The sequence below is a fragment of the Caloenas nicobarica genome, chromosome 3 (assembly GCF_036013445.1).
Source record: "Caloenas nicobarica isolate bCalNic1 chromosome 3, bCalNic1.hap1, whole genome shotgun sequence".
Classification (NCBI taxonomy): Eukaryota; Metazoa; Chordata; class Aves; order Columbiformes; family Columbidae; genus Caloenas; species Caloenas nicobarica.
Window position 1 is genome coordinate 49,100,729 of NC_088247.1, and position 271,956 is coordinate 49,372,684.

The 271,956-nt window shown below is 40.6% G+C and overlaps 4 protein-coding genes across 6 annotated transcripts; 3 read left to right on the forward strand and 1 right to left on the reverse strand.

Annotated features, from left to right (window-relative positions):
* Window positions 1–40,049: 40,049 nt before the first annotated feature.
* On the reverse strand, window positions 40,050–166,475 carry CDK19 (cyclin dependent kinase 19). The gene is made up of 13 exons (XM_065632254.1): window positions 166,141–166,475; window positions 146,381–146,456; window positions 117,329–117,439; window positions 105,249–105,389; window positions 74,707–74,764; window positions 73,147–73,278; window positions 57,564–57,707; window positions 57,243–57,312; window positions 56,005–56,077; window positions 50,431–50,528; window positions 48,810–48,888; window positions 44,489–44,761; window positions 40,050–40,811 (listed from the first exon to the last, which is right to left on the reverse strand). Exons 1-13 carry the CDS (start codon window positions 166,266–166,268, stop codon window positions 40,680–40,682), a joined length of 1,515 nt encoding a protein of 504 aa, XP_065488326.1. The 5' UTR covers window positions 166,269–166,475; the 3' UTR covers window positions 40,050–40,679.
* Window positions 166,476–194,887: 28,412 nt separating this feature from the next.
* Window positions 194,888–213,110, forward strand: AMD1 (adenosylmethionine decarboxylase 1). Its single transcript, XM_065631718.1, has 9 exons — window positions 194,888–195,405; window positions 205,787–205,873; window positions 207,272–207,398; window positions 207,898–208,000; window positions 208,824–208,866; window positions 208,957–209,101; window positions 210,131–210,223; window positions 210,298–210,453; window positions 210,966–213,110. The coding sequence occupies exons 1-9, from the start codon at window positions 195,275–195,277 to the stop codon at window positions 211,104–211,106; spliced, it is 1,026 nt and encodes a 341-aa protein (XP_065487790.1). The 5' UTR covers window positions 194,888–195,274; the 3' UTR covers window positions 211,107–213,110.
* Window positions 213,111–230,944: 17,834 nt separating this feature from the next.
* GTF3C6 (general transcription factor IIIC subunit 6) lies at window positions 230,945–238,958 on the forward strand. Of its 2 annotated transcripts, none has more exons than XM_065631220.1 (6): window positions 230,945–231,091; window positions 232,208–232,288; window positions 235,073–235,136; window positions 235,571–235,615; window positions 235,758–235,871; window positions 238,314–238,958. In XM_065631220.1, the coding sequence occupies exons 1-6, from the start codon at window positions 231,029–231,031 to the stop codon at window positions 238,607–238,609; spliced, it is 663 nt and encodes a 220-aa protein (XP_065487292.1). In that variant the 5' UTR covers window positions 230,945–231,028; the 3' UTR covers window positions 238,610–238,958. The 2 variants fall into 2 exon arrangements, with proteins under 2 accessions (XP_065487292.1, XP_065487293.1); XM_065631221.1 differs by having other exon boundaries at window positions 235,761–235,871.
* Window positions 238,959–239,572: 614 nt separating this feature from the next.
* On the forward strand, window positions 239,573–252,943 carry RPF2 (ribosome production factor 2 homolog). 2 transcript variants are annotated; one of them, XM_065631217.1, is made up of 10 exons: window positions 239,573–239,652; window positions 240,519–240,651; window positions 241,499–241,536; window positions 242,050–242,089; window positions 245,153–245,234; window positions 245,328–245,404; window positions 246,570–246,669; window positions 251,010–251,112; window positions 252,047–252,191; window positions 252,552–252,943. In XM_065631217.1, exons 1-10 carry the CDS (start codon window positions 239,630–239,632, stop codon window positions 252,729–252,731), a joined length of 921 nt encoding a protein of 306 aa, XP_065487289.1. In that variant the 5' UTR covers window positions 239,573–239,629; the 3' UTR covers window positions 252,732–252,943. The 2 variants fall into 2 exon arrangements, with proteins under 2 accessions (XP_065487289.1, XP_065487291.1); XM_065631219.1 differs by having other exon boundaries at window positions 239,580–239,652; window positions 240,523–240,651.
* The last annotated feature ends 19,013 nt before the right edge of the window (window positions 252,944–271,956 follow it).

The following is a 271,956-nucleotide window of genomic DNA, read 5'->3' on the forward strand; positions in this document are numbered from 1 at the left end:
CTCTCACACAGCCCCAGGGCCTGGGACGCTTCCCTCCGGGAGAGGGAAGGAGTCCCTCCTTCCAGGAGTCCCTCCTGTCCCTCCGGGTCCCTGCCTTGCCCGTCGGGCAGCGCCTGCAGCGCGCTCTTCTTTTCCCCTCTAAAATCAAATTAAAGGAGGCGATTATGTGCTTAAATCCTCCTGTGACAATCATTTATAATCTAATATATCTAGGCTCTTGTGTATTTCATATGGACGTTTTCAATTAAAGGAGGGTATAATTTTTTTTTTTTCCCGGGACATTATCTGAATGTTAATAAGAGTTGTTTCATAATCTGCTCTGTTATTTGGATATATTACATGTCCTTTCCCAAAGTTTTAGCACACAATGCAAAATAGTATTATCATACTATCATACTTTATCATTTAACAAAGGTAAATATGTAACATATCCCATATCTGCATGACTGTTCTTAGTACACCAATTTCTAAAGAAGCCTCAATTATATTTTTCTGTCTTGCCCAGAGCAGACCAGGATAACCGATTTGAAATTGTTTGAGGATTATCTAAGCAAGTTACAACAGGAAACCTTTGTAATTAACTTAGCAATGGGTTTTATTGGAAGAGATGTGCTCTAGCAGCCCAGTCGCTCTGGGCTCTGAGAATTAGGCAAGATACAGCAAAAACTGCTGCGGGTGCAGGTCTCCTATTTAAGGTTTTTCTTCCTCAGAACATTTGATTTCCCTTCTTGGGTAGATCCAAGTTCAAAGCTGTCCCTGCTCTGAGTAAGGAGATGGACCAGACGCTCTCCAATGTCTCCTTCCACCCTCAATTATTTTATGATTCTGTGACGAAAGACATTTCTAGCAGATTGCACGAGCTCTTTCTCGGCTGCTCTATTGAAAAACACAGGGCTGGGGGTGGAGGAAAGTACGGTCAGTCCAATTTTATCATATGCATATTTTGTTTCTCAAGAGGTGCAGAAAAAGTCACTGGGAGTCAACCTTTCCATTCCAAAACCTGACCCAAATACTTCTGCTTCCACACTGGTTGTCAGGCTCCACAATTTCGCAGAGAAATGTGCCTTTAAAAGTCTCTGGCAACAAGCAAGTGCCACAACTATTCCTCTGCACAGAGCAGATGTTGGGGCTTCAGGGTGACAATCTGTTCCAGTGCAGACCTAGAAAAAGCAGATGTTTGTCAGGCTCCTTGGCTCTGGGTGACTCCTGACTGCACCAGCAAAATCAGTAAATAACACATTACACAACTAGGAATCTGAATAGTAAGTTCAGCAGAGGATTGCTTTTCACAGCTAGTGTGTTGTCCTCCTCACCTCACCCAACAGTTTTGAAAGCATTACTACATTTGACAAAGATCCCCCACATGTCTCTCTGCATCTGCAGAGGACTTTTAAAACACTGAGTCTAGACTTTGTTGCAGTTACTTTCTTGGGATATGTAGACTGGTAAGTCTAAGGACAGATTCGTTTGCTTTCAGTAAGAATTTTTTAATTGCTTGGGTTTTACCCTATAAATATCAGCATTAAATTTAATCATCCTGGTTTTTTTCTGGAGAACATTTTCTAGGTTTGAAATGGTATGTGCTGAATGCAGCACTGGTACCTTAACAAAGCCTTTCTTTCTCCAAAGAGACACACTATTTAAAAAGTTATTTGCAAAACCAAACACAAACATTCTGGCTAAATATTGCCTTGCTGCTTATGTGGCTGTTTTTAGTGTCTTGCCTCCTACAACAAATAAATTCATCAGTTTTCAACAACATTATGGTATGGGAAAGATCTATTTGGGGTGTAAAAGTCAAGCAGGTAAGAAATAGATAAATCCCTTTCAGCACCATTTTTTAAACCTTAAAAGGTCCACAAATAGTTTTCGCTTTGTGGAATCTCTCACGGGCATTGTTGCCCACTTTTCTCTCTATGCTTGCCTCTGATAATATCATGACTTTACTGCATGTATCAGAGTAAAGACAGGAAAATTGCATTCTCTCCTATTAAAGTTAATACCAAGCTCCCACATGCTGCACTTCTGAAAGTTATTAATGTAATGCCTGCAATGTCTGCTCTCTTAAGCATGTTGTGGTCACAGATTTGCCTTGTTTCAAGCCTCAGAAGGTGCACAACATGCTTTAAGCTGCCTTCCTCCTGTCCTGTTACACCAATGCTACATGAAGTAATAACTGTGCTTTTAGTCACTGTTATTCCTCACTGAGTTGTTTTTCACTAGAGTCACCTAGTCATAGTACAGTTCACATGCAGTACGTGGCTCTCTTTCCAAAGGATTGTGCTGTGTGTAAACTCTTGTGCTACAGAAAATACAGGGAACATCTAAAGAAGAAAGGAAACATACCTATAATTAAAACGTGTCAAGATGAGACCATCCACATCCAAGATCTACTTCAGAATTTTAGGGGGTTTATTAGCAGAAGTAACTGAAGGGAGGTTGTGGTCCCTTTCTGATGTCCTTGGAAACCACTGTGATGGGAAGATTGAGGGTGTTTATGACAAACAACACTCCAGGGTATTCCAGGGGTTTAAAATGTTGTTCTTTTCATCCCACGAGGTCAATGTGCAACAGCTCATCACAAAAACCTTCAGTTACAGATTTAACCTGATTTCTGGCACTCACAAGCAAGTTGTTGTTCAACAGAGACACTCAATATTACACAATCCTTGAGGAAGAGGCGATCTTAACAACTTGCAATGGGAGAAGAGATAGCTTATAAAATAACCTCCTTTATTTTGTCATTCCCACCAGGAAAAATCTGGCTTCTACTGGTAAGAGCTGTTCCTGGCCTCCTGTTTTGTAAGTCAAATGACAGTGTCACCAAAATATGAGAGATATATGAGGAACATGCCTGTGATGTGAATTTCTGTACATGTTGTCATACATTGATATGTGCATGCTGCGCTTCAAATTACAGCTCTTCAGCTGTAAATACCGAAGTGGTGAGGACAGCAGATAACTGGTAGTGTTGCCAACACCTTTAATGGACACAGGTAATAACTTCTTAAAGGGAGCCAATTTCTGACCCATCAGTTTCCCCACGCCTTTTGACAAGGCTTGTAACCCACAGACGAGGAGCAGTATTACAGGGAGTGCAGGAACTGCAGCTGTGTCAAGCAAGAAAAACAGATGACCTAACTACTGCAACCAGCGCTCAAGTCAAGCACATGGGTCAAGTCCATCTCAAATGGTCTCCAATGTCTGTGAAGAAAACCTCACAGAAATCAACCACAACATAGCTTGGACATAATCTTCTCACCACTTGTTCTGAAGTTACCAGTTCCTGTTCTCTTCCAGGGAAAACCTGCAGGACCATTTTAAGTGTGTTGATCAATGAAAACACAATGGAAGCTTCTACAGAGTAAGCCCAATATGGGTCTTACTTGCATAAACGCCTGTCAGCCATGGAACTGCTGGTGTTGAAAAAAGCTTGCAGAAAACTCGTCTTCACAAAAAGTAGGGAAGTAATGCAGATGTTGCTTTTGTTTGCTGGAAAGTAAAATAAGGCATCATGTGAGTTTTACTTTGGTGGTTTGGGGGGTTTGCAATTAGATCGCAACAGCTTGTGCATCACTATATGTTTAGCAGACTTTAAAACATGGTCAGTAGTGTAGCAAGTAGGTTGATAAAGAGGATCAGCATGCGCATCCAGCTATGCAAAAACTTTTGGGATTCTCCTGAACTGCAAGGAAAGAATGCTGCAATTCCCTGTTTTCTGATGACAGTCCAAGCATTTCCAACCTTACATAGCAAGGTTGATGGGAGCATGGTTTGTCAGTCACCACTACAAGACAAATACGGTCAATACATCTTCTTTTCCTCTCTGCTGCTACTCAAACAGCAGGCCAGGCAGGCACTGGGCAATTGTAGCAGCCCAAAGTCATTCGTTATGGCTTTGGCTACATTTTTTCTTCCACTGTCTCCTGGATGGGACTCTGGAATAATCACAACAGACTCCTCTAGAGAACTCACCCAGGATTTATATTCAGCCCAATAAAGGCCCAGACAGGATTTTGGAAGTCTAGTTAGTGTCTCCTAGTTGTACTGCGGACATCAGCAAGGATACATCTAACCATGACACCAGTGTGGATTACTTCAGTTGCATGTTTTCAAGACCTTTTCCTCCACAGTATCCTTTTGTCTGGAGTTATTCCAGGTATACAGGTGGTGAATGCATATGAACAGGGTACTTCATCATGGAAACTTTCTTCACTGATCCAATATTAATAAACAGCCTTTTCGAATAATGAAAAGAAAAAGAAGTATTCAGATATTCAGAAAGGTAAGTTGAATGTACAGGGAAGCAATGAGAGCTTTATAGGTCCTGAGTCTATCTAGACTCTGGGATAACAGAAGCGCATTAGTCTATAAGCAAGACAACAATGATAATTTATCTGCATATTATTTCAGTTTTGGACTACATCTACAGGGTATACATATAGACCTTGCCTTCTAGGGAAAGCAGAAGATAAACACTATGAAATCTGTGCAAGTTCTTCAGGGATGCCTTATAAAAGTCAGGAAAATCTGATTGACATCTTAAAAATACCTTTTAGCAAAATTTTAATCTAAAGAGAAATTCCAAAGAGAGCACTCTCATTAAACGTAACATGGTACACTCAGAATCCCAGGTCTTTAATTTTGTTTAAATTATTATTCTTTTAATATGTTTCCTCCCTTTCTGTAAGATTGGTCATCACATATTAGCCAGGACACAGCATCAGAAAGCCTGCCATGGGACACAGGGCTCAGCAGCAATGTCTGAGCAATATTCTCTCAAGCTCTCTCTGCTCCAAGGTTTTTCATTCAACTTTGTCACCATTAATGTGACCAGGAAAGTGACAGCATGGGCTGGTGCTCTCCCCAGAGCCCTCTTAAACCAGTAGCATGTGTGATTGCAAGAGCAGTGTTAGCAGGATTACAAAATGTTTCTCTGACAGTCTGTATTTAATTGTGGAACAGAAAAGGCATCTTCAGACTATGCATCATATAGAATATTATATAGATATGGAATATCCTACATTTTGTACCAGTTATAGTTTGCCGTTTTGTATTTCTTATGGTGTTCTCTACACAAGAGGAGAGCAATAACAGATATTGGGAAGAAAAAGCATCCAAGAGGGGAAGGCAACTCACAGTTTAATTTTATAACCTTGTTAGAAGTAAAATTAAGAAGTTACCAGAATTTGTGCTGCATTACAACCTGAAGAAGGAAAAAATACCATTACAAAGTGGTCCTGTACACTAGCAGAGATAGAGATAATATAAGACAAAAGCTGAAAGTTAAAGCTAGATTCATTGAATTGGGAAATAAGGTCCATGTCCATAGCAGAAAATGTAGATAATTATTGGAACCATCAACCAAAGGAACTGATGGATTCTCCATCCCTTGAAATTTTCTAAACATGATCAAAGTAGTTGTTTTTCTCTTTTACAGATAGATAGGTAGATAGACAGATAAACTCTTATATAGAGACATTCTCTTATATAGAAATATTTATCAAATAAGTTAGTAATGAAACAAGTTGAAAGTCTATATCCCTTGCTATGCAAGTGATCAGATATGCAAGAAGTGCCTTCTACCTTATAAACATATTCAGAGAGAAAATTGATGAGATGATTTTTTTTTGCTGCTGATTAGTTAAACCATGCTGGTAATGAATGGATTCCTTTCACTGCTGCTGTGCCAATATATGGAACTGTCTCTGAAAACTGGAGTTTCTTTGGAAACCCACAGACAGGCATTGTGGCTTCTTAACAGTGCAGGGGGGAAAAAAAAAAAAAAAAAAAGCATATCAAGTTAGCTTAAGCTATTTAGCATGAATAACCAAGGACGCGGTCAAGAGAGATCTGACAGATTTAGATGAGGTGATTGAAGATGATACCAATACCAGCTGTCTGCTCCATGGCCCTCTGCTTGGTGCCTCAGCAAATACATGGTGTGTGAAACAGGCTGGCTGAGGTACAGATTTCATATTTTTTGGCCCCGTCCGTGTTGGCAGAAAGGTGGATTGGACCTGAGTGCCAGTAGTGTCTTAAACCACCGCATTTTGGACTCCCAGATCCTCTCTGTTGGTGGTCTCAGCAATGATGAAGTGGCAGCACAGATTTCAGAGCAGGAAGGACGCCAAGCACAAGCGCCTCAGGGATCTGGAATGCATACTGCGTGTACTGTATTCTGCAAAATAGCACCCTGGCTAATAAAGCAGACAAGGAGAAATTATACTGCCTATGTCAGTAGAAACTACTTATTTCCTAACGTAAGATGACTTTAACATAGAGTGAAAAACAATGAAATGTAACTGAAATTTTTGAGAGAAATACTTCCTTCTTGTACTGAAAATGAGAGGCATATTTTGTGCGTGTTTGGCAAAAATCAGACAGAAGACTATATACATACATGAAGCCAGGTAATGTCGGATACTGTTATCAGAAAGTCTCATTTGAAGGCAAAAATTTCAAGGCAAATTTGCCAACAGATACAAAAGCTATCGCTATACACAAGTATAGAATCATTCCTACCCTGCATACCAGTTTGGGATACAAAATGCCCACAGGTGACTGCATTCTCTGGACTGATTGCATTTATGCTACAAAGAGCCAAAGAAAAAAGAGGCTTGTTTAGCTGCGTTTCTGAAGACACACTCAAGCATCCCTCACCCAGAAAGTCCAATCTCAGGCTGACATTGGCTACGTAAACACTTTAAAACTTTAGAGATTGCGGCAAAGCTGAGCCAGGTGAAATCCACAAATGGCTAGAACGCAAATCCAAACTCTAATTCTACAACTTTGTCCAAGCGCCACTCTGTAGAAAACCTCGTACCAAGTCTTATCCATCATTTCTTAGGAGACATGGAGCAGCCACCACTCTCGTCAAGCTATACTCAGGTGGGTTTTTCCACGCAGTAGTGCAAGGGAAGCAGAAGTAGATGAAGATAATGCCAAAGCCAAGCAGCACAGACAGCAAACACTACAGCAAGGACCTCCCAGGAGGTGTCCTACCAAGCAATGGGTCTTGTCTCCCCTTGCAGGCACAACACCACTCCTAGAGAAGAGAGGCAAGAAAAAAACATATTTTGGCAAAATTTGCTAGCAATTTTGGGTATGATGCTCTTAACTGTAACTCTTTACTTTCCTGTACATGGTAATCCACGTCTGTGTAGAGAGATAACAGATGGCATTTCACACTCCGTAGCACACACACTACCTCAAAAAAACCTATGCAGTTCCAGTGTCTCCCTTCACTTAAGTGATCTATCAGCAACCACCACTAGTTTAACATAGCACCAGCTGAAGCCACTCCTTTTCGCTTCTGAAATTGGTACATGTGATTCTTGCAGATTTACAGAGTCCGGTTCTACCTTGGACAAATGTTGGTGTGAAAGTACAACATGAACTTTGATGAAATTCTAACAAGGCAAATATCCTCACAGCATTTCTACTACTTCGTTTTCCCTTTCGTACACTTAGCTCTTATCATCGTGCAGTGGAAATGACCTGGACTACACTGACCATTTTTTTTTTTTTTTACAGTTGTTTTTCTCCCAGCTGACCCAGTTGATCTTTTATGGGATGTGCTGACGCCTGCTATATACTCAAAGACCACAGTGAGGCAGGTATGCTCAGTGAGTTCTTGCCAAGACTTCAGGATTAACAGTTTATTTAGTATTCCTCCTACACCCTGTCATGCTGGCCTATGTGAGATTTCAAGCAGAACGCAGTGATTACTCAGAATGCTGCTCTTGTTACTTTTAAATCTGCTTGGCTGACTCAAGAGGGACTGAACTAAGACTGCACATGCTCAAGGACTTCCAGTCCTCTCAACAATTATTTTAAGGTACTAAATATCGTTCCTGTTCAGAACCAATAACACGCATACACAGCTGAATTTTCTGAAGGATATAATTACAACATGCAAGGCTTACCATAAACACTTGATTGCAAAAACAAACCAAAACAAACCACTCAGTATTTCGACAACCATAATATCAGAATCTCAGGACACTGAAGCAGTGATTTTGTGTGCTTACTATACATCTAATTTTTCTCCGAGATTACTCAACATAGAAACAAAAATCATCCCAGAACGGTTACTCCTGACATAAACTTGGATGAAGGGAAAAATCAGATCTTCTGTCGCTGCTTCGATTCAGTTGGAAAAAATGAGCAGAGTGTTGTGAAATGAAAGAAGTAAAATAATGAGGTGCTGGATATTCTTCCATTTATTTGAGAAACATCCAACTATGATTGATTTCAAGCACACATGAAAAAGACAGAGAGGACAAAAAGAGCCAATTTGTGGCTTTGGATATGCTACCCAAGTGCTTATTCCGACAAGCTGTGTCCCTTCCCTGGCAAAGTGCCCTCTTCTTCCCTTCTCTTTTGTGTGTCCACATAGTTTCCTGATTATGCAAATGCACAGCAAAAACAGTTCGTCTGAAAATGAAAATCAAGGCAAAACAGAAGACTGAACTGGTACATGAGGTTTTTGTGTCACCTCTCATTGCGCAAGGGAGAGTTTCCCAGTCTGAGTTGAGGATGACAATGTTTGAGCATGAGGGTGAGCAAAAGCTTGAACAGTGGGAGCAGGTGAAGATCCAGTTTTCTCATGCACCTTTTTCCAGCTCAACACACTCTTGCTGCACAGCTAATGTTTCTGTGAGATTCCCGGTGGGTTTCACATGTTATACCGGGTTTTGTTATTCTAAAATGCTGAATTAAGCTATAAACCATATCAGATTTTTTTAAACAGAGTTAAGATATCCATGCATCACTGGGAAAGAGGGTAACTAACTGGCTAAGGGAAAGCTTCCAGACGGCAGGACCGCTTTCAGAGAGACACTCCTCCTTCCCAATATGCTTTTGGGCAACTTCCTCATCTCTTCCTTCACACAAAGCTGCACTGAGCCCAGGTGCTCGATTGGAGACTTTGTGATTCGCTTGGAATGAACAAAATACAAAGTCTTCCTATTCCTGTGCCAATCTGTGAGGCACTTCTGTCTTGTGCATGCAGAGTTTTTGTCCTCCCATCCCAAAATAGACATACTAGAACCAGAGGCAAAATGAAAGCCAAGAGGGAAGAGAAAGTAATTTCCATGCAATGGGAAACTACATAAACTAATACTTGGGTGGATCCCCAGCTAAGAGATGTGATATGACAGAGGCCCATAAAATCAGGAATAGCACAGAGAAGATGGACAGGCAACAATTATTCACAATTTATCATCGCACATGAATAGGGACTTGGAGTAAACTGTCAAGTTTGAAAACAAATTCATGGAAATATTTATTCATATAATTAAATTGCAGTTTTAAAATAAGAATATATTCCTATAATGAAATACCACTGCAGCTGAAAATGTAGATGCGTTAAAAATAAACGAAAAATACTGTTAAAACACTGACCTCAAGGGCTTTATTTTGGATATCAAAAACAAACCAACCATTTCAACTCTGAGTTCTGCTTTTCAGAAGAATCCTCTGCTCTTTACCATGTACAAGGAAAATAACAGCAATAACAAATAGCACCAGCCCTGGTCGCTCTTCCCAAGGCAGGAGAGCAGCCTGAGCCTATGGGTGCCACACCATACCCACCCATGCCAAGGTCAGAGAATCCCTTTGAGGCACAGGTCTGGCCTCCTCTGGCACAACACCTGCTATGACAGCAGCTGGAGGACATGAGACATTTGGAAGTCAGGAAGCTGACTACTGGGGGCAGAAGCTGATGGTGCCCCCGGGCCTGAAGCCTATCTGCTCCCCAGTGGGGACCCTCATGCACAGTAAGAAGGAGGCACAGCTGGGGACATGTTCCACTCTGCACCGCAGTGTAAGGGGGGGTCTCCAGGCTTGGATAGGACAGTCTCCACAAGCCTGCCTGCAGGTTTCTATTTCAGCAGATAGCAGTACACGAGAAAGATAACAGCCTATGTGAGAAGGAAATGGATACACGAGCTGCTAACTGGTAGGAAACAGGCTCTATTTTGGATTCTTAGCCTTCAGCACTGCTTCTAAAATGCACAGATCTGATTTGTTTTATACTTACTAAAAAACAGAAACTCTGAAATAATTACTTGCCTAGTGATTGCTTGCTCACTTCGGGACTCAATGGCCGTAAACACAAATCTCCACTTTGCCCTGTTTTCAAGAGAGTGCCCAAGAATCTAATAACCCCCACTATAGATAAATATTGGACTAAATATCAGTGAGTGAATGATTTTGGCACAATGGTGAGGGCACAGATAGCAGATTTGCACCCCAGCCTCTGACGTGAGGAACACCCATACTGCATGCAATGCCTCCAAGAGGAGAAAGAACAATCCAAGAATAACCAGGTGCTGATGACAGCCACACGGATGTGGTAGACCAAGGCTTTGGTCCCAGCACCACATCAAGGATGTATCCACGAAGATGTGCTCCAAGATGGTAGAACCACTCCAGCCCCTGCAGCAGCGCCAAGCAGGACACTTGAGGATGGCCATAGGGCCTAAAGAGTAAAGGCAGCTGTTAGCCTCTGCTAACCCACAGGGGTTTAATCTGAGGGAGACAGTACCTGTTTTCCTGTGTGGGAGCACTCTTTTCCCATTCTGTATGTGTTTCTCTGAGCGGTCACTGCACTGTTTTTGCAATTATCCTCCGAAGGACTCAGATTCTCAAGATACAGCGTAGGTGGACGGTGTCCTTCAATTTGTGCAGTCAAGGAAGGTCCAAAGGTTTAACACAGGATGAGGAGCAAAAGGCTATTTCACTTCAAGTGGAAAAGAGTTGTCATTAAAGGAACTCAGAAGTGCCCTGTCGATATTAAAGCAAACTGTAGGGTCAGACAGGCACTGAGACCCTCTGCAGAATGTGGCCAACTCTGACCAGACCAGGAGACATGTCTAGAATGTTCTCCTTCACTTTCATAACATCTAAATGAAATGGTAGAAAACGAGCTGCTCAGAAAAAAAACATCTGTTTGGAAAGAAAGTATAGTCGATTTTAATCACTACCAGGACTGTTAATTGTATGTTATATATAGTGTTTATAGTGTTTCACAGACCACTAAGAAACAGCATTCCCATCCATGGCTTGAAATAAAATCCTCTTCAGAATTTGTTTACAAATTTGAAGGATCTGTCAAAATAACAGATGCCATGTTTGCATTTGATAACAAGATGTACCTTTTATGAAGAAAGGGCTAATGTGTCTATACCCAACTATTAGCCATCTTTTCAAATGCAGTCTCTTCATAGGAAACACTGGGGATAACTGATAGGAAATGTATTTGCTGGCTGAGACAACCAGCTTCCCAGCTCCAGTGAAGATGATAACAAGTAACTGTAGAGGCAATGAGTGTTGAAAGAGCTCAGTCATGCATTTTCTTGCTAAAACTGGATAACACCATTTTTCCTCTCTGTAAGAAAGATAGTCAATGTGTCTCCAAGTTCTTTAGCAAATCCCTGTAAATAACAGAAAAAGAAGTCTGTTTCTACTAAGCATCTGAAAAATCTGCAAGGAAACACTGTGTAAGATAACCTATTAATAGATTAGCTTACTCTTCTTAATTACACTGTGTGGAACTAGATCCCACTTCAGAAATCATGTAATTACAACCTAAACCATAGAAGTCCCATTTTTAATCCTAGCTACTTGATATAATAGTATCACTGCTACTTATCTGGATCTTACTAGTGCAGTAATATAGAATAATTCCTCTGCTAGCTGGGAAATAGTTTGGATTTATAACAGTGCAGCTGAGAACAAATCAGGGCTTCATATTTATTGAGGTTATTTGTATCTAGCACTGTCATTGACACCAGGGTAGCCGTAAACCGTGGTGCTGTTATCAAGTGAATGAGCAAGCTTTCGCACATATTTCTATCCATATTACAGCTGTTTCAGCTTCTCTCTTTCAAGTAGATAAATATTTATTTAAGGATTACTGTAGCGGGATTATAGCACGTCTGAAGGTTTTCTTGCAGATGTAAATTTGTTTAAATATCAGCTGAAATCCCAAAATCCCTCTGCCTGAGCGTTATTTGTAGTTTGAATCTGGATTTAACCACTGACTCAGCAGAAATGTACTTGGGGATAGCTGTTCCAAAAGTACTTCAGTGTTTGGAGAAACAATGTTGCATCAACATTTAATGAAATTGTACGTCCTGGTAAGCCTCGGTGCTTACCTCCCCGGAGAGATGCCAAAAAAGAGGCTTTTCCTTGATTCCCTTACATGCACTAAGTGGGGTGGTTCCACGTCTCCAGAACACTCCAAACGTTCTTGGGCCTTGAAAGCTCTCACAGGTCTTGCAAGTATCCTTGTGTTGGGGACATTGGCCTGCAGTGAAAATAATATTTGGTTAAACATAAAATGTCACATAACACCAGCCATAGCTCAGTGGACAAACCCATTGCCAGAAGGACACTCATGGAGTTGACAAGCTGAGTGTTAGGATCTCAGGTGAGACATGCTCTTGTACCCCGAGAAAGACATCCCAAGAGCGCTCTCCAGAGTATTCTTCCTCCCTGCATTTTGAAATTTAAATAACCAAACAGATCAAATTTGAAACAAGAAATCCTGCAAGGCAGATTATACTGTTTTAAGGTTGTATTCACTGTTAAAATATGAGAAGCTTTGGCCAAAAGTCATGGACCACAGTTTCAAAGTAAATCTTAACCAAGTGGTCACGCCCAGCATGAAAGAGTTGATCAACTCCTTCTGCTGGAGAGACAGCAGAGGCAGCAGGGCACTGTTGATACTCCCCTCATTAAGTATATACTCGGTTGTTAAAAACTCTGTATCAAAATCATTTCTAGACTGCAACTCTCCGTAGTTGGCTTCCTGAAAGACAACGTTTTCAGAAATGTGCTAAAATTCCAGCTGGTCATTTCCAAGTTCTCCAGATGTGACAAAATGATCCTGTTCCTGTATTACATTTTTAGTTTCTTCTTCACTGCAAAAAATCAAATACTACTGTATCATTTTGTTTCCATACTTCCCCTACCCTCAAATTCCTTTTGAATTTATGTGTTCAGTAAAGGTGCACCAGGAGCGAAGTCCTGCTGCACAGGGCCTCTGTGACAGACCTGTTGGATCTGGAGCTTCTTGGCTCAGCATGTTCCAAGGACCCCAGGGACGGTCTGAGCCTCTGCTCAGGCGTGGATGTGAAGCGCCAAGTGCTTTGCTGTTTCTGGGCAGCTCTAGAGCTAAGCAAGCCGTGACCTTTACACAGCTGATACAAACCCCACAGAGTTTACATAGTAAAATCAATGCTTCCCCTTGCATTAGCTTCAAAATCTGTCACTAGATCAAAGGCTGCAAAGATCAAATCCTGCAACCTGTCCCCATGTAAGTGATCCTATTCAACGCCATGGTACTGTTTACTTGGCAATAGGAAGTAAAACGCAGCTGCTGTGTACTGACACAAATGCCACTGAGAAAAGGGGCTCTGATTTGCTGTAGAACGAGGGATGTACTGTAAAAACATGCTGGAAAAAAATTCACCTCACGTCCAGTCCTTATTGAAGGGGGAAGAAATAGAGGAGAGACAACTCTGGTGCAAAGCTCCAAAGAAACCCGGTCTCCCTTTAGATAAGGTGGCTATGACAGATTTTTGCAGAAGCTAAAAAAAAAAAGGCCAAGAAGAAGGGAGACCCAGGGGCTACCAGCACCTTGATTTCAGCAAACAACTCTTTGAAAATAATACAAAAAAAAAAAAAAAAAAAAAAAAAAAGAAGGCAGAACTGTCTGTGTGGAAGTGACAACGAACTAACAAAACAACTGGGTTTGTAGTGTGCATGATTCAGGGGCATGCGATATTTATTTTTAAGTGGCTCGCTCCATAAATCAGTCTTGTATTTTGCTTTTGCAAACAAGCAGAAGAAAGTTTTATTAATAAGGTGTTTTGAATGTTGATCTGCCTGGCACAATCAAATGGGCAATTGAATCCAAAATAGTCACTGCAAAATATATTTTGGAACATATTTTCCCTCTGATCCAACATCAGTGGTTGCCAACAAAACAGTGAAAAATGGCTAAGGCACAAATTTTGATATTATAAACATTTTTTTTTCAGTTGTGGGTTATTTTCATAATGTTCTTCTTAGAAGTTTATTTATTTTGTAGAACTCTTCAGAGAAGCATAGGATAACCACCGTGCCCAAAATAATGCCTTATGTGCTGATACACCTGAAAGATTTTTTTTTCTTTAAAGAGATAGCCAAAATAAACAGCAAACCCACTAGAACTTGTAAAAATAACAAAGCAAATGATCCATGGATGTATCTCAACAGTCACACAAGTATTCCCTGTGCAGTCACTGGCATATTGAAGGACCCTTTCAGTATATAAGGACCGCAAAGCCAAACCTAATTGTCCTTTATGTGTTATGGTGGTACAGGGAAAAAATAGTAAAGAAATTTAGCTCAAGCCTCGAGATCAGATGTTACTCATTTGCAGTTCCGAATGCCTTCATTTGGCTCCAACAAAAATAAACCTAAGCAAAATAATCTGAGAACAACAAAAATCTTAATGGTTATAGCAGCAGTGACCTAGGAAAATGAACCTCCGTCCTCTGCTTTCTGGGAGAGGTGGGCGGCTGCTGCAGCTGCATTTGCCACGGGGTAGGAAATGTTTTGCTGCACTTCCCAGCCTGGGGATGGCCCGGTTGCCTGACATGTCCCCTGCTGTCCCAGAAAGATGATTGCTCCGTAGGCTGGGCTGTTGTCCTCTTGCACTGGCTCCAAGCCACACTGCTTTTGTGTTATTACATGTATTGGCATGTAAAACCATTAAATGAAAAAGTTACGCTTTCTTTCTCTGCAAAACTGAGAGTCAGAAAATTATAAGAAACTAGATTTATGGCAGCTTCTGCATCTTTAACCCTACTCTTTTGTATGCTTATCCTAGGAAATGATTGCATAGTAGAGTTACATAGTTAAATGCTGTATCATAATGCACAGTGTGTACTTGCAAGGCTCACCTATTTAAATTGAAAATAGATTTTAATTCGAATTTTAACACCCTCGTCTCTTTGTTTCGTATGTTACCCACAAGAAAAGGGTAGAGAAAAATCAGTTGAAATATTTATTTTGTTATAATTTTCCAATTCGGTGATGTTGAAACATTTTGTGGAAAGGTTGTGACTTTGACAAAGTTCCAGCAGAGCCCACACATGCCCTAAATAGTCCATCAGCACTATTCCCTGTTGCCTGACCAGGAGTCATGCACCAAACAATGCAAGTTGCTGTATTTTCAGCTGCTTGGGAGCCAACAGCTCCACAATTTCCAGGGTCTGAGACTTGCTGCCTTCCCCAGAGCCAAGGTTGCAGTCCCTTACATTAAAAGTCTGATACGTTTTGGTTTTGTGGCTCAGTGGAACAAAACCAAAATATTAAAATGCCCCATGAAGGTGTCAGAGGAGGCCCCCAGTGCAAACTGCTTCCTTGTAACTCAGTAGTTGCTCCACCAGCTGCCGGGTTCTTGCAGCCTTGCTCGGGTAGGGACACAGGCTGTCATTGCTGTGGCATGTTGCAAATGCCCAGAACAGTAGACTCGAGAGAGCGAAACAGCAGTGATGGTTTACCCTAAAGAGTATTTTCTTTGAAACCCAGAGGTGTTTCCCTTTGTTTTCTGCCAGACTTTTGCAAACAGGTTGGAGATAGTAGTGCTTAAAGAGAAGTCATAATGTCCTCAGCAAGAAACAGCACAAAATACCTAAAACATGGGTTGACCCTTAGTCTCTCCTTTTAACTGGCAATCAAAAGCGAAGACAAGAATTAGAAGAGCCTGGTGGTGTCTGTCCTAGAAGCTCAGATGCCACATTTGCTGGGTACTGGGGTTCTAGGAATCTCTCTTAAGAGTATTCAACTCAACAGGTCCAAGTAACTTGGGAACAAGAGACGAATCTCCTGTGCACCCTTATTGACTACTGACACAAATATATGTGCAGCCTATTTCTACCCTACTGTCTCAGCAGAGGCTGCATCCACACTAAAACCTGGATGCTGGCAGCTGCAGCAACACAAAGCTCAGCCCAGGCTTCAAACCCCATCCAGCAAGCAGGGGAAACGGCCGTGTTAGGAATAAAGCCATGTGCCTACGTTGTGCTGTAATCTCCAGGGTGGCTGCCACCTTGACACGCTCTGCAAGCAAACCAAAGGCAAGGTTTTATTAGGAGGCCAAGTCACACAAGTACCTTGGGGAAACAGGACAAAAGCGGCTTTACTGAAGTAGGTCTCCCACCACTACCATGAAGTCTGTGGCTGTTCTCCTCTCAGTCAGTTCCCCAGCTGCTTTCTGATATCCCTTCACACTGTTTATTCCATCATCTCCTTTACTGCTTCACTCCATCTCTCCCAGACCCTGGAGGTGCTGGTGAGCACTGCCCAAGGATGGGTTAGGACCTGCCTGCAGGGCCTTTGGGGAGTTATCCCAGGTGGGTGCGGGTGGTCCATTGTTCACTGCTGGTGGTCAGCTCCATGGGGTCTCTTCTCTCAGATCCACAAAAGTGCTCCCACACCACAGCACCACCTCAGCACTGTTGCCTATTCATTATTGCCTCCCTCTACCTTCAGCAGATGGGACATGGCAGCTATGGGGGGCACTGAGCAAAGACATCCCACCCCCAGCACTGCTGCCTCCATCCCTGTCTCTCACCATGCTCACCCACGTCTTCCCTCACTGAGGGTTGTGTGTGCGCTGTGGGATCCCACACCTCTGCTGGGGGAGTTCTGGAGAGCACAAGCCATGGCATGGCTATGCTGTGCCCCACTCTTCAAGCAAGGACAACAGCAAAGTCATGGGCTGTGAAGCACCCAGGAGGGTATCACCAGGAGATGCCCCTACCTTCTCCCAGTCCTCCAGGTCACTGCAGCTTGTCACGTCCTTATCTGATCTCAACAACCCATCAACTCGTATGAATCACAGCAGCAAATAGCATCCTCCTATCTTCACATACCCCTGCTCTGGGTTCACTGGTCCCTTCACTGCAAAGGGCACAGCAGAAACAGGATCTTTTCTGCACTTGACACCTGGCTATGACAGCCTGGAAGCTGCCCAGCTGGCTGGAGACCTTAATGGCCCAGAGACCTGATCCAGCTCTCACAGGGAAGGACCGGCTGCTTCCTGGGGTAGCCTGGTTCACAGGCTCAGCCTTCCCGCCCCATTTCTAGGCAACCAAGCCACAACTGCTCCAGCACATGAGAGCATCACACAATACAGCGCACACACAATAAGCAGACAGCGCCAGGACCGTCACCCTTTCCTGCACACAAGACCAAAGGGCAGGCTCAACCAGAAGCAAGGGTGAGTCAGAAATAACCTGCCAGGCTTGAGCTGCACTAACACAGCCAAAGAGGCTTCAGGCGGGGGTCCTCCGGGGTGAGGCGGTGCAAAGTGGTGCTGTGAGACACCTTCCCCTCCCTTGGAGCAGGGCTTTCTGCAGCATCTCACACGGGTACCTGGCAAAAGCACAGCCAATTTGTTTATTTCATTACCTTCTAAAATTTGCTGCCATTATCCTTTCAGCCACCAGTAGATGGTGATACTTTATCTCCATCCAAGATGCGTGTGTACACTGCAGAACCCGAGGCAGCGTGACAGCCTGTTTGAGAAGAGATTGAAAAATAAAAAATATATATACATAATTCAGAAAGTCAGGCTCCAGACAGCCTCCTGCTTGTGCAGATGCTGATTTTGGAGGTCTAGCTAATATCCCCAACCTCAGTCGGGCATCCTGGCTAGATTTCCAGAGCTGCAAAAACCGCAACTTTGACTATACCACTTGCTTCCTGGTGTGATCCTTTGTGTGTGTTTGAACGAGTACATGAGGGGAGGCCTGAAGGCACAGCTCTTCATGGAAACTGCACAGTCCAGGCACCAGAGAGATCAAGAAAATTTATTTAATACTGAGAATACAAATAACAATCTCACCATCTCTAACAAAGCAAAATCCTGGAGGTGTGTTTGAGGATCACATTCTCTTGAAGAGCTGCCTTTATTTTACAGGCTTTTCCTCCTGCAGCAAGTGAAAAACAGTGTAAATCACTGATCTACACAGTCCTCTACAGAAAACTTACTCTCACACTTCCAGCTCATATAAATTGCCTTCATAGTTGTGCTTGTGCAAGACCTAACCTGATCATAAGAAAAAATAGATCAGATCTGGCTAAATCTTGCCTGAAATTGCAATGGCAACATTTTCGTCATTCCTGATTTATTGATTTATCATCTACTTTGGGGCAAGACTGGTGTGGTCATGAATGATGTGGTCCTGAGCACAGGCAAAGGGTGGCAGGATAAGAAAGCACTGCCTAACGCTATGCCACGTGGCCAGCCGCCTTGCAGGCATTTCAGGAGTGACTGAAAAAACATGGACCACAGCAGATCTTTCCCCTGTTATTGCTCCAATTACAGGCCTGGTCTTCTTCTCCCAGAAGCTCTGTGGGTTACATGCATGACCATTTTGTCTGTTCTAAAACCATTGCTAACACACGCTCTCAGTCATTCAGCTGGGAGTCATTTTTAGCAGACACATTTCTTAGATGTTCCCCTCTCCATCGTCTGGAGAAATTATGACCTCATCAAGTCATCCTTGTTTTGCCCAGATCCATCTCCACAGGTGCTCTGGGTTGTGGCTTCAGTGCCACCAGCCCATATGAGCATTTCACAGCTTAGGGTTTGTCCAGTTTGTGGCCTACAAAAGGCAACAGCAGATGCCAAACCTGTGGACACTTCATGGCAGGGATGGTAGGGTGCAAGTCAGAACACAAGTGGCTGAGCTCAGTTCAGTAGTTTGAATTCAGGGCATTGAGATACTAGCAATGTGAGCTCGTTAGATAGTTATGAAAACAAGGATCTAAAATCAGTTCTCCCTCTTAAACAGTACACAGAGCCCAGTGATAAGAAAGCAGCCTCTGTTAAACCTCCCCAGATAGAGGAGGTTGCTATCAGTTGGGTTTCAGCCTTACCTACTGCATAGTCAGCAGCAGTTAGCAGTATGGTTTTTCCCTCAAAGTACAATTTCCAGACAACTAATTTGGACTCAAAATATGTCTCTCTGATTAGGGTTTGAAGAAGACAGAAACCCAAATTAGAGAGAAACTATTCGGATTTAGCAAGAGGCTGTAAACATTTCACCCGATGAAGAGAATAAACATCAGCTGATAATTTTAGAATCCCATAAATGAGGCAAAAGCTACCCAGGCAGACCTCAGAGAAAGACCTCCAAAATGCACATACAGAAATAGGAGATAAAACGATAAAGTACAATCAGTCCTCAGAAACTCCCACCCAGAGCAGTAAGGCTGAGATTATGCTGGCCAGACCCAGGAGAGAGCGAAAAGAGCAGTCGGGGCTCTGAGAGCACTCTGCTGAGGGAGCAGTGCCAGGCAGCAGCCCCAGCCTGGGCATTTCTCGCCTTCGGTGACATGAAGTCCCATTTTGAGCCTCTCCTGCTTGTGTGGGGAATAGCTGAGTGCGGCAGCTGGCAAATGGCTATGGTGAGAACAATAAAAGCCATCGTTAAAATTTAAAAAAAAAAAAAAGGTGAGAGCAACAGATACATTTGAAAGAAAAATCACATCAGAAGCAAGTTATGGGGAAATGCCTACTGTGGAATTGCAGCTTTGGGCTAAAGAGGCACCTGCTGTGCCCACTGTTAATTAATTGGTGTCAGATGCCGCCAGAAGTGCCTCACTGTGGCTGTGCGACATATCGTAAAGTTGCGAGATGTGCCTTGCCTGTGAAAATTTCCACTCCAAGCATCTTGCTGGGGAATAAAACCCCTCAAGCCACCTGGCAGGATAAACGTTTCCAGTCAGCCTGGATCCCACAGTCCTGGGACAGGACTAGGACAGGTGGAGGTTCGAGAGCCTGTGCCAGGGAGGCTTCAAACCTTCGTCACCTTAAATCGCTGGTCTTGACCCAGGCTCAGGAGGAGCTGCTTGTGAGAGATGTTCCCCATGCAAACTGCTCCACATGGTTTTGATAATTTCTGCACCCCTTCTCTACAAGATGTATCATACAATGCCGTGATGGATGGCAGAGCGCAGCCAGCCGGGACCTGCAGCAGCAGCATCACCTCCCAGCTCTGCTCAAGGCTGTGGAAGAGAAACGTGAACGCCCAGACCAGGCACTCAGCCCCAGACCAGCTGCACACACTTCCCTGCGAGCACACAGGGTTCCCCCTGCCAGCCAGCAGCTCCTGCCTTCCCTTCTTGCTGCCCCCAGCCTGCCATCAGTGGAGGCTCAGCCCGCCCTTCTGCGGGGTGAAGCCTCAGAGCTGTCCCTCAGGTCAGGCTCCATCCCCACTGCCTTCCCCTCTCCCATTGAGTCACTCGTCACCCATGGGACCCCGCAGGGGACCCCATTGCCCCCTGCCTCCACCCTTGCTCATCCTGTTCCCCATCCTGCAAGTCCCATGTCCCTGCCCAGAGGGGACCAGCTCTTTGCAGGGGGTGAAAAGCCCGGGCCAGCGCTGCCAAAGGATGTTCCAGCCCAGTGCAACATCAGGAGCAGCAGCAGGTGTGTAACACCTTCGTCCTCCCGCCTCTCAGCACCAAAGTTTTTTCATTACTTCCATGCTGCTCAGCTCTCTTATCCCTTATTTTTAGCCATGAGTCCCCTATCCCCATTTATAAAATACTCTTAGGAAGGTATCTGTCATGAGAGCAGCCCCCTCTCTGAGTCCCTGCCGCACGCCAGGGATGCAGACAGCCCCGACTCTGTGGCATTTCAGCATCAGATTTATTCTTAATTATAGGTGTCATTATTACACAGCACCTACGAGCCCTGGCCATCTAGCAAAGCCCCACGCAGAATATTAAAATGCTAATTTCCCTCCAAGATGAGAACTTGCTGGTGTCTCTCTGCTCATTTGTTTGCAAATGTCATTTTCCTGCTGAGGCTGTATTCCCAGCAGGCATGGCAAGGAAATGTTTGCATAAACAGCCCCTGTTTAAGAAACCGTGTATCTCACACATTGATGCATTATAACCCTAATTGGGATTACTGTGACACTATAAGAAAACGGCTTCATTTTGTCTGATGCATTTTTGAGATCTTGTTGTGCCTTCAGAAACCTCGATGAAAGCTTGAGGATATATAGCAGAGGACGTATTAATAATTTTCTTCTGCAAAGCATGGCTTATCTGGCTGTAATAAGTTATATTAAGGCACAGCTCAGGTTTGTGCCCCTCTGTAAGTCTCCAAATGGCACGCTGGTGTGTGACTGCCGCAGCTGTCCTGGGTTTGCCCTGGTATCAGGTTCTCACTCGGAGGGCAGTCAGCAGCGCGGCTCTGGGCAGTGCTGGCTGTCCTGGGCCGGGAGCCAGCGCTTGCTGGAGCCAATGAGACCCCTCGGACCACTGCCAAAGGGCTTAGGGGCTGTGCTCCTGGACAGAGATACTCTCTCTATTGGCACAGGACAGAAACCCCTCTATTTTTAATGACAGGGATTAATGGGGTATGGTTTTTAATGCTCGTGATAAGTAGGTGGAAAGGTGGCTCAGGGAAAGGAGAGTAAAAGGCTTCAATGAGGATTGGACGTGAGGTGAATTTTTTCCAACATGTTTTTACAGTACATCCCTCATTCTACAACAAATCAGAACCCCTTTGCTCAGTGACATTTGTGTCAGTACACAGCAGCCATGTTTTACTTCCTATTTCCCGGTATCCTCGCTGCTGGTGGGACGCTCTGATGAGCCTCCACAGCAGAGGAGGTGAGTGTGGCAGCTGAGGAGGGAAGCCCCAGCCACTGGTGGGAAGCATGGAGCATCCCAGCTCAGCTACACCAGTTCCGTGGCACATGAGCAAATCTGCTGCTCCTGCTGATGGTGCCAATGGTGCTTGACCCGGCAGGCTGGGCTCTTGGGGTGCCTTTGCTCTGCACATTAACTCAGTCTGCAGCATTATCTGGCAACTCAGATATAAACGAGCCAAAATATGTGCCCACTAATCTAGAAAACAGGTTCCCTCTGCAAGCAGCAAGACTCAGGCAAAACACTGCTTATCTCCATGGCAGAGATACGAGGCACAGAGGCACTTGCTGTAAATCACGGTGTTGCTCTTCCTGCACTGGGAACACGTACGGATCCTCTTTGTCTCGTTGCCTGGGCCCCAGACCACAAGAGCACGCTGGTATGTAAACAGATTCAGGCACTGCTGCCCAGAGGCACAAAACTCCCAGACAGCCAGTCTGAACCCCCTGACATCTGTCCCATCGCATCGCCAAAGTGCCTAGCTGCCCACTCCCCCCTGGCCCAGACAGACCCCACTGCTCTGATTGCCCCAACCAGGGTTCTCAGCAGCTCCTGCCCAACCTGCGGGACATCAGCCTCAGCTCTGGCCTTGGTCCCAGTGTGAGCAGGTGAGGGGCTCGTCCCAGGGGCTGCTTCCCTTAGTGGTCTTGCCTCGTTGGCCCCACAGCCAACACTCTGCTGTGGGACCATCCTCATCTCATCCTTCTCCAGCCCTAGAGGAAAAGCACTGATGACACCTGCTTTGGCAAGAAAGTGCCAAAGCCATGAATCCAGCACAGCTCAGGGATCCAAAACTCTGGAGAGAACAGGCTGACTGTGGACTGGTGGTCACTGCGGGCCCTGTTGGAGGTGGGCAAATGTTGGACACAGAGGCGAGGTGTTTGCATCAGGATGTTTGTGTGTGCCAGGCAATGGCAGATCAGGCATTTCAGGGCTTCTTTTTGCCAGGGCCACATCCTTCTGCAGCCCAGCCAGAGAAATGGAGTTATGGAAACAGATTGGACAGTAATGCAGACTTCAGCCTTGCCAGCTGGAAGCACCACTCTGATGGGCCCCTGACCCCTGGTCCTACCAGAAAAACATAGCATTGTCTCTGGCCAAAGAGATGCCACCAAACCACAAGCAGCTTTCCTTTTCGAGCTCCCTCCTGGGCTTCATCCATCCCAAGGGATTTGCCAGCAGATGGCAGGCAACCCCTGGCAGAGGTCCTGGCTAGCCACAGAGATCCTGGCCAGCTGCACTTGGCTACTGAGCTCCTGGGTTCCATGCCAACAGCAGAAAGGTCTCCTCCCAGCTCTCTTGTCCCTTCCTCAGTCACTTCCACACCTGTGCCTGCACCAAGTCACCGTGCTGAGCCAGACCACATGGACTGTGGGTGCAGTAACACTCTGTGGGAGTTTGCAGCACTGTAAGGAGGTGGACAAAGAAGAGCCAGTGTTCAGCTAAGGCTGCTTGGAGGTGTTTGGTTCCCATACCAGCAGTGCAGAGAAGAGAGCTGCGTTCAGCTACCTGATGGCCATTTAGCCCAGAGAAACACTTCTGCATTAAAACTTAGAGGAAAGAAAGAGCAGGCTTCTGACCCCACGCATGGTTATCCAGATCAACCTTTGATATTAATTTTTTTTTTTGCATTTAAGGAAAAAGACACCCATTATGAAAGACACCTTGTCAGCACCAAGGAACAAACAGATGCTGCACCACAGATTTCAGATTCAGGGCCCCTGAACCTACTCACCTTGGTTGAGCACTGCCAAAAACACAGGCAAATGAAACCACATTTACAAACCCCATCATAACACCATGGGGGCTGCTGGCAGAGGGACTTGCCAAGCAGAAAACAGCAAGGGCTAGGGACAGGCATTTCAATTTCAAGCCTCAAGAAGCTGTCTGCAAAAGCAAAGTCAGACTGCAACAGCTTTGCTCTTAAGTCTCCCAGTGAAACCACTGACAAGTCTGCTCGAAAAGGCTCTAGGAAAGGAACTGCTCAGACCTGTGCTCACATTGTCTGAGATTTATGTGAAGGAGAGCATTTAGAGAAACTCCTGTCAAGAAATGTGAATTTCAACATTTGTATGTATCTGTCTGTTAAGAGGGGAAAACCCACCAAACAAAACCCCTGACTGATAAACAGGACCAGCTTTCTAAAAAGCAATTCCACTGCTGGGAGGGCTGCAAATTCTGGCTGTACTGCAGTGTTCCTGGGCTCATCGTCAGCCACAGCTGGTACCAGTGGGATGGCAGTGGCTCCATGGCCATTTCAGCTCAGCTGAGCAGCCCCAGATCCATGGGCTGCTGGTCTGGGCAGCAGGGCTTCACGGCTCTTCCCCCTCCTCTAGCTTGCACGTATTCTCACCAGCTGCCAATGGGCATCATATGTAGCCTGCACGTTATTCATGCTCTGGCAGCTGGAATGTGCAGGGCCTGGATGATTCTCACTGCAGCTCTCCCCTTGCAGATGCACACGTAGCAGCTCAGAGGAGTTAAACGTCTCTCCCAGGCTTTGGTTAACCAGCATGGCCAGTGGGGTTTCGCCCTCCCATTGGTACTGCCAGGGCTGACTGGCACTGCGGACCACAGCATACACCAGCCTGGCCTTGTTTGCCCTGTCTGCCCACACACAGCATGCAGGCTGGCATGCTCCCCATGCAGCTGTGGGGCTGCTCTCCTCTCCAAGCACGAGGGGAGCTGTGGCACAGCCCTTGTGGGGCCAGCTCTGCCCATGCAGAGTGCGTGCTACCTCATTTCTGTTGTCTTCTACACATGTTCTCCCAGGAGCTGCACCAGCTTCTCCCAGCCAGGACAGCCGTCATGCCTGCAGCAGTGCCCAGTGGGCACTCCTCCTCCTAGCAGGGATGGGGTTTGGGACAGTGACATCTCTACTGTCCTGATGAGTGAGCTCGTTGCAGCCTAGCCCTGGGCAGACCTACATCTTGTCTCCACGGGATGGTCCTGAGCCTTCAGGCTAGCAGTGGCTCAGAGAGATTTCAGGCCCTCTGCTCCCAGGCTCAGGTTGCTTTTGGAGCTTCCAACAACTCTCCTGAAAGGGGGTTTGCACTTCAAGACGAGCAGCTTCATGAAGGGGCTTCTGATGAACCTTGTCATATTGCTGTTGTGGACATTACCACAAACATCTCTCTTGGCCTGGGCGTGCCTCAGTTGGAACTGAGGTTGCTGCCTTGGAGCTGTGCTCCCCTAAACACAGCAGCGTAAGATAATAATCCCATCTCCTGACTCTAAATCCTCATCCCGAGATGCTGCTGCTCGACACAGCCCTGCTCATGTGTAGGTAGATTTAGTTAGGCTCTTAATATTAAACAGGTCAGAACTGACTTACCCCTTTACACTTCATAATACAACAGCCAAGAAAGTTTTAGTCTACATCTTTCTGGATAGTGGATGAGAACCACGGGTCTGTGGTGATGCCACCACCACTGAGGTCCAGCAGCAGTGACTGCTGCAGGGCTTGTGCTGCCCAGCTACACAGTGAGGAGAATCAGCACGCTGATGCTCCAAGAGCCCAGTGAAAGAGTCAAAAAGGGGCTCCTGACCCCTCACTGCAGAACCTCAACCTTGTGTGAAAAACAGGAGCTGGGAGAAACTCTTCCAGACTGGCACTTGCTCATGGTTCAAGCTGAGACAAAGTCAGCCCAGCCTCTTCCCACCAGGCTCGCTGGGTCACACACACACATGCACACACACACGCACACACACACGGCTGTTAAAGCATGTTCTGCTGATAGAGAAATGTGTGATTCAAAAGAAAACAATGAAGCCACTCCCACCTGCCCGTGTGAACGTGAATCATATGGGCCCAAACCCCAGCCAGATTCAAATCAACAGATCATAAGCAAAATTTAAAGGAGTACCCCCTGAGGTCTGGCAGCCTGTCCCACCTCTCTCCCCCCACTAGGATGTCAGTTCCTCTAATGGGCTCTGACAGGGTTTGTTCACATCCTCCCTGAATAATGCTGTGCTCATTCCCTGCCAGCACCTGCAAAGGGAAGCAAAAGTGTGAATTTTCCAAGGCTTTCCCAGAAAGGTCCAGTTCTTGCACTATTCTGGAGCAGGAAAGTCATTTGGATCAGTGTAGGTCTTTTACTGGTAGTCTGTGCCCACAGCAGCTGCCACCTGGGACTTTGGGGTGGGTAGGTAGGGCTGCAGAGGGAGGAGGCCAAGAAGATGATGCTGGTGGGGTGCTAAGGGTCCCTCTCTGCTGAGCAAGAGGCCAGACAGGCCAGCAAGTTATCCTGCAGCCCAGCAACGTGATGCCAGAAACTCCCTTCTTGCTTCAGCCCCTCCGCTGGCTCCCTTCCTTCATCAGAACGGGGCTGCCAGCCCAGCAGATGATTTAGGGAGGCAGCAGTTTGCACCAACCACACCTCGCCTGATCCAGAGGGGCTGGTGGGAGCCCTGCACCAGTACAGCATTTGCAGAATTTCTTTTGCCTGTCACAACCAAGGAATCCAAGTTTCCACCAGCCCTTTCTGTTTGACTTGCAGGTCAATGAAATGCATTTCCTCAGCAAGACTCATGTCCTCCAAGCACAGGATCCAGCTTCATAGCAGATGGTGTCTGCCATACTGCTGAACGGGCTGTCTGTCTGTCTGCCACGTAGGTATTTTGTCTTCTTTCTAGCTACCTCAGTAGTCTCCCACGAGGCACACAATGCTTCCATCCACATAAGCATAATATGTAAGAAAATCTGAAGACAATAATCCCAGGAGGGCTCAGGCTGAGCTCTGAAATATGTGCTGTAATGTTAGACATCCTGATGGACAAACACTGGAGCTGTCAGACAGCTCCCCAGGACCCAGGCAGCACTGGCAGCAGAAAAAACCTCCCCAGCAGTAAAAGCAAAGTGAAATGAACCACCCAAGGGCTCTCTGAATATAGTCTTTTTTTTTAGTGCATCTACCATTAACCATTAAATGGTATCCTCAGGTGCAGGCTGCAGTAGCTCTGGAGAAGAAAGGGTTTGTGTAGGACTGGCAAAGCTGCACCACAGTATGTATGGAGGTATTTTAGCCAAAGCTTACAGCAGCCCTAGCAGGTGAGAACAAAGTGGGGAAGATCAGAGGGGATCAGATCTCTCCCAAATCCGTCTGAATTCAATGAACTGCCAGTTACTGTGTGACCTTCCAGCAGGACAGACCTTAAACACAGCAAAACAAAGTCTGGATCTGGGGCACCGCAAAGAAGCAGTAGGATACACTCCAAAAAACTTCCAAAATTCCTACCCTCACCCACATGCAGGACTCGTCAGACCCTCTGAGCAATGTCAGGGCCTTGAACATGTTGGGTACTGCAGACTCACTCCATGGAGACACACAACCACGGAGCTACGGCAACTTAGTGCATCACCTTTTCACAGTCAGGAGTGAGCTGGTCCTCACGTGGCACCTTCCACCTCTGCCTGTCCCACCCAGAGGCCCTCGGGAGTGGTGTGCGTGGGGAGGAGAGGCAGCGTGCAACATGCCCATCGCTGCACTGGCTGGCACTTCACTTCTGGCCCCAGCCTTTTCCATGCTTTCAGCTGCTTCTGCTCTAATTTGCAAGGGCGTGAATTGCAATCAGGCTTCGGGGGTTCAGAGGGTTTTTCTGAAGCACCTCATTTTTTCCACAGCATCTGAGAAAGCAGACCCCACTGCCAAGATATACCAGGGAGGAGAGCAGCGCAGCAGCAGTGCTACCCTCTCCTGGCTCACCCCAGGTGCTTCTGGCACCTTCCCGAGACGCCCACTGCCTGCAACGTGTGCTGACAGCTTGTGTAAGGTGGGTCCCTTGCTCCTGGGGGCTGGATAATCTCCCTTCCCATCTCCACGTGTGGGCCTCACAGTTGGAGCCGCCCTGTGATAGCACGTTGTGTTCACCACCACTTGCATTCACCACTACAGCTGCAGCCCAAGAGAGGACCTCTGCACCGACCCCACAACTTCCAGACCTTCTCAGAGGACCCACTCACTCAATACTTTGGAACATCCACAGTAGCAAACATCTACATCAGATGAGTGCCGTGGCCCATGCAGGAGCTGACAAAAGAGCTGAGACCCCACCTGGAGTCCTGCCTCCAGCTCTGGAGCCTTCAGTACAGGAAAGACATGGACCTGCTGGAGAAGGTCCAGAGGAGGCCACAAAAGTGATCAGAGGGCTGGAACACCCGGGCAATCACCAACCACATGAAGTTCAACAAGGGCAAGGGCCGGATTTTGCAGTTGGGACACGGCAACCCTGGCTGTACATACAGACTGGGGGATGAGATGCTGCAAAGCGGCTCTGCAGAGAGGGATCTGGGGGCTCTGGTCAATGGCAAGTTGAACATGAGCCAACAGTGTCCCTGGCAGCCAAGAGGGCCACCCGTGTCCTGGGTGCATCCAGCACAGCATGGCCAGCCGGGCGAGGGAGGTGATTGTCCCGCTCTGCTCTGCACTGGTGTGGCCTCACCTGGAGCACTGGGTGCAGTTCTGGGCACCACAGTATATAAAGGATATTAAGCTACTGGAGAGTGTCCAGAAGAGGGCTACAAAGTTGGCGAAGGGTTTGGAGGGGAAGCCATATGAGGAGCAGCTAAAGTCACTTGGTGCGTTCAGCCTGGAGGAGACTGAGGGGAGACCTCATGGCGGCTACAGCTTCCTCACAAGGGGAGGAGGAGGGGCAGGTGCTGAGCTCTTCTCTTTAGTGACCAATGACGGAACCCAAGGGAATGGCAAGAAAATGTGCTGAGGAGGTTTAGGTTGGACATCAGGAAAAGGTTCTTCACCCAGAGGGTGGTGGAGCGCTGGAACAGGCTCCCCAGGGAGGTGTCACGGCCCCAAGCCTGACAGTGTTCAAGAAGAGACTGGACAAGGCCTCAGACACATGGCGTGAACTGTGGGGTTGCCATATGCAGGGACACGAGTTGAACTCAATGATCCTTGTGGGTCCCTTCCAACATTGTGTAATTCTATGAGGACAGGCTGAGAGAGTTGGGGTTGTTCAGCCCGGAGAAGAGAAGGCTCCAGGAAGACCTTATTGTGGCCTTTCGATACTTAAAAGGGGCCTATAAGAAACACGGGGACAGACTTTTTAGCAGGGCCTGTTACAACAGGACAAGGGGTAAAGGTTTTAAACTAAAAGAGGGGAGATTCAGGCTACACATGAGGAAGAAATTTTTTACAATGAGGGTGATAAAACACTGGCCCAGGTTGCCCAGAGAGGGGGTAGATGCCCCATCCCTGGAGACATTCAAGGCCAGGCTGGATGGGGCTCTGAGCAACCTGATCTAGTTGGAGATGTCCCTGCTCATGGCAGGGGGTTGGACTGGATGACCTTGAAAGGTCCCCTCCAGCCCAAACTATCCTTTGATTCTATGAAATTTACCCATGGCACAGATCACCTCCTCTTGCAGGAGGGATGGTTCTGGCTGGGAAGAGGTGAGTCTGGATCAGGTAACTGTGCTCCCCACCAGCAGCTGCAGGGCTGGGAGAATGTCCCATACCCAGCTGAAGGAAGAGGTCATGTTATGTGGCAGGGATGCCCGGCCCCGGACATCCCAAGCTGTGGTACGTGGTGTAAACCTGAAACCTGCTTGATGAATGCTCAGCACCATTAGATTTAGTATGCAGAGCTATTCCGGCAACATGGGGTATCCTGTTTTCTCACTGCGTTTTTGGGAAACAGAATATTCCTTAACTCCACATTTGGATATGTGCATGAGAGGAGCAAGACACAGGAAACTTGGTTAGTCTTTTTTTTAAAAATTTAAGAGGTGACAGATGACTGTTAATGTTGACATGGTGTTAATTAGCCATGCTGGCCTAAACAAACCTAATAATTTGAATGAGCATACTGCTGGGGTTCACCTGTCCGGCAAGATCCTGAAATCCAAAAGCAGGAGCGTGTTTTGTTTTGACGTCCACATGTAGCATACCCAGAGACCAACCCTGACCCCAGACAAGTGGGCTTTCTTCCCACTCTCTTCCCCTATCCCCTCCATAAGTAAGCTGTGTCGCATGCACTGAAACCTCAGTCCACATGAGGGCAAGTCTGAACACTGCTGTGGTGCTCTTTTGATTTCATTTTCAAGGCAGTGTGGAGACTACCCAGAGTGACATACCAGTGAATTTCTGGTCTCCCCATAGTCAGGAAAAACATCACGAAGGAGCTAGGTAGAACACAAATGGATTACCTCAGCTCTGATACGTGAGAAGCTGTAGTGATAACACTGTCTTGGAACAGCACAATCACTGTATATTAATAAAAGCATGACGCACTACGACTGGTACATGAGTTTGGCACATTATGTGGGAAAGAACACGCCTGTTTCTGATCTAGCTGGCAGGTCGCTTCTTAAATCCTCCAGCACACACGATCCACTGACAAGTATTTTATAAGATTTACATTAACAAGCCACGGTTGAGCATTACTCCACAGACAATATATGTAAATGTTATCATGTGAGATTGAGTTCTTGGAGATTAAAGCATACGGCCGCTGTGCAAGTATGATACACTTCACAATCTCAGATGACTCAAATACGCTTTAAAAGCTCTAATATCGCTCTGGGTGATAACAGAAATTCTAATACTTCATTCCTGCTTCCCAGAACCGACTGTCTCAAAGTCACAGGAGACTTCAAGCTTTCATCCAGCAGCAGCACGATGTACAAGCAACTCTTGATAATCCCCATTGGGACGTACCCACCAGGGTGTGTTAGTAGATGTCCCCATTGTTTCTTAAAAGGGTAGGGATTTATTTCTATGCTTGTGGGATACTGTGAGCTACAAGAAGCTTTTAAATGTTTAAACAAAAGCTCCATTATTACCAGGGGCACTATTTTGAAACCATAAACTATGCAGATTTTTATGCATTTATGGGTGGGTAAACCCAAAGTCTATAAACTTCTTGACACGATTGAATCAGCCCGCTTGTTATCTGCAGGGAATTTTGTAAAGGTGACTCACTCCTGTCAGCTTCGCTAGTTATACCTTCTACAGTTGTGATGCTGTGCTTATGAGATAAACATTTCTCTTTCAAACTCAAATGTTTCCCAAGAACTGCAGTTACTACACAATACCGTGATATGATCTGCCTGCTCAAATCTCCTCTGCTGCAGTGAAAAGAGGAGACCAGCCAGAGAGAAGTCTGATCCCTTTTGGCTCCTCTTTGTTAGCAAGTTAATGTTCCGAGTTTTACTGCCAAAACCAAACTATTGGAAACTGTCCTTTCTTCTGTACCACTGCAAGAACGAATCATACAATTAAAATACGTTGAAAGCAGAAAATCATAATTATAATTTCGCAAACTACTCATTCTACTTCATATTAGATAACGGCAAGACCAGCAACAGATGTTTTTGAACTGCACAGCCCAGCAATAATAATGTGATCTGACAATTTACAACCATCTCATAGCACTATCTGTCAAACTGCAGGACTAGTGGAGCGTTTTGCTGTAAGACTTTAAGCCTTTAGATCTGCAGTTCTCTGGCTCACCTTTCAGCCAAGGAAGTATGTTTTCTTTAAAAGCTGATTGCTTTTCCATAGACCTGCGTGACCTGAGCTTACAGGTTAAAGTTCAGTGTCCACTTGTGTAAATTTTCTGCAAGACTCTGAGTTGACAACCGTGTCCCTGACCAGGTCAAGCATGCAGAGTTAGAGGCCATCTTTCCAGAGTAGGGCTGTGCCACGTTGTCCAGATAAGGGTAGAAAGCATTTTTAACAATAGAAATGTTAAATTCACACATTTAAATGTATTTAAAAGTTCATAATGTTCTGGAGAACTTCAGACAAGTAAACTTGATAGCACTAACACTGTTACAAAATCAAAAGGCTGCACATTTCTATGGCTTTTTTTTTTTTTCTTTTTGTTAACATCCCAAGAAATTACTATTTGTGGATACAGGGAATAATCTTACCAGTGCAGGCCATGGAAGGGATGTCTGAGCCATACATCATTCGGCAGGACCTGGTCCATAATTAAACCTTCATCTGCTGATGATAGGTATGAGGAATTCCTTTCTTCAGTGCTTCACGTATTGGGTTTTTTATTACTTAAGACACATGATCAGTCTTGTGGGATGGAGATTGCATAAAATGCATTATGCTGGCTACCATGTCACATCCAAGACTCAGTGACAAATATCTGATTTTTTTTGTTCCTTATTTTAAAAAGTCATATTTAAAAAATAATGCAGATTCTCCTTTACGGATTTATTTATAACATTTACTGCTAGCATAGGCAAAGCAAAACTCCATTCTGGCAATGGACTGGGGCAAAGTTATCCTTTCTGCAATGACTTCAAACACTATTTGGAGGCTTCACATAACTTTTTACTAAACATCAAAAGACATTTTAGCTAAAGGACTGTATTGCTGAATATTTCATTCGGCCATGTGTTCAGTGTGTGCAATGTACATATAAAAGTTACGTACTCTCAAGCTCTCCGTCCTCTTCAAGGCACTTTGAAGAATACACTACAAAATAATCACAGAAATGATCTGTTAGAGTTTGTACAATACACTTAGCAGTGTGCTGGTATACCAAGCTGGAAAAACTGATCCTGTAGCAGTATTCCAAGGCAAGCACGTTATGTAAAAACTATTAGGTAGGCTGGCATTACTTTCAGACTTCAAATAATAACAATCATCATTATTTTTTTAAACACCTACTCTGGATTATCTTGGATCTCTGTTACATAAGAGCCATGGTGCTCCCACAGCCCTTTCAGCAGCTCAGCTGTGACTTTACACACATCTTTCATAACCTTGCTAGTGGTTTTAATCTACCTCGAACAATTATCGTTCTCATAAATATTTCTTGCAAATGAAAGAATCATTGTAGTAATCATGCAATAATATTTTTCTACATTACTATAAAAATACCAAAATACACCAAAGCTTCTGTTTTTTCTGTGATATTAAACAAGGGCACAAAGTTCTCTGGAATGTAAAAAGGCAGTACCTACCTTTTAGAAAAACATTACAAGTAAACCATCGTTGACCTTTGCTGGCTACTGGAACAATGCTTGCTCAAGTTCCATGTTTAGCCAGATTAAATTGCTATTTGGCACCAACGTGATGCTTTTTGTGGTCAAGCGGCACGTGGAAATTATTCCTCACGCTACTACTGCGTATTGTCTAGTAGTAAAAAAGCACAATATTACAGTGATTGTTATTTGCACTACAGAGTGCCTGCAAGCACCAGTCATGGAGCTGCTGTATCCGGACAAAATGACCATTTCTGTCTCGGGGGGCTTTCAATGGGTGTGCAGGAAGGTGGATATAGGTAGACTGGAGGGTGTAGTGAGACATGGGGACAGTTTTCATTAACACAATAGGTACGACTCATAGCACAGCAGTAACTTACAATATTAAACTTTTGTAGACATCAAAGCCAAAGGGTTTTAACGAGCGATGCAGAAGACATCTAGGAGGGAATTTTTCAGAAGTTTCTGCAGCAGGTCTTCAGGAAGAATGGGTAACTGGAATCAGAGCATAAAAAGTCTTATTTGGGAATCTAAAATAGGGGATGTAGAGGCTGACCTGGTGGGATGGTCAGATCAGAAGGTAACTTAGATTAACTTATTGATTTGAGTAAGAGGGATGGGGTAACAGCAGGCATTGGCAGTGATGTGCAAGGGAGGAGAGCAGCTTTACGTCTAACACACTGAGCCAGGGCAGTAACACAAGGCAGGAAGAAACAAGTCAAAGCAAGAGACTAATAAACAACCTGCTCTGCAACCTTCTTAATGGATGTGAAATATAAGTTGTTTAACTGCTAAGAGCAGAAAAAGAGATGACACCACAATTCAGATCAGTATAATGAGGCTGGATTAGACTGTAAATGGCATGACCAGGTAGGAAAAATAGTGAGAGATGCTTTAGAAGAATGAAGATTGGGATAGAGGAAACATAGGAGGTTTTAAGAAGGACATTCACGTCAAAGCTGCTGACTAAGCACAGTCTTATCAGCAAACAGGACAGCAGAAGCAGAAAGGGAAATACGAGGGCTATAGAGCTGGGGATGCTCAGTTGCACTGAGGCTGAAACAACAGCTCTTTATTCATGAGGTGTCGGAGGTGCAGAATAAGCTTTTTGGCAAAAGGCTACTTCTATTTTCACCCTTGTGCAAACCGAAGCCTCTTTCTTAACATGATTGGTAGCGCAAGTAAATCCCAACCATTCTTACCCATGCAACTGTTATGGACAAGACAAGTAGGATTTTTGGAAGAAGTGTATTGGGTTTGCGTGGCAAGGTTTTGGTAGCAGGGGTGCTACAGGGATGGCTTCTGTGAGAAGGCAGTGGTGTGGATTGCTTCTCCCATGGGAAAAGGCAAACTCATTTGTGGAGTTGTCTTTGCTCAAGGACCTGGGTGTACTTGGTGGGTATTGTGGAAGGATGGGGAGACCCAGTGTGTGCCTCAAGCAGATTTAACCTTGTGGGAAAAGTAATCTGTGATGCGAGTTGTATGTTGTAGGAAGTAATGCAACAGGAATGAAGGGTGAGTTCCACAAAGAACCAGATGAGGGCAACGATGACGCAAAACAAGCTGGTGTTAGTGTCCAACAATCATACTGCTTCTCCTGTCCTGAGCACTCATCTTGCCAGATGGGCCCCAAGTTATAGCCAGTTCTCTATGAACAACTGAAGGAGTTGAGGAAGCCTGTGGAATGGGCTGTTGAGGGAAAGGGAATAGTAGTTAATGAGAACGTATGAATCTGTATGTTGGGTATAAAGATGGTTTAAGTATGTAGTTTAATTTGTGAAGTGTTGGTAAGAAGGGATTTTAGTAATGAGAATGAAATACAATGGGATGGTTAGAAGACAAATACATATGTATTAAATTATGTGAGACCTGAATATGATGCCAAGGGGTGGATATTGTAATGGGACTGGCTGAGATGGAGTTAATTTTCCCCATAGCAGCCCTCATAGTGCTGTGCTTTGTATTAGTAGCTAGAAAGATGTTAACACACCAGTGTTTTGGCTCCTGCTGAGCAGTGCTGACACAGCATCAAAGCTCTCTCCAACATTCCCCCCACACCAGTAGGCTGACAGTGGGCAAGATCTTGGGAGGGGACACAGCCAGGACAGCTGACCCAAACTGCCCAAAGGGATATTCCACACTATTTGACGCCTGCTCAGCCATAAAAGCTAAGAGAAAGGAGAAGGAGGGGGCGCATTTCTTATTACATTTGTCTTCCAGAGCAACCGCTACACGTACTGAAGCCCTGCTTCCTGGGAAGTGGCTGGATGTCACCTGCTGATGGGAAGCAGAGAATAAAATTTTTGTTTTCCTTCGCTTCCACACATGTTCTTTGCTTCTGTTTATGAAACTGCCTTTATCTTGACCCACAAAGTTTTTTCCATCTTCTTTTCTCCTCCACCCCGTCATGTTGAGGAGGTGAGCAATACGTGGCTTGGTGGGCAGCTGATGCCCAGCCAAGGTCAACCCACCACAGTCCTTTTTGGCATCGATGGCCTTACTGTGCTGGGGGAGCTCTTTTGTGGGGAGGATGAGGGAACCTGGGAACACGCTAGCACGAATGAAGACTATGTGCTTTGCCCTGGCATTGATGGCCTTGCAGTGCTGGGGGAGCTATTTTGAGGAGAGGATGAGGGAATACATCTCACTCTTCCTACCCAGGACTGAGGTGGACGGCTTTATTACGCAGGTTCTCAAGGTCCTTGTTCACCTATACATGAGCCTTTTAATGCTACTAATTAACACTGTTAGCATATTATGGGGTTTGTGGCAACTAGTGTCATCCTGGTGGAAGAGAAGACAATTTTGGGGTGAGGCGATATTGAAACATGCCCCGAGGCGGCCAGTCCCTGGGTGGCAGGGCGTGTGTCAAAGGATTTGGGCAGGTTCCTGGGGCGGTTATCACCTCCCACAACCTGGGACTTTACATCTGAATAGGTAAGCAACCCTGGCAAACTCACGTGCCTCCCCAACGAAAACCAGCAGGTTCTAGCACTGTACTGGGGCCTGGCCTGTGCCCCTTGGGGCACAGCTCAGTCCTGCCAGGGGACCGCGGTTGAGGCAGGGACCCAAACAACAACTACAGTAATTGCCCCAGTAGCGAAAATGCAACAGCGGATAAGGGAAACAACAGGCCCACGTAATCAGTCAGTAAGGGAGGAGGAGGGAGAAGAAAGGTTTGATTGAGAAGCCGGTCCTTCAACAAACAGATGGGAGGAAGAAATGAGAATTCGGACAGGAAGTGGAATCTACTCAGTCCCTGACCTCATCAGGACTTCAAGACATGTGGAAAGATTACAGCCAAAAAGAGGCAACAATTTGCTGTCTCTGGAGATGGCTCCTCTCAAGCGTGAGGGAGAGAGATCCATTCGAGGAAGATCTTGTGAACTCCCCAGGAAACCGGACTACTGCCGATGAGAACATCCAGTGATCTAGACAACGATGAGGTCTCCAAAGATCCAGAGGATCCCCTGCGCGCATGGGCCACGTGGAAGAAGTGCCTCAGTGTAAAACCAGGTTTTTTTCAGAAGGCACATCTACGGGATTGTCACTTAAGTAATACAGAATCTCAACAAGTGGCACTGGTGTGGCATGCCAGAACACTTTTAAGCAGAGGGCAAAACCTAAAAGAACTACTCCATTGCTTCTGTTTTCTATAAGGCTTCGTTCTATTTTGATAGACACATACCCATGAATATCCTTGTGGGCATTTTAAAAGCTGTAATTTCAACTCTGAGGTTTTGCAAGCTTTGTTTTGTGTGGTGTATAATATCATAAACATCCTGAATATAATTACAACTGCGATTTTGTGGGCTATATCTTCCCTCTTGGTAGCCCAAAGCCAATGTTTACAAAAACTTTTCAGTGCACTTATTTGATTTGAACTTTTTATTATTATTACAAATGTATATTATTTTATTAAAAAAATTCACACTGAAGCAAAGTCAATTCCATTTCATGACAACTGAGAATATAAAATAAATGCAATGAACTCATAGTTTAGTTTTAACAGTCATTTCAAGAGTGACATCAGGACAACTTAAAAGCAGTAAACTCTCAACTCTAGAATGAGAAACAAGTATTTTGCTTTGTTGTTTCGCTAGCCCATTGGCACGAGCACTGCCAAATGTGGCCACCACAGAGCTAGAGCGGCAGTTTTGTGGCAGCATGAGGCGCATTCACAATAATTTCTAATGAAAACTACAAAAACGAAAGATGCGTGCATGAAAATATTAGAAAAAAATAACTGAATAGAGACAGGCACACTTCCACAAATAGTAAACATGGGAAAATACAACTAGAACAATTTGAAAAGTTACTACCTTACATATATAAAAAGTTCTTTAAATTGCTGTTAAAAAGGACATGTTCTGTCCAGATTTTGTGTAATACTTTTTAGTGTCTACACAAGACAATTTTAAAAAAAAATTAAATAGTATTAATTTACTACTAAATATTTAGGAGATAACAGTGCATTAAGGACTTTTTTTTCATATAGTAATACACATCGCTCCTGTCTGGCGACATTTTTAGAAGATTACGTATGGCCTTATGTACAATACATTTATTTAATCCTAAAACAATTCTTTGCTTAATGGTGTTAAAGTACCATTCCTGAAGATTATGAAGGGGAACTAAGCTTATTATGTTTATATAAAATATTATACATATTTGAACACTTCTAGCTTCCCGCCACCCCTCCCGCTACGAACGCTCTTCCCTCCCCCTCCCCCAGATACAGTGTCACAGATACAGTGCAGGACTCGCAGCTTTCCCTATATTTTTTCCTTCATTGTGCAGTTTGTGCTACATAAGCTTCACCGATGCAGACCAGGCTGCTCATCCCACTCGTTCCCCGCACGCTTGTTTCCTCTGAGCCACGATGGGAAAAGCTGTAATTCTGTGTCCTGCTCTCCCACCGGGAGACCAGGATGGACTAGACAGCTCTGCCGCTGTCACCTGCCTCTCTCGGCACCGGTGTGAAACACTTTGGTGAGGGTGTAAAGGTTATGGGCAGAGACAGAACTATGAGTACTAATGAAACTGCACAGGCAAAAAAATAACATAAAAAAATGACGCACTGCACAATTCGCTTCTGAAAGCGGAGCATTTTGACCTCACGGGATGACCCCTGGGAAGCAAGGCTTCTCCCACCACGACTGCCACCCACCCTGGCAACACACATCAAGCTCCCAAGAAAAGGCAAATTATTTCCCCACCAAGAAGGAACCAGAAGTGTGCGCACAGCCTACATTTCACAGCAAACGCTTTTGCTTTTATTCATTCTCCTCCCAGTTGTGAGTTTGAAGGCAACGGAGAAAGTCGTCATGGCTTCACGTCTGCCCACAGAGGCTGGAGAGGAACAGTGTGTGGTCGTCTGTCAGACCCAACCAACGCAGAAACGCCAGTTCAGCTCAGTCACGCTAGAAGCTGGAAGCTCGCTCAGTTAAAGCACCTTACATCGCTGTGAAGTTTCACACTCTAAACACAGACTAATCTACACTGCGATTTTGCCTTATTGGCACTAGAGCCCACCTTAGTCAACTGTATGGTAACGTGTCTCCCCGCCACCTCCTGATGTTTGTGAATTTTGGTCATAGTAGGGAGAAGAAATGTTAGGTAACTACAACGGAAAAGACAAAAGTATTTTGAGAGAATGGAAGGGTGAAAACAGGAGGGGACAAAAATTACTCTGTCAAAGGTTAACTTCTAGAAATGTGACATTCAAGTCACAAAATATAAAACAAATATTACTTTATGGCATTGGCCAAATATCCACTAGCTCAGAGGTACCTCATCCTAACATCAGTAAGAGGTGAGACATTGAGACATTCCACTCATAGAACACAACCACAGACTCACTGAAATAAAATAAAGGAATAATTAAAATCTGTTCTTTCAAACATACTCCTATGGTACATATAAAATGTAGCATTTCAAGGGTTACACACTGAAAGTATCCTTTGGGAGATGATTATTCCTCAGAGCTAATTTTTTTCCTTCAAATTGCTTCATTTGATTTTCACCACCTTCTTACCCATTTGATGACAAAAGTAGGTTTTATTTGCTTTTCCAGAGAAGCTGGGTGTTGTCAAAACCACATGATGGTAGATAGGGCCAAAGCAAGCCAACTGCTCGCAAAAGGCATGAAAACAACACATCTTTGAGAGGGAAGGGGCATCAAAGATGACCGGGAGATCCAATCCAGTAGAAACGTGTATGTGTCTAGCTGTGATGAAAAGCATTCTCCTCAGAGCAAACAGATTTACTCCTCTTGCTAGGTCTGACCACAACTTCAGCGTGAATGTCTACGGGTATATAATTTTTTTTTTTTTTTTTTTTTTTGCAGGGACACAGGACAGAAGAGAACAAACACACTGCCGTATAAAACCCTGTAACATTAACCGTTTACATATAAACTCTTCTCACTTCACCTCTTCTCTGGACACCAGTTGCAGCAGCTCGCTGAGGTTACGTTGCCAGTTTTCTAAATGCATTTTTCCAGGGTTTCTGCAACAAGAGCCAGCCTTATTTCTGAAGGCAAAACGAAGCCGTCCTAAATTACATGTTGTGTCTCTCTGAATAACTGTGGTTGCAGAAGTTAGACAATGATCCTCTGATTATGCTTCTGAACTCTTGCTTATTTACAGGGGATTTTCTGCCAGCTACCCATCCACTTACGGTCCTCAGGCACAAGCAAAACATGTTTGCTCTAGGGAAACATTTCAGTGCAATCAAGTGCATCTGGTGTAACTAATCTGGGTTAATCACAGCAATGTGAGGGATACTGAATATGCATCATAAACATGAAAAAGGAACAATTTTCAACATGCTTTTGAAACTGCACAATAATTTCTCTTAGTCATTAATTCTAACAAAAAACAATGAAATGCATTTGTTTTCACAAGTCTTAGTATCTCTATCACCTTTATATTTAGAAAACCGATTCAGGAATGTGAAAGAAAGCTAAATTTATAGAACTCTCACATACATTATTCAGGTGCTTAACAGAAAAACAAGCCCGTCATCCACATTCCTACTGAGACGTGAGGGCAGTAAATACATTTTCCTGACTATTTTGGTGTCCAGCCTGGGAAGACATTCCATTCTTCTGTTCCAACAGATCCTGAAAGCATCTCCTTTTTATTTGACTGTCCTGGTTTCACTTAAAATATGCTTAATTTAAAACTAGTCAGCGCGTGATCACTGTGATCTCAAGAATTCAATGTGAATGAGTTAAGAAATATCAGCAATCTTCTGTTTGGCGTTCAGTCCAGTAGCATGAAGCATATTTGTTGCTGCAAAGACTTGGGTGGGTTTTTTTCTTTTTTCCTTTTTCTTTTTTTAATTTATTTTTTTTATTATTATTTTTAAGACCTTGCCTGAAAACTAGACTAATAAAAACTGAATAGTAAAATACTCTGGAACAGTAAAATTTTGCTGTTCTTGACATCCATGAGCAAAACAGTAATATCCTGTGAAAATAACATAGTGCTTTAAAAAGGTGCAATATACCTGTATAGCTAAACTGGTTTGCCTAGTATAAAACTAACTATATACAAGCTTGAAAGCCTGGGAGTTCAAGATTTTAAAACTTTAAAATCCCATCAAAGAGATTGAAAAGACAGATTTATGGCAATCACTACAGCATAAGGAAGGTGCACCAGGAATCCTTCAAAATTCCAAAGGTTAAAGAAGTTAAGTGCTGGGTTCAGATCAGAAGGGTTCATTAGAGTAACCACAATGAAGCACATGCAAGGGCAGGGAGGAAGGAAAACTTCACGAGAATCTCCTTTATGGCAATAAAGGGACAGGGTGGGGAAAGTCTTCAGTGAGTGAAGTTTTCCTTTTGTCATCGTGAATTTTCACTCTGCATCACAATCTGTATTTTTGGTTCTTTTCATTGTTATGAACTTCATATTGCTGGAGTCTTCTGGCTTTTAGTCCGTTCCTTTCTGAGTGCAGTCTGCCAGCTCTCTCAGTACCTGTGAGACTGGTGAGACTGGTGATACTGGGAGCTCTGCTGAGACGACGTAGAATAGCCCATTGTACTCTGGGACTGAGAAGATCCCTGAATGTTGCTTTGGTAACTCAGGCGTGAGCTGGAGTGCTGCAGAAAGAGAGAATGGCATCAGGGGAACGAAAACCAACCCGTCAGGACTATGCAGCTCAGGAAACTTTTAACCTCTCTGAAGCTCATTAAAATGTGGCTGCCAGAGAAATTGACCAGTGGTACTGCTTGAGGTCCCATAAACCAAGTAAGTGATCTGATCTGCAATCAGCCTTAACATAGCACATAAAATCCAGGCATCTAGAAGAACAGCATGTACACACCCATCTTTTGAAGGAAAAATACATAAGACACAAGAGAGAGCAGACCCAATTTCAAAATTCAGCTGTTTCTTAATCATGCATCTATCATTATTTTAAGTGTTATTAATGCAAAACCAAACTGCTAAGGCCACAAACACCCTTTCCTAGATAGGGAATACTAAATGTTACAGAGAAACAATATATTCTTTTCCTGAGAAAGAGACAGCCATGACCTAAGAGTTACTCAATTTATCTAAACAAAAAAATGCCCAGTAGGATAAAATAATATGATTTTAATTGAGTCTTTCAGCCTGCTGCCTTATCTACTGGAAGCAAGGACAACTGCTTAAAGATGGGCATGTGTATGTGCAATGACATAACATTTATTTTCCTGAATGCTTTTTTCTTCCTCTCCACTGTTAGCTCAGTGGACCCCAATCTCAGCAAGTGAATTCATGGATCATTTGTGATCTCCAGCCTGTTGAATTTGCCCTTTTATTACCATATCCACTCCCTGTCCAGAATTAAGTGAGCTGCAATAATGCAAAGGTGCAAAATAACACAAGCTGTGAAGCCACTTTGCGTGAAAAGTACTGCTCAATGGACAGGAGACTCTCTAGCAAGGTAAAACTCACCTCAGTCCAGAAGAAAGGAAAGTCTACAAAACAACCCAGTTTGCAGTCAGCAAACAGTTTGTTTCCAGTCAGGTTAAGTGCAGGGTCAGGCAGCTACTCAATAGAATTCTGTCCACTGTCTAATTGATGGTTCTTCTTGGCTACATCCAAGGGTCATCAGCAAGACTGTGGCCAACAGCATTCATTTAGGAAAAGTATTAAGAACCTACATTCTGATTAAATAATCAGGATTATGAATTACAGAAGGCCTCGGGAGAAGTTTGAGTTCTGAATGGAAACTCCATGGAGACAGTGGGTCTGTAATACCACCACATCCTCCACAGATCAAGAATCTGCCCCATGAAGGCAAGACCCTGGTCAGTGGTCTCCATCTGAACATTGGATCCCAACCAGGTGGTGAAAGCCTCCTGACAACTTTTCAGCTGGATGATGAAGAGCAGAAACCTAAAGCTCGGGCAGTGTAAAACACCTCTGCCCTTTATTTCTGTACATAGCTTTACACCTTAAATTTTACATAAATTGTAAAACGTACTAAACCCTAAAAATATCAGACTACTTTTTATGTGTTCTGTCTAACACAGGAACATGAAAGTTGCTTTCAAGGTGAAGTACGGTGAGGCTAACGAGAGAGAGATAACAGCTCAATATTGCAGACCTCTGTATCTCAATATAACATCAATATAACTAATAGTTGTACACAGTAACTTCACTCATTTGTAAGCGCCAGTTTGGGAGACAAGAGCTTAGCACGCTGGCTTTGGAAGAGGTGTCTCCCAGCAGCACATATGCTGTTAATAACCACATTATGGCTGGCCTGCATGGTTAGCTTGTTGATGGAGTGTCTGAAACGTCAAATTTGTCTCAAAATTCTGAAAGTTTTTGCAATTTCTCACAGAAAATAAAATGAACTGTGATAAATGCTATGACGTTATAGGAACTCGTTCTGGATGAAAAGCATCAGCTCGCCATGCTAAGCAAAACACCCAAGGTCACATAAGGAATGCTCAGTATTAATAAAATTCAACAAGGAATTCACACTGTCATTTGTGGAAGCAACATATATTGAGGTTGGTGAACTACAGAAAAATTTCAAGAGACTTTGGATCACAAGCTGAACAAAACTCGAAGCAGAGGGAATCTTCTTCCTACATCTGAATGAGATATAAGGGAGTAAAATTAATGCCATGGACTCTAAGAACACATTAACTTGCCTATGCTTATTTTTGCTCCACAGAAGAGAACTTGTTTTTAAAGAAGTCAGACTTGGACAAATTGCAGACATTCCTTTCTAGAACAGAAGACCATCAGCTAGAATTTAAGGGCAGATAGCCAAACACAAGTGTGAAAATGGATAATCAGGCCGTACAATTTAGCAGGTGACGTAAAGGAAACATACAGATCGTCTTTTTGATGCCTGTGCTGTTAAAGTTTAGAAGTAAAAAGTCATAAGGGGTAAAAAAAAAAATCTGTCTGAAACAAAATGATATTTAGACTGCTAGCAACTTCTAAGGGGGAAGTTTGCCAACAATACAGAGAGCTGTATGAGGGTTTTATAATGGAGATCATCAAATGCAGCACACCAGTCCTCAAAATACAGACCAAAACAGGCCAGCCATAAATACCGTGTAGTCAGACAGCTGTAGCAATCTGTCCAGACCTCAAGCCTGTCTGGAACTTTTCAAAAAAGAAACCTACTTGTCTTTACCCTTAAATTGCCCTCAATGCCTTCATGGTAATTTGTAATTAAAAAAGTAAAACAGAAATGGGAGAAACATGTCTGGCACTAAGAAATCAATTGTCTGTGGAGAAGGTCTGGAGGGCTAAGTCAAAGCAACTCCAGATCTGAGTTTTTTAAAAGCTACTTATTTGAAGTTTAAAGCAGCCTAAAAAGACCATTCTCCAAGGTGGGATCCTCTTGAAGGCTCATAATAGACAGAATCCCTAACATCTTTCAAAATCTGCCTTTAATATCTGCCTTTTTTCTTATTCTGCTTTTAACTCATTACTGTCCCAGCAAGCATAAACTCACAAGTATTGAAGATCCTGGTAAGTTCATTGCTTTCTACATTTAGTGTAAGTCACTTTTTCAGTGGAAAAGATAATTCTAGTAAGCAAAGACAAGTATGCAAATAAAAAAAAAAATCATTGATACTGCTTTTACTTATGAATGCTACTGTGCTGGAAAACATCAATTCTGTTCAACTTCGGTCACATTAGAAACCATGTGTGCCTCTGTGCCCTGCTTCAGCATGAATCATACTGAGAAACCAAAACATCATTCCTGTGCTAACATGCATTTTTTATTTTACATTAGAAGTAGACTTCGCAAGATACTACAACAGACTACAGATCCGCCCCATACATGTGATGATATGAGGTAAAATGAAGCAGGAATCAAATGAGAGAGCCCGGTTCTAACTTTGATTCTGCTTCTCAGGACCTTGTCAGATCTGCATCTTGCAGACAATCTGATATTGCAAAGAGCTGAGTATCCGAACTTGATCTAACGCAGCATTTACGTGCATGAAATAGTTCCACTGGCTTCAATAAGATTAATCTGAAACATAAAGTTAAGCATATATTCAAGTGCTTTCCTGGAGTGGACTAATCTGCAACGCTTTATAGGGTGCAACAGATATAGCTCTTACTGGTATTCTATCGAAAATTACTAACCACGGAACAAAACCTTTAAACCCACATTTTTGTCTAATATATCACAGCACGCCTGCTCAGGTTACATGAGAAATTCATTAAAACATGATCTGTTCTTGCAGTGGGGAAAGGTAAAAACGACATTTTGGCCCTACGGTATCAGAAGCAGCAAAAATCCAAGAGGTACCTGATAATCTGAAGGCATGACAGGCCCGCCTGAGTTAGCGCCTGAAGGCCCTATGCGTGGTTTCTTGTTGGGAGGCACCTGGTTGAGGCTGGAGTCTTGGCTGTGCTGGAGCCCTGTGCCCGCGCCCCCTCCTCCTGTGCCGGCACCCCCCGCCGTCCCGTTGGTCTGGGTGCTGTTCTGCTGCTGCGGCGGCTGCGGCTGCTGCGGCGCTGCTTGCGCCTGCTGCTGCTGAGGTGCTGTTTGCTGCTGATGTTGGTTCTGCTGCTGTTGATTCTAGGGGAAGAAGAGACACGAGAGGGTCACTTGGCTCTGAACTAGGCTGGGAGCTTTATGGAGTCGCCCACTCCAGTGCCACCATGCCCATGGAGAAGGACACAGGCCTGATGGCTTGACGGGCAAACACAGCACAGCTGCATGTTGGGAGAAACACATCCTCTGTATGCTCTTGCATACTTTGTGGGGGTCGCTCATTTGTGGTCATTTTGGGTTTTTTAACAGAGGATGCTGGAGCACTGGAACAGGCTCCCCAGCGAGGTGTCCCGGCCCCAAGCCTGACAGTGTTCAAGAAGAGACTGGACAAGGCCCTCAGACACACGGTGTGAACTGCGGAGTTGTCATATGCAGGGACAGGAGTTGGACTTGATCCTTGTGGATCCCTTCCAGCTCAGGACATTCTATGATAACGCCATCTAGAATAAAACTGGAAGGACAGTCTAGTGCCTTCTACAGCTAGCGAAATGCTGAGAGAGTAGGATGGAAGGAACCATTTATAAAGCAGTAATTGCTTAACTGACTGAGTCAAAACCCCCCAAATTTCACTTGCGCTCAGTCGCAGATGTGGTGAACCACAGTAAATTATTCCAAGTGCTTCAACAGCCTTCTTCACTCAGAATCAAAACCACTTTTCAAACTTTCACTAATGTCACATTACAATAACCCAAAGGAGGTTGGCAGCATTACTGCCAGAGAGGTAAGCAAATTGACACCAGACAAACGATACCATTTCTTCCAGGTTGTGAAGAAATTCTGTGGCAGAACCAGAAATGGGTTTTATTACCGTTTTACTCTGCTGTGCTTTTAAGTACCTTGTAATGAGTGGTATGCTGGGAATACAGTCCAGAATGGTGCACTAGGTATAGGGTCAGAAAACCTTATTGGAATAGCAGAAAAGTGAAAATTGATCAGAGACAAATAGTTGAACGTGAAAGAGGAGGAAACAGTTGGAGGAAGAATCTGGCAAGGGAAGGAGAAGACTAGCACAGCGAGAGGAGGCAGGCAAGTAAGATGACTCTGGGACCTGGCAGGAAAAAAAACAAAGAGAAAAGTACCACAAAAGGGAGAAAAAAAATTAAGTAGGGGGACACGAGCAAAAGACATTGTACTCTTCTGGCTTCAGAGGGTTAAAGCGAGTACTAGGGAACAGAGGGAAGGAGTGCAACTCTGCGCTCTGTGGTGGGGCAGTTGCAAGGAAAGACCAGCCATGTGTCAGCTTTCGAGCACCAGGGATGGCTCCTCCATCTGAGCACTGATGCACACAACAGAATTGCAAAGAAAAGCAATTTCACTCCAAATGTGAGCCATATTACTTGTTCATCACAGAAAAAACCTACAGTTGTCATGGTTTGAATTAAAAAGCCTTACTGCTCTCACCTCCCGCCCTCCAATACACTTTATGAAACATTACAAGACAGTCTTTTTTTCCTAGGATATCTGCTTATATAGTTATCAAAGCTTTGAGTATGGCAGTCTTTTATAAAAACCTGACATTATCAGTTTCTCAAAAATCATGACAACCAGTTGCCACTAGTGGAAAATTCTTGATGCTCCCAGTCACCAAAAGGCATTTAGTTACCTCCGAGAAATGACAGAAGAGATCTGTATCTATGCCATTCATCGCAACAGTCTCCCAAGATACATTCAGATCAAATCTGCGATGATGTATTCATTTAACATTACAAAGCAGCCTTGCATCTTCAAGTACTTAGAGGTGGTTTGCATCTCCATTTCACATTTAGCAAAACCAATAAAGTATCCTCCTGCTTGTAGTCTTTGAATCTCAGATTCTGTTTCTCAGGAGATTTAAACTTTAATAATTTTTAAAGTTAATCAAGCCAGCTTGTAAAGAAAACTTGTTAAGAAGCAATTTGTCTTTTCATAATGGTTTGAGCTTCACTTATACAAACAAACACCAATAACTAAGGTGGTATTTGTGCTAGAATTCTGAAAATTGTCTTTTCATAGGGGTCTTTGGATGTGAGGTAGTTGTTACTGTGAGAGCTGACTGTAATTTTGTTATGTGTAAAAAAATATTGCAGGAACTCTCACAATCAAAGACAACGGTTTGTCGTAGGTCCCCTGTTTTGCGCTTTGGATATTAGCACAAAATTTACCTGACTAGCCTGAGCTTGCTCTTCTGTGCAGCTACTGCTGCTGCTGCCTGGGCAGAGACCGAGCTCTGCTCTGTCAGACTCGGGCCGGGCTCTACCTGCACCACTTGAGCGCAAAAAAACAGCTCATGCAGCAAAAACATTGTCCTCAGGTTGGTCTAGTTCATGGTGTTTCCTAAATGAATAAACTTGTAAAAGGTCTACAGTTAGTACCATATTGCCACCTGTCACCTCCCAGGTACAAATTACCAAAAGGAAGTTTGGGTCCTACCTAGAAACCAACCCAGTAGAAACTTGCCTAACAGAATCTGAATGAGAAAAGAATCTTTTCACTTTGTTTTACAAACACTCATTTTAGTTTTGATGACTAACAGTTAACCGTTTCCAAGAATGGATGCTTACATTAAAGGTTATCCAATTCAGGTATAAGTTCCAACTAAGCAGACACAGAAAACTCATCTAGGTTTCCAAAGGACTATACAGATATTTACGGTTCTAAAAACAAACCAGAAACTAATGCTATTAAAAACAAAAATCCTTTCTACTTGCAACATCGTTATAAAGAAACAAAACATGGCACAGATCCAACTTCCAGAATACCCTTTACCTTCAAATTTTCTACACTGTGAGAACACATTCAATGAGTAATGTGTTACTTATATTACCTAAATGGTCTGAAAATAAGTTTAATTTGGAGTGTGCATAAATACATCACTGTCCCGAACAATCTCAAAGACCATTTATATAATGGCTGTTTTGAATATAAACATGCCATTGTTTCCCACCCACCAACATTCCCAGGAAAAAACACAGGTATTTACTTTTAAATACACTGACTTAACAAAAGCCAGAGTCATTTTAATTCTGTGTCCTCTTTTTGGAAAAAAAAAAAAAACAACAACCTATCTGGACACAAAAGTCCAGGATGTTACCACTTGTTCCCAGTACAGAAGAATCTACAATATCTGTTCTAAAAACAAAACTTGCTGTTTCAAATGCATTGTCATAGGTTTACTTCTAAATTTGGCTAGTTTCTCATGTTACACAGAAAATCTGAAAACAGAAAATGCATGTAGTCAAATGGTTATTCCAAAAGAATAACAGCCCACGTAGTCCTCAGATAATTACAGTTTAAGGCTGTTTTCTTCACATTTTGCTAGGTTACTGTTGGTGTCTCACTGTACATTTTTAAGTGAAAATAACAAGCTGTTTCACACACTACAGCTGTATTGTCCACCCTTCACAGGACGGGATAATCACTGCGGTCACATAGCACAGCTGAGCTACATGCACAAAGCAGGTCAGGTTATGTTGCAAACACACCAAAATTTACTGTGCACACAAGTTCTTGCCCATGTCTACGGGGCTATGAGAAAGGGAGTATTCAGAGCAGATTGTTGCGACCAGAGCATTTCATTCTCCTTATTGTTCCTTTGTCTGAGGGCCCTTAAAACAAGACCAGGAAATGGCATGCAGATGGATGAAATGTTCTGATGTAGTGCCAGAAGCAGGCTGCCACTATTGATTTGAGACCCTGACAGCCACCTACTTTCAAATGTCTGGATATATGCCAGTCATACAATGGAAATGCCATTCTTTTCAAGTGATCACAATGTATTTTCATCATGCGATGGTGGAGGAGGTAGCAAGGTCCTCATGGAAGGATGGCAGCTGAAAGCAAGCTACTGTCAACAGACCAACCCGTCCAGCTCATTCCCCACAGGTCAGGGCAAACTGTGCTGGTGATACCGCCTGAGACACCCCGACGTCATCTGATACTTCTAATCTGCATGGGAAGCAGTTTTAAGAGAGCCTTGCCTGGAGAACACATTTTGGGTTAACACTTCATGTTTCATTATTTTCAGTTGGTAGCACGAGTCTTCCTTATTGCATACTTAAAAGAAAAAAAAAAAACAAAAGGAGTTTTTTTATACCTTATCCCCTTTCTCTTCAGGTTCATCTTCATTGAGGAATTCTCTTTTAGGATATGGAATCTGACAGCCAGCAAATACACTGAAACACAGTGAATAGTAAATACTCAACAAACATGTACATATGACACACATTTACTTAATGCTATATTAAAAACAAGTGCATATAACACAATTTAATTTCTTGTATTTCATGAGTCCTGTTTCCATAAGTGAGCAGCACTGTGAGCACCCAAGATAGCAGCAGATACCAGCAGTCAGATGCTGATCGTAATGTCGGATCTCTTTGCTGTTGGCATGAGGCCATCATTTAGAAATCATGGCATGGTTGAGCATGCCCAAAAGCCAGAACGACCACTTGTTGTTGATCCAGATGGCAAAATGAACAAACACGGTGTCAGAGGTTCCACAACACCTAGTTGGAACATGCATGGCTCACTGAATAAAGGGCCCGATCCAAAGAGTGTGAATGTCTTATGAACCCGCCTTGGCTTACAACAGGCTTAAATATATTTGCCAATCACAGCTGCAGAGTTACTTTCAATTAGCTTCTCACGTCTTATTTAGAGAAAAAGAGATAGCTTTTAAATTCAGCTGGTTAATGGGATTTGGAACATTCCTTAACGTTTATGGCAGAGACTTTATCATAATGTTACCCTGTAATCCATGGGGAGCTATAGCTCTGCACAGGATAAACACTAGATAGTGGTCATATCTACCAGTAGTTTTCTATCAATTTCTTAGATTTCTGTGCCAGCATTCAGAATTGCTGAAGGCATTTACAATACAATCAATGTGACATGATTTTTTAAAGTGTGTAAACAGTTCCTAATCTAGCTGCTAAGTAGTGTTTGGCTTATCCAAACAGAAAAAGAAAGGAAAAAAAAACCCAACTAGTCTCAGCTAGACTCCTTTTACACTCCAGTGGCTGTTGCCTCCTTTTAGTGTTGCCTGCTAGCTGAAGAAGCAGTGAAAGCAAAGGTGGAAGATTCCCTGCATCCAGCTCCTGTGGATCATAATGCTATGAACCACCATACTTCTGAAAACAAAGTCAGCCAGTAGGAACTGAATATATCATCTGAATTTTTCATGACGGTAGAATATATAGAGATATAAAATCTGTACTGTCGAGTCTTCTGAACAAGGGACCTGCGAGATTTTCGGCAGACACAGGTCTCTTCACCTTTCTCTCCTCGTACTGTTACCCGGTGCATGAGGGCACAGGAAGGGGCTGTAGGTCAGAGAACTCTCCTAGTCCTAGGGAGAGGCCCAGTGACACCAGGCAATGGAGAGCAGGGCTCTGTGAGGCTGTGTAAGGCAGAACAGAACAGGGCACAGACTCTCTCAATACTGCAGTCATACTGTCACACTAGCTTTGGTAGTACGTTCAGAATTACAACACTAGTGTGGTACTGGGTTATTGTCCATGATGACTTAGTTCTGGCACCAGCAGATACAGACACTTCAGTACTATACTAATAGTTTCTACTGAGCATGCCTGAGGTACTACTTCTTGTGGATACAGCTAGATATCTGTGAATTTTTCAGTCATCATCTCATTTCAGGGAATAGCATTTAGCAGAAAGACGACACTTCTGAAGAGCACAGAAGAGGGAATACATACTCTGATGTAGGCAGAGGATCCTCTTGAAAGTAGGGGTCCTGCAAAGCCTGCTCTGAGGTAATTCTCTTTGTAGGGTCCATAGTAAGAAGCTTCTGAAGCTGCAAAGCATAACATTAAAAACGGCAAAGAGTTTATCAAACTATCATTTTTCTAACTATGATTTAGATGTCTCAGGATTGTGGATTGTTAGATTATTTGTGGCTTATCCAGACAAGCCCAAGTTAGCATTGCTTGTTCAGAAAAGTTTCCAAGAACTAGAATGCACATCCATCAAAGCACTGTGGTTGTGAAACACTTCTCACATAAGAACTACAGTTATCAGGCAATGTAAATTGCTAAGGCTGAATCACTGTGCTAAAGTGACACTAAATTCAGATACTACGGGTTCATAAGGCATCATTTCTAAATAATGGTGTTTTGTTGTGGAACATGTATAGATTTTATTCTGTTCTGTACTGCTGATGCAACAGGAAAAAAGTGTCAGAAGAGACTGAATGAGATCAGGAGTCTCCATATCGTTTTAGGGACAGAAACGATAAACCTTCATCTCTCGCGCTGGTGTCATTCCCCAGTCAGAGCCCTCTGCCACTCAGACAAGCTCCCAGTCCCACTCTGATTGGTACTGAAATGAGAAAGGGGAGAAGCAGACCCTCCCTACTAACCTTCCTTCCTTGCTAGGAGGAAAGCAATAATAAATTTATTAGCTAGAATGCTGTTGACTGCAGCAGGCTTTAAAAGAGGATTACAATATATTAGTTATACAAAACAGGAATTACAGGGAGAACATACCATTTCTAGTTATTTATTTATCACATTCTGATAAAGTCACAGTAGGAGATTTGGTTGCTCAAATTACATCATACAGGATCCTGCTCTCACACAATACTCTCTTAATTCAAGTCAACAGTGAAAATTAAACTCCTTCTGCAGAGGGCATCTTAGCTCAAACTCTGTCTTCAAGATCTCCAACAAAAAATTCCTGGATATTCAGCAAAAGAATGTGATTTTGGCATGAGTGTTTGGGGCTTTTTGTTCCAATAAATCAAAAATCTGATATACAATTCTATATTCTATAGCTATGGTAAACAGCTTCAGTAAAAACACTCATCCTCATCAAGAAAGATAATTCTCTGTATTTCCTTTCTCAATAGTTAATCCCACTTTGTAGATAAGCTCTCACTAAATTCTCTGTACTTTTGCCACTTCCTTCCCTCCTTAAACCCATACTTTATGTGCCATAGACCCCAACAGACTGACAACACATCAAAGAGTCACTTGCGCTGTCACACCATCTATCAGTTCACTTGAAACCAGCTCCTGAATTGACTCCTGCATCTTGTCCAGAAAAACACCTCAAGATGGTCCTGCACTGCACACACCTGGACAGTTTGCACAGCACACTTATTTACTGTGGTTTGTGTTGTCAGACAACCCTTAACCCTATGTTTCCTGTGTATCTTGACAAATTCAACCTCAAATGTGCTGCCAGCTCTCTACACAGTGACCTCACATGATCCAATGAACACAAGACAACAGTTTTGGTATTCAGCATCTTTATTTCAAATCCCCACCTCTCCCTATGTGTAAAATTTTTGTTAGTTTCAGTGGCTTGTGACATCATTACAGGTGATACAAATTTACTCTCCCCTGTTCCTCCATAGTGATGGACTCTCATAGAATATTAGGGATTGGAAGGGACCTCGAAAGATCATCTAGTCCAATCCCCCTGCCAGGGCAGGAACACCCAGGTGAGGTTACACAGGAAGGCGTCCAGGCGGGTTTTGAATGTCTCCAGAGAAGGAGACTCCGCAACCTCCCTGGGCAGCCTGTTCCAGTGCTCTGTCACCCTCACTGTGAAACATGTTCTGTATAAGGCAACTCCTGGTCTTCGGTACCAAATGTGGTCATGGACAGAAGAGTACAGGACATCAACCTCTGCCCCCTGGACTCCCTCCTCAGAACTGGTTGCTGCAATACTACTCAACAGAAAGCTCCTCCAACTTTCTGCCATATAGCACCTTCATCATAAACTGGCTCCAAATGTGACCTGTATTCTTCATCATTCAAAGATAAGGCTGTTGTATCATAGCAGAAGATCTATCTAGAAGATGTTGGACCTTTTAATGATGTACTCATGCCCTTAGTAATCCCTCTCCACCCCAGAGGATATGATCAGTTTGCCCATTCCAGGTGATACCACACATAACATCACTTCAAGTAAGATATCCAAGATATCCGGCCTATCAGTGATGCTACTGCGAGCCAACTTTCTTTGATGAAGTCTGTAGCTTCTGTTGCTCCTAAAAAAGTGAATAAAAATGTCTGGACACATTTTTTTTCTTCAGCGTAGCAGCTCCTAACACAATATAGAAACCTGTGAGACTGGGCTTCATCAACAGTCTCATACTTCTCAGCAGCTCTCAAGATTGCTCACAGTCAGGCTCTACTGGCCTGACACGACAGCTATAAATACTATGCTTGTAACACTTCCAGGACAATAAGAACAGATGCCTCTTCCTGGATGGAAAACATTCTGCCCTTCATGTAGTTACTAACATTCAATGTCAATCAGCAGATCAGCACAATATCCTCCTCTTTGTCAAGAATGACTTGCTGTCCTGCACTGGTCTACTTGATGCTGTATTTTCTCCATGCATCACACTTTCTGTACTCATTAGCACATAGTCTTGACCAATAAACGTTACAAAGTAGTTGTCTTCTGAGATCACCTTGCAAGATGGAGGTTACCTCAAAAAAATAACAACCACTTTGAACACAAACAAGGCGTTTTAGGGAGTCTGCTTCAGAATACATGTACCTCCAAGCTCATTAGCAGACACATTTCTAATCTCTTGATTTGGGAGAGTAAAGCACACCTTTTCTTCAAGATCTGCTGTTTTTTAGGATCTTTCACAATATAAGGCAGGAACTGAGCCTCTTTGCTACAGCATAACTGTGGCAATTTAGGTACATAGACCTCCTCAGTGCAGTAATGAGGTGCTAAGATAATTGCCCATGTTCCTGGGTACTCTTATGCAGAGCTCTGGGAGACTGACCTATTTGAGTTCTCATCCTTACAGTCATATAGCGGAATACAGAGGTAGACAACTATTTGTTTATTCAGTCACCCTGTAATAACTTATTCTCACTACTTCATGATATAAAGTTCCATTATTTCTATGTATATAAACAGATATACTATGCCATATATGGACATATATTTTGCCACCCTATGGTTAGTTTTATGTTCTTTACAGATCTGGTCAATATTTCCCTCTGGAAAAGTAGCCTACCCACTCAAGATGACTCTAAACTTAGTGTTCATAGCTTTGACGAATTTGCCATATAAGCTAACAGCAACCCATCCGCTTCTTTGCCTTTCCACCAGGCTTTCTGGTGGCTTCCGCCTTTAGTGGGAAAACAGAGGGAAATTCAGATGCTAACTAATGACGTCTCTTATGATTGTTGTCTTTTCAGTTCGACTCTTCCTCCTGATCATTCCAGTTTGTGCCCAGTAAGTTGAGTTTAAGAAATGTTAATTTTTTTTTCTTGAAGTTTCACACTTCTTATGTCTAAGAGCAAATCTTCGTCAGGATCTAGAGAGAAGACTGCTAAGCTGAATCTGTAACTAGTGATGACCACCCTGATAGCCTTCATGTTTGACCAACCTGATAGCCTTCTATGATGGTACGACTGGCTGGGTACACGAGGGAAGAGCAGTGGATGTTGTCTACCTTGACTTCAGTAAGGCTTTTGACACCATCTCTCACAAACTCCTCATAGGCAAGCTCAGGAAGTACAGGCTGGATGAATGCATGGTGAGATGGATCATGAACTGGCTCGATGGCATAGCTCAGAGGGCTGTAATCAACAGTGCAAAGTCTGGTTGGAGGTCTGTAGTTAGTGGGGTTCCCCAGGGGTCAGAGTTAGGTCCAGTCCTCTTTGACCTGTTCATCAATGACCTGGATGAAGAGACTGAGTGCACTCTCAGCACGCTTGCTGATGACACCAAACTGGGAGGAAGGGCTGACACACCAGAAGGCTGTGCTGCCATTCAGTGAGACCTGGACAGGCTGGAGGACTGGGCAGAGAAGAATGTAATGAAGTTCAACAAGGGCAAGTGCAGGGTCCTGCTCCTGGGGAGGAATAACCCCAGGCACCAGTACAGGTTAGGGGCAGACCTGCTGGAAAGCAGCATTGCAGAGAAGGACTTAGGAGTTCTGGTTGACAACAGGCTGGCCATGAGTGAACAATGTGCCCTTCTGGCCAAAAAGGCCAACGGTATCCTGGGGCGCATTAGAAAAAGTGTGACCAGCAGGTCGAGGGGGGTTCTCCTTCCCCTCTACTCTGCCCTGGTGAGGCCGCATCTGGAGTACTGTGTCCAGTTCTGGGCTCCCCAGTTTAAGACAGGCAAGGAATTACTGGAGGGAGTCCAGTAGCAGGCTATGAAGATGATTAGGGGCCTAGAGCACCTTTCTTAAGAGGAGAGACTGAGAGAGCTGCGTCTGTTTAGCCTGGAGAAGAGAAGGCTGAGACAGGATCTCATCAATGTTTATAAATGTCTCAAGAGTGGATGTCAAGAGGATGGGACCAGACTCCTTTCAGTGGTGCCCAGTGATAGGATGAGGGGGCAAGGAGCACAGACTAAAGCACAGGAGGATCCATCTGAATATGAGGAGAAACTTCTTTACTTGGAGGGTGCCAGAGCTGCCCAGAGAGGTGGTGGAGTCTCCTTCTCTGGAGACATTCAAGACCCGACTGGACACACTCCTGTGCAATCTGCTCTAGGTGAACCTGCTTTAGCAGATGGGTTGGACTATACGATCTCCAGAGACTCCTTCCAAACCCAACCATTCTGTGATTCTATGATGGAAACAGACCACTAGAACTCAAGTCTCATTACAGAGACTCCCTTTTCACTTCGAACTTCATTCCTAAATTTAGACAGCACTAAGTCATCACAGAGGCATCCAGAAATGATGCTGTATTAGACAGAGCAACCCTGTAGTCACTTACAATGAATGACTCAACTAGGTAACCAGCAAATACGTTTTTAGAGATACTGTTTAGAATCACCCACAGAGCAGAGGTGGGCTATCAGAGGCAAGAAATAAAAAATAAAGAAAAAAAAAAAGAAAATTACTGCAGGAAATAATTACATTTCTTCAAGATGTTTTGCCACATACACATTTATTTTCCTTTCCTCTTCTCTTTCTTCACAAAATTCTTTAGCTCTTGGGAGCCTTTGATAGCTCTCCCAAACAACATGGACTCAAGGGATATATAATACTCATTTTCTTATTTGCACAGCAGACCTAAGGGTAAGGCTGGATATACAAGTGCCTTGCAGATCTTAATTAGATAAAAGCTTCAGATGTTGAATATCAGAAATTTAAGAACACCCTCAGCATGAATATACATGAAGAAAACAAATCTCAAAAATGGCCAGTTAGCAATAACTTTCTTTCCTTAATGTCAGTGTTCATTAGAATGAGATGGAGGAACAGACACAGATATCACCATCAGAAATGCATTTAATTCCTATTATCATAGTGATTCTCAGGTTGTACCTACCAAAAGAAAAACTTTGCTGTCAGGCTTGACTTTGTGTTTCTCCATGTATTTTATGAGGCTACTATTGGCATATCTGAAAAATACAGTTAAACAAAGACATTTCTGAAATAATACAGCATTAAGAATATGGAACTGCACCAAGTGATCACAAAACCATTTACCAGCCCTTAGTAAGTAAGCCATAAAAAGAACTGCTGTGGGAAAAATGTCAGATATTTATCTAGCAGTTGATACTCTAAGTGTGACACACTAAGCTTTTCACTAACAGTAGTAGTATCGACTGTGTACAGATTATTTCTGTGGAACATGCAGCTTTTATAGTACATGGATAAGCTGTTGATATGGGCATATGACAGAGAAACTCAAACTTTATACTCTAGTTTTCTAAAGCAACTCTGCCACAGAAAGCATACAGCAGTTTGTAACAGCACAACTACTAAGCTATTAAGTTGTTTCCAATCTACTATTCTGTCTCCCTGACCCCAATCTGCAGCAAACCACACAGTCCTTACAGTTCCGAAGCTCAAAAGTGTCAAATATGCATGATCTATGCCTTGCCTTTAATCTACAAATACACAGGCTACCTATAGCCATTTTCAGAAGGAAGAAGCTTCAAGCACAGACAAGCTTCATATCTTGTCTAAAGCCAGTGTAATGAATCCACGGCAGAGCAGGAAACAGAACCTAGAACTCCTGTATTCCTGTCCTCTGCCTTACAACAGAGTCCATGTTGCTCCTTACACCACTTGACTAATTCAGCCAAAGCACCAGGAAACACTAGTAGTGGAAAATTCTCAGACCCCAGATGGGCTTTGGATCACAACCTATTGACACATCACCTTCCAGAGGAATTTCTGTCCCCTGCTTTACTGTCTCCACATGTCTGCTGGTCAAAAGGATCAGGCAGGTGCTTCCCTATTTTTTCTCACACAAAATGAATGAAGTAACAGCAAATACAAGTGGTTTAACCAAGCTCATTTGTCTGTGCCTGCCATAGATTAAACGGCACTTACAAGGACCCCTTCTAGGTAAATGAAAAGGCCACTCTGTTGATGCTTTTAACAAGCAGCTGAGGGAGGGAACACCAGTTAAGCAAAACAGCTAATTCAAAACAGGTCAGCTGTCACAGTGTGAACCCAAACACTCCAGAATCCCCTCCCCAAAAAGCCAGAGGATCGAAGGTAATTTCTGCCTATCTGCTACACTCACTGAATTGTTGTTGCATTATCATCACTTACGTTGTTCTCCTGAAATCTTTCTGAAGAGTTGGATATTCTGGCATCTTCCTTATGTCTTCCCAGTCTTTGTCTTTGGTAGAGGGGGAAAAAAGGAGAAGCGTTTACAGTTCTCAAAGTGTAGTTTAAGTAATACATAAGAAACAACAACGGCAGCCATTTGACTTTTGGTTTTTGGCCAATGCGATTGTTCCATAGTTGTCAGCGTTTTCAAATCTGTCAAACTGACAGCTTCTTCATAACTACACAAACAACTCGTCATTTCCTTCAGAAAAAAATCAACTCAGTTGCATTACATCTGACGCTTTAATGAAAATAAATTACCTGCAGGGAATCCCATTACACTGAAAATGCGATCTAGCTGGTCGTGATGAAAAGGATTACTTGTTTTGATGTCCTCCTGACGACAGTGAAATATAGGTTCTGAAGTCAATAGTTCAGCAAATATGCAGCCAATTGCCCAAATATCTAAGAAAGAAAGGGGATAATTAATGCAAATTTACTGTAGTTTGTCACTCTGTTTTTTGTTTATGCACAATTTCTCAACAACCTCTATAACCACAGTAAGATAAAATGCCTCACCGTACAATTACATACAGTACTTTAAAAATAATGCATTAATATATTAGATTAAGAAAGGGTAAAGTGTGGACACAGAGGTTTTTTTTCAATCAAGGTCAGAGTCTCCAAAATCTTTTTCAAGCTGTACACAGGCAGTCCAGAACTTATTCACAGTTATAGCAGAAACCTATATAATATTTGCTGACAACACAGCTTAAAGGGCATTCAACTGACCATCAACACTAAATGATAAATCCTCCATAAAGATACACTGAAATAAAAGTTCTATCACATACTTCAGAACAATTCAAAACAGATAACTGATAACCAAATAAATACTAATAAGGAAAAGACTAATGACACGTATGTTCAGCCAAACAGTGCAAGCTAGTTAAAACGGAGAAACAAGATCCTAACTTTAATCAAGAATAGAAGAGTAATTACCCATTTCCACCGTCTTACAGGTGTGGAGTTTTCTCTCTGCTCCCCTTACAGGAAAGCCTGATAACATTTCCTTCATATTTCACAGTTTCGACAGGGTATAACTTGCTCTGTGCATTACATCACTTTCTCAAGGTTTTATCTTCCTTTCATTTTCTTATTAGCCTTATCTGCATGAAAACAAGATCCTTAGCTCCTGAGATTTTATCTTTTCAAGCAGCTAATGCAGCATATTAATCAAAATTCCTGCCTGGATAGTAGGCATAAATTATCTACTCCAGAATAGCAATCACTATTTGAACAATGGCATCTTAATTTAACAGTATCTACTCACTCTTTTTCATACTAGATAGCAAACTGTTTGGGAGATGGTTTATCTAGAGGCCAAAGGGCTTGTAGCCCTCCTGGTTTTCATGGCTTTCTGCAGTGCTCACCGTCCATCAGATTCTGAGAGAGAGGCTGGGCCACTGCTCATTCTTCTATTCACTACTTCTATATCCAGACTGACCTTTTCCTTTTAAAGAAAAAAAAAAAAAATCTAGTATTCTTCTTGACAGCAAAGCTGAACTGGGAAATCTCCCTGATGTAACAACACAGCAAACTTCAAAACTCTGTTCCTCCTTCATAAGCCGAACTGTGCAAGAGCAGGACCACTGTGGCAATGCATTCCCATCTCCTGACAGAGAGCACATTTTAAACCCTTGGAGAATTCAGAAAGACAGACATTCTACCAACTGGAAGTTACATCTGAATAAACACAGGTCACCCCCAAGCTGGTGTTGCATTTTCTACGGAACAGCATTAACTGGGGAGACCGGACTCTGATGCGTCATTATATTCTCTACTAGTTCATAGTGCTGGGGTTCAACCCTTTAGGTTTCTTGCCAGATACTCTTCAGCTTCAAAGAACTAATATAAAGTAATCCAAAACACTTACTACAGAAAACCTGAAGCTTTAATTTCCGTACGCAGCTCAAGCAGGCCAGGGTTTTCTCTTTGCGAATCTAACTTGCATGTAACCTGATCTCAAACACATCCTTGGCACATATTGAAACCATTCTTGCAGTTAATGATTTGCTGGCAAGTTTGGCTAGTCCTTTTTTAAAATAATATTCGTAATTTACAGTAATTATTTACCACATGTGGCATGTTTTCTAGCCAGAACGCCTTGTTAAATTCTGGCAAGTTTAAAAGCTTCATCAATACAAGCCATCCTAATAGGTATTTATTTCCTACATTGTTCATATTAGTCAACCAAATACAAACTTCAGCTTTAACTATGGAAAAATGTGTCAAAAATTATCCAGTTCCCTATCCAGTGCCATTTCATGTGTTTTCAGATTGTGGTCCCTAAAAGAGATTAATGATTATTACATCTAATCCAAATAAGAAGTACTAACCCTCTGAAATGGGCATTTATAGGGGCAAATCTTAAAACACATAGGCAGTATTTTTCCAGTACAGTACATTATTAGTCTAGTGCACATCGTCTGCCTCTAGCACAAGAGGAACTTCTCATAATGTTGTATAACAATTTCATTGCAAATACAATTTCTTTTTAAAAGCAACCACCAAAAATAAGTGGCAAAAATGACCCAATAATTGGTTCTCTGCTCCCCCCTCTACTAATGATCAAGAAGGTGAGTTGTCTCATTGTTCCTGAGCCAAAGCAAAACTATAGACAGTATCCACTTTAACTTGTTATGTCCTGTGAGGATCCTAATAAATTCACCAGAGTAACACAACCATTCCTGTAAGGATAGTTCTGTTTCCTACAGCCTCTTCGACTATCATTAGGTTTCAGGAATGATCAGTGGTTTTTACTGCCTTTTTTTTTTTTTTACTTTGCTCTTGAAGACAGTTTCCTCAGGTCCCATTAAAATCTATTCACCAGTGAAATATCCTTCTACCGTAACAATATTTCTCAAGTACTACGTAACTTTATAAAAAGAAAAAATAGCCTTTTAAAGATGTTTACTTGTGGCTGGTAAACAGACTTTCCATATATATGCCTGGGTGCACAGATTATTAGAATATTTGTAAGGCTACCCATGTCCCAGTTTTAAAACCTGTGACTCTAATAGCTTTATAGGTCAGCTACTAAAGCTGAGAAAATCCTGCATGCCCTGCTCTACTTTAGCGCTGTAGCCAAGGAGCAAGTACAAAAGGCTGCTGACAAAGCTGTTTCAATGATACGGCCGATTAAGCACATAAATGCTCATGTATTCTTTTCTTTCTATGGCACAATAATCTCATTTCTATATTTGTTCCAATATTTTGGAAACACTCTTTAAGAATATTATGAGTACTTAAGACAATAAGACAATTTATTGAGCAATAGCCTTGATTCTCAAAATGAAACATCTTTTCCCATGCATATTAACTAAAATGTTTCACTGAAGACAGGACAGAGTCCAAGATTAAATACTTTGTGTTTCTTAACTACATCGGAGAAAAGAAATACACAAACAAGCTCTTAGTCTCACACAATTCTTTAATGAAATTCCGTTAAATAAAGTAAGCCAAGAATTGCAAAGCATCTATTTAGCTGCAATCGATCTGAGGAATTCATCATCAGTGAGGTCTGGTTTAGTAGCATCTACACGTCAAACAATCTGGGGTTTTTTGTTTTGAACATAAAGTCTAGACTTTAGGACATGTCTGAATGCTGGTAAACGAAGCGAACAGTGGAGGGACACCAGAATACAGCTTCTCTATGTCCACCAAGGGCTAACGCAACGACCAGGGTAACCAAAAGCCAGTTAGTGAGGCCTTAGCCCAAACAAGGCCCCATCCAGGTCATCTGAAAGAGCTACAACATTTATGTAAGATTCACCCAAACTTTCAAATCAAGGCAAGGACAACAAATACCCCAACAGACTGGAAATCTGAATGAAGGCTGTGCCGGCAAACATGATATTTATTCGAAAAAAATATGCACAATTGGTCTAACAAAAATCTTGCACCTCTTATGCTGAGCACAGCAGCAGTTTCTAAATTTATTTGGAATTCTTAGACACAGTCACCTAGGAACATGGAGATACTATAGAAAAAGAGTTCATTAATTTTCATACTGGCTTTAAACATCTAAAAGTTAGATTTAAAAGAACAATTTACCTTTAGAGGGGAATTTCTCATTTCTTTGGTCTGATAACATGATCAGCATATACCTGTTGCTACCATACACACGGGGAAGGTCTTCCCTTTTGTATGGGAGGGTCTCAATTTTGGTATGTTTCATTTAAACTTCAGTCAGCAAAATAGAAAGTCAAGGGAGGAGTAGTTACTAGCCTTTTAAATTTGTCACTTTCTATGAAGAACTGAGAATGTGGTCAAATATTTACATGTGACAGGCTTTTCATGGGGAAGCAAGAAATGGTGTCAGTGGGCTAAGGGTAAGAAATTTGGTATCACTCATTGGTTAAGTTAGGCGGTGTTTACTCATCTTTAATCAAGATCAGTAAACTTGACTGAAGAACAGACATTTACACTGTAAAGCCACAAAAACGAATGTTCTGCAGACAAAAAAAATACTTCTTGGTAATCTGAAGGATGCTCACAGTCAGCCAGACATGTATCTAAGAGCAATGTTTTATTTCAAGAGCATGTAATCTCCTGTGCCATGATGTAGGGTCAAGGTAATACAAAACTTTTAAAGGCAAAACCATATTAATTCAAATCAGTCATGAAATCTATTATCCTCACACCTTTTTTTTTTTACTGTGTGCCTCCATCCTACCTTTTTAAACTCAGCTGCCCTCCTTTCATGTTTGTACTTAGAATTTAATTAATTTCAATTACTACAACCTTAAACATTTTGAGGCATCTTGATGATATTCTGAGTTCACTGAAATCAACTGTAATTTTCTATAGGGCTTTATTGGGCCAGGACTACTTCATCTTCTCTAAACAGAGTTATTTTATGTTGTTGAAATATTCATTTTCCCACTTAAATTTCTCTTCCTCAGCGTATCAGCATTAAATGAAGATCCTGGATCATATGACTTCAGACTTCTGCTGTGCATTAGACACATTATCTAGCTTGCAACATTACACTTAAATTACTGTAGTAAGTTGACAACACAGGTACAATAGATTTAATATGGGAAGTGGCAGTAGGACCAGAGGTAGTAGTCCTCTCATGCAGCAAAAACATGATTGCAAACAAAGAAACCCTGTTAAAGAACTTAAATCTTTAAGGTACAGAACTTCACAACCAAAAATGTGGAAATTCCAGGTTTATGGTTCTATATGCAACCTTGTATTTTCCTTTTGCAGCTTACGTACTGAAGACAGGCATCCTCAAAGAGAGGAAGGTGCAATCTTAACAACAATTGTACTACCGAGCACAAGAGCTAAACTTTTACAGCATTATACTGCTTTTGTAAGGATTTTCAGTACATATCTTCCCAAATGCTTACCCCCTTACATCCCCCAAATCCTATATACCACATTTTCATCAGCAATTCTTTCAACTCTTCACTTGCGTCTCCAAGACTACTACCATATAAACTACAGATTAACTACATTAGGTAGCAGCAGAGCAGGCTAACATCCTTGAGAGACGGTATAAAGTGATAGTTGCATGAACGCGAAACAGAGTGATGGTTCCCTCTTCCCAGAAACTGGGGTGGGCCTCAGCCTCAGGTGATGTTGCTTCAGGGCAGCAAATTAGGTCACTGGGACAAGCACTGAGTCCTGGCAAGGACAGTGTGTTACAGCCTCATTTTCTTCCTAATCCTAAGACTTGAGGTGCATCAGAGGGGTTATTATTTTTCTGCCAACTCCAGTATCTCCAAGATGTAGTAAAGAACGTACTGTTACTTTCATTCCAGCAACAGCAGTGCTTATACCTCGGAGGGTCCATGAGGTACTCTGGCGGGCTGCCAAAGCCTTTCACAGAAACAAAAGTAAAAAGAAAAACGTTCTTTCAGTGACAATTCATCGAAAGCACAAGGAATGTAATGGCTGACACAAAAGGCAGCTTTGTAGCCTCAGGGCTGCTTCCCCCTACCAAATATCAAACAACTGCAGCAAGTAAAGTATGGAAGCTTCTCATTGCAAAGGTCACGAGCCTCTTTTCTACTGCAAAGTATTAGGCGGGTCTAACGCAAAAATTGTTACCGTTTCCTCCTGTAACGATGGAATAATTAAGAACAGGCAAGCTATGTCACTGGTAAAACAGTATTTACAAAGCTTTTCAGGGAACATCCACAGCTTTGCATTTACAACTTATCATATGAAAAAAAAAAAGGACCAACAGTATCATCTGATCATAGGACTGGAAAGCCAGGAACACCAGGTTCCTAATTATGGTGCTTTAGCAGTAATTGCCCCCCTCCTTCTCCATTTTTTTCCATCTTATTCCACCACTGCAGGTAAGTGCCTAATATAATATAATCTATATTGTACAGATAGCATACCATATTAGCAAATCGTTGCCATTTTTTGTGCTCTTCTGAACTGTAGTGAATGAGAAGAGAGCAGTACATATTATTTGAAAGGGAAATATACTTTTTTTTCCCCTGAATTAAATGCAGAATATTTTGACAAACCAACTTTTCTGTATACAGTGAAGCTCTTTGGAAGTTAACTGCAAGCTAAATAAAGAGGGACAGTGAGTTTATAACCTGTTGTGTGCTCTCACTCAGTTTGTGTCATTAACTATTACAACTTTTTACTAGGTCCATCATGTCAACACTTTCAGAGCTAACATAAGGTGAGCAAAAGGCCTGCTATCTGGTAGACTGAGTCATAACAAGGACCATGTGTGAAGAGTACTCCCCTGGCCTGTTCCAATCCACAAGACAGTCTTTTCTGGGAGTTATTAAAGCTTTTGATGTCTACCGTATTTCAGTCAACAGAGGAATGCACACAAATAAGCTTTGCATCTTGGCACAGAGACTTATTTGTTCTTTTAAACAGAGGAGTTTACAATATCTTAATGTTTCTGTTACTAAGGGGTTCAGACTTACAACTATTTCTAATAAGACACAGAGAATAACTCCTACATAATCACAAGCGAATCTATCGGATGGGCAACAAAATAAACTGCTGTGAAATTTAATTCTGCTGTCAGTCACAGCTATTGCCAAGAAGCCTATTTGTGAAGCAATCCCACCTGTCCTGAGAACAAGTCATTCTACTCAATCAGTGCTGTAGTGATGAAAGTTTGAGCTGATATTGCTGAAATAATTGTACCTGAAGATCTAACTGATGGATTAGCTAAAAAAATTCCTCTGCATCAGAAGTATGCATCTTGTTATGACAGTAAGTACTTGGTTTTCAGCCAAAATCAACTTTTGTAAGTGAACTTTTCAGATAGGGTAGTAAATAGAGCACATTAAAAGCCTTTGTTACTGCACTAGTTAGCTAGGGTAAAGTGTGTATGGAACCAGGTTTTACCACAGACAACCTTTTGTATCTTGAAATGGCAACCTTGTGTTTCATTTAAGAAAATGAAATTAGCCTTTAGTTCACTGCTTTGTAAAGGAAGCCTTAAAAAATAAAACCAAATCAAACACCTCAGAGATGCAAGTTCAACTCTGCACGAAACAATTCACATACTCATATATAAAAGGAACAATATATTTGCAGTATATCCTGAAGAATCACAATATATCCCAACTGACATGTACAGAATGGAATTGAGTATGAAGAGAAAATGGGCAAAATACATCTCCTGACCTTCTCCAAATGCTGTCTTGCTTTTTTGTGTCATCATTCATGTTCCATTTCCACATTAGGATCCATTATTTGCTCTGGGTTATGACAGACACTGCAAGAAGAACTCCTGCCTTACTTCCCTAAATCAATCTCTTTTTTTTTTTTTTTAAACTAAGTTCAGTGTAGGTTGCTCAGGGAGGTTAGAGACACAACCCTGCTGCTGCAAAGCTCATCTGCCTGGTAAAGTGAGACACTAGGGAAGGAAAAGCTCATTCATGTAAGTGGCCCTATATTTATTAACACTTGGGAAGAACACACAACTGTAAGGAAAAAATAATTTGAAGGAAAAAGACATGAAACAGAGGAGGTTTGGCCCACAAATCGCTAATGATTTTTGATGTACATGGAGCTAAGCACAGACAGATTTTTGAAGGCATCTCTTGTTCAAAGCGGTTTTTAATGACAAAGCTCTTACTAAAGAAGATATTCTGCCATCTAAGTATTTTTATGTTATTTTTCCTGCTCTAAAATAAACCATATACAGTTAAGCCATAGTAATCATCACACAATAGAAAATCTGCCAAAATACTGAATCAAAAGGCAAAAGCATCTGGTTCTTCCCTTCATATGTTTTGCAAGAGGAAAGAATCATGAACATATGAAAAAGTATTGTGTGACCATGACTTGAAGTTTACAGGTTAATTTACAGAGTGATCTAAATCAGGACAATGAGGAGATTCTAGTTATGACTGAAGATTCAGTGGGTTTGTTTTAGTTTTCTTTTGTAATGTCCAGAATGTGTATATTAATATAACAATCCCATGGACAATTGAGTTGCTGTCAGCATTCTCAAGTTTCCTAAAATACTAATTAAAATGTAGCTTTAAAATGTTCTATTTAAGTGACCTAATAATCCTCTATAAAATTTTACATTTCTTATGTGACTGCAGTGATAAGATTGTGGAGTGTAGCAATTTTTTTTAAAAAAGAAGAAACATGCATAGTATTTTAAAGATCACTGTCAAGCAAGAGGAAAGAACAGCAATAAATCATCCAGCACCTGCAATAACTAGATAAGACAGCAACAATTAATCTTTGGTATTAAAATATTTTGCCTCTCAGAAAAAGCATGAGAACGGCTGTGATAATCAAAATGAAGAAAGTTTACCACATGCCAAAATAAGTTTACCACAAAGTATCATCTGAATCCAATTACTTCCCATGTCATATAACATTGCCCAGGGCATGAACAAGGCTCCGTTCTTGGTGTAGTCTGAGTTTTTCTTTCCAGAGCGAATAAATGAATATTTTCCAAACTTCTCTACTTTTCTAGTTTTTCCACAACCCCTTCTCCTCAAATCAAAATCTCTAACAAACAGGAATGTGGATCCCTATGCAGCAAACAGAAGCTGACTGACTATAGATTTACTTTTCTTAACTATCTCTCACGGATGTTTAAAAGCCGTCCCCATACCCCCATGGCTCCACAAACTACAGGTGGGGAACCTCCCCTGTGCATTTTTGCTAAGGACTCTTCAGTCTTCTGGTTGGCCCCATTTGTAATGTTTGGTTTACCAGATTTTCCAGGTAGGTCTTATTTTTCCTCCAGAATACTTACTCCTCCCAGAGTAAGAGATCAGAAAAGCTTTAGGCATCGGTCCAAGATTTCCAGAGGCCCCACAGCCTGGCCAGCGTGCCAACAATCTGCGCACACAGTAAGGACATCTGATGCACTCGGAACGTGTGGGACTCGCTGCACAGGCAATAAGGAACACATATGCACATATTTCCATCCTAAATCCTACATAATACACCCCTCTTCTTCCCCCACACCCCGCACATAAAGTTGTATGGAGTTGTTAAAACTCTGAGGGATCCCAGCATTCATTATATAAATTAATTCCCTTTGATACAGCTAATATTTTCCCATGACATTTGCTTTTAAAGGCATTTTGATATTTACTTATACCTTTCACACTGTCCAGCTTCCATAACCATATGTTATTCTGGAAATAGGATGAGGTGACAGTGTACTGCCCAAGCTTTAAATTACAGTTTCTCTATACCTAGATCTTTTTTGGGCTTGTGAATGCAGTTGTCACATGGCCATTTCTGACGACTTATGATCCAGACAAGTGAGAAAAGATAACCACGCAATACAGATTTCTCAGGTTCCCAGACCTCCTTTTTCACAATAAATTCCTATCCTTTTTTGGAGCAGGACAGTGTTTTATCCTTGCTTGAGGAGTCGCTGGATGATCATTCTAAAGAATTCTTGCCAACAAACCCCAAACCATCTAAAATACTATAAGCCGTCTGATGCAATTTATCAAATATACTATTTAATAAAGGCAAGTGCTGAAGAGAGGTAAGATAACATGTTCTTGTTTGATAGCACTGCTAACTATACAAGCTGCAACTTGATAAAAACCAAGTCGTAATTAGGCTATTTCCTTGATGTTATGCTACAAGATGTCCCAGAATGAATCACAGTAGACTGCCACATGCTTACTTAAAAACCTGTGGTGAAAAAGAGTTCTTACTACTTTACTTACTAAAACATTCTATTTTGATGTCCTGAGAGTGAAAAAAAAAAACTGATTAAGGTCTCCTTTCAAGCTGGAAGCCAGCTTACCTTTCCCTTCATTTTGCCACAATAATTTCCTTTACTTTCCTTAAAATTATAGTGCAGAAGCCTTTGCCCATCAATGAAAGCAGCATTGTACCTTGTCACTTTCTTCGACCTTGTTTCCTTAGTATTGTGAGTATAAAGTCATTTTCTGTTGTGCTGAAGACTTTCTAAAAGTTCAGTAATTTTATTAACATTTCCACAATCACAAACATTTTACATTTTCGCCCATTACTTGGTTTCACCTGAAGCTTGTTCAAGTTACTTTCATTTGCACGTTTTACTTCTTTGCTAGAGTATCTGATGAACACAGAGGAAAAGATTCTGCTTTTAAATTATGGTGCTGGAAATGCAGACCAGCTTCCACAAGCTACCATGAATACAGTTCAGATTTATATTGTGGTAACACACAGTGACCTTTGGCTTCTATGACACCATTTTCCCAATTTGTATTCATCTGGTAAGTTAGTTGCCTGTAACTATGGTAGCAGGGAGGAAGCTTTATTAACAAATAAGAAACTTGATTAACAAATAGGGTTTAGATTATAAACATACACGGTTCAGGAAACTAAATATTATTCCCCATGAAATCTTAACATGGGCTTTTTATGATCCTTTTAACATGCAGAAAGTAAAAGCTATTTCTGTTTTTCAGCAACAGTATTTTCTGGATTCCTGTTGATGTTATACACATGATGAACAACTACTTGTTTGGCAAGAAAATAAATGAAAAGTAGAATATTACACTAGTATGAAGGTACGAATTAAATAAATGGAAAAATGTCACTGAAAAACTACCTCTAAAATAATGCAATATGTTGTTTTGTATAACACATATAATTATTTCTAAATAGACTGTATTTAGTTCAATTTTCCCCCAAAGTTAAACACACAAGATGTAACTAAGATCAGATCCAGAAAACACAGACAAAAATCCCGAATGAGACAAGAGTCAAATTCTAATGTCATTCTTTGATCATGTATGAGAATTATTTACACGCAAGCAAGCATACCTCGAGGATTTTCTTCTACAAGAACAAAAACAAACTGGACACTATAGCGGACAGTGTCCAGGATATTATGAATACACTGCTAATAATTATATGTGAAGCTAAGATAACAAAGGGAGTATTAGATACAGTATATAGAAGATATGTTTAAAATAAAATCAAGACTAACCCATTAAAAACCTAAGCAAACATCCAAATTATGTAGCAACTGTTGGACAATGTTCAGCATGTTGCAGTAGAGAACTGACGACAATGCATTCCTTGTAAATTCAAACAAAAATAGTTCTCACAATGACAAAATTGGAAGAGAATAAAGCTGGCATGACGTTGCTTTTAGCCTTTTATTGATATTTACTAATTATACAAAATTATATATTATATAAAAGACAAAAGAAAATAGCTATGGAAAATAAGCAGCTATACAAAATAGCCTGTTATGTCCTTTTTCATAAATTGCTCTATCTAATCACCTTTCTTCTCAATTATTTTCAAGTGAAGAGTAGTTAAATGAGAATCTTTTATAATTTATGAGTTATTACTAAAAGCAATACATAGGGCTCCTGAGAATAATGTAATATTAAGAGATGTTAAAATTATGTGTCTTGCACAGAGATTTAACAGAGAGCTTTAAGCCTTAACATCCTTTGCAAAAAACATTAGCATTCGCATTAAACTCTCTCTATCACACTTAGCTCATAAAAATTGTCTTCTTTTAAGTGCACATAATGCTAGAAGCAAAACACGAGTCTGGACTCATAAACTGCATGAACATCACCGCTGTCATTTTGTTACCCACTTCTTCCTTTTGCCTTAAAGCTGCACACAGATCACCTCCATATACCTTTATTCTTTTCTCTTCAGTCACATACTCCTCCAGTCTTTCAGCCAGCCTACAAATCCCACCTTGCAACTTTCCTTGTTTGCATTTCTATACTTTTTACTTTCCTGCCCAAACTGTTTTGGGTGTCCTCAGCACCCACACTGCACACCAGGTACTACATGGCCAATTCGCCACCCCTCCTGGGGATTCACTGGGGTGTGTCTGATACAAAGAAATAAAAGCCCCAGAAATAATAAACTACTAGAAAAAACAGGTCTCTCTGAAGTAGCATCATCCCTTAAAATTTCATAGGGACTCTTCGTCTGTGTTTTAGTGTGGAGTACAAATCCCTCAGGGCAAGAACCAAGTAATTTATTACTTAATTAAAAAAAAAACACCAACAGCATTATACTAGTTCATTCTTCAAAAAGATATCCCAAGATAACGGTACGTATCACGCACCCTAATCTGGTATCTATCAAACACAGGTAACTGTCAGTTAAGGTAACTTCCCAGTGCAGGTCAGTCAGTAATCTGCTCCACTCACACTGGCGTCTCACAAAAATCAACAGTCGGGGCAGTTTAAGCACCTAATTTGGCATCTCATTAATTTACAAGCATTTAAGGCAACCCTGTTGGCATCTTCTTTGAACACTTCAACTGCTTTCACCCACTACAGGCTGCAGCAAACAGACTTTGGAAGTTAGCAGCCCAGTTTGCATGGTGGCAGATGCAAAGCAAGCCCTAAGAGTCTGCTGCAGACAACATGGGATTGTGCCACAACCCCAGGGGGACACTACAAGCTCCATCCCCAGCACCCCCTGGAGAAGATACCCTGCGAAGTGAGAAGCCTCAACTGAGCCAGAGCTCCAGAGGGAGGGTGCTGCCACCCCAGGACTCAAGCAGCAGGGTGACATTGGCCTCACAGCGGGCACAGTACGCTCTGGTTGGAACACTCGGTCACCAGCAAAAGGAGCTGTGGGAGGAGGTGAACAGACTCCATAGCATCATAGTGAATAAACAGGGTCACCTCAGGGACCTTAGAAAAGTTTCTGGAGGATGCTGGGGTAAATTTTTTCATAGAGATACTACATGTGTCTTCTCTCAGATCTGCTATGCAGGAAGAAGGAAGAACTGGTTGGGGATACAATCATCAATGGCAGTCTCGGCTGTAACAACCATGAAACAGTGGAGTAGTGAAGGCAAGTAGCAGAACGCAGGCCCTGGGCTTCAGAAAAAAACAGCTGGATCATCAGGGTTTGAGGATGGTGGTTAATGGTTAACACACTAACCTGGAGGCTGATTACAAGTGAAGTACCACAGAGGCCTATGAGACCTACCCAACTTAGCATCTTTACCAATGCCAAGGAGGAAGACCTGGAACATCCCACCATCAAGTTGTGGATGAGGGAAAACTGGGGAAATGGTTGATACGCTTGAGTACAGAGCTGCCATTCAGAGTGAACTAGACAGCCAGAAGGAGGAATGGGCCACAGGAAACTCATGAAATTCAATGAGGACAAACATAAAGTCCAGCATCTGTGATGGACTAACTCCCTGCAATGTTTCGGGGGGGACTGATTGGCTGGATAACATCTCTGCAGAAAAAGATGTGGGGGTTCCAGTGGGCATCAGGCAAAACATGAGCCAGCAGCATACCCTGGTAATGATAAAGACTAACAGCACCAATAGGATGTATTGGCTGTATCAATAGGAGCACAGCCAGCAGATTGAGAGAAGTGATTACTCCCCTTTACTCAGCCCTTGTTGGACCATATTTGAGACACTCTGCGGACCTGAATACAAGACAGACTTTGATAACCTGGAGCAAGTTTAGTGGAGAGCCACCAGGGTGGACAGAGGCTGGAGAACCTGCTCTGGGAGAGGAGGCTGAGGGACACGGGCTTGTTCAGATTAAAGAGAAACCTATGAGCAGCCTCCCTGGTACTTACAGAGGTGACAGAGGAGATGAAGCCAGGCTCTTTATACTGGTATATGGCAGGAGAGTGAGAAATTACAGACATAAACAAGAAGTTCTGACTAAGTATAAGGAAAAAATATTCACCATGCAGATGATTTAGCACTGGAAGAGGTCATTCGGAGAGGGTGTGGAATCCTTGTTCTAAACGGCTTTGAAGACCTGGCTGGACAGATCCCTCAGCAGCCCCATCTGAATTCAGAGCGGATCCTGCTTTGAACAGGAGGATGGACAAGACACCTCCTAAGGTTCCTTTCAACCTGACTGAATCTACCTGCAATTACTATTTCACTTGGCCCAGGAGTTTGCTTTTGAAATGGATCAGACTGTCCACACCTATGACACTTCAGCTTGCGCTGCAGAGTTCTCTCAGAGTACACAACATAAATTCCTTTGGGATGAAATGAAACCAAAAGCTGTGCATCAGCCACTAATGAGCAGTAGTCCACAGGACCAGGCCAGAGAAAGCCCAAAGTACTCTCCGTTCTCCAAAACACATATAATGTGGATGCTAGGTACTCAGTACCATTTTGCTTTACAGATGCACTGCTACAGTGTCACACCACTTGCTAATGTAGACATGGCCATCCGAAGGGTTACGTTTTTCCATTTCAGCAGGTGAAACGGAATTCCAGCATATAAGTCGCAACTTTTTGACTTTTTGATGCTGACAAACTTTGTCCAAGGATAAAAACACATGTTACTTGCCTTCAAGACTGAAGATACATATCCTCACTAAAGTTATGCAGAAGCCTTTTTGCCCTTCTTAATAGTTCCCACACATTCGAGGCAAGATCAACAAACAAAGCTGCATTTTGTCCAACTCGGGTCCTCCTGCATTAGAAGATTCCAAATGGGACAGGAGAGTAATAAAGAAATCTGAAGTGCCAAGTCTGCATCGAAGAAGTCAGGTGACAGTCCATTCATTTTTTAAACCTTTTACTGTATATGATAGTTTGATAAACAGGAGTCATATGAAAAAGCCGGTCTCTGAGACTTAATTAAAAGTGTTGGTCAAGCCAATTGAACATTCAGCTGAGATGCTAGTAAAAAAGTGTTTCACAACTCTCTGAACAAAGGCCCATGTAGCATCTCCGAAAACTTCTGTGACAGAAAAACGCCTGCAACTGCCAAGAAAGCCCCTCCTGTAGACACAGGAATGATTTAACCCCATTAACAGAGGGACACAGTTTCCTTTGCAGTTCTCTTCAATGTATAACCTACTCATGTAGACAGGACACCTCCTGTGCATCGCAGTGTTTTGATTCTGACTGTGCTTATGGAACTCACTAAGGAGTTAGGAAGACAAGGGCCTGGCCACTGGCATTTCCGAACATGGAGCTTCACAAGTTATCAGGAGTGATCGATTTGCAGATTGCGCACAGCACAGGAGGCCTCCCTTCTCCTGATCAAGCCACACACTTCATAGAAGCATCTGGACATGAAGCACCGCAGAAGAATGCCACTTTAGCAGCCATAGCTCTTTCCCTTCTGAAGGTTTACAAGATTTCCGAGCCCTTATCAGAAAACCATATAAACCAATGCAAAGAATATTTTTATTTTAAAACCAAAACAAACAACATATGTAAAATGTCTAACATTAACCTTAACTCATATTGAAAAATAAAAGTACAGTTCTCAGAAACTTTCAATCTGGATTAAACTTTTACGGATTGGATCATACTCCATCTGTGGCTACTTCAGGAAAAAAAACTAGCTGGTCAGATGATCATCATATCTACTATAAGGTTACTCTCCTTTACAAAACTTGAAGGTAAACCTCTTTATTACACACAACTTACCAATGGCCTTTGTGTAATGTCTGGCTCCAAGTAACAGCTCTGGAGCTCTGTACCAGAATGTCACCACAACTGGATCCAAGTCTGCCAATGGCTTCAAAGGTGAGTTGAATAATCTTGCAAAACCCATATCAGCTGGGGGAGGGGAAAACAAACAAAAAATTCAAAATTGTAATACAAATACATGAGAATTTAACAGTATTACAAAAATCTCCAATGACAACAGAAGTTCAAAAACATTAAAACTTACAAATCAAAGTTTTCAAGAAAGCAACAACTTACTCATAACAATACTGGGCCAAAATTTATCTAAGGCTAAATTCCATTTACTTCATTTATAAGACTACGAAGGATGATGTTTGACTTTTAAGTGTTTTCATCATGGTATTGTAAAACTTCACATAATACAGATGCATGTTTATTTAAATAGAACTGTAACAGAAACCTGGTTAAGTAGAGTCCATAGTAGTAGGTCTCTGAAGTACATTTTCTCTTTTATTTTTATATGTATTTATAAAAATGTGAGCCCTTGCAACTGCTATATGTTTACTCAAAATGACTGCAGTGTAGATTGGTTTGCACTATTTTTCAAGGTATGACTCCTCCTTGATTTGGAGGAATGAACTCCAGAATCAGGAAGAAGTTTTAAACTGAGAATTAATGAAATCAGTGAGTGTACGCTATTACAGAGATGTATTTTAAATGTAAGCATTCATTTCATATATAACTCAAAAATTCTCTCTAGGAAAAACTCTGTAAGTAACATTAAGAAATGCCAGACAGGAAGGTACAAAATTTGGATATATATTCAAAACTACATACCTTAACCCAAGTCTGAAGCTTATCTTTTACATGACTTCACCTAAACCTCTCTGGTTCTAAAGTTATGAAATGCGCAGTATCATTTTCTTGCAGTTACCCATACTAATACAAGCATATGAATTAAAAAAATGATTAGTGGAACATTCTCAAATGCAACAAAAGCTGATGAAAAGAAAAGATGTTCCAAGATACTACTTCCTTCTTGATGATCGCCACATGCTTTATTATAAAAAAAGTTTATAAACACATGACTAACACTCATGATCTGCGCAGGTATTTTGGATAAAGACCACCACAGTTATCATGTGTTTCCCACCTTGATGCCAAAAAGCCTTTTGCATAACAAACCTTTGGACCCCTATAAACATGTGCATTTATGTTATTTATATAAAAATAGTTAAGAACAAATACAATTTATAAGTAACAATGTTATACTAACTAATCATAGTAGAAGTCAGAAGAACCTCGGCTACAGCCACAGTTCTATGTGCTTATTACTTTCTCGTTTCCTGCAGATGCTTTTATCTCACCAAATGTCCTTGGCAAGATTTATAAATGTCTAATAATATGCTTTGAATCTCTTCAACTTGTAAACTCAGCGAATGAGATTTAAAAATTGAACTAGATGTTGTACATTCATACACTTATAGAATAATGAAGATTTGTTTCTATCTTACGCTGAAGATGCAGCTTTTTAAGTAATTCCTTAGCTGTGAAATGAAATTTTCTCAAAATGTTTACCTATTTTGACTCTTCCTCTTTCAGGACCCTCACCCATTACCAGAATGTTTGCTGGTTTCTGGAAAAACAAAAAGCAGAATATTTAGCCGACCAGCCCTTGATGATTATCTGAATGAATAATAAAAATACGTACATTTATTTTATAATTGAAACATCTCTATAGATACCCTTAGAAATCTAAAATTACCATACCTTTATGTTTTGCTGACAGTTAGTTTTTATCCCTAGTTCCCAATATCACAATTAGAAAAATAGTACTTTGACATTTCACAGTAAGAAATGCAATTTTAAATCAAATTTGCATTTTCTTTTTTACCAGAATGATCATGTTCATTAGCGAGATTTTCTTCTACAGAAACTTTTTACACCAGGCTAGCATTTATGGCACACATAATAACCTGGCAAGAACTACTTTTGCTAACTTATTGCATATGATGCCAAATCTTGGTATGCAAATGCATAGATGAGAGTTGCTTTTGTTACCATCATATATAACTACATTTTTTCGGAGCTATGCTTGTTTTTAGTGTATGAATGAAAAAAATCACATTGGCAACAGCAATTTTTTCCACAAAGCACATTGATTTCCTGCTGAGATTTCACTTAAAACAGGCCTATACTCAGACAGCTACATCCATAAGCTTTTGACAGTGTAGACAAGTAGAACAAAACCTTTATAGGCATTTTATACAATCTGCAGTTGTTTGCAACCAGCTGCTTGTGAACACCATATAAAATTTGCACATGACATCACAGCAATTGTTTTGCAATTAGGATCTAGGTTCCCTCAGACATCAATAGTCATTCCTTGGGAGCTTTTCCCCCCATTGTGTTAACAGCTGTAAAAAAGTAAACAAGATTGAAAACATTAAGTGATTTGAATGAAGAGATGCATAACAAAGTTCCAAAGCAAAATTTTTGGAAGGTTCATCCAAACATTCATTATGTTTAAAATCCCTAATGCCTGAAGAGGTCTGCTCGAGCAGGAATTGTTCAAGAATCTGAAAGAGATGTCCAGAAAGCCAACATCACAACCTCGCTTAATTTCTCAGTTCTTCACACTTGCCACTGTTTACCTTAAAATAAGACACTTTAAACTAAGGTTACTAAATTTGGCTCAAAATTGCAAATCCTTAGCTTTTTTGGGGGAAAACAAACACACACCACCAAAAAACCCCACCACCACAAACACCAAACAGCACTACTTCACCTATTCTTTGTCCTGCTCCCCAGGCAGCTGTTCTCCCTTCCCACGTCCCCCCCCAGCCCCAGCCATTGCCTCCTCCCTGGCTCCAGCCACAGCCTCTTTCCAACCCTGCTCCAGGTGCTCTTGCCTCTTTTATTCATCCTTTTTTAATCTCATCACCATCCCTGACTTCCTATTCCCCAACGTATTTTTGGAACCCTTCAAAGAGAGAATATGCATTCCATTCTTGGAGAACCTAATAGCTGTTTTAATTGATCTTGAGTAAACACTCACCAGCAAAACTAGGACAGATAAAGATCATGCTTGCTCTTAGCTAATATTTAATGATTATGAAATCAACACTCCAAAGCAACTGGTCAAACTCTGGTTTCAAATTTATGCATTACTTGAACTGAATATTCTGAAAAAAGAGAACAATCCCATTCTGCCTATTCAGAAACAAGGCAACAAAGGAAGCATGCAAGTTCACACTACATTTCACCCATTAGAAATCACATAGCTAAAATTGTCCCAACCGAGACAGCAAAATTCCAGTTTTCTTGTCAGAATTCTTGCCTGAACTCCTGCCTAACAACTTTGATTGAGAGTTGAGTATGAATCAAAACCACTTCAATAGACCTTCACATCCAGGATTAGATTTTAGGCACTGCATTTATTTGTTAAGTGAATGGAGCTGATAAAATGTAATTATTGCACTGACTTCTAGGTGTTTCCTTTTTTTCTAGAGGAATTGTGTTGTAAGAAATAAAGTGTGTAACGTGAGAAGATGTACTAAGATAAAATTTGAAATCTAAGCAGATAAAACGTGATTCTCAAAACAAAACATCTTATAAAGATTCATATTTTATATGTATATTATAAGATTCTTCATGCAACAATTTCTTCATGGAAGAAAAGTACTATATTATTTGCTGACATTAGCCACACCATGCATGGAATAGTTCAGGTCATAAAAGACCTCTGGAGATCAAGTCCAACCCCCCTTGCTCAAACCAGGGTCAACTACAGCAGGTTGCTCAGGCCTGAGTGCAGTTGGGTTTTAAATATTTCCAGGGATGGAGACTCCACAGCTTCTCTGTGAAATTCCAGTGTTTGACCCCCCTCATAGGAAAAAAAGGTTTTTGTACATTTAATTTATGCCCATTGTCTCTTGTCTTGTCACTGGATAGCACTGAGAACTCTGGCCCAGCTGCCTTTATTCCCACTTACCAGGTATTGGTAAGATGCCCCCTCCCCGAGCCTCCTCTTCTTGAGGCTGAACAGTTGCAGCTCCCTCAGCCTCAGAAAGACACCTCAAACCCCTAAGCAATGTAGTGACCCTATACATAGAGGGGATACCCTAGGTTGAAAGCTATGGAAGCGAGGAACTTGTCCGTTTCTGTATTTTTAAGCCAGAGTGTTTTGAAGAGATGTTGTTCCATACAAAACTTAAATCTGTACTAATATTTAATCCACTGAGGATCAGAACCCTGCATAGGCAACCAGCAAAGAAACACACTGATTTATAAACTTACTAGATTACACATCCATTAGCTCTTGTGAATCTCTGTATCTGACAGAGTCATGGCAGGAAGAGAGAGTGAAAACAAAGAAAGAATAAAGTGTGAAACAACTGAAAGCTTAGTCTTATTTTGAAAGAGCAAGTGCTTTTCCTGAGGCACCACCACTAATGTGGAGACAGGTATTTTGTGGATGGCAACCTGACGCCTGCAGGATCCCCACCAACCTGCAGGCCGCTGCCTCAGTGACAGCTTGATGGTGGCAGCTTCCCAAGAGGTGGGAAGTCTTCATTCAAACCTGTTCCTTACATCAGAAGGAGAACACACCTGAACTTGCTTCTTACTTCCCACACAAGCAAATTACTGCTTGGTTACCAGCTAGTAAAAAGACAAGAACTTTCTGAGTTCCTCTTGCTAATCAGAGCTGTTCTGGTTAGGAAAGCATTTTCTACTGTACGTACGCTGAACCAGTCGAAGAGTAACACTAAACTGAGAGGATCCATCTTTCTGAGATGAGACAAATGATATCCAGCTCTGCTGCCCACACATTTTTATTTAATAAAAATGAAAAGCTTCAGAGGAGCTTAAAACATAGGTAATGTGTTTTGTGGTTGTGTTAGCAGGGGTGGTTCCTCAGGGCCTTGGCCACACGAGTGGCACCAAGGCAGAGTAGCAGAACTTCGGGTGTTCAAGTATGGAGGAAAGACTTCGGGTTATTTCAGAGGGATTAATTTGGCATCAGAGATCCTCAGGAAAGTAGGTAATGAACATTTCCAACATGAGGTAGGTCAGAGGACTGCTAAAGGGAATGCAAACAACAACTGCTTTCTGGAGAAGGGAGAACATGTTGGTCTAATCTCTGGATACATAGGATTTTAAGTATCAGAACATTTTACTCTGAGATAGTCACTTAATAGTCTACTCTAGAATTGCATTCTAGTATAGTATAGTTACTGGACAGCTGCAAAAATCAAATTAAAAAGTGGGAATCAGAGAAATTCAAAAGCCTTGTACTTCATGTATGTTCAGGCTAGATGCAAGTTATAAGCACTAGTCTAGTTCCTGAAACAAATCTTACTGCTGTCCACGTGATGAATAAAATGGAGTTTTAGGTGGAAGAAAACATGAAGGCCCAAGCGGCTAAGAGACCAAAACCTGACACACACTTAGAGTAAATCATGTCTCTTTTTCTGAGAGGACAGAATTTATTCAAGAAAGTTTGAGAAGCCCTGCTTAAAATCATTAACTAACTCCTTAGTAAAGGTGAGGTAACTCAACAAGCACTACATTTCTGAGCCAGTTACATCCCAATTAATAACCTCTCTATTTTCCTCAAACCTCCCCTTGCTGAGAACACAAAACACCAGCTGGGAAGCAAAGCGATGCTGCTGCATCTCCACCTATCCAGTTGCTATAGAAACAACAGATACAGTAAGAGTTAGGAGTCTCACATTTAAGATCAGCTACAAAAATGAACAGAGAAATCCCTGCTGAGAAATGCAGTTGAGGTTTGACTGTCTAAAGAATATTTGCAAAAAAGAAGAAGGTCAATAGCAACAAACAACTGAAGCAAAAATCTGAATTATCTGCAAAAGGAGATGCAGATGGCAATGACTGAATGGGTTCTTTCCAAGTATTAAGCATGGATAACGTTTTTACTTTTCTACATCAGTGGGAGAGTGGGAATAAAGCAATTAACAGATCATGGTGGGAGAGAAATGAAAATGTTTGGCTAACACGTATGTTTTCATAAATAATAGAAGTATCACGAATGGGACTCATATGGACATCCATGCTATCTTAATCGATATATTCCTATTTAAATATTTAGACAGTAGATTAGAATAAAGGCTGAAGGAAAAGAAACCATCTATGCTTTTGAAAGAGCATAACAGGTCAAAACAGGAACAACAGCCTAACAATAGATGGCAATACTTCAGTTTTAATGGTTATTGTTGTTATCTCCTCAAGTACAGCAGTGACACAATTCTTCAGAGATTTGGTGCAGAATTACATTCTTGTGAGAAAATGTCCATAGGGACATACCACTTTCCATACACCATTCTTTATTGTTTATATCCCAACAAATGTGTTTCCCTTTTGGAATGTATCACTGAACAAAGAATAATCTGAAATTAAGAGGTTTCCATTGTGAAATATATTGCAAGTCTTTTAGATAAAAGCTCTCCCCACAAGTAAAGAAACTGGCTTGTGATGAGATCTTTTCAAGTCTCCATTATTTAAAAAAGCAATTGTAAACAGCACAGTGTTGATACATAGACGTGCCTGCAATACACAAGCTGAAAACAAGAGTGGTGGTGATGTTGTCTTAGCTTTTGGCACACTGCTCTACCAATGACACGGGTCCTAAATGAGATGAGAGTGTTCCACTCTGCGGGCACCGAGCCTTTTTCTGCAAGATTAAGAGAGAGCTGCAGATTGTTCACAGAAATGTGGAAACAAAGCTTTTGCTCTTCTCATCCACAAGGAAATGTGGGCACTTCCCTGCCTTGGGTCAATGCTGTTCCAACGCAGACATTGTGTTCAGATCAATACATTGGCATACCGGCCCGAACGCTGTTGATAATCATCGACCTATTTAATGCTGGATTTTAAAAAGAAATGGTTCCAAAAAGATTTTATCATGCACTGCAAACCTCCAAATCATTATCACTTCCATACTCATTACTTCCATATTCTGAAGACCACAGAAAAATTTTTATCATCATTTCCTTCTCCTTTTTCAGAAAGCCATTTGGTCAACATTTTCCTGATACTGAAGCACCAGACAAAAGTATACCATATAGACTGAAATATCTTCGCTTCTGCTTCTTTTTACAAGCATTACATACTGTGAACTCATATTAGAGTCACTGCTCTGTTTACATAGCCTCACTTTCAGCTCGGTTTGTTTCAGCTGTTAGCCTTAACTTTACCAAAAGAACCCTATTTAATTTTATTTTTTGCTTAGATTTATAAATCCATACCATTTTCTTCCACTGTTTCTCTGCTCTGTTAAAATGATTGACCTTGCAAAGTGATATCATTAACAAATCTCACCAATAAATTTATAATTTGATTCAAATCAATAATGTTCCTACAGATATTATCAAAACCAAAACCAAAGCTGAATACTACAGCACATCTGAAAAGGCAGTAAAATCACGAGGAATGCAAAATGCTTTGAAATAGTACATAATTCAAATGAAATAAAAACTTGTTTAAATCTAGAAAGGAGGAAAAAAAAAGAAAAGAGGCAGACACATTAACTAAGTAAATGTATGGCAACACAGGAATCAGGGAGTACCACGAAAGGCTTTTATAGTTAAATTAAAAAACAAAAACCAAAACTACCAGAATCAGTCCACAAGATTTTGCAATAGAAAATGAAAATGCAAACAAATGTGGACATGTAAAATTTTACAGCTGTCACTAGATTATCTGTAAATTCAAAAAAGTACTTGATTAGCTATGATCAGAGGAACATCATCGACAACAAAACCACTTTAAAATGTATTAGTAGCACATAGGAAACTATATTTAATGCATATAAACATTAATATGATAATAACACATACATGGTAACAGTTACTTTTCTCTCCACTCTTCCTTCTTATAAAAATAATTTTTAAATGAAACACATATAGAACTGATAAAGACATCACAGTAGGTGCCACTGTTTGAGAGGAAAAAAATCTTTTGCATAATTCTGAGAGATGGAAATGGGATATTCCATCATAAACCGTGGTGTCAGATTATGTTAGGGACTTGCATTGACTGTTGAACTGATATGGTCAAAAAAAATCACTAATTCTAGACATCAGCAATTTTAATAGCAACCACAAGAGCAGAATGTACCTCAAGCTCTGGAACCAATGGTAAGTAGCTAGAAGTAGGAAAAAACTGTACAGAAAATATCTGAAATATTTCTTTGGAATGCCTTAGATAAAGATTTTGGTTAAACAGATTCCTTGCCTGTATCTGTTATGTGTTGAGAGGGGAAACGTAGTGTTTTCTTATCAAAGCTAGCTATCAAAGAAATCTTTTCATGTTTATATATTCTTATAAATCTCCTCTATGCACAGAGAGCAAAAGCAAGCAGAAATACTAAAACTATGCCTACAGTGCAACCATAGATCTGCATATATTAAAAAAAAAAAAAAGTAAAAAAAAAAAGTCCCTGAAATGAACTTAAGATGAAGCCCACAACAACTGCAAAGATGTGACCACGCTGGCTTCATTACAGACTGATTCAAACCAGTCCATGACTCTGGACACTCTCGGAGAATCAGTCAAAATCATACAATGCTTTGGGCTGGACGGGACCTCTGGTGCTGCAAACAGGGAGGTCACCCCACTCAAACCGGTGCCAACTTCCAAGATAGAACTGACTGAAGCTGCATCAGGTTCCCGAGCGTCATATCCAAGGGAGATGCCATTCTCCAAGCACGGAGGTTCCTGAGCCTTGCTGGTGGGCAACCTCTTGCGCTGTCTGACCGCTCTCATGACGAAAAATTGTTTCCCATCACCTAATCAAAATGCCTCTTGGGGAAACGTGTGTCTGTACCTCTTCCTTCATCTTCTCTACAACCTCCCACTAGGCAGTTAAAGTCCACGGTGAAAACACTGCATGTGGATGAGTGCAGTGGCAGTAAAGCTGACGCTGGCAGAGCTCTCTCCATCACCCTGTTATACTGATATTGCACCTTGAGCTGAACAGTTACGTAGCTGCTATAGTTTTAACACTGGAAACATACATTTAAGATGACAGAGCCAGCCTAGAAGTCCAGACTCTGGAACACACTCAGTACAAACGTACTTTACCATGCCTTCCCTTACTCTCATACAAACCACCCTTATCATAATGAAATCAGTAGTCAGGTAAAGCATTCATTTCTCTGTTTTACTTCATTTTTCACTGGCTGGACGTTCTCTTCAGAGGCATATAGCTCAACTGACATTAATTCTTTAAATTCACTCCCCTCAATCCTACCCAGGCACTCTCCTGAAATAGCCAAAATATACACGTTCCTCGTAAGAACACTCTGCTTGAAAAACAATTTGAAACAATGGTTTCTTAGGTAATTGCTAGAAAAGATATTTAATTTATAAACTCAAGGTGTCTGATGATTGTTGAAATAGGAAGAGACTATTCACCAAACCCTATTCCCTGGTTAATCAATGGATAATATAGTTACAGTTATGTCACTGGAAAATGGACTGCAGACACAAGGGGAATATGAAATAAGAGCAATCACAAGAGGAGAATATAACTCTGAGCTACATAAAAGTTCAGAAGTGAAACAATCTTCCTTCGACACACCATTCTTTCAGGTTTCTTATGGCTGACAGAGCATTAAATTACTGCAAGACAAAAATGAAAATTCCAGACAACTTTGGATGCTGGGGAATTGCTTCTATTATAACAATCTCCACAATGTACTAGTGTGCCTGTGGTTCCATCCCAATCAATGACAATAAATACAAGTGACAAAGAATGAAAACTCCTTACATTAGAAGAATGCCAAAATATTAGACACCAACTAAATTTTATGTTGCTATGCAACATTATCCAAAGCATTCTGCTGGTGCTAGTGCTGCAATAGCATATTTGTACTTAAAATGTGACATGTAACCTTGAGAAGGACAAAGAAGGCGGAAGATGGAAACAAAAAGAAAAATATGATCATAAATTATCAATGAAAAATAAAATGTCACAAAGTGAATGTTTAAATAATACACTGAATTCACATTGTTCCTGGGATTTTCAACACATTACAGTACACACTCCAGCAAAGTTCCCATGAAGCCCCTCAGCAATCATCTAGGGCCTTCTCTTTAGGCCTTGTCTGGGCTCTCTGGGAGCACCAAGGGGGGCCTGGGACAAGACAAGCTCAACCTCTGCTGCCCCATTTCTGACAGCGCAGACGTGCAGGCCCATCATGCATGGGAACAGACAACTCACCTCAGAAATAATATGGAAGAATGTTCTGCTTTTTAATATATTACAAAGAGGAAATGGAGAAATCCATTTCACTCCATAGAAGCATAGTCAAAGTCTTCCTCTGTTGGGGCTTCAAGAGACATCCCAAATGCCCCAAAATACTGCATCCAAGCCCAGTCTGTGCATCTCTGCTGTCAAGCCCTTATTAGATATTCTTCACGCATGATCTTTACTCTGAATAACAACCCAAAGGCAAATAAACCGAGAAGATATTTGCATGTGTGAAACATTACGAACACTACCACTTTCTTCACCTTTTTAAAGGCAAAAGTGAAGAGATGGCAAGTCTGACAGAACTCTAACCTGAGAAAGCCTACAGCTGTACGAACCTTGGGACTGGAATTTGAGAGGAGGGGGAAATAAGATGATGAGATTCTCACCTGTTCCTGCTGTTAGAACTCTTCACTGATTTGCATTAGTTTGTTTCTGTTACAGCAGTGTGAAAATGAGATACCATCATTGCTCTATCTGGTAATTCTTTCAGCTGCAGCACTAAATTGCACCATTGCCAAATCCTGGTATTTGTTTTATTCGACTGGTTCTGACTACTCCCAGTTTAGTAGGGTTATTAAGACAGGAGGATTAAGCCTCTACCCAATCAAAGGACAAATGACTGAAAGTGAGAGTGCTGACACTGTCATAAAACATTTTGTTAATTGCCTTTCACAAAGCATCTTTGGCAGTAAAACTCCAATACCTCCATTCCCCGGAGAGTCTGGTAGACTCAAAGAATTAACAAAGCTTTTCTGACTGCAATAAATAACATAGTACCAAAAGAATAGATACAAATGTAACCCATTTTCATTACAAACCAGCTTCTGTTTGGATAGCTTAGTTTGAATGAATTAGGTTGAAATAGAAAAGTCCTTTAATGGCAATTTCAAAGGAGGGAAAGAATAAGAAAAAGGTAGCATGGTTATCTAAAGAGGCTATTTCCATATTAATTGGGTCTTAAGAGTCCCTTTTTGTCTGCACACAGACACAGGAATACAGCTTAAGGGAGTCAAAACTATGGAATATATTTATTATTATTTTACAGTATAAACTTTTGGTAAGATTTAGAAAAGCAATAAATATACTAAGTTTTACAAGATCTTAACAAAGTTTTATGTCTAATAATATTTTGTATTGTTTAGTTAGCTCTTGTCAGTTTATTATGTACATTATTTTGCAGCATTAAGCTACATTATTTATCCACTTTTCATATATGCTCTTTTCCTATACTTATAATCTCAGGGGAAAAAAGATGAGGACCCATCTTTCCTCTCTGCTTCTTTCACATTGAGTCTAAAGACTGAAAAAATCTAATCCTTATACAATCAACTTCAATGTCTGTTATACTATAGCATCAATTTCTCTCTTGTGTGGAAATAAATTATAACCCAAATATTTTCGTACTCCTAAGACTATTTTATTGAAGCAAGCTCTTGGTTTCCAATATTTACAGGAATAAGTTACATGTCACTTTCTCACCATGGTTTGTCCAGCAGATGAGTGTTCAGGTTTCAGGAAGAAATTTTATCACCCTATCACCAGCCTTGTCGCCTACAGCAATACTAATTGGGACTCAGCAGTCCAGTAGACCATAAGGTCTCAGACTCACCATCCAGTTACCATGTTCTAGATGACTTAGTAATGTACCAGTTGAGGCACCACAACCTCACCTGGTTTGCAGTGGAAAAAAGCAACTACGGACCACAAAGTGAGCAGAGGCACGAAGTACCACTGCTCAGCTGACGCATTAATTACAAACAACGTTAAGCAAAACATAACCTTTAAAACCCATCCTAACACAAACTCTTTTCTTAGTTGATCACCACCACTCTGTTCACCCCAGGCCCCAGAGAGAATCTCTCCACCTCTCAGTCAGCTCACGCTGAAGCTCTTCCCTCACTCTACAGTTTCCTGACTTTTGGGGATCTTCAAGCCCATTCAGGCTCCGATTTTTAAGGAGCTGAGCATCAATGGCCAGGTTCTTTAGCAACAGCTATATTTCAAACCCAGTCTTGTACCATAAAGCTACAGAAAACTGACTCTCCTAGTTTTCCCTTGAATGTAAGTCCTAAGGTGTCACTATCTGAATAAGCAGGTACAGAGTTTTAAAAGTGACCAGTAAATGAAGTCTGCCTTTGTGATAACAAATGCTCAGTTTGATTCCCACTGTTATTCAGAAGTGCAACTGTTTCACAACTTTAACCAGAGTTTACAGGAGAGCAGAATCCCTGCATCAGAGAATCACAGAATGGTTGGGGTCAAAAGGAACCTCTGGAAGATCACCTAGTCCAACCCACCTGCTAAAGTATTTTCACTGAGAGCAGATTGCATAGGAATGTGTCCAGGCGGGTTTTGAATGTCTCCAGAGAAGGAGACATCCACCCTTGAGATATTTATAAACATTGATGAGATCCTCTCTCAGCCTTCTCTTCTCCAGGTTGAACAGACCCAGCTCTCTCAGCCTCTCCTCATAAGAAAGGTGCTCTAGGCCCCTAATCGGTCATCTCAAGTGCTGTCCTGCATCACACAACCCACAATGCCCCTTCAAGCAAAGCTCCCGGCTGGCTTGTCTGCTCGGCCCCTGCTGGGACTGCACTGGTTCCTTTGGATCCAAAGGCACTAATGAGATTTTAGGAGGTGGTTAACCTAGCAGGAGACACAGCAAAACATTTTTGGATACACTGCAATACCAGTATTCAGCACTAGACTTCAATATCACAAAGCTGGTAAAAGACCAACACAATACAATGATCCTCTTAAGTCTTTGTAGGCTATTTGCATGTAGAAGAAAAAGTTAGGCAGAGGTCACAAAGGATATGTTTAGAGATAGACTCAGAAGTTATAATACTTCTACTTGTTTTCTGAAGCCTGAAAGATTTATTCATTACCTGCCAGTTTTAGATACTCCCACACACAAATGAGGTTAAAAGATACTAAGTAGCAAATCTGCATGTGTTTATGTTAGTGATGACTTTATAATGTTTCTCAAGACCCTCCTTAAAATTTAGAAGAATACTGCATTCCCTTTCTGCTCACTTCATCAGTAAATACTATGGAAAGGAGCCTAATGCTCAGCTGGCATTCAAAATCTTATGGTATTCCTTCTGTAGAATAAACTCCAGTCTTCACTGCAGCATAAGCCCAGTCTGACAATAAAGTTCTATACAGTCTAGATCTGACTGAAAAACTGAAGACCTAATGCTTATATCAACACTAATCCAGAATTATCAGCATCCCCACTCAATTTGAAACCTTCTTGTCACAACAATTCTTCAGATAAATTAAAGGTCATACGTGCTTAAGCAGATTTTCCACCAATTCAAAATAGTTTTCTAATAGGTCAGGCAGGAGCAAGCCTAAACCATTTGAATCCAGAATGAATTTTCATCAACAACCATAAACAACTGAATGTTATTGATCTAGAATACTGCTCTTCCAAACATGACTGAACACTGCCTCCACAACAACCCAGTTCAAGTATTTTATTGTTTATTTACGCAACTCTTCTTGTACACAAAGGGCGGAATGGGTAAAGTACTGAACAAAATGGCTCTTTTTTTTTTTTTAGAAACCTGGAATCAGAGGACAGGACAGTAATGGGGCACAGGAGCAAACAGAATCTGCACATTGGGCAGGGAACAAACAGCAACTGCAGAGACAGAGCTCACAGGGTTGGTGTCAAGGAGGGAGAGAACCTGGAGAACAGAAACTGGAGAGGTTCTTTCAGCCAAAGACTCACCCATAAAACAACAGAGATGGCAGAAGCAAGGGACAGAGACCAAGGGAAGTACCTGCAGGCACAGGCAACACTGGTGGAGGCTGGGAAAGGTATATGAGCAGCAGGAAAAAGTTGGCTCTGAATACAGAGATTGAAAACTTGAACTTGGTTCAAGAAAAGAAAAAGAATTTAAAGTTAAGATTTAATAAGCCAATTAAAAAGTTAGAGAGACCACAAATTATTTCTTAAGAGTCTCAAGCATTTATCCCAGTTACTTAGCTGCTGTACGTATAGTCCAAGATAGTTAAGTTTTCTTGTCTTGGAAAAGATAAATACTCTAGTTTCTCAAATACCATAGTATTAACATAGCCTGACAAATATTGATTTTCAATATTTTTTTCTAACATTAAACAGTTTCACTTTGTAGAATGGCATTTGTAATTTGTGGTTTAATACCAACAGTCACAGCCCAAGAAGAGCTGGAAGCAAAGGCTGTAAATACTGTTATGTACTCTGCTGTCATGGGCATGAAAAGTGGTTTTCCCTACTTATAACTCCTTCTATGGTTTCCAAGTTTTGCTTGGAAAAACATAACTTCCTTATCCAGAAGAGTCTGTCTTTCTGCAGAATACTTTGCAGCTCCTCATTTCAAACCAGCACCTCCAAAATTTCAATATAAAGATTCTGCAGATACCAAGGCAAAGTATGCTGGACACAACTAAGAGAGACCCGTAAGTCCACAACACTATCACTTAAGTGCTGTGAATACTGCTCCCTCCTTTCACAGAATCATGCAATGTTTGGGATTGGAAGGGACCTCGAAAGATCATCTAGTCCAACCCACCTGCCAGAGCAGGAACACCCAGATGAGGTTACACAGGAATGTGTCCAGGCGGGTTTTGAATGTCTCCAGAGAAGGAGACTCCACAACCTCCTTGGGCAGCCTGTTCCAGTGCTCTGGCACCCTCCAAGTAAAGAAGTTTCTCCTCATATTCAGATGGAAACTCCTGTGCTTCAGTCTGTGCCCATTGTCCTTCATACTATCGTTGGGCACCACTGAAAGGAGTCTGGTCCCATCCTCTTGACACCCACCCTTGAGATATTTGTAAGCATTGATAAGATCCCCTCTCAGTCTTCTCCAGGCTGAACAGACCCAGTTCTCTCAGTCTCTCCTTTCCATCTATGAATCTCTTACTAGCAACAAGATAGCGTTTGAGGGTGAAAATTTCACAAGAGTTTAAGGCATCCTGTTCTTGAACCTACAAACCTTGTCCGCAAACAGCTCACACAGCACTTCGGTTCTAGTGAGAAATGCCTGGACACCTCATCCATTTGCTTGAATAACCAAATGTAGTAGGTTTAGTACTTCTCAACAGCATAAACGAGGTGTGAGATGCCACTTAAAAATGGTTTTTATATATATATCTCCATTAAACAGTCACAGTTCTACAGGCATTTTCGTGTGCAGAGTAACACACTTGGAGTAGCCTTAGAAATTTGTGGAGCTAGACGAACAAATTAATTCAGCTAAGTGAAAGTGTGAGCTGTCGGCACCTCTGCTAACGTGCGGGTAACCATACACAGAATCGCAGAATGTAAGGGATTGGAAGGGACCTCAAAAGATCATCTAGTCCAATCTCCCCGCCGGAGCAGGAGCACCTAGATGGGGTTACACAGGAAGGCGTCCAGGCGGGTTTTGAATGTCTCCAGAGAAGGAGACTCCACAACCTCCCTGGGCAGCCTGTTCCAGTGTTCTGTCACCCTCACTGAGAAGAAGTTTCTTCTCAAATTTAAGTGGAACCTCTTGGCGTTCCAGTTTGAACCCATTACCCCTTGTCTTACTGTTGGTTGTCATCAAGAGGAGCCTGGCTCCATCCTCCTGACACTCACCCTTTACAGATTTATAAACATTGAGGTCACCTCTCGGTCTTCTCCAAGCTAAAGAGACCCAGCTCCCTCAGCCGTTCCTCATAAGGGAGATGCTCCACTCCCTTCATCATCTTCGTGGCCCTGCGCTGGACCCTCTCCAGCAGTTCCCTGTCCTTCTTGAACTGAGGGGCCCAGAACTGGACACAATATTCCAGATGAGGTCTCACCAGGGCAGAGTAGAGGTGGAGGAGAACCTCCCTTGACCTACTAAACATACCCCTTCTAAAACACACTCTGATTGTACAAGTATCCTGCAGGAAGCACTAAGCACCTCGCTCCTTTTCATGAAGGAATAACGGTATCTTTTATTTACCACAGGATACCGCTGGTAAAAGTGTGCCCACAGGCAGGTAGGACAGATAAAGAGTTTCGAGTTCATATTGTCACTTGCACCCACCATAAAGCTGTCTCCATCAAGAAAATATGCCCATACTCTGAACCACAAGTCTTGGATGAAGAGGTTCCTCAGTTTAGTGACTACGCGTATGATAACCGAGCTGTAGCAGAGAAGAGGAGAAATATCTGTGATTAATGAGTTTGTCTGCCTCGATTTCTTACAGTGTTTACAAAGTCAACACAGGATTGAGGCAACTATATTTTGTCAAATTCACAATTATTCCACTAATTTTTATGACAGCTTTCCAGTCCTCAAATTTAAAATAACCCAGCTAAAACAGAGTGCTTGTATTGGGCATATTTGATACAGTGACTTGAAGTGTTCATAGAAATTACTACAGTTTATTAAAAGCTACACACTAGATAGTAAAATGTTAATCTTCTGTCCTAAAACTATCTTGATTTGTGAAAGTAAACGGATGAAAAAATATGTTGGAAAAAGCAATGAAGTCAACCAGCTCTGAATAATTTACACAAAAAGCGAGTAATTTCTTCATTTCCTTTCTTCAGAAGTGTACAAAGACTTTTAGGGGGAAAATAAGTGGACTAAATACATTTATTTTACAATATTTAGTGTAATGTACTACTACAAAGTGGTATTTCAGATTCTAAAAGTTTGTTTCTGTAGTATAGTGCTTATATCTTCATTTTTATTTTCCTACCTAACAAAAATGCATCAAAAGACAATTATGTTAACAGATGCTTTCATGAACAAATACATTAGGTATTAGTATTACTTGTCCTCATTAATGCAAACCAAAAAGCAGTTCTTGGCAGGATATAAACTGGTGGTACTTAAATACTTAGGTAGCCAACTCAAGACAAGGTGTGGGAGTCTGAGCGTTAACCGCTTTTGAAGATTAGGTTCTTTCCAAATGACATATGCAGCACAAAACCAACAAATGATTAAGTCATCCTAGAAGAATTTAACCTAATACATTATCAACTATTTATTTATGTGTTCAAGTCTCTGGAGTTATTTGCAACACTTTTATAATAGTTCTACAGTGAGACTCAAGACCCCTCTTACACACGGAATTGAAGTTGCTGTACTGTACCTAATACTGTGTGGAAGAGCTAATTAGTTATTGACTTGGAATGCCTACAGCCAGTTTTCAGCATCAGCTATTAAAAGATTTTTCAAATCAATCACCAATCGAGGCCGATTCTGGACTGAAGTCTGTGGTTGAAGATTTTCAGACACATTTACAAACTTGCCATGCAAAATAACTGGGATCAGCGTGACACCTCCAAAAACCCCATGGTCAGTAATACATATACTTCCAATAATATAAATAACAGAAGTATTTCTGGGAAGGGGTGTGTTTCTTGTTGTCGGGGTTTTTTGTTTGTTTGGTGGTGGTTTGTTTGTTTTGTTTTTTAAGTTGGTTGTCTTTTTATTTTTGAAGTGTAACAACAAAAGTTGTCTGCTGTTAAAAAAAAAAAAGCACCTGCCAAACCCAAAATAGATAAAACTCCTTTTTTGTTTTGCAAGGGATTTTCCCAAAAATCTCCAAATGCTTTACAAGAATTAGATATAAACTAAGATGTGCTAGAGCTATAGACTGCAATAGCTCAAACATGCATGACCATGATCACACCATTCATGCTTAAAGCTACTAATGGAAGTTAAAAGCTAGAAGGCATAGGGAAAGAAGATTTGCTACATATAATTTTGAATGGGGAAACACAGAAAAGCTGGTTTGGGAGGCCAAAGCTTTAAGAAATACATTTTCAACATCTTTTCTGAGGCAGAACCACCACAGTAGGGACTGTTACCAACTTCAGAATCCAGAGACCCTCAGGTGTTAATGAGTCTATGAAGTTTTTGAATGAGTATGGTACTTTTAACAAGAAACCTAAAATAAAGGAGGACCACTCCTCTGTGTTGGTCAAGCTATGAAACATAGTGTTCTACCTGTACCAGCCACAGAGCTCCAAGTTGTGAAGGCCAAAGGGAGGAGCAATAATTAAGGCTGTGAAGATGAAGAGGAGTATTCCAGGAAAGTCAAAGCTGAGTCAAGGTTATATGAGTAATGTTAAAGAGGCAGCAAAATGCAGATCAACAGATACAGGAATGTGGGCAGAGGAGCAGGAAGTTGGAAGCAAATGAAAGATTTGCATCAAGAAAGAAAACAGAGAAGTTGTGAAGAAGGCTCTACGTGCTGAAAACAAAATCTGAAACAGTTCAGAACTAATTATAATATTTTTCCATTCAACAATTATGCCCTTTTTAAAAATGAAAAACAACTTGCATAGACATGCAGTGGCTCTGAGATACTGCCAATTCCCAAGAAACATTCTGTGATTCATGCCAAAAACATGAGCCTGTTAAAGTGTGGCAGGTCAAGCTGTTCTATTTTTTTAAAAAAAAAAAAATTAAACAACTTGAAACATCTAGTACACTTTCAAAGAAAGATATGATTGTCCTCTACTACAGCAAATTTGCCCGCTTTTGCTAGGAAAAAATGTTTTTAGTGCTTGAGGTTTATGATTTACCTCACAGTTCACAGTTGATGTTGCCAGTAAGTCCATGGACATTCTCTCAAAACATCAAGTGCTTCAAATGCAAATAAACTCCCTGTGGGAGGTTTGTTTTGGTTTGGTTTTTTTTTTTTTTTCCCCCGAACTGCATAAATAGGCCAGGCACTCAACTACTGTTTCTCCAAGCCAGATTATGACTTTTGAAAAGCCTACTGTGCAATGAAAGACCTTTGAGAAAACCTCTGGCTTTCGAAGATACCATCAGAGCACTTTCTAGTCCCTGGTAGTCTGTCCCACGCTTTGTATATGCTACGTCCATCAGCTGAAATTCTTCTTTATAGTTACAACATCCATTCTGAATATAGTCACATTACAAATTAAAGACCATGTTGAATGTCTAGGGAAGGTTTACTTTAGAGGCAACAATAGTTTTACTACAGATTTAATGGCTGTAATGTCCCTACTACTAAAAATCCAAAAGCTATCAACTCATTCAACAACTTGAAATCTGATATTAATAAGATTTAAAAGGATACTGGCACATCCCCTATGCGCCCCCTACCCCCAATTCTGAACACAACTCTTTTGTAAGACTGAAGTGGGTCTTACATACCAAAGACTAAACTAGACATGCACTTTAGGAACACTGTCCCCAAAAGGTTGACTTGTTCTACAAGCTCAACATATGGGTACCAGTCAGAAAAAAAATACCATAAAGTCATTATTATATCGACATTTTAGTTACCAGCATTTTAATGAAATCATCCTCTGAAACAATGTAAGGCACTCGGAAATTAACGCAGTATCTGTCCAGTTTTAAGGATGGTCAGTTAGGCAAGTTTATCTCGCTCTCATTAAGGAGTGAGATATCAAAGGACTATGCATTTTCTGCAGGATAAAAACACACAGGTGAGCAGCTACTACAGAGCAACTAATGCAGAGTAAATCCGCACCCTAGACTGCCTTGCTGTAACTTGTTCATGTAGCCATACCCTCCACTGTAGTTTATTTTTTTTCAACTATATTAAAACTACCTAAATAGCGAAGAAGGGTTCCAAGTCGTGTGCGCCAAGAAAAACAGCTGTGCAGTTTCAAGCATTGCTGCCTCTAGCAGCCCACGCTGTCTCTCCGCTGGAGATAACAACGCAGGCGGTCACAGTGAACGGGCTGCAGCCCTCCAGCCCACTTTAGCACCTTGGCAGGAAAATATTCCTTTGTCAAGGGCAAAAGTGAGCACCAGGACCGCAGGCTGGGAGAGCTGCAGCAGAGAAGCACAGTGGCATCTTCTCCCAAGCAGCAAGTGACAGGACAGAAGGAAATGGCCGCAAGTTGCACCAGGGAAGGTTCAGATTGGATATTAAGAAAAAATTCTTCATGGAAAGGGTTGTCGGGCATTGGAACAGGCTGCCCAGAGAAGTGGTGGAGTCACCATCTCTGGAGGTGTTCAAAAGGTGTTTAGAGGAGGTTCTTAGAGACATGGTTTAGTGCTAGAGTTAGGTTATGGTTGGACTCAATGATCCTGAGGGTCTCTTCCAACCGAAATGATTCCATGATTCTATGATTGCTGCCCGTGTGGTACCCAGCATCGCCTCCAGCAATGGAGGGTTGGGCAGGCTGAGACAGCACCACCTTGCACAGGCACAGCAGAACTGAGCACAACTCCATTTTCAGACCACTCAGAATAGCCACAAAGAAGTTGAACACAATTTAGTTAATCTATTTCAACAGTTAATGCAGACTTTCCTGAGTATTCCTATGTACACCACCCCAGAGAGAAAAAAGAAGGAGATTAGCATCTAGTATTTTTCCAATGAAGCAAAAAGTCGTAAGTGAGCAGAACTGTGGGGACCAGCACTTCAGTAAACTCCAGGTTACAAAGGGATACATATCCCCATAGACAAGCATAAAAAAAGCATCAAAAGGTGCACATTGCAGGAGGAGAAATAGCTTGAAAATGAAGTAAACTAGTACAAAACAGCTCTATTTGTTTAACGTTTTTTTCAAACTGAACACACCACTTGAGTATACACTCAGGCATTTTTATGTTACATAGGAAAGAGAACATCTAGGTCCCCTAAAAGGTTCAGTGCTACTGCAAGCCCTTCCCATCCTGCTACAGAAGCTGGCACTGAAGAACAGCAGCTCCCCACCACAGTGAGGACACACACACACACACAGAGAAATAAGCTTCCAAGTAAATCCCGAGTCCCAGCAAACTGCAGCAGTCAGCCAGCCACAGCATACGGATTTGCTGACAGTAAAAATCAGTAAGAAGCTACTGCAAAATTATTATACTATCCAGCTTAGCAGAAATTTAAAGCACGCGCATTACCCAAAACCTGCAATTCTCTTGATTTTAACTATCAAGAATTCAAATTAATATTTACTTGATAAACAATCAGTTTTAGAGCTGAGACTGGAATTCACATTCTGAATTTCAATAAGAAAAAACCCAACTATAATATCCCATTTAAGAGACTTAATTTCAGCTGAGCTGACAAACAGCCAGTCATACTTGCAGTTTAACAGTCACAAAAATATTTTTCATAGCATTAGAAGTCAGTATCAGCTCATTAAAATGTGACCTACTGGAGTTTGCACTTAATTCATATTTCCAAGAATCATCATCCACAACTGTTACATCAAAAGTAACTATATGAAAGGCAAATCAAAGTAAAAATGTACAAGCATGTTTCATGGATGAAAGAAAAACGCAGAACAGAAGATACATTTGTGAACAACCCTCTCTGGCAGCAATTACAGCGTAAGACAAAATGGCTTGAGTAGCTGAAATCCCCCATTCCAAGAGAAATTTCAGGAATGTAAAATATTGTCTGCAGAATTATTTTCTTAGACAGGAGTTATATTTGAGAACACCACCTATATAGAACATTACCATGCTAAGTTTTGGGATTTGGGCTAAATATTTGAGCTAGCTTAACAAGCAAGTGTAAACTCTAAGTACAACCTTACTTCATTTTTATTCTCTCTTTTTCTTTTTTTTTTTTCCTTTTTTTTTTTTTTTTTTTTTTTGGGGGGGGGTAGGCAGGGAGGGAGGAGGGGCAGGGGTGTAAAATGCTTCCACAAAAAAAACCCAAACAAACAAACCCCAAACACACAGAAGTATTTAAACAGAAATAAAGTGAACTAATACAAAACCAACCAAAATTTATATTCAAGTTTATTACACCAGTAGGAACCACAGCATCACAGAGGAGGGCTAGCTTCGGGATGGGAGGGAGGGGTTGTCTGAGAATGCAAAACCATAATCCAAATATAAAAAACTTTTTTTTGCAGATGCCATCAACTTACTTAAATAGAATAAAATAATTTCCACACTGCTTTTTACTACTTCACAAAGCAGCAGAGGAAGGGTACTGAACTCTTGGGAAGTGCTTCTACAAGCCACTGAAAAGAAACCAGAAGGTAACAGGGAGTTGGGCTCTAACACCACTGAGAGGCTGAACAGAGCGGGATGGGGGTCTGTCAAAATGCCCGTCGTACAGTCACAAGTGCTTTAGCATCCAGAAGGCAGGAAAACAACACAGAAAGAACAGCTTAAAAATCCTGTTAGCACAGAGGTTTGATATACAGAGAGCTGTATGTGTTCAATACTGACTACTTGCACTACGATGAGCCTTTCTTGACTGGAAATCTTCACTACTTCACCGTTAATAGGTGAAAGAATACAATAAATACTTTTACCAGTGGTCCAGACATGCCAAAGGTTTGTTCCTGTATTTATTAAAATGGCTTGAAAATTTAATTTCAAGATATTTTTAGATGAAATTCAGAAAAACATGTAAGATTACCATAATCCTCCCTAAAGATGAATTTGAAGATCTAGTGTCCAATTTCTGAGAGGACCACTTCACATAGTTGGTCACTCCACAGACTATATAAAGGATATTCTTCATTTTCATTAACAGATGTAACTGCGGTATTTGGTCTTACAGCCACAGTAAGGCCAATGATTTCTGAAATGTTAGCCAGAAAGCAGAAAGGATCACAGAATCACAGAATGTTACTAACCACAAAGTTACTAACTACCCCCTTCTAATACACCCCAGGATGCCATTGGCCTTCTTGGCCACAAGGGCACAGTGCTGGCTCATGGTCATCCTGCTGTCCACCAGGACCCCCAGGCCCCTTTCCCCTACACTGCTCTCTAATAGGTCATTCCCCAACCTATACTGGGACCTGGGGTTGTTCCTGCCCAGGTGCAAGACTCCACACTTGCCCTTGTTATATTTCATTAAATTTTTCCCTGCCCAATTCTCCAGCCTGTCCAGGTCTCGCTGGATGGAGGTTGGAGAAGACAAAGAGGCCCTGAGAGAAGCTCCCAGTGAAGCACCAGCTGATCAAACATTTATGGCTGCAGAGCCAGTTTCTTTGACAAGGTTCACACATAACAAAACTGGAGAATAAAGTAGTATCGTTTGTTAGTCACTGCAGCTTGCAAATGAAGAGAAATGAGAAAAGCACAAGAGAAAGCACATGATGGCAAGCAACATGAAGAACAAATGCAGAGTTTTCATTTTTTCTTGATTATATGTTGTTACACTAGTTGTCTTCATTGATTTTAACATACTTCTTTTAAGCTTCATTACTTTCTATTACTGTAAATACAAACATGCCAACAATGTGGTGTCAACCTTTGCAGCCTTATTCAGAAGGGGCAATGAATCCAAACAGAAATAACCTGATAGACACACTCGTAATCAATGCCATTATCCCAAAGGCACTTCCTCCAACAGAAATAAAAAAGGAAAAAAAAAAAAAAAAGTGAAAAGTCTTTTATGAAAGAAAACCTTTTAAAAGCTTCTTCTAAACTTGGCCTTTTTCACTTAGAACACAAAACCCAGTTTGCTCACTCGAACTGGTCAGCTGCACCACTAAGGTAAATACATCATGTATTTACTAGAAACCTTCATATAGCAGATGGTATCTGAGTTGGGGTTCTTAGAAAAGGTGACATTTTCCTTCTGTTTCTTCTGTATCAGGAATAAACCAAATAAATTCTAGAATTACTTTAATACTTTTCCTGAGGTGGAAAAAGGGTGAGAAGGAAGCAAAAGAGAGATGAAGCTCACAGGAGCCATATGTTCTCTGTTGACTTCAACGGCAAAACGCAGCCAACAGAACATTAAATCAGTTCCTTTGTTTCTTCTGACTCATCTGAATTTATATCCAGTCAGGCTTTTATGGGTACAAGCTTGTTTCAGAACCTGAGGTAAAACATTTTTCTTCAACTGTAATTATTTTTATTAGTAAAAATTAATCTACAAACATCTTAATACTCTTGCCACAAACCAAAAGGTATGCATTAGTCAGTCTTGGAAAAATTGCTGTTTCCCGGTACTCAACAGAGGTAATACTCTGTGCACATCTTCATGAACCTTTCTAAATCACATGAAGATTATTTTTAACAACTGAAGGAGAAAAACAAAATTCTGAGTAATGAGAAATGCACCATTTTTTAGTAGGTGCCTCTTAATATATGTCTAATATTTAAAAAGAAAATGGAAAAAGAGAAAGACATATGCTGATAAAACTCAGTTTGCTGAGCACTTGAAATTTCTGGTTCATTACCCTATCTAGAAGCATGTATCCATATAGACACATATGTAAGCACCCACATACTGTTGCTCCTCAGCAGTAAATAAAGAGGCATATCCTCTCTAACCAGATATGAAAGCAGAAAAATATGTTAACCTTTCAGCTAATAAATTTAAATCACTTTCTGAAGTCATGGAGTCTAATCTCTCAAAATGCATAGGTTTAGCTTGCATTTCCTTTCTTTTGAGAAATCTGCAAGCTGAAGATGATCATGAATAAAGTTCTTTGACACTGTGGGAAGTTCCCTTCACCCCAAAGATATAATGCAGATGGAATAATAAAGGATTGAGAGGCTTAAACCCATACACAGCTAGGGAAGAACGTGAGTTGGGAGTGCGTGTCCACACACATTCATGCACCCTTCTCATGCGTGCACGCACACACGATGACACAGAATGGTGTGGATTACAACTACAGTGTTTTTTAAAAGTTTAGAGAAACTGGCAGACAGATTGACTCACTATTTATTTATAGGAGGCATGTGTACACCCCAATGGGTGAAGAGGGCCAAGAAGCTTTTCAAGCCAGTGCAAAATCACTGGCAGAAGGCAGGACTCAACAGTTCCACATTCCTACACAGCAGCTGCTCGTCAAGAAAGGGGTGCATGAACCTACGTCTAAATTTACTTTTGATATCAGCACATGAAAATCCTTTTTTAGAATTGCTGGTAAAAGGGGAGTTTCCCACACTTGTCATTATACATTCTATCTCTTGAACCCACAGTTCACTTGCTTAGCAAAATGCAAGTGCAACACTTAAAACTCACTTCAGTTCTGCTGCTTTTTAGGTAACTTTTCTATATACTTATTGGCCTGGAAAATCTTCTTGGGAGGGCCCAGAGAGGAACAGGAGGGAGTAGTTAAATACTATAAACTAGTAATAATAGGCACTGAGACATTTTTTTCATTTCTCAAAGGCTTTGACATGAAAGCAAAAGTAAAAGGTCAGTATCCACTTAACAAAATTGTAAGAAATTTTCTAGTGCCTTCATACAACATGCCATTTATTATAATCCTTAGTCTTTGTTACTCTTCTAATGAGCTGGAAGTATTATCAAACAACAGCAAAAATAGTTAGCTACATAAAACACAGATATTATACTGCTTTCAGTCAAAGATTTCATGGCACATAAAGCAGTAAGTTACAAATTATACCCATAAATAGCTAACAGATTGGGAAACAGAGGCAAAGACAGGTCAAGTGGGTTGCATAATGTGGCAGCAAAGTTTCAGAGCAGAGTTCAGGTACAGGTCCATGGTAAGAGACTGCAAATTTACATATCGTCTAGAGGAGGATTACCATGAGAAAATAATGATTGGGTTTTCGACGAACCCCCAAACCAAAAGTCAACTGGTCAACTAAAAATCTGAAAACTGTTGGAACTTTATTGAATGTAATGTAATTGAATTATTGAAAATTTGCTAAAATGTTGGTATTCCATACAAACACAGTGATGGATTACTAAAAATACAAATTCAGAATATATTAATAATAAATAGATTTATTTTTTTAATCCCAAATTATCACTAGAGTTACAGAATGAAACACTACGCAGTTTAATCATTTCGGAGAAGGCTGTACAAACAAAATTTGCTGATTCCCACAGCAAGTCATGTGTCCGGCCTCTTCAGTTTGGGCTTTCCCCTTCTCCTTGCCTTCTGAACAGCAGAAAACCCACAGCCTCCAGACAGCTACGGCTTCCAGACAACCCTGAGAGAGAATAACTTGTACATTGTCCCCTGCACACCACTCCCAAGAGATGTGGAGCAGGAACACTGGAGAAGACAGCTTGCCCTGAGTGCAATCACGGCCAGCTGGAGGTAGCACCAGTCACCACATGGGTGTCTCGTGGCTCTGCTGAAGATTTACACTTGGAAAGGAACTGGGTTTACTGTTACTGCAGTGAGTAGATATTCAGGTGACCTGTTAAGAAGCCTGAATCCAGGAGATCACATGTCTGATCACCTTAAAGGCTGTCTATAGATATTCGCTACATAAACAGACACGCAAACTCAAAATTATATCAAACCTCAGCTGTCTGCTATGTCCTTCCACCAAAAATGCACAGATTAGCACTCCATGAATTCTATAGGTGGCTGAAGTGCACAGACACTCCATAATCCACTCTAGGAAAAAACAAACTGATGAGATTAAGTACGCAATGAAAATAGTTTATGCTAATACAGATGAGAAACTACAGAACGCATACATGATCTTCTCCTGCCTTAAGAGACAAGGATTTGGTAATTAAAAAGCTGGAGATGTAAAACCAGTGGCAAAGTCTTTACCACAGTTGGATTCCTCCTCCCAGTCCCCCTTAGTGAAGCCAGAGTGAGAAGGTTGACTTGTAGAGAAAGGGTTACACTGAGAAAACCACACGTGGACATGGAAGCATCACCAGCTTAGCCAACCACAACAACAAATCTTAGACTTTGTGTGTTGAGAAATTTCAGGTGTTTATTTTATTCTTACTGGTCAAAAGCTAGGCACCAACAAAGCAACAAATTTACAGGTGCCAAAATGGTTAAGGAGGAAGAGGAGGATTACAGGTCATTTACTCTACACTACCAGCAGAATAGGACAATGTCACTGAAAATGGAAATCTACCCTTCCCTTATGTCCCATCCTTGTCCACTTGGCTTCCACACACATATCCATCTTGCCCATATATCCACCTTACATAAGCATTTGTGTAATTGCATGCTGAACCAGATCAGGGAATGAACTTAGCATGCAGATCAACCTCTTCTTCCTAAGCCTAATTTTAACCCATGTTAGTTTGCCAATCCCCAGCTCAGAGGAGGAGGAGCACGGTGGGGCAGAGATGAGTAGAGGCAGCATGGGCTCCTTCTGCATCAACAGCAAGTTTTACATCCAAACCTGCCCAGGGAACCACTGCATCTAGAATCTACTCTCTGCCTCATTTGTACTTCAGACACCTAAATATTTTTCTAAACAGAATAATGCAAATCAATTATTAGAGTAAAAAGGATTTTTTTAAAAAAATCTCTGCAGTTTAAGACTCAGGGACACCTTTTGTTCCATCAGGACATGTTAACTCTGCCTTCTGTATGTAAATCAAAATCGTGAGTTCAAAGGTGTCTCAAACATGGAGTATTTTCACTTATGTTGCTGTTGTTCCACCTAAAAGACTTCTGCTGTAAGATAATCTCTTATTTGTAAAGCCACACACACAATCAATTTAAACATTCTAAAGCTGTAGAGGAGTAATACAAGAGAAACTGAGAAATCCTTAGTTAAAGTCAGTTTGTACAACTATTGCAATGGGCAATTGTCTGACTTCAGAACGCGGAAACCAACCATTTAACACAATCCTAGGGGGAAGGGGCGAAATAAAAAAAAAAAAAATCTGCATTTCTCTGGTGAGTTCGATTTCAAACATGCATTTTTCAGCCAGTAGTTTTAATAACATTAAACAGTACGCTAAAGAAATGCTGAAGTACGTAAGTGGAATCTTAAATTAATTCCTCAATATGGTTTCTGTGCACTTAAAACATCTCATAGATAATACCTCCCTCCAGGAAAATGCATTCTGTTACAAACAGAAATTGCTTTTATCAAGTTCTAAAGCAAATGGTCTCTGCCTGCTTTTGTCCTTAAGCAACTAACATCAGCCACAGAAGGATCATTAGCACAAGAAACAGTGCCAAAATCCTTTCTGTTGCTAACATGAAGGCACACTGAACGGTGTATGGAATATCTCCATTTTTAGACATCTCTGCAAAGGAAGGCCTTTGTTGAACATTCCTGTAGCATCTAAATAATTCACATTTGGGGGAAGAGGGGACAAGGATATCACAATACCCTGAAACATTGTACTCCGCATGCTGCATTTTCTAACTTGCTGTTAATTCAAGGTATGGAGCCCAATTTTGTATCTCCTTCAAGTGGACAGCCCACAGTGTATACAGAGTACTTTAAAAAACAAAAGCTTAGTACCGAAAGATTCCTTCTTTAATATCTATCTATATTAACCTCTTGTTCATAATGCAATGCCCCAGCAGCTAGCAGAGCCAGCAAAGCCTCCCTTGTCTCACTCGTGGCTTTCAGGAATGCTGCTGTCTTGAAAAGGCAAAATTATTGTTGCCCAACAACATGCAATCCAGCAACAAAATCCCATTCCAAATGGCTTGACAGGAGAACAAATGTATGGATTTTTATAGACTTAGGTCAACTCCACGGTGTACAAACTGACACAATGCTATTCAAAGAACCCAAAACTCTAATGCTTCTGTCCCATAATTTGTATTGGTTTGAATCTTGAGGCAAAGAAAGATACTGCTGAATAGGTTTTAAACTGACAGAAATTAACAGCTTAGCCAAAAAAACTATACCTAAAAAGTCACTTAGCACCTTTCAGCTACCTTCAGGATAAGAAAGCTAGAAACAAAATAACCCAAATATTACAAGAAATTGGAAGATACTCTACACTAAGTTATTTTCATATTTCTAGAAGTATGAGTGTGAGTGTATATGGTGTTACAATTAGCCTCAGTTTGGGCCCTTTCCTAAATTTGAAATTGTGTTGGGAGAGTTTAAACTGACGTAAGTCTTACATCACAAGGGATTCAAGGTAAACATAAAAGCTATATTGATTTAGAACCACAACTGAATTTGATCTTTTAAAAACCACTTGCATTTTCACCTAAGAATTAAAAAGGTGCCTTTTAACAGTATCTGACCTAATGGCAGATGATGCTAAAATGACCTGTGGAGCTTCCTGCCACCAACTCCAGCTCCCACAGACACGTGAGCTCCCAGTGAGATCCCTCAGGGAGCTAATCCTGCAGAAAACAAGCTCTGCAGGAAGAAGTGAACACCTTCTGCAGGTGTAACTCCCTGAATGAGCTCACCATGAGCGCAGGTCTGCAAGTTCACCTTGTTCACCAGTTCTACTACTCTGTCATGCTTGTGCTGGCTACTGCTAATCTTAAGTTTGTTACTTTTAAGTTATTTTTAAGTTATTTAAAAATAAGGATCCATTGAGAACTAGGGTTTTTTTAAAAAGCAAATTTGGAAGCTTGGCTTCTTTAAAAACTCTTAAGACAGTTCCAAATTCAGATTTTTAACTATGTTCTTCAAATACCTCCAAGCAAGCACTCTCACAAATATCCAACCTCCCATCTTGCTGTTTTTTCATTGCAACATTTGTTAAATAAATTCCAAAGGTCATTTCCATGGCTCAGGAGAATTTGACTAATATTAGGATAAATATTGTTGGAGAACCTGATTCTTTAAAAAAAAAAAAAAAAAACAACACACACACCCCCAACAAAACAAGCATCATGTTACTTTTATGGATGCCACCACCTTTGGTCTGCATCCAAATGCATGCTAAAAATAGTAAGAACAGAGTTATATTGAGCCAGGAAAGTACAAGGTGTCTTGATGCAAAATTTGGTTTACATAAAATAGAAAAACATTTTTTCCAGTGGATGTAAACTAAAACGGCTAAGAGAAAAACACCAGACCAACTGCTCTACATCTTAAGACAACACTGAAGAGCTGGCATTTACATACTATGTAAGAAATTGATCCCAGTGAAATCATGCCTGAGGTACCATTCTTAAAAGCAAAAATCACAGGTATGAGCACATTAATAGAAATTAGAGATACATAAAAATTTTTGTTAACCGAGAACTTAGATTGGTTACTAAATGATTACATTAACTCAATTTCAAGAGGAGGCAGGACATATCCAGAATAACATCATTTTTTTCTTACTGTGTCCAAAATATAAAATAACTATTTGAAATACCTGAATTCTTCAGAAATCTGCAATATTTTTTAAAAAGGCAAAAGATTCTTTAAGTCAACCAGTGTACCAAAGCGATTTTACAAATGGTTTCCTTTCTCTCACTGCGGTATCCCAGAATCCATTAGCTTAAATTTATTTGCATATGAAGAACACATTAAGACTTCACAAATTCCTGTTCTTCTCCCTTCTCAATTATGCCAATATCAGTCAAGCACTATGACTGCAGAGCCATGAAAAATAGTCATCTTTGTCCTAACAGCAACCATCACCTCCCAAAGTTGCAAAAGAAAAGACATTAGGCACCAGCTTTGCTGCAACTCATCAACAGCGGATAAGACCTGTAAAGTAGCAGCACCAGACACACAGAACACCTGGTGCTGCAGGCTGGAAATGGCAACACCAGCAAGAAAATTCTCTAGGGTACTTGTTATTAATATCTTAGATACCATCTTGTATTTCCTATCAAGACACCAAGTTCATTTATGGCATATGAGTGTATACATATTCAGTAGTTCCATGAACACATGCACTTCCCTTAAACATAGCTGAATATAGACTTTTCAGGTGTTCTTCTCAATCTGTATCTAATTACATGTCAGCACTCTGCCAAAGCAACAGCTGTCTCCTTAGGAAAATAATAATTGTAGCATGAAAATCAGTGTTGTACCTGTTTCCTGCTTTTGCTCATGGTTACTATTTCAAAGGAAGAAAAAAACAAAACAAAACACAAAAAAACCCACACCCAAAAAACCTAACATCTGGAATTTAACAGCAAAATTGACGATAAATACCAAGGAGCAAGGTAAAAAATGATCCATACCAAAACCTGAAACCCCCACTTCTGGCCACTGTTATTAGGTATTATGACAAAAATTAAATAAAATTTATTTCAGAAGATGTCTGTGACTTCTGTTCCAGGCCTGCCTTGGTTTATTCATATCTTTTAAGAAAACATTTGTTCTAGATCCAAAAATTAATCCAAGTTCCTATTTACTATTAAAGGCTCAACAACAATCGATGTTTCACAAAACTCAATCAGTAATTTTACGTTTCTGGACACGCATCCCTATTTTGATGTACTAGGGCAACTACAAAAAAGTATAACCAAATAAAAGCAGTGGCTTTATAGACAGATTACACTACATCTCCTGCCATACCTACTACTGATGTTACAATAGCACAACTATTAGAATAGATCTGGCATATTTACCATCATGTTGTTTGTCTCATGCCACAAATTCTAGTTACAATGCAAATGGCAGCAAGCACTATACTCATATTAGTATTCTTCTTTTCGCAACCCTTGGTAGCACTTCACGTAAGTATGAAGAGTGGTGGGAAAGTTTAAGGGGAAAAGGGTAACTCAGACAAGGCAACTGGCTGCCCTTGTGATCTGCAGTCAACTTCAAGAGCCACTTCAGGTCATGAGAAATTTCAAGATGACAAGTCCTTCATAGTTCTCTTCCCACGGTCAGAAAAAATGCCACATGGAAAAGAAATACCCTATGAAAAAGCTGCTCTTTCACTAGCTTTTATGGTAACTTGCACGTAAAACAAACAATGTACAAAGGTATCAATCACTTTCCTACTTAAATGCTTTTCAAAGTCACGTGCAAACTTATAAGAATGTTCAACCAACATATATCAGCTGGCTCATGTACTGTTTTCGGATATTGATATCTGCAGTCCTTTTACCGGATCTAGCATCATTGTCTGAGCTCAGATGACTCAGATAAAAACAATGTGAAAACATAGTTTGTTTTCATGTTTAAAGTCCCCACTGGTCTCCTGCAACAATAACAGGAAGAGCTGTACGGATCGATACGCAAGATTACTAATAGGGACTTTTCTTCTCCTGCCCGACAACATGCACGTGAAACTTTCTTAACCAGGTAATACACGCAGCACTTACCAGATCTCTGTGAAGCACCCAGTTTGCATGGAGGTAATGGATTCCATCAAGGATCTGGTAGAGCAGCGATTTAACCATAGATCTTGGCAACTGCATGGGCTTTTTATTTGCTTTTGAGGCACGGTGAAACTTGATAATATGCTAGAAATAAAACAAGTAGAAACATGAAGCATATTAGATAAGTAGAAAGGTTTTTTGTTGTGTTGGGGTTTTTTTGAAACTATTAACACTAAATAATGGAATGAAATACAAAGTTTGTTGAACTTTGCAATTAAAAGTAATAGTGATGTGCTCACAATTTTCTTAAATTGTTTTTATTCTCCAAGTTGCTTTAAAAAACAGCTGTCAAGATCTTGTTAATACCTAAAGATGGGCTACTTACCTCCAGTAAAGGGTCTTGAAAACATTCTCTTCCCTCCCTCCTCCCCACTTGGCACCCTCCCATCCTCAGCTGCTAGAGCAGAAGCTTCCAAACCAGCAATATCTACCAGGAAGAGGATCGCACTCTAAGCTTTCACACCTTCCCTTCTCCTCTCCCAAAACACCCAGGACAGAGTGTTTGCAATTACTTTACTGTTCCCCCCTAAATCAGAATCCCGTGAGAGAGAGATTTAATAAATACTTAAATATTTTAGAGGGGGTGAGGGAGGGAGATTCCAAAAACTCCACACCCCCACAGCACAACAGCAGAGATTATATTCAAACATCTAAAAATGGTTATATTCTTGCTTTCAGATTTTGGCTGCATACTTCATTGATGATAACAAGCTAGTGGATCTTGGGACTACAGAAGTCAGTCAGCCCACTGGAGGACAAATACCACTTGAAAACATGGAATGCAGAATGGGACCCCAGCACTAGTCGTTTGAAGGAATGAAAAAAAAAGATCATGAAAAGATCGCTAAGAGATCATGAAATATTCATAAGCTAATTAATATTTATTGTGAGATCAATGTGGAGATGATGGGTTACATTTGGTTTTGCTACCCTGTACAAGAAATAAAGTGGGGTGAGGCCATTCTACCTTTTCAATCCTCAGACAAGGTGGGGTCATGAGAGGTACAAACTCAATCTTAACATATTGCCATTCAGGGAACAACTAAATCCATTCATTCGGATTAAAAAAAAAAAACAAAACCAAAAACCACCAAAAAACAAAAAAACCTCCTTTTTGAAAGCAATTCAAACATGCATCTCAAATAACAAAGTAGTTTTCAATTATCTGCTTTTTGAAAGAGAAATAATAAAGGCAGTTTGCATTTTCACTGAAAGCGATTCAAAATGCTAATCTGTAGAGGGACAAGACTACTAATTACCCAATTCTTTAAATAGGATTTGTCTGTTCAAGATCATCCCCCTCCTCAGGTTAAAGAGGTAGCCAACATGTCAGACATGCTTTCATTAGACCTCTGCTCCCTCCACCACCAGCCCCTGCCAAATTTGTCACTACTGTTCCCAGTGACAGGGGTAATGGGCTAAGGTTTCCTCATGGTAAATGCTCCCTCTGGCTCTCATCAGTACTTCAGCCACTGTCAAACTGTGCTTAGCAAAAGTGTAGACAATGTTGTTAAAGAGAAATTTTAAAAAGAAAAGAAAAGAAAAAAGGCAAACTAATCAGAACAAGAGCCTGCTTACTGCCTATCAACAATGATATTCCCACTGAGCCTTCCACTACTACATATACAACAATGATGGCTGTATATTAAAAAGCAATAAAAAAGAAATCTACTTGATTATCAGTTTTTAATATACAGACGAGGATCAGCAAACAAAACAAGCTCTTAGTACCTTATCCTTTAATTGTGCAATCACTCTGAAAACTACACTGGAAAGCCTTACGGGATTATTTCCTTAGAAAAATCTTGCCATGTCACAAGCAAATTCTGTGTCAAAACTTCAACTGGGAGTCCCTACCTTCCAGTACCACACAATGCTCATGGGATAATGACCTTCACACATAATTATACCATCATTTATAAAGCAGTAACAATATCATAAACCCCCAAATTATTAATAGTATCTTTATTAATACACGGCATGAAAAAAATACAGGTGCGAACTTTGCAACAGAGACCCATAAACCTAGCTTAGCCTTTTTTCAAGGTACATATAGTCACTAAAAGGGATTTCCATACCTATTTTAAAACTGACTAGGATCCACAGAAAACATTATTCCTCATAATAAAGACTTACAAAAAATGAAACTGAAAAAGGGTCTCACGGGACACAATTAACCATGGATGTGTTGAGGAGGAACACTGGGCCCCTGGCCCTACCACGGCCCCTCTGGTCCCACTGGAGGATGGGCTGGTGCCCTCCAGTTTCTGCCCCTGCTCTCCCCTGTGGCTCTCCGGTTCCTTCCAACACAACATTGAGAACCTCGCCGAAGGCTTCGTCCTGTACAAACTAGAGGACCGAACAGATGTTTAAAGCAATGCCAGAACCTGTTCAGGAACAAGACACTATTAATCAGGCAGCTACGGGGATGCCAGGGCCATGTGCTAGATCGGCAACGCAAAGCTTGCACCGGGGTAGAGGAGGGGAAGGTTTTTTCCCAGTGGTGACTCAAAGGAGCAGCATCCCTCCAGATGATGGCAGAGCCTGCTCTTATCTGCCTCTGAAACACCACTTAGACACATTCTAAATTATCTTGCTTGTCCCAGTCAGAAAGGCTAAGAAAACAAGCTCCTTTCTTGAGGGAGTTATTGAATTGCAGAAGTGAATTCAACCTGATAGTTTAACATCAAGCAAGCAATATAATCACTAGATAAAATTCAATTTCCTAAAAAAGCACCGAAAAATTACTGTTGCCAACTTACTCTACAGAAGTTTATATTCGACAAATCGCAAACTTCATCCCATCACAGTTTATAGAACTGAACAAGAATTGAACTAAAAACATACTGCAAGGCCAGGGAAGTGAAAAGCTGAATTTGCCCCAGACCATTGGAACTAGCCATATGAAGACAGACCAACACACATAACCAACACTAAACAGCAATTTTAATGTCAGTGTCCATCTAAGAAACAGAAGGTCAGACAGGTGCCATTGCTGAACAGCATCTCTTCTGCTGGAGGTAGCTAACCCAAGGTTTTTCTTATTTCTTTATATTTTCAGAAATATATTTATATGGCCCTACTATATTTTTTAAAAATTGGCCATTTTTTATTTGGCCATTTTATATGGCCCTACCAATATTTTGGGAAAATATTCCTCAAATTAAAAAAAAAAAAAAAAAATAAAAGAACATCAAAACAGAAATAAATGAACGGTCATAACAATTTGACAAAAGTTTCAGAGATCAGACAGATCAGGCATACAGTAAGCTCCAAAGCAAAGGCTGCCATTGCAGCACAACTAGGCTAAAGGAATGTTTTGACTTGAGCAATTCTGCTGACTCCTGTTATGGCAAGGAGATGTACTCTTTCCCTGTCAAAACATTTAAGATTTAATAGTTTAAATCCAAGACCTCGGGTGTAGAAATGGGTGCAGGTGCCAGCACAGACTAGGCTGTTCTTTATACACAACTGCACTGTGTGAGTGAACGAGGAATTCTCGACTTGCTTCTTCAGTTCCTGAAGAGTCTCAAAGTGTGGTCTCAAGTACAGCATGTAACAGCCATAATCTTAAACCTAACGAAGCTATGGATAATTTACAGGAATTACAGGAACTGTAAGCTACATTTCACATTCCCCAGATGACTGCCCTGACCACTTGGCTTCAAAAAAACTCACAATCCTTTCTCTGATGCAGTAAATGTTTTTGCAAAATAGCACAGCACCAAGACTGTCCCATGAGCTGGAAGCACAGACTTCAGCCCGGGCAGGCGCAAAGGATATTCTGCATCTCTCTCTGTGAACCAGGTGCTCTTGGACATCACAGCTTCTAGCTTTCGGGTATGCTCAAGTTCTTTGCCTAGTATTACAGCTAACAGATAACCACTAAGAACAAAGCATGAGGATTTCCGCAATTCAGTCAAGTCAGAGAGGAATGTTTGTTGCAAGAAGATGAGCAGGGTCAAACAGCTTCAGCATTCTCCCCATCTTTTTTCACTGTCACTCCCTAAAGCCAACTTAATTCTCCTATTCTGACAGACCACCTGGCCGCAACTGGAAAATACGCAGCCACGTTCAGAAAAAGTTTAGGGAAGTCTTAATTCTCAGTGCGCATTACCTCAGTCACGTAATACAGAACAGAAACCCATCCTCAATGTTATCCAGCCATTATTTCATTTTAATTTGTTCATTAGAACACCATGAATGCAAGCTCCCGTTTTAAGATACTTCAAAACAAAAGAAGAATGCTTATCATATGAGGTAAGTGAAACTCCAAGCAATATTCAAATCTATTCAGCAAAAGTAGCCAAGTAGCTTTCCCTTTCCATGCAATTGTATTTTCAGATTCCCAGATCTTAAAATATGCTGCCACTGATTGGATTCCAAAAAACAATGTGAGCCAGTTAGGTATTCACTTTTGAAAATAAACATCATATAAAAGTATTTCTTTCACGTATTTCGTTTTAAATTTAAACAAGGCATCAACTTCGTGGCAGTGGTTTTAAGGCTGTATTCTAAATTAAATTAATACTTCATTGACCAACATTAAAGTATACATTTATTAACATTCTAGAAAAGTAATGATGCTTCCAGAGGCTTGCTATAATGTGCTGTTTGCAATCTCTGGAACTATTGGTTTAATTTACTAACTGCATGTTCCAAATTCTCAATTAAAAAAAATATAATAAAATTGAGGGGAAAAACAGATGAACTGGCTTATTTCAGCACGACCATTTTACCTTTAGCAAAGCCAAGACCACATAAAAAATAATAAAGAGGTGAAACAGAGCTAAGCATTCTAAAAGAAAATACAATGGTGATTCAGGACATAGTCTTCAGTCTAGCACTTTGTCTGCCTTCTATGTCACCTAATGTGTTGAAATTGGTTTGAAACTTGGCTCATGAGGAAGTATGTACATTTTCTAAATCCTCTACTGTAATCAAAGTAAGTATAATGCACTACAATAAAGAGCAAATTCATTTAGTTTGTTACATGAAAACCTCCAGTTTATATATATAGATTGCATGGCTTCAAGTCTCTTTTTAAACATAAAATAATTTCCACCTTCTGTCTTCAGCAAATACCCAAACAAAGGTGACAAATATTGTTGAGTGTTAAATGTAAAGCACTTAAAAGGCTATGAAAAAATAAATTAAAATCTAAAGGTGGTATAAAAACTAAATGTTCATTGTTTGCACAGTTTTCAAAAAGAGGAAGAAAAGATAGACCAAAGTAACCAGAGTATTGTATGTTTGCTGTTCCAAAAATAAATCACAGCTTCATAAGCCTACACTTGGAACTCATTTCAGACACCAAAGTTTTAGACACTAAAAAAATTTCGTAAAGGGCACAACACAAGTAAAATAAAATTAAAAGTATGTAACAGTATTTCTACAGCAATCACGTAAGTTTCCAATTTTGGGAGCATTACAGCAAACAACACATAACAGCCCTTCAGAAGAGGAGGGGGGTAAAAATATGCCTCAACAGTCATCCTCTAAACGATGCCAGTATGCTGCCATCACCAAGTATCTTCTTTAGATTAACCAAACTGCCTAATGAAAAAATCCATTTCCAAGTGACAAGAGGTCACCATTTTAAGTAACAGTGAAAGGAGCTTTAATACATTAACTTTTGCTAATGCCAACTGGCTTTAAATACCTAAACTTTGAAGCATAGAGCAAACAAACAGATTCAGCATCATTTTCCTGGGTTTTATTTGGGTCTTTCTAGGTCTTCTAGATCTTTCAGACCTAAATATAACAAAATAACTCCAAACAATGATAATAAAAACCATCAGAATTCAGCTATCCTTTCAGTACATATTTGAAACACTCAGTACTCATGCCATTCTATTCACATTAATTCTTCACACTTTATGCTTTTGTACCCTTGCCTCTGTAAAAAAAACCTCATACACTGAGAAAGGTATTTTCATGTATATAAAAATATTTGTGATCAGCTAGCATCTGAATTATCCTCACAATGAAAAGCTAAACTGAAGCCTAGAGAAGTAAGAATTACAACCGATTACACCAGATTTGAAAGACTTTAAAACTCAGATATATTAGAAAATATTTATGTGATCAAACAAATGTGCAAGTTCATTGCACAAGTCAGTATGCAATTTCATTTAGCATAAAAGAACATTATCGAAATGTGGTTAGCTGAAATTAGGTATATTTATTTCTATATTGAGAGACTTAGCTAGTGGTATACATTCCGTATAATACAAAGCCAGTCTGTCCATATATTTTCGTTATCGTCACACAGAATCACAGAATGTAAGGGATTGGAAGGGACCTCAAAAGATCATCTAGTCCAATCCCTCTGCCAGAGCAGGAACACCCAGATGAGGTTACACAGGAAGGCGTCCAGGCAGGTTTTGAATGTCTCCAGAGAAGGAGAATCCACAACCCCCCTGGGCAGCCTGTTCCAGTGTTCCGTCACCCTCACTGAGAAGAAGTTTCTTCTCACATTTAAGTGGAACCTCTTGTGTTCCAGTTTGCACCCATTGCCCCTTGTCCTATCATTGGCTGTCACCAAGAAGAGCCTGGCTCCATCCTCGTGACACCCACCCTTCATATATTTATAAACATTGATGAGGTCACCCCTCAGTCTCCTCTTCTCCAAGCTAAAGAGACCCAGCTCCCTCAGCCTTTCCTCATAAGGGAGATGCTCCACTCCCTTAATCATCTTTGTGGCCCTGCGCTGGACTCTCTCCAGCAGTTCCCTGTCCTTCTGGAACTGAGGGGCCCAGAACTGGACACAATATCCCAGATGAGGTCTCACCAGGGCAGAGTAGAGGGGAAGGAGAACCTCTCTGGACCTACTAACCACCCCCCTTCTAATACACCCCAGGATGCCATTGGCCTTCTTGGCCACAAGGGCACAGTGCTGGCTCATGGTCATCCTGCTGTCCACCAGGACCCCCAGGCCCCTTTCCCCTACACTGCTCTCCAATAGGTCGTTCCCCAACCTATACTGGAACCTGGGGTTGTTCCTGCCCAGGTGCAAGACTCTACACTTGCCCTTGTTATATTTCATTAAATTTTTCCCCGCCCAACTCTCCAGTTTGTCCAGGTCTCGCTGGATGGCAGCACAGCCCTCTGGCATGTCAGCCACTCCTCCCAGTTTTGAGTCATCAGCAAATTTGCTGAAAGTGCGCTCTAATCCCTCATCCAAGTCATTGACTTATATATTGAATAATACTGGTCCCAGTACCGACTCTTTAGGGACTCTGCTAGATACAGACCTCCAACCAGACTCCGCCCCATTGACCACGACTCTCTAGCTTCTCTCCTTCAGCCAGCTCACAGTCCACCTCACTACCCGATCGTCCAGTCCACACTTCCTCAGTTTTGCCGTGAGGATGCTGTGGGAGACGGTGTCGAATGCTTTACTGAAGTCAAGGTAGACCACATCCATCGCTTTGCCATCATCTATCCACCTGTTTAAGTCCTCATAAAAGGCTATGAGGTTGGTCAAGCACGACTTCCCCTTGGTGAAGCCACGTTGACTGCCCCTAATGACCCTCTTCTCCTTGATATGCTTTGAGACAGTGCCAAGGATAAGTCGTTCCATCACGTCAAAAATAGTTTCAAGACAAATTTTACTCCAAGTTTCTCAGCGATATTTGATGCTAAGCAGTTAGTTGCTAGAGATCACTGGATCTAATCATAAGAGAGGAACCTTCAACCAAACCTAAAAAATACCACAGATCATGGTTTAACTGGTCTTAGTGAACGTATCATCACAGTCAGTATTATCAAATCACATTTAATAATTTATTTAATCACTTATTGTATTTACTGTGATAAAAATGACACTTTTTCAGAATGAGATTAAAAAAAAAGTTTCTGATTTAAGTTACAATATAGACTTCCAGAACAGGTGATCTTAAAGCTTTTAAGTTACACATATTAAATAAGTCTGAGGATTAACGCTGTACCATAGCTAGAAAAGAAGACACACTATCAATTTAGAACATTTTAAAAAAGTTACAAAAATCATAGAACACGTTGCTTAGAAAAAATATGCTATTTAAAAATACAGAGAGTGCAGAATTGAAGACTGCTTATCTGCAGTAGCAAAACCAATAATGTGTGCTTTAGACAATATTTCCAATACCAAAAAGCTGATGCTGTGAAAATATGGGAGACTGGCTGGGAACAAAAGAAAAGCGCTAAGTACTACAGCTTCTCCAATGGCTAAAAGTAACTGCATTAACAACAAATAGAATTCACCTCCAGAGCAGATCTCATTTGTATCAAACTTCAAGAAAACTTCAATTACCTAATCACCATGCATTTAACGTATTTAATATAAATTTGAATAATGCCTTAACGTGCGTGAACTTTACACAGGAAGTTCTGGATAGCCGTACACAATTTAAGACTAAGGTAAAATAAGAACATACATGAAAGTCAAATAGGAAAATAAATTATTCCTTAGTGATAAAACAGCAAAATCTCACGCAATTAAAACAACGTTGGGTTTTTGGGTTTAACATCAATAATGAATACAGCAGAAAACTACACGTATCAGTTGAAGGAATTACATTTTCTTGGAAGGACTTCATCCATGCATATTTTGCAAGACTACGAAGTTCTAACCGTGTACTGGAAAAGGTAACTTCAAAATAGTATCAGTTCCACTCATGGACTCCAGATGAACTCTAGCTATGTGTTAACTGAATTACAGTTTTTAATCTCAACATAAATTAATCAAGGCAGAAAAACTGGACACAATTTAGATTAAAAGCATTCAAGACCTTACAAGTAGACATTGAAAATGGAATGTGCCTCACAAGAGAAGAAACAGGAGGTAGTTGGTTTGTGGCTACAAACATCTGAAGCTGAAAGTTTCAGACAGCTGGAATATAAAGGTGTGGGACTGAAGCAAGTTGCCAGGAATTAAGAAAGGATGTGGCCTATAATGTATCAGATATTCAATGGCATCTGTGGACATAAACATCTTTAACCTTGTGTCAGATGCTCCTTTTACACTGAGGTACAAGCTAAGGAATCTTGCATTTACTTTATAGCTAAGTATGTATAAGCAGTGATGACAGCGTAGACAATACACTATAAATTAACACATGTGACACATCCAACAGCCTAAGAACTTTACCACTTGACAGAGAGTAATAGCCAAGAAAAAACATAAGGAAATGATTGTGGATTACACTAAGTATTTTGGTAATTAAAGCAAACTAGAGTTATAAATCAATTGATCAAAATAATGCCTATATTCCTCGACACTTTATTGTAATCTCATAAATGGCTTTGCATTGTTTTGTATAAAGTAATTTGAGAAGTGATGAAGGAACAATTTTTGATAGGCTTTGTTATTAAATAGTGTGTTTGTAGGCAAGGACAACATAAGTCTTCACTGATACTTGTCAAAAGTAGTTCAAATTACCACAGCTTTCTTCATCCTTTTGTAATGGTATCAACCAAAGTTATAGCCAATTATAAAGTGTGCTGCTATCTATAATCAAGTTTCAGATTTGAGCAGTCTAATCCTTGGGAACTAAATGCAAAGCAAAAAAAAAAAAAAAAAAAAAGTTCTTGCTCACCATAAAAGAACTTTTTAATAAGCTTAATTGGCACCATCATTTTTCCTCATAAGAACAGGACAATTTTTTTTCAACATTACAAAAAGAACCGAATAAGATAGCATCTAATACAGTTTATTCATCTCTTGCCAAACGTTTCCAGTACAGAGGCTGAAAATATAATGATTTTGATTAATCTGATGTTTGTAAGTGATGAGCATTTACTGTTCTCATTGAAGCCACAAGGAGTTGCTAAAGCTGGGCAGCTTTGAACAGCAGGACGATCCCCATACACAGCCAAATTTGGTAAGTAACTCAGCTACCTACATCTGAAACCTTTGGTCTCTGGGAATCTACATATCTCTAGTAACAGCACACATCTTAAACCCTTCTAAACTGATACCCACAATGAATAGACTCATTTTGGTTTTATGTAGTGCTGGGGGAGCACATGGTGCTAAGCAATAACAAAATGTTCCAGTCCCCTGCTATGATTTCTACCCCAAAGAGCTGGAAGGGCACAAGCTGTAAAGCACAGAAAATGCAAAACACAACACAAAACACAGACAGAATGACAAGTGGTTGTTATTACTGAAATGCGTTACAAAATAAGTGGATTTGCAGGAGTTTTTTGAAGGAGGATAGTGAAGGATCTTTACGTACGTTAATTGGGAGGCTGTTCCATGTGTAGGAGGCAGCGTGGAAAAAGACACAAAGTTGGGAGTGAGCAAAAGAGACAAAAGGGGAATTAAGAGCGATGCTTGGGAAGTGCTGACAGTAAAGGAAATGAGGACCAAGGTTAAGCCAGAACCAAGAGTGCCTTGAACATATGGCTAACTCTGTGCAAGGGAGGAAAAAGAATTCCTGGCAAAGGCTTAAGAAGCAAGGAAAACATGGGCAATTATACAGGAAAAGAGAAATGATTTGTGTAGCATGTCCCATAGAAAAAAAATGAGAGTTAGGAAGTGGGAGACCGGTTCACATCAAATAACTAGGGCAACAAACATTTCAGTCTCAAATAACAGAAAATAATTAACCTCGCTGAGATTATTACCAATACCCAGCCAGATGTGAGGAGTGATAAGAACATTAGACTGCAGTGATTCTTTATCTAAAACTGCTGGATCATGTGAAAAATCACCACGTAGTGTAAAAAACACATACCCAAAATAAATTCAAATTGAAAAGGTTAGGAAAAAAAGGTGTTTTAAACATGCCATTCAATGTAGCAGTAAAATGTGTTTGCTGTGGTTGTTCTAGAAAACTACTAAACTCAGTTGATGCACAAATAAATTCTGTCCATACAGGGGTTTAGCTGTTGCATTCCCATTCATCATCACTGTCACTACTTGTGAGAAATACACAAACTCTCACTGTCCACTGATCTTTGATGAAGAAAACTTAAAATACAAAGCTGCGACCTCATAAGAGAAATCAAATATTCTTAAAGCATATAAAGGGGAATGAAATACCCTTCCTTTACTTGTTCTGAGCCAGAAGTATCTTTTTGCATGGTTTAAGTTTACTTTCCTTACACATTACAATTTTGTGTCATTTACAAGTACATATTCATTAGCTCTTGAGAGTTCAAGTACAAAAAATATTGAGTAATTTGTCACCAACATTAGTAATAGCAATTTCTATATTACTGAATCCTTAAAAAGTAATATTGCAATTAATAATACCACTTCCTCTCCTTGCCCAGCATTTTCAAAAGAATTATAAGTATATTGATTACTCTTAGTAAGTATCTGTTATCTTTTGAGTTTAAACACAAATGCAGGTCCAAGCAACTCACATCTTATCAATAGGTGTAGAGCTTGAATACTTGTATCTGAGTTCAACTCATGATGTCATTGATGTCCACCTCTACAATAGATTAAATCAAATCATATATCTATTTTAAGTTTCCAGTAAAATACGACATGTAAGTGTCTACTCCTCTTCCATGTAGTGAAAGTCCATCAGTAAGCCCTATTAGCACTGCTTACTTTTTTTTTCTTTTCTTTCCACTCCTACTGTTACAAATTCACTGTTCAGAATTAGATGATTGAATGTTGGTCACTTCTACTATATCTTAGTGAGAGGACTCAGTAAAGCAGTCCCTCTCTTTTTCTTTTTGTATTTCTGTGTGTGTGTAAAACTGCAGGAAAAAGAAAATATTAAATACATTTCCAAACTCTATTTCAGAAGGTCTCAATTTAGGAATTCTTTCTTTAACTCCAGTTAAAGCTTATAGGAAAATTCCTTTAGCTTCAAAATGAAGTCTGACTTCAAAAAACTCTACGTAGCCTTTTGCAGGTTTTAAAGTGTACAAAGCAGAGGATGTCAGTTAGAGCCTTAACTACAGAGCAAGAAATTTATGCATCTTTACACTCGCTATATGAAGGTACACCACACACACTTCTGTTTGAACAAGCTCCTATCACACTACCTCAAATACTCAGGAAAATCTGTACTTACCCACAAATCATGTTCAGCGTAATCAAACAGCAGCCAAACCTTTCTGTCACTGTGAGAAAGGAAAACCTTCTGCAACGCAATCACATTAGGGTGCTTCAACTCTCGTAAAAGCTGCAGAGAAAAAGAGATGATCTTGTTACTTCTGTGCTTGTTAAGGAAAGCAAACACAACAACAAAAAAACCAAAATGGGTCTTAGCACAAATAGCGAACAAGTAATCCTAAAAAAGACCCTAGAAGAAAAGATGCCACTGATTCAGCACACTATCTTCAAAACGTCAAAATCAGGATACACACAGCCCCCGTGGCACGGGTTGCTGTTCTGCTCTGCTGTGTTTGCATCACAAGCTGCCTGTGTCTGTCCCACGCTCAGCACCCAGCTGCCCATCCTACCTATTGATCCCACGCACCCTCGGCTTCTCTCCTGAAGGATGTTATTCCACACAAACTAACTGTTTTCTCTTATCAAAAGGTGAACATCGAGATTTAAGGATGCCGGAATGAAGCTCATGCAGCTGGTCCAGTTCTTTGTGTGGACACCACAGTTCTTTATCACCACATAATTATTGTATTACCAATAATCTTCTTTTGCACTGGATCCCTGCCTTACTTTCCTGGAAGTCCACAGGGTTGATCTTCTCAGAGCATAAGGATGTTTTTCAACTAAAAGTTTACCAAAACCCTTTTTGTAACGGTTGTTTCAACTACTATCCTGTAATCCAGAAATAAACCCAAGCTTATTTACTGCTTGCCAGAAAGAAAACTAGGTCTCATGACTAATTAGACAGCACATTAAAGCAGGCACCGCTGCTGAAGTCACCCTTCTGCCAGATAAAATCAGTCTTCAGGAGGAGCTGGGAAGCAGTACTCCCAGAAATATCATTTCCATGGACTCGCTGTTTTTGGGGGTTTTTTTCCCCTCCATACTGCAGCCACAAGAATGATGGACCACTTCTATCTGAAAATTGCCTTCATCTGCAGCACTAGTATATAAATTGCCAAGTGTCAATTTATACGGCGAAACAGTAAATGAAGTCAGTTCCAAGACACATTGAGAGAAACTAACCTTCCCTTTTTTCACCTTACAGAAGAGGACTTGGGATGTTTATTTTAAGGGATGGGGAGGAAATACACGCCATGGGGTGTATTAGAAGGGGGGTGGTTAGTAGGTCGAGAGAGGTCCTCCTTCCCCTCTACTCTGCTCTGGTGAGACTTCATCTGGAATATTGTGTCCAGTTCTGGGCGCCTCAGTTCAAGAAGGACGGGGAACTGCTGGAGAGAGTCCAGCACAGGGCCACGAAGATGATGAAGGGAGTGGAGCATCTCCCTTATGAGGAAAGGCTGAGGGAGCTGGGGCTCTTTAGCTTGGAGGAGACTGAGGGGTGACCTCATCAATGTTTATAAATATATGAAGGGTGGGTGTCACGAGGATGGAGCCAGGCTCTTCTTGGTGACAACCAACAGTAAGACAAGGGGTAATGGGTTCAAGCTGGAACACAAGAGGTTCCACTTAAATTTGAGAAGAAACTTCTCAGTGAGGGTGACGGAACACTGGAACAGGCTGCCCAGGGAGGTTGTGGAGTCTCCTTCTCTGGAGACATTCAAACCCGCCTGGACGCCTTCCTGTGTAACCTCATCTGGGTGTTCCTGCTCTGGCGGGGGGATTGGACTAGATGATCTTTTGAGGTCTCTTCCAAGCCCTAACATTCTGTGATTCTGTGAAAGGAAAAAGAATATTATATTATATTATATTATATTATATTATATTATATTATATTATATTATTTCTTTGGCTATATAGATCTGTCAAGACAAGAAATCTTCTACTAAATATTACAACTGCTTAAATCTATTTCAGTTTGCCAGCAAATGAAATAATTAAAATGTTTTTTCTACCATGCAGGAAATGTTTTCTTTTTGTTTCTTCCTCTCCCTAACACCAAGCATTTCTAGCTCTAAAAGAAAGACATTCCTCCCTAATGAATTGATCAGTAGTCATGCTCAGGTATCACCTACAAGATACGGTAAAAATCTTTTTGTCACTTAACAAATAGTAACAACTTGCAGAATTATAAACTAACAAAACCCTAGAGATAAAAATTGTCTCTCTTTGACATGCATCAAGAGATGCTGCCATATACCTTGTCTTTACTAACAGTACAAGCTATTTTCATTTTAGGATAATTTTTAAACTAAGGAGAGAAAAAAAACCATCATAGTAAGCACTTTTTAAAAATTGCTATTAGATTTTTCTTAAGGATACCACTGACAGAAATAGTCATATAAAATAATTCCAATTTTTTTTAAAAAAAAAGGAAAGGAAAAAAAGGCATTCTCTCAAAATAAGCAAAATTTTGCAGTAAGAGACAGTCAAATAGGATATAGTTCCATATCAAATGCTAGCATATAATAAATAAGTTAACAGAAAAATTCTGTAGAGCATACAAATAGAAAGAAAGCCTAAAGTGTTGTGCATTAACAGAAAGGTACTATACGAAAATTAAGACAGGAATGTGCCTATTCTGCAGCTCCCAAACACCACTGCTCATGCCAGTCCACACTGAGAAACCATCCTTAGCAGTGATGACCATCAATCAGAACAGCCTGATCAATAAGTGAAACCAAAAACCTCTCCTCTTCACACAAGTCATGAAAAAGGATACTTTCAGATTAAAGAAAGTGTTAAATTTCTTAGCCAAAACAATGACATACACTCATTTACAATAAGTTATTTCTAATGCATCGTTCTCCTCTTCTGAGCCAACTTAGATGACACAAGCAGCATTCTTACCCCAAACCCAGCATTTTTGACGTGATGAAAACTGTTATTGCTATGACCTTAAACGCTGCTTTTTGTAAAAAAAACATGAGAAGACAAGGAAGAAAACATTATGTTAGTGTGGAGTTTCTAACAGACGATTTCTGTATCTGACCCAAAGCTGAGGAACACAGCACTCTCATGCCAACAAACAGCCTCTGCAATGATGTTCTGATGCTGCGTTTTCCAGCTACTTGATGGCTTTTTATGGTTGCAGCCATAGCCGGCGAGAGCTCCTGCCGAACTCACCGTGTCTCTTTAGGTAGGTCACAGACACGCTCTCTACCCACCTCCTTCTCAAGTCTGTTCTGCTCAGAAAACCTCGCAGTTTTTCCAAGCCATATTATGAATGAACATGTTAAAAGCAATAAGGTTGTTTTTAAAACCGCAACCTAGAAGATGCCGTGATGTTTGCAATACCTTTATCATAGGGGCTACGGCAGCTTTACAAATAACAATTTTTGGTTGGTTGGTTGGTTGGTTTTTTTTCCCAAGAGGAGCAGTTACAAAGCAAAACATTTCAGAGGTGTGAATGCTTACCAAAACGCATCTAATAGTTATATGTAAGAGGATATTCCCAGTTTATACAGAACATTTAAGGACTTGATTCCCTGAAACTCATTCTGTAGTTGTATTAGACACTGACCAATATAAAAAACTAGACTGAAAATTTGTTAAATTATCTTGTTCCACCTAACTGTGTAACAGAAAATACTGATAAGTTATTATTAAGAACATTTAAATAAGCTTTTGTGTTATCTATTCTGTGCTCCAACAGATGAACAAATTTGTTAATTAAGGAGGAAGACAACTCAATTTTTGTGTTATTCTCATTTATCTTAACTGAATGCTTTGCAATTACCATGGACAGTCATTTTGGAAGCGCTTTTGTAGTTTTAGCAAATAATGGACCTTTCTACCTTCTTTTACTGAGCCACAATCTTAATGTAGCAGGAGGCTGTAAAAAAATTTCACACACAACAGAAAGCTCCAGGTGTAAAGCAGTGGCACGCATCTAAACCAGAAGGGCTCTAATGGCTCTGCTACATTCCAGTCGCCCAGATTCCCGGTGCCCCAGTGGAAGCCGGACCAAGTGAGGGTTGGCCCCAGAATCCAGTGCAGCAGGTGGAGAACAGGAACTCTGCTCTGCTCTGTTCCAGCTGCCCTGGGCTTGCAATGGTGCTCGACACTACCCCAACGAGATCAAAATCCATAGCTTAGGGTACAAGTGACCAGCGTGAGTCATGAACAGAAATGTCGGTCAGATTTAGGTCTAAAAATAATCTCAGTAGGTCGAGAGAGGTCCCCCTTCGCCTCTGCTCTGCCCTGGTGAGACCTCATCTGGAATATTGTGTCCAGTTCTGGGCCCCTCAGTTCAAGAAGGACAGGGAACTGCTGGAGAGAGTCCAGCGCAGGGCCACAAAGATGATGAAGGGAGTGGAGCATCTCCCTTATGAGGAAAGGCTGAGGGAGCTGGGGCTCTTTAGCTTGGAGAAGAGGAGACAGAGGTGTGAGTTCATTAATGTTTATAAATCTGTAAAGGGTGAGTGTCACGAGGATGGAGCCAGGCTCTTCTCTGTGACAACCAATGATAGGAAAAGGGGCAATGGGTACAAACTGGAACAAAGGAGGTTCCACTTAAATTTGAGAAGAAACTTCTTCTCAGTGAAGGTGCCACAAGATATTACAAGATAAAAACCTGAACATAAAAGTAATAAATACTAGCAGTTGCAGATCCCTAAGTGAACACAGCATCATATTTTAATAGTACTTTAGCTTACTGTTCCTCTAAAATTTGAGTTACATCATACCCAACTTGCAGTAAAATGCTATTATAATAAAAATCTGTCTCTCAGGTGAGTTACAGTACATTTCTTTCTTGGTAACAGCATACAAAGTAGGTTAGGCAGAAAGCCATTGAGAAGGACATCATTCTGGATTGTCAACATCTGTGCAACTTTGACTGTCCTGTACAATGGCTTTCTTGTGAACATATTACTTTTTTTTTTTTTAATTATTCTTCCGGTCAAGAGAATTGTAGAAGCATCTTTGCTTTTTACAGCTCTTGGTTGATGCCACAGTCTCGGATTTTAAAATGCTGCATTTGGATAGCCCAGGTAGCATGAAACAGCTTGTAAGATCCCAGACAGCTACACAGTAGATGTAGAATTGCTAGGAATTTCTTCTGCTGTCTGACAAGTAAGTTCTCTCACAAGGGAGAGTGAGCATTTCCCTCATAAGTGAATGTCTCTTACAGCAGGGCAGGGCTGCGGGTTGTGATGGGAAAGTCTCTGATGAGTGAGGAAAAAAGTTGGCAACAGAACTGCTACAGAGCTTGAAGCCTTGGAAATCTCAAGTGTCAACAGTCAAGCTGAGTTAAACTTTGCATGGAAAGTCAAAATAAACAGAAGAGATTGTCTAGCCAGAGAAGGAGCACAAGAGTGTACACACAGAAGAATAAGAAAGTAAAAGCGTGATATAAAGACAAAAATAATGATCTAAAATATTTTACCTTTGGTTTTAATGACAGCTACAATACTGATAATGGAAAGAATGAACACACATACTCCAAATGCCTCACGTTTAAAAAAGTGAAAATTAGCACAAGTCAGATACAAGCAGAACTTGGAGGCAACATCATATGATTAGCAAATACGGCACATACATTTATAAAGGGGATAGTGAAAGGAGACAAGGCATCTGCAGACCTGTTAATCCAAACCATGCACAAAAAAAAAAAAATTGAAACAATGAATATAAAGAAAAATGTGTTAAAAACAAACTACTCAGATTTTCTTCTCTGATAAAAAAAAATTTAAAAAATAGTTTTGTTTTGGTTTTTTTACACAGGCAGAAGATCTGTGTTCAAATTTCAGCTTTTTAAGAGCATTAAGTACTTTGTCAGGTGGGAAAGATGACAACTGGAAGAAGTTTGAGGTGAGCAAGAAACTACCTAAAAAGGCAATTGCTGACAGAAAACACTTAAAGGTAAAGCAGTTCCATATATTAACTATTTGCAGAGTTACCAAAGAATAGGTATTGTGCTTATTAATACAACCAATCTTAGCATCAAAATCGTGAATATGAATGAAATTATGTGATTAAATAAAGGTGGCATTCCCGATGAAGAAAAGGAGTGTGATACTACATCATCTTTTACTATACTTTATGACTGAGTAAACAAAGAGTAACAGAAATGGGATGAAATTAACAGCACGAAATCTGAATTCATGGGAGCAAATGTGATACTGGATATACTGGTTGAAGTACTTACAGGTGAGAAAGGAACATATTGGTATAAATACATAAAAGACTTCTGTGATATACTGTTAAAATAGTACATACAGTTTTCTTTACCTGTGCTCAAATAGCTCCTCCTCCACACACACACACAAGGATGAACTCACCCTGAAAGCGGCCAAGGGTGATTAAAGGAGCAAACCGTCTATCCCTCAACAGGGAAGAAAAGGCTCGCTCAATTACTGTAACTAATCAGATACTGAAAGGAAATAAGATTGCTATCCACTAAAATACAAAGGCCTGAGGACCAAAGATGAAAGACATAATCATGCTAAATGGCAATCATGATTCAAGAACAAACAGATACAACTGATAAGTTTACCCTGCAAGACAGCATCTCGTGAACAGAAAGGTTCAGGAAGAGGTTGAATGGCTGTTCCACATAGAAATGTCCACATTCTGTGTAGAAATGTGGATCAGAAGAAGTTATATGCAAGACCAAAGCTCAAAGACAAGCTCATAAAAGCAATTGTACAGTACAGAATTCTAAAGCTGCACCTTGTGTGATTAATATATTCAAAGCCTGTTAGGTCACTGAAGTTTTAAGTAGAAGCTGAGGTTTCCAAAGGAATCCATAGATCATAATTTTACTCCTTCAGCAGCTCTTTAAAAATTCCAACTTATTTAGATGTTATTAATCAAGACTGGACTCTCTCCTCCATGTTATTAATATTATCCTTTCCACATAGGTCCTCTCATGCCTATTATCATACTGAGCTCATGCTGGAGCTTTTCCCTCAGGGAGGGATATAAAAAAAAAAAAGAAAAAAAAAGTAAACCCAGGTAATTTTATTAGACTTGTGTAAGAACAATCCTTGGCTAACTGTGCTACAGGTCTCAAATTTATCAGGAAGAAGAAAGGGGAACTGAAACAGCATATCACATTTAAAAACTGCTCAAAATTCAGCTTTGTTTAGTGATCCAATTGATTCTCAAGTCTGGGACTTTCCAATTTGGATTGCCTTTTCTAGTTGGAGAAATTCCACTCACAGTCACTGCATAAGTAAAAAAAAAAAAAATTACCTAGTAATAGCTTCAGACTGAGCAGGTATAGAGCATTTGTTTATCAGTCCTTCCAGGTGTCTGTGGCCGAGGTCTCAAAAAGATGTGGGCAACATAAAAATGGACCTGCATACATATACACATGCACAAAAAAAAAAAAAAAAAGAGAAGAGAAAAAAAAGAAAGAAACTGCGCAAAGAACCTAAGAAGCAGCGTAAAAGTTTAAGTGGCAGCTTAAGCTCTGCTTCATAGAGGACATACTCTTTGTGTACTGGGCTGTTCAAGCCCTGGCCATGGACAGCCCTTGGCATGCAAAACCAAGTGGAGAAGCAGACTGAGAAGCCAAAAATTAACAACTGCTGGTCTTATATGAACTGCTAGGGGTGCTGCCTCAGTTCACAAGGCACACTCCAAATTAAAATTAATAAGCTAAAATATTTTAAAGCATGAGTCCAAGCAGACTCTCGTCTTCCCTCTAATTCTCCTCTACAAGCACCCAATTTTCATCAGTTTTATCCCAAGCAGTCCTTCATAATGGAACATCCCTCCAAGTCTGCTCTACACGTCCTTCAGCATTTTCCTTTCTTCACCCTTTCATCTCTCTGAAGCACAGAGCCCAAAAACTGTGAGGGCTCCAAACTCTCACAAGAGAAAGATAAACTATGTTTTAAAAAAATAAGTAAGTAAAAAGACACTGAGCAGAATCTGGCTGGTAAATCACCAAATGTCAGGACAGGAAGAGGACAAAAACCTGCCACACCCTCCTCCTATGACAAGAATTAAGAAAGTATTTATTCTATAAATATTTTCATTTTAGGAGCTGAAAATGGCCTGGCATTGCTAAATAACTTTATTATTCTGAAACAAAAGCTTGGCAAAAGATTTTTTATAAGTACTACATTTTAACTAAAATAAAGCAATAGAAACTAGGATAACTGCATTTTTAGTTCTTGACATTCCCAGCAAAAGAAAATTAAGTAACTTTAGCATTTTTCTTGAAGAACATAGGCAGAAATACAAGTATAATGCTTCTTTACATCTCTTAGTTAACAACATGGTACTACTATGATGTAGACTTTTGAAGAAAGTAAAATTACTTCCAAAACAATAAAAAATTGTTAATTTTTAATACAACTATATAAGGAAATGCCACCATTACAATCATACAATATCAACTTAGCTCCAAGGCATATATTTAATATGCCATTTATTTTTATATCTTTTCTATAAAATACATCTGAATTATTATACAATGTAATTTCTGCATCTTTGAAAAGGAAACTTTGTTTCCTTTAGAATGACCAAATTCTATGCTCTCTCTTCTGTTAAAGGCAGCTCTGTAGTTGAATTTGGTCAGTCTGACAGATTTAACAATAACCATTTTCCTGCCAATTGAGAGGTATAGAGAAGTTTAAGCTTTGTCTCTCTCAGAGAGTTCTCTCTTTATTTGGCCTACAACAAAACATATTCATCCCCTCAGATAACACCAACAACTAAATTGAAAATATCTATAGAAAGTAAGTAACCTGCTGAAAAGCCATATGGAATGTCGCCATTTCTGAAGATTTTAAGATACCCTGAATTTGCTTTTTGGTTGACGAGAAAATAAATTTCTTCTGTTACTGAGAAGATAAAGAAATTTCCCACCAAACTAACAGAGACTCTTAAACCTAAAGCTATATTAGCAGAGTCTTTACGATGGGGCAGGAGGAGCAACACACCACTTTGCTAATATATCTTTAAAATTCAGAAGTAGTTTCACACAAATCCACAAACCTACACATTCAGTCTGGGTTTTTGAACTGCAACTAGTTTTCCCTGGCAGTGCTTATTCTAACATTTCCACACTTTTCTGATTTCCTGGCAACCAGTTACCACCTTGCTCTTGCACTGTATCTCACAGAGAATAAACAGTGGTTTTCCAAAAACAAACAGTGTTTTTTCCAAAAAATAGAGGTTTTCCAAAACCCTTGTAGAAGGGCAAATAAGACTAGACACCAATTCTGATCAGTTGTCCATTTTTCAAAGGTTTTCCTCTCAAAAGACTTCAGAAAGACAAATGTTATATGAATCAAAGTAACAGGGATTGTGTTTTAGCAAAAGAATGGCCCAAAAGTTATGTTTTTCCAACCTCAACATAATTAATTATGGCACGATAGTTATGGATCTCTCGGGAGGTAATAATTTTCTAACCTATGCAAAGGACTGGGCAGTGATTGCAATGCTATCCTGAAAAGAATTCCCATAGAAAATATTTTTACAACCTATTTTTCCCTTTAGTCCTACGGTTTACTTATTACTTCCTCCACCTAACTGCCTTTTTGATTAATGGTTTTATTATTAAATCCAGTTTTCATTTTTGTGATACTCCTTCAGTTTTCCACAGTTTATACATTACAAACTACACAATACAAATTATAGTACAAGCTATTTAACAATTATCATGAAAATAAAATCTAGATCTTGAAAAAACTTCCATCCAACAACTTCTTGTGTGTAACTAGTGATAATGACCAGACTCACAACTTGGCAAATACATCTATCGGATTCAGAGAAAAACACAAGTCTGTGCCTGTGCTTTTGATCCTCAAGTTAGCTATCATATGGTATGTAAAATGCCCTTGTTTTGCTTCTATATAGACCCAGAGCACATCAAGCATGACAAGGCTGAGCTGCTCAACACCCCTCTCGAACCTATACCCAAGATACAGAATCTACACCAAAACCATCCATAAAATTCAATCCGTGAGGGGTTCTCTCATATGACACGTAACAGACTTGGCTCTGCAGAAGCTGGCTGGGAAGCTGCCGGCACATCCTCTTGATCTGACAGCTCAATAACCAAAGCAGTCCCACCAAGTGGCAAATCTGGCTTCAGTCTTCCTCTCTGATGCTCTGACCTGACGAATGGAAGGGGCACAGCGCCTGGAAGGGCACAGCTCAAGCACATGAGACTTCGGGACAATATTCCAGGCAAACAGCGGTGACTCCCTGAAGCTTGAAGGAAGGTATCCCAGCCCTAGAAAGAGCCAAGAAACGTTGCCTACATCATGGAACTTACCCTGTTTCCCCAAAAATAAGACAGGGTCTTTAATTTTTGCTCCAAAAGATGTGTTAGGGCTTATTTTCAGGGGATGCCTTATTTTTCCATGAACAATAATCTACATTTATTCCTGGGGAAAAAAAAAAAAAAAATCAACATTTATTCAAATATGGTCATGTCACCACATTCTGGAACATCATCATAACTCTCCAAACCTTGAATTCCATTGTGAATTTCTTGGTTTGGGTCTCATGAGGTCTTTTGAGTGCGATTCCTTTGGGAGTCTCTGCTTTTCTTGGTGAAAGGTCTATCTGTCCTGCTGCATTCTACTGCCAATTAATTTTACTTTTTTACATGTATAGCTGCCTGGACACTATTTACATTGACTTTTTAAAATCAACTGTAACTAGGGCTTATTTTTGGAGTAGGGCTTATATTTTGAGCATCCTCAAAAATCCTGAAAAATCACGCTAGGGTTTATTTTTGGGGTAGGCCTTGTTTTCAGGGAAAAAGGGAAAAAACCCACACAGCTCCCCAAGTATGCATGCTGAATGTTACAAATGCAGCTCCAGAATTTAACTCTGCCCCTGCTTTGGAAAGTACTTGGTGTATTATTCAAGGTCAAAGAATATGCTGCTGCCAAATACTGTCATATCCAAGACCTCAGCTTGCATACAATTATTTCTCAGATACAGAAATACACAGGAATACAAATCAAGTGTTATAATTAGGCAGCACTCTAACAATAATTTAGAAAGTCCAACAGCATCTTAAAAAGGCATTCATCTCATAACATAAAATATTAATCCAACTCTTTCCTGTGATTCAAAACTGTTTGAAAAAAATCTGTGATGGCTTAACTTTATGTCTACTGGTTTTGTGATAGATCAGGTATCAGCTCTCCTGCAGCCAGCATAAAGCCAATGCTCTAAGAAACTGAAAAGAAATTAAATCAAGTGCCTATGCCCCAATCTGGATCAAACACTGATAGTTGATTCACCAACACAACAGCAACTTCCAGCCAGGATATAATTCTGTTAGGTCTTGTTGCCGTGATGCTTCATTACAGAAACAGATTTTTCAGGAAGGAATAATTGCATTTTGTACATTACACTATGTTTTCAGTGACAGTACTACGCAGCATAAACTGTGTGTATTTTCGTATTCCAGGATTAAAAGAAAAAATAGCCTTCTTACAGTTAAAAAGTGAGAAACAGAAAAAAAGAAAACCTAACGATCATTCTTCATATGTACTCATTCTCCTTACTCCAGACTGAGAGACAGGAGTTTAGATACATAATTTATAGTTCAAGTCTTCTTTAAATGGAAAATTAAATCAAATCAGAGGTATGAATTCAAAACATACTAAGCACATTAAACCTCTGTTCCTTATGGGAATCAAGTTAAAGCTGCTTTAGTTCTGAATGACAGCATCCATTAAAGTTTCATGTACGTCAACTGATCTGCTTTAACATCTTACCTCTAGTTAAACAAGCTAATAGACAAGCCTACAGTTGCAAGTATAAATTGAGTCTAATACTATGCTCCAAGTGAGAACGTGCCTGCAGACTGGAGGAGAAAATTGAGTATTTTGGGGTTCTCAACTTCCTTTAATTAACTTGGGTCTGTTTAAAATAGCAAAAGCTTTGCACATAGTTTTACAATCAGGTTTCTTGTATACTGTTTCAGGACAAGATTCATTTAAGAATATTACTCTTTCAGAGTTTTTACTCAAGAATTATAGTGGCAATTAGTCTGACATTTACAATAAATTTAGCATTTCACTCTGGAAGCACAAGGCTAGATCATTCTTAGTGTTTCTTAACACAATTACCCATTAAATTTGTTCTGCTTTTGCTCATAGGTTTTCACTTTTTACCCAAATTTTCTGCAATCCTTTTAGCCACACTTGAGACAAACCTAATGTGTGAAGCAAGCTAAAACAAGATGTGCATTGGCAGGCTCCCAAGTCGTTAAACGCCTACTACAAGACTCCTCTCATACTCTCAGGATCAGACTTCAACTGGATAAAGAAAAGCCAGTTTGTAATCTAAAGCCTGCTATTTCCTCATTCTTCAATTAAACATGAAAAATTCTTCAATGAGCCAATGACTGCAGCAAACCAGTATTTACCCCAATAAGGACTGATACAGTTCAGGAAGGCTCAAAAGGTAGATTAATCTAATTCACAAAATTTGGTGAGCAAAGAGATGCAAATATAAACAAGGTATAGTAAATATGCTCTTATGGCAACCTATAAGGACTCAGAACATCATCAGTTTTGTAAGTGAGATTTTGAAACAACAGTAGGTAATAAGATGAAGAAACCAGTAACTAGTAGAAACTAGTAACTGGTTAATATTTACCATCACGAGAGGTTAGGTATGTGGCATTCTGTATTTAATCTTCCACTGAATATAATCTTTCTCTAAAGTAATTTTTACTGCAAGCAATTGGGTGCTCAACTGACTTTTTTTCCATAGGCAGCAAAAGCCACGTGGCCCTGAAAAAAACATACTATGAACACTCATGTTAGACTTTCTTCCTGAGAACTGAGTGCAGATACTGTCCCAGGTATTATGCAGAAAAGAATAATTGGAACTCACTCTCAAGATCTACAAGAGAACTCTTCCAGACCTGAAATATCTCGTTAAGCATGCAATTAGCGGTAGCAAATGTTTTTATAATCCTAACCAAAATGACAGAGTTCATTTATGTGCATCTTCCTTCTAGAACAACAACTTCAGACTGCCTGGAGAAAAAGAAATACATCTTTCAGAAGTTAGGAAAATTTCTTACACCAATATGCCATTCACCCACTGCTAAGAACCCCCAAGACTACAGCAAGCCTCCTGCAGGTTTGCAGCTCCTAACTTTGCCAAAGTAATTGTTTGGGCTGTGATTTTCCAGTTTGGGCACCAATGAACGTCTGCTTGTTCACATAAACCATTTACCCATTTGCAAAAACACCACTGATGACAAAACATGTAATACATGTATGTTCCTACTCGAAGAAGTAAGAGCTGTTGTACTTGATTCGGACTCAAGAACAATTTTAAGTCTGCTTACAATCCTGCCCCTGATATAGCTGAGGCAAACACCAAGGAAAACAAACAAACAAACACACACACACACACACCACAGAAAGCAGCACATAAACAGCACAAGCCCTTCATGGCATGCACAGTTAGCTTCCAGCAAGCCACCAGATCAGGGACTTGACAACCAGTTTAAATCAAGGCCCTTCACCAGTTTTGTACATTTGCTCAATCAGCCCCCAACCACATTCGTCCTCCACAACTTAGACTCTACCAGAGGAGGAGCTGTGTTTCCAAATTAAGTTGTACTGGGAAGAGACTGGCTATCTTCCTTCAGTTGTCCAAGTTCTTGTGTTCCAATAAACACTGAATAACAACTCCCTAATTAACTTTTCCATATAAGTCTGTGATTTCAGACCCCCCACGTCTTGCTTCAGCTTCCCCCCTTCCAGCCCACAGATTCCCAGTCTATTTTGTCTCTCTTAGTACGGAAGTAGTTTTGTATCACTGATTTTCTTGAATCCCCTTATCTTAACCTTTTCTAGTGCTACTGTATCCTTTCTATGGTGGAAAGGGATCAAGATGGCACATAGACATTCAACATCTGAACGCACCGGGGATTTATGAGGTTGACAGAGTCTGGTTGGCTCTCAGGTCTTAGCTCCAGTAATTCACTTTAAAGTCATTCTAGTGACTTTGAATTTCCCTTTTTGACTGCTCCTGAACTTGGAGATGTTTCCAGAAGAATAGTGATGAAGATTCAAAGATTCTCTCCTTCCCCTCAACCTGCACCACAGTAACAGTCGTTCAAGAAGCCACTGCTGTCTGTAAATAGCTAAGGTTGTTTCTCGCCCATTTCCACTACATTAAAATTCAATGCTGATAGACGCAAACATAATTTTATCACACATGTTATTCAGTATTACGAGATATTTTGCAATTCTCCATAGGTTAGCAAAGAAACAAAACCAGGCTATGCAATTTTGTATCATCAAACTGTCATCTGATGCTTCACTTTCCCTTGGGGGAAAAAAAAAGGGTTATTTGCGTGTATTTGGTGTATACTCTGTAAAAATGGACTAATAAGACCTTTAGAGCTGTTAAATGACGCATGTCGGAGATAGCTCTGGCACTAAACAAAGGAGAAAGTTTCCCCTATTTTTCTCCTGCTTAATTCAGAGAGGGCTGACTCCTTCTGGGGCAGGGGACATGAAACTCACTCCAGAAAGGAGAAGTAGGAAGATGGTGAAGGAAGAGCTGGTCAGGAGAACCACCCCAGGGAGAGCAAAACCAGCCAGCAGGAGAGAGACACGGGCTGCAACACCAGGAGTGAGAGGAATGGTGGGGCCAGAATCAGCAGGGACGAGACACGTGAGACCTTGGAGGACACCAGAGAAGAGACAGGACCAGGGAAGAAGATGCATAGAATCACAGAATTGTTTTGGTTGCAAAAGACCTTTAAGATCATTAAGTCCAACCGTTAACCCAACCCTGTAAAGTCCACCACTAAACCATGTCCCTAAGTGTCACATCCATACGTCTTTTAAACACCTCCAGGGATGGCAACTCCACCACCCCCCTGAGTAGCCTGTTCCAATGCCTGACAACCCTTCGCGAGAAGAAGTTTTTCCTAATATCCACTCGGAACCTTCCCTGGAGCAACTTGAGGCCATTTCCTCTCATCCATGGGTGAAAGAAAAAAGAAATTACAATAGTAAGTCAATGGGGAGGAATGTGACTGGTTGGGGAAACAGAAGGGAAGGGGAAGAACAAGCAAGGGGCACTAGCAAACCTGAAGAGGAAAAAAAAAATCTGTGTTTTGAGCACAAGGTCGGAAGGAAAAAGAGAAAATGAGGCATAAGAGAATGGAGGCATTGCGGTGAAATGAAGGAGGATAAGGAAGAAGATTCTATTTCCAGGACAGAAAATTGAAAAATGTATAGTACCTGTCAAATTCTTTTTTGCTGTCAGCATGACCTTCAGGAATAAAGTCAGTCAGATTTGTATGAAAAGGGAAGACTGAAAAAGATGAGGCCTCAAAGAGCATGTCAAAGGTGGTGAAAAGAACCTAGGACTGATGATATGTGATACAATTAAACTATAAAAACGGAGAAAACACTCATGAAAGCAGGTGAAAAATCCACAGAAGCTGATTGTTGGATTTTATTATAAGCACTCTAGACAACAAAAGAGGTGGCAAAAGTAGTAAACATTGCTGCTGACAGATCCTGTGATAGAACAGGGGAACACAAGGAGAATCAAAAAGTGTATCAGCAGAAGAAAAGCAAGGAGGAACAAGAGGATACAAGAAGTCATGAATACTTAAACACCAGATATCATAAGGAAGTATAAGCAACAGAATACGAAGCATACTATACAAAGAAGGAATTATACCACAAAGGTTAGAAGACGAATTAGAGACAACAGAATTTGAAAAGGACAATAAAAAGAACAGCTCTGCTAGTGAACGCAAACATTTAAGTAGTATTGCCCCTGACTGAAGAGGCAAACACAAGCTAATAGATCCAGCTAAGCAACCAGATGCATCATCTGCATTAAATTACAAAGCATGAATGCAGAAGAGTTCACAGAAAGAGAGCCAGGAGCTGGAGTCAGAGGAAGGATGACAAGCAAAAGATTAGAAGTTACATGCAAGTAGCCTAGTAACGAGGATTAAAAAACCCCACAAATAATACTTTTTTTCCTACTCAGACCACAAATGTTTTACAATGGTTACTGAAATAACTGAATGTAATAAGACATTTTGTCCCAATCAACATGTCACTACTATACAATAGGACAACTCAGCCAAATAATCTAAGAAGTGTAACATGCACTTTGTTTCTACTCATGATGACATTTTCCACAGCCAGATAAAAATCAAAACAGCACGTCCTTTATTGGAGCTGATAAAAAGAGAGTAGGTCAAGGATTCTTCCTTTATCCTATTATTGCAAATAGAGAAAACATGTTTTTGCAATGCCCTGCCTAAAAAACATAGACTAGACCTTTTATATTTGGCAAGAAGCATGGAAAAATTCAGGCAAGGGGCCAGATGTTTTGTTAAAATGCATAATGGCATGGCTTAGCTTTGCTGAGGACCCACAAACAGTGCCCTGAGAATCTCGTCCCAATGTCCTCTCTTCTTACTTAATACCCAGAACCAGATTTCATTAAAGGTATAAAAACGTATTTACATACCTCCCCTCCAATCTCTTATAAAAGACAAGAGCATATCCTGTGCTGTGAAGGCTACAATAACCTCCCAAGAAGACAAACCTATATACATAAGCAATTAAATAGTTTAATTCATACACGAAGTTACCTTAACACAACCTTTCCTAAAAGCAAGGCATGCTGTTGATGAGTGCTGCAGTGGGAGAGCTTAGGCACTGCTTGTTCCACACTGTCCCCTTCAGCTCTTCTCTCTTTCTTGCCACTGTCACCACCTACTTAAACCACCACACACATGCTATGTCCCCAACTAAGTGCCACATAGCGGGGTTTCATATATATACATGTCTATATGGCTTCCCTTTTGCCCCAGCTTTTTATGGCACAAGCCTTATCTCAGTAGCTCTGCCTGGATTTTGCCACACACGCGCACACAGACAAAAAAATCATCAAATCTCGGAACAGATTTACACGACTTAGAAAAGGCCCTCGATCTCTTATTCCACCATGAGCATCCTTTTATCCCATTGTCTTGGGATTTTTAGGTATTTTAAATTAACAAAATAAATTAATGTGATATGACACAGATTTGATGGAACAGTGGGACTCAACAATCATGAAAGAGACATTACAAATAGCAAATAAAAAGAGTGAATGATATTGAAGAAAATACAATGCTAAATGACACACTGATGAGTGCTATTTTATAAACCACAAATATTTTCTAAAAACCTTATTCAGGAGAAGCTATGCAAGGAAGATTCCTTCCTTTAAATTTTCTTTACTATTCATAGCATATGAATTGGACTGTATGCAACAACAGAGCAATTAGTTTAAATACTGCCAATATTCTCACTGGTGATAATTGGTTGCTTGTAGCAAGAACATCTGTTCCATCTTTAAGAAATGAAGTACAGACCCTGTTACCTAGACAACAGAATCCTTCTGAGCATCACACACTATAAAAGGGCAATATCAGCCTAAGCCACACTTCATATTTATTCTCCCCACACTCCCTTATCACCGTTAATGCAACCAAATGCCGTGACTTTTTAACATTAAGCCCATATTTATCAGATCTCATAAACTCAGGCCCACTTTCACATGCATTAGAAGTAACAGCTGTGCTACTGTCCTTTGGCCAAGGAACAGTCACTTTGAGGGTTTGTATCCGGCCAGTTTCCACCACCGTGACTGCCAAGTTGTCAAGCTGAAAATGGTGCAGCTTTTGCGTACTCTGAGAGCAAGTCCCATCAAATCTAGAAATCTCAGCCCAGTCCCCTTTAATGTGGTCCAGAAACAGTCACCTTCACCGCCATGCCCCTGGATTATTAGAGATATTCAAGTGCTCGGGGGACTTAACCCATACCGGCACTCACCAGTGCCCTCCAGCCAAATTAAGGAGAGTAGCAGCAGATAAACCTTCAGAAGATGCCTTTTGTTGCCTTAGCAAACTCATCACAATTTTATAAATATTGATGAAATATTAACAATAATTAAGTGCACCAGATGACAAATTCCTCTGTGAGCCTTAGTTAGATCGATGGATTTTTTTTTTCCTGTGTGCATGCGATAGAGGACCAAAGAACATGGAAGCTCAAATGACGTGTGAAACCTAAGGATTAAGCACACAGAAAGGAAAAGAGAGCTCACTGGGGCAGAACAAGCTGCAAAACAATCATCACCACTCACCTACCACCCTAAATTCATCCCACTTTATCTTCCTTCTGACGACATCCTATATTACTTTCTTCCTCCTTCACCTTCTTCCCTTCTTCTTGGCTGCAAGAAAAGAAGCAGCACTGTCTATCCTCAAATGCACATGCTGTAGCTGTCCCTGTCATAAGAGAACCTCTATAGCTTTTATGCATTTGGTTTTGCACATGCAATAGCAATTGTACATTGTGCCCTGGGTATATACTTAGAGCTTCAAGTTAGTCAGTCTGTACAAGTCAGCAGCACCAGAAAATGCCAAGCAAGAAAAGGAGAAAGGCTGTTAAACCAAAATATAAGCAATCAGTACACCACAGACCACACAAGAGATATGAACACCTTAGGACTTCACTAATGCAAACATGACTCGTACTTGTACGGGAACGCTCTGACAAGTTATATCTCCACATATTTCTGCTAGTATGCAGAACAACACAGAAATAATTATCTGAACATCTGATAAGCAAGTAGATGGCATTTTGAGCATAAACTTTATACTCCTGGTTACTCTAGTTAAACTATAGAAGATAAGCATGAGTTTTTATTTGTTTTGCAGATTCTGCAATTTTAGCGGGGACTTCAAGGCCACTTAATTTGGTAAGACAGAAATGGAATGGCTTAAAGCAAGGCTTCTATAGCAGTACCTTATACAGCAATGTTTCATAGGAGAAAGATAACATTTTAAATAATCCCAATGGGACAGGAATATAGATCTCTTTTCTAGGCCCACTTCTGTCGAAAAAAACCCCACGAGCTCTTCAATCACTGAAGAAAGAAAACAAGAGCTTGAAAATGGTCTGGATTTGAGACGTCCAGAAGAACAAAAAATGAAATGATCCATCTGGCCTCAGACTGAAAATCTAAACAATGGAGATAGCTGAAAACCATTAAGACTTAAAATTACAGTAGAATTCTGTATTTGCTCTGAGCAAGTTTGGTGAATTTCAGATGTGGAACAGTACAAAAGACAATTTGGTAGCAGTAAAATATTTTTTAGGCCAGAAGTATAATAAATACTTAGAGACAGAACGTAAAGCTGCAAGAATCACTCATCCTCAGAAAAATAAAACAGACTAGATAAAACCCAGCCAAGAACAAAATCGCTAATACATAAAAATAACATGTCAAAAAAGAAGGAACAATTATTAGTCTGAAGTGCGAAGATACCAAGGCAGAAGAGGATACTGAACAAACCTTGGAGTTCGGTCAGAGAGAGATCATTAATCACAGTAATAAGAAGCTTCTTTAGAGTAGAAGCTTAGAGAAGTCTAACGAAAATGGATCCAAGACAGAGCTAGTGGACAGGAAATCACTGTATTGCTTGTAAATATTAAAGACATCTGGAGATAAAGGGAGAAGAAAGCAGGGAAAATAGTACAAAAGGCAACTGAGGTAAAAAAGAAACTAGAGTAATCTAATAAGCAAGTGAAAATATGGAAAGACAATGAGAGCTGAGAAACAAACTCTGCAGGGGCATTGGGATGGGATAAATTCATTAGCACAGAAAGAAAAGGCAGAGGCTTCCTCAAATGTCTTCAAGGACTGGCAGCAGATCTTATATTTCATAACTGCCTATAGTCAAAATTATTCTGCTGATAGCTTCTGTCAATATACTGCTCACATACTCAAAAAACTGATGACTTTTTCCAATAGTATAACCTGTCAGGACTAGCCTAACTTCAGTATCCTTGGGTGGCTGCACATGAAAAAGCTCAAGGTCAAGTATATTAAGCATACACATACACCGACAATGAGGTGTATGTGCTACATATAGGCAACAGGCAGGTTCAAGTGAGCATCCTGACACTGTTAGTGAGATGGGAGGGATGAGCATGATACTCTTTCTACAAGGCAGGAGCATTTTGCCAGTCAGATGGCCAAATGGAACAGAGAACAAAACCACGATGCTCACAACCTTCTCATCAAAATGCAAACTAAGCAAACCCTACATAGTAAAAACCTCCCACTGTAAGCCTGCGGACAAGATGCATCACAGAATTAAAGACATCCAGGCTACCTATTTAGTGACTATTGTACTGTTAACTACGGTATGGAAACAGGAAGCCTCCTTCTGTCTTGAAATCCCCATAAAATAATGTATCAAGTCATTGCAAAGACAGGAAAAATCTCAATAAGATACAGGGGAAGCTGTATTTAAAAACAAGTAATTTTTCAGCTTACCACAAAGAGACACAGAGGTTCACAAGAAAGCAAACATCACACTGAAGCTTTTAACATAATGAAATTCAAAATGAATAAAGTTTTAGTGAAAGGTGATGTGACATCTTGCCTTCAATAACAAAGCTGAGTACAATTTACGTACAAAAACCTGCAGAGTAAAATATGACTGTAGACTAAAACCACTATCCACTCAGCCATACACAGGGCTGAAACCAATGCCAAACAATGTCTTGAAAAAAGCAACTTTTTAATTAACATTTGATCAAGCCCTAAAGATTTTTCCATTGATGCTCCATTTTCAATACAGCCATCTCTGTTCTGTATTAATATATCCAGTTTGGGCACTACTAATAACGTTTTATTTCTATCTCACAGACTCAATGGGTGCAGAGAAGCCTCAGCCTGTGGATCAGGATCAGCAGAGAGACCACTAAGGATGACATTGTGTTGGGAGTACATTACAGAACCACCTGATAAGGATGGGGCATCAAATGAAGTCTGCTGTACAACTCAGAGAAGTCTCTGAACCCCAAACCCTTCTTCAGGAGAACAGACCTCAGCTTATTGAAGGAACTGGTGCATGGCCATGGGAAGCAGCTCTGAAGAGCAAAGGAGCTGAGTAAAGCTTGTAGATCTATTAAAAAATACAAGTAAAATACAAGTAACAGAAGACTGGCTTGGCTACGCAGATTGCCAGAACTCCAGGGCAAGAAGGGCAGTATACAGAGGAGTGCAAAGAGCAACAGGCTACACAGGAGGAGTTCAGAAACATTGCCAAGGCATGTAAGGATGGTGTCAGGAAAGCCGAAGCTCACCTGGAATTCACACGTGCAAGGAATGTTGAGGGCAACAAGAGGAGCTTCTGCTACTATATTGGTTGTGAAAGGCTGAACAAGAAAATGTGAGCCTGCTGCTGAATGAAGTGGGCTATTTAGTAACAGTATCTGAAGACAGAAATTCCAACTTAAAAAGAATCCATCATCTGAAAACCCATGCCATTGCCTCTAAGTTTGAGGCATCAAAAACAGTCACATGTAATATCAAATTAGAGAAAGGCACGTTCTAGAGTTACGTAAAGTCAACATACCCTTGAAACAATTTTATATCTCCACACAGAATAAACTGAAAACATGTATAAACTATTCTCTTGACTACAAGAAAGTACAAACAGAGAAACATAAGGAAAACATGTAATGAGAAAGAGAGAACAAGACACAGAAAAGAAAAAGAAAGGTTTATGACACTAGTTCAGAAAATAATCCCAAATTTACACAATATTCCAACTGAGGCTTTAAAACATATAAGTAAATGTTCATATGTGCACACATGCATGCAGTCTTGCAGGCAGTATTTAAGTTTGGCAAATAAGTATTTAAAAATTTATTTCCTGCATTATCTGCAACTCTGTTCTACATTATCTGAGTGATAAAGCAGCTATTTGCTTTCAGTGCATTGCTGCTTACAGTTTAACCTGAAGAGGCTTGGTTTCACTTTTTTGTTCAGTTCTGTTGAAGGCACCATCAGCTGGTTTTGCATTTGTTTCCTCTGAGAATATCCAAGATGAGAAGTGAACAGCAAAGCCTGAAGAGCACTGAACACTCATTTTGCCCAGTCAGCTGCACTGAGAATTTGGATTATATCCTAACTGATGTCAAGTACCAAATTCATACAGAAGCTTCTTCAGTTCACACTGTATTAGAATGAGGCAACAGCTTTCTTTTTCTTCTTTTTAACATACTTGCCATATATTTGTTGATATTGCTCTCCCGCTTTGAGCAGAGACATAACTTCAAGAACAGGAAAGTAACCTCTGTATGAAAAGAAAAAAAAAAGCTTCCAATTTTGTATTTAGAAAGGAATCGTGTGCTAAAAGCAGCGTTTCCCCTTTTTCTTTCTTCTCTGCATGCTCTTTTTTGTTGTTGAATTGCTGAAGGAGGTGGCTGTAGTTGGGCAATGGAGCTGACGCTGCTTCAGATGATGCTCTACTTCTGTTACAATTATTATACTTGACAAAAATTATATTTCAAGCTGCAAAACTTATTTTCATAAACACTACAGTGCGTTTATGGGCGAATAAGAAAAAAGGCAACTTCACTGATTAAAATGAAAATCTGTTTTTATACTACAGATTTACTACCCGTGTATTTTTTTTATTTAAAGAAGTTAATTGTTCTTTTAGATACAACCAAATAATAATAATAAAAAATACTCACAGAATCCTTTTGAAGAATAACCAAAGCAGGAATTTAGGTATTCCCTTACACAAAAAGTATTTAAATTACATAGATTATACAAGATTAGGCCATGTAATGCAGAAAGCTGTTATTCTTCCTATGGCATGCAAAACATGAGTTGTAATGTGGCTAAACCAAAAACCTCCTTCCAGCTGATTCATACTTTTAAAATCACGATGCACAGACACTTCTAGCCAACACATGCCTTAACTCTCTAATAAAGATCCCTTAAAATGTTTGGGTTTGATCTTATACTTATTACACTACCTCCAGCTATTGAAAGAAGGAGTAGAGTTTCAAGGTTTCCACAAACCAATCTGACAATCTTTTCTAATTAAGTAGTAGAGAATTTATGGGGAGTTTTTGCATTGCCAAATATTCTACATATTTATATTATCCTGGCAGGGAAAAAGAAGTCTTGACATTCAAAAGGAATCTCCTACAGCAAATGTACTCAGGGACGCAACTTTTTTAAAGTCTTGTTTTACCTAGTCTCGCCTTAAACAAAGCCAGGGACCAAGGTTGAAAACCTGTTTTCCTACATAGCAGTAAATACCGCAAGTTGTTGTGATAGCCAAGGTCAAAGAAAAGGTCAATATAGCCAAAGCAGAGCACTTGTATCTATTATGAAATTCTATGCAACTGTATTTGGAGAGAGCTAATGGCATTACAAATCTTCAAAGTGTTTCATTAATAGTGAAAAGTTATGCTTATTCCTGTATAGCTGATCTTTTCTGCATTCCTAAGCGATGCAGAGACAGGTCAAACGGGTTATAAGGCCAGCCTGGTCCACAGTCTGAAATTAAGTAGCTTCATATTTAGTTCATTTGACTAAGCGGTTTCCAACCAGGGAGGTGAGGGCAGCTTGTGAGTGACGTGCAACACCTGACAGAGGTAAAAGCAAATAAGCTTTACGAGCTCTACCAGCCCAGCACGATGTGTCCCCTTGAGCGTCCCTGCTGCCAGCAGTGACGGCAAAGGCACAAAGTGCTTCCAGATGGAGACAGCAAGTCTAGCGGGACCTCCCTGGCTCAGCTTCACCATCACAACACCGCACACCCCCAAAGCCAAGACGAAAGAGACGCAGCCCCAGAAGAGCTGCCTGTGTGCAAAGGGAGGCCATGGACAGCAGGGAGGTGGAAAAGCAGCACATAAATACAGTGAGATGGAGCCTTGCTCAAGAGAGCTGACAAACACAAAGAGGTTACAAAAACCTATTGTTTAACCTGCAAGCCTTCTAAAACCCTGGTCACCCTCAGAAACGAAGGATGACAAAATATTTGTACCCTCTAGCACTTTGTAATAAATATTGCATCAATAGGCAAAAAGCCTAGAGAATAATTTGTACACGCTAGACTGTTCGAAGGAGCTTTCAGTAACTCATGTGACATTACAGTCTGAATTATTTTAGCCTATACCCATAAATGCAAGTATGAACACAAAGGCCAACTAATGCTCCCACTAGTGTCCCACAGCGTGCTGGCAACGTTTCAAGGTCTCCCAGAAGGAGCAGCCTCTGGCAGCTCCACTAACGACTGGCACGCACGGGCACAGGATGTGGCTGCTAAAATGCTTATGTGTCCCAGACCCAACATTCACACAGGGCAAACCCGCAGTAATTCAGGGCACTCTTAAGCAAGGCGAGGAGAGAAACGCTGCTGGCTTGTGGCTCTACTTCTCCCATTTAAATCATCTGTAACAGCTTAGTCTAATTTTTTCCCTCCGAGAAAAAAGGCTACTGAGCTATAAAAAAAACCCCCACTGATATAGAAAAATCCAAATAAGTTTTGAATTAAGATCACCATTTTCAGAGAAGATGGCTAGAGCTGGTAATTTTTCCTTGGAAGAGAGGAAGTTCTCAGTGTTGGGAGTGGGGAGAAAAGCTGGAAAGAACCAGGAGTTGACAGAAGAACCTCCTAGGACCTAACTCAAGTCACTGCTTCACATGAAACCTTTAGTATTTAGTAGTCATCTCTGTCCATAGGCTGAGCTTTAGGGGGGAAAAATGATCTTCTGAAATTACATTCTTAAACCATCCTCTTTTGGTTTAAGAATTTCAGAGCATGACTTTATTCACTGCAGTGCAAGTGGCTGCTCCAAATACTTTGTTGATTTGCAGGACATTTTTCTTACTATATTTAATATACTTACATGGAACTGTCTCAGCAAGAGAACAGCAAGAATACACTAAAAACACTGACTGTTTGCCAGAGGAAAACCATTTGTCATTGTTTTGGTGCTATATCTTCTTTTAAAAATATGTGCAACTCATACCAGGGAACTGTTGTACTAGATTAAATGTGTGGTTTGGTGACAAACAGACCCAAAAAATAAATTCTGGAATAAGGCTCAGATCCTTCAAAAATTTTCCAAGAACATTATGCGAGATACCTAATTTCAGTGACCAGTCAGGAACCTCAGAAGAGCAACTCAGGATACAAGAGGGACTTGCAGCTTTTATACCAACTTACCAAACCAATGTTTCTGCATTGTATTTCATTGCCAAATAGTGTATAATCATGCTATTTTATTAGCACAAAATGCTTATCTGCTTATTAGAAATACATCTGAAAGGCATGGCTCTATTTCTACTAAACGGACAGAAATACTAGAAGATTGTTTTATAGAATCATAGAATCTTTCAGGTTGGAAGGGACCTCTTGAGATCTAAGTCCAACCTCGCTGCTCCATCAAGGTCAGGTAGAGCAGGCGGCCCCTGACCGTGTCCAGTCAACCTCTAAGCATTTCCACAGATGGAGACTTCACAACCTCTCTGGGTAACCTGTTCCAGTGCTTGATCACCCTCACAGTGAAGAAGTGTCCTTTCATATTCAGATGGAATTTCATGTATTTTAATGTGTGTCCACTGCCTCCTGTCCTGTCAATAGGCACCAAGAGGAGTCTGGTTCCCACTTCTTAATTCCCTGACATCAGGTATTTGATAAGATCTTCAAGCCTTCTCTTCTCCAGGCTAAACAGTCCCAGCTCTCTCAGCCTCTCCTTATTTGTCAGATCTTCCAGTCCCTTTATTATATTTATGGCCCTGCAGTGGTCTCACTCCAGTTGCCCCACACGTCCCTTCTTGCACAGGGGAGCCCAGGACTGGACACAGATCTCCAGATGTGGCCTCAGCAGTACTGAATTAGAGAGGAAGGCTCATATCCCTTGGCTTGCTGGCCACGCTCTGCCTAATGCAGCCCAGGATGCTGTCGACTGTCTTTGCCCTGAGGGTGCATTGCTGGCCTGTGGTCAGCTTGATGTCCACCAGGGCCTCCAGTACCTTCTCTGCAGAGCTGTTTCCCAGCTAGTCAGCCCACAGCATGTACTGGTGCCTGGAGTTATTCCACGCCAGATGCAGGACTTTACATTTCCCTTTGTTGAACTACGTAAAATTCCTCTCAGCCCAGCTCTGCAGCCTGTTGAGGTCCCCTCTGAACAGCAGCACAACCCTCTGGTGTATCAGTCACTTCTCACAGTTTTGTGCCAACTGCAAACTCACTGAGGATGGACTCTGTCCCAGCATCCAGTTCAAAATCACATGCTCTTTAGCTGCACAGGCTTCTAATGTATGTTTAAACTACCTTGCAACAAACAAGCTCGGATGTCCCCCTTCTGAATGGAAAGGAACAGAGTTTTCTTAAGGCCTTAATGTCTAAAAATGTATTTTATTTCTCTTCCATCTTCTACAATGCAAACTGAATTAACACATTCCATTTGGTTATAAATAGCTCTAGGAATTCAGGAATTTTTTTTTACCACATTACAGAAAGAATGAGAAATCCCACCATGATGTTCAAGCAATAAGGAAAACTTTTCATTTATCATTGGTTCCAAGATAAGCCAATACAAGTCTTGAGCTGAAAGAAGTATCACATCTGTTAACTAAATAATCATGTAAAAATGAAAACTCTACCTTTCATAACTCTCATTCATATTTTTCAGCTTTACTCTTCAAAAATGCTGTTGCTTAAGCCCAGCAATAATCTGCCTCATAACAAGAACACAGAAGTAGCTGGCATTTCAGTTACCTTCAGAATAGACTAGAGTTACAGGGAATAAATTAGTTTGTTTTGATTTTTTTTTTCTCTCCACAATTCTTTAGCATATAAGAATCTCCTCTAGTATTGTCATATTAAATGCAATAGAATTGGCTGAAATATGGATTTCTTCAGCAGGTATCACCCTACAGTTGAAAGAAAGCAGTCATCACTTGCCCCAGGAACCACTGCCCATATGAAGTTATCATTGACATAAGCCTTTTTCCATGAAAAGCTCATATTAATAGTAGTAAAAGAAGCCTTATGTTTTTCAAAGCCCTAAGCAAAGACAGACCAGCTTGATCTGTAACATCAGAAGAGAGGAGCTGTCAGCTTTTCTCCGAGGGACAGTTGGCCAGCAGATCCTACTCAGTGTCTAAGCAATACTACACATCAGACTGCAAAACTGAATGCCTTTTAGTTCAGTAATGTATTTCTTGAGCACATCATCAAGTGTCTTCAGGTTAATAAAATATTCTGAACACACACAGAACCATGTACGCTGCTGCTTCCTTCATTTTCTCAGCTCCCATAGAAGGGGTGGGGTTTGGGGATTTTTTTGGCATTGGGGAGGCAAGAGGTGGTAGTTGTAAGGGGTTTTTTAAACGTCAAAAGAACTACTAATGACATTTTAACATAGCCTCTTTTTCCAGGCTGATAATTTTTATTTAATCAGTAAACACTACCTTCTTTGTTATCTATCTAAGCCTTTAAATACAAGATTAACTATTAATGCACTAATTATAAGTCTGCTTCTCTTGATGGAAAATGCATTTGATTCTGCTTGTTTCTGTATGACAAAAAGCTGATATTTCTTTTTCAACTATTTCACCTTTACATTTTTCACATTTCTAACATTTTACTAACCTGAAATTTCAGAGGCAAACAGTGATTTGCAACATTATCTCAGGTTTTAGAGTTCTACAGTAAAGTCTGAAAAGTAAAATATATATTCAAGGAAGAATTACAGGAAGAACCATCGAGAGGATTCAAGCAACTTACACAGTAGTTGTGAAATTTCCCAGGCTGTTCTGAACTTTGCACAAAGTTCCATGAATTTAAAAAAGGGAGTTAAAAGAAAGAAAAACACACACCAAGACTGAAATGGTCATGTATCATCAGAGGAAAAAAAAAAAAATTACACTCTCTACTTCCTCAAGATGTTGTGTCCAAGTACGACAGAACCAGCTCCACACCACAGTGCTATCATGACAACAGGAAAGTCTCCTTTGGACTGTGCCACACATCATCTCCATAGTCAGACAATTTAACAAGCAAAGGGCAAGAATCAAAGAAACAAAAAAATCCCCCCAGTGCTGTCAAAACCAACTTTATAGTAACAAGAATATACTCTAGTAGTGATGTTAAAAGAGGATTTCTTATTTCCTCTAAAGGCAGCAATGTTAGCAAAAAGGTCACTGGGTAGGTTCTGTGTAAAGTGACTGGCAGCAATGCAGCCACCTCTCAAACCCATGAATGACCTTGACCTTATAATGATAAGCACTTTAAAAGGATAGTAGTTTTAGCTGGTAAGTCTCTTTATATAGAACTACTGCAGGCACTACACTAAACACAATACAGTGATTTGTTCAGTTCACAAACGTCATGAGTTCCTAATGTCCCACACTGCATTGCACACCTGAATCCTGCATTTCAGTGCAACACTACCAGATTACAAAAAGCTTTAGGCACAATCCTAACATACATTTCAACAGCCTTCAACATAGTGACAGCATTAAACAAGGTAAATATTTGATCAAGCAAGTGCACTTCTGCTACAACGCAAGTAATTCTTGCATTACAAAATTTTACTCTCTATCCAACACTTTGACAGTAATGCATATTTTCAGTGATAAAATAAACATTTAAAGATCAAACACTACCTTCATATACAAACATCTAATTTTTACCAACTTTGAGGGAATGATGGACACTACTGTGTTCAAAAGTGTGCAATTTCTTAATGCATTTTTTCTCCTAAGACACACATAATAAAAACATAATTAATGTTGTTTTTAATTTTGCTACAAAATTTCTCTGTACTTAACAAAACAAATAAGGAATGAGGAAAACAAACTGTTCTCGGGTACTAAAGAAGAGTAAGCTACCATTAATCTGAAATAAAATACATTATTAGCAAGCAGACTTGTTATGGCAGCTATAATCTTTCAGAACCTTTTTCCTTCAAGTCATTTTAAAAACATCCCTTTTTAAAATAAATCTTCATTAGAGGGTTCACATGAATTTCCCTCTCAACACATGATAGCAGTTAAAACAAAATTATACCAGAAAGAGGCATTACTATTGCCTAGCAAGAACACCTCTTTTCACTAAAGAAAAAAATAATGTATTATTAAGAAAGCATTTTAAGGAAAGCTCATGTTTGAATAAGTTTCATGTTTGCATACTTTAAAGAAAACATATCAATAATCTTTATGTTACTTAACTCAGAGAAAATAAAATATCTGTTGAATAATAATGTCAGTAAAAATACTTTCATTTATGTAGACTTACTGCAATCTCTCTACAGGCCGACATGGATATCCCTGTACCTTCAATTTGCTTCAGTGCATACTCCTTTTCATCTTTTCTGTACACAAAGAAAAAAAAAATAGAGAGGAATGTTTTTAGCTCTGACTTAAGTCACACCAATCAATACAAGTATAATATAACAATTTATTTTAATTTAGTCTGGATCAAGAAGTTGAAAAGTCAATCTGGTTTTATGGATAAATTACATTTAGATATTAAAAGCAAATTTCCTTTTAACACAGACTTCAAAAATTCCAAACAAAAACTTTCATATAATGAAACTTTGTTAACCGATATTCCTTTCTCTCTGAAACCACACAGACAATTGCAAATATGTCTAAAGACAATTTCAGAGGACACTTTTCCTGAAATTCCAGGATACTGTCTACTATCATGAAAAAGCCGCAGAGTCACATCCCATGCCTGGAAAACTCTCCTAGAAATACCTAGGAATCACAAGGTTCCTACTTGATTTTACGAGCCACTGTCAATCCACTTTCAATTCTGAAATATTGCTATTTTAAACTAATTATACTCATTATATAAGCACTGGCTGCCGACAGAGCCCGACACAGCACATGAAACCGTGTGCTCTGAAGCACAAAGCCGGAGAACGTGAATGTGTTCAGCCCAGACACGGTACTGTCCTCTTAAACAGTCACAGTTTGAAGAGACTTAGAGGGAAGACCAACAGAACAAGAAAATGATGTAGTACCTCGAAGCCCCTGCAATACAACATAACCTGCTTACTGCCAACAGTAAGGTTTTGCAGGATTTGGCTGTCATGGATAGAAGTTGATAAGCACCAATACGCACCTCCTACGGCATTTCTGGTAGACTTCAGTTTCCCATTCGTCCATTCCCAAGCCATTTCATTTTGCTATGCTGAAAAATTAACTTGAATTAGTTTCAGTCTCTCTGGCTTTTAACTAGAGGTCTGTGTCCTGCCCAACTCCAGCCTCCTTACCGTTCCCATCTCTAAAATTCATAGCATGAGAAGTGGCTGAGCAGAAGAATGTGAGGAGGGGATGAGATCAACCAGAAGTTCTAACTGCCTACATGTATTAGTAACTACAGTTTTTTTCCTCAGCAATTCTCAGTAGCAGTTAAACCCATAATGCATATCTATAGTTAATATTGTGCTTGGCTTCCATTTTGCACTATGGTTTTTAAGCAAAAGTACGACAAGAAAAATTCCAGATGTATTCTGACGGCACACAAAAACTCAACATGCTGCAAGTTTTGCAAAAAGTGAATCCACCTCTGAAGCAGAGGTCCCTCAGCAGCTGTTCCAACTGGGAAACCCGAGTTCTGGTGCTGCACCTTAACTCAGAAATAGTTGTTGTTCCTCTCTCAATCTGCTTTATTTCAAGCAGGTTGTTTCAGTGTGTTTGGGATTTGGTGAAATATTGATCTCTAAGGAAGCAAGCCCAAGCCTGTTGGGCTACAGCTTTGAAGGGCCTCTTTCTCCAGATAGGTTTGGAGTAACAGAAGATTCTTCTGCAGCTGAAACTAAAGGAATGGGTTACTTTGACGTGACCTAAATTATTTTGGAACTGCCAAAGAAAGAAATACATTATTATTCTGTGCAGATTTTCTGTGGAGAAATAGGAAGGATAGCAACTTAGAACATGCCTTGCAACTACCCCCAAAATATTCACCCATTCAGATATTTAGATACAAATCTTAACAACCAACATACATGAAAAATTAATATAACATGATTGGACTCTCCTAAACCAAACTCTTATTCCTCTATGCTAATTAAAATGACATAGCCTCATATCAAGTATTTTAAACACATAACTTCTGATCATGTAATGAAGGGCGGGGAGCAGCGGGGAGCGAAAGAAACACTCAAAACTTTTCAAGGGCAAAAGAAAGCCTAAGAAGTTAATATTACTAAAATTAGGCCAAATACTGCATTAACAGCTTGTAAGACCTGTTCACCAAGTACATTTTCAGGAGTAATTTCAGAAGTGGACATGTCTGCTTCCTAAACAGAAGAATTCACCAGGATCTACTGATGCAATAATTCAGGTTCCTTCTTTGCTCCCCACTAAGCAGCCCTTTATTTTCACAAATTAGTCATTTACAAGAACTTGGCTCAAGAGGCAGACGCAGAACCAAGAAATATGTAATTTTACAGGTAATAAGCTCATATCTCACAGAAATTGCTTTTGACTTCATTAATTAGTTCAAATTTTAAAGAGTAAATAATAAGTGTCCATCCCCTGTCATACGCAGTTCTGCTATCTATGCAGAATATTTATGTAAATGGAAAGTATTAACTCCATAACTCAAATCGCTTACTGAGACTGAAGACAAAGTCACATTGTCCACAGAACCAAAACCAACTCCAGGCATTTAAAACTGGTCACGGCTTTTAAACTACGGTCACATTTGAACTACACATTACAGAAAAATCCCACGTACACGTGTCAGCTTGAATCTCAAAACAACGTAGTCACTACAGCACTGCAGCAGACACCCTTCTTTTGGCGCACGTCCTTCCCCGGGCACGCACCCCACTGGCAGAGCTGCCCTTGAACTAGTTGCACAGACACGGGCGCTGCGTTCAGACACTCAGACCTTCCCAGGCTGAAGGTCCCCGCAGAGACCAGGCTGGCGCTGGGCACACAGCGCCTTCCACAGCATCGCTTCACAGCACCAAACAGCCAGCCACCCTACGCGGGATTTTAAGATACAAATGAGAAGTTATGAAAGATTTAAAATAAATAAATAAATAAACAAACAACCCAGCAACTTAAGATACTACAGTATGTGGGAAAAGAAGGAAATCTTACGGAGCTGCAAATGACATACTTCTAGGACGTTGGGTTTTATGAACATTGAGCAAACACAGGGAAAATGAAATACCCAAAATAAATAGGTATCGAGGATACAGAACTCCAAAGATAGCATATTCTAGATCCCACAAAATGTTTTTTTTACCAACAGCTTCAGAATCATAAACGTAGCATCCTTTAAATACGTAAGTATCATTTACTTGCTTTGGCAGAAATGCAAGTCTATATGAATACTTTTCCAAAGTTAACTATTCTTATTACACAAACATAATAGCACTTTCCAAAAGATCTCCAGCAACTGGTATTTTAACTAGTAATATTTCCCATTTAACGGTAATCTCCAGATAATTTGAGAGAGAAAGAAATATATTTAAAACTTCAATACCAAGTCAGCCAACGCAATCTGATGAAATACACTATTCTGCTTACTCAATAAAATAGTATTAAATGGCCAAAGAAAAAAAAGGGTACTTTATTAGCTTTTTTCCAGTTCGTAAGAATTCAATAAATAATGTCAAATGGTGTGCGTGATAAGTATACTGTTCAACCCCCTGAAGACCAACGATCTTACAAAACACTTGAGGCAAGGGGAAGTATTTCTACTTCATGCTGAATACACAGAAGAACTCCAGTGAACTCTGAACTCATTTCAATAACTTGTACAGAATTATACTGCAGAGAAGTTTTCATAAATCCTTTCCTGACAGATACTATATCAGTACATTTTTCACTAGAGAGTGTAGCAAGCGCGATTCAATTTAAAAACTAAACCCGAAGAACAACGAACTACACAGCTCTGGTATGAGGCACAAGGCACTCATGCTAGGGACGGCCAAGCAGACGCAAGGTCTTTGTGCATAATAATTTTCATCTGGTCCATGGAAATACTGGCCTGGGAGCAGGACAACTAACCTGAGGGTCCTGCTGTGTGGGGGTTTGTCTGAGGGCAGGGAGCAAGTGCTGTAGACGGAGGTTTAGTCAAGCAGGTTCTATTCAAGAGCCAGCCCAGGCTAATGGTGGCAACGTGCTCGCTGAATCCAAGCGAAAAAAAGAGCAAAGCAGAACTGAAAGGGAACTCTATTCCTTAAAAGGCTGCCACTTAATTTTTATTAAGACTTTTCAAAAATCAATGCAGAAGAATTTGCCTGATAAAACAAGTACCGCATCACACCATCACCAGGCTTCTTTCTCCATGCTTCAAGTACCCTTACGCAAAACTAGCGATAAAGATTAAAATCAAGATTGTTTCTAGTTCCAGAAGCATTACAACTCATGCTGCTCTAGGAGGAATTCACCTTTTACAAAAATGAAACTGCTGATGCGAGATACTCCCATCCTGAAAACTTCCTGACTCTATCTCAGATTGCCATGGGCAGCATCCAAATGCAAGGCATCCAAATGAAAGGGTCCTCATGCCTACCAGCAATAATTGAGAGCATTCCTCTGTCATAAAAATCCATAGCAGCGTAAGGCTATAACTTGGTCTTTGAGATTAAGCTTTTCTCCCTCACCAATAAATATCCCATTCTGCAATCCTTTACCTTAATGTTGGCATTTTAATTTGTATGGTGCAAGGAAAAATCCTGTACTCTTGCCCCAGAAAATTTTACTCAGCTGTCTTATGTCCAACTGTAGTATTCAATGCAAAAAAAAAAAAAAAAAAAGAAAATGATTACTACTACTTCTGGGCAACACTTTCGGCTTCCATTTTTCAAATGCTTTGAAAAGAACAAAGTACGAATTACCGAATTCACAGAAGGGTACAGTTCAGAAGACTTAGAATAATTAAAACATTTCAAAGGAGTTAAACTGTTTTAACTATGGCAATTGTACTTCAGAGTGCTCCCATCATACATGAAACTACTTTACAAACAAGCCAATGGAGAACTAGAAACAACTTGCCCGAAACCGTAAAAAAAATAGGAGGATTTTAAAATAGTGCATGGTTCGAACTATTGTTTTATCCCTATTATTCAACTTTTAAAACTTTTTAACCATGGTCTCTCTTGAATTCACAGATAATTTAACTTACATCTCAACTTCAGAATCAATTATCCACATCAAGGAACTGGCTTGAAAGACTACAATCCCACCGAAGATACAACTGTGACTACCGCACCAGTTAATACAAACATTATATACTAAAAATATATTTCTTAAATTAAGCACACAATATAATAAATTAAAATAATAATTAAAGTGCGCATTTTCTTAAACAAACAAAGTGCACCACAAAAACATTCAAAGATTGAGATAGAAAAACCTAATAGAAAACAACAATTTGCCCTTGTAAGCAACACTAATGGACTTTAAACATTTTGACTTTGTAGGACAAAGCCTGGGAACACTACAGGAGTTTAGTGCCCTTGAAAAACAGTACTGCCTGGAACACGACATTCATACATATATCTTGTTACATTCTAATGACTTAGTTTAATTGCAGCCATACAGCATAAAGTTAATCACTCAGTGGGAGATCAACAATAAGAGTTAAAATTTTTTTTTTCCCCCCTCCCCCTGAGATAAGGCGAAACCATGACACCCAAGTGCACCTGGAACTTAACAAAAAAACCCTCTGTAGTATCTGGAACATGGCAGCAAAGCCACTAAATCCATCCCATTCAGCACTGATTACCTTATGCAAGCTGCTCATCAGCTCTATACATAGCACATGGCCATAGCCCTTTACAAAGGTAATAGTACCAGCAAAAGTATCTATGATTCGCTGGAAAAAGGGACCTAATCCTTCCCAAAACGTGATGAGTTCTTACACTTTACTGTTTTTATGCACATAGAAATAGCCACTAACCCAAAAGAATTACAAGATCAAAAAAATCCACACATGGTGTCACCAGGATATATGTTCTTCAACAGACTAGGAAAGTAATTTTCTTTGATCATTATCCTCAAACCATACCAAGCCTTATCCAGTCAGCAGCTCAGCCAGCTCCTTTTCATCCACACAGCAACCAGCCACAAATGACAGAGACTGGGAATCTACAGGTTGATCTTAATTTATTTCTAGAGAATGATATACATGCTGAATTTCAACGCATATATATTAGTGTATTCTGAGAGCTACATAAGAAACTCAAAATGTGAAACAGTTAGGATACTGAGCAGAAATTGAAAAGGAATCTGACCACATCAGTCCTTTAAAAGGTTTGTTTCTTCAGTTTCAAGGGCAGCTGTCTGCTGCTCTGCTAAAAAACTTCATGGCAGCTACAGGTTGTTCCTACAGCTCAGTCCCAGACAAGTTTAACAAGACATGGATATTCAAGTTGTATTTGTCTGGTTTTGGCCATGAAAATAATGAATGAAACCAGCAGACTTTTACCTCATTGCACTACAGTGAAAAGCTTACCATTTTAGTAATGTCTGTGGAGCGCGTAGCTGGCCTGCCTGCCGACACATTCCTCAGAGGTTTGCTGGGAACCTTCTCGGTGTTGCAAACAGAAGAGCAGACATGTGTAGGGCACAGGGAAGGACTTCTCATACAGAAAAAGCAGACAAGTATGTCACCTCATCTGCTCGAACCCGGGCCTGGACTCCCCCTTGGTGGCAGGGTGGGAAGCCAACCTCTCCGGCAGGCAATGACCATACAATCTTTAAAAGTTGAGCTGTCATCTTGTCTGGAACAACATCCAAAAGTAAACTCAGGGAATGGGAGCAAGGCGACAAACCTACACCAAACAGGACAGTCTTTACTATGCAGTATAAATAGAGCTAGAAGGAAAAGAAAATCTCCAAGGCTGACTCAGGTACAGACAAGGAAAAGACTTTTCAGAATGGAAACTACGCTATGCTTCATATTGTGTGAATCTTTTGTCTCACAAAGTCCTTGTAATCTCAATTTTCAAAAAGAGGCCTGAATCACAGTATAGAATCATAGAATAATTTTGGTTGGAAGAGACCCTCAAGATCATCGAGTCCAACTGTTAACCCAACACTGGCACTAAATCATGTCTCTGAGAACCTCATCTGCACGTTTCTTAAACACCTCCAGGGATGGTGGAGTCATGCTGGGCAGCCTGTTCCAATGCCTGACAACCCTTTCCCTGAAGAAATTGTTCCCAAGATCCAACTTAAACCTCCCCTGGCACAACTCAAGGCCATTTCCTCTTGTCCTATCGCTCACTACTCACGTTTTCCCTCCTTCCCGCTGCTGCCCAGTATGAGCTCACACACAACCCCAGCTCTCCAGTTAACAAACTCAGCTGAAGTGCATTCAACTGCAGCCAGGAGATAAGAATAAGAAAACATAAGAGGCACTTGGAAGATGGAGATACAATGGGAAAATGCCCAAAGAGAAAATATTTTATATTCCCTCACCAATTTGTCGGAATTTCCCACACAGAGAAATATACATCCTGCCACATCTGTTCCGTTGTCATCGAAAGACCGAAGACTTTGAATGCTTTGCTTGCCACTGAAGTCATCAGGATAAATTTTGATGTGTTTCTAAGAAAACTGTTATGGAAAACATCTTCTCCGACCTGTTGTTAAGGTCAGGGGCTCGTCCTCAGCCTCACCTGAGCCCCACTGCAGGCACCAAGAGACACAGAGGGCTCATTCCCTGTTGAAGTCCCCAACATAAGCTTTGCTGCTAAAGCAAAGTACCTCTAACATTTGTTTTCTGATGCTACTTAATCCATTTCTCAGTAAACTGGCGTAGAAAAAGGAAGAGTCTGATTCTATGAAAATAGGGGCTCTATGGGAACATAAACTGACATGTTAACATCACTGTAATGGTATAGTCCATTAAAATATTTTTCTCTATGTAAATAAACCCCGTGGTAACATCATGACACCTGTGACAGTGTTAAGCATATGACAGAATGATGTGGATTTTGCAGAGAGTTTCATATTAAAAAAAAAAAAAAATCTTCACAGCAAATACACTCATTGAAAGCAATTGATAGAGGCCTGGAAAGAAAGCAAAACTAGGAAGTTCCCCAAGGAGACACTGACATGAATCCTGCTACAGTTAAAAGGAACAACAGGGGAGTAGAGAGGAAAGAGCCTTTAAGTCGAGCAAGCATGGATGTAATACATGTAGTAAGGACTAGAAAAGGATGCTCTCAGAGAGTTTACAGATTTTTTTTCTTTTTGTTTCAGTTACTGCCTTTCTGGCTCATATCTTCTGGTGTTAGGGTCACAAACAATTAAAAAAAAAAAAAAGCAGCAGATAAGACAGACAAGGAGAAAGACACCTGAGGAATTCAGCTTTCTCTGTACTCAGAACAAGCTCCCTCCACCTGCAATAGTCACAGCCCCAAACAAGCAAATGCTGCCTCCCACCTCCTGCACATCCTGACCCTGCACTTTCCAAGTACCTTCTTATCTCCAGTATTTTTATTCTATCGTAGAATCACAGAATGGTTTGGGTTGGAAGGGACCTTCAAAGCTCATCTAGTCCAACCCACCGCCATGAGCTTAGAAACAAAGGGACAATTTTCCAAGTTCTGGATGATTTGAGTGTGTTAGTTCTATGGAAAAGACAAAAAAAAGAGAAAACCAAACAAAATAAAAATATTTCATGATGGTATGAAGGAACAGGAGGAAACAAGGTTCTCATTCAAGTCACATCTACACAGCTGTGGAAAAACTTCTGGAAAATTCTGTAAGTTAGAGGTGTGATCTCTACTCTCCAACCTGTTCTCAGGTGCCAATATCCCTACAGCCCAACTGGATGTCCCCAGCTCCAGACCAGCAGTGACACCACAGCACAGGTGACATCACTCAGGCTCCCAAGGCCTCTCTGTGTGTTGCCACGATGACCCCACACACTCCCCAAGGCCATCTGGCCCCTGACAGCCCACCTCTCTGGCCGGATTTCCTAGTGCTCTCCAGTCTCTGTCACTGCAATAAGTAGCAGACAAAGCCAGCAACATCCTCATCGATCCTCATCTGTCCTCATTCTCATCTGTGGTGTTTGCCTGCACTGTCAAGGTGGCTGCTGTAGCACACACAATGTGTTCCGGTGACACAGGGCAGTGACAGGGCAGTGACAGAGCAGTGCCACCATGGCTGCCAGCAGAACAATGTGATTTCAGGGCTTTTTTCATTTATTCAGCTCCTTTAACATACTTAAAGGCAACCAGCAATCTGTGGTTGCTTGAATCTGTGTTATACTACCAAAAAAAAAAAAAAATTCCTGTACCCAGCTATAATTTCATTAGACTGGGACTGAGGAGGAAAAGTCTCTTAATAGCAACACATGGAGACTGGAACTACTCCAACACCATTACACATAACTTAACCATATTCTCTTTCTTTTTTTCCAGTAGTTTCTAATTCAGAACATTAAAAGCAAATCTTCGTAGCATAGATAACTGTTAACAACAGTTTCAGACTATTTCACAGTCACAATGACAGACAGATTTTAAGATCTCTGTAATAAGACAGACCATGGGAAATCTTACCTTAATCTTATTAAAATTTAGCCTTTACACCCTAATAACAAAAGTTTGTATTTGTAAGGAAAGAGAGCACAACTTCAGTCACTGCCACCCCCATTTCAAATCCATTGAACATCCAGAGATCTCAACCAGCTACCACGTTGTTGCCATTGCTAAAATTTGACTGACTCCAAAATATCTTGAGTGACTGAGAACTGTGAATTTCATACAAGTAGGTTTATAACAGATTGGCATAAGCAGACTTGACAGCCTGTTTATAAAGGTAAAAACTGAAGTGTTCACATTAAACCTTGAAAGCTGTAAAATTCTTCTGCTGCTCCAGGTAATTTCTTCCAGCATTTGCTACATTAAAGCAGAGGGATGTAGCTGTACCTGATCTTATTTCTTTCTAGACAGGCTTGATTACAGACAAAGAACAGATTTAGGAAATACCCCCTTTCAGAAAGGATACTGCATGTCAGGATTTGTTGCCCTAAAATAAGGAAAAGCGGCAGCAGCAGGGAGAAAAATACCTCTGAAATACAGAGGAAATAAGCTTTTATTTATCTGTGAATTATTTACCAAGGCCACAGACACAAGGTCCTTTAGACTTTCCCAAAAGATAATCTGCCTTTTGTTTCATCAAATCACTTATAAGAAGAATGTTTGTGGCTAACTCTCAATGTCAAGAACATTAGCTATCTGGCTTTCAGTGATTTTATAAGAATAGGTCCTGAAGCCATAGTGCAAAAACATACTGTAACTATACAGTCCAGCTTGATGTGCATCACATCTCTTTTTCTGTAGTGCTAAATCTGGCTAAATAGTCCAACTGTGATAGATGGAAAATTACTATTAAAACACCAAATATCAGGAAGCCTGTATTTCTTCTAGTGCATTATTGCTAATGTAGTGTCTACATTTTTCCCCTCACTTCAACATCAGGCAATCAGGATTTCACAAAGTTACACATGTCTTTATTCCAACCACTAAGCGAGTCTTGCTACTTCCCAACAAGGAACAAGGTCTTTAGTCAGTGATCATCACATCTGTTCCCAGGGAATCCAAGTCACATTCTGCCTCCTTTGAACTTTAAAACTGCATGTCCCATAAGAAGAACAGGCTTCTCTCATGCTCTTTCTGTAGCTTAAGAGCATCATTTGGATAAAGTTTTACACTGATCTTTTTCCCCACCACTGAACTCATGCTAAAGGTAGAATAAATAGCATTCGACTTGTAACGGTCTTTTGGTTGTTCTGAACTAAAGGTCAAATTCATTTTGGTAATTTGTCTACCTCTGTTTCTCATTTGGAGCATGACAGAATTGGACAAAGGAACAAGTGGTTATCCTGTACAATGGCTGGTTTTAATCAAAAGGTATGAACATAAAGCTAACTTTGAAGTCTACAGCACCCTTGAGAACATGGCAACAAGTCGTACAGGAACTCTGTTTCAGGAACAGACACATTCAAAGACACAGGCTGAAATCCACTGGCAGCTGCACTAACAATAATGAACCAAAGCAACGAACGTGGCATTTTTGAACAAGCAAGGTGATAAATCTTAGCAGGAATCCGTGGTAACCCATGGAAATTTTAACATGGGTGAGAATTTTCTCTAAACATCTTTGAATTTGCAGAATTCACAAGTCATAAGAAGCATCTCTGTCAAAAGATTCTACTTAGGAGTCAAACAGTTAATCTCGTGCTGCTAGAATTTCACGATTGAGTGGCCTTTGTATCATCAGATCTCTTCAGGCACTCAGACCCCAGGGCATACCAAAGTGGTGGGCGATTCAAGGACAATCACACTCAGAGCAGTCCCATCCTTACCTGTGTGAATGCTTAAAGTGCTTTAGTAAAGACAGGGAAAGAAAGGGGGGACAGAAGAGGCAGAAAACCTTCTGGACACATAAAAAGCATTGACTGTTCCTGCAATTAATGCATGAGGAAACCAGATACATTGCTTCAAAACAGTGAAACATACCTCTGGATGTAGTTTGCATTCCAGCAGATCTAGCTTCTGCTTCCAAGTCAATTGCCTATAACATTTATTTTTACTTGACTGAAAAAGAAATCAATAGCATCTTCTACTTAAGCCAGCAAGGAATGAATTTAAAAAAAAAAAAAAAAAATCTAACTGCACATGAGGCCCAGTTTGTGGGAACACATGTTTAAAGCCATACTGTCTGAGACACTGTTCCCAGTTTGTATCTGTGCTCTTATTTAGACCAGAACCCTTCAGCGAGCAATCCAACACTCCCAGCAGGCACAGGAAACTGGAGCTGTTGCTCTGCCTGTTGGGAAGCCTGACCTCAGTGTGCTTTAATCTACAAGATGAATGACCCTTGAATATTTAAAAATCACCAACTTTGGAGAAAACAGATGACAACTGAGGGAAAAACAAGCAGTTATGCAGTAGCCTCATCTGAAAATACTTATTTAAAAACTGCTAATCCCAGGAAAGACTGAAGTGAACATGAATAATGCCCTTTAGAGATCCACTATTCCAGTAGTCTTGGCTCCTCCAATCTTTTTCACAACCAGAAAAGTTAGTTTTGCTTTTAAATAAAATTAAAAATAAATAAATAAAACTGACAAATTTTGCAAGGGTCAGTCAACACTATCTCTACAACATTCCTGCCCTTTCAGACAGCCCTACTAGATACACTAATATTACATACATTCTCAAAATAAAATCCATTGCTAAATGAAAGACTTGTCATCCCACGCGAAAGTCTAAGAAAATATTAATAAGAAACTCAGATACAGAAGTATCAGTTGACTTAAAGATTCTCACGCGATTTTATCAACAACAACTGATTTTGTTTTACAAGGTTTCTGTACTTTTTTTCTTCTTGAATCTGTTGAGATAGCTGAAGTTCACAAGACCTATAATAATTTCTAATATCATCACAACTAGCATTTTTATCTGTCAATCATCTAACTTATAGTCAAGTGACCCATGTAAACCAAGTCCCCAGAGCTGGGAGATCTTTTATAAACCTAAATTATTTAGGTACAGGCACTCATAAATCAAGCCAAAACAGGAAAGTTTTTGTATTTGCTATACAAGTAGAAACTGTTCTTCACTTCCTAAAGTCACACGCCAACTTAGCCAATTTATTCCAAAAGCAGTTGTTCTGGACCAGTTTCAGCATTGCTTCAGGGAAACACACTGTTATTGAAACAAATAAATCTTTTTAAAGTTCTAATACTTTGCTTCAGTAAAAAAGAATAAAAAATTGCAGGCTGCGTCAGTTCTCAAATGCCAGCAAATAAGCTCAAAAAACAACGTATTTTCAGAAGCAGAACGTAAGAGCTGCCAATCACTTCTCCTAACAATCCCTTCCTCAATCATACATGTAGACCATATCATCTCCTGAACCATACATTAAGCAGCAGCGAGCACATGCAAATAGAATCCTAATTCACAATGTAGAACCCGGCAGCTAAAAATAAAGGAGAAAGACTCGGGTCAGAATGCATCTATGCAAATCATGAGATTGATTAAGGCCACAGAGGAGGCAAACACACCATTTCAGTAGGTATTTTCAAAAGATATGGGAAAATTTAATGTTACTAAAAAATTTCTGGAGAAACTGGGTTAGAACATTCCACAGAAATTCTGGTTACTAGTGCAAATACATCTGTAGTGTTCTGAATTACAGCAATTTTATTTTTTTTTTAAGTCATGCATGATGTGAAAACACTCATCTTGAAAGTAAATTTGTGAAAGAAACTAAACCGCTCCTCCCTACAATACAACAGATTAGATTGGATGACCCAGAAATACACCGACATACTAGATTTCTATGTCAAGTAGTTCACGAGAAATATTTCACTTCTGACCTAGCCTCTCTTCTACGTCGCTTTGCACTCTCTTACCAAGTGGGGGGCTGAAAGGAATCTCTTCCTCCCCCTCAAGCTCTTGCTTCCTTTTCCTGCAGCACTATTGGAGAACTCTTAACCCACTCACTCTGTCACAGGAAACTTCTTATCCTCTTCATCTCTTCAAAATAAACCACCACTAAATCTTGAGAGGTTTTTCTTCACAGCTTATTATGGGCTAATTTATGCACAAGTCTTCCTCTGCAAGCTTGGCAAAAATCATTATCTGTTTCTCTCTCAAACACAACTTCTTCTGTGTCTCATCACCCACACTCTCCTCCTTTCTTCCTCAAGCTCCTACCACCATCACCACCACACCTCTGTAATTCCCATAGTATTGCTTGCTATTTGCTTTCTGAAAGGCTGTGGGCTTTATGTTTCTGTGCTTGGTTTCAGGGAGAGTTACGGCAGGAAGGACAAAATCGCCATGGAAGAGACCATAGGCAAGAGCCTGTGGGAAGCACTAGAAATTACTCATCACCACTTGCACTGTCCCCTTGGGCAGGAAGCAAAGCCCCAGCGTAGCTGCACCAGCAGCTCTCAGGAAGGCAGAGTTACGAAATACTAACGATCTCTTCCCCAATTTTTTTTTTTTTTATTAGAATGCATTGCAAGCAACTAGTTAGACGGGTCTGGTTTAGTTCTGCTGCTCCTTCTTGCTCAGTGCTAACAAGTATTTTCAAGATCCGCAGGTAAATCTAGTATTTAGGTTTACTTAGCTATGAAGAGATTATAGCGAGGCACGAATACCTTCAGCCTTTCTGCCTTCCTCAAGATAAGTTTCATCACACAAAAGAAAATAATGAAAGTGAGGAGCAAAACCTAACTTTTCAGATACCATCATTGGTAGAGATTTTGCTGTAGAGAAAGGTTAATCGTTCAGGATCAAATAAACCGCTTTCTGACTTGGGTCAATACTTCTGTGATTTGGCCTGTCACAGGATTACATTAATAAACAGCAACTACAGCTGAAAACTCAAATCACTTACACACAAGACAATGTCAAATAGAGGAAATAATGAGATGTAAATACGTCAATTATTAGAGACTCTCAAATATCTACAAGTACATACTTGCATTGATATATAACACTCCAGTTTCACATTCAAGAGAGTATAATTCTTGCCATAGCGAGTTGCCTGTCTCATAACAGTAAGTGTAACTGCAGCACACACGCACCCATTCTCCTGTGATTTTACCGCCAACATTACTCATTTGTAGCATTTAGTCAACCTGAGTGCAAGTTTCGTTTCCTGACACACTCGTGCTACATGACCTCAGTAATTTAAGTTCTGCAGAATAACAGTATGGGGAGAACAGTACACTACATAAATACCGATTTAAGAGAATAAGCAGATGACCTTTGCCTCTCCTACACTTAAATGTCTTCTGCCACCATAGTGATCTTAGTCTTAATTGTGACCAGCTGTCACAGTTAGCAGTATTAGCAGTATTAGCAGAAACTCCAATCACGGCAAGTCAACCCAGAAGAAAGCCTGTCTTTCCAATACAGCCATGCCTCACAGCACACTATTTTTTCTCTCTTAATCAATATTTTTGTGCTTCAATCAAACAAGATTTGTGAAATAAAAAACCTAAAACAAACAAACATGGTGAGGACCACAGCCAGCATTCCTAAATTAGATGATACACTTGCCTTGGCTTTGTTCTTCCCCTTCCTTTCTCTTCCATCAGACACATGGTGTGAATTTTGGGGTTGGCCTATGCAGGGACAGGAGTTGGACTCAATGATCCTTGAGGGTCCCTTCCAACTCAGGACATCCTATGATTTTCTGATTCCCATGCCTTAACTCTCACTTGACTCGAGTGGACTTGGATGCTGTAAGCACTTCAGATCTGCATTAAGAACCTTACTTAATGGTTCTGCAAACCTGTATCAGTCCAAGGAGGAAAACAGACTCTCCTCTTTACTTGCAGGTTTACAATACTCCAAAAAAGGGAAGGGGAGGAGGGGGAGAGAAGATTTCATTTGTCTCCCCCTTCCTATGCTTGTACTTTAAAGTGATGTTTTTGGACTCGCACCACTGTTGCCCAAATTCCAAATGGGAATTCCATATTTGGCAGCTCAGGTGAAGCCTGTTTTATACCAATTCTCTTGTTTGAAAGTTACAGATACGTTAACATCAAAGTAATCTGACAAGTTACAAATAGTGGCTTTCTTTAAAAAAAAAAAAATCTCAAGTATATTACCATATTAGCATATAAACCTACACACTTCACTCAGCTGATACGTCGCACAGTACAGGGCAGGGCAGTGCCAAACCTTTTATTCTTGCCAAAGCATAACGTGGCAGGAGAGAGTCTGCCAGGGCAGCACCAGTCACTGAGCAGGCGATGGGCCTGGCAGCTGCCCAGGGTACAACTCCTGGCCCTTCTGCTGCCACCATCTCAGAAGCTGATCACTCTGTATTTCTGTCATTCCCTCCATAATAAGATTAAAAAGCACACAGCTACTTTTTCAATGGTGTTTTGAAACATACGGATTAAAAATATTACCTACCTACTTACTTGGAAAGAAAAATAAATGTTTGTAATTTCATTTTAATAACCTCTGTTGCCCAAAGCCAGGTAGCGAGTGAAAGAAAAAATATCATAGCCACAGCATGAGAGAAAGCAGCCAGCTCAATTGTTTGTTTAAAGGCAAGCAGAAGCAGCAATAACTAGAAAGGTTTTATTCACATGAAGATTTCAGCTTTTGCAAGTGTTACATCTGCTGTCACAGCTACGGAACAGAGTGGCCTATTTTCTACTTGACTCGTGCATCCCATTATTCCTTGTGCATGCCTGACTAACCAGGAGCTGTATCTTTTCTGCTTGCTGACTCCTCCAAACATCCTCCTGCAGGTGAGGTGACACCCTGGTGAAGGATCAGAAATACTACGTACTGGCCTGGACTGACACAACTGATCTTTCCTGAAGAGTGAAGGGAAATAATACAGGCATATACAACAAACAAACAGAATTTCCAACCCTCACTTCATCACAAAAATTGCCTCCCATGTGATAAAGAGATTGATGAAGTGAAACACCTAAGTGTCACATCATGGCTTAAACTGTGATCAAAGAAGCAGCAAGGAACATAATAAGGAGATATAAGGCATGAAACTAAATCACACTTTCCTAACCATGACTGGAAAAATTGCATTCTTTCTTTTACTGGGCAGATGTGAACAAACGTCCAAAAAAGTGTTAGCAAAAATCAACATGACGTTTTGAGGCAGTACTCACACAAAAATCGTAACAGATTTTCCAGACACATGAAGAGCTAAACACTCAACACTGACAACTGAGTTGCAATCATGAGGCTTATATCATTATTTCCCTCTTCAAAACCACTGTACACTGAAATAAACCATTACACAGCTTATATGAAGACCTCTATTTTCTAGCCCTTCTGGACAACAAAGATACTAACGAAAGTGTTGTAAACCCAGGTGCTTAATTTAGCTAAGTGCATAATGCAGGCAGTACCGCTAGACCTCACCAGAACACCCAAGTACTACTAAAGTAAATGGAAGCTGCAGGTGCTCAACATCTTTAAAAATATGCTCATGCAGTGTATGCAAATGTCACACTGACATTGTTTGAGCCTGACTGCCTATTAAAAAATCTTTTACCTTCCACAGAAATCAATCGGTTCACTAGAAACATGCCCAAATGATATTCCGCTCTAGGCTGAAAAAGCAAAACTAAGCTGTTACTTTGTTGAGAAACTGCTTTTATGCCCAAGCCATTCATGGAGATCTAAGCAATTCAACCACTTTTTTTACAAGCATTTTATGGAAGAGCTTGCCAAGCTCCATATAAACACATTTTACTATTTCATAAAGTTTATATGCCAAGTTTTTGAAACATGAAGTGACAGGCTCTCAGTGGAATTTCTCCAGAGCTACAAGCTTCTTATTGCCCTCAGCCTCCCAAGACTGTAAATAGACTATAAGAAGCAAGCAGCCAGAATCTTTTCCTTCTATACAGGAATGCCTTGCAAATTTGAAATATTGAAGGTGTCTCTATGATCAGCCAAAGAAGAATTCCCTTACACAGGGTTCATATCCCCCAGTGATCAGCAAACTGTAAATACACATCGCTGCTCAGTGTCTGTGGCCAGCACTAGAAAAAGTTTCTCTCCATCAAGGTCTCCTTAAAGTTAAGAACTGATGCTAAGTATCTTCCACGCCACAGAGATATTTTATCTAGATGTTTTCATAATTAAATCATCTTAATGATTTAGGTTGTTTTCTAACTTGTCCACATCTTACTTTCACCCAAGGTCCTAAAGTTACACAAAAGCAACTGAGAGTGAACTCATCAATGCCACAAAAAGGAAAACCAAAAAAGGAGAATAATCCAGTTATAATAACCCAGAATAACCCATAAGTTCATGAAGTAAAACCCCTGAGTATATAATACAGTTGCATTTGTGCAATATTATATTGCATTTCAGTCTGACTGCCTACTGAAACACTGCACTTCCTTTCACCAGTTAGTTTTCTTATGGTTCAAGGTCTCCCTTTGATTATTCCCAGCTCCGACACATTAGCTATCTTTTTATCATGTTTACTTTTGCTTTACTACCCATTTGCCTTTATAATACTATTATTATCATAGGGATTTTGAAGACATGCCCTTTATGGTGCTTTGTAGAATCAACGTAATTCTTGCAATGGCTTTCCGTTGCCAATGATGGAAACAAAACACGGAAGTTAGAAACGGACATGAAATACCTTTTTTTTTCATAAAAAGGTAAAATCAAAGCTCTGCCTCTTTTATGCTCTTCTTACAAGCAGTAATTTTAGGATTCCTACATCAAACAGCAAAATACATTTAACCAGTACTTTGGATGGTTTTACTACAGCTTCCTCTCATATATCTCATTATATATAAAAATATATTGAAACTAAAAAACAAACTACTAAACCCACAAATATTAGAAGAGCTCAGTGGCAGCTAGAGTACTTAGAAAGGCTTTAGCATTTCCTTTTTAAGTTAGCTATGCTCTAGTATTCTCAAGGTTGCAGAGCAAGGTAGTAAAAATCGGAGCTCATTTCCCAGTATTTAATCCTCCACCTGAATTAGTATGCTTTCAGTTATTAATCACTGTGATACTACATCCTTTGAACTCAGAGTTTAAATTTTCAAGACACACATGAATGCAATTTACTTATACACAAAAATCCCTCGACTTCTCTATTAATCTAAAGCAGCAGCATTCCATTAACCACTTCCAGAACTTTTTTTTTTAAATTGCCATTTTCCCATATTCTGTCTTTTCTTTTTCAAAGTTTCAGTTGCCTATAGTGGAAGGCTATTACTCTTTGGCTGTCTCTTAGAAAGGTATCCCCTCCAATTTGCAAGTTTATTTTAACTGAACTTTACAGTACGCGTAGAACAATTCCATAAATGCAGTCTGTCTGTGTGCTCTTTACACACCTCAGCAAAAAAGTGCTTAGTGGCTCTTCTGAAAGAAAAGGTTTGTATTCGGAACCTGCACCCATGTGAGAGCCTTACTCAGGCCTCGGGACTGCTCCTCTCCAACAGCTGCAGCCCAGCGAAGCAAGCCCAAATTGCAATCTGAGCTACTCAACACTCTCTTAACCACAGTACAGTAAAAATGGCATCCATGGGACACCCATCCCATGGTGCCAGCTGTCTTTTCCCCAAGGAAGAGAAGGAAGCCTTGCTTAGCCAACATACGTGGGCTTAATGGCTAAATGACCTCTCTGGACCTAACCAGCAGGCAGTATTTGGGGACAGGGGCAGGTCTCATGCCCTGGCATAGGAAGCCGTGCTGAAGGGGACACACCTGTGCGCAGGTACTGACAGCAGCTGCCGGCTCTGCCTGCAAGCAGCCTCCCCGACACGCCGCCAAGCCGAGCCTGCCCGGCTCCGGGCTCAGCAGGGTACCGGGGGCTGGGGCCAGACCAGGGACCAACACACCTCCCGGGGCTGCCCGGGCGCATCGGCCCGAACGGGAGAAGCCCGGGGTGGGGGGCGGCCGGTAGCCAGGTGCTCCCCGCATCGAACTTGCTCGTTTTCCAGTCCCCTCCAAGTTCTCGGAGCAGAATGTCAAAGCACGAAGGCGGTCACGCAAAAGATGAGAGCGATGACCCGAAACCCGGTACGAAAACCAGAGGCGATCCCGACGGCACAGCCCGCTGACACAGCGCCCCTCGCCCGCCGCGCCGGCGGGGGCAGCGGGGGGGGCAGAGCGGGACGCGGCACCGCGGCCTCGGCCACCGCGGGCGGAGCGCTGCCGCGTCCCACGGCCGCCAGCACGGCGGGCACACGCCGGGGACCGCGACAGGAGCGCGGCGGGCGCAGCCGCGGGCGGGATCGTCTGGCCCCTCACCCGACGCCAGGGCTCGGCGGGCAGCCGGGCACCGGCCCGCGCTCCCGCACGCACCGCGCCGCAGGGCCGCGAGCCGGCGCCGCCGCGGGGCCGGGACACCGGGGCCCGCTGCCGGCGCGGGGCGGGGGCTGCCTGGGCGGGCGCCGCGCTCCGGCCCCCCCCACGCTGCCAGAAACTTTCCGGGGGGGGGGGAGGGCTCGAGCCGGGGTGGGGGGAAGGGGGCTCCGCCGGCCGTTGGCGGCGCGGCCCGTCGGCGCGGCGCGGCCCTTACCCGTCCTTGCGGCGGGCCTTGTAGACGTGCCCGTAGGTGCCTCTGCCCACTTTGCAGCCCTCGTACTCGAACAGGTCCTCCACCCGCTCGCGCTCGGCCGCCAGCTTCGACTTGAACTCGTAGTCCATGTCTCGCCCATGGGCGGGGAGGGACGGGCAGGGGACGCGGCGGCCGGATCAGCACCCCCGGCTGGCTGAGCCCCCTCCCGGTGCCGCCATTTCCGGGGCTCGGCGGCGGGCGAGCGGGGGGTGGGGGGCGGTTTGTTTTTGTTTTGGTTTGGGGCTTTTTGGCGGGGGGAGGGGGTGCGCTCCGCCGCCACCCGCTTCAACTGGGCTCCTCGCTGTGCGGCGCGGGGGATGCCGGGAGTCGTAGTGCGGCTGCGGGCGCCGACTCCGGCGCAGCGGTGGGGACGCGGCGGCGGCAGAACTACAACTCCCGGCATGCTCCGGGCCGCCCGCGCTTTGCGGAGTCGGCGCACTTGGCTCCCCAGGGACACAGAGCGTTTCAGCGGCCGCTGGGAACTTGCTGACTCTTCACATTGCGCGGCAGAGGCGGGAACGGCGAGCGCAGCGCGGCCCGGCTTGGCGCCTCTCTTTGCACAAACCCACGCCCCGCCGCCGCCGCGCCTCACAGCGTACAGCGGGCCACACAGCACTGAATAGTGCGGCAACTTGTTTATCTCGCGAGCTGCCACTCAAGGCCTGGCCCCGCCTCTCTGCTGGATGCCGCCCTCTGATTGGCCTGCCTGGCCCCGCCCCCGCGGTTGCTCGGCCGAGAGCGCGGGTGGGGCTTCGCAGCCGCCCCGCCCGAAGCTGGCAGTGGCGCGGGCCCGGCGAGGCGGGGCTCAGTGGCTGGTGGAGGCCGGCTGGAGTTGCGTTGTTTCGCGGCGTTTCCGAGGAGCCGCTGCTCGCCTGAAGGGCGGGGGCGCGGCCGCGGGCCTGGCGGTTGCCGCCGCTCGGCCGGGTGACAAGCGGGCGCGCGGTAGCGGCCGTTGGGCCGCGTCCCGTGCCGGCGGCGCTCGGGCCCGCGCCCGCCGAAAACAAACGGCCCGTCAGCGGAGCAGCGGCCTCGTCCCCCGTCCCGCTCCCGGGTGTGCTGGTCCGACGGGGCCTGGTCACCCTTGTGTCGCTGCGGTTCCGTGTTGGAAACAGGAATTCTGAGGAAGTGGCTGGATGTGGCCAGACGCTGCTAAATAAACTCGGGTTTTCGGTCTTAGGACCCCAGAGGCAGATTACAACGTTCGCATTCAAATGCCAGGCTTATTGCTGAGGCTTTCCGATTCGATAAAGCACAGAGGTTTTTAGACGAACACGGTGCTACTGTCAGGTTCAGATTTCATGCTAATTATTTTCAGATCCTAGAAATAACTTAGGCCTTTTAAAATTATGTCTCAGTCTCTCTCATTCAGGAATTTCTTTGTGAAAAAAGCATCGCTCTGCAAGCATATTTGCACTATGGCAACACCGCACAGAGCTAACCAAATCATCAAGGTTATATCCTGTCACGCAAGCAAGTAATAATCCCCACCTTGTGCACTCGACCTTAGCTTATAACAGTCAGCAACAAGTGAATGAAACTGAATGAAATTAGCAAATGGAAGAGGTTTTTGTACAGAAACCATCTGGGTTCATCACCTGTGCAGCCAGCGTGAGTTGCCTACACGGAAAGTTTTTCCAGTGCCAAACACTTTGGATGGCAGGGGTAGCCAAGCTGAGGAGGAGCTGTCATCGCTGACAAAGCAAAGGGAGGGGCCAACTGCTCCATAAGGTAAGGCACTATATATGATTACTAGTGCATAGCTAAGTCATGAGGTGCTAACCAGAAGTTTATTTCTCAAGCAACGGCAGGAGTGTAGCCATTTTTAAGTGATTATTTTTTCCAGAAGGCAATAGATGATTCAGAATTTCCCCTGTGCCAGGTAGCTAACAACCAAAATTCTCAGAAAACTTCGTCACTCCTTTACCAAAGTAATGCTTCCCAGAGAACTACAAGTGCTTTTCTCTGCAATTGCAGATATGGATCTTTCTGAACACGGCCAGATCATGAGCCTGCGAATTTCCTAAACACAGGAGATCCAGGACCATTGATCTTTCAGGGTCAACATTAAATATATTTGCTAAAATCAGAGCTAAGCATTTAAATTTTGCAAAGCGTTCACATCTTGGGTCACCTAGTAATCAAAGCCAACACTGAGAAAAAAGTGACACAGACTTAAAAAGGCAAGTATGTAGCTGTAGAAGGTTATGCTGCTGAGATGTATTCATCCGTTCTTAAAGTCACCAGGAATAAGGACTACCTTGCTGTTGGTAATAATAAACTCTACGAGTAGTTCCCATTGTCGTCTTTGAACACCAAAATAGTTATTATTCCCCATTTTCATCACTAAGGCTTTTGTTTTCTACTCTTTCGATTCCACCATGTAATGACAAGACCATATTTTACTATTATAAAATTGGTTGTATGTGTGCAGCCCCGGCGAGAGAGGGCTAACAGCACCCTCCGTTATGGAAGGCCAGCTAGGCTGGCATTTGTAAGCCAAGGCAGCTTAATTCCCCTCTGCCTGATACTGTGCCCAGCTCCGTAGTGTTGCAAACAGCCATTTGATTCTTTCTTCCATAAGCTGTGCATGCTTTACCAGTAAATGTTTTGGCCCTTGCTGCTCTTTCTGGGAGGCTGTCTGAGAGAAACCCCTCTAACAGCTGGAAACCGTTTTCAGACCTACATTTCCCTGTGACCAGTCAGCATCCATCTTTTCTGCCTGTGCAAATACTGTCCTGAAGTAGCCTTTCCCACTCTCGTGTGTATCCCCCGCCAAAAGTATTTATAGACAGCAATCTCATCCCCACACAGTCTTTATTTTGCAGGACTAAACAAGCCATGCTGTTCTCATCTCCTTTGTGAGCCCCTCCAGTGGGAACTGGACTGGTACAAAGCTGGTTATGGGAAATGCAGGACACAATCTGTGCCCTGGTTCCTTCTCTGGTGACACAGCCCTGCTTCCTGTTTCTGAATCCTTATACTGGCCACGTAAAAGTCATTAAAAGTGTAGAATCAACTAAACAGCTCCAAGCATACGCCAGCTCAGAGGACAGTAAGAATGAGGCTGCCTTCTCATTTGAAGCAAAAGTTTTATTTATTCATGCTTAAAAGATGGAAATGGGCACATTCATCTCTTCTAGATGTTGGAGCACATGGCAGGATTCCACTTCAAGTTCATGAAAATGGAGAAAATTGTTTGTGTGGGCATATGCTGTCAGGTTTGCTGGAGAACAGCTGCCTGGCATCTCCTGTCTGGGTGTTTCCCAGAGGAGGAGCAGCACTGCGCAGCCATCTACAGAGCAGAGGTGGATCTTTGAGTGGCAGCAAATGGGTGAAGAGAAAGAGGCAGAATGGTACTGTGACATTTCCACTGCTCTTCCATGTTAGAAGAATGGTTGTGATACCAGTAACACATATTTAATAGCATTCCTGTTTTTTAAAAGTGTTTTATTTATTGTATTATTCACTTCTAGTCATAAGATAAATGACTGTAACATTTTTAATATGTAATGCTGTATCATTTGTTAATTGTGCTGGTGCAGAAAGCCTGAATAGCCCCAACAAAGAAAACAGAAAATTACAGGCTTGCAGATTGCAAGTATGATTTTCTTCAGCCTGCCAGCCTAACTGAAGGTGCTGGGTTGTCTCTTGTTGGAATCACCGTTTCTTACAAATCTCAAGTCACTGCGGTTAAATAGTTCCCAGACGGTTGGAAAGGAAAGATGTTTCAAGGAAGACTGAAAGTTGCGGAATTGAGTATTCTCACCAGTTCTTTAAACAATTTTCCGAGACAGATAAGACATGAATTTCTAATGTAAAAAGGAAGAACTTGGTCTTCAACACTTCAACGTCAAGAAAGTGACACAATAAATAAATATATAAATAATAAATATACATACAAATAAATATATAAATAATAAATATACATACAGTATTTACTCATGTCAGTCACATTTAAGCTGATGTTGCTTCACTTAAAAGTGGAAGGTTGCATCTCAGAAGTCTGAGGAATAAGAATAGAGGAAATTCAGAATGGATGTCTCACATGAATGGTATCATCATCTCTACAGAAGCAGAGAAAAACTAACATTTCTATTAAAAAAAAGTAGGAATATACTTGGGATTTTTAAACATAGTGTGAGATTGTGAAGAGCCTAATGAAAGTGAGACAACATGTCAGAGGATTTGCAATACAGATAGATCAGAAAGTCTTCAACTGGCTGTTAAGTTCATACATTATAATTCCCAGTAAAACTCTGAATTTTTGAATCTTTTATGTCAATTAACTTCTAAACACCTGTAATAACTGTATCGACCTTAATGTATAAGTTTAGAACATAAAGTACATACCCAAGGGCTTCTACCAAAGTTTTACAGTAAATCTAGAGAGCATGCTAGGAATGGAAGATGGGAGTCCTGACTTCTGCTCTCATGATATAATTATTTGGCTAGCTGTGGGGGTTTTTAAATTCATTTTTATAGTACCATAATCCAAATAGTACTAAAATAGAAACCTTGTGCTGCTTTTCTTGAATGTAATCCAAGACCGTGGTCTCAAAATAGGCTGTACTGCTCTTCACCATCTTTTTTTCCTGAGAAAAAGAAAACTCAGAAAATCACAAGAACTATTCCCTGCCTTCTCTCTACAGACTGGCACGATTGAACAGTTAACTGACAAAACCAAGGGAATTCAGCATTCAGCAACTCAAAAACCATGGGAGACAGCAAAGTAAAGGTGAAAGAATGTTGTGTTCCATGATGTACCACAGTTTATCATGGTGCAACTATGACTCAGCCTTATTGCTGATCAACTAGCGTAACCATGTGTATAGCTTTCATAGCATATCCACTTACTCCTTGTGAATTGTGAAGCAAAATGCACGACCTATTTCATTTGAGGTACAGCAGGCAGTATAGCAGGCTTGCTTCAGTTTGTCAGAAAAAAAAAAAAAAACAAACCAACAGAGGATACTATTAACTAATGCCATTGTGTTCACATTTCAGAATCACCATGACAGCTGGTTTAAAGGGCCAGCCAATACCTCCAAAGCAGAGATTTAGAGAAAGCCTTGAATTCTAAAGATGTAGGAGTTGTCCATAATTATGGAGAAGGCACAAACTCTAATTCTGAATATAGCAGCCCAAAATTTCATACTTTAGAGCTGCACAGGTGGCATAACTGAGTCTCCTTGGCTTCGTTGGTAGACTTGGTTTCAGTCTTCCCACATTGTTGGCATCCTTGTTCCAGCACCACCATATTCCACCTACTTTATTTCCTTGCTGGTTTTTAAAGTTTTTGGAAGCTAAAATAATTCTTGGCTTCCCTGTAGAATCCACTGATCTTTTTCCATGGACTGGGACAGTAGCATGTAATGAAAAAGGAAAGATGTTTCTTTAATTATCCTTGAAGAATCTAAAGGAGAATACAGCAAAACTGCACTGTCTGATAGCTTTCTGAAGTTAAATCCATTCCCACAGAAGAAACAGAACTGTGCTAAACAGATAACCTGAACCTGTATCAAGTTCTACAGCTATGTTTTCAACTTTTTCCGTCGAATATAGTAAGTTTTATACCACAGTACTGGCAGAATCCATCCTAAAGACAAGCTATGGCTATAGAACAGTATTTCCTGACAAGTCTATAGAACATATATAATTTATATGTGTAGAACTATTATACTTTAGTGTTGGTCCTAGTAAAATAGATTGTGATACCCTATTACAAGTGTTTTCAACAGCAAATGTTCAAAATTGCCTTTGGATAGGAGACATAGAACAAGAAATATCAAACTTCAGTTGTACCAAATGAGATTTTTAGATAGGAAAACATTTGAGTGATCAGGACAGTCATATAATTAAATTGTCTGGAGATACCGTGTAATCATTAGACTAAAATTAAAATCATTAGGTATTTTAAGAAAAGGTTAGATAAACCTCTATCAGAAATTTTGTTGGTAAGGTAGCATTAACATAACAAGGAGAGTAGCTAGAAATTAGATTTCGTATTTTTCTTTCCAGCTCTATTTTTCTATGACTCTCTTATTATATATGACATAAGAAGGAGTCTCATTTCATGGACTAACCAGTTAAAAGACAAAACCCAAAAGACAGAAGTAAACCATGAGTTTTTGTGACAGAAGGGTTATCCTACAAGGATTCGTACCTAAAGCTGAGCTTTCACAGTTCGTAAGTGAACTGGGAAAAGGAATGAATGATGATGTGACAACATTTGAAGAACGTGTCTAATAATTCAGATCTAAAGTTGATTGAAAAGTACTGCAAGAGGCTTCCACGACTTGGTTTGAATAGTGGTAGTTGAAAAGCAGTCTTCTGAAGTGCGGCCTAATGCACATGGGGGTAAAAAAATACAGTCATGATAATGAACTCTAAAAGCTAGTATCAGTCAAGAAAAGTCTTGAAGTCACTGTGAGTGGTTCTCTGAACAAAGGTTCAGTGCCTAGCCTAGTGGTTAACAGAAAGGTGAAATTTTTTAGGAGAAGGATAAGAAAACAAAACAAAAACCACACATGACTCCATATAACTATGGTGCACTACTCACTTATTGCTTTCAGTTTATTAATAGTTGCCCTGTCTCAAAATCCATATAGTAGGATTACGGTAACATTCAGGCTTGGATAAGCAAAACTCAGAAATATGAAATGGCAAACTGATGGAATACAAATACATTAGCAGCTTTAAACACAAAATACTGCCCTCTGTTTTAGCAAGTATGCAGGACTCAGATTACTGCTGTTTGCTTGCCCTTTTCTTAAGCTCTTCTATTGTGTGCTAGATGATCTTATGATCCTATGATGAGAGGCTAAATACATTTGGATTTGTTAGCTGGGAAAATTAATGTTTGGGAGGCTGATAAATGATAAAAAATAAATTGATCCAAAATACATACGTAATTAATACTGTGTCATTTGTGGCTATTATGTACCATGGTCCAGAGGAAACTTCCAGCTCAGGAAATCACTACGACACAGTTTGTTAGAAGCTGAGAAGATGCACTAACAAAATAAATGAGTAATCCAAGAGCCAAGTCCCTCCTGCCAGTGAATGATTTTGAGCTTTGTGAGACTATGGTGGAATTAGATTTAGGAAAACCTAAGAAGAACTCATATGCTGAGAGCCTCAATAGGTTACTGAAGTCTCGTTTTCTTTTTCCCACTCTAATTTTATTATTTCCTAACTCCATCCATGCCTCAGCAGCAAAATCCTAAATTGCCTAAATTCCAGAACTGTATTTACAGCGAAATAGGAAATGACAGCATTGGCTGCTGGCTCGCTACGCTGAAGAAGTTGAGCAACTCTGAATTTTAAAAGAAAGCCAGATGGTCTAATGAAAGCAGGAACCAGGGGTTCCATTGTCCCGCATGGTTTTATTTCTTTTGGGACCAGGTTTTCTGTCTGCAATGCAAAGCAGAATATTTGCCCATCTTTAGGAAAACTTTTGGATTAAAGAATTACTAAACCTATCAGCTTTACTAGCCATGTCCATCAACCAGTACAGAATTTGCAGTCAGCCAAATTTCAGTCAGCCTGAAAAAGAGAACTGGCCAAAATCTTTTTATACTTCAGGCTATGATCTTGCCACTACAACTCAAAAAAAAGAAATTATCCTGAGGCAAATGCCTGTTGTTCATGCCATATACAGAAAAGACTAAGCACTGACTGTTGAAGCAAAAGTACTTTTTAAACCCTTTTCACCAGACATCAGACATTTTATTGTCAAACCCCTACAGTGCTTCTGGCTGGCTAAAGTGTCAAGGAGAAGGTGACTATGACTTTGGACTCACAGAAGATGCAGAAATAAGAATTGATGCAAGAGAAGTGTGGGGATGACACATCCATAGATAGTTGCCACCTGTTCTTACTACAAAATGTGACTACTTTTGCTGCTGAGTAAGACTTCTTATCACTAGCTTCTATGTTATCCTCATTCCAATTTTACACATAGGCATTCAGCAAAATAAAGGCAATCAAAAGTATTAAATTAATGCACCTAAGATGAAGTACTTTCAACTGCTGTATTAATGTTTCTTTGAAAGACAAAGTGCCCTTGGTTCCCTGTAGCCTCTGCTAGTGTATTGTGTCTGGTTGGGATGGGCTTAATTTTCTTCACAGCAGCCTGTATGGTGCTGTGGTTTACATTTGTGACCAAAACAGTCTTGATAATACACCAGTGTTTTAGCTATTGCTGAGCAGTGCTTGCACAGCATCAAGGCCTTCTCTGTTTCTCACTCTGCCCCCACAGTGAGTAGGCTGACATGAGCTGACCAGAGATGCTGCACGCTGTATAACATCATAACATCATGCTCAGTGATAAAACTGGGGGGGAGTTTTTGCAAAGTTGCCACTGCTTGCAGACTGGCTGGGCATCAGTCTGCTGGTGGGAGGTGGTGAGTGACTGTATTTCCATCACTTGTTTCTTTTTTTTTTTTTTTTCCTTGACTTATGAAACTGTCTTTATCTTGACCCCTGCATTTTTCTCACTTTTGCCCTTTTGATTCTCGCCATCATCCCACTTTGCAGGGAGTAAGCGAGTAGCTGGGTGGATGTTTAGCTGCTTGCCAGGGTCAACCCACCACCCATAGGAAAGCTCTGAGGAAAGACTGAGAAGGAAGTGGGGTGCATCTTTCTGGGCTAATTGCTTTGCCATGGCTTTCATGTTCTACTCTGTATGTAGAAACTAACAAATCCCTATTTTTAGGACTGGGTGGAAGAAATCACAGTTCATTTTCTCTTCCTCATCTACCAATGTCAGCAAGAAGGCAGTATGGATCTCAGAAGGATGAACAAACTGATAACAGTTCCTGTTGTGTGAACCAACCAAGCAAAATGTCCTGCTTCTTCCAACCTCTAATGCAGGCATAGGCAACCTATAGCTCTGAAACCACATGAAGCTTGTGTGTGGCTTCTGCGAGTGCTACACCGTATAAGAGACAGCAGGCAGCGCAAGTACAGAAGTTCCTCACATTCTGTATGTTCAGCTGCCAGAAAAAGCAAACGAACTGAAGCCGCTGAAACCAAAATTACCCTGGCCCCTTGGACTCAGCTCTACTCTATAGCAGAATGTATACCAGCAGCCTATAATGTCATTTTACAGTTTGCCCTCTCCTTAATGTGATGAGATGTCACATGAATTAGAGCTTTCATCTCTCATCTTCTTCAACCTGAAACTGTTGCGTTTGATTCTGCACAGCCACAGTCTGATATCATGACAGCCAAACCAAAATCTTCCTCTGACTGATGTTTTCTTACCATTGTGTAAACCTATGGCAAAACAGGCTCCTCTGCTAACCCTGGTACTTCTGAGGAACTGTCAGAATTTGGAATCTACAGGTGTGTGAGCTTTTCTGTACTGTCTGAAAGCAAAAAATATGGAAAGGTGTTTATTTGTTATGTCAGAGTATGGAAACTTAAATTTTAGGGAATGAAATTCATACACTCTTAAATCAAATGGAGCTTCAACAATAACTTAATGGAGCCATGTTTACACTGGAGTCTGTTCCAAACCTCATTGTCACCATTGGAAAAACTACATTATATGTTTCAGTTCTTGTGTCTATAAGGTAGAAACAATTACATTTAGACATCTTTAATAAGACTTTCTGAAGTCTTATTGATAACTTTGGACACTCTGAGTAGTAACCATTATTTGGTTGTTATTACTTTATTATTGCAAAATGATAGTTGCTAGTGCAAACAAAACTTTCTTCATGTAACCTATTGAGTCCATCACTTGCAACAGATTCTTTGGTATGAGACAAAACACCAGGAGGTGTAACTTTAGCATGCTTGTTATAGAAGCAAGTATGCTTGAAATAGAAATTGTGATATCAATGGCAACAGAAACAATAGCAGTAGACTAGCATCAGATTACCAAATTGTTCTCAGTAGTGAAATCCTGAATACCGTACACAGTGAACTGGATGCTTCTGGTGAAGGAGATAAACTAATAAAAAAATTGTTTAAATAGCAGCCGTTGTGCTGATTACAGTAGGAATCCATTTCAGGTGCCAAGCTCACTTCAGTCTGTTTAATTTTGATGTGTTGCTTTTGACTCGAGTCGTTCCCAGGTAGAGATCAAGTTGTGTTGTTAAGAAGTGTCGGAAAGGAATCCCTGGCTTCTTTGGATCCACATCCCATTCTTCGTCCTTTCCTGGTGTCCACAGCTCAGGCTCCCTGCCCATCATCAATCTTCCCTTCCCCCAGTGTCCACAGCTCCTTCCTCCTGCCTCCCACCTACAAGCTGGGTGAGAACCAAGGGGATGTGGCTGCTTTTGAGGTAGGCATGTGCTGGCTGCCAGCAAACTAAACATAACAACTAACCTTTGAGCTCACGCAGCAGCCTTTCAGTTACAGTAATAATTTGAAGGAAGTGGTCTTTTCTTCACTGAGCTGTTACGTCTCATGAAACTTGGAGGAATTTCATAGCCTGCAGCTTTCTGCTTCTGTGTCAAATGTAACTGAAATGAACTTGTGGGTTCAAAAGTTATTAGAGAGGACCTGACAAGATTGGTAGGCAAACAGCATATCACCTAAGCCCTGTTTCCTGAGGCTTACAGTCACAGATAAATGTCTTCTGACAATACCACAGATACAATTCTCAGTAGTTTATTAATAAGATTTGAGGACAGAAGGTCTAGGCAATATGCAAAATATTGGTCTCAGGAGTTTACATACCATTTACAACATGCAAGGGAGATCTCCAAAGCCATTTAGTTGCATCACAGCAGAAAAAGTACAATTTTTCTGATTTATCAGGATTAATACAGGATTTAGTAGAGACTGGGATTGCATTTCAGGAGCCAGAACATGAGTCTTTGCTAAATGTCTCTGCTCCAGCAGTTAGGCATCATTTCCCACACATATAAAATTGTAATTTGTTGTCAGAAACTAGAGTTTATTTGTAAATTAAAAAAAAAAAAGTGTTAATCGGTCTATACCATACAACCTTACTGAATGAAAGATTTTTCACTGCCTTTAGGACTTCCTACATATGAAAGATCTTCTATTAAACATCCACAGATGAGAATCATATGCTGTGTATATGAGTGTATTTTCTGCCTTTATTAAGGGCATTCCTTTTTTCACATTTCCAACATTCTAGACTGTACCCAACTTGAATTCAGATGCAGAAAGAACTGGGTTTGGCACAGTGCAGGTAATATGACACCTGTTCTAAAGTCTGATAAAATTGCATGTTTCTTTTGTGTGTAATCTCTTTTCCTTGATATCACTTAAGTATTGGTACCACATGTCATCCTTTTCCCACCCGGAACACATTAAAAGTTGGGGAGGGGGAGAGCCAAATACCAAATTCACCTTGATATGACTTCGATGGAAAGAAGATAAGTACATGAGCTGAACTCAGTGGCATTACAAGTGAACTTATTTCTGTCTGACATAAATTCAGATTTCTTTGAAAATATGTCAGGTCACCGAAATAGTAGAAAAAGCCATTTAGTGTCAAAAAGGTCTTTAAGAAGAACTTAATTCCTGAAAGCAATCTGGTGGATATACCAATTCTGGATGAACTGAAAATAGAGGAATAAATTGGGCAAATTACTGATGATCATAGGCAGTGATCATAGCTTATATCCATCAGGTAGCAAGGCACATAATACACTTTCACAGCGAAAGGAGGTAATAGAGAATTTCTGCACATCTATATGAGAAACAACACTGAAAATAAATATAAAAGGTGGAGGAAAGCCTAGAGAATATGGGGAATTTGATTTCCCATCTCAATCTCGTCATGCATAAAAAGCAGACCTAAGTGCCGTGCCGTGACTACTGCAAAGCTTTCAGCAGGCCAAATCCCATAAAATCCCCTTCAGGAGTTCTTTCCTACATACAGAAGCTACATGGACTTAGCTGAAGCGATATTACCCAAACAAGTTCAATTGTTGTGCACAGTTTCTCTTACATCGACTTTAAAACTATTTTTATCTGTTTGTTTTATGACTGTACATTTCCACCGTAAGCACAATTCAAGTATGCAAACAGTTGCTCCATTCAGCGTTGTTACTATTCCCCAGCCCTTCATCACTGACCTTTTCAAAAGGCCATTTCCACCCACAGTTCTGCCAGGCTGCTTCAAAACGGGTCCCTCAGTGCCAGCAAGGCTGGCGAACAACCTCCAGTGAAGCGTCCAAGGGGACGAGCCAAGAAGCACCTACACAAGACGTGGGTGCAGTAACCTGCTGCTGGATGGTGACAAGCAATGAGATGTCATATGTTCACCTGCTCCAGCTGTGTTGGGAAGGAGACTGCAGCCTGTGCCCTTCTGATGGCTGAACCAGTATAAACAGATCTAAACCATGATAAAACGTTGACTGCCCACAGCCTTGTGTACTGTACTTGCTATATTGATTTGGAAATCAATACTGCTAACCTGGTAACCCCTTTGTGCAAACATATTTATAGCATTCTAAAGGGCTTTTTTCCATTGAGGTGATATTCCTATAAATTCATCTCTAGTACACTAAGTTATTTTATCATCATCTATAGCAGGAAGTTGTGTTGCATCGTGAGCCAATATATAAGCACAAAAGAAGATGAGTATCTTCTCTTATCTTTACCTACATCTTTTCTTTATCTATCATCTCATGAGACCATTCTAATTTAATCTCATCTAATTATACTGTAATGTAAAATAGTGCAATTTTTAAGTAACTCTAGGAGGTCTTTATTAGCCTAGTGCAGCAAAAGGGACACCAAAAAAGGCTACTGAGTAGGGCCAAATGAAGCTGTAACATAATGAAGCTGGGAGGGATGGGCTGTAAGGTATTACGATATTCTCGTGCTGTGTGGTGTGGAGGGTGCCACAGTGAGGGGTGCTGATAGCACCCAACTGTAGCCAGGTCTCCTGAATGCCCTTTTGTGGCATTTGAAAGGATACAACTTGAAACCAAGTAAAACAGCAGAATAAATGGATAGCTTCTGATATTAAAATCCTTCAGTCCCAACATTGTATTTATTACACAATATATTTCTAAATGGTGCTCCTTATTTTAAAAATACCTTCCTTGAGAAACCTATGCAGAAGTCATTACTATGTGCAAATATATATTGAATGCATAAATATATAACATATAAAATTATTAAACATTTCTAATTGCAAGATAGTGTTAACAGGGGTACGGCTGCTTACCTGCTTGGATTCTTCTATTTTACATTCACTGTGCGGGTGCACTTTATAGCAGTATTGCATGTTATCAGTTTTATAACTGGTGCATTATTGCCTGAAGTGTGACCTTCAAGTGCAGTGCAGCAGCATGCCTTCTGCGTGCTTACATACCATCATAAGGGTCTGCTCTTCCCTTTCAGTTTGCCTGAACCACGAAGTCCTCAGAACTCACTGTCCTGCTGAAGGGAGTGAGTTGTGAAGCTACATGCAGGCACAACAGACCTGGAGAAACAATACTTGCAGGCAGGTAATACATATTCAAGCACCATGTGCCGGTGGCCACATGGTGGGCAAGGAATCCCATACGGTGGCTGTCAGCCACCCAAGTCCCTAGTAGAGCAAGAACTGAACAACAGCCAGCCCAAAGGCAGCATCAGAGTTAGAGACTTCAGAAGTGGCTTAATACTTGCTAAAAGCTCCACCTAGGCACTCTACGCATCTTAGGAATGCAAATATTTTGCGGCACTCTGATCCTGGTAGGAGGTTCCTTCTTTGTAATCTTAGAACAAATCCAAATCCAATCATTTTATCCTGCGGGACAATTTCTGCATGAAAATAGTGAACTCGGATATCTTTCTTAGTCAGAGGATTTGAAGCTTAAGTCATTCTGAAAGCTTCACTGTAATTAATATTAAAAAAAAAAAAGAGCCCAGCTTATGCAGGCAAAAAGCTCAATTTCATGGTTTAAATAATTTAGATACCGCATTAGAAAATTATTAGGTGAGACATAGAAAGATCATAAATTAACACATGAATTCATCTCCTTTTAATAGCCAAGGTTCAGTTTACCTGAATAAAAACATTCTGACAGACAAATAGCAAAAAGGCGTGGCAGGAGCTGATATCCTGATAATGATGGTAAATTGTGTAAGGGTACCCCAGAGAAGAAGCATATGCTGGGACGGTCACCGACAACCATAACAGTTATTTAATCCTGCTGGAATTAATGGGTTTACTGCTGCCCTTCCCTATTTTTCCTTTAGAACAACTTTGCATAAGAAAGAAAGTTTGATGGAAAATGTACATGTCTTCCCAGCTCAGGAATGAGAAACACGTGAGAAGGACCTTGAATACAAACTACCCCTGAAGCATAAAAGTAGCACTTTGTATTGAAAATCAAGACACAAAGAAAACTTGACATACACCCTGTCTCGGAAAAGGTTTGACAAAACATGACTCCATACCATTCTGCAGCTCAAACAACCATACCACTTGGTATGCTGGGTGGGAGGCTGCAACAGATCCCATTGTCATTGTACTCACTTGTGTAGTAAAGGCCACCTTGCACCATCATCTTTGTTGACAGAAAATAAGGGAGTGGTATATCCCTTTTTCACAAAACAGATGATCTCAGCTCCTGGCACAGAGCATTTGACTGCATTTCTCACTGCCCTGAGTTCAAACAGATCAACATGTGGCTGTGCTGTACCACAAACCCTGAGCCTCCACACTCTCTCAGGAGATGCCTATCTGCTACTGCATTTATGCAGAAAATGTGGGAACACTCAGCAGCTGGCCCAAGATGTGTCCCTGACAGATATAAATACCTTGTAGCTGTTTGCATAAAGCCTCACAGACTGTGTTAAATCAGTACAGGGAGCAACATTACCCAGAAGAGGTAAACAAACGCAGTGCTCACAGCATCAAATCTGTGCACAAGCTTTGTCATTCCTTGTTGGAGGTAGGGTTTGATGAGAAAATAGTCAGTCATTTAGCTGACAGGCTTAAGGTGTTATATGAGAGCCAGCTGTGACTTCCAGAAATTTAGCATGAAATCCAGAGAATAAGGAAATTTTTGTCTCTATTGATTTTTTTTTTTTTTTTAACAAATGTAGCACCTAAGCTGCATGTAGACATGTTTTTTCAATGGTTTCAACCTTTGTATAGCCCCCCTATTATCAGTTATAACTACACAGGAACATTAACCATGTTAGTCTCAAACTAAGAATGCTACTTTTGTAGTATGTTTATTGCATTACCTTATATATTGATAACAATCATACATACTCTTGCTTTTTTTATGCTGGTGTTTTCCATTAAATGTACTTGTGTCATTTTAAAAAATCAATAGCTGTATTATCTTCAGATTGCCTCATGTATTGTGGCACTGTAAGAAACTAGGTGTTGGAAATAAAATGTTAAGCCACCCAAAGCCAGTGCAGTTAATCATATTTAACACTTGACTAAACCGGGCTCACCAGAGCTTTTGGTGGGATTGGGAATAAACAATCCTGCTCAAGTACTTGTGTTGTATTACGTGAGAGCCCATTAATAGCTGCAGTTTCTACTAAGGCTGGATGTAATTCTAGAAGCCAAAGGCCCTGTTCAAGTTCAGGAATATTTTGTGCCGCTCATTTCTCTGGTACAGCAGGTCTTGGAAGGGCCTAACATGTATTTTTCTATGACATACGGACACACTGACTATTGATCACAAGTATATTTGCCTTTAATTAATACATCATCATGAGAAGCACAGAAGAGATGCAGAGAGTATGCTCTGCTGGGTGACTTCCACAGTGATGCCAGAGCACTGAGCTGCTTTTTATTTATTCTTCTGAACCTGTAATGAAAATATACATACTCTACCACAATTAGAGTGTTAACTTTTGTCATATTTGTCCATATTTCCGCTGCCAAACTGATGTGAAAACTCAGCTTTCTTGTTGCCTGAATAATGTAATTCCCCCAAAAAACTCACATTTGAATTGGAACAAGAAAAAACCACTTCTGAGGAGCAAGAAGAGAGCAGAATGTTAAGGCAGGGCAGGCACCAGTGTGGAGAGCCAGGGGTTCATTGAAACAGGGTGGGATTAGAGACATTGCCAAAGAGGTGAGATGAATACAGCAAGGAAAGGAGACAGGAGCTGAAGGATGTCCTACTGCATTTTATTTTAAAAGGTATGCTTTTTCCATGTGGTAACGCTTGAACTTGACTTTTTTTCTTAAAAGGAATAGCCTTTTATTCTGTGGCTTAGCATAACAAAGGAACAAGCTTTTAATGGTAGCGTGCTTTTCTTTGGCTTTCAGACAAGGGAAAAGTTCTGATTTCCTCAGAATATTTATTTTACCCATAGAAACATGGTCTTTTTATCCTCTTGAATGCTTTTCAATCACTCTACATAATTTTCTTGGGTTCCCATGCTTTTTTTATCTTCACTGTGTAAAGATACGCTCTTGGATCTTCCCAATACACATGGCTGGGAACCTGCAACTCTGTGTACTTGGGCCTTTGTCACTGCTGGGGACATTATGATGGTCATAACCACTGCATCCTGTGCTAAGTTTAACACTGACTGCACCGTTACAGTGCTCATACTTCAAGATCCCCTGTATCAGTTCCCCCTTTCGTAGGACTCAAAGGCAATCCCCAGGAATTTAGCATCCCTGCAGCAATGCCTTTACCCAGAGCAAGCTGTCTGGAAGGACACAGACCTTCCTCCAGGGAAAGAAGTCTTAGGAATTTCCAAATTCCTTCTCCTTCCTGTTACCAAGCAAATCTAACAATCTCTCCTTTGACAGAGGGTCCTGGCAAAATACAGCCTCCATAATTGCTGAAGGACTGATGCAGATTAAGGGGGGGGATGTGGGTTAAACAAGGGATAATACACTTCCAGACCCTCTTTATTCCACAGAGAATGCTGACTGGGAACATACAAGGAGAGGCAGAACATCCTTGGGAAAAAAACAACATGCTTCAAAAAAACCAGGCAGATAGGTGCATCTGTTACCAATCAGCTCTTTAGACAACAAGTTTAGCAGTCGTGGAGCAAAAGAAACAAGCATTCCCTCAGGCTCAAATTCCTCCTTGGAATTTTTCAAACGTCCATGGCTGCAAAGCTGTAACTCCCAGTCCACCCTGGGAAGAGTAGCCTCTTTACCAGCCTCTTTTGCTGGCCTCTTTACCAGCTTGACAACCCAGCCAGGGAAACCAGCAAAAATTTGACTACATGTATAGAAACCATACCGGCTAGCTGAGAAAAGTTGCCTTAACTGTACATTAGCAGATTTAGCCCATTAATCTAACACTCCAACAAAGCGTTGATCCATGCTTGATTATGTACCCAATCGCTGTGGTTCTTTGTTTGTTTGCTCTCAGTAAGCATATTTAAATTAAAAAATTAACTTCCTGTGAAGTTGTTTATAGTACCGATTCAGCTTTTCTCCGTCAGAACGGAAAACTGCAAAGTACATTACCACTACGCTATGTGCTCATATACTAATGTTAAATGCAATCAAACTCCAGTAGTTTCCTTAGCATAAAAATAGGTTTGCTTTGTAATGACAATGCTGACTGAATAGCAAAAGTTTCTGTAAAAACACTTGCATTTAAAGCTTGAACACATATCCTTGTATAACACCCTCGTCCTTACCGCCCTCAGTGCTGGCTCCCAGTTCCCCCCTCACTCCCAGCTGCCCCAGGTATCCACACACCTCGTCTCTAACTCAAGCAGCCCAACCTGCCTTGCTTTTGGTTGTCCTTCCTGACATATTGCAGGCAGGGTGGCTCCTGCCACTTGCCGCTCTGGCACTGGGCTCCCCTGGCAGTTCTTGCAAGGAGGATGGGACCTGAAGTGATGGACTTGTGGGGGGAGAGAACTTCAGGGAGAACATTCTGGCCATATGGAGAGTGCATCCACATTGCTATTTTTGATTGGAAGAGCTTTTGTTCTGCAGATCCATTCCTAGGGGCGTGCATTGTGATCATGTGTGTGGAAACAAGAGGAGGACCCTCTAGAAGTACCCTGCATCTGTGTTGTATGTTCTCTTTGCTTCTAAAGTGTGTTCTTGTGCTCCTGGATATTTCCAAACCTTCCCTCAGCCTCTGGACTTCGACCTCAAACCAAGGAGAATTCAGTAACGAATGTAGTTAATTTGAAACTGATTATCGTTTCTAAGTTCAATAATGGGAAAACTATCAGCAAACAGCCCTTCCGAGAACGCAACTTTACAGGGATCTAATGTTTCCCTTAACCAAACAGTGCCATAGTAACTAACCTCATGTTTGCCTGCTCAACCTGCCAATCTACTGCCATGCTTTCCCTATTGCTTAAAGCAGGCCTCACAAAACCTGAACTAAAAGCATGCAACAGTTACAACAGCATGATTATTTCACTCAGACTAGGCTTAATAGGTTGTGTTACTTGCGAATTTTAAGTAAATCCTCCAAATTCACCTTGCATTTGCCAAAACAAATGTTGAATCTCTTATTTTTGGTTCCTGCACCTGGGAATCAAAGGCTGAGTTTACCTATCCACACTTCAATAAAAAACAAACAAAGAAAAATGATTCCTGTAAGTACTTCGTATCCTCCTTGATCAGCCAAGCTTTACATCATGGACAAATATGCTCATTTGTATTCAGAGGATACAGACTCAGGATGCGTCCAACCTATTTCCCCACCACAACCTCATCATCCCGCGCTTCAGATTCCTCTGTTCCCCAGGCACCACCCTGATTCATAATCTCAAGAAAGCAGGAGACACTTGATGACCTCGCAGATCTGCTCGAGAAGTTTTCACTGTGGATTTTCCAGCCCCATTGATTGCCCCCTACATGGTAAGCAGGCCAGCATTACTAACTTCTAGAGCACGAATGCTATTTGCTTATCTGTCATCAGAGTGGCTCTCACTCTGGTGTCTCTTTGATGAAGGCCAGGGCCAGTACCTCTTCAGCATACAATTTCATTATGTGGCTTTCTTCACTCTTAAATCTCTTCATCCTGTGCAGTACAAGTTAGCACAGGGAGACCTCCTCACATTTTGCTGTGGCTCCACAGAGTACAACCACACTTGGTGAAACTGGGTTGTGTCAGGCTCAGCAGCTATGTATAAACATACTCTGATGTTGCAGTGTCAGCTGCTGCAGGCTGACAGCATACCTTCTCGTGTAGTCATATCTTTAAACCTTGGGATTGGCAGTTACTCTGCTTTGACTTGAAGTCGAGAGAACTAGCTCAGATGCAGACATCAGAACTCCAGACATCTAAGGTCAGACAACACAAATTTCAGTGCTAGTGCTGTGAAGATGGAAGACAAATGCTCTCAGATCAATGTTCGGCAAGGGTCTTTGCTGCCATTCTTCCAAAATTTTCGAAGAAACTTATTGATATTTTCTCTCCAGTAAAGATACATAAATCTTTCTGTCCCAGAAAAAGAAAGGCATGCTTTTATGTAGCCGTTTCATGCAGCATTCATAGAATATTCTTAACAGTTTAAATAAATTATATTAATAAAATAAATTATTTCATAGTTTATGATCTATTGTAGCATAGTTTGTAGCATTCCTGAAAATGTGTAATAAAACTGTTGCCATTGCTGCACATGCAGTGCAATCCTCTGCTCACTCTTTCCCAGACTGGCCATATAGTTTCACTGCCAAGCTTACGCCTACTCTTCCAGTAGAACAAGTAGACCCTTTGGTGTACCTAGAATATTTAATGAATCCTTGTCTAAAATAGGTCAGATGATTCATGCCCTAAACCTACCTGTTCTTCTACATTGACCACCAAGGGAAGCCCTGGGTGACACATCTTCGTGTTCAACATCTGCATTGCATATATAAAAGTTAAATGAGATTATTTTTTCTGATGGTGCCTGTAATTGCTTCAAAACATTTCATAGGAAAACTGAAACGACACCTTCCAAAGAGCTCAAATACATGTTTTTTGAAAGCCGAGAAAGGACTTGAAAATTCTTTGACCAAAGGAAAATATTGGTCAACTTTTTCACAAATCTTTTTGCCATGGAGCGATGAATGTCTTAAAACTGTCCACAAAGTAAATGCACACAGACGCAGTTGAGAAGAACAAACAGATAGAGAAAGGTGCAGAGATCTGGAGCAGATAATCTGAGGCAGAGGAAACAGGCAGAACCTGGACAGAATTTACTGAAAGTCTATATAAATAAAATTTTCAAGCTTTCTGTGTGAAGCTCAATATGAAAAGTTTCTCAGACTGAAATGCACCTTGTCCTAGGCTAGCAAATTAAACTGAGAAAACAGTAAAACTTCATCACTCTAGTAGTCATGTCAAATGACGTAGTGTTGGCATGCTGAATTACATTATTTTCCTGGCATAAACAGAGCTGGATACAAAGAAAGATAAATACATTCTTAGATTACCTGCCTAAATCTTGCCATTTTCCTTATAAAACTAGAGATCAAAGAGATTGTCTGAATTAGCATCTTGCTCTAAATCACAGAAAAATAAATCCAAAGTAATTTTTGTACATGATGCTTTACAATTCAAAGAACTAATTTGAAGTTATTAACTTATTGTACCCCAATTATGTTGGGTGACTGAGTCAAGAAAATCTTCACTGTCTCCTACCATTGTCTGTATGTGTCACTCTTAACTACAAGGAACAGGTTTCCTTGTTGGTGGCAAGTTTGGATATAGAGTATCCAGATCAGAAGAGTTCTTCAGATGAAATGCCTTGAACGCCCTACTGAAATATGAATTAAAGAGACCAGAGAAATAGTAGGTAGGAGAATAAAAGAGATTTTTTTAAAAAAATGTACAATCAAGTTATGTTATATGTTGCAAGCACTAAGTTAAAACCAAATCAAATTATTATGATTAAACTGACTGTATTGCTTAAGATGTGCCTTTTTCCAAAACTAGTCAGCATATATTCTATAATTGCACACAGAATAAAATCACTAGTAAGAGATATCCTGTTGATCAAGTGACAAAAAGGCTCCTGCGCTTGCAGTTAGTAAAAAATGTATAAAAGTTCAATGTGTGTCTTCTACCACAGTTGGCCTAGCTGGTGCACAAATGCAAAACTGCAAGCAAAGACAGTCGAGCAATTTAGACCTTAACTAGTATTTTGAAAGCATAGAGGGCGGGGTAGTATTAAACTACTAAAGAATTATTAATGAAAATAAGGGCACAAAGTACACTGTGGTTTAATCAAGGACTACTGATCCATGGGAGAAAACAAGGAGTGCCATAATGAAAAACTAAGATTTTTTGCCAGCACCCTGTTGGACATTATGATCAGCTCCACTAATGTACAACTCTATGTAAAAGCTTTGCCTCTCAGTCCCCAAAACAGCTAGATTACTTCTTTTGTATCATCCAAAAATATGCCCTTTGTCACAATTTATCCCAGAGCAACTTTCAGAAATGAGTCGTGACCTTTATTGAAAGGTTTCATTTTACAAATGCTATCACAAGCTTAGCTCTAGTGTGGTCAACAGGGAATGCTACTACAGAGAGATTTAAATGACACTGTCATGTAGAGTAGAATAAATTATTTCAATTGTAAACCAGCTAATTATACATTAAGTCTAGTTTCTACTCATCTTTGTTATAAGCTTTTTCCTGCTATGGATGAAATATAGCAGTGTGCATAAAACCACATAAAAAGACATTTTGTTTTTATCATATCAATATCACTCAGTGTCTTATTTTGAGATTTGTATTTCTTTTCATGTGATAGCCTTGTGTTTTCTTTTGGCTTCAGTTTCAGAGTTTTAAAACTTTGAATGTACACATTGACAAATACCCAGAGGTCAAATCCCAATTAATTAATGTCTGAAATCTCATTATTTTTGAACAAATCTCATTAGTTCAAGACCTAACTGGTGCTTTTTTTATGCTTAGGCTTATTAAAATTGATAATAATATAATCTATGTAAATCCCTCCTTTATATAGATGAGCAATTAGAAACAATGTAAGCAATTACAAGCTATATAAATTTTTTTTATTACTTTTGTGATACACGTGATGAAATTTTCCCTGCAGAAAGTTGATTATAAATCAATCACAATCAGAAGTCTCTGCAGAAGTGACCGGTATAAAGAGAGACATCCTGGCTTTCTTCAATCAAGTCAACTTTAATAAAGATCTCTTATATGTTCATTTAGTATTTAACTACAGTACCTGCCAATGCAATGAAATAATTTAACTAAAATATCTAATGTTTTTGTAGTGTTTCTCTTGTTCATGAGAACTATGGGCAGATGGAGGGGAGAGGGTAGGGCAGATACAACCTGAGTTCCTATTGTAAAAACAGGCAGAATAAAATTTTGTTTTGTCAAAAAAATCATAAATAAGAACAAAGGGCGCAGTTCATTTTCCTCCCTGGATCCCCTCTCTGAAGGTCAGTTCTGATGATGCTGTATCCCGGTGACAGATGACAATAGATAATACTGTAAATTACCTTTTCTTCCTCGCAAAGGAGCTACGAGGAACCTGCCTTTCTCATTCTGTTATGCATGCTAATACTTCTGTACATGAATAGCTTTGTAGATCTGCGTACTTCTGTTGACTTCAAATTAGTTTAAAAGTTAAACATGTAAATGTTTGCAGGAGCGACCATTTGTTTGTGTATTGACTTTCTTTAGACTGGACTAAAATGACCAATACAACCAGGGGCGAGTGGAGATTGTGGAATGGGAGAAAGATGAGTTTTGCTTATGTCTGTGTAAGATTTCTATTGACTGACAGCTTTGTTTTCAAGTGCCACAGGAAGACTGAGGCCATAAGGAAAGCTGTTGGTTTGCCTCATTTAGTAAGGCAATCTTAGATGTTTTTAGGATCAGAAATGGTAATTTTCTTGCTTTGTAGTGGTGACTGCAAATGAACATTGCTTCAAAGATAAAACTGATGCCACGGGGCAGAATGAGGGAAGTTTAAGTGAGTCTTTTCCCTTTTGGCTACACAACTGCAAAACATCTCAAAGCAGCAGTTTCGATGTAGTTTTTAATCATCCAAATGTAGGGATTGACACAAGTTTTCAGAACACTGAAAAAATAACATCAGTAAGAAAAAAGCAGGATTACCCAGTTCTCTTTCTTCAGTTCCTCTTTGAAGATTACCTGTAACTAGTGTAGCATATGCTTATAATATATATTTAGTAAATTAGGTACAAATAAAAAGTGAAGTAGAAGGTAAGTACAACTGAGCTAAAACTGTAAGTAATCTTCATGAATAAAGACAAAACATTTATGTTGTAATCCTACATTGTGAATTACATTCATTCTTGGATTCAATGGATTATATTAATCAAATGCATAAGAAAAAGCGTACAGGCATGATAGTAATTACCTAACAAAGAGAAGTTGACACTAATGACCAAAGAGGGCTACAACAGATATAAAACAATTTGCTTAGGTCGAAATTGATTTGGGGAAAGATGGTAAGAGCTTCTACCCCCAAAGTAAACAATATTCTCAATTTCAAAAGGACAAGCTTTGATAAACAAGGGAATTTACTTGTGAACTCCAGGACTGAGGAATTCCAATATTAAGAATAATATAAATTAATTTGAGTGAAAAGGATAAACGTGTCTGGAATTTGTGTCTCAAGAAAGCGAGGAAAGTTCTACTGAAGAGCTTCAGATCTAGTTGAATAAACAACCACAGGCAAAACCCGAAATATTTACAAAATGGCAAAGAGAATTAAGCACAGAGGAAATGTTATCTAAGGGATCAAGAAAAGGAAGGACAAAGTGAGAATTGCCAAAAGTCAAGCTGAACTAGACTTCCAAAAAGATAAGAAAAGCAAACAACAAAAAAGATTCTTCATCCCCATAACCAAAAGACAATAAAGAAAGGACTGTAGTGCTACGGAATATGAAATGGAGAGACATGGAAGATAAAGTGCACTTCGCTATTGACAGCACAATGACTGATCATGGGAGAAAAGACAGTTGAGATAATGGCAGGAACGTGTGGAAAAGCAGGATTCAGAGCAAAGGTAGAGCAGAACTCAAGAAAATGAATGCAGCGTGTTCAAGAGATGCATCTTCTCCACCCCATTCCTGAAAGGAACTAGGACATGAGCTCATGGGACTAGTGCCAGCGGAATACAGAGGAGCAAATTTCACACCTTTCGCCAAAGAGGTGGTTAATTCCAGCAGTGGTGTTTTTATAGCCCATCCCCGTGACATCCAGGCCTGCAGAACACATGTGAACTAGTAGCAATTACAATTTAGGCCAAAATTGAAATTCCTAGCCTTTTTATTTCATTCACCTCTTCCAAATGTAATGGAGTGATCATTTTATTTGCCAAATATTTGGTGCTGGATAGGTAAGCTAAACTTCGAGAAGCCTCGGATATTGTTAATAAGACATAATACACACTGTCCAAGTATTAAATGTACACTACTTCTACTATTACTATTTAGCATATAGAGGATTTTATAAGACTCGATTGTCAAAGCTTCCTTTTTTTTTTATTGGCAATTGTCATTTGTCAGGAGATAAACTGCATGGCAGTATGACACTTGCAACTATCAGTCAAATCTGAACTAACTTCAGAGGAAACCATAATGGCATCCTGAAAGGATTTCACAGAAGAGCAATTCTTTGTATTTACTTTCCTCATTTAATGTAGAAGGATATTTGCTGCTTGTAGACAATGAATACATAGAGTAGGAAATAACCATATGAGGTACTTGCAATCACTATTTTGAGCTAAAAATAGCTCAAGTTACTGAAAGATCATTGCTGCTTGTTACTATAATGACACAATTTAGAATTTCTATCATGTAGAAGAACAGCTTAGATTTGCTGAGAAATTCTGTTCCATGACTTTTGACGCTCTGAACTGTGAAGCTGGCTGCGGCTGCTGTCCTGTCTGTAAGCAGAAACCTGAGGAGCGGGGTGAGTAAATCAGAATGGGAATGGAGGAGCAGGGCCAGGTTGGCAATATTACAGTTGAGTGCTTTTGTTTTTAAAGGGAGGGAAAAAATGCCTTGAAAGTCATGCATTCCCTGTGCCTACACTGGCTCTGTAGCAACTTGCTTTTCTGTTCTTTTTGTAGCACCCATCAAAATAATTGAGGAAGACAGCAGAAGTGCTCCTCCTCACAGCACTCCACAGTTTTTGCTTCTCATGGTCACATACCAGGGTTGCGTAGAATTAGCGTAACATAACTTTTACATAAATATTAACAATGAATGTTCTCCTTCACAAAGAGTGAGCACAATTCTATGCTACCCATTGGGTGGAGGGCTGGTAAATGTGGCTTTATTCCATATTTGAAACTTCATTTTTCTTGGCAATGCCTCTCATGTAAGTTGGCAGCTCTAAATTACTTTGCTGCCACAGCCCCCTATGGATCATTGCAGCAGCTCAAAATAGCTGCTCAAAGTGAGGAAACCTCTACATAAGGAGTATTCCCTAGGGAGAAATTTCAAGAACTCTACAGCCCCTTTGTGCTACTGGGAAAGTGTAAAGAGACTGGATAAGAATACAGAATTCATCATTGTCCTTTCCGTACAATAAAACATTCATAGTTTCTCATCTTTCTTTCTGGACTTGATTATTTGTTGACACCAAGTTTGCCCTATTCAAGAATATGGGTAAGAGCAAAGATTTCTTCATGCTAACTCTGTGAGCTCTGTGTTCTGCAGCTGGTTTAGCAATGAAAATGGAGAGCAACTTCGGCACCATACAGGTTTGCATCCTGTTTCTGACTGCCCAAAAGCTCTGTTTTCACATGTGGGAACTCTGAACCACTCTGACTGTTGGGCTTGGTTGCTCACCTAACATTAAAAAATGCAAAAAGGAGTTGATATAGTTAAAATATTTTTTTACTACATACTATGTCCTCCTGTGCACAGGGTAATGTACATGGCCAGTTAGGGCCTCTTGCACCAGCAGATTACTGCAAAAGAACCAGATCATACATAATTTTTGGGCCCATGTCTCACAATGGTATGATGGTATGAGCCTTTCTGTCTCTTCGAGCCTTCCTTTCTCCAAATTCAAATGTTTGACTAATGTTACTGAATCAATTTAGAAATTGCTCTGTTTAAGTTAGTGCAATCTCTTTGAATGGGCATTTTCAAACCTGCTAGTCCTTCAGCTCCAGTTCTGCCCTTTATCTCTGGGTAATCTCAGTTGTAAACACGAATTCAGCAACCATCTTTCCAACGATGACTCACAGAACCTCCCTCTAATCCACAACAATCTCCTTCTGTTCTTCCTGAAACCTCAGCCTGTCTCTCAGACAATACTTTGTTCATGTTTAGTTGTCCGTCAAGTTCAAAGGAGAGCTTTCAGTGTTTCCCTCCCTTCTCTCCTCCACCTGTTTCATGTGCATCTTTCAGCAATCCAGCCTCTCATGAAGGAAGGTCTGCAGCCTTCAACATTAATATAAGCCTCTTTCGGGTGTTCATATCCATACTCTCTGGCTTCAAATATACTACATCAGCCTGCTACTTTTCCTATCACTTTAGACTTTGTTTTCAAACTCTTTCACTGTTTCATCTTATTCAGCATTGAGATAATTTCCCTCCTCATGTCAGCTGGTAATACTGGGCTGTATTGTCCCTTGTTAAACTTTCAGACAAGCATGTCACACCGTTTTGTACATTATCCTTCATACTGAGAATCTTCCTAAAAATAGAAAAGAATTAACTTCATTTTTTTTTGAATCTTGTCTTCCTCTGCAGTGTCTTAGAAACATTCTTATGGGCAATTGGTGTGCCTTAAAACCAAGAGACAACAGTCACAGCTGGTGGATTAGGCACACTCAGGCTAGCATCTGGTAGCAGGTGACAAGACATTGAAGTCCTGAACTGGATAAAGGCAGAGAAAGCACTAGTTGAAGGAGGCAGACAAAAGCACAGTCAGACTTCAGGAACTGCTGGAGTTTGTGTGCACGTGGTCCGAGACATGGGGTGAGATCACACGACAGTCAAAAATCAGGAAGTCAGAGACTCCATACATGACAGGATCCAAGACAACAAAAAGACATATCTGGCTGGAGCAATGTCACACAGATTGCTTGCAAAGAGAAAGTAGGATTGAGCACCTGGCTGAAAACCAGGGACTAATGTTAAACCAACAGGAGACAGGACTCGAGACTCCTATTACAGATCCAGAAACAAGGATGGGAGGGCTAGTATTAAAAACAAATGGGGAGTACAGCTGGGCAGAGTTCACAAACTCTCAGCTGTAGTTTCATAAGCACCTTAAGCTGATATAACCCATCATGGCTACTGAAACAAGTGGTCCTGCACTCCCCATCCATAATTCCTTGTGCATGCCCAAGTACAACCTCTTATTTATACCAACACAAGCATTTATGTAGCTGAGACACGAAGTGGCTTAGGGAACTGATGCAAGTTAAAGCTGATCATGATTAAAAACTATTAACCATGATTTAAACGAAGTAGTTAGCATTAAAACTGATGCAGTCCACTGTGTAGCCACAAAGTGCTTCTACTGGCACAAAGAGGCAGATCACAGGCAGACTTAAATGGTTGAGAACGGAAGACCTTCTTTTTATGGTAGTAACAGCTTACACAAAGTTAATAAAAACCAGTGAAACCACAGCACTGGAGAACATGTTTCTCTAGCAGCTATAAGGATGTGTTCAGGATGCATACAGTGGCAACTAGCCACCTAGGGAATGATTCACATCCAGCTGCCTTGGGAATGACTCACTGACTCATGAGTCATTTCTCCGCTGGTGGACAGAGCCCACTGCTATCATGTTGTCCGATACGATCTCACTGTCTCCTAGTAGGGACTCATTCATCCATCCTCAGCCGTCTGCTGCTGCTTGTCCCATGCGTTACACTGTAAGCTCATTGGGGCAGACAGTACTTTCTGTTCTTCGTTTGTTCAGTAGTGAGGGTTTCCTTGGACTATGAAGTATTAATAATACTGGACTATGAGATATAATATTGATGAAAAATGTTTTAAACGACCATAAAGCTGCTTGCAAAAATTTGTTCTACATATTAAAAAAAAAGGGCAGGTAGGCAGATATTTACACATGGATATACACCCACTCCCCCCAGCAGACACTTTCTCTCCTGTGCTGTACATACAGCTGCCCGTGCCCTCCTCAGTCACTTGCTCCTGCCACACACACACGCACGTATAAATAACTTCTTACTTCTTGTTCACACACACACAGCTCCTCGAAGGGAAGAGGGGAGCGAGAATTACGTTTGAACGCTCGGTTAAGCTTCCTCTTTACTAGCTAGTAATACCCATTAGAAAGCGCCGAGGGAAAGCAGTGCTCGGTGCAGGGGGAGCACTGCAGTTCGGCCCGGGAAGAACCTTTATTCTCGGGCTTGCGCCTTGCTACGCAAATACTTGTTTCGGGGATTGCTCCCCCGTCGTCTCTCGGCCATGTTCAGCCCTGCTCCCCCTCACAACACCTCCCGCCCCCCGATCGCTCACTGCCAACCATAAGCCGCGTTTTCCCCCCACCTCTAGGGGCGGCGCGGCCACCACACCGCGGTCCCGAGCGGTCCCGAGCGGTCCCGAGCGGAGCGGAGAGCTGCCCCGGCCCCGGCCCCGCCGCCGCCCGCGCTCCTCGCTCCCGCTCCCTGCGGGAGGGCGGGCGGACTGCAGTGGGTGTGGCCAAGGGAACCGGCATATGCCTCGACAGACGTCAGTGCCGTCCAATGGGAAGCGGGGAAGGGCGGACCCGAGCGGCGTTGGCCCAATGGCAAGCGCGATCCTACTTGATGCGGTTACCTGAGGGATATAAAAGCTGCTGCGTGCGCGCAAGCCCCTCGCTTACACAGTATGGCCGGCGACATTAGCTAGCGCCCGCTCAACGCTCTTCTCTGTAACAGGGGAACACACGGACTACAAGGAACCGAACCGCACCGCATCGCCTGCCCGCCCACACCCCCGCTCGGACTGTAACCCTCTCACACACGCTCACGCCGCATCCGCCGCCGTGCACTCCGGGTGGTTTTCGCTCGTTTTAAAAAAAAAAAATCTTCCTTATTTTTCTTTTTCTTTTTTTTTTTTGAATTAATATTAAATTTCTCTAGAAGGTGAAACCCGCCAGGACGGACTGGGACCCGGCGGCGGCAGCGCGGCCCGTGCAGCAGCAAACGGTAGCGGCCGGGGGCGGTAGTTTGGTTGTCGTTAATTTCTGTGGTTGTTGGTTGCCGAGTTGTCTCACCATGAAGGAGAACGGTGCACACTTCTTCGAAGGGACCGAGAAGCTGTTGGAGGTGTGGTTCGCCCGGCAGCAGCCCGCGCAGCAGGAGCCGCACCAGAGCAAGGGGTCCGGCGATCTTCGCACCATACCCAGGTCCGTTAACGGCCGGGGTGGGGTTGGGGGGCGTGTGGGGGGTGGCGGTTGGGAGCGTGGCTCTTAAACGCCGGGAGGGGCCGGTGAATGGCCGGCGCACGCGGGGCCCGGGTGTGGTGGCGGCGGCGGGCGAGAGTGTGTGAGAGGAGAGGAGCGGGGCGGGGATTGGGTTGGGTCGGGGGGGTAATGGCCGTGCGCGGGCAGGCGGCAGCGCTGACGGGAGGCTGGTTCCGGGGTGGCTCGGGGAGAAGCCGTTGGTGGCAACGGCCGTGCGCGCGCGCGCGGCGGGCTCGGCCCGTGCGGGGTTGCCGGCCTCCTCCTCCCTCGCTGACAGCCGCGGCTTCTCCCGCCTGCCGGCGCAACGCCGCCGCAGCCGTGGAGTGACCTTCCGCTGCCCTCCAGAGACCCCTCTCAAGGCCGTGGCGCCGGTCCGCGGAGGCAGGGAGCCTCCTCTCGTCCCGGCCGGGGCCTGGGAGGGGGCGGTGGCAGTGCCGGGGACGGCGCGGCGCGGAAGCCATTCCGTGCCGCCACCTCGTGCAGCCCCGTGCGGTCCCTGCTGGCAACATGTGGCGGCGGGGAGAGGAGAGCCGGGCGTGTGCCGCGCCGGCCGGCAGTGCCCGCGCGGGGGGGGGCGGATGGCGGCGTGTCGCAGTGCTGCTGGCGGCCGGAGCCACGGCAGCGGCGCCCACTCCTGTGCAGCAAGCCCCCGCGCACATTGCGGCTGCCGGCAGCCGTCTGGTAGTGGCGCGCCCCGCTCGCAGTTGAGAGCCGTGGATGTCTTTTTACGGCAGGGCTTCTTGCTCCCGCGGGCTTCGGGATGGGAAGGGTGGGAAAATCCCTGCCCGGTGCGACTGGCTGTGCTGTGGAGAGTGGGGGTTAGGAATCTCGCGCCCAGTCAACGGAAGCTGGAAAGGGGAGACCTCTCTTGCTGCCGCGACTAGGATTGATGGTTCCCTCACATGGCCGGTTTCGCAGCGACCTCTGGCACTACGATAGCTGGGCAGGTTCACACAGGGGCTTGCGCGGAGGGAAGCAGGCGGCGCACGGGAAACCTGCCTGTGTCTCCCTGTGGCGGGGCAGGCAGCGGCGGGGGTGTGTGGGGGGTGCCCCCCCGGCCTCCTCCAGAAGTGCGGCCGGAGCCACGGTGTACACGTGAGTGTCTTGGCTCTGCTCCCGGATCGCGCTGCCTCTTTTCTCCCCCATTGACAAGTTCAGGCCAATGGGAGCCGGGCGCCGCGGAGGGGTGGGCCCGCGCCTGTCACCCAATGGGCATGTGAAGAATGTGCTGGCGCTTCTTTCCCTGCCACCCAGGGTGGGAGGAAGAAAGGCCCGAGGCCCACACCGCTTCTTGTGTACACGTGTTTCAAACTCGGGCCTTTCTGGGAGGGGGCAGCTCTTTCCTCCTGTGGCCAGGGAATGCCTGCTTAGCCTTTGTTAGCATAGTAGCTGATGGCCACCTGCCGGCACACTGGTTGTCCTTGAAACCATGCTGCGCAAGACAGATGTGAGATGGCTTTACTGTAGCTTGCCAGTACAGTATCTTACTGGGGGGAGTTCTGGAAAGACTACAATACCTAGACTTCTGACTTGAAGTAATAAGGGGTCCAACTGTAAATCTGCATAAAATTGTTCTGGTACAAGTAGCCTGGAATTGTCAGAAAATCGACAGTGCAGGTTTGAAGTACAAAGCAAGATCTGCTTATGTACCATAGAATGGAACCAGAACTATGTATAAGTTTGCAGAGATACCAAGATGGATATATAGGTGTAACCAGCTAACATAGTTGAAAAAGGCAGGCTTGTCTTAAGCATGCAGGGCAAATCTGAAGGTTATACTTATGGCAGTAGTTTACTCTCAGTATGGTAAACTGCTCAACTTAAGGTTCAGATGGTAGCTTGAGAGTCTGGTGTTTTCAGTGTATCCAGATCTGCTTTTGTATATCACTATTACCCAGTGGTCTTTGGTCAGGGAGCTTGGAGGAGGGCTTGTCATGATGTATTGATGTTTGGAATATGGTAATGATGGTAGAGTCTCCATTTAAAGGCATACTTAGCATATGCTACTTGCCTTTTCCTTTGTTTTGATATTTCTCAGCAAATATCCTGTGTGTATATGTTGGTAGAGTTTGCTATCCAAAGATCTGAATTGCCAGTGGGCAGATAACTGCCTTTCCTGAAATAATGAATAGCCAATGTTGGGGGCGGGGGGAGTATATATATATATATATACACACACCACTAGCTCATGGAAGCTTCATTTCTGTCATGCCAGAGACACTGCAGGATACATGTTTAGCTCTGACCTGTTGGTGTAAACGAGGTAGTTTGCTCGTAACTTTCTGACTTGTCAAGATATTTAGGCCTTATTTGAATAATGTGCTTAACATGGAAATCATCAGATGTGGTTATGCAGTTCTTTGAGATTTAGTGGTATAACAGATACCACAAGCTAACAACTTGTATATTTAATATTCAGGCAATCCTGGAAGGCTATTATAAATCTTAGGTGAAATATGTGCAGATGATCTGAGTTATGTAGGCACTTCAGGATTCCTGTTGTGTTTGACTTTAAATGTGAAGGATTCCAAAAGTATTCACTTGACTTAGCATTAATATGCTAGTGTTAGAATATACAGATCTAGTTTAGGGATGGCATTCTGCAGATGCTTTCCTCGTAGACATATTCGTGCTCTCTAGGGTTCTGTTTGTCAGCTCAGGCTCATGTTTGCAAAACAAGAAATTTTTGAAATTGCTTAATGGCATTTAATGTCATTGCAAGGCAGGTACTGTGACAGTTCTTTTGTAGGGTTTAGATATGGCTGTAAAGTTTTAATAGAGTAGATACACACTGTTCACTGTTGGACATGTGGTCTTTAACACTATTTCAGAGCTGTGAGCAGGCTTTGAAGGTGTTTGTGTTAATTGGCTCTTAATACAAGATGTTAATTGAAGCTGTGTGGTTTTTTGGTAGGAAGCTGTGATGTGTCTGAAAATTACTGTTACCTGTGTCCAGGAGTAATTATCAGTGATACTGTGTTGCTAGCATGAAGTTAAGTTTTAGAAACACTATCTTTAAGTGTATTGTTGGAATTTATTTACTACAGTTGATAGATGCAAAAGAAAAAACTGAATACAATATATCCCACTATACTAATTCTATAAAGGCAATTGAATAAGTTAGTTTATGTCGAACAGAACTTGAAATCAAAGCTGAAACTGTAGAACAATTGCTAAATTAGAGTCAAGCTGCAAACCAGTTGAGCTTGCCTTTCGTATTGTAATACCTGCTTAGTAGTGAAATGTGAGCCATTCATGTACTGAATGACTAAGCTGATGTTCAAAGCTAAAAATTTCCATGTTGGGTGTGCTTGCTAGGGATTAGATATGTTAAAGTATTTGTTGGTTATCAGCAACAAAAAAAAAAAAAGGAAAAAGTTAAAGAATTGATGCAATTAAGAAATGTGTCACATTTTTTCTCCTGTTGGCAAGCCTGCCTTCTAGAGAATAATTTGGATTTGTATAAAGTACTTCAGAAAAGATCTGTACTTATTGTTCTAATACATTCAGTAAAGGTCCCAAATAAAAACTTCAAACTATAGAACATGGGCTTTAAGTTGCTGTTAAGATTTGGGGGGCATTCACATGCTAATAAGTTCTGTGGAAAGGTCTTGTGGTTGAAATAATGGCAGGGCTCTGAAGATGCATACCTTACTCATACTCAAAAGCGAAATGAGTAATATTTTTGTGGTCTCAAAATAATTTGCTTTAACTTCAGTGCTTGTTCTCATGCTTGTAAGGCTTTTTTTTTTAAGAACCTTAAACTATGTATAAAAAGCGAAGGGTTGCTGAAAATGCAGTGAACATGCTGAGAGGCCTGGAATTCTGTGATGACTGAGTAGCGCATTCACTATCCCAACAGTAAAAATAGCTGTTTATTCCTTTAGATGATGTGCAACCAGGCATTTCCCATCTCAAGGCTTATCATGATGTCGAATAATTCAAGTTAGAAACCATAGGTTAATGATGCAGGTATTTAAGAGCCCATATCTCAAGCATTCAACCCTGAAGAATACTCTGAAGCTAAGCTTATGGACCTGTAATATGTTTCCTGTTTATATTATGTGAACACTCAAGAAACTGGAGGAAAAAAACAGTGCTGTAATGAGGAATATGGAGTGACACTGAGATTCTCATCCTGTGCTACACAAAGTCTGCCAAGCACCTATACAAGTCCTGTAAATACTTGCTTTGTACTGCACCCTATAGCCTGAGTCACCTCACTGCTGTACCTCTGCCCCTTGTAAGAGTTCAGTCTTTCCCTCATCAAAATCGATATTCAGAAACTAGATTTTAGAAACAAATTCAAAATAACAGATATGTTTGCTTTTAACTATCTCAATTGTAATTAAAGAATGGAAAGGAAACAAGCCCTTTTACACTCTGGTACTACTGATTGTGATACTGCTTGGGGGAAGTTGACTTACGTTGAAGGCTTTTTCACAGAATCACAGAATGTTAGGGATTGGAAGGGACCTTGAAAGATCATCTTTGATATCTTCCAACCTTACCACTGAAACTGCTAAAGAATTTGGTTAGTCACTTTGTCAAAGATCTGCTCTCTTAATGAGACTCTATAAGGCATCCCGGTAAGATATGTAGCTATGGGTGTATTCCTAGAAGGCCTTTCGGAATGGCTGTTTACTCAGCCTGGAGAACAGGGAGATTTGAGGGTTATGGTATGTGCTTACTACCTTATGGCATGTTTCTTCTGGAGAAGTTTACATTCCAACTTGCCCTGAATGATGCCTGTAAGGCTTGTTGAAGCCTTGATGTGCCTATTGGAGCTCATGCTTCCTTAAACATCTTTGGTGTCAGATATGTTTAGTCCTCTGATATGAGAGACTAAGGAACACCCATCAAATATCTTGAGATGTAAAGGATGGAGTCACCATTCCATGTGTACTGCTGAAACTGCAATAACAATAAAAGGCCTGTGATGGGAGTGACATGGCAGCCTTCAATGTGTTATTTGTGGCTTTGTGCCATTGCTGAAATATCTTGGTGTCATTTGGGAATGATTCTCTTAATAGTTGGCTCAGGATCTTCTGGGTAATAAGTATTTTCTGAGGTGTACTGCTTGGTATCACTTTTAATATGGATGCACTTTCCCATTCAGGTGCCTGTCTTCAATTCAAGGTTAAGTACATGTCTCTGGAGAGTTTAAGATAAGGGAAATGCAAGCAGTCTTTCTGTGTATGTTTATTCAGAGCATACAGAGGGTGTGTGGGTTTTGTGTACTTCACAGATAGTGCTGGAGTAAAATTATCAAATTGCCAGTACCTTGTGTCTAAACTTGGGGTGTGAGTATGGTTGCAGATAATCTGTCTTCAGTTGTAATTTATAAACTAAGTCACAATTCTAATATGAAATAATTCACATGCAGCTGTCTGCAGAAAAACATGCCAGCTGCTAGGAGGTGCTTTACAAAGCTTGTGGGTTTTGTTTAGTCAATCTGTACTTTATCAACCCCTTTCAGGATGCTTGAAACAGTGTTGCAACTCCACTGACACTAATATATAGCCAGGGCCTATGTGTCTCAGCTAGAGCTCCTCTGCACAAGCAGTTTAGACAAAGCATTAAGTTCGAGTGTTCTGAAGCATAGTATTGGTAGGAATTTGCCTGCTTAACTGTAGCCTGCTAAAGAGGTAACTGATGCATCTGCTGGCTCCTAAAATATTTAGTAGGTAACAGGTGAGAGAATAAAAAGTTGCTCTGCAGGTGAATGCTTGATTTCTAAACAAGGTCTTACAATAAAGTATGAGATTGAAATGCTTTTTACTTCGATTACTTACAGGCTACTACAGGCTTGTCATCTGTGCTCTGTTGATGAAAAGTTATGCAAGAGTATGTATACAGCTTAAGCTGTCTTTAGGAGTTCCATAGGATTCATTTCCTAAGAATGCCTGCCCTACTGTAAAACAACTTTTCTTTCCAATGCTGTCTGTATAAGGTACTGTTACTGGGGTGAAGGGATGGTACGCTTGTGGAGACTGTTAGTTGCTGATAGGAACAAGTTTTTGATGTAGTTCTTTATCTTTTTAAATTGTTATTTATCCTCTTCCCAGTTGGCCTGAAACAGCAGTATTGTGCTGCTGCCTGATATGCCAGATTACTGTGTTAAGAACCTGTTCTACCTGTGAAGGTAAAGGCTCTAAATAGGCCAGCAACTGGAATTCAAAAGGATGGTTTTATCTGGCAAGGAAAACTTGATTCATAGCTTATTCATAATTTCACAGAAATATGAAATAAAGGAGAAAAAACCAATGGTTTGGAACTTGTTTGAGAGGGACTGCTGACCATTACATTACGCGCTTTTAGCATACTTCCTAAAAATAAATTAAAATGCTTCTCTGTTCTGATAGATTTTCCATGCTGACATACCTGGGTGGCAGTTTGAATGGAAGTTATTTGCACTCTGGTAACGAGTCTGTGCTGATACGGCACTAAACATTGCAACACAGGTATGGGAGTAGATTGGTAACTTTTTTGGGCTTGTTCTGCTAGTCAATCATAGAACAAGTTGCTTTCTACCATTCAAGCATGGACAGTTAATCACACTTGTATTCCAGTTTCATTTGGTATTCTTTGAGCATGTGCAACCATTTAAGATGCATGTTGCTTACCTATTGGAGAAATTATTTTGACTTTCAGTAGGTGTCAGTTACTTGAAATTTCAGGAGCGGGATCTTACCGCTTTGGAATGAAGCTGGTAGTAAGCCTACATAACAGCCAGGAACTGGTCTCAAATGCATTTTCAGTTTTGTGTTCCAGTGGATGCAGGTCTGCTACAAAACTATCTGTAGTTACCAATGATTGTCATGCATCGTATTTCCAGTGTGCTTGGCTTGAGTATGGGGAAGGAGTCTCTAGACAAAGTGTTTGGTATTGTCCTGATGTCTGGCTGTGGGAAATAATTCAGGAAATAGTAATGCAATCCATATGCTTCCCATTGACAGGGGAATTTTGAAGAGAAGCCCATGATGGCACTTTATAGAGAATTAGTCTCTTTGGTTCTCCCTTTTCAGTTGGAGCCTTTGCTTCCCAGTTAAGAGTTCACTTAATTGTGGAATAGGAAGTAATGTCTTCAAGTCTTTCAAAGTTATTACCTTGACAAAATAAAGTGGGATTAGCCACAACATATGTGTGGATAATAATAAAAATATTGGTTTTAAGGTGGAGTTTTTGTTTCCACATTAAGTTTGAGTGAATGTTGATTGTCTATGACTAGTAATACTTAAATAATTATACAGATTAAAGAAAAGGAAGAAATGCAAGAGTTAGACTTCTAGTGAACTCAGTCTACTTGGTACAAAGTAGTCCCAGATGTTCTTCCTTAGCTCTGCTTTAAACAATGGAAAATGTCAAATACTAAGGTCATCTTGTTTAAATAGATTATATTGAGATAAAATCCAGCATGTTAGTGGCCTTTCAGTAGTTTCCTGTGCTTAACTTTAAAATGCATATAGGTGCAGCCCAGTATCTCTGCAAAACTTTGCCCTAATGTGGCCAAGTCTCATCCTGGGTGCTGCAACCCTTTGTTAGACTGTTTTATTCTTCTGGATCAAGCCTGACATCTTGTCTGTTTTTCAGTTTGTAGACTTTCTTCTTTAGTGCTACTCTAATCAGACCAAATGATGAACTTTTCCTTTATTCCTTCCTGCAAAGGTTGAATGCATGAACATGTAGCATATGCTTAGCTATGGTTTCTGTAGTGGAATAGTGAAGAGTTGAGTGAAGTTTTAATATGCAAAGGTCTTATGCAACAGCAGATTTAAGCCATAGTACCTAAATACTAATGAGCATAACAAGGACTTTCTTTGCATGGTAGGCTTTGGACTTAACATGCAATATTGTAGTGTTAGTATGCTGTGCTGATCCTTCATTGTTGGACTCCTTGAACACCAAAATTGTTACGTCTTCCTTTACTAATATGTGACTGAAACTTAAATGAGCCACTTTCCTGAAGTGTCTGGTGCTGCAGTACAGTGGCACTTCTATAAAGAAGATTCTCACTTGTCTACATAAGGCTAAGGTTTTGACTTGTCTGGCCAGGTAAGAAGCTTGTGAAGGCTCAGATGTATGCTCTTGCAAAGCCTGAGACAGGTACATACCCATTAGTGCTCAGACAAGTACAAAATCAGATTTGTAGTCATGTACAAATGGGGTTACTGCAGCTCAGCATCAGGCAGTGTAAGGAACTCTGCCTCAGCTTTCAGAAATGCCATGCCAGACACTGAGGTCGTCTTCAATGGCAGATAAAATATCACCATTAGTGGTGCTGGAATGATTTGAACAGTTACTCCACCAACCCAAAGTAACAGATCACTGAATTCAGATTACAGAAAAAGTATAATAGGATGTTAGAGGAAAGATACTAAGGCTGGCAAATTTGTGCAGGTGTGCTGTAACTTCTAGAGAAAACAAAATGGTGCAGTCCTCTTCTTAGTAGAATAGCGTGATTCTCTAGGAGCATTTAAAAATAGGTATAATATAAACTGTTTCACTTTTGCATTTACCAGCTGGTTTTTATTTAATGTGGAGATTTGAGGGGTCTGTACTGTCATGTCTATAGTCACAGAAGAGTGTTTCATCAAGATTCACTAATTAGAGTGGTAGGGAAAAGCTCACTTTGATTTTAAGTATCCAGTTGTATCACTGAGCTCAAACTTGTTCAGATGTGCTCTCAATGATGCATAGGATTTTAAGATGCATAGGATTCTCTTAAACTTTTAATAGCTTCAATCTCACCTGAAAGGAGGCTGTAGAGTGAGTCTAAGTTGACTATATTGTTCTGGTTGACTCCTGTATAAATATACCAATTTAGTGCAATATACACTTTAAAAGGGAAAATCCTCAAGTATTAGTAGTAAAGGTACAGAATTCAGTTCCAGGAGGCGTTCTCAAGTGAGGGAGAAATTAAGGTATTTATTTGCTGGGGTATTCAGAGAAGCAAAGAACATCTGGATTTTTTTAGTTATTTTTTTAGTTATATGTACAGCAAATCTAAAACTTCGACTTTGCAAACTGACTGGTTTTCTAAGGGCAAAGATTAGTCACATTCTGTGACTGCTGGAGGATCCCTGCTGATAGAATTAGCAGTGAGTGCTCTATTCTAAAATACAACTACAGAGCTTTTGCAGTGTCAAAAGGTCTGACTCCTGAGGGGGATTTGGGTTGACAGTTATATGAGCAGCAGAGCAAATCAAATAGCTCCCTTGGTGATGAAAAAATTGCAGTTTTTCTGCACTCCCAGCTCTGAAGGGTCCTCTAGTTGTTCCAGCTCTACTGATGGGCAGCTTAATTTTATGCTGGGTTAGTAAAAGTCTTGGTTTGTGACGGGCCCAGCACAAACCTGCAGGTGGAATATGCTGTGGGAAGGGAGGGATGGGAGAAGTGGGGCAGCTGTCTGTCTTGTAATTTTGCAACTTCAGGAAGCTGTATGTGTTTGTCTGCTTTATAGCAAATTTGACTGTATTGTAGTCTGCTAATCTGGTGTAGACACAAGACTGAAGTGAGAACCAAAGTAGTTTTTTGCAAGTCTGTCACTTCTCATGAGTACCTTGAAGTCTTGAGGCTTATTTTGACCCTTTGATTTTTTTTCCAGTTTCTTAAAATTCCTTGTAGAATGAGTAATGACAGTAAAGAATTGAAACATTAAGCTGCTACCCCTGTACTGAAATCTAGCAGTATATCTTCAGCTTGTGCTATGTGAAAATAGATCAGTTTATTTTCTTGTAAGTGTAATATTCCAAACCATTTGCTATAAGTATTCTGTACCTTCTAGAGGTAGACAGAACTCTGTGATCCTGATTGAATGAGGAATTCAGGTCACTGAAATGTATTAGTTTTTAGGGGTGGTATTCAATTAAATTATGAACTTGACTTTAAGCTGCACAAATAAAACATGTTAATGTCAGCTTGCTGGTGTTTATAACTCTAGTAGTTGCCAATGACTGCTGTGATTGAAGTACATGGAGATTCAACCTAAAGCATACCTTAAGTTTTAACAATGAATTTTATCTTAGTACATGTGGGGTGCAGGACTTCAGGTTATCCTGACTTGCCTAGTTAGAAACTTGGGGTTGCTGCACACTAACAGATCCTGAGGAATACTTAGTCATTCATTGAGAACTGAGGATATTACTGAATATTACTGTATTGTGATAGTTCCTATATAAAAAGTCCTTGCCTTTCATGCTCTTAGATCCAGCAACTCAAGACAAGAGCTATAGTCTTGTTTGGGCTATACTTCTTACCCAGGGTTCCAGAAAGCTTCAGTTTGTTTAACCTGTTGTTTGTGCTCTTCTATAATTCTTCGCAGGATTGAGTGGGACAAACTTCTGGAGAATGTGCATTGTTTGATCATAAGTGTGACAAAAACTGACAAGCAGGAAGCTTATGTACTCAGGTAAGCCACTAGCTTATTCTTTCATCTACAAGAGGTAAAAAAGCTAAAGCTGTTACATGGGATCCACTTGGCTGAGAATCCAGCCTTGGGTTAAGATCCTGCTGTTCATGACTAAAACTTGCAGGTGTCTGCTAAAATGATTAAGGACAGGGCTGTGGTGTTTCTGCACCTGATAGTTGAATTTTGTCTAGGGATAAAGAAATTTCCCCAGTGAAGAGCTTTAGAATTACTTCAGTAGAATAGTGCATCTGAGTGTCACTGTTTGATCAGCAAAAACTGTATCAGTACATTGGCTTTAACTCCAGATAATGCAGTCAAGGGGAACAAGTCTTGCAGCTGAGCAAATGACATCTGTAAAAATCCAGATTTCCTGAAATCTTGGAATTTTTGTTTTGTGCAGCAGTTGGTTGTAAGGACACTACTTCTGCTGTGTGTTTTATCTTGCAAAATACTTTCAGGCTTTTTCTACATGAACTTTACAGACACACTGACATTTTGGTTTACTTCAGATTACAGAAACTGAAGGTTTTGTACTCTGAAAAGACTGCCTTGAGGGCAAGGTTGAGCTAAAAGCAAGCTAGTCAAAGAAACTGCTGAAGTCTTGTTTTGCAAGCTTCATATATGTAAAACAAAATTCTGAAAATGTAACTAGTTACAACTATGTCCCGAATGAAGTATAACCTTTACTTTGAATGCTTAAGCAGCGTTCCAAACTGAGTTATTTAAGCTAGACTTATTCCCATTGTTCAGTTACTTGGTGAGAAGATACTTGTTATACATGTTTATTCTGGATATAGTATCAATGCTAATCTCCAGTTGAGTGGGACTGTAGCTAAGCGACTGAGTTAAAGGCATATAGTGTAGCTCATTATGAGACTTCCTGTTCCTGTGGACAGGTGGTGATTTTACGACTTTCCAGTAGTTGCCTTTCCTAGAAGCTGCAGCCAGACAACTTATCAGATTTTGTTATGGCTTTTGCCTTTTTTGAGTTTAGGTTCTCAGGCTTTATTTCAGCTGAGAAAGTCAGATTTCAAGCTTGACCCTGTTATGTGTCTTGGTTAAGAAATTAAATTGCATATCTATGTTGTGTACACACTTCACAGCATGTTTGTATTTCTTTAATAGATTGAGAATATGTAATGCATGTGGTACCTCTCTTCCTGTGGTATGGTAGCTGTGTAATAACATGTTTGCAGCAGGTATTTGTTTAGGGAAATAACAACTCTCAAATGTTAGCTAAAATCTTTTGGTTTGATACATTCGCCAAGCATGTTTATGTACTATACGCTGAGTGTTCACTTACGGTAATGCCTTTGGTTATAAGAACCAAGATCTAACCATTCTCTACTGGCTTGTTTTATATAGAGCATTTAATATATTTTTAACACTTTTTTGCAGTGAGAGTAGCATGTTTGTCTCCAAGAGACGTTTCATTTTGAAGACGTGTGGTACCACCCTCTTACTGCAAGCACTGGTTCCCCTGTTGGAGCTTGCTAGGGAGTACAGTGGGTTTGACTCAATTCAGGTAAGGTGCCAAAAATGTTGCATCTTCCTTAGGATGTACAAAAAGCATTCTACTAATATTTCAAATGCACTGCTTTTATTAAATGGCAAAGGAAGTTTCAGAACATTTATGTATGCTTCCCATAATGGGAAGATTGTAATACAAGATTGCTTGCTGCGCTCTAGGATTTAGCCTTCTATTTGCCTCTTAAGGTATCTTAAAGGATGCTAACTTACAAATGCTCTTGTGCTGAGTTGAGGTTACTTAAGGGTGAAAGAATTCCATGCCCATGTTGTCAGTGCTGAAGTCACTGTTTTGTTGTGGAAAACAAATTTTGAAGTTTACAAATTAAGCTAAAAAAACCCAGATGCCTCTGAAATGAAAATATGGGTAGCAGTGCTTTGACAATGAAAACTTAGGTCCTGTGAAAGCTTATACTAAATGCTTGCATTTATCAAGATTTTTAGATTCAAGGTGAATGGATATATTCAATATCTAAAATGCACCTTACATTTTTCAGAGCTTCTTTTATTCACGTAAGAATTTCATGAAGCCTTCCCACCAGGAGTACCCACATAGGAATTTCCAGGAAGAAGTAGAGTTTCTTAATGAAATTTTCCCAAGTAAGTTCATGAAACTTCAGCAAAGTTGCACAGCTTGCATAAAGTGATGTGAAGTGACAAGCAGTACAATATATACAGGCTACCAGGACATTGATTCAGCAGTGCTTGCAGTTCTGCAGCCAGCACAAGTTTTGGCTGCATATAAATACCTATTTTTTTAAATTTCTGACCACTGACTTGCCAAGATCAAAATTACAATCATATTAAGCCTGACACTTAGCACTTTGTCTTAACTGAGGTCATCTTTAGACTTCCAAATGGAGTGTTGTCAGTCTGCAGAATCCAGCTCTTACTAACTGTAAAAACCTCATTAAAAAGGTAGAATAGTAATGTAATACACTGAAGGAAAATGTAAGCTTTTCTCAGAAAAGTCACTGCCTTAAAGATTGAATCTGAACATTTATTCAAAATATAAAACCTGCAAGAATAACCTTGAATTTTAACTACTGGCAGAAAAGTTTTTTGAAGGAACAGGGAAGTGGTAGTACTTATCTTATTTGAAAATAAATGTTAATCATTAAATAGATGGTTAAGAGTACTAGGATTTCTAGTGCATAGCTAAAGCTGTACTCTGAGTTTCATGCTAGTAGGCTCTGAACTGGGGTGTCCAGACCACTTTCTGAGGGAGCCTGTTCTTCTGGTTATTGGCTTTACATTCCTGAAGTTAAATGCCTGCTTACTTGATGCAGATGCTGACTGTATCAGTGAATCCTCTTAGTGTTTTGTCAAAGACTTCTCCTATATTTATATATGCAATGAAGCTAATCTCTTTATATGAAGGATCAGCTGTGGTACATTAACTGGAGACTTTTTGTCTTGTCAGATGGAGCAGCTTATTGCATGGGGCGTATGAATTCTGATTGCTGGTATGTATGTGAAGACTGAAATCTTTGGGGCTTACAGTAGAACTTGGTGCTGATAATATTTATTACATAAGTGATTTGTATTTTACGTAGGTACCTGTACACCCTGGATTTCCCGGAGAGTCGGATATCCAATCAGCCTGATCAGACACTGGAAATTCTGATGAGTGAGCTTGACCCAGTAGTTATGGACCAGTTCTACATGAAAGATGGTGTTACTGCAAATGATGTCACTCGTGTATGTTTGCTTGAAAACTAAGCATTTTGGGGAATGGTGGAAATTGGGCAACAAAATGCTTCACTTACCATTTAATGCAAGATTTCTTTTCTGGTAGGAAAGATCTCATAGAAAGTGTCAGGTTGATGTTTTGGGGGCAAAGCGGATTTAAGTCTAGAATGTTTTTGGGAATATAACGTCACATTTTCAATGCCCCTGATTTCATCTATAGAAAGGAACAATTTTTAGCGCTTTGAGTGATTGGAAGCTTATCCTCTAAAAAGTAGAGAAACAGGAATAAAAAGATAACAAGGTAACTTCCACTGAAGGATGGCAATTACGAGGAGTAAGACTTACACTCAAGATAATGAATGCCAAGGGAATCTAGGTATCAAAATTAAGTCATGGAGCCATTTGGATAGTTGTGGGGGAGAGGGATTTAAGCTTGTAAGTACAACTTGGTGATTTTGCCTCCTTTTTCTCCTTTTTTCCAAATGGGAAAGTCCTGTGACGTGAACAAGTTTGTTTGACAAGTACATTGACTTCATCTGGTTTTCCATCTTAGGCTTTGATTCTCCTGCTGTATTTGTTATTGAGATTTGGCTGTAGCTCAAGTACTGTGTGGGAAATCAAAGTGCTTGGCATTGCACTTCATTCTGGAGTATAAAGAAGTACGTTCTCACTCTGGAGTAAGTGTAAACAGCCTTCACTTTGTGGATGCTGCTTGAACAGGTGCTCCATTTTCTATTTTAATTGCAGAAGCAATTATGTGTTAGAATTCTAAGCTGTTCCCTTGTCTTGGAGGTATGCAGCTTGGTTCTGTAAGAGGCAAGTATCTGAACTTGCATGCAACTTGGTCACTTACTTGGTACGTGACAGGCTGCAAAGCAAGTTCATCAACAGTGGTACAGATTATCAAACCAACTTGTTATTGGGAGAATTCTTTTGTCCTGTCCCCTGAATTGGTCATCTTTCTGCCTTTAAGTTAAATCTAAACAAGTGTAAGGATGCATTATAAACTGAGTGATATAATTTTAACTTTTGTTTCAGATGAGTGGAATTCGTGACCTGATACCAGGTTCTGTTATTGATGCTACAATGTTCAATCCTTGTGGGTATTCAATGAATGGGATGAAATCGGATGTAAGTTTTACACTTATTGGTAATGTTAAAAATATATATTATTACCACCAAATAATTACCTTTTTTGTTTTCAGGGAACTTACTGGACTATTCACATCACTCCAGAACCAGAGTTTTCTTATGTTAGTTTTGAAACAAACATAAGTCAGACCTCTTATGATGACCTGATTAGAAAAGTTGTAGAGGTTTTCAAGCCAGGAAAATTTGTGACAACCCTCTTTGTTAATCAGGTGAGTTTTCTTGCATTGTCTTGTCAGCTCCTGAAATGCATATAGACACAAAGCAAGGCTAGAGACTTCTTACTGGGATGTTAGTTTCCAGATTGCCTCTATATTTGGATGGTAGTTTCTTTGGAAAGTAAAAATACTTTTCAGTATTGCTTTGGCATGCATGAAATCTGATCTCCAGAAAACTTAAGTACCGAGACTCAGTATTCTAATGACTTTCTGTGCAGTTCTGTAGAGCCATAATTTCTTGCTTTGGCACTTTTCTGGATATGGCTGCAGCTGTCAGTTATAGAAGTGCTGCTGTTAAGGGTGATGCTGCCAGCTAAGGATTCATAGGAAAGCAGTACCACATGTAGCAGAATTACTGCTTGGGACTGAAATGTCCCACAGTACTGTCAGGCATGGGGTTGAAGCATGTGTGGTTCTTCTGATACTGTTACCAACATAAAGCACCTATTGTGCAAGTACATCTTTAAATGCTGTTTAAAAATAACTTTTGCTTTTTTATTTTCTAGAGCTCTAAATGTCGTACGGTGTTTTCTTCTGCCCAGAAGATTGAAGGGTTTAAACGTCTTGATCACCAGATTGCCCAATTCAGTGATTATAATTTTGTTTTTACCAGTTTCACAAAAAATCGCCAGCAACAGCACAGTTGATTAAGAATGAAGAAAAAGCGCAAAAAGAAATCCCATATAGAAGGTGGTGGTTGCTTTCTAGTTAATGATTCAGGGGGCCATGCTTTCCACTTCCACCACCTTGTAGTTGTGGAAAGCCCTAGGTGTAATCATAGTATAACCATTTTGAATTGTATGCATTATTATATCAAGGAGTTAGATATCTTGCATGAATGCTCTCTTCTGTGTTTAGGTACTCTATGCCACTCTTGCTGTGAAATTGAAGTGCATGTAGAAAAATCTTACTGTATGAGACTTTACAACACTTGTAAAAATGATTCAGGTAGAATTACACACAGTATAGTTTTTCTCCAGGTATCACCAAAAATTCCCCACAGACAAGGCTTTCGTCCTCATTAGACTTTAGCCTCGACCTACTCACTGGGAACAGTTCTCTGTTAAATTGTCACTCTTTTTTATCTATGTTGTGATTTCAGTCTAAAATAGTTTTTTACAAACTTTATGATTTCTAATGAAGCTGATTCCTAATTAACACTTTTCATGTTTGGAGAAAGTTCTTAAAACAGTTACATATTGTTCTGCTACTACAGGTGGTGGTTGATTTATTTTTTAAATTGGACTGACTTTTCATGCTCTACTCAAGCTTACAGGAATTTGCTCAGCTATACTGCAGCATTGGGCTAATGCATTGGTCTTTCACCTTTAGAAATTTGGGTATAGGTACTAATGCAAGTTAAATTTCATCCTAAACCTTAGTGGTCATTTATCTGTGCACACCCCCAAGCTGTCACACTGCTACACAATGGCAGAGTTTGAAGAAGGTCCAAGACTTGATAGGGGAAGAGCTGAGTCAGGATGCAAGTGCTTTGACATACTTGTGTGTCAGCTCTGCAAAGTGCAATTTCATATTGGCACCAGACATTTTCTTTCCTAATCACCAATTATGTTGGATGAAGAAGCTGGTGCTCTTGAGCACTGGCAGGTAATCTAGTGAAGGAGTAGAATTTGCTGGGCTAGGTGTGTTGATTGGTTTGGATTATTCTCAGTAAAACCTGTGACCTACCACTTCTAACTGTAAAGAGTGCTTCTAAACTGGTCCAGTGTCACTTCATTTTGTTGCTCCAAGCGAAGCTAATGCCTCTCTCTTGTGACAGTCCTGTGACGTTGTGCATGTGACTTATGTTGTATTTGAGTGTTGTGACTTCATCTGTTTTTTTTCCTCCTAATTACTAAAGGTGGTTCCTCTTTACTGTGACTTGAGGGCATTAAGTGAAGGCATAGAACAAGAACTGTCTGGGACACCTGGACAGAAGTAGAATGCTATTCATAGAACATGAACAAGTGTGTAATTCAAAGTCACTTTAATGGGTATTGACTAAAATGCAGGCTTTAAAGAGCTGGCACACTTTCAGCTATGTTTGAAAATACTGGGATTTTAACAGCTGTGAGACCAGCATGTTAAAGACAAAATTGAGATTTCCCCCCCACTTCTTGTCCTTGCAATGTTTTGACTCTTTCTGGTTTGACGCAATGTTTTGTTCCTTCTGTATTTATAAATGAAGCACTTTTTCAGTGCTTCTAAACTAAAGTCTGCTTGGTTAGAAATCAAGTGGTTGAAACATTTTGAATTTTTTTATTTTAAGCATAATTGTTGATGTTTGTTACCAATGTTATCAATTACATGCTGTAAATGGCACTAATGCTTCTTGTTGTTAATATTGAGGACCAATATTTCAGTGATTTTTTTTTTTTTTTTCTCTTTGTCCCAACTGACCTTTGTTGGCTTGAGGTCCTTTAGGTAGACTGAAGATCCCTTTCCAAGTAATACTGAAATACACATTTTACAAATAGATGCATAAGCCTTGGCTATAAAAATGAAAGCTGTTGAATGGATTATTGAACTATCTAGGGTGATCAGGATGGGGGGGAGTATGGTGTCTATAATTTCTGTGGTGTTAGATTTTGATCATTTAAAAATACCTGTACCACAACTTAATGCTTCAATAAAAGTTCGCTTAAATTGTTTGTAGTGGTGATTCAGCAATTTCTACCCTTCACACTCCTCATGCTTTTTGGTACCAAATGGTTTAATTCTGAAATAGATTTGTGTTTCTTGTCCTGAATTGCAACACTGCAAGCTTAGAGAAGAGTGGCTGGAAAGCTGCCTGGCAGAAAAGAATCTGGGGGTGTTGATCGACAGCTGGCTGAACATGAGCCAGCAGTGTGCCCAGGTGGCCAAAAAGGCCAACAGCATCCTGATGTGCATCAAGAATAGTGTGGCCAGCAGGACTAGGGAAGAGATTGTCCCCCTGTACTTGGCACTGGTGAGGCCGCACTTCAAATCCTGTGTTCAGTTTTGGGCCCCTCACTACAGGGGAGACATTGAGGTGCTGGAGAGAGTTCAGAGAAGGGCAGTGAAGCTGGTGAGGGACCTGGAGCACAAGTGTAATGAGGAGCAGCTGGGGGAACTGGGGCTGTTTAGCCTGGAAAAAAGGAGGCTGAGGGGAGACCTTATCGCTGTCTGCAACTACCTGAGAGGAGGTTGTAGCATGGAGGGTGTTGGTCTCATCTACTAAGTAACAAGTGACAATGTGAGGAAACTACCTGAAGTTGCACTGGGGAGATTTAGATTAGATATTAGGAAAAATTTCTTCATGGAAAGGATTGTCAGGCATTGGAACAGGGTGCCCAGGGAAGTGATTGAGTCACCATCCCTGGAGATCTTTTAAAGATGTGTCGATGTGGCACTTATAGTTTAGTGGTGGACTTGGCAGTGCTACATAAATGATTGGACTCTATGATAATCTTAAAGGTCTTCATCCAAAATTATTCTATGACTCTTATCAAATTACTTTTAAATTTACTTTACCCCTTTTAGGGGATGTATCTCAACTGTAACCATGTTGATAGTTTAAAATGAGACAGCATGTTAAAAGAAGCCAGATGAAAATGTTATGCTGTTCTTGAGGCTAAAAATGTTTGCCTAAATGAGCACAAAGATTTGAGATTTGCTGTCCTCATCTAATGTGTATTTTTTCCACAGCATTAAATACTTAAAATATTCCTCTGAATTAAGACAACTTCTGCTTCTGCTGATCTTACCATAAGTGTATGCCAGAGTTTGTTAGTTATTTAAGCTTAGACCAGCTTTGTGAATTCAAGGTGAAGTTTCTCTCAAGATAAAGTAGGCATGTACTGAATTGGATAGTAAACTAGACCAGAAGCTACTGACTAGAATGTTATTGCTAAGCAGATGTGGCCAATAGAACTGAAACTTCCTTGAATCTTTGTGAACAGTCCTGCAGGAATAACAGCTGCAGTTTAACCATGGCTGCAAAGCTGGTCCCCTGAAGTCACCTAAGTAGGGAAAAGTTGTGTTAGCTGAAGGCCAAATACCCTTAAATTGTTCAGGTCTGAATATGTTTCATTAGTCACCCAGAATGTATTCTGTGATGCTAGACTTCTATAACTGGGCTTTGCATATTAAATAATCGCTTCCAGTTATCTCAAGTATGTAGCTCTGTTGAAAATGCCCAGCCAAGAAGAAATTCCATCTTACAACATCAAGTGGTCTTGTCTAACAGTCTCAGCTATGGTGAGTTAGCAGTAACCTCCCTCTGAAGAACTGTTTTTTAGACTGACTTCCACAAAACTGAACATTCATCCTTGTGTTTTTCTATTTTAACTCACTTTGCCTGAAGTTTGCAGGTTTCCTGTAAAATTACTTGTTGTCTTCACATTTTTCACTTCAGGACTGTTCTTCAATAATATTCCTTTATACAAGCCCTTTTCTTGTTAATATTGTGGTAACTGTGAAAATATGGTGTTTACATAATTCTGTTATAGCAACAGAAATGCAAGCTTGCTGTAGTCATTAGCTGTGTTAGGTGTTTGTGTTTCTCATAAACCAATGGAGGAAACAGAACTGCCTGCAAGGCCACTTAGTTTCTGTAAGTCAATAGAATAACCACTGTGAAGGGGTGGGAAGGGCTTTATGTAGATCTCCCACTGCCAGAGAATCCCATCCAGTCACAGGGCTTTGTGAGGTCCAGCTTTAATAGTTGATGAATAAAGATCTATGTGCTTTGATAAGACAGATTCTGCAAAGACTGAGGTTCAGGAGAAGATACTGAGTACATCAGGTTTTTTTTCTGGTGCTAGGTTACTTCCTTGATTCAGGAGTTTTAAAACAGCCAAGTCAAGCTTTAGTTTTATTTCTGTGTGCTTTGGAAATGCTTTGTATTTCCCCTTAGCAGCCTGTCCTTCCCTTAATTTCTTGTGGACTTCCTGCATTTGAACTCGGTCTGGAGTGATGTGTGCTGGGGTCACTGTCCCAAGAAAAAGAAGAGATGAGCTTCAAAGCTAGTAGAAGTAACTGCAAGTCTGAGGAATGAGGATAATGCTGGTTATTGCAAAGCTGGAGGGGGAGAGGGATTGGCAGACTGCAGAGTGCATGATTAGTCCAGGTAAGGGAACAAGGCAGTTCTGTGTGTCTGGGCACCTCAATGTAATTTCAGCACAGGATGGAAATAGAGCTGCTGGCACCAAAGCTGGTACTGAGCCATTAGAACAGGCATTAAAAGCCACTGGTTTCAGTCCTAGGCCTCTAACATGTTGATGCCTAAGAGTGAATCTGCTCTACTACTTGGGTCTGAATAACTCTAGGGACAGGTACTTGCTGTCTGGCTGCTGCTTTGGTGGTGGAGAATTACGTGTTGGCAGAGAATGTTGAAGCTTCCCAACTGGGACAGTGTAAGCTCAGGTTTCCCTAGTCATAGTCCTAACAGCAATGCCACCAATACCTAAAGGCACAAGGCTTGCAGATAGTGCTGAGGTTATGTTCTGCAAGTGTGGAGTTCTCCCAAGCTGTACAGCCAAAACTATGTTTGAGGTGGAAAAATTGCTTCCAAACACAATATGTATAATCTGACGCTTGTTGAAGTGTTGAAGCAGAACCTGTGGCTGAAGCCAGAAAGAACAGGATAGTTCAGTGCTGACCTGGTAAGCTCCCAAGTGACCACAGTAATGACAATTCAGTAGAAAAGTTAAGAACCAAGGAACAGCACTGACTCAGCTAGATGGAGCTACGCAAATAGGATTCACATGAAAAGGAACAGTGAGAATTGCCTACATGTTCTTAAATACTTTCAAGTAAAAAAATATTCCAGTTGGAAGTGCTTGCACAGCCACACTGAATGTACCTACAGACAACTGGTTGGAAGAGAATGCTGCTGTTAGAAAACTACTGAGACAGGCATTTCCTGACAGTTTGTTCCATTTGACTTTCAATTACATGTTTAACTTCAGGTTAAGTTATGCTGACACTTTTTCATCCTGCTGTATTTCAGACTGTGGAATAGCTGGTGGTGGAGTCCATGGGGTATTCTGCATATTACAGTTCAGGCCTGCCTCTGCTGTTGGGAGGAGATTGGATTAGGGTAAAAATTGCATATAACATTCATGCCCACAAGGAAGCAGAGCTAGAAATGAGGTTTGACCAAATTTCAAGTTAACTGTTCTTTTTCTTGTTATACACTGTACTAACAATACCGGATCTGCTGTTCTATTTAACAGAAGAAAAAAATGAAGCGGGCCCTAGAGAGTCTGCTGCTGCAGCTGCCTGAGAGCCACATCCTGATACAAATTTTACATTCTCTGTACCATGCATAGTTTTGCCTTTGGCAGTTGCTATAAATTGTAAATATATGTATGCAATTACAATATGTAGAGTCACATTTAGGAGCAAATTCAGACATATGAATATAATAATCTCAGCATTTTTCATTCCTGGATTAGCCAGAACATGAAACCACATTTGTGCTATTATGTGCTTCCTAATGTATGTGCTTTACCTAATCCCTAACTTTTAAATTATGTAACTTATAGAATTCCTGCTATTTTCTCCATGTACTTTTTCTAGATCATATTGATCCTCTCAGTCCACTACTCTAAATTTGTCCTAAAATACTAAGAATTCAAAATAGCATGGAAGGCATCTGCCCATCTGAAGACATGCACTGGAATTACTGCTTTTTAAGTCTGGAATGAGTGAGTGTGCCAGTGCAAGGTTCCTGGTGGTGAAACCAACCCCAAAAAAGTCCAGTTAGCCCTGAGAGAGGCCAAACTGGATCCTTAGTGACCTTTCCAGACACAATAAGCAGGGAACATGTTCTGTGACTGATACGCATTTCCTTAGCAACTCGTAGACTTCTACAGGCTTAAATGCAACCCAAGATACAAAAAGTGCAACTTTTTCTTCCTCCTTCCTTCCTATCCACTGAATTTTATTTTGCTTGCTCTTAAAGAGTTGCAGAAACAATTGCAATAAACAGGAGTCCAGGTACACCTATCACATTATCCACAATATGTAACCTAATACTGGCTGACTTTCAATGATGTTTAGTTTTTCATTTCTTTAGCAACATTTGAAGATTTATATACTTAGAAAACAAAAAATCCTTGATTGATGATACGCAAGTATTTGACCTCAGCCTAAATTAGAAATCCAGTTCTCAAAACTTTTCCCACAGTACCCATTTTCCTAAATTAACTGTTATATGCAATTTAATGGACTCAAGTATCACCTGTAAAGTTTATTTTGTGTAAATATGTAGTTGCTGGCACATCCATTACCATAAACCCCAAAGCAGCAGCATGGGTTAAGACAGTCTTTTCACTAGGCTAGTGAGAAGATGACTCCCATGCAAGACCATAAGGCATATGCATGGCAGACAAACCATACCCACAGACATAGGCACATACCTGCACTTGCTAATTTTCTGCATCCATCTGAGCAGAAGCAAAGGCTTATTGAACAGGCAGCTCAAGATGAGCTCTGTAGTGCTGAACCTTATTTTGAAGGTCTCACTGGTCAAAAATGGGTCCATTCTTGAAGGTGAGTTACAAAAGCAGCTATAGCTTTATAGCTTCTTAAATGTTCACTCAAAGTAAAGTTTTCATTACGGATGCAGTGCTTGATCTCAGTGATCCAGTTTAGAATTTTCCATTTAGACATCACCAGTTAAAAAATGAAAGTTACGTGAGCTGCTGCTAGCCTACTTATAAAATGTGCCTATTTATAAAAACAAGATGCAGCAGACTTCAGAGACTGAAATAAATTCAGATTCCAGAAGCTGTGTGGAGAAAGTATCCAGACATTAGGGAAATACTCCTGCTGTCAGTTTGCTACACTCTTGATAACAAGCATGTGGAGGTAGAAAACAATGACATACTCCTTCCAAACCACCTTTATAATAGATAATTAAATATTAGTTCATTCCATGATCAGAACTTGCAGACATCTATCTGTAAGCTTCATGAAGCAAACCCTGTTCTTGCCATTAAGCAAATATACTGCTGAATATTAAAACTGGAAAAAACCCCACAAACAAAAAACAACCACCAGGTACTTTGTAAAAAACAAACAAACAAACCCCAACAAACCAAAACCACCCTGTTTTAAACAGTTGAATTTAGTGTCTTGGGTAGCTCAGAGTACTCTATGAAATCATACACTCATTTAACTCACGGCTTATACTGCTATTGATTAAAGAGAAAGGGATATGGGGCACTGAGTGGTCAACAGCAATGAGTATTTACTCTTGTAACTTCAGACCCAGGGAACTCAATGGAATAACTTATATGGGAACGTGTTCCATGATGGAATTGTAACTGAGTGTTACAGGTCTCAAGATCTTTCAAATTTCACATTGGTGTCAAAAGTAATGGTGCATTTTGAGTAAGATTATCCTTGGCAACTGTAATTCAGAAATGAAATAGGATTTCAAAATGAACTTCCCTAAAAATAAACATAGCTTGAGAGTGAATAAACTGATAGTATTATTGTTAAATCTGTTTGGCCACTTAAGTGTCTGTTGAGTCAATAACACAACCACAACTAAGTTACAGTTAAACACACTGCCTAGCTGTTATGCAATTGCATATTTCATCTTTCTAAGAACTTTTTTTGTACTCTGTTATAATGTGATTGTGTTATTATTTCACAATTTAAAGGAAATTATTGTGCAAATGGATCACTATAGCATTACTGCTTTATAACTGTGGATATGTTGATCTGTGCCTTCCCATTACCAAGGTGCAAAGTTCTGGTTTGGGTTTGTAAAGCAGCCGTAGTAGTGGAAGTTCTGACTCCGCTTAATTCCCATCTGTTAAATTTCACAGGCAAAAGTAAGGTTTTGGTACTTGTTTTACACTGTTAAAAATGCTGCGCCAGAAAAGCTATAAAAAGACAAGAGAAAACCAGCACAGGTTTGGAGAGAGTTGTCAGTTGCAGTTCCAGAGCTAAATTCCATCCTCTTTCTGTGCACAGACCTACTGTGGACAGGAGTTACACAGATGTAACAGAACAAGACAAAATGTTCCAAGTCCATTTTTCTTGCTCATAAACTTAGAGCAATACGGTGCCTCTTCATCACCTGCTTCTTCCAGAAGAGGCACTGCCCTCTGTTCCTAACAGAGATTATTCTTTAAAATGCTCTGTCAACACACCCACTGCAGCTTTACAGCCACCTCCAATCTCTAAATTTGCACTGGTTTCTTTCAAATAACTTACTGTGTATCTGTCAGCTTCACTAGACTCATCTTTAACAGCATGTGCTCTTAAGAGTTAGAAAATATTTAGCCCAATACAAGGTCAGATTTCCAACCACAAAATAAGAATCCAGGCTACACAAAGATAAAACTAGATTATATTTAACTATGAGATTCCTTCTTAGCAGCTCTGGTATCCTGCAGCCAGAATCCCTAACAGCCTAGGCAGCAGTAACGTACATTTTCCACACTGTTTCAGGACGAAACTTAAAACTACCCAGAAGGCCTAAGCCCTTGAGGGATGTTCTCACCCCCTCCAAACTCACTGTCTTCTTGTTAAAGATGTTGCTCTCCTGTTTTTATTTCATGCTGCTGTTCTAAAGCAAAGACAGTGCTGCTGTATTATCTGAGAGGGAAGAATGTGTTTTTATTCAGTTATTAAAGCATTTCAAATACTGTTAAAATATCCTGCGAGGCAAGTATCATAAGGAGTACTCATTGTACGTTCCTTTGAGGAGACTTTGAGATTTGTGTTCTTTAGATGCTGCATATTGCCTAAAACCACATTATTAGCTAGGTTATAGATAGGATGCTCTGTCCAAACCATACTATGGGGAAAAAAAGAAAATTAAAAAAAGAAAATTACTCATTCTCATTGCAGAGAATATATTTTACCTAGCATGCTGTGGTGAAAGCTGGTGTATATCTAAGAACAAGACAAAGCTACAAAGGCTTCAGAATGTAATTGCTGAAGCTATAGTACTTACAACTGAAGGGTACTGAGCACGAAGCTTGACAAGGACAAGTGAAAACAGTACAGCAAACAACCAACCACAGCTGTAATTGTCTGTACTCTTCTATGATTCATATTGTTTTAAATGTTAGCATTTAATTTGTTCTGCAGTGCTTTCACTGTTTTTAGGCAGATAATAAACTGAAAATTCATAGTTTTTAATATTCTAGTTTTAAGCTTTGTAAGTTTATTTGCAGCTGTACTCTCTTGTTAAGTGCCATGACATGGAAAAGCTGAACAATTTATATTTGTGCCTTTCAACTCTTCCATGTAGCGTGCTGCTACAAAACAGGAAGATATGTTTTCTGATTACTGCTCTCTTAACATTGTAATCTCTTAAATTCCTGAAATATTTAAACTATGCAGACCACCCAGAAGGGCTGGGCAGACAAGTTACAAACTAGTGATTTTCTCTTCAATTTCTGATGTTACTATGTCAAGCAGTAGGAAAGAAATGAATCAGCTAGTGGAAAAAGCTATTTGTTTTTATTTTTCACGAAGCAAATACAATAAAGACACATAGAAGTCACATATTTAAACCAGCTTTTGTTAAACTGGCTTAACTCATTTTTAAAAAGGAGTAGTCCTAGTTATTCTTACTAAATGCGGACAACTGCCATCTGATTGAGCCACTTCTCAGTTTGTTACAGTAATAAAGCTTAATTATGGGACTTTAGCGTAAAAGCTGATCTATATATTTGTTTCCTGACCTTCTAGATCTCAATCAAGCAAAGGCATAAATGTATATATGTATCTATCACAAATATACTTCTTCATATACAAGAGAAACATGCCAGTACTATTTTTAAGCAACCACTGCTTGTTCAGGCCAAGAGTTCTTGAAATATGTCATTGTCTAAAACAAACACTTACACGAATCTGTTCAGAAATCAGAGGGCATAAGCAGAGGGTACTGCTTGGTATGATTCCGTGTGTATTTATGTGCGCATGTGTTTGTCAGAGAGAAGAACTAACACAGGAATATGTACAGAAGGAACAGAGAGCCAGTCACAGAAGGGCACAGAATATGCCTCCCAAAAGAAAGGCATAATAAAACTATTAGGTTGAGTGCTAACTGAAAAAGAGTGGAAGCTCTGAACAAGGTAAGTCTCTGCTTGATTCCTTCCGTGTTCAGAGAAGCAGGACTCTGTCTACTGGGGTTTTTTGCAGTATTGTATACAAATCCCTGGGGAATTCAAAAGGTTTAGGAAAAAGGATAATTAAATCACAAAAATATAGATGGTTACAGAAACAGATGGTTAGTCTATACTGAGTCTCTCAAAATATTCTATTTTTTCAGCTTATATGATAGTGACTCAATAAATTAATATAATCTCTGTATTCCACATGTAACACATATTTTAGATACAAAATAAATACATACCTCTATATATTATATAATAAATATGCAAACTGTAAACAAACACACAAAATATAAACAATTCTAGAATACCATTTTTGTAACAGTTCCTCAAGTTTTTTTATTTTTTATTTTTGGAATCCTTAATTCTCGAGATTGTTCAAGACTCTGAAGGCAATTTAAAATTATTTTGAGCACTCAGTACCTGCAAATCTAACCGAATTGCTCTCCAGGAACCATATGTCCCATACAATTTCTAAATGGACCTTTATCCTTCTTCAGAAAGATATATTTTTTATGCATCTTTTGGGATGCAATGGGAAGATTTGAAGTTACGCCTTTTTGCAGATGCTGGATCATTCCTTTCACCACCACAAGGACCCTATAGGAATATGAGGAACGATTGCTGGTATGCTGATAAGAATACAAATATCATGTGCGTCTCCCCCTTAAAGAATATGCTGAGCGTAGCCAAGCTCCTGAGGAACAATGAAGGAACAAAGCATAAGGACAAGTTGCCATACTGTCCAAAAGAGATATGCAGGATTTTACTGCACAGATAAGCATACTGGAATACAATATATCATCTGAAACTACCCAGACAGACAACTGTCTGTTTAAACTCTTTAAGGACCAAATAGGAATGAGACGTGACCTATAGGTCTTCATCTTGAAACTTGGACTTCTAGGGAGTCACTAGGTCTGCCTGCAGGAACACAAGTCCTTACCCTTTTCATGATTTTGTAAACCAGGTATACAGTACGGAAATAAGGATATTCTGCTTCACTTGACAGAGATGCATCAGTGGCAACTAGAATGTTAGAAAAGGTGGCAACATGCAGAGGCTGAATTAAATGGTCCTTCATTAGTAATTACCCTGACTCCCCAATATAATGAGGATTCTTTTGATAAGACAGTCTTAAGACTACATAAGAATATATATATGTATCCTAAATTAGGTCAAGATATCTGAACTACTTACCCTCTTCTGAGTAACCAAAATGACACTGATTAAAGTCACCAGCCTAAAGATGTAAAGGTTGAATCTTTTTTGAAGTTTTTTGCTGTCTCCAGCAGTGAAAATACTCATCACAGTATCTCGTTTCAGTGCTGTACTAGGATTAGTTTTATAGTTTCTAAAATTCTTGAGAATGCTTCCTGAAAAAAAAGGATGCAGTTGGTGAATTCCAGAGAAGCAGCAAAGCCAACTAAATTAATCATTTACTGCTGGTCACTGTGTGTATCTGCTAATATGGGAGGAAGAACTGATTGGAATAGCACAGAAGAAGGCAGGGAAGAAAATTATTTGTTGCTTCTAGTCACAAATTCAGGGCTCTTGCCTGCTAATTCTGAGGTCATTAGAGAAAATGAAGTAAAAGAGAGACGCTGGCAGTCAGCACTGTTCTTGATAGCAATGCCAGAACTGGCCATTCTGAAGCTCTCGCCAAACACACAATCCCTTGCTCAGACTAGTCCAAAGCTGGCCTGGTATCAACAGAATCCTTCCATCTGGATTGCTCCCAAAATGAAGATGACAGAAGGGTGTTTGTAATGCTTTGCCTTGCCTTTTCTGCTTTCCAGAACAGTGATGGCTGAATGAGCTTAAAGAAACTGAGATGGTGCCAGTTACACATCATTATGTGTTTTAACACACTGAATATGAGGGAAAGCAAGTCTAAGGTGCTACTCTGTAGCTTCTACAACGGGAAAAACTTTTCTGCTTCCAAGTGCGCAGTGGAAGTGTGCTTTATTCTAAAATAATTACTTAAAGACAGAATGTCTTGGGGTTTGCCATAATATCTTTTTAAAAACTGTCCCCTTAAAAAAGAAAGTATTTTGCTGTCTTAAAATTGGTACCTGGTATTTTTTTTTCATAAGAACATACGTGTCTAAATGTCAACATAAGCTTCTATTTGTTAAAACAGAAATCTCTTACTCTTTTGCAGCGTAATCCTGAGTCTATGATAAATAATAAGATGTTCAAGTCTGACCTTTGGAATGTCATGTTAAATCCTTTAGTGAGAATAAATCAGTAATATCAGATGAAAACACAGATATGACAGTGTAAACGTATAGGCATCTTCTCTCATCTCCTAAAATTCTACTGCTCAATTAGTGTGAAGGCCTTGACAGATAAAGCAGTACTTAATAGCAATCTTTTTTAAAAACACTCATGTAACACATGTTCAAATTAATTTCTTTAGCATCAGTCACCATTCAATGAATGATGTTTTATTCAGTATATATATTCAGAATGCAAGAACTGCAATTAAAAAGTTATGAAATTAGTTACAAAGGAAGGTATAAGAAGCTCATCCATTGGGCACCTAGTACAAATACAACACCTGCCTGTAAGAGCAGAATTCAGAACAGAAAGTCCTGAGTTAATTATATGTAGAGGGCATAATATATGTGTTGCTGCTGACTGTAAAAAAAATATCCTTAGTGTAAACAATATGCCTCCAGAATCTCCAAGAGAGCAAATAAAGAGAGATAAAAAGGCCAAAGCAAACAGAAATAAATATTCTCCATTTTTATTGTAGACCTGTATAGAGCTACTCAAGTCTATCCACCATTCGGAAATCCACAAGAAAAGATAGAAATTCTCTTCTCGGAGCAGATCTCTACAGCAAGGAAAAAAAATAAAAACAAATCAGCAGTAAGTACTGCTGAGGCATTTTAAGACAGCTAATAACTAACTCCCTCCAGAGCTGCCAAGGTCCATTTTGGAGTCTGCGCTGACAATGGCATCTCCCTCTCTCAATTGCTTGCTGGGAAAAAAACAGCTATGCTTCCCTGCAAATGTAAGTACTAAAGGATGGTAAGGTCTCCAAGCCTTAAGGCTAAAAGATCTTTGGTTTTTAAAAAGATTGTTCATCTGCCTTTTTTTTTTGGGGGGGGGAGGGGGGAGATTGGGGGTGGAGGAAATCTTTAAAATTACTCTTTTTTTAAAAGTATCTGCTCTGGTATAGTTTAGAAATCAAGAGTGTACATTCCCAAATACTGAAAGTATCACAAGCTTACTGTAAACTAAATGAGACAATTGCCAGCATTGATTTATTTTTTTATTTTTTAATAAAGGCAAAAATCTCATTGACACCAGCTGTAGAAATACAAGAGAAATTCTCTCAAACTTCATCTCCTGACCCACATTTCTGACTAGCTTACAAACAGACACAGCCATGTCTTTGCTCTATTCACACTTTGAGCCAGCTGGACATAAGACCAGCTTCTTTCCAGAAATCATGTGGCCACATTAGCACAGTTCTGAGCCCAAACTAATATATTCTGCCTCGCAGCCAGCCTTATTAACTCACGCTCAGCAACACATGAATCATAGCTACAGAGCTGCTAAACTGGAGCGTGCTCCCAGCTGGCTGGTTCAGGGCACAGGCAGAGTGAACGTGTCACTGTCCGCACCCATCCATGTATCAATAGTTATATACCCTGAAAAGACTCTAGGTATTGTGTGCTGTAACAAAAGCTGTTTTTAAGAATTGGTTCTCCAAATAATTGCACTTTAATTACATAATAAAAACCATACTGGAAACGAAGCAACTAAATCTTATAGGATATGCTAGTGTGATTTTGTGTCAACGTAGCCACAAGTGTGGCACTTGAGCATGCCTATGAACCAACTTAAAATAACTGAACAGATACACTAACTTGCTTTAGTTTTTTTCATTATCATTGAAAATACATACAAAAATTTACATCTTGTCCTGTAGCAGGAAATTGGTACTCTCTAGAATGCTTCTACATTGCCATCTAATACCTGTGATCATGCTGTTTCCATTGTGGCACCTAAAGCATTTGAAATAGCAATACACGTAAAACTTAAAAAAAAAAATCCAGCTGTCATGGGTAAGATTATCAGGTTGCCTTGCTCTCCAAAGACATCATCTACCAAACAACAAAGCAAAACAGGAAGGTAAGAATTACTGAAAGAATGTGGTGAACCATGACAACTTCATTCTTTCAGCTTTTTGCTTGGCATTTCTGAACAGTGTTCCTCAAACAGTGGAAATGGAAAGTGTCCTTTGCTAGAGATTCGGGTCCTTCCCCATTCATTACCCTCCCTTCCTCTTGAAAACAGAGGTAAGACATGCTATCTTAATAATATTTTAACTCTGATATGACCCAACATCCTTTAGCAGTGCAAAAGCCTGGTTTCACATTTCCTACAGAATTTATACACTGGTGTTAGTGTTTATCCTCCTTCCCTCAAATATCTAACATACACAGTATTGCACTATCCCAATGTAAATGTGTTATTCTCCTATTCTAGGTTTGGGGTTTTTGGTGTTTATGGAGCAATAGATCTTTAGTTCTTATAGAGATGCACACACAGATAACTGAGTCAGTGCATCCTTCTGTTGGTTGTACAACTGGACTTATTTGTTTGACGGCTCGTCACTATTTCCTACCTCACTTTTGTCAGTTCTGTCCTGTTCTTTGAAGATATAGAATACATTTATGATTTCACCCACATCGTATGAACAAACATTGAAAAAACAACATTCTAACACCCTGCAGTAATATCACAGTAAGAAAACAAATTCATAGAGCATTTACCCTCAGGCTTCAGCAATATGATTTTTACTCTTTATACTGGGTGAGAAACACTTTCTGTAGGTCAGTGGTCATACCTACAAAAGCACTAAACTACCAGGAATTCAAAATTGCTGCCAAGTTACACTTCAGTAAAAGCCTACTGAATTAAGACTCTGATGTTTCAGATGCAGGTTGACTAGTACATATTTTTTATTTCCTGCACTGAAAACCACTTTGGCAGCTCTTGAGGTGTGTAAAAAAATGCTTTTAACAACATTTCACTAACAAGCAAAGCAGTGTTCACATACAAGGAAAACAAAACACAATTCAATAAAAATATTCCACTTTCATAAAAAGCCCTGGGAGCATTGATCAAAATCAGTAAACAAATACGAAACAGAAATAACCTTCTGCTTTTACATAATTGTATGCAAAAAAATTCCAAATGCCCTTTATATCAGTTTGTTTTAAAGATATTTTAAACAAACACAGACAGGCCAGCTGAGATTAAGTAAGAGCTTGGCCCTGAAAACTAATGAGTATTCCCAGTGACCTTTGAAGTCAAGGGCATTCAAGTGCTTTCAGCCCAACAGGTATAAGAATTTACATCTCGGTATCTCAAATAACTGATACCAAATTATCTGAGGTCATATAAAAGATTCCAAACATTAACATTTCATAAATTAGCAAGTCAATTCTAGAGATAGAAATCTTCTGATCCAGCTGGATAACAAGTAACATAATTTACTCACCCAGCAAACTGCTGTAGGATCATCTGTGCCAAAGCCTCCCTCCTCTTACAGGCTCTTACTACACTCATTGCAAGACAACTGGAGTGACACCATCTAGATTAAGAACTGGTGGAAAATAAAGGTCTCCTTCACTCAACTTACTCCTTTCCTCCCTCCTACAGTACCGCATCTCACTCCAGTCAGACTAGACATACTAAACAGAATAAGCACTGTGGAAATAAAGCATGTCTTACTTTGCCCTACTCTTCTCTGACTGTGCTTTGTCTAATAGAATTGCTAGGACTTCCCTACATGATCTTCAAGGAGCTTTTTGAAAAGACAAAAGCACAGACGAAAAGGAATCCAGCAGGTCCTTTTTTTTTTTTTTTTTATTGGCAACATCCATGAGCTAGTTTGGCTTGCAAATTCCTAACTGAAGAGGTGCAGCAACATAGCTGCAGGGAAATGGAAATCACCCTCGTAATACTATCAGCAAACTACCTTTGTCCTGGGGCTGATTTACCTTTTGTAATCCTGGCTAGAGACAGAAAAACACATCAGTCTGTTACAAGCTTTCTTCTGCATCTCTCTGCACCTTACAACACTGTATTATTACATTTAGCCACTTCACATGGTAACATTTTACTAAGGAGTCTCTTCTGATATACACAGGCAACCACCTTTTGCCACATCATCGATTTTAGTTACACTTCCAATTTAAAATAAGCCTAGAAACTACAACAGCCTTCTCCTGAGGCAGTCAATTCAGCAAATAGTACAGATTTATAGACTATATATCCATACTCTGTGCATGTGTGTATACACACACGTATGATTTATTATCATTTTTACATACTAAATTTTGTTGGTTTTCACTACATAATACAAAAGGTTTCCAACTAGAGGCACTCACAGTCTAAACAGACAGATAAAACTCAAGAATTTAAACAAAGACTCTATCTTACCCTGTGTTTTTACAAAACATTTAACCTTTTACTTAGACAGACTAGTGCCAGGGCCTCACAAAGAAATTAAGTGCTCAGGAGGGAACAGAGAAAGGGCAATTGCCTTCTGCAAAAGGACTGAGAAGGAATTCCAAGCACGAAGATAAAAATCAAAAGAAAACAGGAAAAATGAGACAAAGTAGAAAACCAGAATTTATTCATTATGTGTTTCAGTGAACTTTCTCTGATTTCCTGGAATGTACCTTAACTGCAATAACATTTATTTGCTAAAATAGATAGTGCAAATATCTAATCTATGGACTTCCACAACTAAAATATGCAAAAGACAGGGCCCAAAATAAAATACACATTAACATGCTCAAATTGCAAGTGAACCCACTGTAACTAGTGCATACATACTATGTATATGAACCTCAAACATGATCATTTATTTTAAATTTACCATTTGGTCATCACTGACTCAAACTGACCTAAGTGCCACCTAAGTACTCACCTCTGGCAGCATGCACACACAGATCTGTTCAGGCACTGACATGATTGTTAGCTGAGGCCTCAGAAACCTAAAATCCTCAAAACATGTATTTCCATATTTATCTTATCGAGCAGTTCAATCTCCCTGGCAGACTCTGGGGACAGTCTCCGGAAAGAGGGAAGTTGTTGAAATACTCTTGCCAGGATATGATAGACCAAGCAAACCACCAACGCCCACAGCAAGTTCAGCCTGACAATGAAGTAACCTCGTTTTAAAATACATTTGGCACTAATGCACCAACCATTTCCCATCATCCAACTGCCTGCCCTACCTCACGACAACCAGGAGACCGAGATTAGCCCAGATTCTACATGACACTCAGGCTGCTATAAAAGCAAACAAATGTACTGGCTCTTTCATCAGCAGTTCATGCCAGCCTATGTTTTGCACAGGCTGATCTGACACACATTTATGTTCTTGTAAGGGCTTCCTGTAGTTTTAATTAAGGCACTTAACCTCCTCCCACCTATAAAAAGAGAATGACAGCATTCATCTTACGCTACAGAAACATGGTCAGTTCTGACAATTATCTTTAAAATATATATATTCAGGATAGAGAGTTTATTCTGCTTTATTCAGGCAGAACTTTTTTTTAAAACAACAAAAAATTTATCTTAAGACAGGAAGACCTGGTACAAAAATGTAATTGCCAAATACAGTGATTTAATAGAAACCAGTGGTTAAGACCTATTAAAAGACTGGGTTTACTACACATGTACTCTTATTATGCAGCATAAATAAGATCAATGAGCTAAAGTTACCAACATTTACATACAGCTTTAAAAGTTAGACACTCATTAAAAACATCTATCAGAAATGTTAAACAAGCTCTCTAAGCATAATTTTATTTATCTATCTCCTTCTAGTGGTGGAACATGAAATCAAATACTCAAAAACTTTTTTTCATTATTTTCTAAAACCCTTAAATACAGCAGCCCACACCAATCAACTTACACAAGCTATTATTTTAAAATATCTGATAATTAACACTTGTAATATACCAAACATCTGTTCCACAACTATAATCCCCTGCAGTCAAAATTCAAGCCTTTGCAATTTTTCTGAGTAAAAGGTAACATGCTCAGCACCTTTTTCTGTATTTAGAACTAACCTAAATTTATAGGCTGTTGCATACTGCTGTGGTAAGAACATTCTAAGGCAAGATCGAAAAAAAAGAAGAATTAAAACCATGAAGCTTAATAGAAAATTACATGAAACCTAAAGCTGGCTTCCCAAAGAAAAATCCTGCTGAACTTACTTGATATGTTTAAAATCAGTGATTTTTCTAGGAAACGGAGAAACACATTGGATTACACATATCTGGACATTGCTAAACACTTGATATGGTGCTACACTGACATTTATGTTTATCTTATATGAGACTGAGGTTAAATAGAGGCTGAAAGAAAATCTACAGTGAACTCCCTTGGGATCAGTTTTTATTTAACATTTTAATTAACGACTTTGACAGAATTAGTAGGAAGACACTTTTGGCACAAGATCAGAAACATAGCATACAGAAGGAAAAAATGAGATAATTATATTACAAAAACCAGTATAAAACTGAGGATTATGGAGTGCAACATCCTGCACTTACAAAGAAATAAATTAACACATTATCTCAGAAACTCTTATCAGATGGAAATCGCACAAGAGTGTATTCGAACCTGACAAGATAAACAGAAAGCATCAGGCACAGGCCACGAAAACAGCAAATACAGTTTAACCATGCACAAAACATCTCCCTTTCTTCCACTGAAGAAGGGTCTGGCAAGTCTTAACCTGCAATGGTGCCTATAAGGCCAGCACACAAGGAGGGAGACAAGTGGCACAGGTGCGAAGACGGGATACCGGGATGAGGAGGGAAACCCGGACTCTGCCCAGCAGAGATGAGGCGCCTAGTTCAACCTGGAAAACGAGGCCGGAGAAAGGGCTGTGACTCCGGCAAGGTCCGTGGAAAACCTCAGGTGGTGGGAAGCTCGGGCGCAAGCAAGGCGGCGCCGGCAGGACCGCTCGCGTACACGGAAGGTGACGGAGCCCGCTCGATCAAAAGCTGCTCAGGGCCTGGAAGGCGCTTCCTGCCGCAGCCGCCCCCCAGAGCCCGGCCCCCAGAAGCCCCTCCTCCCGCTGCCACAGCCCCGCATCTTACCGCGGCCTCGGGCTCCTCCCCAGCGGCGCTTCCCCCTCTTCGCCAGGGCCCGGGCCGCGCGGGGCCGCCCCTCACGTTCCACCCGCCAACGGTCGCCGCGGCGCGCGCCTCGCTCCCGCCTCCTGCTGGGGGCGGCTGGCGCGAGCGGCGGGGGCGGGGCCGTCGCTGCCGTTGGCGCCGTTTCCAGCCCCGCTGCAGGGACAGGGAGGAGGGGCTCGAGGCGGCGCCGGCCGCCCTCTAAGATGGCGGCGCCGGCCCCGCGTGGTGCGCGCTGAGGGAAAGAGCGGGAGCGGGGCGCTCGCCGGCGACATGGCGGCGGAGAGGGCGGAGGAGGGTGAGAGGAGAGATGAGGCAGAGGAAGAGGAGGTGGAGGTTGGTGCATGCCGAGACCGGGACGCGCTCCCGTAGAGCTGCGTTGGAGGAACGGGCGCGGTGTGTTCCACCCGTGAGGCGGCCTGGCCGTCTGTCCCCGGGTCGGGAGGAGCGGGATGGGACAGGCTGCCTGGCGGGGCCGGCGTCCGGCCCTGTGCCCGCCAGAGCCCAGCGCCTGCTCCCAGGCCCCGCTGAGGGCGGAGGTGGCGGCTTCTCTCCTCTCACCGCGTCCCTGCGAGGCCCTCCCCGGCCCCCGGTGTGAGGCGAGCCGGGCCCGGCGCCGCGCCGGGGGCCCCCGGGCTGGCGGTGGCGTCGGGCGCGGAGCGGGCGGGTTCCCCGGGGCCTGCCGGGTCTCTCGGGCTCCGCAGCCGTCGTGGCCTCAGGGCTGTTTCCACAAAACTTCAGGTTTTTGTGGAAAACGGCGCTGTCAGCGGGCGCTCTTGCAGTTTCAGTTGCTTCCTACCCCTGGAAGATTTGAAAAGACAAACTATTAATATTATGGGTATTCCTAAGTGTTTAGAAGATGATCCTTGAAAGCTCTTTTTTGTCCTTGAATAAAAGATTTTCTTCAGAGCGGCTGTCTTTTGGTTTGGTTTTGTGTTTTCCTCACCCCAAGCTGTAAGAAATTATGAACAGGAATTTATTTCAAGGCAATGTATTACAAAGAGTTAAAAGTTACCATTTCAAGCAGTGTGTTGCTTAATTTAACCTCTTGCTATAGTGCCTTACGTAGGTAGATGCTAAAAGTTTTAGGAAGTGTATTTTGGAATATGTAACTGGTCATATTGTTATAATTAGTTCATCAATCGATCACCTGCGTCGATTTCACCCTTGAAAAATGAGCGCCTTTTCTAGCTGGGGAGAAAAGGCCGGGAAATTTGGGTGTGAAGCAGGTGTATGGTGGAGTAGCAGGTTGCTGCATTCCCCTGGGTACTGCAGTATCTGTCTGCCATTTTTTCTTAACAAAATGCAGAATAAGTCAGATTTGCGGTCTATCTGTTCTGAAAGTCTGGGTCTTTGTGTGCTAGGTTTTGTGTTTGGGGTTTTTTGTTGCGGGTTTCATTTTATTGTTCAAATATATCAATTACAGATGCATGTTATAAACTTATCTTGTAGGAGCAACTGGTCATGGTGGAACTATCAGGAATTATTGATTCAGACTTCTTAGAAAAATGTGAAAACAAATGCAAGATTTTGGTGAGTGATTACAGCACAATAGGAAAGGGGTAAGTCAGTATGCATGTGAAAAAAGGACTGAGGCTGTTTCTAAATTCCTTGAAGTCGATAACATTTAGATCAAATCTTTCATAGAGAACTAGGTGCACTGTCTTGGCTGTATTTGGCTGCAGGTTGTGAACTCTGTATCACAACATGTAATACATAGTACTATGTAAATAGAAGAAAGACTTTAGAAATATTTATAAGCTAGGACCATTATCCCCTCTGATTTCAAGCTCATTTTTTTAAGTGATGTATTTAACACATTTCTTGAAATAACTTCAACACATCTGACAGGTAAACCACACATCTTTCTGAATTGCACTGTATTTACAATATTTTTTTGCAGACACTGCAGAACTGGCAAGTTCAAGTGTTGTAAAGAATAACTGGGTCTTAAGCATTTGGTAATCAGTTTTGGATGTTGTTTCCTTCACTTCGTTTATTGTGAGAGTCTGGCTTACCTGTCCTTTTCCTTTTGAGTTGTCTAATCACTTTATATGGGACAAATTTAATTTGCCTTTCAAAATCTATGTGGACTATGTGAGCTGGGTAGGTAGACAGTACAAGTACTACTGATATGCAAATACTTCGTGAAACTGGACCTTTATAAAAGACTGCAAAGGCAGAAGAGAATGTCTTGGAGTTATGCCAGTAATTAGGAATATGTGAGGTGGTGAAGTCAGCCCTGAAAATCTCAAGTGTAGAAATAAAATCAAAATTCATAAGTAATCTGTCACTGAGTGGATATGCTTATATAAGCAGATTTGCTTCCTACGTCTGAGCTAAGTTGGTTGACGTGTTATATAGATGCTTCATTACTGGTGGCTGAATAGCTACATGTTCTTCACTACTGTTAATGTGAGTCTTTTAATTTTTGTGCTTTGAGATTCTTTTGTAATGTTTCTAGAAAAACTTTCAAGTATCTATACTGTATCCTGGTCGTATCCAAATCTACCTGTGCTCACTCCGCAGAGTAAGCATTCCTTGAGATTTTTCTTTATGGACAACTGTTATTAAAACTCCAATAAAAGATCCGCTTTGTATTATTCTGTTTAGCAGGTATTCTGTGATGCTGGTCACAGAAGGGGAAGACAGTCTTCATTTTTGCATAGTCCAAAAATGAATGCAATCAGCCAAATAAATAAAGTTTTGAATGTTAAAAACCCTAATGCTGCTGCCTAGTACTACTTATTTTTTGTAGTAAAAAACAAAAAAACCAAACACAAACAAACCCTACCAAAATATGTTCTACATGTTAGCTTAATGCTGTTAGTGTTCTCAACTTATGCAGCAGAGAGAGAATCCCAGGGATTAAATCTTGTTGATCTTAGATATTTCTGTTTGTTAAAAGTATAAGAGGAAAATTGCACAAATTCTTATTAACTTGTGTGGTATTCCGTATTGTATGCAATTTACCACATCGTGCCTCATCTTCAAAACTTTTAGTGTGTGGTTGTCTTCATGGCCTGAACAATATTGCTGTTCACAATGTACTGCTAAAAGACACTTTGCCTTAATTGGTGTATTCTGTTCAGGCATTAATTTTTATCCAGGTATAGTTTCTAGTTATACCTTATATCAAGAATAATGGGATCCTGGCCTGTGTATTTGGAAGAGCTCTGCTGCAGAGGAAGGGAATGAGCTGATAGAACTGCTGCCTTACTCTCTCACTCCTTGTTTAAAAAAAAAAATCCAACTCCTTCACAATATAGACTCAGTAATCACAGAAGCTTCTGTGACCCTCCAGTTGCACCTCTGGTGCTGGTGTGATGCTTTGTGCTGGACTTCTTCACCTTGTGTCTTTTTCCAAAGAATTTTGTAGGTTTTCCTGTTTTACAGAACTCTTATTAATTGGAGCTTAGAAAATAACATCATTTTTTTCATGCAAATATGTATATTTTTATTTGCTAATTTAAAACTGAGGTTAAATTAATTTCCTAAAGGAAATAACAGTGCTTTAAAATTATTTCCTGTAACCTAAGTAGACAGTTGGCTGCAGTTTGATCTAAATTTCTTTGGTTCTTTTTAATATACTAGAGCATCTTCTCTACCAGTTCAGCATTGTTGGTTTTGTTGTGATTACTAGAACAGTATTATCTGGTGTATTCTTTGTATTTAATATACTTGAAGTAACATGTCTGATGATAGACGGAAAATTATCATTGCATTTTAATTATTTTTTTACAGTACACTGATCTTACAGTAAGATTGGCTAAACCTTTTGTAACCGTTGTTACCACTGCTTAACCAAGCCTCCTACAAAAATAGAAAGAAAACTCCTTGTCCCCACACCCCTGATGTTTAACTTTGCAGAAGACCTCAGGGTCAGTTGTAATGACTAAAACTACTTTTATTACAGTTTTTGAAAACTGTGAAATATTTATTTAATTGTATGTCTTGACATTATTTCAGGATTCTGCTACCTTCTGTAAAATCATAGCCTCTGCTGTGCTCTCTTACCCGCATCCATAAAACCTCTTTTAAAGATGAGCTTTTCCTCATATGAAGTTAATAGTTTGAGAAAGCTTTACAGTCCTTTTCTCTAATACCAAAATATATGTTTCATTTTACATTTGCAGTGTTATGGAATACTTATCCTACTGTTATTACCTTATGCTGTGTTTTTTAAACTATTTATCTTTTCAAGAAATTGATACAATCTGGATTCTGCTATATCTGTCTTCTCTGGTCTCGCAGCAAGAAATTCGCTTGGACTAAAAGAGACCTGACATCTGTGCAATTTTGTCCTTCTTTTTGTAGGGAATAGAGAGAGAGAGGCCCATTTTACAAGTGGACAGATATGTATTTGCAGGAGACTATGAAGGTAGGAAAAATGGTGTGGATATGATCTCTGCTTTTTTGTATGACCTAGAGAACTTTCTCAATGTCAGTTAATTGCACTGCGGTTGGAGAACACGGGCCTGCGAGTTGCTGAAGTTCTGGGTGGTGTTTGTGTGACACCATGTAGAGCAGCGCCAGTCTGACACAGCTAAATTAGCCATGCCACCTGTGTTACATACTGGAAGGTATGGCTGCAGGGTGCACCAGCAGGTATTTCTGCAGAGAGAATGTGGGACATAAAATGCCTCAAAGTAAGACCGCGATACTCCTGGCTGTGTCTGAGTTGGCAGTGCGGTTACCAGTGAGGCCTTTGCGAGGGGCTGGAGGTCAGAACATTCCCAGCGCCGTGCTACTGGGTGCAGTATCTGCAGCTGATATAAATTAGCCTCTAAGACTTTCTCACTTTTTTTTCCGTAGATACCTTGGGAACCTGTGTGGTTTTTGAAGAAAACACAGAGCATGGTAATTGTTGTGATTTGATGTTCTGTTCATTGTGGTAGCCTGGGAGGTTAAAAATAATCTTTGTCTTGTTTCAGTTGATAGTGGACTTCACTATAATGATTGGGTTTTGGTTATTGTTTTTTCTCTTCTCTTCTCTTCATAGTAGATGCAGAAGGCAACCAAAAAGTCCAGCTGAAATACAAGTGTCACACAATGAAGAAGTTGAACATGACGCGGACACTTTTGACAGAGAAGAAGGAAGGAGAGGAGAATATTGGTTAGTCCTTCTGCTTTTATGCGTAGGGATGTGGATGGGTTATGCTTAGGAGTGTCATCCTTGATTGTTTGATTCAAGAGCATACAGGAAGTTAGAGGAACATTCTTTTTTAGGCAATAAATGTGTATATGTAAATAGAAAAATACAAAACAAATGAAAAAAGATACTGCTTCTGACCAGTGCTGCCCCTAGAAGTGGCCAGTAGGAGATTCCTACAGAAGAGTGTAAAAACAGGGCAAACATATCTTGATGTTATCTCGTATGTTTTTCTGTCATCTAAAAGTTTTGGTGCCAGTTCTGAAATCAGAGGTGCTGTTTAGTAGTTCATTGACTTTTTTTCCCCCCCCCCATCAATTTTTCTCATGACTTTTTGAGACTCTAATTGTTGAAAATCTATAATATTCTTACTGAGAAGTTCCATGTTGTATGTACTACAACTGAAATGTTTTTACCTAATTTACAGTTAGCTGTAAATTAATTTAACTTACTTGCAAAGACAGACCTAGCAGACTGTTTCTATTAATTTTCATTCTGTAGGCAGAACTCAGTGCTTTTATGTTTGCTTTACTTCAGCAGTACGTTTTTGTATGGAAGTGCTTTTACATAGTCAGATATTGAGTATCCTACCATATATAGTACTATTCATTAGCAGTAGCCTATTGCTTTTAATTGCTTTTTTCGCTCAAGTCAGTGTTACTGCTTCATATTTTAAGAGTATGTAGCAATCAGCTGGACATTGGTCATAGGAGATATAACATGAAATGTCATCTAGAATGTAACCAAACATTAGTGTTATCAACACCATATACCATTTCTTCTCTCCATAGGATTAAGTAGGTAATATTAAACACAAAGTATTCTTTTTGAAGTACAGTAAAGGAGAGAATATGTTGCTTAATACAAAGGCGTGTTTTGTTCTGGGAGAGCAATAATGATGATAACTGCAGAAAAAACGTTTGTTTCTGTACTATGACAGAATTTTAATATTGTGCACACAAAGTAACTACGATATCTTGTGAATGGACAATATGTTTTGCCTAAAAATCTAAGTGAGAGAGGAATCCCCGTTCTATTTGGAGTCTGGTGCATGTTGTAAGAGCTTGATATACTTGAGTTCAGGAGGTGACACATTCTTACACTATTTCTGATGTCATTTCCTATCATTACCAGATGTTCTAAGACTTAGGTGGACAAACGTTTTATTCTTTTTATTGTATTTGTAAAATAGTTTCTCAGCACTTTGAATTATATTTAAATTAAGAGTCTAGGGCTGGTGTCTGACGTGTAAATACTACAGGAACTGCCATACTGGTTTGGACCAAAGGTGATGTAGTCCTGTGTTGTATTTCTGACTATGGACAGCAGTAAGAGGGTATGTGGAAAGTAGGAGGAGGGGGACATAATGTAATTCTTCCTTTTGGCTGTCATTCTAGTGTTCAGCAGGTCACGAATATCCTGACAAGAGATTTCATCTGGACTACTATGCCTTTGGTCCGTAAAGGCTCTGTCGTCTTCATTTGCTTTCTGAACCTGTCTATGCTTTTGACTTCTGCCACTTTTTATAGCAGTTAGTTTTCAAATCACATTCTCTTGTATGGAAAAAGTACAACTTTACTGTGGGTTTTCTTGATTGTTTGTTTGCTTTTGTGGTTGTTACAAATGTATGATCTGGTGCTTCCAATGAGTGCGAATTACTTAGATTGTTATCAAAATTAGGAGAGAAGTCAGTATCTACTTGTTTTCTAGTACAGCCTTATAAACATCTGCCCCCTCTGAGCTGTCTCCAAGTAGAATTCTAGTCTCTGTCTTTTTTTTTTTTTTTTTTTTTGTGGTGGATGTTGTGTGGTTGGCTTTTTGGGTTTGGTGGGTTTTTTTGTTTGTTTGTTTTTGTTTCTTCCCATTGAGAGTTAACTATTCTCACCAATTCTTGGTTCTTTTTTCTAGTTTTACAGTATGGGTTGAGCAGGACACAGTACTCATGACATGGATGTAGCATAGTTTTCTATCTTGACATTCCTACTTTTCATTACTTTCCTAGTAATTTTCTCTCCATTGTGGCTGCTCTTAAGACACTGAGCTGGTGTTGTCATTGAACCACACACAAGGCCTCCAGTATCTGGAGCTATGTGTCTTGGTTAAGTCAGTTTAACCTGTGTGTGTTGTTGGTAAGTTTCTCTTGATTTTAAGCTGGTCTTTATCAAATTACTTTCTGTTATTCACAGCCCCGTTTTTTCAAGGAAAATTAATGGTTCAAGCCCTATGGTGAGACTCAAAAATTAGCGTTGGCCCAAATTCTTTAAAGACATCCTTCCGTCCTAAGTGGTTCTTTTACTTAAATGTTGGTCAAGCTCAGCCTTCATAACAGTGAACTCAAACTAAAAAAAAAAAATTTCACTGTTGACTCCTTTTGTCACTAATACCAATTTTCCTTCTTCACATCAGGTGGAGTGGAGTGGTTACAGATCAAGGACAGAGATTTTTCCTACAGCAGGCCTAATACGATTTGCAGTTTTCTGCGTGAAAAAGAGGATTCTGAGGAGTCAGCTCAGGCCCAAGACAAATTGGCTGAAGAGTCAGAGGGAGAGGTGAGTGTTGGAGGAAATTCTGACATGAATTGTGATCTGGAGAAGCAGCACAACTTGGAAATGGATGCCTCTGTTGCTCTGCCTGACAGCCCTGCCTCTGGGGCAGAGGATTCTCCTTCTGGAAGTGTTGCCTTAGATGATGCCCCTCCATGAGATCAGCTCTGATCTTTTCAGGATTTCTTCATGGAGTTAATGGGCTGACTTTTAAATGCCAGCTTTTATAGTCTGTGATGTGATTTCCAACTTATCTGAGCAATTAATAGTGGAAAAACAGACATTGTGTTCTTGTGCATTGCCTTTATGTTTGGATTGTAATGGGGAGGGCTTAAGTGTTTTTAAAAAATGCTAACTGGAAATGTATGTATCTACCTCAAAATTGTAGAAGAGGAAATGGTTACATAATTAAAAAAGCTCCCTACCTTAGAAAAATGTTGATGTGTTGTACAGACTGGGACATTTTGTAAAAAGAAAAAAAATTCATTCCTTAAAATAAAGTCTTAAATTTTTCAAGTGTAATCTTGCCTCATGTGTTATATTCAGTTGCATACTGTGTCTGTTCTTGTACCACAGTTACTGAAAGAAAATTCAAGTAAGTGTGCTTTTTATTACTTGTTTGGTTACTCATCAGATTCCTTAGTTTGGATTTTCTCTAGCATCCTTTGTCTCCTGACGGATCTCAGAAATCCTTCCTGTGCGAAGGGACTTCAGGAGGTCTCTTGACCATCTTCCTACTTAAAAATAGGGTCAGTGCTGAATTCAGGCAAAGTTGCTCCGGGTTTTGTTCAGTCAGGTCTCAAAACCTGTGGACCAGCTGAAATCTAGGTCTTAATTTTGTATATAATATAATGTAAGTTATACAAAAGGAAGTATATTTTTCCAGTAGCTTATTGGCTCTGATCTGCTGTAACGGTGCATCAGTTGTTCCCAAGCTGCTCCGTGTGACTGTTATTATGGCCCCTTGCTCGTCCGTGGGTCGGTATCACACGCGTACATCGTCCTCTAGTATTCAATGGAAAGGCCGAGCGAGTGGTGCAGCCATGGCAACGCCCCGCGCATGCTCAGTGCTCCACCCCGTGCGCTTTTTGGCGCCGCCATCGCTGCGCGGATGTGACGTACCGGATGCTGTTGCGGGACGGCGGCGGGGCGCGCGCGTGAGGCGGCTCCCGGGCAGCGATGGACGCGCTGGACCGAGTCGTGTGAGTGCGGCGGGGGGCGGCGGGGCCTCTGGGCGCCCCGGGCCCGCGGGGGGACCGGTGCCGGGCGGCTGTGGGGCCTGGGCGGCCCTGCGCTGGGGGGGATGCGAGTGGCGAGGCGGGCGGAGAGAAGAGGCCCGTGGAAAACGCGCGGGGAGAGGGGAAAGCGAGCGCTGCCGGCTGCTCGTTGGAGGCCAGAGAGCCCCGACTCGGTGACTGAAAGCAGCCGTGGTCACCGGCCGGCGTGGAGTGTGTGTGTTTCTGTACACTTGAAAGAAATGTCTTCGTTTGCGGTCGGAAGTGCGGGTGCGGGGGTGCTTGTTTGTTTTAAAAAGAAAATAAATATAAATGCTTCACGGAGAAGTTATTAAAAACTTCACATTCATCTAGTGGGGAAATGTAGTTCCTAAGCCGTGTCGCTCTTAATTTACGCAGGCTCCGTGCCCCTGCTAAGGCTGCTGTGTTTCACCTAAATAATGCACAGTACTGCAAGTACAGATATGCTGTACTTGAGTTTTTCTTTTGGATGCAAGTCTCTGACCTGGGGCAGGGGCTGGTGTGGGGGAAGCTTTCGGCCTGTCAGAAGTCTGCGGGATTCTGGTCTAGCTTAAGCTTGAAATCAGCAGAAGCTGCAAAGCCCAAGACTGTAAAATCACCTTTGCTGGCTTGGGGAGACAGACAGGAAGAGGAGTGGCAGTAAAACACATTCATCTTAGACTGAGCCTTTAGTATTGATCGTGATTCTGCAGGTTGGGATGAGTTTGAGTCACTGAAACAAGTTACTTGAACACAGCTTGTTCCAATTCTTGGTTTGTTTTACTGTTTTCTGTAGTGTTGTGTGTTGTTACTGATATTATGTTTTTTTACAGAAAGCCTAAAACTAAGAGAGCAAAAAGATTTCTTGAGAAGAGAGAACCCAAACTTAAAGAAAATACAAAAAATGCTATGCTCATAAAAGGAGGAAATGCAAACTTAACCGTGACAGAAGTGCTTAAAGACATTGTAAGTTGTTGGACATAGTATGCAACCTTTAATTGTACAACCTTTGGTGCTACACCAAGAGTACCTTCCTTTCTCTTTTTCTTACAATTTGCAGATTTCTCTGCTGCAAAATCAATATTTTCGTACTCTCCCCATTCCCCAAATCTTAGATTGACCATTATTCCAAAGGTGTCATTACCTACCCCTCAATGGAGATTTTCTTCCAATTTCTTCTTTGCCAGAAGTTTTGAGCTTATTCTCTTCATTATTATTTTTTCCACGATTGTCCAGTATGTAACGAGAAGTTTTGCAAGTCCATTTGAAAACAAATTCAGAATTGGGACTGGATCACCAGCTGGAGTCACATCCCAGAATCCTGTAAACTGCTTGTGTGCATTTATATGGAGCTTTCAACCTGTCCCAAAACTTAAACTGACCAATTCTGTCTCCTAATTCCATACCTGAAAATATTATAGCTGTTCATACACTCTTTTTTTTTTTTCTCCTTTCTTCGTTGTTTTCTTACCATCTTATGCTGAGGAAAATCAGGTGGTTGTTCTCTCAGTGTTTTTTCTCATGTCCCTAGAAGCAGAGAGATTCCATTCCGTAGCTTTGATTTTACCTGTTTCTCAGTTATTTTGTTTGTCAGTTTCTAGAAATAAGTCCTTCTGCAATTAATTTGGCACCAAGGTTGCTACCAACTTGAAGGGTGTTATTGTGAGCAGGCCTTCTGTAGTGACTTCCTTTCTAGAGTGATTTGCACAAACAACTACTCTAATTCTTGTGATAGTGTAAGTTGTTGGGTTTTAGAAAAAGCAGTGCTGTGCATTTATATGTGTTAGAGATAACATGTCTTTGTCTTTTGCAGTATGCTGTGAAGAAGCCTTTTGCTGTACTGTATAAAAAGTAAGTGGTCTCACTCTGTCGTCTTTGGATCTTCTGACAAAACAGCTTTTGGTAGTTTCCAAGCATGAATAGTCTGGTTCTATGAGAGCAAGGTTCTGTGTCAGGTGGGTAGGCTGGAGTTATTCTAGCCAAATCCTTGTAAATTAGGATTACAGATTGTAATGACAGATATATCTTGCTCAAAATGGGAACCCAGTAATTGTATGGTTGTGGTGCGGAGACGTTAATTGTAATAGCTGAATTTAGCGTTAGATGAACAAGCAAAGGCAGTTGTTTATGAAGTCAGGCCCCAGGAGACAGGAAATGTGGAGGAAATTACTTAAAGTGGCAACTGTGGCACTAAGGAACTCCTGGCAGGGTTAATACGGCTTATGGCTTGAACTAAAACTGAACCTCTGCTGCTGGAGTTTCCAGTAGAATGCAGAATTTTAATGTTATCAGAGAACTAATAACTAGTAACTAAATGTGCTTATCTGGGTCTGTTCTTTAAAAAACAAAATTTCCTCCTTTCAGGAAAAATATCACTAGGCCTTTTGAGGATCAAACATCACTGGTAAGTATAAACCATACCTTTTCTTGTAATTTTACAGCCTTAAAGTAATGAAAAGCTTTATTTTAGGATAATTTGCTATTACTCTGTGAGGAACTGGATGAGAAAGAAGGAACTAGATGAAAGTTTATAGGGAGTTTGGGTAAGTTGAAGGTAGGGTGATGTCTACATTTCTGGCATCAGTTGGTAAATTTTTCCTCTGGCTGTAAGACAGAAGTGTGAAGTTTTGAGGACTTTACTGTAAATGTGTGTTTCTGTAAAGTGATGGGCAAATGTAGAAGTCTGTAATGCTATTATAAGTAACTGTGCTTAATATGAAAGGAAGAATAAAGTGGTTTATTTTGGTTTTCTAAAAGTCAGCCCTCTAAAGTGCCATAGCTTATCAACAACTTGCTTTTGATTTGATGAATTCATAGGTTAAAATAGTTAAATAGGGGGCAGGGGGGTCATCACAGCTTTCTGTGACTTCCTCGTGTTTGAACAGAGGCAGAAAAGCGCAGCAGAGCACCACATGCATCCGTGTGCATCAGCCATGCAAGTGCCAGATGGTCGCTGAGGGTTCTGTCCCAACATTCAGTCAAGAGCTGTCAGAACAATGCGCAATTTCAGTTGAATGTGTGTGTTGGGCCTGCAAAGAGGTTGCAAAAGAAGTGGCTCTTCAGAAGCTTGGAGGGTATTTTAGACAGGGGGGTGTATTTGGAAGTATTTTGGGAATATGCCCCATGTGGATTTGGTGTTGATTCAGTCTTTAAGGTCAAGATAATTTGTGGGCAGAAAGACTAAAAACAGAGGGGCTAATCCTAAGATTATATCTCTCACGTTTGCGCTTCAATTGAAGCATTACTTTAACTGCTGAAATGTGTCTGTCATAAAAGCAGTACATCTATTTCTTTCAACAAAATGAAAGGAGATAGTGAGGTACAGCTGTCGTTTTACAATACAAAAATGAATTATCCCAAAATAAGTTGTTTGGTTCCCAGTGGTGATAATTTGGTAATGTTTGCTCTGTGCCACTGCTGACTTACATAGGGAGGTAAGGGTCAGCTTTCCAATGTGTGAGGCAGTCGTTGAAATAACTCACTGAAAATGCATGCTAAAGTTGGGAATTTTGGGGTATTGTATTAAGTAACTCTGTGTGAAGAAAAAAAATTCACGTATGCAAGCCGAGCACAAGTGCACTTTGTTGTCTGAAAAGTATTGTGAAAATGAAGGGGAAACGTATCTAAGGAATTCTCTGTAAATAAAAAGGGAGAGGAGGGGAGAGAGAGCTAATGATCCTTAATGATCACTAAGAATCCTTTTTTTAAAAAAAAAGTGAAGGCAGCCAATAGTGAGCGCTCGAGGAGTTGCTGAATTGTGTTGGACAGTTGACTTAAAGCATTTTTAATGTGTTACGTACAAGAAATCATTGTGCTTACAGCATAGATACATCAACGTAGAAAGTTACTTAATCTGCATTAATACTGATGCTGAGGTGGTGTAGTGTGTGCTTCTGTTCTTGGCATGAAGGACAGTAATGCAGCCATGCCAAAAATATGGTGAGTGGAATGGAGAACTTACTGTAGGCAGAAAGGAAAGATTCACGACATTATTTGCTGAAACTAAACCTCTTACAATCCTATAGTTGGATCACTTGGTTTCACAGTTGTATAGGAACTAGCTGATCACCAGCTGACCCCTGGTTTAAACTTCTGATAGTTTCTGGGAAAACGTGGTAGCTAAAATTGTTCTGATATTTTAAAAGGAAGTTCTTCAGGGAACCTCAAAACGGTGGGGTTGGGTGATTGAGAAGAGTGTCAACAAATAAACAGAGCCTAGAAAGATGTGGAAAGTCAAATCCAGTTAGTGTGGTGTTTTTGTTTGGTTTTCTTTTTTTGGTTACAGGCCTTTTTTTTTTCACAAGGGAAATTTTGCAACGTATGTGATGTTTTAGTACATGCAGGACACATTTGAGGCATTTGAGTTTGTTGCATCTTCTAAATAAAATATCATACAGCTCTTAGAGAATTTATATATATCAACATGCAATGATTAACGGAGCTGTATGAGCAAGTGTTTCGAGGGGATGGTTCTGTTCTTGATCTCTCTACAGCCAGTACTTTTCAGGGACCGGGTGGTAGAGCTCAGTGCTGAGCTGTGCCATTTGTATATGCAACTAATCCAGGCTCGGCTTGCTTCTAGGGCTGCTGCCTCTCCTGACCTCCCCGAGGGGCAGAGCTGCAGTGTCCTCGCTGAGCAGCTGCTGTTGCAGGGCTGGGAGAAGATGCAGTGGCTTTTTCTGCCTCACAGCTGCCAAGCGCAGGCGTGGAAATGCTGGTACTTCTGGGAAGTGGTGGATAAAAAGCACGTGTGTGTATCTAGGAACAGTGGTTGGTACAGGATGAGGGGCTGCCTTGAGGCGCAGCAGCACATGAAAAGGCTTTGAGATTGGGCATCCTCAGAAAGAATTGCTGTAATGTTGACTCTGGACATGACACCATAGTAGGTGTCTATCTACTCCACCTGGAGAAAAGCTCTTCTCTATGATAGTCACCACTGGCTTGGTTTTAAGTAGCATCTTAGTCTTAAAAAATAAGCTGATGTGAGGTTGCTCTACAGTAAGGCTCTCATGCCCAAGTGTGAGAACATTAGATATTTGCAGATGTTCCTGGGCTTGCTGGCTGTTCAGAAATTGGTAGGGAAAGCTAATATGCTGCATAAAGCTTAGCCGGGTGACTAAAATGAGGCATTACAGCTGCAACCAACTTGCAAATACTTATTCTTCAGGCAAGGAGAAGAGGTTGAAGGTATCTTGCATTACAGATAAAATGGCAAGAAAAAATTGCCTGGCTTGATCTTTAAGGCTGCAACGGGGGGGAAAAAAAAAAAAGTAGTGAATTGTTATTTGAACCTTGAATTCAGCTGTCAGTTTTAGCTTATGTGGACCTGGACATGCTCAAAACTCTTCTGGTTGATCTTCTCATTAAGCAGCTCCTAAACTCACGTGTTTGTGACATATACCTTCACCAAATATTTTAAACGCTACAAACTGGAACTCATGAGTTTTGTTCTTTTCCTCAATTGTAGGAATTTTTTTCCAAGAAATCAGATTGTTCTTTGTTTCTGTTTGGCTCTCATAACAAGAAGCGACCTAACAACCTGATAATAGGTAATATGTCTCATTTGGGTTTTTATTTGAATGAAAGGTCTAGTTTTCAATGAATAATTTAAATAGCTGGATTTTCTTTTTTTACTTTCACAGGTCGCATGTTTGACTATCATGTCCTAGACATGATTGAGCTCGGCATTGAGAAATTTGTATCCCTAAAGGATGTCAAGGTAAGGAATCGCTAATTCAGTATTTCAGTGACATCTACTGGTGGATTTTTTTGCTGCATTGGCTTTTTCTGTGCTTTGAAGCAAGGACAGGAGTTAAACTTAAAAAAGCGTTTCATGCAGTGTATGAGGATTGCAAATTTGTGTACTCCAGAATGTTATTTTTATGCTCTGCTTTATTTTATTTTGGTGTTTTGAGCAAACTTGCAACTTTTTTTGCAAATTCTTTTTTTTTAGACTTGGTTTATTCCTACTATTTCCCTTTTTAATTAAAGAGTTACATTTACAAAATTCCTTAGGTTCTGCTCATGGTAGATTACTATATAAATTGGCGTAGGCTTTGAAAACTGAGATCGCTCTTCTCAAATATTAACCAAAGACAGTCACTCTGCTGACTGAGATGATTCTGAAACTTTCTTTAGCTTTCAGTAGTGCATAAATGCCTGTTTTCAGGGAACTATACTTAATTCAGACGGGGAGATAACATCTTGATTATTTAAACCCAGAGAAAATTCGGCTTTTATGGCTATGTTAGGCTCATTTTGGCAACACTAAAAAATATTTTGTGTGTGTACTTTTGTATCAAGCAGCTCATATACTGCAAAAATAAGGATTTTTTATGGTCCTTATCGCAGTATATAAATTGGCAGGACAGTCTAGAGGGATAGTGAAGACATTTATAAAGATGAGTTTTCCCCATGAAGTCAGATTGTCTTGTGTATCGTCATAACACGGCTTATAGCAGGGCAAGTATAGTTAAGTAAACGTGTTTGGCCAGAATTAAAATTAGATGATTGACTAATCTAATCTTTTAGGCTTTTTCATGTACTATCCAGTGTCAGAAGCTCAACAGACTTGTTTGCCTCTTTTTTTTTTCTTGTTAGTAATTGCAGTCAAATTCACTCAGGACGTGTTATCTTATGCATTGTATAGTAAAGAATCTCATATTTTTCATCTAGCACAAAGAATAATACAGTTCATCCTTTAAAGTCCTTTCATACACATACACTGTTGTTCAATGAAAAAAAAGGGTCTGTTTTGTCCATATTGATCACAGGTCATAACAATTTTTCATTCAATATTGAATGGCTACCCACTTATTAGGTCAATAATATGTTCCTTAACATGGTCTGAATTTTTGTTCTGTTTTAAAATTCTTATTCCACAGAACAGTAAATGTCCTGAAGGAACAAAACCTATGCTGATATTTGCTGGTGACATGTTCGAGGTAAATGAAGAATACAGAAGACTGAAGAGCCTTCTTATTGGTCAGTATTTTGATTATTCGAGCAGTAGGATGGCATAAATCTGTAGTAATATCTGTTGGGAAATGCTGGTTTGTCAATAAATGTTTGCTTACGCTCGGCACAGAAAGAAAACAAGAACGGGCACTTTTAAGATTCATGTCACATGAAATTAAAGTTGATCATGACTGTTAAGAGGAGGAAAAAAGACTAGCCTAAAAGAGTCTAAAGTTGAAGCTTTGTGTTCACTAAAATTCATTACTTTGTGGGAAAGTTCTGGTGTTTTTCAGAAAGTCTTTGCCTTGTAATGGTACTGGATCATCACGTTTCTAACCAGATGTTTTTGAAGTATCTAATTGAAACTAGTGGATTAAATTCTGAACGTGGGATATTTTTGCTTATAGAAAAAGTCAGTTGTATAACTGAGCTTGTGTTTTTATAATGAAAGGATTTTCTGTTGGAAATTTGACCAATTCTAACAAAAGTGCCATTGAGTAGAGTTCTTGGAAAGAACATGTGCAGTAAAAATCAGCTGTAGATAATAGCCGTGTCTAACTTCAAGGCAGGCTTGGAGCTTAATAAACAAACTGGCATGAAGTTTTTTACTGTCTCAAGGTTGGAGGCTCTGGAAGATAAAGCACATTGTGGGTTTTTTTCTGAGGAAATACAAAAAATGATTATACTTAGGGTAGCTTTTTAGGACATAGAAGTCATATGGTACTGTGTGTCTTGACACTTAAAAATGCATCTTGCTTGGTAGAACTGATCTAGAAAGCAGGATGGTGTATTTTTTTCTTTTTAATAGGTTTCCTAAAAGTAGATTACTTTTTTATTTTTTTTAAAGCTCTGGTAAATTACTGAAACTGGCCCCATAAGAACAGTCTTGTTCTTTCAGTTCCATTCTTGGGTTGTACCAATTCATAATCTTACAGTTTTGCAAGATCTCCCTTTCATATAAAGTAAATATTGATTGGGCTCCTTTTTTCTAGACAAACAAATAAATGATTGCTCTTTAGAAACAGACTTTAAACATAAGATTTTTTTTCCCCTTAGTATTATAATTTCTTAAAGCAAAATGTTTTATCTGGAATGAAACTGAAAAGGGAGCAGGAGAGGAGATAACTTGCATCCTCTCAGTACAGCTGACTGGTTCTTGGGGACAGATGACAAGCTAGTGACTGTGCTTATAAACCTTTGAAGGTGGGGTAATACTGGATATGAAGTAGTTTGAATACTGCACATTTATGTCACTGTAAATGAATATTTACACTGCAAGAAGCAGGTACATTATTTTCTGAAGTGTATCTTGTTCAGACATCTGCATAGTGGTGTTGACTGGCATCCAGATGTGCTCATGCACCCCACCATCGAACAGCTTGGTACTCGAAATGGAAGACAGGCATCATTAGATAGTTGCCAAATAACTAACTAGCCTTCCCCGTCCTGTTTCATTTGATGTTCATCTGTCCTTTCTCCTTTCCTATTTCTTTGCCTTTAATGACTCTGCAGTCAAATGCACTCAAACTGACACCCAATCTTTCTTCTTGAATGTACTCCAAGTACTCCAGGTCTTAATGTTCTGCTGACTTGTATGAAATACCCAGGTGCAAAACAATAGACAAAAGAAAAGGTTAGGGAATGTAAAGGCTTGAAGGTATCACTAACCAATTAAAATCATTTGGGTAATAATTTGACCTGCTTCAAAACTACCCTTAGCTGATAGGGAGGAACTGATTCTTTCTGTTCCTGCAAAAACAGTGCCTTTAAGCTGCTGCTCTATTGCTACGAAAGACAGAAAAATGTCTTTATAGCAACAACAGCAAATATTTTGTTACTGTAGCAGTGTTGTTGGGCTCCCAGGGGGAATATGAGGTAGCTGAGAGCTGCTTGTTGCCAAAGCAGTGCGATGCCAGTGATGCTGGTGAACAACCAAGCTTTCATTGGCTTTTGTGGTATCAGAAGTGTTTATGCATGTTTGGAATATCGTCTTACAGCAGCTTCTTTGTAAAATTAAAGGCAAGGGTGAATTATCGTCTTCAGGGTGGCTAAACCCTGTAGTCCACTTAAATTGTGAAGTGCAAGAAGTTGTTTAGGAGAAATAAACAGCAGCTGCATTTTTCTTTAGAGACTTGGAAGACAAAAGTATCCCGTTCTTTCTCTTTTGGTTTTCATTGCCTACTTATGTGCTAGTATAGGAATTCATTTGCTGTGTAAGTCCTTGGAATGCAGTTCATGAAATTCTAATAACCTTTTATGCTTGCATTTATAAAATGTTTCGTCTCTTAACAACACCTCCTGCTTGCTGGTTGTTATTGCACACCCATTTCATCCTTAAAATGGCTCGTCGCTATGTGACTTGCTTATACACCTTCTAACATGTTGGTTTCCAGGAGACCTCTACAATTTTTAGATTGCCCATCAGCTTGTTCTTCATGCGGCCCTCCTCAGGCAGACTTTTTTGAGTGTCTCAAAGATTTGTGGGTTCCTCTGGCCAGGAAGGGATGGCCGGGATTAGAATTTAAACTCCACTAATGCTAAGCATTGCTACATAGGTTACAGTGTTACCAGCGTTGGGATATGAATTGATACAAAAAGAAGTGTATAGACTCCTGTTCCAAAATAATTTAGGAATTTAATCTGGAAATGGAAAGGTCCTGTGAAGTTCTTTGGAGGAAAAAGTAAATTATAAGTTCTGGAAACATGATGAGGACAAGGGGCAGAAAGAACTAGGAATGGAAAGAAAGGAGAAAGCAAGTTGCTAGTCCAACCAAAGCAAGAGTTGTAAATCAAGAGTACATTAAAAAAACTTCAACTCTCTGGGTATACTGAAGTGTAAGGTTTCTGCAGCTGTTCAGCATTGCCAGGAAACAGAAATTCCTGACCACCTGCATTTGTTTGGAAGAGATCATCCTGTGGATAAAAAGATGTATGATGCCACAGGAAAATACGAAAAAGAGATGTTGCCAATAAAACCACTGTAAATGTGAGCTTGTGTACCCGCAGAGAACTAGTCAGAGGGAAAATATATGCCAGAAACAAACAAAATGTTTTATTTGTAACTGTTCCTCCAAGCTCAACCCACAAGAGGAGAAGTGAGAGTATTTAATTGACCAAGGAAGTTTCCTGGCTGGACTCCAGCTGATATCTGCCAGCAAGACTTTGTTTTGGATGTCGCTCTTGAAAAAGGTAGTGGAGGAAAAGACAACTTAGCCGAGGGATCTGAAAAAGGGACAGAACGGAAAAGATTGATGTGTTTTGCATCTGTTAGCAGTTCTCTGTTTCAGCGTTGCCCTGTCATGTTTATTAGCACACCTTGTTCCTTCAGTCAAGGTCACATTCTTTCTCCACCCTCTGCATATGTTGGACAGATTGCTGTACTCATTGCAAGCTCTCTGATTGCACAGTATTTTTTTCATAGCCTGATAAAAGAACCTTTCTAGAGAGAGCTCATTTTGTATTTAACCCCTATTTCAGTGTTCTCTTTGCAAACTAAGCAAGTATTTCAAGTGTCTTATTTTTATAGTTATGTGTTTCTTATTAAATCGTGAAGACATTAATTGTAAAGACAAATCCTGTTTTACCTAAAGGATAGAAGTGCTTTGTTGTGAGGGAGGTGTGAAAGAAATTATATCTCTTTTTATCTTTTATATTTTTTTTTTCCCCAAGTCAGTCAGAGAAAATGTAGGTAAGAGTAGACAAGGTACAGTTTTGATCTGGTTTGTACTGGTTTAGATCGTTCTTTGTACTCATCCAAATGTGTCTCTGGTTAAGAATCTGATGAAGTATCAGTTTGTTGAATGATGTCTTTAAACGGATATCTGAACTAATGGCTTCTCTGGGTTCGTATGTTTAGCTGAGCATGAACAGACCTAAACACCAAACAAGATACATTTCATTTTTATGACTTTAAGGCTGAATATTTAGGAGAATAGACAATGCAATTATCCCAATTAGTTTAATGAAACTAAGTTACTGCTGTGGAAGTATATATGCTCTTCTCCATGCACTTGTTTTTAAGTAGCATATATATTGCTGCTGAATTACCTCTGGGAAGTCACTGTTTTCCTGTCAGGATTTCTATACCCAGCTGGTTTCACCAGCGTGGGAGCTGACACCTGAAATGTTACGTTTCTCTCCTGTGTTTTCACAGAGCGGCTGCTGAGTGGGGTCACTGTTAAACACACAGGTATCCCATGTACAGCCTTGCTTAGTTAGATGCAACAAGAATATCTATATAGGCAAGGAGTTCACATCAGTGATGTGATGTGAGTCCCTAATGAAATAAACTGATGTGTTATAGGCATCTGTTGGTTTGCTTTTCAGCCAAGAAACCTGGCGTTTATTCTTTTAAAATATCCTTTCAGATTTCTTCAGAGGTCCTAGCGTGCCCAGTATTCGCCTGGCTGGTTTAGAGTACGTTCTGCATTTCACAGCTGTAGATGGGAAAATTTACATGCGAAGCTATAAGTGAGTATGTGTTTTGTCTATTTGTTTGCTTTTTGATATGCTTGTCAACTTTTCCCCAAATTTAGCCTGTAGTTGTGTAATCGAACTGGCTTGAGCAATAGTTTGCCGCATTTGAAACATGTAATGTGCAGAGGTGTTCAAGCATAAGAGAGAGTAACTTGTACAGTAGAAGGAAAACACAAGAGCCCTAAACCTGCTGCTTCCTTCCGTGTTGAGCTCCCCCTCGTAGCGAGGAGGATTGCTCTTTTGTGTGGTTGTGTTAGTGTGGTGGTGTGACTTAGCTTGCATGAATTCCCAGCACTATCTTAGACTTCATAGACTTAGTCTGTTATCCAGCTGCAGCCAGCGATACACAAGGAAAAACGGGAAAAGGCAGGAGAGGACAACCCTCCTGGCTGCACGGGAGTTCACCCGCTCAACTCACGGCCTCGCCTTAGGAGGCTGTGAGCATCCGTAGCTTGTGTTCCGTGTGATTTTGATTTCTCTTAGAACGAAGTGACTTTTATCAGTATCATTCTTTAAAACAAACAAACCTTCTTAGTTAGTGCTCAGGTTATTTTGCTGTAAATGACAGTAGATACTTTTCATGTCTATTAGTACCCAGGGCACTATTTTCAGTTTGAGGAGTGATATGGCTTCCAGGGTACTGGCACTGAGTTTTAACAGTACTACTGATAATAATAGTCTCATTAAAAAAAAAAAAAAAAAAAAGTTACCTTAGCCAGATTATATTTTGGGTGTGTTCAAATAGTGATGGAACAGGTTTAATACATTGTAAATTGTTATTGACAGACAGCTTTCTCACTAATAGAGTTAGCAATAGCAATTGTTTTTAATAATCTTCTGAACTACAGGATTGAACCTGCCCTTTAGGAAGACAGATAAGTCTTTATCACAGAGGACAACGTTGATTTTGGTTGTTTTTCCCCTATAGGGTGCTTCTGAAGAAATCTGGCTGTAAAATACCAAGAATTGAACTGGAAGAGATGGGACCTTCATTAGATCTGGTTATGAGGAGAACACATTTAGCTTCAGATGACCTTTATAAACTGTCTTTAAAACAACCAAAAGCCCTGAAGGTATGCACCATGGAAAGTATATTACTTCCAGATCTATATGTGAAAAAGAGCAAAAGCTGGAGTATTAAGTATTGTATATTTGACCAAAGCTTACTTTTATATAGGCTGACTGATATTTCTGGGGCCGTAGCACTTTAGTGGTGAATATCTGGTGTACAAACTCCCCTCTGGTTGCAGACAAGAGCAGAACAAATCTTAATCTCTAAGCTCCAAGTAATGTATGTGGCCTTGCTTTTGGCCATTTGATTTGGTAGTTTAATTACTGGTGAACATGGCGATGGTAAGGCCAGATATCTGGCTTCTCACCAGAGCTCCTGGCACCCTCTACGCACAAATACTGATGTTGTTCTTCCTTTACAGCCTAAGAAGAAAAAGAATATCTCTCATGATGTGTTTGGTACAACTTATGGTCGAATCCACATGCAGAAGCAAGATCTTGGTAAACTGCAGACACGAAAAATGAAAGGGTTAAAAAAGAGGCCAGCAGAGAAGTCAGCTGAAGATAGTGGGGTCAGTCCCAAAAAGTCAAAATCAGCTTGATAGTCTTGAACAGCTTTGAAAACTCTTTGTACCTTCAAATTTATTATATATATTGTAATATAAATGTGTCAGAGATAAAAGATTCAGCTGCCGTTAGCACTAGTTTTATTAAAAAAAATCTTTTAAATGATTTGTCATTTTAAAAGGAACATGGGGTATTGAGCTTTGACATGGAACTTGATTATTTAAAATAAAAAATGAGATAAAACTTGCTTAGTTTTCCAAAGCTGAGTATTTATTCTCTTGGTGTTGGCAAATTTATAGTAGTCAAGCAGGTGACTCGTTTCCCGAACGGTTTCCTGGCTATTATGTTGGGAACCCTTGATCAATCAACTCATCTTACAAATTCTGCGCAGCACCAGAGTAGTGTATATGCACGACATACACAACACAACTTCTCTGTTTGTTTATTTGTTATGTATTTCAGGTTTTGCAGAACTTAAACTATAAAACATTTTCTAAAGTGTGAGCTCACAATATGTGTCTGATGCCAGACTTATGTTTTTAACTATTGCACCGAGCCCTACTTTACACTTGCAGAACCAGGAATGATTAAGGTATTTTTACTGTGTTCATCACCATGGTAGCAAAGTACCTGATGTTTGCTTTAGGCATAAATGAAACCTTTACAGTTTGAATTTCAGTCTTTGATGCTTGATTTGCGCCTAGAATGGAAATATTTCAAGCAACCATGAAAGGTACAAGTCTGTTCTTTTTACCCTGTTTTCCTCCGATGTTTGTGCTTGTGAGTTAGTGAAGACCCAGTTAAGCACTTGGGTAAAGGGGATGAGAGTTTAAGAGACTTGGTGTGGTGTTTTATGTTTTGGAACATATTGAAAAACCTTTGTTATTCTTGTGCTTGTCTCTTTGGAAGCTATCCCTCTGCCCTTTAGCATAAGTATGATAAAAGCGTACGCACTTTAGCATCAACACAGCAAGCTTGCTCATCCTACTTACATTTTTAATACTCTGTTGTGTTAGTTTTCTCTGTGTAATCAGCTGAAGTATCACATCAGAAATAGGCGGTTTGTTAGTTTTACTTGTCTTCTGCACCCTGGATGGAAGCAGTTGGGCAGCTTTGCTGTCCTTGCACGAGAGCTGAGCCGTCACTGTGGTTGTGCAAATGCTATACATGATGTTTTTGCTGTGCTGGTTTGATAAAACTTGCAGTATGAAAAAGAGCTTTAAAAGTCTGGGACCTTTTGGAGGCATAAATGTATTTGCCTTCAATGTATTACTTTTTTTTTTTTTGTGTCATTGCACAAGCTGCATGGCTCTCTATAAATCCTTTTCTCCAATCTATAACCACGTGTTTGAGAAATTGATAATTCCATAAGCTACTTCAGATTTGTATTTCCTACCATATCTTTCTGAAATGCAAATCACTGTGCTTTTGGCTGAAAGCCATCTTTAGTAATAGCTGTAGAAGAACTGTACTAATGGGCATGCTGTCTTTTATGAATTTACGGTCGTAAAAGTAATAGTAAAAGACTAAGTGGTGGGTCGCCCAGCCTGGGAAGGATGCAGAGTCCTCAAGCACAGGAAACTGAGGAGAACTCCAGTACTTTTATTCACCCTTTGCAGGGTCTTTTGTCTTTGCTGACTAGAGGTGGAAAAACTGAAGTGTGTCATGTCTCACACCTGTGGCTGTTTGCGTGAGCACCCTTTTATTCTTTTTTTTTTTTTTGTACTTTTGAAATACAACTACATGATGGACAAAATGCATTGGATATGTGAGGCAAGGAGAAATTCACCTGCATATAGTGTAAGGATATTTAGGCTATATTTTTTCATACTAATAATTTTAAAGATGTGTTGTTAGCAAGGATTAAAATTTGCTCCATTTCTAAAATACTTTGTACTACTCAAAGGGGTGCCATTTTGGTGCAAACTCTAGTGGAAATGCTGTCTTGTTTTGTTCTCATGGCAGAAATGAACCACTCTGATCTCTGTATGATGAGATAGCATGAAGCCAAATTAGCAACTGAGTTCACCCCATTTCTTTCAGAGAAGTTTCAGCCTGGCTGTGAAACCATGAGGCTGGTGGCTATTGTGGTTTCCGACATATGGTATGTATAACGGCACCTCTGTGTGGCAGGCGGTTGCTACGCTCTGAGTATCTGATTTAACTCAAGGTGAATGGAGATAGGAGAGCTAAATATAACCGTTCTAGTGGCATGTTCACATTTGTCACAGTCCTTTATAGAGTGAGGCGATGTGTCAGGTGCCGCAACGTAGCCGTGTGCGTGGGGAACAGAACATGCGGTGCTCAAAGGCCGGCTGATGAAAGGGGCTTGCCTGGCCTTGGTTGCCTTTTGCTTCCAGAGTTCACCAGGCTCTGAGAACATGTAAACATGGCCCCAGGGTCTGCATGGCACAGAGAAGGCATAACTGGCATGTTTACCTCTTTCCTCTGGCTTTCATCTTATCCCAACACACTGGAGATAGCTTTGTTTATGAGTTGAGCATAGTAATAAATTCAGTTTCAAGAACATCCCTGTAGGCACAGTGTGGCTCTCCAGGCTGTACCTGTGTGGTAAACCTGAGGTGGAGTTGCAGATCAGCAGTCAAGCCTGTACTGTGTTTAGTCCAGCTGGCAGGATGGCAACAGCAGGAAGGGTATGATTTGTACCTTGTGTGGACTGTATCCTGATGTTGCCCAGCTGTGCTGCTGGCATCTTCATTGCTACTGTCAGAGATGACCAGTGATATGCATTGAATATATAGTATCCCTACACTGTAAACTCTTAGAATCGTAGAATAATTTGGGCTGGAAGGGACCTTCAAAGGTCCTCTAGTCCAACCCCCTGCAATGAGCAGGGACATCTTCAACTAGATCAGGTTGCTCAGAGCCCCATCCAGCCTGGCCTTGAATGTCTCCAGAGATGGGGCATCTAATCACGCTCTGGGCAACTTGTGCCAGTGTTTTGCCACCATAGTTGTGAAAACTTTCTTCCTCGTGTAGCCTCCATCTCCCTTCTTTTAGTTTAAGACCATTACATCTTGTCCTGATGTAACATGCTCTTCTATAAAGTCTGTCTTATGAGTGGTGTGATTAGGAAAGTAGGAAGAAAGGCAGATATTGTTGAGTGGTGTGATGTGCTCTGTTCTTGAGATTCCCACATTTTGGGCAGTCAGTGCTGGGCACATGTAATCACAGCCTGAGCTCTGCACTGGTGTAATGTGACAGACTGAGTGCTGAGGGGACTAAGTGGCATGTGTTTGAAAAGAGCATATGAACTCCTTTGTATTTCCTGGATTTTGTGGGTTTGAGTTTATCTTTAATGTTCCTTAGCAACCTTATTTGTTTTCACTAAGTGCTTTCTGGGTTTGACTGTGAGAGTTTCCCTCCCCCACTGGCTTGGTTGCAGCTGGAGGGAGGGTTAGAAAAAAGTGTGAAGGGAGGACAGTTAAACCTCACAGACAGATCAGTTATAGCTCTGACTGCTGGGTACCCCAGCCAGGGGAGAAAAGGCTATGCATTGCTTGTTCTAGATGCTATCAAATCCTGGCTTCTATTGGAACTAGTGTGGCCAGCAGGACTAGGGAAGAGGGAAGTGATCGTCCCACTGTACTCAGCACTGGTGAGGACCCAGTGTTCGGTTTTGGGCCCCTCACTACAAGAAAGACATTGAGGTACAGGAGAGAGTTCAGAGAAGGGCAACGAAGCTGGTGAGGGGCCTGGAGCACAAGTCTGATGAGGAGCGGCTGAGGGAGCTGGGGCTGTTCAGCCTGGAGAAAAGGAGGCTGAGGGGAGACCTTATTGCTGTCTACAACTACCTGAAAGGAGGTTGTAGCATGGAGGGTGTTGGTCTCTTCTCCCAAGCAGGAAGTGCTAGGACAAAAGGAAATAGCCTCAGGTTGTGCCAGGGGAGGTTTAGATTGGATATTAGGAAAAATTTCTTCCTGGAAGGGGTTGTCAGGCATTGGAACGGGCTGCCCGGGGAAGTGGTGGAGTCACCATCCCTGGAGGTGTTTAAAAGACGTGTAGATGTGGTGCTTAGGGATATGGTTTAGTGGTGGACTTGGCAGTGTTAGGTTAATGGTTAGACTTTATGATCTTAAAGGTCTTTTCCAACCAAAACAATTCTATGATTCTATGAAATATAACGAGGGAGAGAGGGGTAGAGTAAGGAGGCTGTAGCAGAACTCTGTTAGAGACACTTTCATTATTAAAGAGAGGGAAGCGGAAAACATTAGCTGTGCATAATATGCATGGAACATAGCCATACATAATACATGCTAACATTTGTATTACATGTGGTGCAGATAGGTCTCCCCTGTCTCCAGGTACAATTTATCTCCTCCTTATGAACTTCGCTGAAGTGCCTCTAGCAGTGCTCTGACGCATCCCAGGTGCAATCCAAAGACAGAGCTGAGAAACAGGTCAGTTGTATCAGAAGTCACATTTCCTGAAAACATTCAAGGAAAAGGAAAGACAAGGCTCCTGCTCCTGATGTAAAGCCCGTGTAGGATTGCCTTCCTAAATGGATGAACACGGCTAACACTATACAGGATATGGCAAGTGACATGATCTCGCTACATCAGAGCACTAATGACTTACGTCAACAAGAGTCTCAATAGTGAAAACTACAGCAAGGATGGATCCTGTATCTCTTTCGTGTTAGCTGCTAGCATTCCAAATTTAAGTTTCAACTTAAATTGACATGCTGTCATGCATCTATGCAGAAGACAAGGGTGAGGAACTGGCAAAGACATTTTAGGTGGACATGGGGTTCCTGAGGGGAACCTGAGGAGGTTGGGAATCGATTATCTTAGAGATCATGGTAGGCAGGAGGGACCGAAGTGCTGTGTGGGCAAAGAAGTGAAGAAGGGTGTTGGGAGAGGAAAAATGCATAGGTAATCTGGGATTAAGCCTTATCCTAAGTAAGATGGGAATCATCTACTCAGAGCAATCAGTGAATGCATTAAATGTATGCTGATTGGGAAAGTTCTAAGGCATCTGTTCCTTGTTTTGCTGGCTTTCAGTCATATTCTGTCTACCTGATTACCTGATTTCTTTTTTTTTTTCCCTGTTTCACTAAAATAAGCAAAAAGTAATTCAAGGGAAGTAGACGTAAAGTTCTGAACAGAACTTAACAGAAAGCATGTGTGGTTAAGGACATTCCCCCAAATCTTCATTATGTTCCCTCTTTCCCCCTTGATAATCCCATCACCCTTTCTGTGATGTAATACAACACCTATAAAATCTGGATTTCTTATTCTGTCTGTGATGCCTTAGTTACGCCCATATGGGCCCTGCCATCTGTTTTGATTTCTGCAGTTTTCCCCTCTTCCTTCACTCTCACAGCCTCCAAACCAGACACAGCTGTGCTGACCCATTTCCTACTGTTTGTCCAGATCATCTCTTTGTGCTGGCAAGAAGCTGAATTTCTTCTCCTTTACTGTTTATGGTGATTGTTATGTTAATCCCTTCTCTCTGCTCTATTAGTTGCCACGATATCATCGTCACTAGTGTCCCTCATCTTAGTTGTGTTCTGTACTCTGCACCAACCATTATTTGCAAGGCACTTACTGAGAGTATCCAGACAAACTGCAACAAGGAATCAAGAGCCACATTCAGCATCAGGAATCAAACTCCAAAGCCGTAGGTCAGAAGCCAGAATCAAAAGAGCAGATGGGAAGAAGAGCTGTCCTGTTAACCATAGTTTTAGGCATGTCAGTCAGGCAGGGAAATCTTCAGGAAAGGTCTGACCAGGCCCACTTCTCCAGTTGTTACCTAAGTGAGAGAATGTGAGGAAGAGCACTGACTGGTTGATGCCAGTGGAAGGAACGCCAGGCTTTGCTCAGCAAACTCAGAAGGAGATCCTTGATTGATTAACCCCTGCCAGGGCATTACATACATTCGCCCTGTGCTACATTGCCTGCAAAGATCTGAGTGATGCACTGGATTTTTTACATATACAGTGCTGCAATGCAAAGTAAGATGAATTTAAAATCTGTCTTTATGCCTCTCTTTCCTGATGTTAACGTGTACTCTTTGCTGATGTTAATGTGTACTCTATGGAGAAGGCAATGCTCACCACGCCACAGTGAAAGGGCCTTCACTTGGGGCTGAGCCCTGTGCAATCAATTCTAAGGCTGTTTTAGGTGCTGATGTTATTTTTCCCCTTTTTAATTCTGCAAAATTAAGCCATTGATTGCTGCTGCTGGCCTCTAGGCACAAGAATTACTGACACTGCATTATGCTCTGGAATTATTGCTGCAACAGTGACTAAGTTAGCCATAGATAGATAGGCATGCTGGGGCCTGACATCAGCCATTGCCAAAAGATAGTTTTAAAGCCTCTCCCCTCCTGCATGTTTTTCAGATAAAGGCGCCTTCCTTGTCCTAGGTCAGGGTTTCCGTTTTGCTAATCCAAAAAAGTCCACAAGTAGCTGTGTCTTTTTGGTTTGGATTGCAAGTTGCTAATGTTTTTCTCCAGTAGAAATTGAGCTTCTGGGCACAGAAGTTGCTCTGAGAGAAGCTGAGAAAAGGAACACAGAACTGAAGGGGAATAAAAGATTCTGGCAAAATGTCTCTTGTCTCTCCTGGTGTGTCATGTTTTTGCGTGTGACAGAAACCAGCCCCAATGCATCAAAGAAATGTAAAGTATTTAGCAGTATAAATTCACACCAAACAATCAAATGTCTCTCTAAGCAAGGCTGAGCTCTCCTGGTTCTCATGAGCAAACAGCTGTTTGGCATACATCACTGCAGAAAAGATGGGCAGTCACATCTGCTCTGTCAGGAAGTTTGTATTGGGATGGTTTGCTGCAGAAAGTGCGATGCAGAACTTGCATTCACCTCCCATCACAGCCATTTCATTTTTTAAATTGAAAACAGATTATTATGAGGAATTAATGAGACCCTCCAAAGTGCACATGCAGCATGCCAATAAACAGTAATAAGCTTTTAATTCATAACAGGTGATAGATTTCATCTCCTGTTCCTTGCTCATTAGGATTATTTGAATGAAACATAAGGCAGGCTTGACTTTTTGTGTCATGAAAAGAAGTCTATAGGTCCTTCCTCCTCCTTCCTCCTCCTTCCTCCTCCTTCCTCCTCCTTCCTCCTCCTTCCTCCGAACATATCTGAGATACCTAAGGGCTTCTAGGATGTTATAGCACAAAGAGGCAAACCGCTGTTCAACTCAAGTGAGCTCTGCAGTTGATGAGGGGAGGAGTTTCTGTTTGTGTTCCAGATGCTCATGTCTTCAGGGCTGAGCAGAAAGACTCACTTGAAGAACGATTCAAAGGCCTAGCAACTGCTGAGCATTTCCTTCTCTCTTTCCTTCCAGAAAGAGAGGGATACCCACCCTTCCTGCCATCAGCCTTCTCCAGTTTCTCTGAGGCAGCAGGTCATATATAATGATATTTCTTAAAAAAACAACCAAAGAAAAACAAAAAAAGACCCCCACACAACAACAAAACCACAAACAAAACCAACACTAGAGATAACACCATGTGGGGAGCCTAGCAGCAGTGCTGACGTAAGGAGTTACGAAGGTGCAGCTGTTTGTGGGACTGACAACCAGATCAGGGAATTAAACTGGCTTTAAAAGGCAGGGAGTGGGGGGAGGAAAGGGGGTCTCTTTGTTTTGAAGGTAGATCAGTTCCCTGATCTGTCTCGCAGCACAACTGGATGGTGCACTGCTGCACTGGGGAGGAAGCAAAAGGCTGGGAGTGGGATGGGAGACGTGAGGGAACTCCTGCAGCTTGTATTGCTGCTTATAGTAATATCTGTAAGACAGCACCCAAGGTTGAGAATTACTATGGGTTTGAGGCTATTCTTAAAATAAACAAGAGGCTTTGGGAACTGCATTTGCCAGTGAGCTTCATCACAGCTTTGTCTGTGAAGAAGATAACTTTTAACCCTATTTGACAGATGTGACAGTGAAGGTTAATTGATGTTTTCAGAAGGGATTTGCTGTGGGAACAGAGGTAAAATGTGAAAGTTCGGAGCTCCCTGTCAGTGTGGTCTCTGTTGGCGGCTTTTCTGTACTTTCCTGTGGCTGGAGTCTGTGCTGTGGTGGAGCTGGAGCAGCTGTCAGCAGCACTTGGCCAGAAAGAAGTTGACCAAAGCGGAACCACTGACATTTTGTGATTTTCTGTGCAAAGAAAACCTCTCACACATTTTGAGAAATTTCTATCAGAAAAGACCAGCTCCACCCAGCCCTGGTCAGTAGTAAGAGAGACAGTAATTCATCTGTGTAACTTTAAACAAAACACAAAGAAATCTCTCCAGATCGGTTTTAAGGCAACCTTCAAAGTAATATTCAGGAAACTTCTCCTTTCCATCAGGAGTAACCTTCTGACGAAACTCCTTATGTGGCTTCAGTTTTAGCTGGAAGGATTTTCTCCACTATGAAGATTTTTCAACAAGCTTTTTTTCCTTCTGGTGCTATTGAACACTTTTGTTTAAAGAACTTGAATAAGTTGTGCTTGTTCTAGCCTAAGCATGATCAGAAATACTGCATGCTGTTATGTTATGCTTGGAAAGCTAACATTGCTTCCTAGCATGAACCTCGAATCTTTTGAAGACAGATTTAGTTATTTTATTCAAAATATTTTAAATTTCATTCAAATTCCATTAGACCCACGTTGCTGTTTTCAGAAGGTAACAGCTGATTAAGTTCTCAGTTACTTTTCTTTCAATTCCTGGAAGGAAATCTATTCTGTGGCTTACGTGGTAAAATGACTGAAAAGTTTAAGTGCATTAGACAAAGCTGTCCCTGTTAAAGAAGATCTATAGTTAAAGGAATATTATAAAAAAGTGAAAAGTGAAATGCTTTTTCAGCACGTGGGCCGCATAGGGCATGATAAATCTACCCTAAAGATGTTCTCAGGCACAGGATTCTGTCAAGGGTAAATCTTGTTCCTTTAGAGACTCATGCTTGTGGCGAAAGACTTCTGCTACCTGACTGGTATGCCTGGAGGACAAGATGCATTAAATTCTAGCAGAGAAAAAGGAGAAAACTTGTCAGAATTTGTGCTTTATTAAAATGGTGCCAGCATTTGGTCAGAGCCAGCTACACTAGACTCGTAATCGATTCTGGGAGCTGAGTTTACAGGAAAGTTTTGTTGTTCTATTAAAAAGTAGAACAGGATGAACTTTTCAACCTAGTAGGTAAAGAGCTAGTTTCCATGGGCCTAACTCCGTCAGCAAAACAAATGAGCGTTTAGAAAAAACAGGCAAACTATTAAGACAAGGCATTAGTGAAGGTGTTTTCTCACAGCAAAAGCCAGATGACTGAAATCAGAAACTTTCTGGTCTTCTAAGTTCCCTCTTGGACGTTGAACTAGACATCTGACTTGGAAGACAGGAAAAGGAGAGATAAAAGTTATATCATACTTATTCATATCTGCAAAAACAATTTTGAAACCTGTATGAAAAGTGATTTTTGCAGGGGAGAAAGAATCATAAATTATAAAATGAAAGTTGGAGCAAGATCTTTAAGACCTTTTCCCATATGTCACACAGAGGAAAGCTGTCCCCTTCCCATGTACACATGGCTGCATGGGCCTCCCTAAGTGTGTTGCAGTACAAAGTGACATATTCCTGCCTAAGGATCATGAATCATGTTCCATTTGCAAAAGGTCCCACTGAGACTTATTGAGAAAACAAACAAACAAACCAATCGCAAACCACAGCTTCTCGGTTTTATATTTACTTGACAGTTTGTTTTATAGCAGACTTATCAGAGATTTGTCTTAAATCTTATTCTATTCTTATCCAAATTACAGTCCAATGTTCAAGAAGAGCAAGTTTTGAACGCTTACAATATTTATTTATTGTAGTACAGCAATACGTGGGTTCCTTTGAGAAGGATCCCAGAACCCTGTTGTGCTAGGCATAGTAAAAAACTCAGTATAAAAAAGTCCTCACCAAGATACTGAGGTAGCACATGGCTTTTCAGAGACTGAACATGGCTTTCTTGCATTGCTGCTGTTTCTCCTTAAAAACAAAAACAAAACCAAAAACAACCAAGGTACCTTAAGATCTTATACTTCAAGGGCACTTGTTTACTTGCAACCACACGTTGCAGGAGAGTCTGCCCTGGAGAACCTTGTTTCTTATGGCTACTGAATAAAATTCAAGGGAAACCCTTAATGAGAACAAGCATTCCTGTTTCTTTGTTTGAAGAATCGTTTTTCCCCTTTTGTATTTTGTGCTTGCCAAGAAGTACGTGTGCAATTAAAGTGGTTTGTTGTTTTAGATCAATAGTTTGGGTGTGGGATACAAGAATTGTTGGATCCAGCCTCCATGGATCAGAAAATCTAAGTGAGCTCACTGCCACTCCAGCTTCCTGCTGAGGGAGAGATCTTGGTGGAATCACTAAGGATTAGCAGCTGTATGAACAAAGGTATCCACAAGATGAATGCTTGCAAGTGACACAAACCTTTATTTTCCAGACAAACACACTGGTGTTTTGTAGTCAGTGTATGATGAGGAACAAGCTGTTAGGAAAATGGAATTTCTGGGAATTGCAACATTTGCAAACCTTGTGCTGTTCCAAATCAGAATGAAATCCAAAACTTCCCATCGAATGAAAACTCTGGGGACAGGAGAAAGTTGATTTGTGACCATGGAAACATTTCATACCTTTATATTCAGTATAACATGCTGATAATGCAAATATCAATTCTAATGTTTTGGAAGTTGAAGAAAAAGAAATTCAGTTAAGTAGAAGCACAGTGCTTTACCTTGACGTTTTTACTTCTGCCCATTTCAAATTTTCACCAATGTCACAAGACAAAAAACAACCACACTCAATTCACATCAAGAGTTCTTTTCACCTGAGGGGACATGATTTAGAGTTGCTTTCTGAAAGGTAAGACTCACCCCTTACAGGCTGGATGGGTTGTCCACGTGATTGCCCCAAATATGGGTAAATAAACAGCAACATCTGTGGTAGCAAGGAACTGCATTTGTGCTTCACTCTGAAAGTTTAAAATGAGTATTAAGTGTCCCATTCCAGGTGCTTTGGGAAAGAGTGTGAGAACAGGGAAAAACTCGACAGAACTTTATTTCAATACATCTCCTGTTATTTTCTAGTTTAAAGAAACCTGCAGTTCATTAAGTTCTTGAGCTGGAGATAATCTCCTATTTGTTGTGTTTTGTTGTTACCACATCTTTGTTTTATGACTCTTCCTATTGTTTTGTTAAGTATATAATTTGGCATCTTAAACATTGTATTGATTAGTTTCATAATTTAGTTTTGATGAGTGACATAGTATTATTGGGTTAAACTTGAGGCCTGATCATGTTCTTGGATCTTCCTAAGGTCTTTTATTTGAGGCTCAGCAGATAAACATTTCCCTTCACCTGTTTCATGCCAGTTATGATTTTATAGGACTCAGTTTCCTTGCTGATTTATTTCCCAAGCTGAAGAGTCTTCATCAATTTAAATGCTTTTCACACAGAAACTGTACCATAGTGCTAATTTCCTCTTTGTACTTTTTCTAATTCTGTTATACTCTTTCTAAGAAGAAAATTAGATGTAATATCAAAGGTATTGTTGCATGACTAATTCTGATATGTGCAATGTTTTCTTTTTGATTTTCTCTTCTTAATAATGATTAATGTTCTATGTGCCTGTTAGACAGTATTATTTAGGGGAGCTATTGCTGCCAGAGAAGGAGCCAAAATAAGTCCAAGAGCTCTCTTCTCTAGTGATCTTTCTAATGATAATAATATACTACAGACCATTATTTTGTGTACCTAGAGAATGTTTTTTTCATAGCTTTTTTTTTCCATAGCTTTTTTTTTCCATAGCTTGTAGTTTGATAACATATGATGAAGTTTGCTGATAATGTCAGACAACTTGATGTTGTAAAGGTGAGTGCCACTTGCAAAGACATCCAGAAGATTCTTCTGAGGCTGCGTTTTTAATGCCACTCAAATTAAATTCAGTGCTGGTATGTACAAACGACAAACAAACAAACCTGACATCGGCTTAAAAAAATATGTATTCTGAGCTAACCATGGCTATTTGGGAACGAGACCCTGTGATTATATTAGAGAGTAAAAAAGTCACTCTGATACAGTCAAAAAGCAAAGCAAATGTTAAGACTTAGTATGGGGAAATAAGACTTATTAGGAGGAAAATCACAGAATCATGGAATGGTTTGGGTTGCAAGGGACCTTAAAGATCATCTAGTTCAACCCCCCTGCCATGGGCAGGGAAATCGAGTACAAAAAGTTGCTGCTGTATAAATTCAAACTGCACCAGTGCAGGCTGGGGATGTGCAGGATAAAAAGTGCTGGTGAGCAACTAGCTGAATAGGCACCTGAAGTTGCTCTTGCAGCAACGAAGACTAATAACACACTGATCTATTTTAGCAAAAGCATGGCCAGCAGGTTGAGGGAAGTGATTATTCCCCTGTATCTGACACTTACGGAGCCATGTCTGGAGTACTGTGTTTGGTTTGGGCCATCCCAGAGCAAAAGGAAGATCTACAAACTGGAGAGGGTCCAGGGAAGATCACAAAGATTGTCAGGATGCTGGAGAACATACTGCACGAGCTGAGGCTGGGAAGGCTGGGTTTGTTCAGCTCGCAGAGGAGAAGACTGAGAGGGGGCCTCCAATTCCTGTTTTCTGCCACCTAATGGGTGGTTATCAGAGAGGTATTAAAATAAAACTACTCTGTATCTGCATTTCCCAAGACTTGTCATGCCTTTCCACCTCCTGTGTCTTACCCAGCTGGACTTTAGAGAGGCAGGGTTGTTGTGAAGAGGCAGAGCAGGAGAAGTCAAGCATCTGGGGCAGATGCGAGGGCCTGCACTGAGGCTTCTCTTTGGGTGCGAAAGTTTGGGGTGGGAAGGAGTGCGAGAGTAGGGGAAAAGTAGGAAGTCTTGGAAAGAAAGAGAAAATAGGGAAAGATGGAAAAACACGATGGAAAATGGGGGTTCTGAATTAAAATGATGAGGAGAAATGATTTGACTCAGAGTTGAGGTGGATTGCAAAATGAGTTTGGAGACAGAAGGGCTTGGGAGATAAGAAGTCACAGCTAAAAAAAAAGCAGATGAGAGGAGAGAGTCAGAGAGAGAGCACGCTGTGCTACGTAGGAGTTTGGGTGAGAATGGGCAGGTATTACTGTGCCTCTCTAACCAGAAGACAGAAGATTGCAGATACCTGGCCTTCCTCTCCCAGCAGCAAGGGTATCACCTCTATGTTGTCTTTTTGTCACTCAAAAGTATAAAATTTAAAGCTTAATTTCCAGATGAAAAGATAATAATTTTGCTGGCTATTTTAAAATCAACACTTCAACATACCCTAGTAATGTCATGGATCCCCCAAACTCAACTTCTCCTCTACAGTTTTTCTCTTCCTTTTCCAACATGAGACAGGGAAGTAGGTGCACACCTCTGTCCCAGTGTGCAGACTCAGCTGCCAGTTGTGCTGTGTCCTTTGCTCAAATCCATTTCCAAATTTAGCCAAACAGATGAAGAAACAAATTGTGGACCAAGACCATTCCCGGCTTGGCCGGCAGATGGCAATTACTGCTCTTTAAGAGATCCTTAGGTGGCCTTAAAAGCTTTTAGAAACAGGAATCTGCAGTGGATGAGTCTCCATAATATTATATCGAGTGTAAAAACACCTCTGGAAATGGAGTTCTGCTTTCTTGTCAGCTAATAACAGATCAGATATTGGAGCTTCTCAGTCTGTGAAATAAGCACTGTTATACGTTAAGGAGAAAAGCACTTGATGTTGGTCTGAGTTGTTCACTCAGTACTTAACTCTCTGTTATGCTGTCATAACATACAGTACAGGGACTTTTGGCCCCTTTTTAAAGGTATTGTAAAATTGTTTCTGGAATGCTTCCTGCCACATCAAAGGGTCCTGATCAACATGGAGTGTTGAAATCAAAGAAAAATTTAACATATGTGTGCATTTCCTAATTTTGTTACAGATGTAGAGGAAATGAGCTGTTTAATTTCGAAAGGAAAAAAAAGCAGAGCATGCAGGTAAGGATAATATATGTCATAAATGACAAACTTCTGGAACTGGTGAGCAGAGAAAGCTGCTGCAGGAAAATAATGTACATTTGGGTTAGGTCCTTTGCCGAATAAAGAGAATGTTTCAGGAATGATGTAAAAAGACAGCAAGGCAACAAGTCAGAACCATGGCTAACGGACAAATACACTGACATTATCCTTTTCCTTCTCTGAATTCCTCTTCCATTTTCATGATGAAATGGCTCTGTAGAGCTAACTACAATGTGGTGTTTAGGGAACGCTGTGAGTTTTTAGGGCTCAGCAGTGGTAAATCCCAATGTGGAGAGGAGGAAGGGTTATGAAGGAGATCCAAGCTGGCTCTACAGTTTGGTTCCCAGCTATCAGGCTGACGTGGTCGGAAAGCAGTACAGGAGTCCTCAGTAAGTGTGAGTGAAAACATTTGTGAAATCATTCTCTGGTGACCTTTTTGCCTCAAGAAGCATAAATAGGATATGAAGCAAGCTTTATCTAGCTTTGCATGGCTCAAACCTCAGTTGCCCTGACGTAAGACTGAGGGCTGAAGGGAGCAAAGAAGGAAAATTAGTGGGAAGAAGAACTTGGGGTCCTGCCAAAAAGGCTAGTTTACTTTTAGACAGTCAATATTTCAGACTGACTGCAATATTAGGTTTTGCTTTCCAGTCATACTGATATGACCAAACCGTAATGAGAGAATGAATTCCTAGACTGAGAGAGTGATTAAGACCTTTTAACCCAAGGTCCTTTCACGAGCCATTGTCGACAGACCAGAAGCCTGTGATGTCCACCCTTGTGTTTCTGTTGTTAGTGGCCGGTGCTCTGTGACATGCCACGTTTGAAGCCCTCTCATTGTCAAAAAAGAAACAAGCCAGTCGCAACGGAAGTCTAGAGGGACCGTCTGGACTCCGGCTTCAAAGGAAGCCCAGGATTTGCTGGTGGTGAATAGCTGAAGCAGATCGCAGGGACTATGTTCAAGTTTGTTGAAAAACTGTCATGGAGGCACCCCAAAATCTGTTTAGGTGGACAACAAGGTCCAAACCAAACTTTATTCTGGCCGGAAAAGTACAGCCAATAAACCGACTAGAAACAGGGTTTATACAATTAGTTAGCACTTCGATAACATAAGATACAGGTTCATATATCAGTTGGGGACATTATTGGGGTGCAGCAAAATAAGAATAATGAGGATACACAGCGTGCATACACGCACTCACAAGAAACAAAACCAGAGCCCTCTGCCCCGTTTTGCCCACAAGAGATAAACACTCGCCTGTTGCGGCAAGGACTTTACACTCGCCTGTTTCAGCAAGGACTTATTCAAGGATATATTCAGTAATTTATCACTCACTCACACACGGAGGTGAGGCGCTGCCAATCCCGGGACGTTTCCTTAGACGGTGTCTCCGTCTAAGGGGAGGGCTCCCGGCTCAGCAGAACCGCTGCTCCGAGAAGACCACACAAAGGGAGTCCTCAGTGGGAACCCTGTTTTATAGTCTGTTCAAATCTGGCTGTGGGCATTCCAGAAGCTTCTCAGCTTCTCTGGGTCCCTCCTCTGGGCTGCGGGCATGCTGGGCCCCTCCTCTGCTAACGACCCTGGTCAACCGACTCTGGGGTCCCCACAAAGAGAGCCATTAACTGCCCCATTGAAGGCCCAAGTTCTGAGAGGGAGATGTGCAACTGCCACACCAGTTCTCAGGGTGTGTGTGAGGGAAGTACAACTGCCACAAAAACAAACAAACCTGTAACTCTTACATGTTCATGGGTAAGAAATTCCTGTACTAAACCTGTGCCACTTTCTTTAACGCCAAAGTTGTTTCTGCAAACTGTTGTTAGGAAACTACATTATTAGGAAACAGTAAGGTAGACTCAGAAGGAATTTATCCAAGTAATTAGGAGGGTTGGTTTGGGGGTAGGAGACAGAAGAGACTCATGGTGGTGAAAATGGGATTAAACACGGGATCTGTATCTGACAATTTGCTTGAGAAATCCGAAGTTAGGAACACTGGGTCTACCTGCGTCAGAAAGTCTTTGAAATGTGGGAGATTGAGGTTGGACACAATCACAACAAAGCAATATCTAACCAGAGAACAGAAATCAACCCACCTGTGACAATTAGTGCTTCCAGTTAATATCTTATATATTGTTCCCCAAAATGAGCTTGACATCTCATCTTTATGAGAAGATCACATCTTGGCTAGAAAAACTCAGAAGTCTAGCTCACTCACATTGCTCCTGCGCATCAGGAAAAGCAAAATGAGGAAAAATGGCACTCAAATCCCCATGTAGGTTACCCTGAAGTATCAGTGCTACTGTGAAAGCTGAAGTCAAACACCAGGTTGGGGTTTTTATTTGTGTCTTTAATTCCTGGCTACAATTGGATTTGTTGCACAACCAGAAAACTGCTTTTTCCAGCTGATAGCCTTGCAAAGTCATAGTGGAAACAGAAAACAGTGTGTACTTTGGCTGAGGTATTACCAGCTATAAAGATCTGGCAACTGCAGCTTGCAAAACGATTTTGCTAATTATATTTAAATTGGAGTGAATCAAGCCTTCTAACACTGAATAAAGAACAACTTTATTTTTCCTAAGGAGAAAAGCATATAGGAGACTGGATGTATTCAGGTGAGCAAGTTTTTAACAAGTGTTTCCAAACTGAGATTTAACACCACTTTAGCTGTACCCATTTGTTAGGCTGGTGCAAGTTATTACACTGTGTAAAGTAAAAGAAGGTGTGAAGTTAAAGCTTTGTAGTTACTCCACAATAGTTCATATGCGAACCAAAGTTAAAGCTCCATAGTTACTCCACAATATAATAGAATTCTTATATGAGACATTTTTTCTTCTTGTTCAACTTTTTCCATGTGCCCAGGATATATTAAACTAATTCAGAAAACAAAGCAAACACCTAACTCTCTTCTATATGTGGACATACATTGATATGTGTAAGAAAACGCCTATGGTCCTTCAGCTTCTGCTTTTATACTGGCTGGTGGGCAGTACATCAGGTATCCTGAAGAAGTACAATTAGCAAAATGCCTTAAGATCAAAGGGACTTCTTTCTGTAAACATAAATCGTCCCAGGTTATATTTAAGATCACCTCCCTATGTCAGTAGAGACATTCTTAGTGGGAATACTAAGCATGTTTTGTTAGGGATATAGAAATCTGAGATGATTTAATGATTAATAATTATATTCTCCATAGCAAATTTATCTCAAAAAGAAGAATTTTATGCCATCTAGCACACAGTTTTCATACCCAGTCAGTAGCACAATAGATCTTACTAATTGTAAATTCCTGTTAGGACACAGTAGTATCCTGCAGTAAATTCCAGCAAACTGAATTTTGGAACTATGATACTGCTGCTTGTGTATGGTTATCAATCAGATTCCTAAGTGTTTAGGAATCATTCGTGTGGTTTAAGTGGCTTGGTTTTAGATCTTATTGCTTATTTGGTCCACTTTGAAAACACGATCTTTCCCTTAAAGGGTGATACTCCGTGCACTATGTTATTCAAACAGTTGGCAACTTCTTAAAGGTTTAGAAGATGCTACTTGGAGAGCTTAGAAGAGCTGAAGGCTTTTAGTAAAATAATTTAGGTGGAATGTAATTTAGTTTTAAATATTATTGTCTCAAGGAGAATTCACTGTTAAGTAAGATGACCTTGATTTCACTCTGGCGAGAGAAGGAGGGGAGACTCACCTTTTTCTTAATTTTAAAGTTTTTGTAACTAAAATGCAAGACACAGCCACTTAAATAAGTAGGTATTTTATATACTGGATAATTTGTCATGAAAACTGATACTACATCTGTTGTGTCACATCTTTGTGATCACATGCTGCTGTAATGCAGAATCTTTTAATAGTCTTTCTTTTAAATAATTGAGAAGATCATCATGATGATAAAGCAAATTGATTATTAATTTCATCCATTTTAGGGAATGCAATCTAAGTTTCCCAGAGGGGAATCTTAGTCTATTTGCATCCCTTGAGTTACTAAAAATGCTATTTCAGAGGGAGTGCAAAGAGCACTTGGGAGCTACTGAATCTGGACAATATACATCTGACGATGCTGCACTATAAACAACCAGCTGTTTGGTAGCCTGGTGGTCCTTGCAAGGGAGGCTGGCCAGGGGCAGCATGTTGTCATTCTTGGTCTAAGCAACAGGAGAGGCAATAATAGTTAAATTTACGATTCCTCTGCCAAGATGACTAGTGTGAATATATGTTATACTGTAGATTATTTTTTTCTATAGTTTTTTTTTCTGTATTCATTTATTTTATCTATATAGCTAAAGTGGAGGTTATCCCATTACTCTGGTAAGGATGGATTTTTATCAGAGTATAAATAGAAAGTGCAGGGCCTATTTGTGTGCTTTCTTTTGAGCAAATGGTGTATTTTTACTTAGCTGTTAAGTAAATATATATTTAGAGGAAGGGCAACAATATGGGATTTATTTAACTTTAAAAAAAATCCCTGACAATTCAAGGATTACCTCAGTTCTGCTTTTGAGAGAGGAGATATTTGATGGTACTGACAACTATCCTTATGTTTATTTCACAAAACACAGTCATTGCAAACTGAATGAGGCATTTCCATATGAGTTTTTTGAAATCTGTTTTAGCCATATTACCAGGTACGGGATGAACCATAAAGAGTATATAAATTTTGTTCTGAACTGACATGCAACAGACTGGATCTTTTGCTGTGTTATACCCAACTTTAAATTCAGGATTTCAGACAATACTTAAATAGATGTAAAGCTGGCACAATAATTTAAAAAAAAAAAAAAAGAAAAAAGATTGCCTTTCTTTTACTCCCTTATATATTAAAGCAACTCTGATTAGAGTAGTAGAATGAAATGAAGCTCTTCTGTGGTAGCAGCAAGGTAATATGCTGTATAAAGTGATTTATCCTATATTTAATATATGCTACATAGTTTAAGTATTTCAATGCGAATGTGTATAACCTGAAAATATTCCTTGATCTATTTAGTATCCTTATACTACTCTTAAAATGTCAGATTTTTTTAATGTTTGTATTTTTTGACACAAATCTGTTCAATTTGCAAGGGCAAGTAGACTTTCTACATGGAAGACTTTGTTAACAGTTTTAATATGCCTTAATATTTGAACTGACTCACTTAGATACACAGTTTTGTTTATCTAGTAAGTAAAATGCTGACAGTGTTGTAAATCATATCTTGAAATGGGGCCACTAACAGCTGCTAACCCTTGCTATAGCCTTTAA

Bases quoted from the DNA above. Each gene is read 5' to 3' on its own strand.
- CDK19 (XM_065632254.1), bottom strand. From the start codon at position 166,268: ATGGACTACGAGTTCAAGTCGAAGCTGGCGGCCGAGCGCGAGCGGGTG. The intron at 146,457-166,140 runs GTAAGGGCCGCG...CTTTGTGTACAG, and splicing joins AAGGCCCGCCGCAAGGACGG to AAAAGATGAAAAGGAGTATG. The intron at 105,390-117,328 runs GTAAGTACAGAT...TTTTATTTCTAG, and splicing joins ACGCTGAACATGATTTGTGG to CATATTATCAAGTTTCACCG.
- AMD1 (XM_065631718.1), top strand. From the start codon at position 195,275: ATGAAGGAGAACGGTGCACACTTCTTCGAAGGGACCGAGAAGCTGTTG. The intron at 208,867-208,956 runs GTATGTATGTGA...TATTTTACGTAG, and splicing joins CGTATGAATTCTGATTGCTG to GTACCTGTACACCCTGGATT. The intron at 209,102-210,130 runs GTATGTTTGCTT...CTTTTGTTTCAG, and splicing joins CTGCAAATGATGTCACTCGT to ATGAGTGGAATTCGTGACCT.
- GTF3C6 (XM_065631220.1), top strand. From the start codon at position 231,029: ATGGCGGCGGAGAGGGCGGAGGAGGGTGAGAGGAGAGATGAGGCAGAG. The intron at 232,289-235,072 runs GTGAGTGATTAC...TTCTTTTTGTAG, and splicing joins AAAACAAATGCAAGATTTTG to GGAATAGAGAGAGAGAGGCC. The intron at 235,616-235,757 runs GTAATTGTTGTG...TTCTCTTCATAG, and splicing joins TGAAGAAAACACAGAGCATG to TAGATGCAGAAGGCAACCAA.
- RPF2 (XM_065631217.1), top strand. From the start codon at position 239,630: ATGGACGCGCTGGACCGAGTCGT. The intron at 239,653-240,518 runs GTGAGTGCGGCG...GTTTTTTTACAG, and splicing joins GACGCGCTGGACCGAGTCGT to AAAGCCTAAAACTAAGAGAG. The intron at 245,235-245,327 runs GTAATATGTCTC...TTACTTTCACAG, and splicing joins ACCTAACAACCTGATAATAG to GTCGCATGTTTGACTATCAT.